General features: G+C 52.6%; 9 protein-coding genes across 11 annotated transcripts in view; 4 read left to right on the top strand and 5 right to left on the bottom strand.

Annotated features, from left to right (window-relative positions):
• The window catches only part of LOC132567816 (protein-glutamine gamma-glutamyltransferase E-like), a 16,673-nt gene extending 15,779 nt beyond the window's left edge, over positions 1-894 (bottom strand). The window contains exon 1 of the mRNA XM_060233498.1: positions 888-894. Coding sequence (XP_060089481.1) covers positions 888-894 — 7 coding nt within the window. The remainder of the gene's footprint in view (positions 1-887) is intronic.
• Positions 895-2,060: 1,166 nt separating this feature from the next.
• LOC132567815 (uncharacterized) lies at positions 2,061-52,358 on the top strand. The gene is made up of 2 exons (XM_060233497.1): positions 2,061-2,859; positions 52,147-52,358. Exons 1-2 carry the CDS (start codon positions 2,061-2,063, stop codon positions 52,356-52,358), a joined length of 1,011 nt encoding a protein of 336 aa, XP_060089480.1.
• Positions 52,359-52,415: 57 nt separating this feature from the next.
• LOC132567814 (protein-glutamine gamma-glutamyltransferase E-like) lies at positions 52,416-83,178 on the bottom strand. Its single transcript, XM_060233496.1, has 14 exons — positions 83,140-83,178; positions 82,357-82,916; positions 79,565-79,761; positions 78,393-78,629; positions 73,579-73,697; positions 72,765-72,893; positions 72,275-72,452; positions 69,151-69,286; positions 62,339-62,442; positions 59,068-59,313; positions 58,124-58,420; positions 57,036-57,193; positions 56,453-56,586; positions 52,416-52,570 (listed from the first exon to the last, which is right to left on the bottom strand). The coding sequence occupies exons 1-14, from the start codon at positions 83,176-83,178 to the stop codon at positions 52,423-52,425; spliced, it is 2,682 nt and encodes an 893-aa protein (XP_060089479.1). The 3' UTR covers positions 52,416-52,422.
• Positions 83,179-107,660: 24,482 nt separating this feature from the next.
• Positions 107,661-207,674, top strand: STAG3 (STAG3 cohesin complex component). Its single transcript, XM_060233495.1, has 36 exons — positions 107,661-107,907; positions 137,953-138,241; positions 141,095-141,275; positions 144,637-144,744; positions 145,450-145,546; positions 146,346-146,422; positions 146,505-146,709; positions 146,850-147,001; positions 158,326-158,399; positions 158,492-158,615; positions 163,909-164,007; positions 172,229-172,305; positions 172,407-172,514; positions 172,615-172,744; positions 172,948-173,040; positions 173,832-173,943; positions 175,343-175,872; positions 176,033-176,084; positions 176,655-176,758; positions 176,873-176,965; positions 179,423-179,512; positions 180,084-180,284; positions 180,550-180,620; positions 180,831-180,918; positions 181,037-181,129; positions 181,207-181,299; positions 191,090-191,264; positions 191,351-191,487; positions 192,089-192,190; positions 199,769-199,914; positions 200,034-200,162; positions 201,553-201,731; positions 201,917-202,073; positions 203,045-203,128; positions 204,486-204,580; positions 207,399-207,674. Exons 1-35 carry the CDS (start codon positions 107,661-107,663, stop codon positions 204,547-204,549), a joined length of 4,761 nt encoding a protein of 1,586 aa, XP_060089478.1. The 3' UTR covers positions 204,550-204,580; positions 207,399-207,674.
• Positions 207,602-214,182, bottom strand: AP4M1 (adaptor related protein complex 4 subunit mu 1). Its single transcript, XM_060263737.1, has 15 exons — positions 214,117-214,182; positions 213,959-214,041; positions 213,756-213,862; positions 213,573-213,669; positions 213,286-213,396; positions 212,323-212,403; positions 210,048-210,110; positions 209,857-209,923; positions 209,052-209,105; positions 208,867-208,973; positions 208,693-208,784; positions 208,542-208,586; positions 208,402-208,452; positions 207,984-208,101; positions 207,602-207,879 (listed from the first exon to the last, which is right to left on the bottom strand). Exons 1-15 carry the CDS (start codon positions 214,172-214,174, stop codon positions 207,679-207,681), a joined length of 1,335 nt encoding a protein of 444 aa, XP_060119720.1. The 5' UTR covers positions 214,175-214,182; the 3' UTR covers positions 207,602-207,678.
• A 113-nt stretch (positions 214,183-214,295) lies between these two features.
• Positions 214,296-223,585, top strand: MCM7 (minichromosome maintenance complex component 7). 2 transcript variants are annotated; one of them, XM_060263721.1, is made up of 15 exons: positions 214,296-214,347; positions 214,440-214,525; positions 214,608-214,772; positions 214,855-214,979; positions 215,304-215,484; positions 215,577-215,714; positions 218,290-218,439; positions 218,525-218,639; positions 219,650-219,781; positions 220,073-220,156; positions 220,890-221,283; positions 221,368-221,451; positions 221,573-221,741; positions 223,091-223,202; positions 223,293-223,585. In XM_060263721.1, exons 1-15 carry the CDS (start codon positions 214,302-214,304, stop codon positions 223,496-223,498), a joined length of 2,187 nt encoding a protein of 728 aa, XP_060119704.1. In that variant the 5' UTR covers positions 214,296-214,301; the 3' UTR covers positions 223,499-223,585. The 2 variants fall into 2 exon arrangements, with proteins under 2 accessions (XP_060119704.1, XP_060119711.1); XM_060263728.1 differs by lacking the exon at positions 214,296-214,347 and having other exon boundaries at positions 223,091-223,200; positions 223,291-223,585.
• A 1,712-nt stretch (positions 223,586-225,297) lies between these two features.
• On the bottom strand, positions 225,298-227,563 carry COPS6 (COP9 signalosome subunit 6). Its single transcript, XM_060233164.1, has 9 exons — positions 227,432-227,563; positions 227,177-227,308; positions 226,972-227,060; positions 226,835-226,897; positions 226,682-226,729; positions 226,391-226,505; positions 226,177-226,269; positions 225,966-226,066; positions 225,298-225,475 (listed from the first exon to the last, which is right to left on the bottom strand). The coding sequence occupies exons 1-9, from the start codon at positions 227,541-227,543 to the stop codon at positions 225,335-225,337; spliced, it is 894 nt and encodes a 297-aa protein (XP_060089147.1). The 5' UTR covers positions 227,544-227,563; the 3' UTR covers positions 225,298-225,334.
• Positions 227,564-243,405: 15,842 nt separating this feature from the next.
• LOC132567485 (lysophosphatidic acid receptor 6-like) lies at positions 243,406-244,484 on the top strand. Its single transcript, XM_060233163.1, has one exon. The coding sequence runs from the start codon at positions 243,433-243,435 to the stop codon at positions 244,456-244,458; it is 1,026 nt and encodes a 341-aa protein (XP_060089146.1). The 5' UTR covers positions 243,406-243,432; the 3' UTR covers positions 244,459-244,484.
• Positions 244,485-262,784: 18,300 nt separating this feature from the next.
• On the bottom strand, positions 262,785-272,016 carry CIB3 (calcium and integrin binding family member 3). Of its 2 annotated transcripts, XM_060233161.1 has the most exons (6): positions 271,928-272,016; positions 271,579-271,613; positions 266,860-266,971; positions 264,216-264,363; positions 263,303-263,498; positions 262,785-262,843 (listed from the first exon to the last, which is right to left on the bottom strand). In XM_060233161.1, the coding sequence occupies exons 1-6, from the start codon at positions 271,976-271,978 to the stop codon at positions 262,822-262,824; spliced, it is 564 nt and encodes a 187-aa protein (XP_060089144.1). In that variant the 5' UTR covers positions 271,979-272,016; the 3' UTR covers positions 262,785-262,821. The 2 variants fall into 2 exon arrangements, with proteins under 2 accessions (XP_060089144.1, XP_060089145.1); XM_060233162.1 differs by lacking the exons at positions 266,860-266,971; positions 271,579-271,613.
• Positions 272,017-279,730: the final 7,714 nt, after the last annotated feature.

Here is a 279,730-nt window from a genome sequence, read left to right as displayed (position 1 = left end):
CCAATCTCTCCCCTCCCTCCCACCCTCCCTTCCTTCCTTCCTTCCTTCCTCCCTCCCTCCCTCCTTCTTTCTCTCCTTCCTTCTCTCCTTGCTTCTCTCCTTCCCTCCTTGCTTCTCCTCCTTCCTCCCTTCCTTGCCAGCAAAGCTCTGCAGGATGGAGAAGCCTGTTGTGTGGAGCCCTGCTTCTCTGCGTGCCTTGAGGTGGTGCTGCTTTGTGCTGAGGGAGGACTTTGGTGCCCGAGAGCCCCTGGACCCAATTCTGCATGGCCAGCGGAGGCCACTGCGAGGCACCCAAAGGAGTCCAAGAGAGCCACCGGGAGCAGCTGAGCAGGGCCTCTGGAGACTGTTGCCATCCTGGGAGATCTCCAGGCCCCACCTGGAGGCTGCAGCCCAAAGAGTGAAATGTGGGAACTAGAGCCGGGGCTCAAAGCCAAGCGGCCTCTGCAGAAACCAGCCTCCCAATGGGAATGTCTTTTGTGTTCTCCTTGTGAGGCTGGTTTTTCCAGAGGCGGCTTGGCTTTGATCCCCAGCCCACCTGGAGGCTGCAGCCTTCTCTGGCCCTCCCTGACTGGCAGGGCTGCTGTGAGGGCGACAAGGAGGCCAGAGCTGGAGGGCCTCCTGTGGGGAGGGGGGGCAGTTCCAGGCCGTGGCAGGGGGGCCTGCTGGAGAGGGCTGCCCATGGAAAAGGCAGGGAAGGCCCCAAAGCGCTCTGGCAAGGCTTGGGTTGCCATCTCCAGGGCAGGAGAGTCCTGCTGGTCCTGGGGTGGAGCCCCGGGAGGGGACGTGTGCCTCAGTCCCTCCCTTTGCCTGGGCCACCGAGGCCAAGCTGTGGCCCGCCTCTGGGGAAGCCTGCTCTCTTGGGGGGGGGGGTTCCCAGCAGTACCCACCTGCCATCTTGTGCCTGTCTTCTGAGCCCAGCCTGGGGCCTCTAGTGCATCCTCCACAGAGAGGGCGAGGGCGCGCTGCTGCTGGGACTGAGGTGTGGAGCAGGCCGAGCATCCAGGGGCAATGAGCTGGTTCCTCTCCTCGGCTGGCCTCTGCAGCAGCAATTTCCCTGCTGGCTGGAGGGAGGTGCTGCTGTGGGAGGGAGGGAGGGAGGAAGGAGAAGTCCTCCTTGTTGACTCAGAGGAAGCGCATTCCCTTGCATATGGATGACCGGGAGAACTTCCTACGTGCGGAATCCAGGGCCAAGAGTCACCTCCACAGATGAGGAAATTGCCGGGCGGGGAAGAAATTGCCGGCTGCTGCTTCCCGCTTGCCTTGCATAGCTCCACTTCCCGCTTTCGGCACTTCAGAGGCCTGCCCGCCCTCCCGCCCAGCTCGGAGAGAGCATCTCTTGGCCCCGTTTCTGCTCTGGGGCGTGCCCGTCAGACGGGGTCCCTGCCGCCCGCCCTGGCCCACGCACCAGCTCCCCGACCGCCACTGGCCAGGCGCTCCCTGTTGGGGCAAACGCCCCCCCCCCCCCCGCCCTTCTGCACGCGCTCCCGGCGGGAGGGGGAACTCTTCCCGGGCCGCCTGGCCCTCCCCATGGGGGCTGGCGGCAGGTGAGAAAAAGAAGAAGACATTGGATGTATATCCCGCCCTCCACTCCGAAGAGTCTCAGAGCGGCTCACAATCTCCTTTCCCTTCCTCCCCCACAACAGACACCCTGTGAGGGAGATGAAGATATTGGATTTATATCCCGCCCTCCACTCCGAAGAGTCTCAGAGCGGCTCACAATCTCCTTTCTCTTCCTCCCCCACAACAGACACCCTGTGAGGTGGGTGGGGCTGAGAGGATTCTCCCAGCAGCTGCCCTTTCAAGGACAACCTCTGCCAGGGCTATGGCTGACCCAAGGCCATTCCAGCAGGTGCAAGTGGAGGAGTGGGGAATCAAACCCGGTTCTCCCAGATAAGAGAGCTCTGGCTGACCCAAGGCCATTCCAGCAGGTGCAAGTGGAGGAGTGGGGAATCAAACCCAGTTCTCCCGGATAAGAGTCCGCGCACTTCACCATTACTCCAAACTGGCTCTCCACAGTGAGCCATCCGGGGGAAGCGGGCAAGGGGCTGTAGGGGCCCAGGATGCCTTCCCCGCCCGCGCCCCCCCCTCCTCCAGGCTCCAGCCAGCGAGCCCCCAAAGCCTCTCCTGCCACCACCCCCCGCTCTGCCGGCCCTCTGACGCCCAGGGGCCACGGGTGGGAGGCGCCAGCAGGCAGAGCCAGCGCCCTTCCTCCTCCTCCTCCTCCTCCCGGGCGGGGATCCCGTCGAGGGATCCGTGGGCCACCCACCCGCCCGCCCGCCAGGCGCTGCAGCCCAGGCGGGAGTCTGGGCGTCGCTCGCTCCACCCTGTCGTCGTTACCAGCGGAGGAGGCGCGCCGGCTGCTTCAGCGGCCCCTGCGCTGCGCTCCGGCCTGCCCGCGGACTGAGGGAGGGACTCGGTCGAGCCGCCGCTTCTGCCTCTCGGGAGCCCGGAGGAAGCCCCCCGCCAGCCGTCCCAGCCCCGCCCGCCCCCGCTGCAGGCAGCCAGTCCCAGCGCCAGCCCCGGCCTCTTTGCTGCTTCGCGCCGCAGATGGCTATCTGTCGCTCTGCGCCCGGCCTGACTTTCCGGTTTGGAGCGCGCGGCGCAGCTCCCCTCCGCCTGGTTCCTTCCCCGCCTCTCCCAGCAACAGGAACCCCGACGGCGGGCCCACGTGGAGCAGAGCAGGGCCGCGCCCGCTCCCCGCCCTCCCCTCTCCTCCCCTCCCGAAGGGCTCCCGGGCTGCTGCGACCTGGGCGCCCCCGGGCCACCGGAGAGGAAGCGCCTGCTCAGCCTCAGCGCTCCCGCCGACCCAGCTGGCTCACTCGCCGCCTGCCCGCCGCCCTTCCCCTCCCTCCTCGGCAGGCAGGCCCCCCCCGGGAGACCCCCACTCCTCTACCCCCCGTGTCCCGCACAGGCAGCGGCCTCTGAGTCCCCAGCTCAGCCGGACTGGGAAGCCCTCCAGCAAGGGGGGTGGTGGGAGAGGAGCCCCCCCCCCCGCACGCCTCCCCCCTGCATCCCAAACCAGCCCTTCCTCTCGCCCAGCCTGTCGCCCCCTTCCCCGCCATGCCATCCCACAGCGGCCAGGAGGCGCAAAGCGGCTGGATGGACCAGGTCCCCCCCCCCCCCCCCGTGCTCCTCTCTGTGGGCCTCTTCCAAAGAGATGCTCCCCCTCCAGCCGCCTGGAGGAACCACCCTCCTTCTCTCTGCTGTGCTACCTGTAAGGATACCTTTCCTGTGCCCGCTGGCGCTGTCACCAGGGAGCAGACCCCCCCCCCCCGAGCATCCTGGAGGGGGGGGAGGGAGATCAGGGGGGGTCAGATACAATCCTAGAATCCTAGGGTTGGAAGGGATCTCCAGGATCATCTAGTCCAGCCCCCTGCACAATGTAGGAAACTCACAAACGCCTCCCCCTAAATTCACAAGATCTTCATTGCTGCCAGATGGCCATCTAGCTTCTGTTGAAAAACCTCCAAGGAAGGAGAGCCCACCACCTCCCAAGGAGGAAGCCTGTTAGAATCACAGAAGAATGGGAAAGGACCTCCAGGGTCCAACCCCCTGCACAATGCAGGAAGCTCACAAACCCCTCCCCCTAAATTCACAGGATCTTCATTGCTGTCAGATGGACATCTAGCCTCTGTTCAGAAACCTCCAGGGGAGGAGAGCCCAGCACCTCCCAAGGAGAAAGCCTGTTCCACTGAGGAATCGCTCTAACTAACGGTCAGGAAGTTCTTCCTGATGTTGAGTTGGAAACTCTTTTGATTTAATTTCAACCCATTGGTCCTGGTCCTACCTTCTGGGGCCACAAAAAACAAATTCCACCCCATCCTCTATATGATAGCCCTTCAAGTACATGAAGATGGTGATCATATCACTTCTCAGCCGCCTCCTCTCCAGGCTAAACATGCCCAGCTCCTTCAGCCTTTCCTCATAGGACTTGGTCTCCAGACCCCTCACCATCTTCGTCATCCTCCTCTGGACCCGTTCCAGCTTGTCTATATCCTTCTTAAAATGTGGTGCCCCAAACTGAACGCAAGACTCCAGGTGAGGTCTTACCAGAGCAGAGTAAAGCGATACCATCACATCACGTGACCTGGACACCATACTTCTGTTGATACAGCCCAAAATTGCATTTGCCTTTTTAGCCACCGCATCACACTGTTGACTCATGTTCAGTGTATGATCCACTAAGACCCCTAGATCCTTTTTGTACATGCTACTGCATCTCCCCCATCCTATAACCATGCATTGGATTTTTCCTACCTAAATGCAGAACTTTACATTTATCCCTCTTCAAATTCATTTTGTTGGTTTTAGCCCATTTTCCCAACCTGTCAAGGTCATCCTGTTTCTGCCTTCTGTGTTTGCAACCCTTCCCAATTTAGTATCATTGGCAAATTTAATAAGGTTAGGATCCTTTTCGCACATACTACTGCTAAGACAAGTCTCCCTCATCCTATAACCATGCATTGGATTTTTCCTACCTAAATGCAGAACTTTATATTTGTCCCTGTTAAAATTTATTTTATTGGTTTTAGCCCATTTTCCCAGCCTGTCAAAGTCATCCTGCATCCTGCTTCTGTCTTCTACTGTATTGGCAGCCCCTCCCAGTTTAGTATCATTGGCAAATTTAATAAGCATTCCCTCTATTCCTTCATCCAAATCATTGATAAAGATGTTGAACAAAACAGGTCCCAGGTAGATCCTTGAGGCACTCCACTTGTCACTCCTCTCCAAGAGGATGAGGAACCATTCACAAGCACTCTTTGGAGGTCAATCAGTTACAGATCCACCTAACGGTAACAGGATCCAAACCACATTTTACCAACTTATCAACAAGGATAGCATGTGGAACCTTATCAAAAGCCTTACTGAAATCAAGATAAACGATGTCTACAGCATTCCCCTGATCCAGCAAGGTAGTCACTTTCTCAAAAAAAGAGATAAGGTTAGTCTGACATGACTTGTTCTTGAGAAATCCATGCTGGCTCTTAGTAATCACATCCATTCGTGCTAAATGTTCCAGGACCAACTGTTGGATTATTTGTTCTAAAGCTTTTCCAGGTATAGACGTCAAGCTGATGGGTCAGTAGTTACCGATCCTCTTTTTTCCCCTTCTTGAAGATGGGGACAACATTTGCCCGCCTCCAATCTTCCTGCACTTCTCTTGTTCTCCAAGAATTCTCAAAAATAATAGCCAGAGACTCAGAAATTATATCCGCACGCTCTTTTAGAACCCTTGGATGCAGTTCATCTGGCCCTGAGGACTTAGTTTCATTTAAAGAAACTAGGTGTTTATGTACTACCCCTATGCTGATCCTAGGTTGGAATGTCATACCCTCCTTATATGTTCTGTTTTTGCCATGTTGAGCACCGTTTCCCTCAGAAGGGAAGACTGAGGAAGAGTAGGAATTGAGCAGTTCCACCCTCCCTTCATTACCCGTTACAATTTCACTTTCTTGCCCTCGCAATGGGCCTACCATGTCCTTGGTTTTTTTCTTATTCTGAACATAAGAAAAGAACCTTTTTTGTTGTTTTTAGAATCTTTGGCCAGCCTAAGCTCATACCAAGCTTTAGCTTTCCTAACTTTTTCTCTACAAGCACTGGTGATTTGTTTATATTCATCCTTGGTTATAAGGCCCTCCTTCCAATTCCTAAAGGAGTCTTTTTATTTCTCAAGTCTTTAGAGAGCTGTTTATGGAGCCAACTCGGCTTCTTTAGGCTTTTTCCATTTTTTCTTCTCATAGGAATCGTCTGTGATTGTGCTTTCAGTATTTCACTTTTAAGAAACTCCCACCCCTCTTGAACCCCCTTCCTCCTAAGTATTTCTGACCATAGGATTTTACCTAGAATAGTTCTAAGTTTATCAAAGTTTGCCTTTCTGAAGTCCAACCTGTAAGTCTGACTACATATAGCTTTTCCCTCCCCTAAGACTGTAAATTCCAAAATCACTTGGTCACTACTGCCCAGGGTGCCCACTATTTCCACTCCACAGATTTTGGCACCCTGAAACAACAGTAATGCTTCTTGCTTCAGTCCACACTGACCTCACCTGGTCTTGACTGATCACCCTCCCTGGCAGTTTTCGGAAGTACCCCCCCACCCCCCAGCTGAGAAGCCCCTGGCTGCAGTGAATGAGACCAAGCCCCTGAGCCATAGGGCCCCCACCTGAGAGGGCCCAAAGAACTTCCTAGAGTGCTTGCAGAGCCTTTGGTTTTCACCTGCTGCCAGATCTCCTGGAGGACAGAAGACCTGCCACGAGGCTTGAGAAGGAGGGCAGATGTTATCCCAATTTTCAAGAAAGAGAGGAGGGATGACCCAGAAAACCACAGGCCAGTCAGTCTGGCCTCTTTCCCAGGGAAGATGCTGGAGCAGATTTTAAAGGGATCAGTCTGTGAGCATCTAAAGGACAACGTGGTGATCCAGAGAAGCCTGAACGGATTTGTCCCCAACCAACAGGTCCTGCCTGACCAACCTCATTTCCTTCTTGGATGGAGTGACAAGCTTGCTGGATCTAGGGAATGCTGCCGATGTTGTTTGCCTGGATTTCAGTACAGTTTTTGACAGGGTTCCCCAGGATGTTCTGATGGGTAGAATAGAGGACTGTGGACTGGGCTCTAGGATAGCCAGGTGGAGAGGGAACTGGCTGGAGTACCACTCTCAAATGCCAATGGCATCTTAGCAGAATGGAGGGAGGTGTCCAGTGGGGGGCCACAGGAGGGCTCGGTTCTGGGCCTGGGGCTTTTCAGTATTTTTATCAATGATCTGGATGAGGGTGTGGAGGGGCTGCTCATTAAATTTGCAGATGACACCAAACTGGGAGGAGCAACTAACACACCAGGAGATAGTTAGAATTCAATGAGAACTGGACATGCTGGAAAGGTGGGCAGAAGTGAACAAGATGCAACTTAACAAGGATAAGTGCCGAGTTCTACTTCTGGGCAACAAAACAGAGGAACACAAATACTGGATGAGGGACACACTTCTGGGTAGCAGTGTGTGTGAACAAGATTTTGGGGTATGGGTGGACCATAAGCTAAATATGAGCAGCCAGTGTGATGCAGTGACAAAAAAGGCTAATGCCATCTTAAAGGTCAAGGTAGTCCCCTGTGCAAGCACCAGTCATTTCCGACTCTGGGGTGACGTTGCTTTCACAACATTTTCACGGCAGACTTTTTACGGGGTGGTTTGCCATTGCCTTCCCCAGTCATCTACACTTTCCCCCCAGCAAGCTGGGTACTCATTTGACTGACCTTGGAAGGATGGAAGGCTGAGTCAACCTCAAGCCAGCTACCTGAACCAGCTTCCGCTGGGATTGAACTCAGGTCGTGAGCAGAGGGCTCTGACTGCTGTACTGCAGCTTTACCACTCTGCGCCATGGGGCTCTTACTCTTGGGGCGTATCAACCAAGGCATAACATCCAAATTACAAGAATGTTTGTGTTTAATTCAATTTATACCCCGCCCTCTGTGCCGAGGTGGGCTCAGGGCGCCTTACACCAGATCATAGCATACTATGATCGCAATCATAAAATCAATAAAACCATTAAACAATATAAATGAAAAACAATATACAGTTGGTGCTACAAATTAGATGTTACTCATATTCTCAGGACAACAGTTGTCCCAGGAATTCTCCAACATTCCTGGTTGCTCCAGGAATTCTCCTATGGAAGGCTTGCCAGAAGAGAGCGGTCTTACAGGCCTTGTGGAACTGAGCGAGGTCCCGCAAGGCCCTAACCTCTTCCGGCAATTGACTCCACCAGGAAGGGGCTGCCACTGAAAAGGCCCGATCCCTCGTGGTTGACAGTCTTGCCTCCTTCAGCCCAGGGATCACTAGGAGATGTTGAGATCCAGATCTCAGCACTCTCTGCAGAACGTGTGGGGACAGACGAAGAAGAAGAAGAAGAAGAAGAAGAAGAAGAAGAAGAAGAAGAAGAAGAAGAAGAAGAAGAAGAAGAAGAAGAAGAAGAAGAAGAAGAAGAAGATATTGGATTTATATCCCGCCCTCCACTCCGAAGAGTCTCAGAGCGGCTCACAATCTCCTTTACCTTCCTCCCCCACAACAGACACCCTGTGAGGTAGATGAAGATATTGGATTTATATCCCGCCCTCCACTCCGAAGAGTCTCAGAGCGGCTCACCATCTCCTTTCCCTTCTTCCCCACAACAGACACCCTGTGAGGTGGGTGGGGCTGGAGAGGGCTCTCACAGCAGCTGCCCTTTCAAGGACAACCTCTGCCAGGGCTATGGCTGACCCAAGGCCATTCCAGCAGGTGCAAGTGGAGGAGTGGGGAATCAAACCCCGTTCTCCCAGATAAGAGTCCGCACATTTAACCACTACACCAAACTGGATCTCCCTCAGGTAAACAGGTCCTCGGCCATATAGGGATTTAAAGGTAATAACCAGCACTTTGTGACAAATCCAGTACACTATTGGTAGTCAGTGCAGTTCCTGCAGCACTGGCTGTATGTACTCCCGCCCCACAGCAGCCTAGCAGCCACGTTCTGCATTAGCTGCAGTTTCCAGGTTCACGACAAAGGCAGCCCCAAGTAGAGGGCATTACAGTAGTCCAATCTCGAGGTGACTGTTGCATGAATCACAGTTGCCAGGTCACCACTGTCTGTCCAGAGTCACTCCATTTTGTTCCTCTTGCCATATGTATCCAATTAGCTAACAATCATACAATGCTAACACTGTGTATGCTACGCTGGCTATTGCTTTGAAGCATCCCCACTTCTTATCTAGAGGGAGGGTGGCATGTCTGGGAACTCGTATGTTACTCTGCAACCAAGGTCAGGGGAGCTGGTGGAGAAGTAGCCGAAGGGGTAGATAACAGACACCTGGAGTGATGATAGAGTAGGAGGGAACCCGGGCAAAATCCCCACTGGAGCTTGGCTCGCTTTGCTTGAATTGTAACAGTCAAGGCAAGGGATTATAAGACCCGGGAACTGGCGGGAGGACTAGTTCCAACAATGCCTGTATCTGCCTATGATGCTGGAATAAAGATCTTGAACTTTACTTGTCTTTTCCTTGCCTCTGGGTGTGACGCGGTCAAGGAACTGTCAGAACTGGTAACTTTCCTATGTGCTGTTAGCCTATGTGACTCCATATTGTAACCAAACACTAACCCATGCAACCTTGTTCCAGCAACTAACAAACATTTCTGTGCATTTCAAACAAACTGTGATCACGGAAGGGTGACAGATAGCCTCTGGTGGCTCTTTGAAGCCGAGCCGGTCAGACTCTCTCAGCAGGACTCCATCCTCCCTTACTGATAACAAACCCTGGGAAACAGACCATTGTCTCTGGCCGTGTGAAAGATTGTTTTATTGTTGTCACCAGAACCGCATAAAGTGTATCCAATGCTAACTTTCGGTATCAGTGTTATCCTGTACCTTCAGCTCTGTAGTTCCCAATAAACGCCTATACTTTGCAACAAGTCCTGGGCCTCGTTTGGAGTTCTTCCAGTTCTGACAGGAACTAACTGTTTTGCCCACCTAAGGTGAAAAAGGCAGATTTTGCAGTTGCTGCTATCTGGGCCTCCATCGTCAGGGAGGCCCCAAGTTTCTGACCTTGGGCGCCATTGTCGGTGGTGCCCTGTCAAAAGTTGGTAGGGGGATTTCCCTGCCCAGGTCGCTGCGACTCAGGCAAAGGACCTCTGTCTTTGTCGGGTTCAGATTCAGTCAGCTCAGCTTAAGCCAATCAGCCATGGCTTTCAACGCCTGATCTAGGCTTTCTGGGACATCGTCAGGTCGACCGTCCATCAGTAGATAGAGCTGGGTGTCATCAGCGGACTGATGGCAACCCAGCCCATGCAAATGGCAACTTAGCCCATACTGCCAGACAATCTGGGCAAGGGATCGCATGTAGATGTTAAACAACATCGGGGATAGAACTGCCCCCTGAGGCACACCTCAATTAAACGGGTGTCTCTGGGACGACTCTCCCCCAATTCACACCCTTTGTCCCTGACCTCATAGGAAAGCCACTGTAAGGCTAGCCCCTGAATCCCTGCATCGGTGAAGTGGTGGGCTAGCAACTGATGGTCAGCCATATTGAACGCAGCTGATAAATCTAACAGCATCAGTACCACGGAGCCGCCTCGATCCAGATGCCCTAGTCTTATTGTACACTGCATTGATCAGGCCTCGCCTGGAGTCTTGTGTGCAGTTCTGGAGGCCTTCCTTCAAGAAGGATGTCGACTGAATGGAGTGTGTGCAGAAGAGAGTGACAAGGATGCTCAGGGGCCTGGAGACCAAGCAGCCCTAGGCGGAAAGGTGGAGGGACTTCGGAAGGCTCAGTCTGCAGAAGAGGAGGTTGAGGGGGGCCAGGATGGCTCTCTATAAGCATTGGAAGGGCTGCTGTCCCTAAGAGGAGGGCAGGGGGCTGTTCCTGTTGGCAGCAGAGGAGAGGACTCGCAATAATAGGCCTAAATTAAGGGCAGGAAGGTACTGGTTGGATATTAAGAAGAACTTTTTAAGAAAAAGAAGATATTGGATTTATATCCCGCCCTCCACTCCAAATCACAGAGTCTTAGAGCAGCTTACAATCTCCTTTATCTCCCTCCCCCACAACAGACACCCTGTGAGGTGGGTGGGGCTGAGAGAGCTCTCCCAGAAGCTGCCCTTTCAAGGGCAACTCCTGCAAGAGCTATGGCTGACCCAAGGCCATTCCAGCAGCTGCAAGTGGAGGAGTGGGGAATCAAACCCGGTTCTCCCAGATAAGAATCCGCACACTTAACCACTACACCAAACTGGCTCTCCTGTTGAACAACGCTTATCAGCAACACTTGAGCATACTAAATGGCAGCTAAATGGTGGTTCTCAGGATTGGGCTACCCCAGTGTTATGGAAAGGAAAAGCTATACGTAGTCAGACTTCTAGGGTAGACTTCAGACAGGCAAAATTCAATAAGAACTATGCTGGTTAAAATCCCATGGCCAGAAATACTTAGGAAGAACCGGGTTCAGGAGGGATGGAATTTCTTAAAAGCGAAATACTGGTCGTTTTCGCACTCACCTTAATCAGCAGCGACGACCCTCTTCACCGCGCAGGATCTGCACGGATTTCGCACTAATTGCCGCGGAGCACCCAGAAGAGCCGGAAAGTCCCGGCGCTTTTGCGGCGCAAACTGAAACTGCAGTTTCCGTTTGCGCCGCAAAAGCACCGGGACTTTCCGGCTCTTCCGGGTGCTCCGCGGCAATTAGTGCGAAATCCGCGCAGATCCTGCGCGGTGAAGAGGGTCGTCGCTGCTGATTAAGGTGAGTGCGAAAACTACCACTGTCAAGCGCGCTCATTTCTGGACCACATTTTACTATATATCATTTTATCCTGTATCCTATGTATCCTGCCTACCTTAGGGACTGCCTCTCTCCATATGTTCCCCAGAGAGCACTACGATCCAGTTCACAAAACCTTCTGGAAGTACCTGGGCCTAAAGAGGCCAAACTAAAAACAACTAGAGAACAGGCCTTCTCTATAAAAGCACCCCAATGGTGGAACCAGCTGCCGGAAGAGGTGCAGGCCCTGCGGGATCTTGGCCAATTCCGTAGGGCCTGCAAAACCGCCCTCTTCTTGCTAGCTTTCTAAGATGGAGCTTGGAATAAACACCATGCCATCATTAACATTAACATAACTGAGATAATAGCACTATTAGATTATATTTTTTAGACTGTTTTTAGATTATTTAAATATTTAATTGTTATCTGTATTGAATTGTATAATCTTGTTTTGTTGTTTTAACATGGCTTTTACCATGTCCTGTAAGCCGCCCTGAACCTGCCTCGGTGGGGAGGGTGGGGTATAAATAAAATTTATTATTATTATTATTTTACATGTCATCATATTTACAACCCAGAGGGCACGTAATGAAAACATCTGGCCCTAGAATGTTTATACGTCTATATCTGGAAAAGTTTTAGAAAAAAATAGTCAGTCCTTGAGCATTTAGAAAAGATGACTGTGCTGAGTTTCTCAAGAACAAGTCATGTCAGACTAACCTTATCTTTTTTAAAAAAGGAAGTTACTACCTTGCTGGATCAGGGGAATGCTATAGACATAATTTATCTTGATTTCAATCAGGCTTTTCAATAAGACTTTTCAATAGGGCAATAAGGAAGGGGGGAGGAATAACTTGCTTTGCCAGGCTCTCTCAGTTTCACAGCAGAGCTACTGAGCCAAGCCTCTCTTCCTTCTATTGGCTGAGGCTCCCCCCTCCAGTCCCCTGGGGAAGGAAGGAAGTAAAGAGCCAGAGCTTCCTTTGCCCAGTTCCCGAGATCCCATGGGAGAAATAAAAAGAAAGCATCTTTAAAATCAATGAGTGCTAACGTTTTAAGCATGTTTTAAGTTTCTTCAAAAAATGTGTTTGTCTGTGTTCTTTATAAAATTTATATCTCAGCCACCTAATCTTAAATAGGCACACACATGGCCCGGCCCAGCATGGCTCGGCCCACCCAACATGGCCCTGCCCAACAAGGTCTCATTTATGTCAGATCCAGCCCTCATAACAAATGACTTCGACACCCCTGGCCTAGAGTCTTGTGTTCAGGTTTGGGCACCACAATTTGTGGTTAAAACAATTTTATTGGTAACATATGGTAACAAAATTATTTCTTAAATCTTAATTACTTCTTTTATCTACCCCATATATTATTTTCTACCCACCCCTCCCCCCATTACTTGACCCCCACCGGTATTTACTTATAATGCTAATAGTTAAAGGTACCCTTAACTATTAAAACAAAAACTTATATTCTTCTTCTTCTAAAACTTAATCATTATCAAAAATTGTCCAATGTCCTTTTATTTTCCACTCTTTTTCTACATATCTTCTAAACTTTTTCCATTCCGTCTTAAAAACTTCTAAATCATAGTCTCTTAATGTTCTTGTTAATTTGTCCATTTCACTCCATGTCATAACTTTTATAATCCAATCCCATTTCTCTGGTATTTTTTCTTGCTTCCACAACTGCACATATAATGTCCTAGCAGCTGAAAGTAAGTACCAAATTACAGTTCTGTCCTCTTTTGGAAATTTTTCCATTTGTAATCCCAACAGAAAAGTCTCTGCAACTTTCTTAAATTCATATCCCAAGATGTTAATAATTTCTTGCTGAATCATCTGCCAATACTTTTTCGCCCTTTCACAAGTCCACCACATATGGTAGAAAGAACCTTCATGTTTTTTACATTTCCAACATCTATCTGGCATCTTGTTATTCATTTTTGCCAATTTTTTAGGAGTCATGTACCTTCTGTACATCATTTTAAAACAGTTCTCTTTAATACTATGACACATCAAAAGCTTCATAGAATTTTTCCACAAGTGTTCCCAAGTTTCCATCTGTATTTCTTTATTTACATTAATTGCCCACTTAATCATTTGAGATTTCACTACTTTATCTTCCGTAGACCATTTTAACAGTAATTTATATATTTTTGAAATTAATTTTTCATTATCTCCAAGCAGAACTATTTCCATTTCTGTTTGTTCTTTTCTTATCCCTTCAGTTTTGATATCATTATCCACCAAGCTCTTTATTTGTTGCATTTGGAACCAATCATATTTATTGTTCAACTCTTCAGCAGTTTTCAATTCTACTTTGCCACTTCGTATTTTTAATAATTGATTATATGACAACCACTTTTCTTCACCTATTTCCGCCATTATTTTTATTACTTTAGCGGGTACTATCCATAATGGTTTTCTTTCATCCCCATATTTCTTGTACTTCATCCATGTATTTAACAAGTTATTTCTTATATAATGGTGAGAGAAAAAACCGTCCATCTTCTTTTTTCCATAATACAAATACACATGCCAGCCAAATTTGTTTCCGTGACCTTCCAAACCTAAGAGTTTTTTGTTTAACAGCATTATTCATTCTTTTATCCACACCAAACAAACTGCTTCCTGATATAATTTTAACTTCGGTAGTTGAAATCCACCTCTCTCTTTTGCATCTGTCAAAACTTTCATTTTAATCCTTGGTTTCTTCCCAGCCCACACAAATTCTGAAATTTTCCTTCTCCATTTATCAAATTGTTTACTTTCTTTCACAGTGGGAATAGTTTGAAACAAATACATTATTCTTGGTAGAATATTCATTTTAATTGCAGCAATTCTACCCAGCAATGACAAATTAAGTTTGTTCCATTTTAACATATCTTCATCCATAGCTTCTCATAATTGTTTTTAAATAAATCAATATTTTTCATTGTTATCTCCACACCCAAATATTTTACCTTGGAGGTAACTTCACAGCCCGTTAGTGTTTGTAATTCCTTATTTAATTGCGTATTTTTGCATTAAAAATTGATTTTTCTTTATTAATACAAAGTCTTGCCAACTTCCCATATTCTTGTATTTTAGCTAACAACAAAGGTGAAACTTTTATGGGGTTTTCATTTATAAACATTATATCATCTGCAAATGCTCTATATCTGTAAGTAAATCCTTTTATTTTTAATCCTTCTATTTCTTTGTCTTCTTGAATCTGCATCAGTAATATTTCAAGAGTCATTATAAACAACAATGGGGAAAGCGGACAACTTTGTCTTGTGCCTTTGCTAATTTTCATATCTTCTGTAAGGTCTGCGTTTATACATAGCCTTGCACGCTGTTCAGTGTATATTGCTTTTATCATTCTAATAAAGCTTTCCCCCAACTCCATCTTCTTCATTACTGCAAACATAAAGTCCCAGTATAAATTGTCAAATGCTTTCTCTGCATCCGCAAGGAATAATGCTACTTCCTTTTCTGGATGTCTTTCATAATATTCTACAATATTTACAACAGTTCTAATATTGTCTCTTATTTGCCTTTTGGGAAGAAAGAAACCCTGCTTGTTCCTCCTTTATAACATTTATCAAATGTTGTTTAAGCCGTTCTGCCAAGATTCTTGTATATATTTTATCTCTCTCTCGGCTTGGCTTCGCGAACGAAGATTTAAGAAGGGTGCAATAGTCCACGTTTGCTGCAGGCTCGCTGGTGGCTGACAAGACCAATGTGGGACAGGCAGGTCCGGCCACAGCGGCTGCAGGGAAAAGTCTGATTTAGGGTTGGTCCTGTAGCAGTGCTATTCTTCCTCAATCTCCTTTTGTCCTCAAGACCAGCTATGCGTGCGTTCTCAAAGGAAGAGACAGCCTGGTGGATGGTGTGCCTCCATGCTTTGCGATCTGAGGCTAGGTCAGACCACTGGTGATGGTTGATGTGACAGGTGCTAAGGGATTTCTTCAAGGAGTCCTTGTACCTCTTCTTTGGTGCCCCTCTATTTCAATGGCCGGTGGAGAGTTCGCCATACAGGGCAATCTTGGGAAGGCGGTGGTTTTCCATCCTAGAAATATGCCCTGCCCAGCGCAGCTGCGTCTTCAACAGCAGTGCCTCGATGCTGGTAACCTCTGCCCGCTTGAGGACTTCAGTGTTGGTCACAAAGTCACTCCAGTGGATGTTGAGGATGGTGCGAAGGCAGCGCTGATGAAAGCGCTCAAGGAGTCGCAGGTGATGACGGTATAAAACGCACGATTCGGAGCCATAGATGAGGGTTGTCATCACAACCGCTTTGTAAACATTGATCTTTGTGCCTTTTTTCAGATGCTTGTTGCTCCACACTCTTTTGTGCAGTCGGCCAAAGGCACGGTTTGCCTTTGCCAGCCTGTTGTCAATCTCCTTGTCGATCTTGGCATCTGAGGAGATGATGCACCCCAGGTAGCTGAACTGCTGGACTGTCTTCAGAACTGATTCACCCACAGTGATGCAGGGAGGGTGATAATCTTCCTGGGGTGCAGGCTGGTGGAGAACTTCTGTCTTCTTCAGACTAACTTCTAGGCCGAATAGCTTGGCAGCCTCTGCAAAGCAGGACGTCATATGCTGCAGAGCTGATACCGAGTGGGAGACGAGTGCAGCATCATCAGCAAACAGTAGCTCTCGGATGAGTTTTTCCATTGTCTTGGAGTGGGCCTTTAGTCGCCTCAGGTTGAACAGGCTGCCATCGGTGCGATAGCGGATGTAGACACCATCGTCCTCATCTAGATCTACTGCGGCTCTTTGAAGCATCATGCTAAAGAAGATCGTAAAGAGAGTTGGCGCGAGAACGCAGCCTTGCTTTACACCTGTGCCTATTGGGAAGGGCTCCGAGAGGTCGTTGCAGTGTCTGACTTGGCCTCGCTGGTCTTCGTGTAGCTGGATGATCATGCTGAGGAACCTTGGGGGACATCCTAAACGTTCCAAGATTTGCCACAGGCCTTTCCTGCTAACGGTATCGAAAGCTTTGGTAAGGTCGACAAAAGTCACATACAGAGCCTTGTTCTGTATTCTGTATTCTGTATATTTTATAGTCATTATTTAATAACAAAATTGGTCTATAATTTTTTACTGGGTACCACGATTTAAGAAGGATACAGACAAGGTGAAATGTATCCAGAGGAGAGAAACAAAAGAAGAAGGAGAAGAAATTGGGTTTATATCCCGCCCTTCACTCAGAATCTCAGTCTCAGAGCAGCTCACAATCTCCTTTACCTTCCTCCCCCACAACAGACACCCTATGAGGTGAGTGGGGCTGAGAGAGCTCTCATAGCAGCTGCCCTTTCAAGGACAATTTTGCCAGAGCTAAGGCTGACCCAAGGCCATTCCAGCAGGTGCAAGTGAAGGAGTGGGGAATCAAACCCGGTTCTCTCAGATAAGAGTCTGCACACTTAACCACTACACCAAACTTCCTCTCAAAGATGGTGAGGGGTCTGGAGACCAAGTCCTATAAGAAAAAGTTGAATGAGATATGTATGTTTAGCCTGGAGAGGAGATGACCTAGAGGTGGTATGATCACCTCCTACTTGAAGGGCTGTCATATTGAGGATGGTGTGGAGTTGTTTTCTGTGGCCTCAGAAAGTCAGACTAGAACCAATGGGTTGAAATTAAAACAGTTTCCAGCTCAACTTTAAAAAGAACTTCCTGAGATCGCAGTTCCTCAGTGGAACAGGCTTCCTTGGAAGATGGTGGGCTCTCTTTTTGGGGGGAGTTTTTGAACAGAGGCTAGATGGCCATCTAGCAGCAATGCTGATTCTATGAACTTAGGCAGATCATGAGAAGGAGGGCAGGAAGGGCTGCATCAGGGCTTAGTTCTTGTAGCCCCTTCTTGTAACACCCGCAGGGAAATGCTCTTCACCACTTGGGGTCAGGCAGACATTTTCTCTAGGCAAGTTTTGCCAGGGATCCTGGAAGGTTTTCTGCCATCTTCTGGGCATGGAGCCTGTAGGGGGCACTGGGAATGTGAGGGGCAGATATTTGTGAGGTTCCTGCCTTGTGCACGGGGTTGGACTAGATGACCTTGGAGATCCCTTTGAACACTATGTGTCAAGCATCTTGTTTCTTTATTGGTATGCCTGTATTGCTAACTGTTATTCTAATGTGTTGCACATCAAAGCCATGTAACCTCTTCCTTAGTTCTCACTAGTAGCAAATGCAGGAATGTCCTCTTTGAAGATGAAGCCTCCGGGAACACTATCTCAGGCTCAGGTCTGAACCCAGGATGTTGCTAAACTGCAATAATAGGTAACGTAGGAAGTGTGTGAATTTCACATGCTGGAGTAGAATTCCTAAGGTATCTTTGATGTGCCCCTTAAAGCTGGTATTCTTGAGTTACAATGTATCACTTCCAATCTGGTGCCTACCCGAGCACAATGGATTATCAATAAACCAATACTTTGTTTCAAAATCAAGGACTGGTTATTTTGAGATCTAATGCTTGACATTTTGGAAGTGATCCATTAAAAGTTCAACTGACCTGGCAACTTTCAAGCCGAATGGCTGAAGGAGAACCAGCTAACAGTGAACCAATTAATCCGTTGGAGAGGATAGAGGTGTGGACCCCCCTTTGGCACATCATCGACACGAGGCGAGTCGGGGGGCACGAGTCTCCTCTACACGTACAGCAGCTGTTCATCACCCCTCAGAAGTGGGAGCCATGAACATCCACCACCCTGATGGACAAAGCTCTGGCCCGCCGGGAGATCATCCTAACAAGACCATCCCGAGGGGGCCGTGGTGGCGGAGCTCCAGGGGGAGACCAAGAGGATTGCCCTTCAGAGGAGGGGGATGGACAGAAAGAACCCTGGCCCGATGGTGGTGGCGGAGTGCCGCCGTGTTCTGACTCCAAAGGGGAGGACGGAGGAAAAGGCCCAGGGGAGCCAGACATCCTGAAGATGGTGAGAGAGGAGATGATAACTATGGTGAGAGGGCTGAGAGACGAGATCCAAGCCAATGTTCATGGCTCAAGAGATGCAGAGGCAGATTGATCGCCTGCTGAGACCAGATCCGAGGGGAATACCGGGGATCCCAGTAAGGGCACTGCCGGTGGCACCGCCTGCTCCACCCGTGGGACCACCTCAAGTCCCACAGGCTCCAGCAGCCCTGGCCCCAGCCAATACCACCAGGTCCACGAGACTATGGGAGAGGGAGAGACCGGGATGCCACCTTCTATGGCAATCCTGAAGAGTTGGAATACTTCTCGATTCAAGCCAATAGTTACATGCAGTATTGGGGGAACGCGTTCCCAGACGAGTTCAGCAGAGCAGACTACCTTGGGTCCAAGCTGAAGGGAGCAGCCAGAAGATGATGCATGAGTCTATATGAAACCAGGGGCCCTGAACTAGGTACCGTGGCAGGGTTCCTGCAAGCATTGCTCACCCAATATGAAGACCCCCTGCAAGAAACCCGAGCCATCACCGCATTACGGGAGATTTTTTATTTTTATTTATTTATTCGGGATTTGTATCCCGCCCTTCCCACAAGTGGCTCAGGGCGGCTTCCAACAATTAACAATTTAAGTATAAAACAATTAAATACTTGACATTTAAACATTAAAACCAATAACATTTCAATTCATAAAAACAATGCAGCTTAAAACCAATAACATGTCATTTATGTGAACAGATGGCTGGCCAGTTACGTCAGGTTTCCATCCCAGCTAGGTGTAAGCTAGCCGGAAGAGGGTCGTCTTACAGGCCCTGCGGAATTGAGCCAAGTCCCGCAGGGCCCTCACCTCTTCCGGCAGCTGATTCCACCAAGTGGGGGCCATAACGGAGAAAGCCCTATCTCAGGTGACTTTCAAGCGGGCTTCTTTTGGCCCGGGGATAGAGAGGAGATTTTGTGTTCCTGACCTCAGTGCTCTCTGGGGAACATGTGGGGAGAGACGGTCCTTCAGGTAGGCAGGTCCCAGGCCATATAGGGCTTTAAAGGTAATAACCAGCACCTTGTACCGGACTCGATACATCACTGGAAGCCAGTGCAAGGTCCGAAGACCCGGCCGAATGTGTCCCCACTTTGGGAGACCCAATAACAGCCGGGCCGCGGCATTCTGCACCAGCTGCAGTTTTCGAGTCCGGGACAGGGGCAGCCCCATGTAGAGGGCATTGCAGTAGTCTAACCTCGAGGTGACCGTAGCATGGATCACTGTTGCTAGGTCGTCACGCTCCAAGAAGGGGGCCAGCTGCCTTGCCCGCCTAAGATGAAAAAATGCGGACTTGGCAGCGGCTGCTATCTGAGCCTCCATCTTTAAGGAAGGCTCCAATAGCACCCCCAAGCTCCTGACTCTGTCCGCCGCCATCAGCGGCGCACCGTCAAAAGCTGGCAGGGGGATCCCCCCCCCCCCAGGCCGCGGCGACCCAAGCAAAGGACCTCTGTCTTCGTAGGATTTAGCTTCAGCCCACTCAGTCTGAGCCACTCAGCCACGGCCCGTAATGCCCGGTCAAGATTTTCCGGGGCGCAGACCGGCCAGCTGTCCATCAGTAGATAGAGCTGGGTGTCATCAGCATACTGGTGACACCCCAGCCCATACCTTCGGGCAATCTGGGCAAGAGGCCGCATGTAGATATTGAATAACATCGGGGAGAGAACCGCCCCCTGGGGCACACCACAATCAAGTGTGCGCCTCTGGGATAGCTCCCCCCCTATTGCGACCTTTTGTCCCCGACCTTCCAGGAAAGAGGAAAGCCACTGTAAGGCCAACCCCTGAATCCCCGCGTCGGCGAGGCGGCACGTCAGTAGCCGATGGTCGACCGTGTCGAACGCCGCCGACAGGTCTAACAGCATCAGCACCGCCGAGCCACCCCGATCCAGATGCCGTTGAAGGTCATCTACTAGGGCGACCAACACTGTCTCCGTCCCGTGTCCCGGGCGAAAGCCGGACTGAAATGGGTCAAGGATGGAAGCGTCCTCCAGGAAATTCTGTAATTGCATCGCCACTGCCCTCTCAATAAGTTTACCCAAAAAGGGCAAATTTGAAACCGGCCGATAGTACGCCAATTGGGCCGGATCTAAAGATGGTTTTTTTAGGAGGGGACGGACCACGGCCTCTTTGAGTGGCGTTGGAAAGTGCCCTTCCGTTAGGGATCTATTTATGATATCCCGCACAGGATATCTAAGATCCCCCTGGCAAGATTTAATAAGCCAGGAAGGGCATGGGTCCAATTTACAAGTTGTTGGGCGAGCCAATAAGAGAATCCTGTCAACTTCCTCCAGGCTGAGGGGCCTAAAGCCATCCAGAGTATAATCCGAAGACAGGCTCGGGGCCTCAGGTTCGCTAACTGTCTCCAAACTGGCAGGGGGGTCGGGGCGGAGTGACGCGATTTTATCCGCAAAAAATTTCGCAAAAGCCTCACAGCCGATTTCCAATTCAATAGAATTTAACCTGCCTTGTGGCAGCGTTGTAAGTCCTCTAATTATGTCAAATAATTGTGCCGGGTGCGAAGTTGCGGACGCAATCTTAGCCGCAAAGAATGCCCTCTTTGCGGATTTGATTGCCATCTCATAGGCCTTCAAACTCTCTCTATAAGATGTTCGGGTCACTTCGTCTCGAGTACGCCGCCATTGCCTCTCTAGTCGTCTGAGCCCCCGCTTTTGTTGCCGCAGCTCCCGGTTAAACCAAGGCGACGGTTTCGGGCGGGGGCGCAGAGGGCGCCTGGGTGCGATCTCCTCAATGGCCCTGGAGAGCCCATCGTTCCAGGACTCTACCAGATCATCCAGGGAATCGCCAGCGGGCCAGGTATCCCGTAGAGCCGTTAGGAACCGTTCCGGGTCCATCAGGCTCCGCGGGTGAGCTAAAATACGCTCTCCGCCTAAACAGGTTTTGGGTGACACCTCCATACGGGCCTTAAGGGCAAAGTGATCTGACCATGGCACTGCTTCCGTTGCAATATCAGTCACTGATATTCCGGCCACAAAGACCAGGTCTAACATGTGTCCCGCCTGATGAGTGGGTGTTGTAACAACCTGGGAGAGTCCTGAGATGCAACAAGGGTCGAAGTCGGTAAGTGAGTATGCTGCCGACTTTAGAGCAAACTCGGCCAAGGTCCAGGATTGGAGTGAGCTGATGAAGATAGAGCAGTTCCAGAGGGGCCTGAATGCGAATTTGCTGGATCGGGCCCTGCAGCAGGCACGCTTTACCATGTTGGTAGGGTGGGTGCAGTTGTCAGGGGAGGTGGAAACCAACATGAAACGAGTGGCCCTACAACGTCAACTGAAGCAAGGGAGCAAGAGGGGACATGTGTCTTGGTTGGGGCCAAAGCCAGATGGGAAAAAGGGCCCACAGGCGGTGGGAGCCACCAAAACTCTGCCCGTCCACAAGTGTTATTGGTGTGGGGAACCGAACCACCTGGCGGCCAACTGCCCGGAGAAACCTTGAGGCCCCCCCTTACTCCGAAGCCTCAAACAGCAATGCCTAAGAGAACATCAACCCGGTCTAAAGAATCGGCGAGGGGGAGCACCGCCACCTCCGCCATTCCTGAGGAGGAAACCATCATCCTAGATGAACTGAGCAAAATGTCCTGGGAAATGGAGCCGGCGGGAAATGAGGACGACCTGCACTGAAGGGTGCCAAGCAGCAGGTCATGGATCTAACAGCACCACTGAGGGTGAGAATAACTGGGTCTTTATTTTTTGTCCCATTGACTTTACTAAATCCAAAGCTCAAGAGGTTTATACACGCACGAGCCCTAATTGACTCGGGGTGTACAAGGGAGATAATTACTCCCAAATTGGTGGATGCCCTCGGACTCATGTGAACCCCGCTACCCCACCCCATCCAATACGAACAGATGGATGGGACCATGATAAGGGGTGAACTGTGCGTGGAGCAAACCCAGAGGGTGCCGGTGGGCATAGAGGACCATTGGGATACGGAGCTGTTTGTAACTGCCCCATCGGCTTCATTTGATATAGTATTAGGCATAGGCTGGTTGGCCAAACAGGAGCCGGATATTAAGTGGGGGGATCAGACTATTGACTTTACAGACAGTAAGTGCAAGCACCACCAGTGGGTTGAAGTGTGGGGATCCAAACCCCCCCTAAAAATGAGAAGATGTGTGTGGCAGTGGAGGAGTTCTGAGGCATTCCCAAAGAATACAGAGACTTGAGAAAAGTATTCAGTGAGGAGGAAGCTAACGAATTCCCTCCTCACAGGAGCACGGATTGTGCGATTGAGCTCATTCCCGGGCAAGAACTGCCAAGGCGAAACCATACTCCATGGGGTGGGCGGAAAAGGCCGAACTGAGAAAGTTCATAGAGAAGAACCTTAAAAGGGGTTTCATCCACCCTGCAACAGCCCCACACGCAGCACCCGTACTCTTCCAGAAAAAGAAGGATGGGAGACTTTGCACGGATTTTCGAGGGATACATGGGATTTCAACCTCCAATGCCTATCCCATCCTCCTGATTCGAGACTTACTAAGCACGGTCTCAAAAGGGACAATATTTACCAAACTGGATTTGAGAGACGCGTATTTTAGGGTGCGGATTAAGGAGGGGGACGAATGGAAAACAGTGTTTAACACTCCAATGGGCCAGTTTGAGTACTTGGTGATGCCATTTGGGCTACAAGGAGTGCCTGGGGTGTTTATGAACTTCATCAATGAGGTCTTAAGAGAATACCTATATCGGGGGTGGTGGGGTGGTGTACCTGGATGACATAATTATTTATTCAAATGATATGGAATCACATGTGAATCTAGTGAGAAGAGTCCTTTCTACTCTATATGAGCATAAACTGTATGCCAAACTGTCGAAGTGTGAGTTCCACAAAACAGAGTTGGACTATTTGGGATTTAGAGTGTCAGGTAAGGGGCTAGCCATGGACCCAGATAAAATTCAAGCGGTATTAGATTGGGAACCCCTGAAGACACGTAGACAGATACAATCATTTATTGGATTTGCAAATTTTTATAGGACCTTCATTTAGGGGTTCACCCAAGTCATGTTGCTCCTGACAGATCTCCTAAAGACCAAGGGGAGGGGACTGGAGACGAAAAAAACCGGGAGCCAAGTTAAAATGGACTCCCGCGTGACAGCAAGCGTTTGATAAACTGAAAAGACTGTTTACGAGCGAGCCGGTGCTGGCTGAGCCACCCTGATGAGCTCTGGCCCTTCGTGGTACAATGCGACGCTTCTGACGTGGCCATAGGAGCAATACCTATGCAGGCTGACGAGGAGGGGAGACTGTGCACCTGCGCCTACATTTCTAAGAAATTCTCTCAAGAGCAGCGCAATTGATCTGTATGGGACAAAGAGGCATTTGCAGTGACTTTTGCTTTAAAAACATGGTGATCCTGGCTAGAGGGGGCGAGAGTGCTGTTTGAGATTTGGACTGATTACAAAAACCTAGAGGCGCTAATCTCTCTCTCGGCTTGGCTTCGCGAATGAAGATTTAAGAAGGGTGCAATAGTCCACGTTTGCTGCAGGCTCGCTGGTGGCTGACAAGACCAATGTGGGACAGGCAGGTCCGGCCACAGCGGCTGCAGGGAAAAGTCTGATTTAGGGTTGGTCCTGTAGCAGTGCGATTCTTCCTCAATCTCCTTTTGTCCTCAAGACCAGCTATGCGTGCGTTCTCAAAGGAAGAGACAGCCTGGTGGATGGTGTGCCTCCATGCTTTGCGATCTGAGGCTAGGTCAGACCACTGGTGATGGTTGATGTGACAGGTGCTAAGGGATTTCTTCAAGGAGTCCTTGTACCTCTTCTTTGGTGCCCCTCTATTTCGATGGCCGGTGGAGAGTTCGCCATACAGGGCAATCTTGGGAAGGCGGTGGTTTTCCATCCTAGAAATATGCCCTGCCCAGCGCAGCTGCATCTTCAACAGCAGTGCCTCGATGCTGGTAACCTCTGCCCGCTTGAGGACTTCAGTGTTGGTCACAAAGTCACTCCAGTGGATGTTGAGGATGGTGCGAAGGCAGCGCTGATGAAAGCGCTCAAGGAGTCGAAGGTGATGACGGTATAAAACCCACGATTCGGAGCCGTAGATGAGGGTTGTCATCACAACCGCTTTGTAAACATTGATCTTTGTGCCTTTTTTCAGATGCTTGTTGCTCCACACTCTTTTGTGCAGTCGGCCAAATGCACGGTTTGCCTTTGCCAGCCTGTTGTCAATCTCCTTGTCGATCTTGGCATCTGAGGAGATGATGCACCCCAGGTAGCTGAACTGCTGGACTGTCTTCAGAACTGATTCACCCACAGTGATGCAGGGAGGGTGATAATCTTCCTGGGGTGCAGGCTGGTGGAGAACTTCTGTCTTCTTCAGACTAACTTCTAGGCCGAATAGCTTGGCAGCCTCTGCAAAGCAGGACGTCATATGCTGCAGAGCTGATACCGAGTGGGAGACGAGTGCAGCATCATCAGCAAACAGTAGCTCTCGGATGAGTTTTTCCATTGTCTTGGAGTGTGCCTTTAGTCGCCTCAGGTTGAACAGGCTGCCATCGGTGCGATAGCGGATGTAGACACCATCGTCCTCATCTAGATCTACTGCGGCTCTTTGAAGCATCATGCTAAAGAAGATCGTAAAGAGAGTTGGCGCGAGAACGCAGCCTTGCTTTACACCTGTGCCTATTGGGAAGGGCTCCGAGAGGTCGTTGCAGTGTCTGACTTGGCCTCGCTGGTCTTCGTGTAGCTGGATGATCATGCTGAGGAACCTTGGGGGACATCCTAAACGTTCCAAGATTTGCCACAGGCCTTTCCTGCTAACGGTATCGAAAGCTTTGGTAAGGTCGACAAAAGTCACATACAGAGCCTTGTTCTGTTCCCTGCATTTCTCTTGGAGCTGCCTGAGAACAAATACCATGTCGGTGGTGCTCCTGTTAGCTCTGAAGCCGCACTGGCTCTCTGGGAGGAGTTCTTCTGCAATGGTGGGCACCAGTCTGTTCAGGAGTATTCTGGCAAGGATTTTGCCTGCGATGGAGAGCAGGGTTATCCCCCGGTAGTTGGAGCAGTCTGACTTTTCCCCTTTGTTCTTGTATAGGGTGATGATGATTGCATCGCGAAAGTCCTGTGGTAATTTGCCTTGTTCCCAGCAGGTGACAAGTACTTTGTGAAGTGAGCTATGTAGTACTGTGCCCCCATGCTTCCAGATCTCTGGTGGAATTCCATCAACTCCTGCTGCCTTGCCACTTTTCAGTTGCTTGATGGCTTTAACAGTCTCTTCTAGGGTGGGGATCTCATCCAACTCTGTTTTCACCGGTTGAAGTGGGGTGAGGTGGATTGCTGAATCTTGAACTACGCGGTTGGCACTGAAGAGAACCTGAAAATACTCCGACCACCGGTTCAGTATGGATGCCTTGTCTGTGAGGAGCACTTGGCCGTCTGCACTATGCAAGGGACTCTGAGCCTGATATGATGGACCATATACTGCCTTCAGGGCTTCGTAGAACCCTCTTAAATCACCAGTGTCTGCACACAGCTGGGTTCTCTCTGCAAGCTTGGTCCACCACTCGTTCTGAATGTCTCGAAGCTTGCGCTGGAGGTTGCTACATGCAGCGCGAAAGGTTGCTTTTTTCCCAGGACAGGAGGGCTGAGCAAGGTGTGCTTGGTAGGCAGATCTCTTTTTTGCCAGTAATTCTTGGATCTCTTGATTGTTCTCATCAAACCAGTCCTTGTTCTTCCTTGTGGAGAACCCGAGGACTTCTTCAGAGATCTGCAGGACGGTAGTTTTTAGGTGTTCCCAGACTGCTTCTGGAGAAGGGTCTGTGGGGCAACTGAGGTCCTCAATTCTTGACTGGAGTTTTGCCTGGAAGGCAGCTTTAACTTCGGCTGACTGGAGGCTGCCAACCTGAAACTTCCTCCGAGGGATACCTCCTCTCCTGGGTGTGGGTTTAAAGTGAAGACGGAGATTGCAGCGTACAAGACGATGATCCGTATGACATTCTGCGCTGGGCATTACTCGGGTGTGTAAGACATCTCGAAGGTCTCTCTGGCGCACCAGAATGTAGTCGATAAGGTGCCAATGCTTGGACCGTGGGTGCATCCAGGTTGTCTTCAGACTGTTCTTCTGCTGGAAGATAGTGTTGGTGATGGTGAGCTGGTGCTCCATGCAGAATTCTAGCAGGAGGCGCCCGTTGTCATTGCAGTTGCCAATGCCGTGTTTGCCAAGTACTCCTTTCCAGGCTTCCGAGTCTTTACCTACTCTGGCATTGAAGTCGCCAAGGATGATCACCTTGTCCTCTGTAGGGGTCTTCCGTACGAGGTTGCGTAGATCAGCATAGAACTTGTTCTTTTCTGCAGGATCTGCTTGAAGGGTTGGGGCATACACACTGAAGAGTGTTGCATGCTGCTTGTTTTGAAGTGGGAGGCGCATGGACATGATGCGATCTGAGTGACCTGTTGGAAGGTTTTCGAGTTTGGAGGCAATGGAGTTCCTGACCATGAAGCCAACGCCAGAAAGGCGGCTCTCAGCCTTTGACTTACCCGACCAGTAGAGGGTATAGCCAGCACCGTGTTCTTGAAGACTACCTTCCTCAGGGAAACGGACCTCACTGAGAGCTGCTATGTCGATATTCAACCTGAGAAGTTCGTGGGCAACTAGAGCAGAGCGTCGTTCAGGGCGACCACTGCCTACTGTGTCAAGCATGGTTCTGATGTTCCAACACGCAAGCTTTAGTCTTTGCACACTTTGTGAGGCAGGTGCATGCCTTTTCTTTGTTGTTATTTTTCGACCGCAAGTAAGGATGCCCGTTGACCGCGGCTAGCCAACTGGGGTGGGGGAGACGAGCTTTGTTTAGGCCACCTTTTCTAGGCCCCTCTCCGTGTGGAGCAAGCAGTGCTGTCCCTAGATAAGGCTGCTTGGTCGTTCAGGGTGCTGCCGAAAGATGCTTTCATCTCCGGGTTAGCATCAGGCGACCAATATCCTGAACCGCCTACATGCAGGATCGGGACTGCGGCTTCCAGTGGCACCTTCCACCTGCCGTTTCGCCCCTTGCCTATCGCTGCAGGACTTGATGCGTTGTGGGTTGTGTGTGTGGATATGCCCTTCAGGCCTGCGCAGAGGAATTTTTTAGGTGAAGCGCAGTGTGCGCGGTACTGGCTCCACCCTTTCACCTGGGGGTCATCTGCCATGGCCCAGTAAGCCGGGACGCCGGCAGTGAGTCCTCCAGGTGGTAGGTGTTACATTAACGAGCTCTATCTGCCCGGGTTTGATGTTAGAGTTTTCCTTCTCTTAGGCTGATGAGGTTGGTGGGCCCAGCCTGCCCATCCGGTTATACCGCCGGACAATTCGGTCGCACCATGGCGTAGCAAACTCTGTGAAAACGGCGCTAATGGGGCACTGAAAACTAACTGAGAAAAAAATCCGGTGGGTGGGATTCTTTGCCAAATTCGATTTCACTCTCAAACACATTCCAGGCTCAAAAAACGTTTTAGCCAATGCCCTGTCCGGGCTGCCTCAACATGACAGCCAGAGGGAGGAGGTGATAGACTCTATAATACCCCCCAGCCACATAACCACAGTAGTCACCACTCGCTCCGGAAAAAAAAAGAAAACCAATAGAGCCTTGGGGGGGAAATCGACTAATAGAGGCAGTCGAAGGAGCAGAAAAACCGGAGGGACTAAGTAAAGGGCCGGGGGGGTTCTGGTACCATGAAGGAAAACTCTATGTACCTAAAAGTCTCAGAAGGGAAGTGCTACAATATTGCCATAATAGCAAACTTTCAGGCCATTTTGGATATGTGAAAACCATGCACTTAGTTAACAGACAATTTTGGTGGCCACAAATGAAAAGAGACATTTCTGAGTATGTCTCTACCTGTCCAGTATGCATCATGGCCAAAAGAAGGGGGGGTAACCTCCCGGACTCTTACAACCAACTGAAACTGCAGAGCGCCCCTGGTCCGTTGTGTCCATGGACTTTATTGTGGAACTACCCACCTCTCAAGGGAAAATGGTGATCCTAGTGGTTGTGGATACTTTTTCAAAGCAGGCACACTTTATCCCCTGCATGAAATTACCCAATGCAAAGAAATTGGCGTATTTATTTTTCCAGCACGTGGTTAAAGTACACTCATTTCCCGACAAGGTCATTAGTGACAGGGGCCCACAGTTCGTTGCCAACTTCTGGCGGAAGTTTTGCAAATTGACTGGGATGGAGCAGGGTTTGAGCTCTGCGTATCATTCACAGATGGACGGACAAACAGAGAGGTTAATGCGCTTCTAGAACAATATTTACAGTGCTATGTAAACTACCAGCAAACGAGCTGGGTAGAACTGTTGCCTTTCGCTGAATATGGATATAACAACAGTGTTCACAGTTCCACTAAAACCTCTCCATTCAAAGTAGTGAATGGGTATGAGGGGAAGCCCTTTCTGCTCCTGCCGGGGGGTAATAGCAATCCAACCCCATCCTCGTTTGAACAATGGTGGGAGACCGTGGGAAAAGGGTGGAAGGTAATTCAAGAGAATCTAGAAATTGCCAAGAAGGAGTACAAAAAACAGTATGACAAAAAGCATGCCCCAGAGTGGGATTTCAAAGTGGGAGAGACTGTTTTCCTATCAACAAAGAACTTGCCGCTGCCACAAACTTCGATAAAATTGGCATTCAAATATTTGGGACCCTTTAAAATAAAAGGGTAATAAATAAAGTAACTGTGGAACTGTTTAGTAAAATACACCCTGTTTTCCATTGCAGCCGTCTACGGCGAGATCCAGGGGCTACGAGCTGGCATCCCCGCCTGCCGGAGCCCAGTCCGATTCAAATGGATGGTCAGAGTCACCATGAGGTGCAAGAGATATTGGATGCAAAAATAAAAAGGGGACTGCTTCACTTCCTGATATGATGGAAGTACTTCCCCCCGAGCTGTGATGAGTGGGTGGAAGTATCCAATGTCCGAGCCCAGATATTGGTGAAAAGGTTTTACCTACTGCACCCAGACAAACCTCGAGCGAGAGCTTAGCAGGGGCAGTATGTCAAGCATCTTGTTTCTTTATTGGTATGCCTGTATTGCTAACTGTTATTCTAATGTGTTGCACATCAAAGTCATGTAACCTCTTCCTTAGTTCCTACTAGTAGCAAATGCAGGAATGTCCTCTTTGAAGATAAAGCCTCCGGGAACACTATCTCAGGCTCAGGTCTGAACCCAAGATGTTGCTAAACTGCAATAATAGATAACGTAGGAAGTGTGTGGATTTCACATGCTGGAGTAGAATTCCTAAGGTATCTTTGATGTGCCCCTTAAAGCTGGTATGAGAACTACCACCAGAGAATTACAATGTATCACTTCCAATCTGGTGCCTACCCGAGCACAATGGATTATCAATAAACCAATACTTTGTTTCAAAATCAAGGGCTGGTTATTCTGAGATCTAATGCTTGACACTATGATCCTGTGTTAAGCCCCTCCCAGCGGGTGGCCTCAGAGATCTCTCACATCGCAGCCTTTGGGTGCACTGGGGCACCCTTGACAGGTAACCAGCATGCCGCCCAAGGGAGGCCCTCTCTTTCTCTCTTCCCAGCAGAACCCACAAATGCCCCCAGAGGCCTGCAACAAGTGGGGGGGGGCAGGTGGATGCTTGTGGGTGGGGTCTTCAGAGGTTGTAAAGGAGCAACTGCATTTCTCTTTGTTGCTTTGTGGGGGAGGCGGAAGAAAGGGTTGTTGGCTGGGCTCTGGCTGGGTGGGCTCCAACTGGCTGCTCACGGGGCAAATGGAGCTCCAGGAAAACTTCTGCAATGCAGGGCGGCCATGCCAAAGGGCCTCAGCCACCACAGCCACCAAGGACCATGGCCTCAGCACCACAAGGAGGGCACCAGGCCAGTTGCCCAGGATGCTTCGAAAGAGGGCTGGCTGGCATCAGAGGTCAGCATGCTGGAGCACCCCCTCCCCACCCACCCCCCACCTGGCCCATCAGGGTGCTCCCAGGGGACTCAAGGACAGTCTCCCTCTTAGAGCCTTGCCGGGATGGGGGGTGCAGTGGAGCATGACTCTGCTGCTTCCTGATGGCTTCAACCAATTTGGCCGACAGCCATGATGGGAATACTAATTAATGATCATCACCGTATTGCATCATGTGTAGGACTGTCTGGCCGCCTTAAGGTCCAGCTCTTTTAGGTGGTGAGCTAGGCTTCTTCTTCTTCTCCTGGTTGAAAGAGCTCTGAGAGGACTGTGATGGACCCAAGGGCTCCCAGCTGGTTTCGTGTGGAGTAGGAGGGCACAACGAACCTGGTTCTCCTGATTAGAGTCAGCCACTTTTAACCATCCACCTCACTGGCCCCTGGGGTGATCTTCTGGCAGTGGAAGTGGGGGGTGGGGGGGTGAGGAATGGCACATGGCTGCTTCCCACAGGGGCCTCTTCCCTCCAACCCAGAGGCATCATCGCCCCAGAAGCATGGCCATCTTCCCCCACCCACCCGCTGCCTCTGTTCGCCAGAGAGAGGCTGGCGGGAGCACAGGAGCGATGCTTTACTCCCCTTTGGCCCTGCCTCACTCACTTAGGATTCGGGGGTGGGGGTGTAGGAACGATGGCAGGGGTGCAGGGGGGCGAGGAGATGGAGTGAAGGACAGTGAGGCCTGGCAACATTTTCTTTTAAAAATATGGCTTGATTAATGAATGTAGTGGTGATTTCAGAGCTAAGGCAACAGGAGCAGGATTCTGAAGAGGCAGCAGAGAAATGGCCTCAAGAAATGGAGGTGGGAGGGGAGGGGAGGTGGGGCTCCCTCTGCAGCCCTCTTCTGGCTGCAGCGCCTCTCAGCATCTTCTGATCCTCCCCAACCACTTCCCAGGCAGACAGGCGGGCAGGCAGCTCCGCTGAAATCAAAGAGGCTGTCGGCTGCTCATTCGCCTCTGGGGCTGAGCTGGTTTGTTCCCACTTGGCTGGCAGGGCACGGCACCACCCAGCATTTCCCAGGCCATTTGGGGAGGCTGAAGGCAGGACTGCTTGGTACAGGCAGTGGGCGGTCATCACAGCAGCATCCCCCGGTTCTTGTTCAAATAGAGCAGATCCCACTACCAGAGAGCAGACCTCTCTGACGGACTGAGAACATCAAAAGAGCCCTGCTGGGTCAGCCTCCTGTCTCACAAAGCAGCCAGCCAGTTCCTCTGTAGGGTCAAGAACAGGGCACAGAGGCCGAGGCCTTCATATGAACATCAGAAGAGCCCTGCTGGAACAGACCAGGGAGGGTCCATCTAGTCCAGCCTCCTCTCTAACACAGTGGCCAGCCAGTTCCTCTGGAGGGCCAACCACAGGGCAGAGAGGCCGAGGCCTTCCCCTGAGAAGAACATCAGAAGAGCCCTGCTGGATTAGATCAGGGAGGGTCCATCCAGTCCAGCCTCCTGTCTCACATAGGGGCCAGCCAGTTCCTCTGGAGGGCCAACATCAGGGCAGAGAGGCTGAGGCCTTCATAAGAACATTAGAAGAGCCCTGCTGGATTAGACCAGTGAGGGTCCATCTAGTCCAGCCTGTTGTCTCACAAAGCAGCCAGCCAGTTCCTCTGTAGGGTCAAGAACAGGGCACAGAGGCCGAGGCCTTCATATGAACATCAGAAGAGCCCTGCTGGAACAGACCAGGGAGGGTCCATCTAGTCCAGCCTCCTCTCTAACACAGTGGCCAGCCAGTTCCTCTGGAGGGCCAACCACAGGGCAGAGAGGCCGAGGCCTTCCCCTGAGAAGAACATCAGAAGAGCCCTGCTGGATTAGATCAGGGAGGGTCCATCCAGTCCAGCCTCCTGTCTCACATAGGGGCCAGCCAGTTCCTCTGGAGGGCCAACATCAGGGCAGAGAGGCTGAGGCCTTCATAAGAACATTAGAAGAGCCCTGCTGGATTAGACCAGTGAGGGTCCATCTAGTCCAGCCTGTTGTCTCACAAAGCAGCCAGCCAGTTCCTCTGTAGGGTCAAGAACAGGGCACAGAGGCCGAGGCCTTCATATGAACATCAGAAGAGCCCTGCTGGAACAGACCAGGGAGGGTCCATCTCGTCCAGCCTCCTCTCTCAAAGGGGCCAACCAGTTCCTCTGGAGGGCCAACCACAGGGCAGAGAGGCCGAGGCCTTCCCCTGAGAAGAACATCAGAAGAGCCCTGCTGGATTAGATCAGGGAGGGTCCATCCAGTCCAGCCTCCTGTCTCACATAGGGGCCAGCCAGTTCCTCTGGAGGGCCAACATCAGGGCAGAGAGGCTGAGGCCTTCATAAGAACATTAGAAGAGCCCTGCTGGATTAGACCAGTGAGGGTCCATCTAGTCCAGCCTGTTGTCTCACAAAGCAGCCAGCAAGTTCCTCTGGAGGGTCAAGAACAGGGCACAGAGGCCGAGGCCTTCATAAGAACATCAGAAGAGCCCTGCTGGATCAGACCAGGGAGGGTTCATCTAGTCCAGCCTCCGCTCTCAAAGGGGCCAACCAGTTCCTCCAGAGGGCCAACAACAGGGCAGAGAGGCGGAGGCCTTCATAAGAACATCAATAGAGCCCTGCTGGGTCAGACCAGGGAGGGTCCATCTAGTCCAGCCTCTTGTCTCTCACAGGGGCCATCCAGTTCCTCTGCAGGGTCAACAACAGGGCAGAGAGGCCAAGGCCTTCCCCTGAGAAGAACCTCAGAAGAACCCTACTGGATTGGACCAGGGAGGGTCCATCTCGTCCAGCCTCCTCTCTCAAAGGGGCCAACCAGTTCCTCTGGAGGGCCAACAACAGGGCAGAGAGGCGGAGGCCTTCATAAGAACATCAGAAGAGCCCTGCTGGATTAGACCAGTGAGGGTCCATCTAGTCCAGCCTCTTGTCTCTCACAGGGACCAGCCAGTTCCTCTGGAGGGTCAACAACAGGGCAGAGAGGCCAAGGCCTTCCCCTGAGAAGAACATCAGAAGAGCCATGCTGGATCAGACCAGTGAGGGCCCACCTAGTCCAGCCTCCTGTCTCACACAGTGGCCACCCAGTTCCTCTGGAGAGTCAACCACAGGGCAGAGAGGCCAAGGCCTTCCCCTGAGAAGAACATCAGAAGAGCCCTGCTGGATTAGACCAGGGAGGGTCCATCCAGTCCAGCCTCCTGTCTCACACAGGGGCCAGCCAGTTCCTCTGGAGGGCCAACAACAGGGCAGAGAGGCCAAGACCTTTCCCTGAGAAGAACCTTAGAAGAGCCCTGCTGGATCGGACCAGGGAGGGTCCATCTCGTCCAGCCTCCTCTCTCACAGGGGCCAACCAGTTCCTCTGGAGGGCCAACAACAGGGCAGAGAGGTGGAGGCCTTCATAAGAACATCAGAAGAGCCCTGCTGGATTAGACCAGTGAGGGTCCATCTAGTCATAAGAAAATAAGAGAAGCCATGTTAGATCAGGCCTGGCCATGCTTGTGGCCGCCACCACCTCCTGTGGCAGTGAATTCCACATGTTAATCACCCTTTGGGTGAAGAAGTACTTCCTTTTATCCATTTTAACCTGTCTGCTCAGCAATTTCATCGAATGCCCACGAGTTCTTGTATTGTGAGAAAGGGAGAAAAGTACTTCTTTCTCTACTTTCTCCATCCCATGCATTATCTTGTAAACCTCTATCATGTCACCCCTCAGTCGACGTTTCTCCAAGCTAAAGAGCCCCAAGCCTTTTAACCTTTCTTCATAGGGAAACTGCTCCAGCCCTTTAATCATTCTAGTTGCCCTTCTCTGGACTTTCTCCAATGCTATAATATCCTTTTTGAGGTGCGGCAACCAGAACTGCACACAGTACTCCAAATGAGACCGCACCATCGATTGGACCAGGGAGGGTCCATCTAGTCCAGCCTCCTGTCTCACACAGTGGCCAGCCAGTTCCGCTGGAGGGCCAACAACAGGGCAGAGAGGCCAAGGCCTTCATAAGAACATCAGAAGAACCCTGCTGGATCAGACCAGGGAGGGCCCACCTAGTCCAGCCTCCTGTCTCACACAGTGGCCAGCCAGTTCCTCTGGAGGGCCAACCACAGGGCAGAGAGGCCGAGGCCTTCATAAGAACATCAGAAGAGCCCTGCTGGGTCAGACCAGGAAGGGTCCATCTAGTCCAGCCTCCTGTCTCACACAGTGGCCAGCCAGTTCCTTTGGAGGGACAACAACAGGGCAGAGAGGCTGAGGAGGCTTTCCCCAGATGTTGCCTCCTGGTTATGGGATCTGGAGGACTTGTGCCTCTGAATGTGGAGGTTTCCTTTGGTTACCAGGGCTAGTAGCCAATGGTGGACCTCTCCTGAATCTGTCTAATCTTCTTTGAAAGCTGCTTAGTCCTGTAGCCATTACTACATCTTCTGGCAGCGAGTCCCACATTTTAATCGCCCTCTGTGTAAAGAAGTATTTCTTTTTGTCCATCCTGAGCCTCCTGCCCATCAGCTTCACTGGATGCCCCCTCGAGTTCTAGTATTTGAGGAAAGGAAGGGAGAAAATTCTCGTTGTCAGGTGTTTGGCCAGGGACCCTGAAGCTTTTTGCCGTCTCCTGGAGCCAGCAGGGGCCCACTCACTGGGGATGGATGTTGGTGGTGCTTGTGAAGTTCCTGCGTAGTGCTGGGGGTTGGACTAGATAGCCCTGGAGGTCCCTTCCAACTCTAGGATTCTATAAACTGTCTCCACACAATGCATAATGTTAGAAACCTCCCTCATGTCCCCCCCTTACTTCTCTCTTCTAAACTGAGAAGTCCCAGAGACTCTTCAGCCTTTCCTCCTGGGGAAGGGGCTCCAGCCCCCTCATCATGGCCTTGGTTGCCCTCCTCTGGCTGCACTTTCCCCTGTTCTGTGGTGTCCTTTTGGAGGCCCCCTGAGAAAGAGGAGAGCCCCCCCAAGCCATTCTCCAGCACAGTAGGGGGAGGGAGAGGCGAGGTCCTCCAGGGCTCTTGGGCCAAGACTGCCCCTTCCTGGAGCATTGCTGAGCTTTCCAGACAAGGCTGGTGACCATCGCTCTGTTGGCTCACAGGCAGTGGGGACTGCCAAATGCCCTCTCCGGAGACTTGTGAAGCATGATCAGCAGCAGCTCCAGCTTATGACACACCATTCTTCTCACCCCAGAGTGCCCGGCTGCACCCCTGTCTGCGCCTCCAGCAGGCCCATGCACCAGGCAGCCTCCGCTCCACACTTCCATTCCCACTGGCCCTTTGGGGAGGCCTTCCTGGACGCTGCTGCTGCCTTCCATGGGTAACAAAAATGAACAACACGCACACTGGGTGGGAGATATGCTTCTGGGTAGCAGTGTGTGTGAAGAAGATCTTGGGGTACAAGTGCAAATACAATTTTGGGCTGTATCAACAGAAGTATAGTGTCCAGATCACGTGATGTGATGGTATTGCTTTACTCTGCTCTGGTAAGACCTCACCTGGAGTATTGTGCTCAGTTTGGGGTACCACATTTTAAGAAGAATCTAAACAAGCTGGAATGGGTCCAGAGGAGGGCGACGAAGATGGTGAGGGGTCTGGAGACCAAGTCCTATGAGGAAAGGTTGAAGCAGCTGGAGATGTTTAGCCTGGAGAGGAGGCGGCTGAGAGGTGATAGGATCACCATCTTCAAGTACTTGAAGGGCTGTCCTATAGAGGATGGTGTGGAATTGTTTTCTGTGGCCCCAGAAGTTAGGACCAGAGCCAGTGGGTTGAAATTAAATCAAAAGAGTTTCCAGCTCAACATTAGGAAGAACTTCCTGACTGTTAGAGCGATTCCTCAGTGGAACAGGCTTCCTCGGAAGGTGGTGGGCTCTTCTTCCTTGGAGGTTTTTAAAGAGAGGCTAGATGGTCCTCTGACAGCAATGAAGATCCTGTGAATTTAGGGGGAGGCGTTTGTGAGTTTCCTGCCTTGTGCAGGGGGTTGGACTAGATGACCCTGGAGGTCCCCTCCAACTCTTCTATGATTCTAACAGGCTTCCTCCTTTGGAGGTGGTGGGCTCTCCTTCCTTGGAGGTTTTTCCACAGAGGCTAGAGGGCCATCTGACAGCAATGCGGATCCTGTGAATTTAGGGGGAGGGGTTTGTGAGTTTCCTGCCTTGTGCAGGGGATTGGGCTAGATGACCCTGGGGGTCTGAAGGGCTGTCCCTTAGAGGAGGAGGGCAGGGATCTGCTCCTGTTGGCAGCATGGTGGGTTTCAGTGAAGGGTGGGAAGGTTCTGGCTGGATATTAGGGAAACCATTGTAAGGACTGAGCTCCCCCTTCCCACTGGCAGTGTAAAGCAGCGTCTGGACCAACCCTGGTGAGGAATGTTCCAGGCCTGGAGCGGCCAAACTTGCTTAAACCAAGAGCCACATGGAATAAGCGGCAGATGTGTGAGAGGCACAAGACAGGAATGTCAGAGGTCTCAGAGTCGCAAAATGGGAGGGAGAGAGAGGTGGAAATAAAGCAACTTGAAATCCATACTCCAAGACACGGGCTGGCTTGACTTGCAGAACTGAGTTCAAGAGAGCAACGCCTTCTTCTCCAAGCTGGCGGATGGGGCAGTGGGGGCATCAAGAGCCAGACAAGGTGTGAGGCACAGCCACAGTTTGCCCCCGCCCCCGCTCCAGGCTGATCCTGCACTGAGCGGAGGGGTTGGGGGGGGACCGGGCCTGTGTGGCCCCCTCCCGCCAGCCGGAAAGGGCTCCTTGTGGCCCCTGAGTCCTGGGCAGAAGGGGCTGGGGGGGGGGGCAGAAAGAGGAGGACGGGGCTGCGCGGGAGGGAGGAAGCAAAGGGGACCCTGGGGCAGCAGGCAGCCCAACTCTGGGGGGGGGGGAGAGGCCAGCCCCCACCCCACCCCCTTGCCCCTCCCTCCTCTTTGCCGGGAGGCAGCAAGGCCCCCCCTCCGCCGCCCGGGGGAGCAGGGCATGGGCGGGGCAGAACTTGGCAGCTGGAGGGGCCCGGAGGGAGAGGACGCCCCCCCCCCCCCCCGCGCAGCATCCCCAGCCAGGCCCCTGCTCAGGCCGCAGCAAGAAGAGGCGGCGGGGAGGGAGGCCCCACTGCAGGGAGCAGCCGCTCCCCTCTGATTCTCCTGCTGGGCATGGGGGGGGGGGGGGAGTCGCCTGCTGCTGCCCCAGGCGCGCTCCACAGTTCGCGAGGAGGCTCTCTTGGGGGTCCTTCTCTCCGCGGGCCAGAAGCTGCGGGTGGGCGCTCAGGGCATGGAGGACTTGGCGGGGGGGGAGACCCTCTGCCGACAGACCTGGTGCCTGGAATGCCGCTCCCCCGCCCGCTGCCCTGGGGAACAAACGAGGCGCTTCTCCGCGTGGGGAGAGCTGCTGCCCGCTGGCGCCCCCTTCTGGCCTTGCGCCGTGGTGGGGGAGATTGGCTCCTCCTCAGGGATCCAGGCAGCGGGTAGCCTTTGGGGGCTTGGCCTGCCCGGTGGGGCATTCCTCTCCGGCCGTCCAGGCAGGAATCCGTGGTCGTGGAGGCACCAGTGCTGGCCCCAGGGATGCTGGGAGAAGAACAGAGCAGCAGGTTCAAGGCCCCCACGGAAGGAGACCCCCAAGGGAGCATTCTTCTCAGGATGGGCCCAATTCGAAAGCAGATCGGCGCTCTCGATGCCCGGGGAAGACAGTGAGGCTGGGAGGGGGACTGTGGACTTGCTGCGCACCACCAGAGGACTTCCATACCAAAGAGATGACCTGGAATCTCCAAGGTTCCATTCCTGAGCCGGGTGGTTGAATGGTGGTGTCCTCTGGACAATGCCACAATCTCCTGGCTGAGGCAAATGGTTTAGCCCCTTTCCAGCCTGGTTGTAGGCCTAGTTATGGGAGGACTGAAACAGTTTTGGTAGCCCTGGCGGATGACTCGCTCGGAGAGATGGAGGGAGGAGGGGTTTTTGAAGCCAATCATGGTATCCTTCTGAACCATCTCTTTGGACAGGACCGGAAGTCCCCCTTCTGCAGCTGTTCTGGTCCCACCTGGAAGGCAGGTTTCAGAAGGTGGGGGGAGGCTGCTGCTCAACCCCTCAGCCTACAGCTTATGGGGTCCTACAGAGTTCCACCTTGTCCCTTATGCTTTGAACATCTACATGAACCCATTGGGCAAGGTCACCCATCCCACAGGGCTGCAGGTGGATGGGCCTCAGCACTCTCTCGCGCTCTTTCTCTCTCTCTGTCTCTCTCTCTGTGTCTCTTTCTCTGTCTCTCTCTGTCTGTCTGTCTCTCTCTCTGTGTCTCTCTTTCTCTCTCTCTCTGTCTCTCTCCCCACCTCCCTTCCCAGTTTCCAGCTGATCCCAGGGCGGCCGTTCTGGAGTGGAGGCAGGCTAATAGACAGAAGCATCATCCTGACTGGTGGGTGAAAGGTCTGGCCCAGGATTTGGGGGGTCACCTGTTCTGGATGGGGCTGCCTTCCTCTTGAGGAAACAAGTCTGTAGTTGGGGGGTGCTCTTGGACCCAGACCTGCTGCTGCTGGATAAGTGGCCGGTGGCTTTGCCTGGGAGTGTTTTCTGCCAGCTTCAGTGGGTTAGCCAAGTGCAGCCTTTTCTGGGCAGAAGAAATCAGGCCACTGTGGTGCAGGCCCTGCTTCCATCTAGGTTAGATTACTGCCCTGCACAGTACATGGGCCTGCCCTTGAGAAGTGATCAGTTGGTCCAGAATGCGGCAGCAATGATGTTAACGGAGTGGGTGGTACGAACCAGACTGCTCCAGTCTTCACACCCGTGCAGTGGCTCCCAGGGTGTTTCTGGCACAATTTGTGGTGCTGGACTTGACCTTCCGAGCTCTGTATGGTTTGGGACCAGAATACCGGAAGGACTGTCTAATAATCCCTTATGAACTTGCCTGACTGCTGCAGTCCCCTTTACAGGCCCGGCCTTAGGAGATTACGGGGGCTGCAAAAACCTGACTTGGGAGGGGGTCTTCTTGCTCACGGCGGCATCATCAAAGCCCCCACCGGGAGACTTTTTAAAAAATTATTAGTTTATTTCTATTCCGCCCATGCTTGCCTCCTTCTGTTGCCATCAGCCACCAGCGGGGGGAGACTTCTCTTTCTTTTGGCTCACCTGGCAGTCTCTCGGGGATCCCTCCTTCCCCACCAAGGCATTTTGTTTGGATCTTCACTTTTGGGGGTACATATTTTAACTATTTTAAAAATTGCTTTAAAGATCTGTGTTGGGAGAGAGAGTGATTTTAGTTGTGTATTTTTAAAATTGTTGGCCACCTGGGTGGCCCTTCTAAATTCAGGAAGATGGGATACAAATTTGACAAACAAACGAATGAACGAACAAATGAATGAATGAATGAGCTAGAGGTGGGCTCCACTTGCACCGAAAGGCCACCAGGCTGCCAGGGCTTCTTCTTTCTCTTTTAGAGGTGGCAGAGCAGTTTTTGAACTAACTTCAGGGAAATAAAATCTCCCTTTAGAATGGGTGGAGATAATGGGTCGTAAGCAAAAGTGAGGGTGTGCTATTGTGCGCTGATCAAAAAACCATGCGTGGCGGATCTCGGGATTGGGATGGGAATAAGGGAAGTGACTAAAGTGGGAAATGTGGTAATTCTGGCTGACTTCCCCTCCCCTCACAGTGACTGGGCAGAGGTGTGGCTGAGTCATGCTGCAGAAATGAGGTTTCTGGACTGCATATCTGACTGTGCACTGATTGCGACTAGAACTCAAGACCTGATGCAAGACATAGGTGTTGTTGCACCAGCTTAAGGTGGTTACTGCAGTGCTGTTACACAGGCCATCGGGTTGCCCTGTACAAAACACTCACAAAGCTACTTGGAGAAATAATTAGGGATGTGGTCTATACAATTGTGTGGAACCCGCTGTAAGCAAATGAGTGATTGTTATGTAATTTTGCATCATGTAATGCATCACATTAATACTTATTAGGGAGGGGCAAGAACGGCAAAAATGCAGTTTGGTTTGGTTCGTGGTTTGTGGTTTGAACCATGATCCAACCCACAAACTGAACTGAGCCAGTTTTCTCTCTGTTGAACCAGTTCGGTTTGTGGGGCCAGCAAGTAAATAAATAAATAATCAGAAAGCAGCAAAAATGCTGGTCATCTCCTAAAAGAACTGCGCAAGAAAGCCAGAAAATGGGGAGCCCACTGAGGGTTGGGACCGGGCACTGCTTCCACAGAGGAGGCCCCTGTCTGTTGCCTTATCCGCCCACTCCCCACTTGCCCCCAAGGGTGCACTCCAGACCTCCCAGTGCAAATGCACCAGGAGGCTACTAGAGGAGCAGCAGGCCCGTAGCGCCCCAGAGGGCCCAGCCTCCTTGAGGATTTTATGGGCTCCCTCCCCAAGCCTTGGTTCCCCCTACCCCTCAGATGGGGACCCCTCCTCTGAATCGCCTCAGCACATGAAGCTGGTAGCGGCACTAGCAAGCTCTCCCCTGAAGCACTCTGAGCAGTTGGGTGGGCTGGCAGGCAGATTCTGAAAGCTGGGTGAGTAGGTGGGCAGCAAGCCCCACCCCCTGCTCCCCAGTCCAGCCATGAAGAGCTGAGGGCTCCATGTACTGCCTTGTTTTCCACCACCATGAGCCTGAACCGGACGTTCTTGGGTGGGAGGGAGGAGAGGCAGCACAGGCTGCAAGGGCAGCTAGGGTCCTTTCAGCCACGCATGTTGCCTGCTGCTCCCGGTTGGGGAAGGGCACAGGAAAGCAGGGGAATGGGGAGGGAGCGCAGAGGTACAAATCAGCCGTCTTTTCAACTTTGGGACTGGAAGTTGATCACTGCAGGCAGAGCTCCAGGAAACATAGAAGGGGGATCGGAGTTTCCATGCAATTTAAAGAACACTGGAGGGGGGAGGGAGAGGGGTGGCCCCCAGCCTCATAGAATCATAGTGTTGGAACGGACCTCCAGGGTCATCTAGTCCAACCCCTTGTACAATGCAGGAAACTCACAAAGACCTCCCCCTAAATTCACAGGATCTTCATTGCTGTTAGACGGCCATCTAGCCTCTGTTTAGAAACCTCCAAGGAAGGAGAGCCCATCACCTTCCGAAGAGGAAGCCTGTTCCACTGAAGAACTGCTCTAACGGTCAGGAAGTTCTTCCTAATGTTGAGCCGGAAACTCTTTTGATTTCATTTCGACCCATTGGTTCTGGTCCTACCTTCTGGGGCCCCAGAAAACAATTCCACACCATCATCCATAGTACAGCTCTTCAAGTACTTGAAGATGGTGATCCTATCACCTCTCAGCCGCCTGCTCTCCAGGCTAAACATCCCCAGCTCCTTCAACCTTTCTTCATAGGACTTGGTCTCCAGACCCCTCACCAACATTGTCACCCTCCTCTGGACCCATTCCAGCTTGTCTATATCCTTCTTAAAATGTGGTGCCCAAAACTGAACACAAGACTCCAGGTGAGGTCTTACCAGAGCAGAGTAAAGCGATACCATCACATCACGTGATCTGAACACTAGACTTCTGTTAATACAGCCCAAAATCGCATTTGCCTTTTTAGCCACCAGATCACACTCATGTTCAGATCACACTCATGTTCAGCGTATGATCCACTAAGACCCCAAGATCCTTTTCGCACATATTACTGCTAAGACAAGTCTCCCTCATCCTATAACCATGCATTGGATTTTTCCTACCTAAATGCAGAACTTTATATTTGTCCCTGTTAAAATTTATTTTATTGGTTTTAGCCCATTTTCCCAGCCTGTCAAAGTCATCCTGTATCCTGCTTCTGTCTTCTACTGTATTGGCAGCCTCTCCCAGTTTAGTATCACCTGCAAATTTAATAAGCATTCCCTCTATTCCTTCATCCAAATCATTGATAAAGATGTTGAACAGGTCCCAGGTAGATCCTTGAGGCACTCCACTTGTCATTCCTCTCCAAGAGGATGAGGAACCATTCACAAGCACTCTTTGGGTGTCAACCAGTTACAGATCCACCTAACGGTAACAGGATCCAAACCACATTTTACCAACTTGTCAACAAGGATAGCATGTGGAACTTTATCAAAAGCCTTACTGAAATCAAGATAAAATATGTCTACAGCATTCCCCTGACCCAACAAGGTAGTCACTTTCTCAAAAAAAGATATCAGGTTAGTCTGACATGACTTGTTCTTGAGAAACCCATGCTGGCTCTTAGTAATCACATCCATTCTTTCTAAATGTTCCAGGACTTACTGTTTGATGATTTGTTCTAAAACTTTTCCAGGTATAGGCGTCAATCTGACTGGTTGGTAGTTACCCGGATCCTCTTTTTTCCCTTTCTTGAAGATGGGGACAACATTTGCCTGCCTCCAATCTTCCGACACCTCTCCAGTTCTCCAAGAATTCTCAAAAATAATAACCAGAGGCTCAGAAATTACATCCTCAAGTTCTTTTAGAACCCTTGGATGCAGTTCATCTGGCCCTGAGGACTTAGTTTCATTTAAAGAAACTAGGTGTTTATGTATTACCCTATGCTGATCCTAGGTTGGAACTTCATACCCTCCTTATATATTCTCTTTTTGCTATGTTGAGCACCGTTTCCCTCAGAAGAGAAGACTGAGGAAAAGTCGGAATTGAGCAGTTCCACCTTCTCTTCATCGCCTGTTACAATTTCATTTTCTTGCCCTTGCAATGGGCCCACCATGTCCTTGTTTTTTTTCTTACTCTGAACATAAGAAAGGAACCCTTTTTTGTTCTTTTTAGCATCTTTGGCCAGCCTAAGCTCTTATTGAGCTTTAGGTTTCCTAACTTTTTCTCTACAAGCACTGGTGATTTGTTTAAATTCATCCTTGGTTATAAGGCCCTCCTTCCAATTCCTAAAGGAGTCTTTTTTATTTCTCAAGTCTTTAGAGAGCTCTTTATGGAGCCACTTTGGCTTCTCTAGGCTTTTTCCATTTTTTCTTCTCATAGGAATTGTCTATGATTGTGCTTTCAGTATTTTGCTTTTAAGAAACTCCCACCCCTCCTGAACCCCCTTCTTCCTAAGTATTTCTGACCATGGGATTTTACCTAGAATAGTTCTGTTTATCAAAGTTTGCCTTTCTGAAGCCCAGCCTATAAGTCTGACTACGTATAGCTTTTCCCTTCCCTAAGACTGTAAATTCCAAAATCACATGGTCACTACTGCCCAGAGTGCCCACTATTTCCACTTCTTCAGTCACTTCTTTCTTGTTGGTGAGAATCAAATCACCAAATCCTTGTTTCCTTCTTCACTTTCTGGAAAAGGAAGTTGTCAGCAGGACAAGTCAGGAATCTATTTGACTTTTCATTTTTAGCAGTTGGGCTTCCAACAGATGTTCGGGTAATTGAAATCTCCCATGAAGCCTCTCTGGCTTCTTGCACTCATCCCCATGGCCCCCCTCCCATGACCCCCTGTGGCCCTCTGCCCCTTTGACTTTTAGCTACGGGGCTGAGGAGGAGAGGCGGGCGGCAGAGAAGGGGGGCCACAGGCTGTGGGGGAGGCAGCACAGTGGCTGCTGGGCTCACCCAGGACAGGGAGGGGGGAGGGGCATCAGCAGGGAGGGAGGCTGCTCGGGGGCCACAATGTGGGCTGGGCATCTTCTGGCAGCGACAAAGCCAGGCCCAGCAGGAAGCAGGTGGGCCACGGGGGACGCCCGACCCATGGGGGACGCCCGACTCGCAGCCTTCTCTCCTGCTGGTCTTTCTTTCTTTCTTTCTTTCTTTCTTTCTTTCTTTCTTTCTTTCTTTCTTTCTTTCTTTCTTTCTTTCTTTCTTTCTTTCTTTCTTTCTTTCTTTCTTTCTTTCTTCTTTCCTTCCTTCCTTCCTTCCTTCCTTCCTTCCTTCCTTCCTTCCTTCCTTCCTTCCTTCCTTCCTTCCTTCCTTCCTTCCTTCCTTCCTTCCTTCCTTCCTTCCTTCCTTCCCTTCCCTTCCCTTCCCTTCCCTTCCCTTCCCTTCCCTTCCCTTCCCTTCCCTTCCCTTCCCTTCCCTTCCCTTCCCTGTTGTATTGCTGTGTTCTTAACCACCCCAAGGCCCGATCTGGTGGAGGGGCGTAACAAAAATCTCAAGAGACAAGCATATAAACAAACAGCCCTTTGGGAGGCCGTTGGGCCTTTGGGTTACAAAAGAATGAAAATGTTGCCTCAGGAGGATCACCTGCCAGCACCCGAAGGATGGACTTCCCCTCTCTAGGTGAGGGAAGAAAGTGGCTGGCAGAAACTGGGGAGATTCCTCAAGAGGACTTTAAACTGCCCCCATGAGGGGAAGGAGGGGACCAGCATCAGGCCAGATGGCCCTCTGACAGCAAGGCTGATCCTGTGAACTTGGACAGAGCATGAGAAGGAGGGCAGGAAGGGGGGCTGCATCAGGGCTAGGTTCTCCTGGCCCAGGGAAATGGCCCCACTGAAGGCACCTGGGGTTTCTGGCCACCATGTGACACAGAGGGCGTTTTCGCACTGACCTTCTAGTGGCGCAACCACCCTCTCCACACCGGAGGATCTGCCCGGATTTCGCACAAGAAGCGCCGGCGCACCCAAAAGAGCCGGCGACTTCCGTCGCAAAACCCGCTCAAACGGAAACCGCCAAGAAGCAGGAAAACGTTTGAGCGGGTTTCGCGACGGAAGTCACCGGCTCTTTTGGGTGCGCCGGCGCTTCTTGTGCGAAATCCGGGCAGATCCTCCGGTGTGAAGAGGGTGGTCACACCACTAGAAGGTCAGTGCGAAAACGCCCAGAGTGTTGGACTGGATGGGCCATTGGCCTGATCCAACAGGGCTTCTCTTATGTTCTTATGTGACACAGAGGGTTGGACTGGAGGGGCCACTGGCCTGATCCAACAGGGCTTCTCTTATGTTCTTATGTGACACAGAGTGTTGGACTGGAGGGGCCACTGGCCTGATCCAACAGGGCTTCTCTTATGTTCTTCTGTGACACAGAGTGTTGGACTGGATGGGCCATTGGCCTGATCCAACATGGCTTCTCTTATGTGACACAGAGTGTTGGACTGGATGGCCACTGGCCTGATCCCACGGGACTTCTCTTATGTTCTTATGAGACACATAGTGTTGGACAGGATGGGCCATTGGCCTGATCCAACAGGGCTTCTCTTATGTTTTTATGTGACACAGAGTGTTGGACTGGATGGGCCATTGGCCTGATCCCACAGGGCTTCTCTTATGTTCTTATGTGACACAGAGTGTTGGACTGGAGGAGCCATTGGCCTGATCCACCAGGCCTTCTCTTCTGTTCTTACGTGACACAGAGTGTTGGACTGGATGGACCATTGGCCTGATCCAACAGGGCTTCTCTTATGTTCTTCTGTGACAGAGAGTGTTGGACTGGATGGGCCATTGGCCTGATCCAACAGGGCTTCTCTTATGTTCTTCTGCGACACAGAGTGTTGGATTGGATGGGCCATTGGCCCGATCCAACATGGCTTCTCTTATGTGACACAGAGTGTTGGACTGGATGGGCCACTGGCCTGATCCCACAGGGCTTCTCTTATGTTCTTATGAGACACATAGTGTTGGACTGGATGGGCCATTGGCCTGATCCAACAGGGCTTCTCTTATGTTCTTATGTGACACAGAGTGTTGGACTGGATGGGCCATTGGCCTGATCCCACAGGGCTTCTCTTATGTTCTTATGTCTGGGGCAGTGATGTTCTGTATTCTTGGTGCTTGGGGGAAGGGCCATAGCTGGAGGGCTTCTAGTGTCCTGGCCCCACTGATGGACCTCCTGATGGCTCCTGGGTTTTTTGGCTGGAGGGGCCACTGGCCTGATCCAACATGACTTCTCTTATGTAATTTTTTAAAAATTATTTATTTATTTGTCTGTCTATCTATCTATTTCTATTTATATCCTGCCCTCCCCGCCAAAGCAGACTCAGAGCGGCTTACATATTCATGTATAGACATGAAATATAAAAATTCAATTAAGACATAAAATCATAAAAATATTAAAAACATGTCAAGTGCTATTGATCTTTAGATGGTAATCTGTTTAATAAAATGGATGGCTGCCTATTCTGTTTTATATTAAGTTTAATTATCCTGCTGTTCCAGCTGGATGTTCTATATAAAAGCAGCTCTAAGGGTCATGCTAGAGGGGGCCCAGATGTTTCGAAGTCTGCCTTAGTCTGTGTTCTAATTAACAAATGCCTGGTTGGTGGAAGAGTACCGTCTTGCAGGCCCTGCGGAATTGTGTGAGCTCTCGCAGGGCCCTCACCTCCTCAGGGAGCTCGTTCCACCAGCATGGGGCTACAACAGAAAAGGCCCTGGCCTCTCTATGAGTCATCTCTGTAAGGCCAGAGATTGAGAGCAGATTTTGTGACCCTGACTGAAGTGCTCTCCGAGAAACATGTGGGGAACGGCGGTCTCGAAGGTGTGCATGTCCCTGGCCCTATTGGGCTTGAAAGGTAAGAACCAGCATCTTGAGAAGAACCCGGATTTTCGATGGGCAACCAATGCAGCACTTTCAGCACAGGTTGCATGTGCTCCCAAAGCCGGAGGCCCATCAACAACCTGGCTGCAGCATTCTGAGACAAGGGCAGCCCCATGTAGAGGGCATTACAATAATCTAGTCTCGAGGTGACTGTTGCATGGATCACGGTTGCCAAGTCGTTGTGTTCGAGGTAGAGGACCAACTGCCGAAGGTGGTAAAAGGCTGAGTTGGCAGTGGCTGTCACCTGGGCATTCATTGTTAAGGAGGAATCCAGGACTACCCCTAGGCTTTTAACCTTTGGCACCAACACAAGTGATGTTCCATCAAAGGTTGGTAATGAGACCTCCGCTCCTGGACTGCCACAACTTAGGTACAGGAGCTCTGTCCATCAGACTCAATTTCAGTCGACTCAGCCTGAGCCACCCTGCCAAAGCTTGTAGTGCCATGGTGAGCTCTTCCGGGGAGGAGTTGGACCAGCCACCCATCAACAGATAGAGCTGGGTGCCATCTGCATACTGATGGCATCCCAACCCAAACCTAGAATCATAGAGTTGGAAGGAACCTCCAGGCAGGGCCAGCCCGATGCCCTGGGGCACCCTAGGCAGACTTGCTGTCTGGTGGCCCCCCCAAAGCAGCCCCCATGACTCCCCCCTGCAGCTCCACACCTCCCCCCCCCTCCCCATCTCCTCCTCCCTCCCTTCCCCACACGTCAATTGTAATGCTGGAACCAGCTCTAACGCCGCGTTCCGGCGATCTAAAACCCCTCACGCCACTGGCGATGACTCGCTCGGTGGATAAAACTGCACCGCTGGGCCTTGCTTGCACTCTCTCATGACCAGCGTCCTGAAAGGGCGGCCTTGCTGTTGCTGACTCCTCTCCCGTCCAGGAAGTGGGGAGGGGAGGAGTCAGCGACAGTGAGGCTGCCCTTTCAGGAAGCTGGTCCCGAGAGAGTGCAAGTGAGGCCCAGTGGCGCGGTTTTACCCGTCGAGTGAGTCATCGCCGGCAAGGGGGGGGGCTTTAGATGGCCAGAATGCGGCGTTAGAGCCGGTTCCGACATTGCAATTGACCCGTGGGGAAGGGAGGGAGGAGGAGGAGGCGCGGCAGGGAGGCAATGGGAAGGGAGGGGCGGGGGCAGTGGTGGTGGCGGGCAAGAAGGCAGGCAAGCTAGGGGAGGGGGGGAGCTGAATTTTCCAACCTCCCAGTGCCCTAGGCAACTGCCAGCCGTGCCTCCAGGGCCCTCTAGTCCACCCCGCTGCACAAGGCAGGAAACTCACAAACGCCTCCCCCTAAATTCACAGGATCCTCATTGCTGTCAGATGGCCATCCAGCCTCTGCTTTAAAACCTCCAAGGAAGGAGAGCCCACCACTTCCTGAGGAGGAAGCCTGTTAGAATCATAGAGGAGTTGGAAGGGATCTCCAGGGTCATCTAGTCCAACCCCCTGCACAAGGCAGGGAACTCACAAACGCCTCCCCCCAAATTCACAGGATCCTCATTGCTGTCAGATGGCCATCTAGCCTCTGTTTAGAAACCTCCAAGGAAGGAGAGCACACCACCTCCCAAGGAGGAAGCCTGTTAGAATCACAGAAGAGTTGGAAGGGACCTTCAGGGTCATCTAGTCCAACCCCCTGCACAAGGCAGGAACCTCACAAACACCTCCCCCTAAATTCACAGGATCCTCATTGCTGTCAGCTGGCCATCTAGCCTCTGTTGAAAAACCTCCAAGGAAGGAGAGCCCCCCACCTCCCGAGGAAGCCTGTTAGAATCATAGAAGAGTTGGAAGGGACCTCCAGGGTCATCTAGTCCAACCCCCTGCCCAATGCAGGAAACTCACAAACCCCTCCCCCTAAATTCACAGGATCTTCATTGCTGTCAGATGGCCATCTAGCCTCTGTTTAGAAACCTCCAAGGAAGGAGAGCCCACCACCTCCCAAGGAGGAAGCCTGCTAGAATCACAGAAGAGTTGGAAGGGACCTTCAGGGTCATCTAGTCCAACCCCCTGCACAAGGCAGGAAACTCACAAACACCTCCCCCCAAATTCACAGGATCTTCATTGATGTCAGTTGGCCATCTAGCCTCTGGGCCATCTGGGCAAGGGGGAGCATATAGATGTTGAACAACATCGGGGTGAGAACCGCCCCTTGTGGCACACCATACAAGTGGGTGCCATTGGGATAGCTCCTCCTCTATTGCCACCCTTTGTCCCTGACCCTGTAGAAAGGAGGAGAGCTACTGTAAGGCCAACCCCTGTATCCCAGCATCAGCAAGGCAGCGGGTCAGCAGCTGATGATCAACCATGTCGAACGCAGCTGACAGGTCTAAAAGCATCAGTACCGCTGAAGCACTTCTATCCAGATGCCTCTGGAGGTCATCTATGAGAGTGACCAGAACCATCTCCATCCTTGAAAAGGGTTGGAGCATGGAAGCGTCATCCAGAAAGCTCTTGTGAAATGCTGATGGCCACTTTCGGGTCAGGCAGCCATTTTTCTCCAGGCCGGTTTGGCCAGGGTTCCTGGAGGGTTCTGGCATCTTCTGGGTTGAAGCAGGCCTCGCTGGATGTGAGGAGAGAGTTTGTTTGTGAGGCGATCCTGGTGGAGGAGGAGGAGAGTATCGGGGCAAGGGGAGGCTGATCCTGCCTTGAGCGGGGCTTGGACTAGGTGGCCCTCTCTGTGATCCCAGGAAGGCGAGGAGAAGGCAGAGAAATGGAATGAATTCTTCACATTGATTTTTATCATGGGAAATGTGGGACACACTTTCTGAAAGGTGCCTGAAGACCAGAGTCCAGGGGAGGGGCCCCCAGCTCCTGTGGCTGGCAGGAGGAGGAGGAGGGGTTTAACCAACCCACCCGCAACCATGACGCTCCCCTGCCTGCAGTTTCCCTGGCAGTGATGATGCCGGCCCTCTTGGGAATCACCAGAAGCCGTATGATTGCACCGTAAACATTCCAGTGATTCCTAGAAAGGCACAGCTGGCATTGCTGTGTTTTCCCCAGAAGTGATGACAGAGCCAGTCAGTCTATCTGCCCCCCCCCCCAGCTCCTGCCCCCTCCCCTGCCACCGGCTGGCAACTCCAACTAATCTGTCGGCGTCACTTGCAAAACTGGCTCCTGACCCAGATGACTGGCAGGTAGAAAATGTCACAACACTTTTTCAAAAGGAGTCAGAGGAGAACCACAACACTGGAGGACCATTAGTTTAACACCTGCTCCAGGTTAATCAGTAGGAATGGAAACCCAAAAGGCAGAATGCATGAAGTCTCTTGGAGGGGGGGGGGAGATCAGCCCTCCTTCTTCAAGGGGCAACCCTGCCTCTCCAGTCTCTTGGAGTTCCTTGAGCAGGGTGTCACACCCACCTTGTGGAAGGGCTGGCCTGGGGAGGGCAGGAAGCCCCACCCACACACACACACACTTCTAACACTCCGCAAATGCTGTGAAGGAGGGCCTGTTCTGCGACCAGGATGTGAAGCCGGAGGTCCAGAAGGAGATTGAAGAAAGGCAAGAGGACTGCGGGTTCCCATACTCGGAACAGCACATATGACCTGTCTCCTGTACAAATTATCTTGCACTCACTACATGTTATCTACCCATGTAATTCCACCTTTTGGCATTGTTCACATAGCTTTTGTTCTAATAGTGAAGCTCAGATATCTTTGGATACATAAATCTGATGACTGGAGCTGTGAACAGGCATGTCAGATCTTTCTACAAACCTGAAAAGGGCCCACGGTTTGCAGGAAAAAAATGGGATATATTTTTTTAATGCACTGAGCAGTTTTTAAAAATCTGAACATGATAGGAGTGCCTGTAGCTTTAAGCAACAGATTCCCTCAGCAGCTGTTGCTAGGTATTCCAGGCCATGGGGGGGGGGGGGCAGGCCTATTTTGGCCTTCAGGGAAGGAATCGGGGGGGGGGCATGCCAGTTAGAGTTGCCAGCTCCTGGTTGGGAAATTCCTGGAGATGTGGTTGATGAAGTCTGAGGAGGGCAAGGTTTGGGGAGAGGACTCAGCAGGATATAAGGCCAGGGGGAGAGGTCTCTGTTGCCTGGAGTTTAATTGCAATTCTGGGGGATCTCCAGCTCCCACCTGGAGGTTGGCAACCCTAGCCAGATGGCAGCAGCCCCAGGGGACTGGGTGCCACCTGGCTGGCATGACTCAAGGAGGGAGGGAGGGAGGTCTGGCAGCTGCCCAGGCGGGGGAGGGGTCGGAGCTTCAGAGCAGGGGTCAGTCCTGCCCCCCCACCCCCGCTGCAGATGCTCCCTGGGAGATTTTGGACCAGCCGCAGACTCTCAGCTGGACCTACCTCACAGGGCTGTTGTGCAAATAAAAAGGAGGAAACCTGCTTTGGTGCCCACTGCGGAGAAAGCTGGGATATACTTAAAGTAAATGAAGGATAAATAGAGCTAAAGACAGAAAACAGATAAAGATTAGGCTGGCAAATGGCTGAGGGAAGAATGAGGCAGGAAAAGTATGAGCCAGTTTCGTATGGTGGTGAAGAGCAGCAGACTCTACTCTGCCATGTTGGATCAGGACAGTGGCCCATCCAGTTCAACACTCTGTGTCACACAGTGGCCAAAAAACCCCAGTGCCATGAGGAGGTCCATCAATGGAGCCAGGACACTAGAACCCCTACCACTGTGCCCCCCCAAGCACCAAGAATACAGAGCATCACTGCCCCAGACAGAAGAACATAAGAGAAGCCATGTTGGATCAGGCCGATGGCCCATCCAGTCCAACACTCTGTGTCACACAGTGGCCAAAAAACCCAGGTGCCATCAGGAGGTCCATCAGTGGGGCCACGACACTAGAACCCCTCCCACTGTGCCCCCCCAAGCACCAAGAATACAGAGCATCACAGCCCCAGACAGAAGAACATAAGAGAAGCCATGTTGGATCAGGCCGATGGCCCATCCAGTCCAACACTCTGTGTCACACAGTGGTCAAAAAACCCAGGTGCCATCAGGAGGTCCATCTGTGGAGCCAGGACATTAGAAGTCCTCCCACTGTTGCCCCCCCTCCCAAGCACCAAGAATACAGAGCATCGCTGCCCCAGAAATAAGAACATAAGAGAAGCCATGCTGAATGAGGTTGTGACAGAATTTTAGTGAGAAGACTTAACAATTCATGTATACCCCCATTTTGTTCGCATTTGTTCACTGTTAAAAACTTTGTTTCTCTCCCATGATCCTCTACATCACAGCTGCACTGTCTCCATGCAAGTGTCCCATGTCCTAGAATATACAGACCTGGCTGGCAATTGCATGAGCCCCTATGGATGGGAAAAATTATTCAATGTGTGAATTTATTCTTGCTCCTGGTTGCTCTGTCTGGACAAGCTCCTTATAGGTCTTTGGGCAGAGCAATCAGGATGCCTTCATTTAGAAAGACTAGTGTATTTGAATTGGGCATCTGTTTAATGTAGTAAATTCTGTATGCTGCATACTAGAATGTTATAGGATTAACAATAACTGCAACATAGTTTTAATTTTAATAAATGGTTTTTCACTTTGGAACATCTCTCTCAATTTATGGGGTTCTTTGCAGTCATTCCCCCTCCCCCCTTACTGAACCTGGTAGATATTGGGAGTCCTGGAAAAGTCTCTGTGCTCCAATAATTCCCTAGCACAGGCCAAAGGCCCACCCAGGCCCACACTCTGTGTCACACAGCGGTCCAAACCCAGGTGCCATCAGGAGAGCTCCAGAAGCCTCCCAGGGACACCATTCCCCTTCCCTCCAGGCATGAGAGCCTCCCGCGTCCTCTGGCCGGCCACAGGGGTGAGTGGAATGCCGACTTGGAGGGCCCCGCCTTGGCCTGACCAGCAGGCTCTCCAGGGCTCCGTGGCTGGAGGGATTCGCCGGAAGAATTGGACACCAGATCACACCATGAGGACAGGAAAAGACCACGTGTATTGCAAAGGTGCTGGTCAGGACCCATTGCTCACCGGTTGAGCGTCCAAATGCCATGGCCCCTCCCCCCTCCCTCCCCCATGCCCAGCTGCCGTGGGCTTCAGGTTCACGGGGCCACCTCTACGGTCTCAAAGGCTTTGACGTCTTGAAATTTGTCGCAGGAGAAATTGACGAGCAGCTGCTTGGTCCCGTCCCTGGTGGGGGCCACTGCAAACTGGATGGTCGCCACCTGCTTGGCCTTGAGCGGAGGGGCCCTGTGGAGGAAGAGCAAAGGCCGAAGGTCAGGTGGCCCGCGTCCTGCCCTGCCCCGCCTGCCTCTCCTGAGCAGCCATGGGGAGGAGGACCCCTGTCTGGGGTGCTCCATGGCGGCTCCTCTGCCTCCCCCCTGCTGGGCAAACAGAGGCAGGTGCCAGGCTGAGGGAGGGGCTGGATGAGCTGCTCTGCTGACCCCTGGGGAGGGCTGCCCAGTAGAAGGGCCCTGGGGGGGCAGGAGGAGGAGGAAGGCAGGCTGACCTGGCACATATCTGGGGACTTCCAGGCCCCCTGGCTGAGCCCAACAAGCAATCATGGCCGGCATGCCTCCGTGTGCTGCCCTGAAGGGCCCCCACCCAGGGAGAAGCCCTTCCCCTCCCCCCCCCAGAGAAAGGAGGGACTGCAGCAGGGGAGGGCAGCTGCCTGGGTTTGGCAGACAAGCCCTCCACCCACTGGAGGGGAACTTTGACTCTAATCTGCAGCCTCCTCCCTTGGATGCTTCTCTTGGGGCCTTTTCCTTCCCCAGCACTCCCAGCACGCCTCCCGCCTCCCCAGCCCCTTGGGTGTTCAGAGTGATGCCCTTTGGGAGAAGAGAGGGAGGAAGAACTCCATGCCCTGCACAAAGCTTGCTTGGTCTCCCAGAGCCTGCCTGGCCTCTCCCTCTGTTCTGCTGCTTCAGCCCATCCAGGCTGCTGCCCACCTGGGTCTACGCGGCTCCACTGCGCAGAGGATGTCTCCTGCTGCAAGGAGAACTTTCTCCTCCAGAAGGCGAGAGAAGGGCCGAGGGCTCTTCTGGGTGCACCCCTTCATTCCCAGGGGAAACACTCTGTGGGGGTGGGGTGGGGGGGGAGCATTCTTCCTGACCGCGTGAAAAGCTACCCACCCGTGCAGTCAAATAAAGGACAAGCTGATCCTAATACACCCTGAGAAATGCTGGGTGGCCAGGTAACCTCTCAGAGAAAGGAGCTCAGGTGGGTTGGGCCTCCCAAAAAAGGCATTAGCAGGAGGAGCAATCCTGGCCACAAAGGAAGTCACATGGGAGGTGTCTGGAGAAGCCGGAGAGCCCCCAAGCAGCACTCAGGGGTGAGCTGAGAATCCAAAGAGGCACCAGGAGGAGGAAAGGGAAGGAGGGGGGGGGGACAGCTCCGCCCCCCAGCAGCAGCAGCGAGGGTGTCCCTTCTTTGGGGAATCACAGTCATAGAGTTGGAAGGGATCTCCAGGGTCATCTAGTCCAACCCCAAAATTCACAACTACCTCCCCTCCCACACACACACACAACCCATGGCCGTGACCCCTCTAATCCCAGAAATTGGCCAACCCCCCACCCCCCAAACCCTCTCCAGGATCTCCGGCCTGGAGGAAAATTGCTGCCTGACCCCAAAGTGGCAACCAGCATTTCCCTGGGTGGGCGTGTCAGAAGGGGGCCACGAGAACTAAGCCCTGATGCAGCCCCCCTTCCTGCCCTCCTTCTCAGGATCCTCCGAAGTTCACGGAATCCCAACAAAAAGACATCAGGGTGAAACCATCAATATTTGCTACTCTAACTAAACATTTATTACAAGAAAATTATTATACGGTAATGAAAAATACGCTGCATGTTTGCAGGACTTGTAAATGTTACAGGCCATTCATTAGAGCCCCAAGAAGGACCCATAAAAGAGAGGCCCTCTGAGGTGCACCTGGCGTTCCGGGGCCTGCGGGAGTCTCAGGCACCAGGCACTTCCACAAAACCCTCACATCAAAGGCATTTCTCAAATCAACAGTTATGAAGACTCCGTCCTCTAATCCTTCAGTGATATGTAAGGGAAAAGAGTGAATGTATTCAGCGGCATCACTAGGGCGGGGCCAAGGGGGCCATCGGCCCTCCCCCAGAGCATTCTCATTGGCCCCAGGCACTGACCCATGCCCCTCCCCCAACAGGAAGGGGCTGGCCCTGGGACTAGAACGCTGCTGCTGTGTGGGCTGGCCAGGATTCTGAAACTGGGGCCGCGCTGCTGCCTCTACCACAAGGGGATCAGCATTCTGTTCAGCGGGGGTGAGTGGGCGGGCTGGCTGAGCTTCCCAGCTCACGCTGCCGCCGAGTTGCTTGCTTTCTGTGCGGGGGCAGGGGGGGCTGGGCTTCCAAAACTCCAACGGTGCCTCTGCTGAGTGAGTCCTGCCTGTTTTCTGTGTGCCTGGGGGATGGGGGGGGGGCGGAGGGGCTTCCCAAACCAGTGCCGTGTTGCTGAGTTGCTTGCTTTCTGTGCATGGGGGGGGGCTTCCAAAACTCCAACGGGGTTGGATTACGGGGGGGGGGGGGCTGGTCATGTGACCAGAGGGGGCTGGTCATGTGACCAGAGGGTGGATGAGGGAGGGGCCATGTGAAGTGGGCGGGGTTGTGTGCGGAGGGGGTGACGCAGCCCTCCAAAAGGGGTGATGCCCAATGGGGGGGGGTGACTTGAATCAGTTACACCCCAGGATGCAACCCACCCTAGTGACGCCTCTGAATGTATTTCACACCAAGCCTGCCCACACTGACTGCTGTAAAAACGTTTCATTGCCTCTTCTGTCTATACAAAGACTGAGCCTTGTAAAGAAATGACAGGAATTCTGGGTTCCACTTGAAGCCACAAGTCTTGATAAAGGCAACAAAATGCTTTTACATGGACAAGCTTTGTGTGAAATGAATTTATTCTTTTTCCATAGAGGCCATCTAGCCCAACCCCCTGCTCAATGCAGGATCCGCCTAGAGCCAAGCTGTGGCTTGCTCTTGAAGCCCCCATTGACTGGCTTGGAGAAGCCATTGCTCTCTTTAAATGCATTCTCCAAGCCAAGCCAGTTGATGGCTTGGAGAATGCACTTAAAGTTAAAGTTGCTTCTTTCCACTTCTCCCTCTCCCATCCATTTTCCTTCCTGCCTCCCTCCCTCCTCTCCATTTATTTTCCTTCCTTCCTTCTCAAACATCTAATGTTCATGTATTCCCGTTGATGTTTATTCCATGTGGCTCTTACAATAAGGAAGTTTGGCCACCCCCGGCTTAGAGAATCCTCCCCTCCCCTCCCCTCTCCTCCCCTCCCGTCCCCTCCAGAGCACATTTCATCAGGCAGACCCAGGGCTGACCTTGAGGAAAGGTGGGCGGGGTCCATCGCCAGCCTGGAAGGCAGCTGCTTTGATCCCTGCCAGCCCCTCCCTCCAGGGAACTGGGCCTTTGAGACACAGGCGGGGTTGATGGGCCTTGTGGGCTTCGGGAAGCTGTGGCCCTGGAAGGTGGTGCTGCCCTAGGGTTGCCAATCCCCAGGTGGGGGCAGGGGATCCCCCGGTTTGGAGGCCTTCTCCCCACTTCAGGGTCGTCAGAAAACGGGGGGGGGGGAGGGAAATGTCTGCTGGGAACTCTGTTATTCCCTAGGGAGATTTATTTCCATAGAAAATCATGGAGAATTGATCTGCGAGTATCTGGGACTCTGAGGGGGGCTGTTTTTTGGGGTAGAGGCACCAAATTTTCAGTATAGCATCTAGTGCCTCTCAACCAAAATACCCCCCAAGTTTCAAAAAGATTGGACCGGGGGGGCCAATTCTATGAGCCCCAAAAGAAGGCGCCCCTATCCTTCATGATTTCCTATGGAAGGAAGGAATTGAAAAGGTGTGCCGTCCCTTTAAATGTGATGGCCAGAACCCCCTTTGGAGTTCAATTATGCTTGTCACAGCCTTGATCTTGGCTCCACTCCTAATGTCTCCTGGCTCCACCCCCAAAGTCTCCTGGCTCCACCCCCAAAGTCCCCAGCTATTTCTTGAATTGGACTTGGCAACCCTACGCTGCCCCCCCTGCCCTGCGGAACTTCACTGCCTCCCCAGGTGCTGCCCCTCAACCTCCAGGGCTTCCCACGCCCATGAGCCCCAGTACTCACTCCAGCCTGAGCTTTTCCGCCAGCAAGTCGCTGCCCTCCGCCAGCAGCACACAGTCCTTGACATCTTCCGTGAGAGGGTTGGTGAACAGCACCTCCACCGGCACCTGCTCATTCACTTTCGCCTCACCCAGCAGCTGCCCAAGGCAAAAAGAGGCCGTCTCTCACCACCACCCAAGGCCGGCAGAAGAGCCCCCCCCCGCCCCCCCAAGCCTTGGGTGTCAGGGAGAGACCCTTGCTGGAAAGAAGCAGCTGGGGGAGGGGAGGGGTGGGGGGAGACACAAGAAGAAATGGACACAGATGCAGCCGCCCAGTCTTGCCCCTCACCCAGCTAGGCTGGCCAGAAAACTCACTGGGCCTTAAGACCACCCCCAGACCCTTCGGGTTCCACCTGCTTTGGCGGGGCAGGCAAGTGCTGCTTGGTGCCCCCCACTTCCTGCCAGGAGGGGTCATGCTGCCACCTCCTTTCCTGGCTGGTGCTGGTGTTGGAAAGAGCCCCCCCCCCGCCCAGTTTTTCCTGCTTTGGCCCGGCCTCCTTCCAGCATTTCCCCCAGACAGACACTGCCTGTCTGGACTGCGCACTGACCTTGATTATGAGGCTGGGGTTGTCCAACGTGACCACGCGCTCCACCAGGTTATCCTCCTCCTTCTCCACGTGGCACAAGGCTGTGGTGTGGATCATGTTGTCTGTGGTCAGGTACTGCTGGTACGCCTCATAGGAGATGGTGATGGGGAAGGTCTTCTCTGGAGACAAAGGCCGGGGTCAGAAGGGCCCTCCAAGACTCACCCCCTCCTGAGCAGGCTGCGGGAGGGGGGCTCCGGACCCCCCCAGGGTCTTCCCACGGCTGCTCTCGGCTGTTCTAGGGGATGGTGTCTTTTGAGCCTTGCCTTGCCCAGGGCATCGATTTTAGTCTCCTGGTTTTGTTATGATTTATTCTGTTTTTATTTGATTGTAACCTGCTTTGGGGACACTTCTGGCAAAAAGTGAAGTGAAACAGTTTAAGAAATCAATATTGAAATAAATGATATATATTATTATTTACTAAACTTACGATGGAACGGGGATTTGAGTGTGGCTCTCCCAGATCCCGCTTGGTCTGCTAAACCCCCCCCCCCGCCCTTCTGGGAGGGGGTGGGCAGGCATCCTGCCACGGACAGGGCAGAGCCCGGCAGGGCAGACCAAGGGAGGGAGCTGGAACTGCAGGAGCCTCCCAGGTGGGTGGGCGGGAGGGAAGCCGAAAGGAAAGTGAGGGAAAATGGGGTGGGGGGTCTGCAGCAACAGCAGCTGCAAGTGGGGGCCCCCTGGCTTCTGGCCTCAGTAGCTGCTCCGCTTCTCTCCTCTCCGGGGCCCCTCCCTCCCCCCTTCCCCAAATGCTGCCCCTCATTCCCCCCAGTCTGCTCCCCCCATGGCCCCTCCTTTCTAGCCCAGGGTTTGGTGAGGCCACTTGGGAGGGTGGCTGGCTGACCTTCTGCTTGCCAGAAGAACACAATGCGGGTGTGGGTGTGTGTGTTGTTCTTGCTCTGAAAACCTTGGCCCCTCCCACTCCGGTGCCCCCCCCCCCCCGCAGACAAGGGCACCTCTGCCGCAGTGCTGTGCTCGAGCAGTCGGGGGCGCCTGCGCGGGGGAAGGGGGGGATGAGAGGTGGTTGCCTGGCTGCCTGGCTGCCTGCCTACCTTCTTTGGGGCCGAGGGTGACGTCCTGGATGCTCTTCCAGACCTCATGGATGGGCTTCCCGGTGTAGATGATGGTCCAGGCTGCCATGTGGGTCTTTACGGCCTTTGGCTCCGCAGCGTGGTTGGTAAGTCTCAGAGCCATGCAGACGTCTTTGCCCACCTCCGGGGTGCGCTCCACCTTGAAGCTCCCCGAAACGCTGGGCTTGGTCATGGCAAACTCCCTGGCCGTGGAGCTCATGGTGTTCAGGTTCAGCTTTAAGCGAGCTTTTTCAAAGACTCTCCTCTCTTCGGCAGAGCCTGTAAGAGACAGCGCCGGGCTTGCACACGAGTAACCCCACTGCTGGCGAGGACCCTCCCGCTCTCTGCCTTGGGGCCGTGTTTACAGCACCAGCAGCCCCCAAGAGAGAGGGCTGGGGCCTGTATGGGCGGGGGGGAGGGCTGGGGGGCTACCGCTTGGTGCAGCTGTGGGGCATGAAGGGCCACAGAGCTGCTTGGCTCCCCTCCTCTGGGCCAGACGACTCCCCCAGGGAAGGTGGGGCTGGAATGTAGAGGAGGGGAGGGTGCTGCTCAGCTAATGGGGGAGGACACCACTGGGAATGATGGGTTTAAGGGATGTGGGGGGGTGGGAAGTTCTCCCTCCTTCGAGCAGAGACTGGACAATGGTTTGCCAAGGAGACTTTCAGTCATCCTGCACTGTGCTGGTGCCCCCTGGGGCTGGGCTGGCTGCTCAAATCCTCTGGTGGTTCAGGGCTCTCTGGCTCCCCCTGCAGGACGAGCTCAGCTCCGGGCCCTCCCTGGAAGAGAGGAGGTGAGCCTCCCCAGAGAGGCAGCCCGGGTGTGTCCCCTGCAGCAGGGCACCTCGAGGGGCTAAATGCCGAGCAGCAGGAAGCCTGGGCAGCCCTGAGCCCAGAGGCATCTCCATCTGTCCACCTTGCTCACCTTACCTTCTGCGTACTTGTAGCTGCCAGTGACATCTTGGCGGGCATAGCTGCCCACGGCCTTGGTGCTCGTGTACTGGCCCACGGACCTGGTCTCTGTGTGAAGCCTCTTGGTTTCCCCCGTGGAGGTGTTGTACAGCCAGGTGACCCGGTCAGCGTTGACCTCAGAGAAGACGAAGGGGCTGTCGTACTTCAGGTCCACGTCGCCCTCTTTGATGGCCCTCAGAGAAGCCGGACCACACTGGAAAAGGCCTGCAGGGCAGAAGGAGAGAGGGGGAGCCCATGAGGACCAGAGGCACGGCCAGCAGCGGGGAGGGAAGGAGGGGCATCTCCTTCTTGTCATGTGTGTGAGTTCATGGGCTGCACTGCTCTACCCGGAACCCTCCTCCCTCAAAGGACTAGTCTGGCACCTCGGGAAAGGTGACAACAGGCCACCTTCTCTCTTTACATCTCGCAGGGTCACTCCCTTTAGACTTTCACCTGGTCTGCAAACAGGATCAAAACTGGTCCTGCAGTCACATGGGGATGTGTGCCAGCATCAACTACTGGCCAGAGGCTTGGCTGGGGAACTGATCCTGAAGGTGCGAAGGGCTGGTTTGGGGCAGTTCTCTTCCCTCTTTACGAGCCCTGTGGCGCAGTGTTAAAGCTGCAGTGCTGCAGTCCTAAGCTCTGCTCACAACCTGAGTTCGATCCTGGTGGAAGCTGGGTTTTCAGGAAGCCGACTCGAGGTTGACTCAACCTTCCATCCTTCTGAAGTCGGTCAAATGAGTCCCCAGCTTGCTGGGGGGAAAGTGTAGATGACTGGGGAAGGCAATGGCAAACCACCCCATAAAAGGTCTGCCGTGAAAACGTCGTGATGCGACATCACCCCAGAGTCGGAAACGACTGGTGCTTGCACAGGGGACCTTTCCTTTCCTTCCTTTCCCTCTTTTAAGTCCATCTTGCCAAAGATTAATTTCCAGAAAAGGCAGCACAACTCCCCCTTGCCTGATTCCTCCTATGTGAGTCTCTAGTCAAAGACCATTTGAATCCCATAACGCCCCTTTGTAATCGTTTTCCTGCTATGTCGTCTATTAGAGGTCACCAAACACAAGAGGCATTTTCATATGAACCCCTGGCCAAGTGAGGCCCCTTCCTGGGCCTGGAGGCCTTGTTTATCCACACCAGAACTATAGAACTGCAGAGCTGGAAGGCACATCCAACGTCATCTAGTCCAATCCCCTGCACAATGCAGGAAACAAGTCCGCCCCCCCCCACACGCTCACAGTGGCCCCTGCAGGCTCCACGCCCAGAAGATGGCCAGAAGTTCCCTCCAGGGTCCCTGGCCAACCCGGCCTTGGGGGAAATGGGTGACTGACCCCAAAACATTGTTCTATGAACCATCACACCATAGCTCACACCATGTCTTGTAAGCCGCCCTGAGCCTGCCTCGGCGGGGAGGGCGAGGTATAAATAAAAATTTATTATTATTATTATTATTATTATTATTATTATTATTATTATTATTATTATTATTATTATTATTATTATTCAAAGGGTATATCCATACATGCTCTGGCTTTCAGAAGAACACTGAGAGGATGAGAGGCTGAGACTGTGTGACTCTGTGTGTGTGTGTCTGTCTGTCTGTCTGAGTGTTTATGTGTTTGGACAGCCACTAAATTACACTTCCACCATGAAGTTGGGTAATTCTTCTCTGAGTGGAACACTGGTTTGTTTTGCTCACCTTTCTTCTTGAATCTCAGTTCTGGAATAGGTAAATATAGTCCCAAGAGCCCCATGGCGCAGAGTGCAGTCAGACTCTCTGCTCACGACCTGAGTGCGATCCCAGCAGAAGCTGGGTTCAGGTAGCAGGCTCAAGGTTGACTAAGCCTTCCATCCTTCCGAGGTCGGTCAAAGGAGTCCCCAGCTTGCTGGGGGGGAAGTGTAGAGGACTGGGGAAGGCAATGGCAAACCACCCCGTAAAAGGTCTGCCATGAAAACGTCATGATGTGATGTCACCCCAGAGTTGGAAACAACTGGTGCTTGAACAGGGGACTACCTTGACCTTTTTAAATAGTCCTATATCAAATTAGTTCCCTTCTTGCCTGTATAAGCTACTACCTTTCTTTTCTGAACTTGTAGGTGTGTTTGGAATAGTCTTCAGTTAAGAGGTTTGGTTTTATTCCTTCAGTTTTCTTCACTAATTCATTTTATGAATTAAGGCCTGGTTCTGCTGAGGGAAAGATCCCCCATAAAGATCTGTGGAGATCCTGCTTGCTTTGCACAGTCTGGGGGCTCTCCTGGCTAATCCACCACCACCACCACCACCCTCCCCCCGCAAATCTCAGGAGGCCCTCACAGCCACCGAGGGTAACAGATAAATGTTAGGGAATGCAGGACCCGGGGGGGGGGGGACTTTAAACAGGATGAGGCCAATTCAGGGAGGGAGTGGGGGGTGCTCAACAGCAGTGGAGAGGCCTTGACCTTATAGTCTTTGCTGGGGGGGAGCCTCTAGGGATTAGGACATCTGGAAGATGCTCCCTCCAGAGTTCTTCTGGCGTTCTTCTGAGAAGGGAGGAAATGTGGGGTTGGGGGGAACAAGGGGTGGAGACAGCCAGCACGAAAAGACCCGCCTCATGGGAAGGGCAACTGCAAGGGCTGAGCTGTCAGAAGAGCCCCAATCAGGAAAGGACGGCAGGAACACGACCCCTTAAAGGCACAGATTTGGACTGGAGAGTCTGGATGCATCCCCCACCCTTCCCTCGGGGTCTCAGAGGGGCTTCCTACCTCCTTTCCCTCCCCCTCCTCACAACAGGCATCTGCTGTGAGGTAGGTGGGGCTGAGAGAGCTCTTTTGAGAACTGCTCTTGAGAGAACAGCTCTAACTTGGGACTGGCCCAAGATCACTCAGCTGGTGCACATGGAGTGGAGGAGTGGGGAATCAAACCCGGTTCTCCCAGATTAGAGTCCGTGCACTTCACCACTCCCCCAAACTGGCTCTCACTACACCAGGTGGCCATTGCTCAAGTCACACACATCACTGGACACTTAATGCTCAGCCCTTTGGGTAGCCAAGTGCACAAAGGGAGGGGGACTGCCGGGAATACCCAGGAGAGCACACCGTCCATTTCTGCCACTTGGAACCCAGGCAAGAAGAGGAACTAAGCAGAGCTGCCTGTTATGGATGCGGCCTTGACTGGGAGAATTGATCGGGAGTTCCTTCCCGGCTCACTAGAGCCAGACGGACTGAGCTTGGGGACTTGGGAGCAATAGGCAGCAAGCAGGACACCTCTTACCTGAACTTCTCTCCTGGGGAGTTGCATCTAGAATCTGCCATCCGTTGAATGCAGAGCCAATGTCAGACCGAACAAACCAGCTTTCGTTCCACACATGGAAGTTCCTGCAACCAAGAAGGAGCTGATGAATCCAGAAGGCCCTTTCAATGGTGCAGACCTCAAGCGAGTAGCAATTGCCAAAAGCGAACAGCTCCCAAGAAGCCAGAGAGGCCTGAGAAAGGAGGGGAAGAGGGGAGGAGATTGCCCCCCCCCCAAAAAAAACTGGTCTGTTACAGCAGCTGCAGCTGCCTCCTCTGCTGCCAACTCCAACTCTTCAGCCGTTTTAGCAGTGCCTGGTGGACTTTTGAGATCTAGAAAGTTCTCTCTCCTTCTTTGGATCTGGCAAAGGGAGGACTGACTCCTGAAAGACTCTCCTCTGACCCTCTGCTGGCCTCTCAGGGGCTCCCGGACTCCAGACTCACTCTTCTACCGCAGACCAAGATGGCTGCCCTTGAAAAGAAATGCCTTTCCTTTGTGACTGCCTCTCTTTGAAAAGGCCTCCCTTCATTGCAGCCCCCCTCCCACCTTCCAAGGGGGACTTCAGGGGTCTCCCTTCTGACCTGGATCTGACAAAGAGGGCTTTGGCCCTCCAAAGCTCAGACCTTCCCTCACATTCTTAGAATCATAGAGTTGGAAGGGACCTCCAGGGTCATCTAGTCCAACTCCTTGCAGAATGCAGGAAACTCACAAATATTTCACCCCCAGTAACGCCTGCCCCATGCCCAGTCAGAAGACGGCAAAAAGCTCCAGGATCCCTTGTCAAACTGGCCTGGAGAAAAATTGCTGATTGACCCCAGAGTGACAATCAGCATTTTCCTGGGTGTGTAAGAAAGAACCACGAGAACTAAGAAATGATGCAACCCTTCCTTGTCTTCCCTCTCATAATCTGCCTAAGTTCACAGGATCTTCATCACTGTCAGGTGGCCATCTAGCCTCTGTTTAAAAGCCTCCAAGGAAGGAGAGCCCACCACCTCCCAAGGAGGAAGCCTGTTCCACTGAGGAATTGCTCTGACTCAGAAAGTTCTTCCTAATGTTGAGGTGGAAGCTCTTTTGATTTAATTTCAACCCAATGGTTCTGGTCCTACCTTCTGGGGTCACAGAAAACAATTCCACACCATCCTCTAGATGACAGCCCTTCAAGTACTTGAAGATGGTGATCCTATCACCTCTCAGCCACCTCCTCTCCTGGCTAAACATCCTCAGCTCCTCCAACCTTTCCTTATAGGACTTGGTCTCCAGACCCCTCACCATTTTTGTTGCCCTCCTCTGGACACCTTAAGAACATAAGAGAAGCCATGTTGGATCAGGTCAATGGCCCATCCAGTCCAACACTGTGTTACACAGTGGCCAATACACACACACACACACACACATATATATATATATACATACTATGGCTAATAGCCACTGATGAACCTCTGCTCCATATTTTTATCCAATCCGCTCTTGAAGCTGGCTATGGTTGTAGCTGCTGCCACCTCCTGTGGCAGTGAATTCCACATGTTAACCACCCTTTGGGTGAAGAAGTACTTCCTTTTATCTATTTTAACCTGACTGCTCAGCAATTTCATTGAATGCCTACGTGTTCTTGTATTGTGAGAAAGAGAGAAAAGTACTTCTTTCTCTACTTTCTCCATCCCATGCATAATCTTGTAAACCTCTATCATGTCACCCTGCAGTCGACATTTATCCAAGCTAAATAACCCCCAAGCATTTTAACCTTTCTTCATAATCATTCTAGTTGCCCTTTTCAGGACTTTTTCCAATGCTATAATATCCTTTTTGAGGTGTGGTGACCAGAATTGTACACAGTATTCCAAATGAGACCACACCATCAATTTATACAGGGGCATTATGATACTGGCTGATTTGTTTTCAATTCCCTTCCTAATAATTCCCAGCATGGCGTTGGCCTTTTTTAGTGCAATCGCACACTGTCTTGACATTTTCAGTGAGTTATCTACCACGACCCCAAGATCTCTCTCTTGGTCAGTTTCTGCCAGTTCACAACCCATCAACTTGTACTTGTAGCTGGGATTCTCGGCCCCAATGTGCATTACTTTGCACTTGGCCACATTGAACCGCATCTGCCACTTTGACGCCCACTCACCCAACCTCAACAGATCCCTTTGGAGTGCCTCACAATCCTCTCTGGTTCTCACCACCCTGAACAATTTAGTGTCATCTGAAAACTTGGTCACTTCACTGCTTACTCCCAACTCCAGAGCATTAATGAACAAGTTAAAGAGCATGGGACCCAGTACTGAGCCCTGTGGCAGTTTGGGAGAGCCAGTTTGGTGTAGTGGTTAAGTGTGCGGACTCTTATCTGGGAGAACTGGGTTTGATTCCCCACTCCTCCACTTGCACCTGCTAGAATGGCCTTGGGTCAGCCATAGCTCTGGCAGAGGTTGTCCTTGAAAGGGCAGCTGCTGGGAGAGCCCTCTCCAGCCCCACCCACCTCACAGGGTGTCTGTTGTGGGGGAGGAAGGTAAAGGAGATTGTGAGCCGCTCTGAGACTCTTTGGAGTGGAGGGCGGGATATAAATCCAATATTTTATTCATCTTCTTCTTCTTCCACTGCTTACCGTCCTCCACTGTGAAGACTGCCCATTTATACTAACTCTCTGCTTCCTATTAATTAGCCAGTTTTTGATCCACAAGAGGACCTGTCCTTTTACTCCATGACTCTCAAGCTTACTAAAGAGCCTTTGATGAGGAACTTTATCAAAAGCTTTCTGGAAGTCAAGGTAAACAATATCTATCGGGTCTCCTTTGTCCACATGTTTGTTCACCCCCTCAAAGAACTGTAACAGGTTAGTGAGGCAAGTTAAATTTCCTTTTGGGTCCTCTATTTTGACCCAAAGCATTTCTAGAAGGGAATCTAATTCTCTGACCTCAGTCTTACTGCACGGTATACCCTCTCTGACATACAGAGCCACCCCACCTCCAACCCTTCCCTCCCTATCCTTCCGATATAACTTATATCCAGGAATCACCGTGTCCCACTGATTCTCCTCATTCCACCAAGTTTCTGAAGTTCCCACGTCTATGTTTTCCCCCAACACTAAACATTCCAACTCACCAATTTTACTTTGAACCCTTCTAGCATTTATATACAAACATCTATAATTTCCTAGGCAAGTTAGGCCTGCAACCTTCCTCCTGCTGCCTCAAGACTTTGACAGACACTCCATACTGTTTCTCACCATCTCAGTGGACAACTCTGATCGATTACCCGGTAGAAAAGTAACAGCTAACCCTTCATCTCTTTGAGATGAGTCCTCCCAAACCAGTAACATTTCATCTCCTGTTGGCTTTCCCCCAAGATTTAGTTTAAAAACTGCTCTTCCACCTTTTTGATTTTAAACGCCAGCAGCTTAGTTCCATCTGGGGACAAGTGGAGACAATCTCTTTTGTACAGCTTCCGCTTGTTCCAGAAAGCATCCCAGTGCCTAACAAACTTAAACCCTTCTTCCCTACACCATCGTCTCATCCACACACTGAGACTTCTAATTTGTGCCTGTCTCTCCAGCCCTGCATGTGGAACAGGTAGCACTTCTGAGAAGGCCACCTTGGAGGTCCTGGCCTTAAGTCTCCTGCCTAGCAGCCTAAATTTTTCCTCCAGGACCTCACGACTGCTGTTCCCTCTTGACCCTCATGCTCCCTGGCAGCAACGGGGCTGCCATGTTCAGAGTGGGGCTCATCTAATACGTCCCTGAGAGTCTTGCCCGAGTGCCTAACTGACTGCCTCTGCTTCTTCAGGTCAGTCACCTCGGCCTCAAGGGTACGAACTCGTTCCCTGAGGACCAGGAGCTCCTTGCATCGAGCACACACCCAAGACTTCTGTCCTGTGGGCAGATAGTCATACATGTGACACAGTGCAAAACACTGGAAAGCCCCCACCCCCCTGCTGGCATTCTACCTTCATGATAGCTTTTTTAAAATATACAGTCCCCTTTTAAATCCTGTTTGTTTATGTGGCTCCCCTTCTGGAGGGTCTACTTACCTTATTGGGAACACAAGGCAAACAGGGATCTGGGTTCCTGGTCCTTACACAGCCCCCAAGCCTTCCAGCCTGTCTATGTCCTTAAAATGTGGTGCCCCAGACTAAACGCATTACTCCAGGTGAGGTCTAATCAGAGCAAAACACTGTGTGTGATTTGGACTCTATACTTCTGTTGCTACAGCCCAAAAATGAATTTGCCTTTTTAGCCACCACATCGCACTGCTGACTTCTGTCCAGTGTGTGGTCTACTAAGACCCCCAGATCCTTTTCACACAAACTACTGCCAAGACAAGTCTCCGCCATCCTATAAGTATGCATTGAATGTTTCCTACCCAAATGCAGAACTTTACATTTATCCCTGTTAAAATTCATTTTATTCATTTTTAGCCCAGTTTTCCAGCCTGTCAAGATCATCCTGTACCCTGACTCTGTCTTCTACCATATTTGCTACCCCTCCCAATTTAGTATCATCTGCAGATTTGATAAGCATTCCCTTCTTTCATCCAGTTATTATTTGTGCACGTGAAAAAAATGTAGCAAAATGCCAGTGGCCAAAGACAGGAGTTATTCAGGTGTGGGGCACACTGCTCTGGGGCCTCCTGCCACAGGCACTTATGGGCTGGGATCCTGGAGGTTTCTTGCCACCTTCTGGGCCTGGAGCCTGCAGGGGTCACTGGGGGTTTAGGGGAGGGGCTTGTGAGTTTCCTGCATTGTGCAGGGGGTTGGACTAGATGACCCTGGAGGTCCCTTCCAACTCTTCTAGGATCCTATGATTTTAAGCCTCCACAGCCCCCAGCCAAGGTGGATTTCTGGGGAAATGTGGCATGAGGAGCAGGGCGAACCCTGCCACTCAGTGAAGTAGACGATTGCCTAGGGCACTGGCCTTTTGGGGGCACTGAACTCGGTGCTCCCCATGTGACTCGGTGACATTATCAGTGCAGGGGGGGTACTGGAAGGTAGCCTTGCCTAGGGGGCCAGACAGTCTAGAACAGGCCCTGATCAGGAGCTAAAGTGCCATCCGTCACAGGAAGAAAATGTGGAGCCAAAGCAAGAAAGGCCACGCAGGGCTGCTGAAGAGAGTGTGTGTGCCTGAAGAATAAAAGTCTGGAGGTCCATGTCAGCTGGGCGGCCCTGGGGGTCAGCTCATGCAGTGCATTTCCCTTTTTTAACCCATGCAGTTCTGCACTGCAGCCACCAGGGGGCAGGGGGAAGGCAGAGCCCAGTGACCAAAAGTCCCCCTGGCAGCCTTGCGGGGTAGGCCGAGGGAGGGAGGGAGGGGAGACACCCAGAAGGATTTTGCTCCTCAGCCCCCAAGCCAGCATTCAAGCAATCTGGAAGCAGACAAGAGTTCTCCCTCCAAAGAGGAAACGGACTTTTAGATTATACACCACTCAGTGGAAACACACACACCTGCCCTGAGCTGGCCTTGGTGGGATGAGCAGGATGGAAGACCCAGATGATGATGATGATGATGATGATGATGATGATGATAATAATAATAATAATAATAATAAGAAGAAGAAGAAGAAGAAGAAGAAGAAGAAGAAGAAGAAGAAGAAGAAGAAGAAGAAGAAGAAGAAGAAGAAGAAGAAGAAGAAGAAGAAGAAGTCGTTGTGGCTTTTTTGGAGCAGGAACGCACAGGAACTCAGTTCCGGCTGGCTTGGCATAAGGGGGGGTGCAAATAAGTTGCTGCTGGGCTGTTTCTACCAAAAAGGCCCTGGTTGCAGTCCTCGTCGTCGGCTTGGTCTCAGGTACTCACCCATCCTAGCTGGCAATTTAGAATGTGCTTAAAAGTACTGGAGTTGCAAGCCTTTGCTGATATCGTGAATTGAATAAAAGGGAAGGGTTACTCTTTCCCCACGATCTATCAAAGTGCTAAGAAGATGCCTCTCCTCCTCCCCCATGTTAATCTTTAGTGGTGATAAAAGAGGGCCAGAAGTCAGAAGTCAGCTCAGCTTCCCCTGCAGAGAGTGGGGGAGGGAGGGAGGGTGTCTGGAGATAAGCTGGGCCAGGATATTCCAGTTCCTTTCATTCTGGGCCCTGACATTCCCAAGGACATCTTGTTTTAAGATCCGGAGTTTAATTTTCTGCTGAGCTATGCCTGCCACAAATGGACAGACAGATTTATATGCAGACCTCTTTATTATTAGAGATGGATGGGTTTTCTTAGATTTGGTTTGGAGGAGGGGCAGATGGGGGGGCAGATGGAATCTTTGGTGGGGGGCAAGAGAGAGCCCAGCAAGTGTTGCAGCTCTTGGTGGCTACGGGGCTGGCCAAGGGCATGTGGCACCCTAGGCAGGCCCGCTGTCCCCCACTGCCCCTGCCACCGCCTCCTCTACAATATGCCCAGCGGTGCCATGCCTTCTGCCCACATGGCGAAGTAGAGCAGGGGGGCACCCAAAAGGTGTGCAAGCCAACCTTCCTTCCAAGGCAAAGTGAAACCAGCAGGCCGGTGCAGAACTCTTGGCCAGCCTCTGTGCAACTGTCTCTGTTCCTAGGGCAATGGGAGGGGGGAAGCACCCCCCAGCCTCGCACCCTAGTGGAAGGGCCAACCCTGGCTGGCTGGCAATGGGGCGGGTGATGTGAAGGAGAGGGAGGAGGCCCTGCCAGCCAGCCAGCCTGCCCAGAAGACCACAACAGAGCTGGCAAATGCTGTGTGGGGAAGAAGGGAGGGCCTGGTGAAGGAGGGGGAGACCAGCTGCGGAGCCTCCGTCTCTCTGTCTCCCTCCCTGTTCTGTGCACAGAGGCCCAGTGGTTCCCAGAATTACCAGATGCTGTCTCCTCCTATGTTCAGAGGGTTTCCAGAGGCATCGTAGTAGTCATCTATTGTGAGGCTTCTGTCTGTGTCATGGGCAGAGTTGAAGTTTGTGATCATGCGCGTCGGAATTCCCAGGCACCGGAGCACTAAAAGAGAGGAGAGAGAGAGGGGAAGTCTGGAGGCTGGCCTTCCTTGGTGGGATCCAAAGATGTCCCTCAGCCCACAGGTCTCTCCGCTCCTCTTGTGCAGAAGTGGAAGCCAGTTTGGTGCAGCGGTTAAGTACACAGACTCTTATTTGATTCTCCAGGCCTCCACTTGCAGCTGCTGCTGGAATGGCCTTGGGTTAGCCATAGCTCTCACAGAGTTGTCCTTGAAAGGGCAGCTTCTGTCAGAGCTCTCTCAGGCCCACCCACCTCACAGGGTGTCTATTGTGGGGGAGGAAGATACTCTGAGAATCAGAGTGGAGGGTGGGCTATAAATCCAGAATCTTCTGTCTTCTTCCCCCTGCCAGGCGCAGGCAGGGAGGGGAGGGGCTGTGGCTCAGGGTGAGAGCCAGGTTGGGTTCTGCAGACAGAACAGGAGCCCTGCTTGGGAAAGAGCTTCCTTGGCCTGAGACTCTGGAGAGCGGCTGCCAGTCAGGGGAGCCTGGCCCCACCATGATGGGCCAAGAGAAACCCTTGGCCTGGCTTGGGGGAAGACCACTTTTCCCATCAGGGTGCATGATTTAAACCCTCTCCAACCTCCTGGCTGCTGCCCATGGGGGGCCACCCACGATGCTCTTCCAAAGGGAAAATGCTCTGCTTTGTGAATAGAGAAGGGTCACTGAGAACAGAGAGTGGCCCACCCACAAAGAGATGGCAGACGCGGCCTCCACGCACTGAAACCCCTCCCAACACCCACCAGCAAGACCTGCACAGATTCTGCAATCACAGAATTTCGCTCTAAGGAACAAATGGCTGCAAACATGGACACCATCAGTCCCACCCACTATGCATCATCTGCTCTATACCAATGAGATTGCTACCAGTGGGGAGCAGTGTGACCAAGCACCCTTAAGGCCAACCAAGTTTTAATCAGGATGTGAGCTTTCACGTGCATGCACACGTCAGCAAACTTTGTCACATTGCTTCAGTCCAACATGGATATCCGCCTACATCTATCTTAATGTGAATAAGATCATGGGGGTGTGGGTAGACCATACATTAAATATGAGCAACCAGTGTGATGAAGCAGCAAAAAAGGCTGATGTTATCCTGGGGTGTATCAACAGGGTCATGACATCCAAATCACAAGAGGTCCTAGCCTCGCTGTGTACTGCCACCCCTGGGGTCTTGTGTGTTGAGAGAGCCGGTTTGGTGTAGTGGTTAAGTGTGCGGACTCTTATCTGGGAGAACCGGGTTTGATTCCCCACTCCTCCACTTGCACCTGCTGGGATGGCCTTGGGTCAGCCAGAGCTCTGGCAGAGGTTGTCCTTGAAAGGGCAGCTGCTGTGAGAACCCTCTCAGCCCCACCCAACTCACAGGGTGTCTGTTGTGGGGGAGGAAGCTAAAGGAGATTGGAAGCTGCTCTGAGCCTCTGAAATTCAGAGTGGAGGGCGGGATATAAATCCAATATCTTCTTCTTCTGCAGTTCTGGAGGCCTCCCTTCAAGCAGGATGTGGACAGAATGGAGCTGGTGCAGAGGAGAGCGATGGGTGATCTGGGGCCTGGAGACCAAGCAGCCCCAGGAGGAAAGGCTGAGGGACCTGGGAAGGTTCAGTCTGGAGAAGAGGAGGTGGAGAGATGGGGACAGGATTGCTTTGTCTAAGTCTTTGAAGGGCTGCCGCTTAGAGGAGGAGGCTGGGAGCTGTTCCTGGTGGCAGCAGAGGAGACAACTCACAGCCATGGGAAGGGATCAGCTGAGTAGTAGGAAAACCTTTTTTACTGTAAGAGTCATTCAGGAGTGGAATGGGCTGCCTAAGGGGGTGGGGAACTCCCCCTCCCGGCAGTCTGGAAGCAGCGGCTGGACAGCTTGTGGGGCTGAGCCTGCCTTGAGCTGGGGTTGGACTAGATGGCCTGCAGGGAGCGCTTCCAACTCTATGATTCCGTCTGGCAGGCCTCTGGGACTTGACTTGCCACATAAAATATGACAGACGAGACGGCTAACAGAAAGCTAACAGGCTTTGGCAGTTTGCAGACCTGTTGTTTAACTGGGGCAAAATACCAGAACCTGAATGCAATTGTGGTTCAGCCCACCCAACTATTTCCTATCTGCCACAGGAGTGTGAGCATCGTGCTTTCCAGGGAGATGTGACTGAGCTCTTTGAACTCTTCTCAGCTGCAATTGAGTGGATGGAAAATCTGGAGGTGAGGACAAAGGAAGATCGCCCCACAGTATCAGCTTGGTTACATCTTTTACATTAGCATCTGCTTCCTGTGCGTGACTCTGCCAGATGAGAAATAATAAACATAACAATGAATCAATGTCCACCAGCAGCCAGCCACGTGTGTGGATTTCTGACCCCCAGGCTCTTGCAAGAGTGCCCCTTTTCTCTGGAAGAAGGGGGGGTGGGGGGTGTAGGGGTCAACTGGCCAGTGGCTCCAGAACAGGACGCAAGGCCAGCATAGCTCACCAGAGTGGAGCCCCTGCCGAGAGGGGGCTGGGGGTATTTGGGAGAAATGCCACTGCGGGGGGGTTCAACTCCCTTCTCCCTTCCCCTGCCCTGCCTGACTCCCACCCAGGAGAGCTCCTCATGGGGAGGAAAAGGGCCGGCCCCAACCCTCCCGCACCCACACCTCCGAGCTCTCCCCCCGCAGTCTTCCAGGAGGCATGCTGGGGGGGGGGGGGCGTGCAGGGGAAGTCTTCTTGCCTGCCTCTGGACCATTCAAACAGCCCAGCCCCGGAGGAGAGGAGAGCCGCGCAGTCCTCGCTGTGTGAGAAATCAGCCCCCAGCTGCCAGCAGCAGAACCCAAGGAACCGCAGCACCCAGCAGGAGGCAGCGCAGCAGCGGGGAAAGCGGACCGAAGTCCCACCGGAGCCAGCCAGGCCAGGCCAGGCAGAGCGACCGGGTGCAGCGGGGAGCCCGCCTCCCCCCCTCCAGGCACGGGAGGGGCCCCTGCTGGCTGCCACCTTGGGGGGGGGGGCGGGAGACTCACCGGTGTTGAGAACTCCCGCAAAGACCCAGCACTGCCCGTACTTCACCGCCCGGTAGCCGGAAGCCTTCCACTGCCGGAGGATGTCCACGCTGCCCGTCCAGCTGCTGGGGTTCTGCCCCCCGCGGTAGTTCCCGCTCCAGTTGCCCTGCAGCACCCCGCTGTCGTCGTTGCTGTTCACCTGGGGGGGGGGGGGGGAGAGGCAGGCCGAGCTCCAGGGGGGCCACGCTCCGCCCACCACTCCTCTCCTCCTGCGGCTGCTGCTGCTGCGGGGCGGCCGGTCACCGCCAGGCCTGGGGAGCTCCCGGGATCCTTCCGGGGAGGGAGGGAGGGGGTTGGGGGGCCCAAAGCCCCTCCCCTCCCCACCAAGCACTTTTGGCCTTCTCTCTTTGCGGGGGGGACTTCCCACTTGCGCAAGCCGATGGGCCTGCCGATCTGCTCCCCCCACCAGCCCCCATGGGCGAGGTAGCACTTTGCGGGGGAGGGGGCTTACCATGGCGCTCATGACGCGGCCCACGTGCTTGGGGTCGTTGCGGAGAGTCAGGTCTCGGTGGGCGTCCTGGGTGGCGCTTCTGCTGCGGTCCAGCATGGTCAGGCTGATGTCCAAGATGTCATCCTGGAACTGGTCAGCACAGAGGAAGGTGTCAGCACGACCCCAGCCCCCCGCCCCGCGCAGCTCTTTCTAAGCGGGCCCCACAGGAGTTGAGACAAGAGTTCTGCACACTCCGCCCCCCCCCCCCCCAATGGGTTGGAAACAGAGCTCAGCAAAAGCTGCCCGCCTCCCTTCAGAAAGGCCTGGGCGGAAGACGGGGGGGAGGGGTTTCTTGTCCTGAGAATTCTCCCAAGGCCCAGGTGGGGGAGGGGGTCTTAGTGCCAGACATTCCCAAAGGGAACCAGCTGAGGGGATGGGGGGGGGAGTGGCGCTCTCAGGTCCCACCGCCCGCAGGAGAGGCTGCTGAGCTGGTCTCCATCCTGCCCTGCCCTGCCCTGCAGAAGGGACTGTGTGGGGGCTCCCCTGAGCCTCTGGCGACCTACCCCTCCCGGGGCCTGGAGGCTGAATGAAGCCTGCCCTGCCAACCGGCTGCTGGGATTCCCGGGGAGTCTCCCACGCAAGGCCTCCCCAGAGTCGGCCCTGCTAGCCTAGCTTCCAGGACGGGGCTTCCTCCCTTCCCCCCCCCCCTAACTGGGAGGTCTCGTGGGCCCCGGAGGGAGGGGGCGGGAGTGTTGGGAGTGGGGCTTCCCCCCCCCGCAGCCCTCTGGAGCTCCCCCCTCCCTCCCGCCCCGCCCCGCCCTGCCCGGGGCCTTACCTGGCCGAAGTTCCAGCCGGCCTGGCCGATGCGGTTGGCGCTGCCCATGAAGACCAGGCCGAACTCCGAGAGGACGTACTCCTGGCGCTCGGCGCTGCTGGACAGGAAGACTTCGTCCCCTGCAAGGCGAAGGGAAGGGAAGGGCGAGGAAGCCCCCTCAGAAGCCCCGGGGGAGGGAGAAGGGAAGCAACCTGGAGACTGCGGTTGTTGCCCCCTGCGGTCGGGGAGGCAGCTCGGGGGGTATGCGGCCCCCCTCCGAAGCACCCATTTCCTGGGGGGGGGGGGTAATCTCAGCAGTTGTGCTTCCCGGAGATCCCCCGGCGGCCCTTCGCAGGAGGGGGGGGGGGCGAGAAGGGGCGCTGTCCCAGTGGGGGCCGCCTGGGCGTGGGCAACCCACCACCACCACCCAGAGCTCCCCCCCCCCCGAGCATCGCAACCCTCCGGCGCAGTCCAAGGCTGCCAGGCCTGCCTTCCCGGGCAACAGGGGCAGAAGCCAGCCGCCCCCCCCCCGCCGGCCCTGAGATTTCTGAAGGGGCGGCTCGGAGTCTGCCCTCCCCTCGGGTTGGGCCCAGTCGCTCGGCCCCCTCCGGCTGGGGAGGCAGGGAGAGGCCAGCTGGGGGGTGGGTGGGGAGGAAGGGTCCCGCAGCCCCACGGCATAGGGGTGCCATCAACCCTACGGGAGGGGGAGGGGTGGGGGTGGGAAGGCCTTGCCCCTTCCTAGCGCCGGCTCGAGTGGGCGCGCCATCTGCGCTCTGGGCCAGGCAAGCCTTCACCTGCAGCACGCGAAATCCCTCTTAGAGGAGAGACCCCCCCTTCCCCGCGCGCTGGTCGCCCACACTCCCCAGCTTCCCGGGCTTGCCTCCGGAGTGGGGGGGGGGCTGGGCGAGGGAGCGCGGCACAGCTGGAATGGCCGCCACCTGGGCGGGAGAGTTCTCACCCCACACACACACACACACACAGGTGGCAGCCATGCCCCGGTCTGGAGCAGGTGCTCTCCCCCGGCCAGGGCCGTCGTCCGGATTTTAAAAGTTGGGGGGGGGGCTTTGTTAAAAAGTCCGGGGGCCCCTTTCCCGCCATTTCTCAGAAGCTTTCTGGGGGAGGGGCAAAAGCTGCAGGCCCCGAAAGTGGCCAATTCCAGGCAACGGGGGGGGAGGGGTGCCTTCCACTGGCTCTCCCCCCAGCTCAGCACTTGGCAGCCAGCAGGCCCTTCCGTCTCCCCCTCCCCAGCCCATTGGGGCATCCTAGGGAGCTCCCCACTCGGCGCCTCTCTCCTCTCCGCCTGCTGCTGCTGCCCGGGCCGGCTCAGCTCTCCCGGCTCCAACCGCTGCTGCCGCTGCCGCTTTGGCGGCTCAGCCATGGCAGAAGGGGGGGGGGGGGCAGGCTGCCCCCCTGGAGGTGAGGCGGTCCAGGGGTCGTGCCCCCACAGCCCCCGCCCCGGTGGCGGGCCCGTCTCTCCGCCTGCCGCAGCCCCCTCACACAGGGCTTGAGCGCTAAAGTGAGAGAGCAGCCCGCCTGGACCGCCGGGCCCCGAAAGCGCTCCACGAACGACCCTGCATCGCCCCCTTGAGCAGGAAGAGGGGCAAAGAAGCCCGGGGGGGAGGGGGGAGCAGGCCTCTCCAGGCAAACCCCGCCAGCCCCTCACACACACACCCCCGCCGCCGGCCTGGAGAGCTCCCGGGGGGAGTGACCGGAGCAGCCCAAGGGGGGCGGGGATCAGATGAACCCTACGGGCCAAATCCTCCAACCAGGGGCGTGTCCCTCTCGCCTCCGCAGACCGGGGGGGCGGGGGGGCTTCTCCCACCGCCTGCCTGCCTGCCCTTGAGGAGGGCTGCGCTCTCTGGGGGCCCGGGAGGGGCGCAGGCCTGGGGGGGGGGCTGCTGGGTTTGGGGAGTAGGAGGTCCCAGAGTCTCCCCCCCCCGATCTGCCATTTTCTCCGGGGGAGGGGCTGAACGGATCTCGGCAGCCGGGAGATCAGTCGTCCTGCCGGGAGATTTCCAAAAAAAACCCCATTCATCCGGAGGAGGCCTGCCTCCCCCTCCCTCCCCTCCTTCGCCCCCCCGCCCCCTCCCCGCGCCTCCAGAACGCAAGGCACTCTCGGGTTCCCTCCACGGGCCTCCCCCGTCCCCCCCCCGCCCTCCCTGGTCCTCGGGGCAGCTGCCTGAGCGGCCTGACTGGGCAGGAAGGGAGGCGGCGGCGGGAGGAGCATCCTCCAGTGGGTGAAGGAGTAGAAAATAATGGGGGGGGGGGCGGAAAGGCTACCTGCCATAAAGATAGGAGGGCTTCTAGGGATGCCACCCTCCAGGTGGGACCTGGGGATCCCGGAACTGAAGCTCGTCTCCAGACTACAGGTCAGTTGGGGGGGATGGCTGCTCTGGGGGCTGGACTCTGTGGTCTTGTACCCCCCCCCCCCAGGTCCCCGTCCTCCCCAGGCTCCAGCCCCAATCTCCAGGAGTTTCCCGACCTGGAGCTGGCAACCGTACCCCGGGCCTTTGAGAGGCCTGCAGGTAGAGCCCCCCTGGCAGGAGGCGCTGGGCTGGCTGAAGAGCAGGCAGGAGGCCTGGGACCCTTGCCAGGTCACCGAGCGAGAGGCGGGTCTTGAGGGGCCCCTCCCGCAGCAGGGCCAAGGGAGGCAGCGGGCCCGAGCCAGGTGGAGGAGGAGGGCCTTCCGGGGCACATGGCGCATATGGGGCCGCGCCCCCCCCCCCCATTCGTGTTTCTCACATTTTGCTCACCCTCCTTCTTGGAATGACAACTGAGCTCAAAATGACCCAGATCCTCCCCCCCCCTGCAGAAAATGGCTGCTCTGGAGAGTGGACAGCCGGGGGAGGAGGGGCGTTACACCCTGCTCGGACTGGGAACGGGGCCCCTCCTCTCCCCTCCCCTCCCCTCTCCTCCCCAGGCCCAGCGTGCCCAGGCTGGGGCAAGAAAGGGCAGAGATGAGCGCCTAACTCCCCATTCCCCCCTCCTGCTCCCCAGGACTTGCGGTCAGCCCGCCCCCGCTCAGAGGTCTTTCATCACTGGGAACAGGCAGCGGGGAGGGCATACCGGCGGTCCTCCCTCCTCCCTTCCTGGAGGCATTGGCGAGTGAGCCTGCCCAGGTCTCCTGACTGCTGGTATTCCCTGGCTGCAGGTCTCCCATCCAAGTCCTTGCCAGAGTCGGCCCTGCTGAGCTTCCCAGATCTTAGGAGATCCTGCCGCCTGCCTGGGCAGCATTTTGAAATGGCTGTAAAGTGGCGGGGCGTCCCCAGGGGAGGGACGGTGATTCAGTGGTAGAGCATCTGCTTGGTAAGCAGAAGGTCCCAGGTTCAATCCCCGGCATCTCCAACTAAAAAGGGTTCAGGCAAGCAGGTGTGAAAGACCTCAGCTGGAGACCCTGGAGAGCCGCTGCTGGTCTGAGGAGACAAGACTGACTTTGATGGACCCAGGGTCTGATTCAGTAGAAGGCAGCTTCAGATGTTCATATGAAAACGGATCTCTCAAAACCTTTGGGGGAGGGATGGTAGCTCAGTAGTAGAGCATCTGCTTGGTAAGCAGAAGGTCCCAGGTTCAATCCCCGGCATCTCCAATTAAAAAGGGTCCAGGCAAGTAGGCGTGAAAGACCTCAGCTTGAGACCCTGGAGAGCAGGGGAGGGAGGGTGGCTCAGTGGCAGAGCATCTGCTTGGGAAGCAGAAGGTCCCAGATTCAATCCCCGGCATCTCCAATTAAAAAGGGTCCAGGCAAGTAGGCGTGAAAGACCTCAGCTTGAGACCCTGGAGAGCAGGGGAGGGAGGGTGGCTCAGTGGCAGAGCATCTGCTTGGGAAGCAGAAGGTCCCAGATTCAATCCCTGGCATCTCCAATTAAAAAGGGTCCAGGCAAGCAGGTGTAAAAGACCTCAGCTTGAGAACCTGGAGAGCCGCTGCCGGTCTGAGGAGACAAGCCTGACTTTGATGGACCCAGGAGGGTCTGATTCAGTAGAAGGCAGCTTCAGATGTTCATTTTGAAGGCAGTCCGATCTCCCCGCCCCCACCATGCACACGGATTGGCTGGGGTGCGCCTTTCATAGGCAGGTTGGGCCTGCAGCTGGGCCTTGAAGTTGGTGATCTTCCCACTGGAAGGGTCTGACCCTTTTAGTCAGGAATATCTCCCACCCCACTCAGTCATGCCCCCCCCACTGTGCCCCCACCCCTGCTGTCCAGCAGAGAGCAGGTTGTGGGAGAGAGACAGAGAGGGAGGGGGGAGAGAGAGGGAGGGAGGGGGAGAGAAGGAGAGAAACAGGGAGAGGGTGACAGAGGGAGGGAGAGGGATACATGGAGAGAGAGGGGAGGGAGATAGAGACAGAGAGAGGGAGGGAGAGAGAAAGAGAGTGGGATAGGGGGAGAGACAGATTGAGAGAGAAAGGTGGGCTGAGAGGGAGAGAGACAGGGAGAGGGAGGAAGAGGGAGGGGGAGAGAGAGACAGAGGGGAGAGACAGAGAGGGGAGAGAGACAGAGGGAGAGGGGGGAGAGGGGAGAGAGAGACAGAGGGAGAGGGAGAGACAGAGAGAGAAAGAGGGGGAGAGACAGACGGAGTGATAGAGAGGGAAAGAGAGTGGGAGAAAGAGGCGGGAGAGAGAGGGGGAGAGAGACAGAGGGGAGAGAGATAGAGGGGAGAGAGAGGGGAGAGAGAGAAAGAGGGGGAGAGACAGACGGAGTGATAGAGAGGGAAAGAGAGTGGGAGAAAGAGGCGGGGGAGAGAGGGGGAGAGAGACAGAGGGCGAGAGGGGGAGGGTGGTGGTGTCGGGGTGAAGCCGGAGCCTCGCTGCAGAGGGGCGGCGGAGGGGGGGGGAGCGCTTACCCGCCAGCCAGGGGTTGAAGAGGAGGCAGAGGGTGCCCAGGCTGGTGGCGGGTGCGCCGGCGCCGGCCATGACGCTTAGGGTGTAGCGCCCGATGATGGCGCTGGGCGGGCTGACGATGGAGACGGTCACCGAGCCGGCCTGGGAGGCGGTGTGGACGGCGCTCCAGGAGCCGCTGCGGGGCGTCCGGGTCACGGCGAAGGCCACGCGGGTCTTGGCTTTGAGCGCAGCGGTTGCGCCTGAGGACAAGGAGAGAGAGAGAGGCGCCCGCGCCCCGACGTGAAGATCTGGCACCTTCCCCCCACACACACGCGCGCGCGCGACCCCCCAAGGCAGACTGGCGGGCGGGGGAGGCAGAAGGGGCAGGAAGGGGGGGGGCTGCCTGGGGCCCCAGAGGAGAGGAAAAGCGGGGGGGGGGAGGCGGGCGTGACCTGGCAGGAGGAGAGAGGGAGGGCAGGAGGGAGGCTGCCTGGGGCCCGGAAAAGGGGGGGTGGGCCTGGCCTGGCAGGGGGAGGGCTGGTGGCAGAAGGGGCAGGAAGGGGGGGGGAGGGCTGCCTAGGGCCCCAGAGGAGGGGGAAAGCGGGGGAGGGAGGCGGGCATGGCCTGGCAGGAGGAGGGAGGGAGGGCAGGAGGGGGGCTGTCTGGGGCCCGGAAAAGGGGGGCCTGGCCTGGCAGGGGGAGGGAGAGGGAGGGCTGCTTGGGGCCCGGGAGGAGGGGGGAGAGGGGCCTGGCCTGGCAGGGGGAGGGCTGGGGGCAGAAGGGGCAAAGGGGGGGCTGCCTGGGGCCCGGGAGGAGGGGGGAGGCGGGCCTGGCCTGGCAGGGAGAGGGAGGGCTGCCTGGGGCCCGGGGGCAGGGGGCCTGGCCTGGCAGGGGGAGGGCTTGTGGCAGAAGGGGAAGGAGGGGGGCTGCCTGGGGCCCGGGAGGAGGGGGGAGGGGGGCCTGGCCTGGCAGGGGGAGGGCTTGTGGCAGAAGGGGAAGGAGGGGGGCTGCCTGGGGCCCGGGAGGAGGGGGGAGGGGGGCCTGGCCTGGCAGGGGGAGGGCTGGTGGCAGAAGGGGCTGGAGGGGGGCTGCCTGGCGCCCGGGAGGAGGGGGGAGGAGGGCCTGGCCTGGCAGGGGGGAGGAGGGAGGGCTGGGGGCAGAAGGGGCAGGAAGGGGGCCGCGGGGGGGCGCCTACCTGTCTCTGCGACGAAGGTGAGGTTCCTTGGCGGCTGCGACCCTTGAAAGGCGATAGTCATGGCGAAGGCCTGCCCTCTGCGCACCACCATCTCCTGGGTGCGGTACTGGTCGGTGTGGTGGGCCGCGGTGTTCTCGGGCCGCTTCCAGTCCACGCTCGCCACGCTCAGTGCTGGAAGAAGGTGAGGAGGAGAGAGACTGAGGCCAGATCCAGGGCAGGCAGACTTGGCTTTTGCAGCCCCCCACGACCCCCTGGGATCCACGGGAGTGGGGGGGGGCTCCCTGGCTTGCCGCCCCCCCCCCCCCAGATGAGCGACTCAGCGCCCGCGATGGCCTCGGAAAGCGGCGAAGAAGAAGAAAAAAGTAAAGCGGCGAAGAAGGCGGCTGTCACTTCCCTGCAAGCGCGGGCGACTGCGAGTCTCAGCAGTCCTCGAAAGAATCCCCGCCCCCCTCGAAATGCCCTTTACTGGCACGACCTTACTTTTCCGGATCCCAGTCATAGAATCCTAGAGTTGGAAGGGACCTCCAGGGTCATCTAGTCCAACCCCCTGCACAATGCAGAAACTCACAAACACCTCCCCCTAAATTCACAAGATCCTCATTGCTGTCAGATGGCCATCCAGCCTCCGTTTAGAAACCTCCAAGGAAGGAGAGCCCACCACCTCCCAAGGAGGAAGCCTGTTAGAATCAAAGAAGAGTTGGAGGGGACCTCCAGGGCCATCTAGTCCAACCCCCTGCACAAAGCAGGAAACTCACAAACACCTCCCCCTAAATTCACAGGATCCTCATTGCCGTCAGATGGCCATCTAGCCTCTGTTTAGAAACCTCCAAGGAAGGAGAGCCCACCACCTCCAAGGAGGAAGCCTGTTCCACTGAGGAACCGCTCTAAAGGTCAGGAGTTCTTCCTAATGTTGAGCCGCAAACTCTTTTGATTTAATTTCAACCCACTGGTTCTGGTCCTACCTTCTGGGGCCACAGACAGCCCTTCATGGAGAAGATGGCGATCCTATCACCTCTCAGTCGCCTCCCGGGGATGTTTAGCCAGGAGAGGAGGCGGCTGAGAGGTGATAGGATCACCATCTTCAAGTCCTTAAAGGGCTGTCCTCGAGAGGAGGGTGTGGAATTGTTTTCCCCAGCGGCTCTGCACCGCGGGCCTGGTGGGGCTCTGGGGGTCAGAGGGGGGCGTGCCCGGGAGAGGGGGGGGGAGCGGCATACGGATTCGCTGCTTCGAAACGCCCGAAGAAGCAGCAGTAGAAGTCCCCCTCCCTCCCTCCCTCCCCCGCCAGTCTCCAGCCCCCTCCCCTCCTGAGCTCCGGGGCTGGGGAAGGGGTGGGGGGCTCCGGCCTGGCCTGGCCAGGGAAGTTTGCACGCTCTGCTCGCCCTCCAGGGCCGGAGAAGCCCCGGCTGCCCTTAAGGGCGCTTTGGGTCACTCCCGGCTGCTGCTCTTGGGCTGCCGGCTCCGTTCTCGCAGGGCACGGCTGGACATTTCTCCTAAATCGCTTGACCCTCCCCCGCCCCCCCCCCCCGCAGCCCAGGTCAGAGACCCGAAGAACCAGCGCCAGGCGGCTTGTGCGTGTGGAGCGGGGAGGGGGAGCTGCTCTCCGGCATCGCCCCTTCCCGCCCCTCCCCGTACTTGGGGCAGGAGTTCAGTCGGCCCCTCCCCAGGCGGGGGGGGGGGAGGGAGAACTGCAGGTCTGCCGCCCGGAGGCCCTGAGCGCCGTCCGGTTCGGCAAGCGCGGGCTTGCAGGCCAGCCGCCGGCTGCAGCCTCCCGGTTTAATGAGCTGAGGCTCTTCCCCTGGCCTGGGCAGAAGACAAGAGGCCCTCCCTCCCGGAGGCCCCCCGCGCCTTCGCCCTCCTTGTGGAGAGCCAGTTTGGTGTAGTGGTTAAGTGTGCGGACTCTTGTCTGGGAGAACCGGGTTTGATTCCCCACTCCTTCACTTGCACCTGCTGGAATGGCCTTGGGTCAGTCATAGCTCTGGCAGAGGTTGTCCTTGAAAGGGCAGCTGCTGGGAGAGCCCTCTCAGCCCCACCCACCTCACAGGGTGTCTGTTGTGGGGGAGGAAGGGAAAGGAGATTGTGAGCCGCTCTGAGACTCTTCGGAGTGGAGGGCGGGATATAAATCCAATATCTTCATCTACCTCACAGGGTGTCTGTTGTGGGGGAGGAAGGGAAAGGAGATTGTGAGCCGCTCTGAGACTCTTCGGAGTGGAGGGCGGGATATAAAGCCCAATCATCTACCTCACAGAGTGTCTGTTGTGGGGGAGGAAGGGAAAGGAGATTGTGAGCCGCTCTGAGACTCTTTGGAGTGGAGGCAGGATATAAATCCAGTATCTTCATCTACCTCACAGGGTGTCTGTTGTGGGGGAGGAAGGGAAAGGAGATTGTGAGCCCCTCTGAGACTCTTCGGAGTGGAGGGCGGGATATAAATCCAATATCGTCATCTATCTCACAGGGTGCCTGTTGTGGGGGAGGAAGGGAAAGGAGATTGTGAGCCCCTCTGAGACTCTTCGGAGTGGAGGGCGGGATATAAATCCAATATCTTCATCTACCTCACAGGGTGTCTGTTGTGGGGGAGGAAGGGAAAGGAGATTGTGAGCCGCTCTGAGACTCGTTGGAGTGGAGGGCGGGATATAAATCCAATATCTTCATCTCCCTCACAGGGTGTCTGTTGTGGGGGAGGAAGGGAAAGGAGATTGTGAGCTGCTCTGAGACTCTTTGGAGTGGAGGACGGGATATAAATCCAATATCTTCTTCTTCTTCTCCTCCTCCTCCTCCTCGCCAGCCCTTCCGACCGCGGACTCCCCGGGAAAGGGCAGCAGCAGCAGCAGCCGCCGCCGCCGCCCCAGGTCAGCGCCCCGAGTGTTCGGCCCGCCTGCTCGCCTGCCTCCCGCGAGCCGCGCTTTGCAGGCTGCCGGCGTCGCCCGGGTTCGACGGGACGGGAGGGGACAGGAGGGACCTGGTTCAGCGCCGCCGCCGCCGCCTCCTCCTCTTGGCCACGCGCAGCGGCCCGCCCGGCGGCGTCTGCCCCAGGAAGGCAGGCAGGAATCTTGGCGGCGGCGCTCCTGCGGCCGGGGGAATGCGAAGGTTTCCAGGCAGTGAGGAGGCGCTCAGCTGCGGGCTGCCCGGGAGCCGCTTCCCCGCCGCCGGTCTCCCCCTGAGCATCCGGCGGTAGTTCCCAGACCCGCCTGCGTGCCCCCTGCCGCCCAGCTGCCGGCTCTCCCGGCCGCCTCGCAGCTCCCCCTGCCCCTCCTCCTCCCCTGGCCCCTGGGGGGCGTGAATCCCCCCTCCGGCCCTTCCCGCCGCCCGCCCTCACCTGCCATGGCCTCTCTTCCTTGGCGCTCCTCCGGGACGTCTGGGGGCCGCAGGTGGAGAGCCGGTGAAGCTCCAGGGAGCCTCATATACCCGGAGGCCCCTCCCAGCCAGCGACAGCCCCGGGAGGTGGGTGAGGCGCCCAGGCCACGCCGGAGGGAGGGAGGGAGGGTGGGAGGGAGGGAGGGGGAGGAGGTGCCCTCGACTTCCCGGCGGGGACGGGCCCGCTCTCAGGCCCTGGCGCAAGACGAAGGGGGGGGGGGGACCTTGCTGCTGCTGCGGCGTCCTTGTTCGGGGACAGGCATAGTAGTGGGGGTGAAGGGGGGGGGGGTCCCTGCCTGGGAAGGAGGACTGAAGAGGGCTGGAGTCAGCAGCAGCAGCCACTGCGAGCCCTTCCAGGCCACGCTCCCCCCCCCCCCCGGGCTGGCTCAGGCACTGGGAGCAGGAAGGCTCTTTCACCCCCTCCCCTCTCCTCCCCGCCCGGTGCAATCGCAGGAGACTCCTAATTCATGCAACTGTAGAGCCAGCATTTCCCAAGGAGAAGGAGGAAGAAGAAGAAGAGCTCGGTTGTGCAAGCCCCGCAAGGCTCCTTCCTCTCCTGCCGAGGGTGATGGGCTGCGCTCCTGCCGCCGCCGCCTCACCCCGACTCATCACCCCCCCCCCTCCGCGCGCGCCCAGCTCTGAACGGCTCCCGGGCCGGCCTGGCTCTGTGGGTGGGTGGGTGGGTGTGCGTGTGCGTGTCTGCCAGAACGGCCCCTGGAGCTCTTCCCCACCGGGGTCAGAAGGGAGAGGCCGCAGCGGAGGCTTCGTGGCCTGCTTCGAGGGAGAGAGGGCGACCCGACCAGGCCCGAGAGGCCGGGCAGACAGCAGGGCTCTTAAGCCGCCTCCATGCAAATGCCCCCTCCCACCCGCGCTCCTTATCTCCATTCAGATTGCAGAACAGATAAATATTCATGCGCATGGATTCTGCAGCGCACACACGAACTGCCGCCGCCGACGCCTACGGAGGGAGCAAGGCGGCCCTTGGGGCTGGCCGGCCGGCCTTAGGCCTGCCCTCCTGGCCGCAGCCTCTCCCAGGCCCCCCGCGCCGATGTTCTTCGGGCACTCCCTCGCGGTGGGAAGAAGGGCAGGAGAGGCGGTCAAGGGCCTGGCTAGGCTCTCGCACAGACTCTGCCCTTGCAGCCCAGACGGCCGCAGCCTCCGCTCTCTCAGCCTCGCCTCCCTGCCGGGAGGAGGACTCTTGTGCCTCAGCTCTTGGGAGTCGCCGCTGGGGCGCAAGTGGGGGGGGGGGATACACACGGAACTGAAAGGGAGGCGGAGGCCGCCCCCCCCCCCCCCCGCAAAGCACTAGGCAGCCCGGGCATCGGACCAGGCGCTCGCTCGCTCGCTCTCTCTGTCTCGCCATCTTCTGGGCTTGGAGCAGGGGTCTCTGGCGGGAGCGACTTGTGAGTTTCCTGCCTTGTGCGGGGGTTGGACTAGATGACCCGGGGTCCCTTCCAACTCTAGGGCACTGGAGAGGGGGGGGGACGGCGCAGCTAAAGAGGGGCGCGCCCGGGGAAAGTCCAACCGCGGGGCTGACCTTGCCGGCTTCGCTCCTCGCTCCTCCCCCCGTCACATCTCCTGCCCCCTGGGAAGGAGGGCGGGAGGAAGCGCAGGAGGCTTCCAGCTCTACCGCTGAGCCCTCTCCCCCCTTCTCCCCCGGACTGGTGGCGACCGCAGGGATTGACCCCCCCCCCCCCAGCCTGCCATCTGCCGGGCCGCAGGGGCGGGGGGCGCAGTGAGGGGCCAAAGCTCCGGGGGGGGGGGGAGAATGAGCTGCTTTTCTTAAGCAGAAATGCTCCTGCCGTCGAACAGGAAGGTCAGAACCTTCGAAGGGGAGTGTATCCACACACACACACACACCCCACTGGAAAGCCCGGGGGAGCGGGCAAGTGGGAATCAGCGCAGCCAGGGGCCGCCGTCTTTCTTCCCCGGGCCTGGGAGGGGCAGGAGAGAGGGCACCTTCGGCCGCGCTTGCTGCAGCCCTTTCCCCTTCTGGGGAGATGAGGCGAGAGAAGCAGCAGCAGCAGCAGCGCTTCCTCCACTGCCCCTGGCAGCGCCGCTCGTCGTGAGAAACCTCCGCCGGTTTGACTCAAGAGCAGAGAGGCTTCTGCGGCTCCCTCTGGGGCTCTGACGCGCCCCCAGGGCCAACCTCTCTGAACCCTGGCCCTTCTAGGGCTGCCAACCTCCAGGGGACCCCTGGAGATCTCCTGCTTTTACAGTGGACCTTCAGACGGCCAAGATCCACTCCCCGGGAGAAAAGGACTGCTTTGGAGGGTGGACCCTCTTTCTCCCCAAACCTCGCCCACCCCGGCCACCTCACATCCCCTTGGGCTCCAGAGGGCACCGTGCCCCCGCCCCATGTGGCCTCCCTGGCCCCTTCAGAAGGAAGCCCTGTTGGTATTAAGTCTTCCTTTGCACAGTTTGGCAGGTGCAACGTGACAGCAAGAGATCTAGCTGGCAGGCTAGGTCACTGTGGCCTTGCCAGCAAGCCGGTTCTGGCCCGTTGAGGACAGGTGGAAAGTACCCGAGCAGACAGGTTAAAACGGATAAAAGAAAATACTTCTTCACCCAAAGGGTGATTAACATGTGGAATTCACTGTCACAGGAGGTGGTGGCAGCCACAAGCATAGCCAGCTTCAAGAGGGGGTTAGATAAAAATATGGAGCACAGGTCCATCAGTGGCTATTAGCCACAGCGTGTGTGTATATATAAAAAATTTTGCCACTGTGTGACACAGAGTGTTGGACTTGATGGGCCGTTGGCCTGATCCAACAGGGCTTCTCTTATGTTCTTATGTGACACAGAGTGTTGGACTGGAGGGGCCATTGGCCTGATCCAACCTGGCTTCTCTTATGTTCTTGTTGTCTTCTTCCAGCTCCGCTGAGCCCTCTCCCCCCTTCTCCCCCGGACTGGTGGCGACCGCAGGGATTGACCCCCCCAGCCTGTCATCTGCCGGGCCGCAGGGGCGGGGGGCGCAGTGAGGGGGCCAAAGCTCCAGGGGGGGGGGAGAGAGAATGAGCTGCTTTTCTTAAGCAGAAATGCTCCTGCTGTCGAACAGGAAGGTCAGAACCTTCCAATGGGAGTGTATACACACACACACACACACACACACACACACACTGGAAAGCCTGGGGGAGCGGGCAAGTGGGAACCAGCGCAGCTAGGGGCCGCCGTCTTTCCCGGCCTGGGAGCGGCAGGAGAGAGGGCACCTCCGGCCGCGCTTGCTGCAGCCCTTTCCCATTCTGGGGAGATGAGGCGAGAGAAGCAGCAGCAGCGCTTCCTCCACTGCCCCTGGCAGCGCAGCCGGGAGCAGGAGAAAGGGGCAGGCAGGCCCAACCACTCCTGGGCTCCTGGTGAGAAACCTCCGCCGGTTTGACTCAAGAGCAGAGAGGCTTCTGCAGCTCCCTCTGGGGCTCTGACGCGCTCCCAGGGCCAACCTCTCTGAACCCTGGCCCTTCTAGGGTTGCCAACCTCCAGAGGACCCCTGGAGATCTCCTGCTCTTACAGTGGACCTTCAGACTGCCAAGATCCACTCCCCGGGAGAAAAGGACTGCTTTGGAGGGTGGACCCTCTTTCTCCCCAAACCTCGCCCACCCCGGGCCCCACCCCCAAACCTCCAGGTATCTCCCAACCCAGAGATGGTACCCGGCCACCTCACATCCCCTTGGGCTCCAGAGGGCAGTGTGCCCCGCCCCATGTGGCCTCCCTGGCCCCTTCAGAAGGAAGCCCAAGGGCACAGGGCAGGGCGGGATAGAGGGTCTCTTATCAGAAAGCAGCTGTCACTGTCTCCCAGCAGCAAAGGGCTCCCCAGAGGGTTGCCAGTTCTGGGTTGGGAGAGGGAGGGGCCTCAGCATGGGACAATGCCACAGAGGGGTCCGCCCTCCAAAGCAGCCATTTTCTCCAGGGGAGCTGCCCTCTGCCAGTTGGAGATTGGTTGCAAAGTGGGAGATCTCCAGGCCCCACCTGGAGGCTGGCAACCCTAGCTCTCAACCAGAAATGCATCCCCCACCTGCCCAGTCGTGCTTTGCTCTCAGGGGCCTTCACTGGTTACCAGCCCCAGCAGACCTCCCTGTCCTTCTAGGGAGGGGCTGCTTTCCCAACTCCCCCCCCCAGGCCTGATGGACCCCCCCAGCCCCACCCCAAAGGGAGCCTCCGAAGCCAACCAGGGAGAGACTCTGCCCCACACAAAGTGCAACTCAGGCAGGCCTCTGCTTTCTTTTCTTTTGGGGGGGGGGAGGGGAGCAGTGAGGCCACAGCCAAGTATGGCGACCCCTGGTGGGGGTTTTATGGCCTGCGGTGAGGAGAGGAGAGGAGGTCGGCCCTTGCCTGGCTACCCTGGGCTTCCGTGGGGGTCTCCCACCCGAGGACTAAGCAGGGCCCACCCTGCCAGTTCTCCAGCTCAGGTCATGCTCCCCCTCTCCCTGTATTCCTCCCGAGGGTGCCAGCAGCACTCTCCCGGGGCTGCCTCTGCTCTGCCTCCCAGCTGGTTCAGCCCCGCTCCCCTCCCTCTTGCCCCACTGGGCTGCCTCAGCCGTGAGTGGATGAAACGGAGCACGCCCGACCTGATGGTTTTCCTGCCAGGAAATCTGGTTGCACTATGCCTCACATCCTCTGGCGTGGGGTGGCCCTTTTCCCTGGAGAAGACATGGTGAGTGACACAGCTCCCCAGAACAACTGCCCTTGGGCACTGCCATTAGCTGCCTCGAAGGAGGGGCAGCAGTGCAGAAACAAAACACAGGTGCAGGAGAGTGCTGGGCTTTCTGGCGCTCTAGGCAAATCATTCCCCCCATTATTTAAAAATATAGGGAAACTGAAGAGCACCAAACTTGAAACTTTTCACATTTTTAATCTAGTGATTTTTAATTTTAATTCTTTTCCAAAAATGTGATGTTATAAAAATCATGTGAGAAGAAGTGCTTGCCGCCATGCCAGGAAGGAGGGCAGCAGGACAGGCTGAGGGGGGAGGGGTGGCTTGGCTTTGTTGAGGGCCGCTTGGTGATGGGAGAGGACAAGGGGACAGTGGTCGAGAGCCAGAGTCAGGCGTCAGGGAGGGGCCGCCCAGTGGTGCCCCCTAGGCCAGATGGCACCCTAGGAGACTGCCTCCTTTGCCTACTCCCATGCATCGGCCCTAACCCTAACCTTAACCCTGCAGCGCTCAGCCTCATGCCCTGTGGGGCCCACACACACACACGTCAATCTGCAGCTGCAGGAACCTTCTTTGGAGGGCCCAATCTCACCCCAAGCACAGCCCTGTCGGTGCTTCTCCTGGGCAAAGGCTGGTTCCTGCTCACAAAGCAGACCTCCTTCTGCCCCCGTGGCGGTGGGCTTTGCTTCCCGACTCACTCGCCCGCTTCCAAGCTGCTGTGCAATGTGAGGGAGGCACCCCCCACACACACACTGCTTCACCCAGCAGCGTGCTTGACGGCTGCTTTCCAGCAGGTTCACCGGGCTGGGATTCAGCAAGAGCTGGGCACTGGCTTCACAGGCAGGAGCCGGTTGCTGTTTCTTTCCAAGAACTCAGGAGCCAGCCAGGCCCAAATGCAGGGCAGGAAACGCAAGAGTGCCTTCCTGTTGCTTCACGCAGTCTTGTTTCCTTCTGTCTGTCTGAAAGTCAATGCATTGCTGTTTGTGCCCTTCTGACACCACAGCCCTGCACAGGGAGGTGTGACTCTGGGTGTGCCCCCCCTGCCTCCCTCCAATCTGATTAAATGGGCTGGGGGAGGGGGGTGGACCAGCAGGAGGTGACTGGGTTGGTTACGGCTGGCTCAGAGCCAACCCACTAGGCAAGTGGGGTTTGGGCAGGGGAAGGGAGCAACTTGGCCCAGGAGCCAACCCAGGTGGAAGCTGGTGCAACTCGGAGAGGTTTGCCAACCTTTCCTTGTGGCCTCTGGGGAGATCTGGCATAAAGGGCACTGGGGCAGGATTCTCCCTTTTGTTTGTTAACTATTTTGATGAAATCTTTAACCACCAAAGGGTTGCAATTTCCATTGTGAAAGGGCTTCAGGAAACCCAACTGTTCTTAGAAGCTGATTCATTTTCCTTGGGATTGTACAAGAAATGTGAAACACACACACACTCCAGGAACCAAAGAAACATAGTTGGAAGGAAGGAACCTCCAGTGTTATCAACCCCCTGCACAATGCAGGGATCTCGCAAATACCTCCCCAGGGAGTGCCCCCTGGTGGCTCCATGGCCAGAAGATGGCAAAACCCTCCAGGACCCCTGGCCAAACTGGCCTGCAGAAAAACTGCTGCCTGACCCCAAAGTGACAAGCAGGATTTCCCTGGAAGAAGAAGAGATGGGCTTAATTCCCTGCCCCTCAGTTGGAGTTTCTCAGAGCAGCTATCTCCTTGCCTTTCCCCTCCCCACAACAGACACCCTGTGAGGTAGTGGGGCTGAGAGAGCTCTGAGGGAATGACTCTTGAGGGAACAGCTCTATAAAACTGTGACTGACTCAAGGTCACTCCGGCAGCTGCATGTGGAGGAGTGGGAAACCAAACCCGGTTCTCCCAGATAAGAGTCTGTGCACTTAACCACTACACCAAACTGTGTAAGAAAGGACCACAAGAAGTAAGCACTGATGCAACCCTTCCTGCCCTCCTTCTTATGAACTGCCTAAATGTACAGAATCAGCATTGTTGTCAGATGGCCATCTGGCCTCTGCTGAAAAACCTCCAAGGAAGGAGAGCCCACCCCCTCCCAAGGAGGAAGCCTGTTCCACTGAGGAATCGCTCTAACGGTCAGGAAGTTCTTCCTCATGTTGAGCTGGAAACTCTTTTGATTTAATTTCAACCTGTTGGTCTCCAGACCCCTCCCATCTTTGTCGCCCTCCTCTGGATTTGTCTAGATCCTTCTTAAATGTGGTGCTGTTGGGATGTGCAAGTCTGCAGCACTTCAGTGAACCTTGCCGGTAGTTCTGTGTTTACTGTAACCTCTCTGTTAGCTAGAGAGAAAGCCCCCAAAAGTCTGTAGGAGGTCTTAGTGAAATGGCCAGTAACTGAGTGTTGGGATTGGAAATCAATGTATTGCCTGTTCTGCACATTATGGCATCTCTTCCTCCTTTTGTCTAAGTTTGGAGAAGAGAGGCCATTCCTACCTTTGTTCTCAAGATGTAAAGATGTAAAAAGCATCTGTTATTTTACTCCCACTTTACCCTGCCTTATAGTTTTAAGTAAAGCAATCATATTCTTTTAAACATACACATGACCTCTGCGTATTCTCTGCTGCGCTACTCATTTCTAACTCTGTAAAATAGTATTTTTCTCTAAGAATACCCAATAGGTGCCCCAAACTGAACACAATGCTCTAGGCGAAGTCTAACCAGAGCAGCTTGATCTGGGCACTTTACTTCTGCCGATACAGCCAAAAACTGCATTTGTCTTTGTAGCCATGGATCACATTGTTGGTTCATATTCAACATATGATCCACTAAGGCCCCGAGATCAGGGTTGTCAAACTGATTTGTTATGAGGGCCGGATCTGACATAAATAAGACCTTGTCGGGCTGGGCCATGTTTGTCATTAAATGTAATGGCAGTCGCCACACATATAAACTTTATAAAGGACACAGATAAATACAATTAAAGATTTTTTTTATAAAAAAAGCAACTTAAAACATGTTTAAAATATTAGCCCTTTAAAAGATCAGTAGGCTGTTCAAGTATTGTTCAAATGTGTATCTGTTAAGTTACAAACCTAGTTTTGATTTATTGACATTCATTACAGAAATCTCATGATCAATGCTTTGAATCTAAGACACAGGGGAAAACATGAAATGGCTGGGCACTGTGAGCTTTTGTACAGAAGTTGCTTCATGTGCTGGCCAGGCAATGCAGAAAATAGAGGCTTTGCTCTGTAGCTCTGGTGTGATTGAGCAAGCCTGGCAAAGCAAGCGGTGATGCAGAAGGAAGCAAGAGAAAGAGAGTAGAAAGCAAATGACAGCCTGTTGCTCAAGGGCCTGATAGGAGCCCTTGGGCCGCATGTTTGATATCCCTGTCCTAGATCCCTTTCACACAAACAACTGCTAAGACAAGCCTCCCCCATCCTATAATGATGGGGTGGGTTTTTCCTACCTAAATGTAGAACTTACATTCATCCCTGTTAAAATTCATCTGTTTTAGCCCAGTTTCCCAGCCTGTCAAAGTCATCCTGTATCCTGAGTCTGTCTTCTAGTATCATCTGCAGATTTCATAAGCATCCCCTCTATTCCTTCCTCCAAATCATTTATAAAGATGTTGAACAAAAGAGGCCCCAGGACAGATCCTTGAGGCACTCTGGGTGTCACTCCTCTCCAAGAGGACCAATCCCAAGCGCTCTTTGGGAAGCAGCCTCTCTGGCCCTCAGACTCTCTTGCCATAATACATTAATTCAGCTTGAAGGTGCCCCAGGAGGACTCCTCGTCTGCCTCTCTGTCCCTGGGCAACCTCTCTGTCTGAAATGCCGCCCCCCCCCCCCCGCTGGCAACTGAATCAGCCTTCAGTTAAGGAAGTGGGGGGAGGGGGTGGTCTGTGCTTCCCACTCCTCCCCAGGGCCTCTCTCTCGGGCTGGCTGCCTGGCCCTGAGCCCTCTCCTTGGCCCCTTTGCGCGCCTGTGTTGAAAACCATTAGTCCAGCCTCCGTGTCTATGCAGCCAGATGTCTGCCTGGCCCCTTCCTTGGAGAAGGAAATCTTTATCAGGGGAAGATCTTTGCACAGCTGCCATGCGGAAGAAGACGAGGCGGTTGACTCCTCGCTCTCATTCCAGCTCATCAGCGCCGAGCCTCCCCGCAAAGCCACGCAGCCGGTTTCCCCGGGGAGAGAGAGACCTCGGCAGGCGCGAGGCCACGTGCATGTCTGAGCAGCAGACGGGGCGTGGCTTCCGCGGGAATCCTGCCAGGCGGAGGGGGAGGGAGGCGCGAGGCCGGCGGGCGGGCGGCCTTAATGAGCCAGGGAAGGAACAGCAGCTCACCCGCAAGGAGATGCAGCAGCAGAGCCGATTACCGCGCAAGCAGTTCGCAGGGCAGGCGAGCAGCCGCCTGGAGCGCCACTGGCCTAGTTCTTGCGGGGCGCCCTCTGCTCTGCAGCAAGGAAGAGGCCTGTGGGCGCCTTGCGTGACCATCCGCCGAGAAGCCTCTTGGAGCTCTCTTCTGGCTGTCATGGGGCTCCCCTTGGAGCTGGCTTCAAAAGACATTCTGGCTGAAAAGGGAACCTGCAGGCAGCGTCCATTCGTGGTCCCCTGGGGCAGCATCCACGTGCATCCCACCTTTCACGCTGCCTGCTCCTTTCCTCAGGGCTAGAAGGGCCAGCAACATGGCGGCAGCTGCTGCTGCTGCTGGCAGAGAGAGGGTGGCTCAGGGACCCAGCAGAGCCAGCTCCCTGGGCCGACCTAGCAGGGAAGCAGCAGCAATCCCACAGAGGAGGAACGTGGGCCCTGCGGAACTGGGGCCAGGCTGGGAGGATAGAGCCCCCCCCCCCCAAGTGATTTAAATCGCGCAGGAGCATCCGCTGCCTCCAGCAGGACCTTTCGCTGGAGCTGGGAGAGCTGGCAGAAGCAGCCCATGGCGGCCTCCACCCTCCCAGGGGACGCCCAATTCAGCAGCTCCCCTCCCACTCACAACTCAGGGGGCTGTTATCAGTTGCTGCCACCACTCTGGGTTACACTGACCCTTGAGATAGGCTGCCAATCCCCAGGTGGGGGCAGGGGATCCCCTAGGTTGGAGCCCCTCCCCCAGCCCCGTAGCCAGAATTGGGGGGGGGGGGGGCAGGTGATAAAATTTGGGGAGGGGAGGGCCATGAGGCTTGGCTACTTCTTCCAGCATCGCAGTTAGGTACAAGGGAAAGTTCCATTCCCTTGGCCGCTTCTTCCAGCGGCCAGTCACCCTGACTGGCAGGGCTGGGGCCGGGAGATCGGTTCCTCAATGGAACAGGCTTCCTCCTCGGGAGGTGGTGGGCTCTCCTTCCTTGGAGGTTTTTAAGCAGAGGCTAGATGGCCATCTGACAGCAACGCTGATCCTGTGAATTTAGGGGGAGGGGTTTGTGAGTTTCCTGCATCGTGCAGGGGGCTGGACTAGATGACCCTGGAGGTCCCTTCCACTCTATGATTCTACCAACCTTCCTCAGGAGGTGGTGGGCTATCCATCCTTGGAGGTTTCTAGATGGCCATCTGACTGCAATGAGAATCCTGTGAATTTAGGGGGAGGTGTTTGTGAGTTTCCTGCATTGTGCAGGGGGTTCGACTAGATTACCCTGGAGGTCCTTTCCACTCTAGGATTCGACCAGGCTTCCTCAGGAGGTGGTGTGCTCTCCTTCCTTGGAGGTTTCTAGATGGCCATATGACAGCAATGAAGATCCTGTGAATTTAGGGAGAGGTGTTTGTGAGTTTCCTGCATTGTGCTAGGTGACCCTGGAGGTCCCTTCCAACTCTATGATTCTACTATTCTATCTCTTGCTCACTCTCTGTCTTTGTCTCTCTCTCGTGCTCTCTCACTCACTGTTTCTGTTGCTCTCTCCTCTTGCACTTTCTCTCTCACTGTTGGTGTTGCTCTCTCGTGCTGTCTCTCTCTCATTTGCTCTCTCCCTCTCATACTCTCTGTTGCTCTTGCTGTTGTTCTCTCTGATGCTCTCTCCTCTCTCCCTTTTGCTCTCTCTCGCTCTGGCTGTCTCTTACTCATTGTCATGCTCTCGCTCGCTTGCTTCTGCTGTCACTCTCTCCCAGCCCGATAGCTAAGAGTCAAAGAGGGAGGGGGCCATGGGGGTGAGAGCAAGAAGGTGGAGAGGTTGGGGGCCACCACCCTCTCCCTCCCCCCTCCAGTGTGATTTAAATTGCATGTCAGCTCCGATCCCCCTTCTACATTTCAGAGAGCTCTGAGAAAGAGCAGAGAAGCTCTGAGAGAGAGCAGAGAATAAGTGCTATGAGGGTGAGGTTTGGCTTTCTAAGCAGCTGGGGAAGTTGCTGAGAATTTCTGAGTTTGTGTGACTGCTGAAAATTCTGAGTTTGTGGTTGCTGAGGAACTGCTGTCTGGTTTGAGTGGGCTGACGGTGATTGGAGGTGATTGTTGCTGATTGATTAGGAGTGGCTGTGTTCCCCACCCTCTTTGCATTAGTAAGCTGCGCGTTGCCAGAGGCGCGAGCCTTTGGTGCGAGCCGAAGGGCGAGAGCTAAAGGGCTCTTGGCCTGTGGCTCTTAGCCTGGGGGCTGTGTAAGGACCAGGAATCCAGATCCCTATTTTCCTTGTGTTCCCAATAAGGTAAGTTCACCCTCCAGAAGGGGAGCTACATAAACAAACAGGATTAAAAGGGGACTGTATATTTTTGTCCGAATAAACAATTTTTATTAGTAACATATGGTAGCAAAACTATATCTACAACTTATAAAAACTTAAAGTAAAAGAAAAAACTTTCTACCCCATATCTTACTTTTCCCCCACCCCTCCCCCCGTTACTTGACCCTCGCCAGTGTTATTTACTTAAAGGAAACAAATATTAAAGGTACCTTTAACTATTAAAAAAACCCAAAAGTTATATTCTTATTTTAAAAACCTTAATCATTATCAAAGATTGTCCAATGTCCTTTTATTTTCCACTCTTTTTCTACGTATCGTCTGAATTTCTTCCACTCCAACTTAAAAAGTTCCAAATCATAGTCTCTTAATTTTCTTGTTAATTTGTCCATTTCACTCCATGACATAACTTTTGTAATCCAATCCCATTTCTCTGGTATTTTTTCTTGCTTCCACAGCTGCGCATACAATGTCCTAGCAGCTGAGAGCAAGTACCATATTAAAGTTCTGTCTTCTTTTGGAAATTTTTCCATTTCTAATCCCAGCAGAAAAATCTCTGCCACTTTATTGAATTCATATCTCAAAATCTTAGAAATCTCTTGCTGAATCATTTGCCAAAACATTTTAGCCCTTTCACAAGTCCACCACATATGGTAGAAAGAACCTTCGTGCTTATTTATTTATTTATTTATTTATTTGGTGACTTCTATCCCGCCCTTCCCACAAGTGGCTCAGGGCGGCTTACAACAACGATAAAACAGTAAAATCAGAGCAAGTTATTACCTCTAAAATCAGACAATTAAAACCTAAAAACCTTAAAATTAAACATTAAACTATACAGTATAAACACAAAAATCTGGTAGCTACATTATCTCATCAGGCATAGGCTAACCGGAAGAGGGCTGTCTTACAGGCCCTGCGGAACTGAGCAAGGTCCCGCAGGGCCCTCACCTCTTCCGGTAGCTGGTTCCACCACATAGGGGCCATTGTGGAAAAGGCCCTGTCTCTAGTTGCCTTGAGACGCACTTCCTTGGGCCCGGGGATGATGAGCAGATTTTGAGTGCCAGACCTCAGTACTCTCTGGGGAACGTGTGGGGAGAGACGGTCCCTCAGGTAGGCAGGTCCCAGGCCATATAGGGCTTTAAAGGTGATGACCAGCACCTTGTACCAGACTCGGTATGTTATTGGGAGCCAGTGCAGAGCCCGAAGACCCGGCCGAATGTGCCCCCATCTTGGGAGGCGCAATAACAGTTGGGCCGCGGCATTCTGCACCAGCTGCAATTTCCGAGTCCGGCACAGGGGCAGCCCCATGTAGAGGGCATTGCAGTAGTCCAACCTCGAGGTGACCGTAGCATGGATCACTGTTGCTAGGTCGTCGCGATCCAGGAAGGGAGCCAACTGCTTTGCCCGTCTAAGATGAAAGAATGCGGACTTGGCAGTGGTTGCTATCTGAGCCTTCATCTTTAGGAAAGGCTCCAATAGCACCCCCAGGCTCTTGACCTTATCCGCCGCCTTCAGCGGCGCACCATCAAAAGCTGGCAAGGGGATTTCCCCCCCCTCCCCGGTCCCCGACGACCCAGACAAAGGACCTCTGTCTTCGCAGGATTTAATCTCAGTCCACTCAGTCTGAGCCATTCAGCCACGGCCTGTAGTGCCCGATCCAGATTTTCTGGGGCGCAGACCGGTCGGCCGTCCATAAGTAGATAGAGCTGGGTGTCATCAGCATACTGGTGACACCCCAGCCCATACCTTCGGGCAATCTGGGCAAGAGGTCGCATATAGATGTTAAATAACATCGGGGAGAGAACCGCTCCCTGGGGCACTCCACAATTAAGTGTGCGCCTCCGGGATAGTTCCTCCCCAATCGCGACCCTTTGTCCCCGACCTTCAAGGAAAGAGGAAAGCCACTGCAAGGCCAACCCCTGAATCCCCGCGTCGGCGAGGCGGCAAGTCAGTAACCGATGGTCGACCGTATCGAACGCAGCCGATAGGTCCAACAATATCAGCACTGCCGAGCCACCCCAATCCAGATGCCTTTGAAGGTCATCTAACAGGGCAACCAACACCGTCTCCGTCCCATGGCCCGGGCGAAAGCCGGACTGAAGTGGGTCAAGGATGGAAGCGTCCTCCAGGAAAGTCTGTAACTGTAATGCACCTTGGGGCCAAGAATCCCAGATACAAATACAGATACAAATACAACTGGCAGAGACTGTGAACTGGCAGAGACTGACCAAGAGAGAGATCTTGGGGTCATGGTAGATAACTCACTGAAAATGTCAAGACTGTGTGCGATTGCACTAAAAAAGACCAACGCCATGCTGGGAATTATTAGGAAGGGAATTGAAAACAAATCAGCCAGTATCATAATGCTCCTATATAAATCCATGGTGCGGTCTCATTTGGAATACTGTGTACAATTCTGGTCACCGCACCTCAAAAAGGATATTATAGCATTGGAAAAAGTCCAGAAAAGGGCAACTAGAATGATTAAAGGTTTGGAACACTTTCCCTATGAAGAAAGGTTAAAACGCTTGTGGCTCTTTAGCTTGGAGAAACGTCGACTGCAGGGTGACACGATAGAGGTTTACAAGATTATGCATGGGATGAAGAAAGTAGAGAAAGAAGTCCTTTTCTCCTTTTCTCACAGTACAAGAACTCGTGGGCATTCAATGAAATTGCTGAGCAATCAGGTTAAAATGGATAAAAGGAAGTACTTCTTCACCCAAAGGGTGTTTAACATGTGGAATTCACTGCCACAGGAGGTGGTGGCGGCTACAAGCATAGCCAGCTTCAAGAGGGGATTGGATAAAAATATGGAGCAGAGGTCCACCAGTGACTATTAGCCACAGTATGTATATATTTATATATATATTTGGCCACTGTGTGACACAGAGTGTTGGACTGGATGGGCCACTGGCCTGATCCAACATGGATTCTCTTAAGTTCTTATATTCTTATGACCCTCCCTGGTCTGTTCCAGCAGGGCTCTTATGATGTTCTTATCAGGGGAAGGCCTTGGCTTCTGCCCTGTTTTTGGTCCTCCAGAGGAACTGGTTGGCCACTGTGTGGGACAGGATGATGGACTAGATGGACCCTCCCTGGTCTGACCCAGCAGGGCTCTTCTGATGTTCTTCTCAGGGGAAGGCCTCAGCCTCTCTGCCCTGTTGTTGGCCCTCCAGAGGAACTGGTTGGCCACTGTGTGAGACAGGAGGCTGGACTAGATGGACCCTCACTGGTCTGATCCAGCAGGGCTATTCTGATTTTCTTCTCAGGTGAAAGGCTTGGCCTCTCTGCCCCGTTGTTGGCCCTCCAGAGGAACTGGCTTGGCTGCTGTGTGCGAGACAGGATTCTGGACTGGATGGACCCTCCCTGGTCTGGCCCAGCAGGGCTCTTCTTATGTCTTTATGAAGGCCTCGGCCTCTCTGCCCTGTGGTTGGCCCTCCAGAGGAATTGGTTGGCCCCTATGTGAGGCAAGAGGCTGGACTAGATGGACCCTCCCTGTTCTGCTCCAGCAGGGCTCTTCTGAGGTTCTTATGAAGGCCTTGGCCTCTCTGTGTCAGCTTGTGTTCCTTGAAGTATATTCTATGGTTTGAAATGTTTATTTACTATTAACCAATTCTTTAAATCTTTGCCTTACTAACACTAGTGCCATGTTAGAATGTGAAGGGGGGAACAAGGAGGGGTGATTAAGGTGCCAAACGCCAGCAAGGTCTTTGAAATGCAAACATTTGGCTGTTTCTCAGGCGCTTGCTAGAGGCGAACAAGGCCACAGCAGGGGAGGAGAGACAGTCTGTGCATGGAGAAGATAAGAGGGATGTGAACTGGTTACTATCATCGGACAGACCCAGGTTTTATTGTGGGAAATGATTTAAACCCCCTATGCTTTGATGTATGTCCATAAATGCCAATGCCTTTGCCTATTTCGTTATCAGTATCAATGAACCTGCGTAGAGAGTAGCATTGCTGTAATCAATAAAATAGAAACTTAGTTTTGCACAAAGACAAGTCTATTCCTTCTTGAAACTTCAATGCCCCCTTCGCTGACATTTTGATACTGATCCGCAAGGGGCTTATCGGCAAGAGTTACTTTTTAGCGAATGGCTGAAAGAGCACCCGATGACTGAGAGCCCTCCACCCCTGAAGAGATACCAAGGTCTCCGGTGTGGCACGTTATCGAGCAGCGGAAACCTAAGAAGGTGAGCAGCCAGGTGTTGTTCATCACCCCAAAGACTTGGAAGCCACGCACCTCGACCACACTAATGGACAAAGCAGTGCAACGGCATGCGAACATCCTTTGCACCCCGGGGGACCCGGAAGATCGAGGGAGCCCGGTTGATCCAGTAGAACGGTGGAGCAGTACTGCCGGGGAAGGGGGCGGCCGGGAACGCCTGGGCGACTCGGAGAAGGAAGACAGCTGCGACTTGAGAGCCTCCTCCCCGAGACGAGACCCGACCGAGGACCTCCGGAGGGAGATAGAAATCCTGGGGTGCGACCTGAGGCAGGAGATGAAGACGACCATGTCGCAGATGTTATGGGAGGTGCAGAGGCAGACCGACCGGGCCCTAGCCCGCGGCCCGGGGGGACCAGCTGGGCCACCGCCGCCAATCCCCGCCCAACCCACGCAGCCGGCGGCACCAGCAACACCGGCTGCGCCACCGGCGCCTGCCGCACCAGCCACGCCCGCGGGCGCGGCCACCTCGAGAGTGAAGACCCGGGAGCTGGATGTCACCTTCGACGGGAGCCCGGACAAGGTGGAGTACTTCATACTCAAAGCCAACAGCTACATGCACTACTGGGGGACTTCCTTCCCCAATGAGCACAGCCACGTGGCCTACCTCGGGTCGAAGATGATGGGGGAGGCCCAGCTGTGGTACGTGAGCCTCCACGAAACCCAGGGCCCCGAAGTCACCACCGTGGCCAGGTTCCTACAGGCTTTCCTGTCACAATTCAAGGACCCCCTGCAGGAGACCTGGGCCATCGCCGCGATAGACGAGATCCGCCAAAGGAGCAGATCGATCCGAGAGTACACCCTGAGAGTTCCTCAATGTCGTTTTAAATTATTGTATACTGTATAATGTTTTATTTGAATGTTGTTAGCCGCCCTGAGCCTGCCTAGGCGGGGAGGGCGGGATACAAATAAAATTTAATAATAATAATAATAATAAAAACCACTGCCGAAAAATTAGAGGCTGGAGCGAGGCCATGAAGATCCGGGCTTTTAAGAAAGAGCTAAATGCTGGACTACTGGATCAAGCCTTGGCCCAGGCAAGGCCCGTCACCCTCATCGGGTGGATCCAGCTGGCTGGGGAAGTTGAGACCAACATGAAAGAGGTGGCCCTCCAACGCCAGGGGCACCAGGGGAAGCCGAGACGCACTCGGCCCCGAAGGCGGAGGCCAAGAAAGCACCAGGAGGAGGAACAGCTAAATCCTTCCCTAGTCCGCGCAAGTGCTACCAATGCGGGGACCCGAACCATTTGGCCGCCAACTGCCCAGAAAGGAACCGAGCGGCCACCCCCGCCCCGAAGGGGGGCCTAGCTGGGGTGAAGAAGCTGGCCAAGCCGAAAGAGTCGAGCCGTAGCAGCACCACCCTGTCGATGGTGCTTGACGAGGATTCTATAATGCTGGAGGAGCTGGGGGAAGACCCGTGGGATGTTGAGCCGGCGGGAAACGGGGCCGACCTGCACTAGAGGGTGCCCAGCAGCAGGTCCCGGAGAAAGTTGCACCACTATGGGTGAGAATATCGGGGGAATTGATGTTTGTCCCATTGACTTTGTTAAATGTGAAGCTGAAGAGGTTCATGCATGCCAGAGCCCTCATAGACTCAGGGTGCACCCGGAAGATTATAACCCCCCGACTGGTGGAAATGCTAGAGCTTACTAAAGAACTTCTGCCCCGACCCCTTGAGTTCGAGCAGATGGATGGGACTAGGATGAAGGGGGAACCGTGTACCGAGCAGACTCAGGAGGTCCCCATGGGTATAGACGACCACTGGGACCTGGAAGTATTTGTGATCGCCCCCTCCTGCTCGTTCGATATAGTACTGGGGGTAGGGTGGCTAGCCTGACACCAACCCAAAATACAATGGGGGGAACACACGATTGACTTTATCAACAAGCGATGCACCTCCCACCTCTGACGGGAGCTATGGGGCCCCAGACCACCCCGCAAGAACGAAAAGCTCTGTGTGATCATAGAGGAAATAAAGACTATCCCAAGATTTGAAAGAGGTGTTCAGCGAGATCGAGGCCGATGAGCTGCCACCCCATAGGAACACGGACTGTGCCATAGAACTCATTCCGAGCCAGTCCCTGCCTAAAGCAAAACTCTACTCCATGGGGTGGGCGGAGAAGGAAGAACTGCAGAAGTTCCTAGACAAGAACCTACGCCGGGGCTTTATCCGCCCGGCCACGGCCCCCCACGCGGTCCCAGTACTATTCCGAAAGAAAAAGGATGGGAGTTTGAGACTTTGCACCGATTTTCGTGGGATCAATGGGATTTCCATGTCAAATGCCTACCCCCTCCCTCTGATCAAAGACCTGTTGAGCGAGGTCTCGAAGGGGTCGATATTCACTAAGCTCGATTTACAAGACACCTACTTTAGAGTAAGTATCAAGGAGGGGGATGAGTGGAAATCTGCGTTCAACACTCCCATGGGCCAATTCGAATACCTAGTGATGCCGTTCGGGCTGCAAGGGGTTCCGGGGGTGTTCATGAACTTCATCAATGATGTGTTGAGAAAGTACCTGTACCAGGGGTTGGTGGTGTACCTTGATGACATCATTATCTATTCGAAGGATCTACCCTCCCACGTGAAGCTGGTCCGAGAGGTCCTAGGCACCCTGTATCGAAATAAACTTTATGCCAAACTATCTAAGTGCGAGTTCCACAAGAAAGAGCTGGACTATTTGGGCTTCCGGGTGTCAGGCAAAGGGCTAGCCATGGACCTGGCCAAAATACAAGCCGTGTTGGAGTGGGGACCCCCGAGGACACGTAGACAGCTCCAATCATTCCTCGGGTTCGCAAATTTCTATAGGTCGTTCATACAAGGGTTTTCCAAAGTGGCCCTACCCCTAACCGACCTCTTGCAGACTAAAGGGAAGGGACCCGAAGCGAAAAAACCGGGGGCCAAACTAAATTGGACCAAACCGTGTCAGGAAGCGTTTGATACGCTTAAGCGCCTGTTCACCAGTGAGCCAGTGCTAGTGAACCCGAATGAGCTCAAACCCTTCATGGTCCAGTGCGATGCCTCCGTAGGAGCAATATTAATGCAAAAGGACAAGGAGGGCCGCTTGAGACCGTGCACCTACATTTTGCGCAAGTTCTCGAATGAACAGCAAAATTGGTTGGTGTGGGACAAAGAAGCCTACGCAGTGACTTTCGCTTTGAAAACCTGGCGGTCATGGCTGGAGGGGGTGCGGGTCCCATTTGAGATTTGGACTGACCATAAGAACTTAGAAGCCCTCATGGGGTGAAGAAAACTGACAGGGAAGCAGATCCGGTGGGCGGGATTCTTTGCCAAGTTTGACTTCACCCTGCGACACATCCCCGGCTCGAAGAATTTCCTAGCGGACGCTCTCTCTCGGCTGCCCCAACACGAGAGTGAGCGTGAGGAGGTTATAGACTCACTAGTACCCCCGAGGCGGTGGCCGGGGCGGTGCAAACCAGGTCCAAAACGGCCGCACAAAAGAAGGACCCTTGGTGTCAGCGTAGTGTTCATTGAGATTCCAGAATAAAAGAACTCTTTCTTCAGAAATAAGTTTCTTTATTGGATATACAATGTTTCTACTGGAGAAGACCTTTGAAAGTGATAACATACATTGGATAGGTACTGGCATATATGGGGGTACATCAAAGGCAGGTCCCTTTAAATCATTCCTAAAACAAAAGTTACTTTCTCTCTCAGAGGTGTTTGATTCACACGCCTGTTATCTGTCTTTCCTGAGCCATCCACACTCCCCCTCCCGCCTGGCGGCCTTGCTGGGCCTGGGAAATGGCGCGGTGTCTCTCTCTCTGTTCTGCCAGCCGTTTATTGCCCCTGGCGCCCAAGGCTCCCCTCCCTTCTTCTGCCTCCCTCTGACATACCTTGCATTCTACTAAGGGGCAAGGAGGTTAGTCCTGAACAAATAAACAGTATAGGCAATATGGTTAGTATCGATAGGAAGCAATTGAACACAAGCTGACACTTGGGGGGGAAACAAACTAATCACTGAAGCGGAAGCAGAAGGAAAAAACCGACCGGAGGGACTTATAAAAGGGGAGGAGGGATTCTGGTACCACGATGGGAAACTCTACATCCCCAAGTCGCTGCGGGTGGAGGTATTGCAGCACTGCCACACCAACAAGCTGGCAGGGCACTTTGGTTATGTGAAAACCCTCCATTTGGTACACCGGCAATTTTGGTGGCCGCAGATGAAAAGGGACGTGTCGGAGTTCATTCAAACGTGCCCCACCTGCCTCATGGCAAAAAGGCGGGGGGGGGGAGTACCGGGACTGTTGCAGCCCCTCCCCACAGCCGAACGGCCGTGGTCGGTAGTCTCAATGGACTTTATAGTAGAACTACCGCCCTCCAGGGGGCGCACAGTAATTTTAGTGGTGGTGGACACTTTTTCCAAGCAAGCCCATTTCATCCCCTGCCGGAAACTCCCCACTGACAAAGAACTGGCCCATTTGTTCTTTTTACACGTGGTCCGGGCCCACTCGTTCCCCGATAAGGTCATTAGCGACCGCGACCCACAATTCGTTGCCAACTTCTGGCAGGAGTTCTGTAAACTAACCGGAATGGAGCAGGGGCTAAGCTCCGCCTATCACCCACAAACTGACGGTCAAAGCGAGAGGGTGAACGGGCTTCTGGAGCAGTACCTGCGCTGCTACATAAACTTCCAACAGTCCAACTGGGTGGACCTGCTGCCCTTTGCCAAGTATGGATACAATAACAGCCTCCACAGCTCGACAAAAGTCTCCCCGTTCCAAGCCGTGCACGGTTACGAGGGAAAACCCTTCCCCTCCCTCCCGGGAGGAAACGACCCACCCCTATCCCCAGAGTGTCATCAATGGTGGGGAAAACTGCAAAAATCCTGGAAAATAATCCAGGAGAACCTAGAGGAGGCGAAAAGAGACTACAAAGCACAATTTGATTAAAAAAAAAAAACAGCCTGGGGTGGGACTTCAAAGTAGGAGAGACAGTGTTCCTTTCTACCAAGAATCTACCCCTGCCCCAAACCTCTCGGAAGTTAGCCTACCGATTTTGGGGCCGTTCAAAATAAAAAGGGTGATTAATAAAGTGACAGTGGAACTGGACTTGCCCAAACTATTCAGTGAAATACACCCTGTCTTCCATTGCAGTCTTATCCGTCGAGATCTGGGTGGGTCGAAGTGGCATCCTCGGAACCCCGAACCAGAACCCATTCTGGTGAGAGGCCAGAAGCATCACGAAGTGAAGGAGATTCTGGACTCTATCTTGCAAAGGGGGGTCTTGCATTACTTAGTCCACTGGTGCCATTTTCCGCCTAGCTGTGACGAGTGGGTGAAATCCTCTGACTTAAATACCCCTCAACTTCTAAAGCGATTTTACCTACTGCACCCAGAAAAACCCCGAGCAAGAGCTTAGGGGGGGCAGTATGTCAGCTTGTGTTCCTTGAAGTATATTCTATGGTTTGAAATGTTTATTTACTATTAACCAGTTCTTTAAATCTTTGCCTTACTAACACTAGTGCCATGTTAGAATGTGAAGGGGGGAACAAGGAGGGGTGATTAAGGTGCCAAATGCCAGCAAGGTCTTTGAAATGCAAACATTTGGCTGTTTCTCAGGCGCTTGCTAGAGGCGAACAAGGCCACAGCAGGGGAGGAGAGACAGTCTGTGCATGGAGAAGATAAGAGGGATGTGAACTGGTTACTATCATCGGACAGACCCAGGTTTTATTGTGGGAAATGATTTAAACCCCCTATGCTTTGATGTATGTCCATAAATGCCAATGCCTTTGTCTATTTCGTTATCAGTATCAATGAACCTGCGTAGAGAGTAGCATTGCTGTAATCAATAAAATAGAAACTTAGTTTTGCACAAAGACAAGTCTATTCCTTCTTGAAACTTCAATGCCCCCTTCGCTGACACTCTGACCTGCCCTGACCTCCAGAGGAACTGGCTGGCTACTGTGTGAGACAGGAGTCTGAACTAGATGGACCCTCCCTAGTCTGATCCAGCAGAGATCTTCTGATGTTTTTCTCAAAGGAAGGCCTCGGCCCCTCTGCCCTGTTGTTCGTCTTCCAGAGAAACTGGTTGGCCACTGTGTGAGATAGGAGGCTGGACTAGATGGACCCTCCCTGGTCTGACCCAGCAGGGCTCTTCTTGTGTTCTTATGAAGGTGACAGCCTCTCTTCCCTGTTGTTAGCCCTCCAGAGGAACTGGCTGGCCACTGTGTGAGACAGAAGGCTGGACTAGATGGACCCTCACTGGTCTGATCCAGCAGGGATCTTCTCAGGGGAAGGCCTCAGCCCCTCTGTCCTGTTGTTGGCCTCCAGAGGAACTGGTTGGCCACTGTGTGAGTCAGGATTCTGGACTAGGTGAACCCTCACTGGTGTGACCCAGCAGGGCTCTCCTAATGTTCTTATGGGTGGAGAGGGTTGCCAGCTGTGATTTGGTGGGAAACGTTCTGAGGAGGGGCCCTCTTTGTTGTCTGCCACACAGCGAGGTTACTTTTTTCTGACATGAAAAGTGGTGATGTCATAAATTAGGGGTGATGCTCTGGCACTGTGGCTTAACTATAGAGTGTTGGGCAGATGCTAGAGTGGCCCTCAGTGCAATTAGGTCAAGTGCAGTTCTCAGCAGAAGGGACACTTTTCGCGTTTTAACAATTTATTGATAACATATAGTTACAAAACTTAATTGCAAATTTTCTATACTAACCCATATGAGAAGGGACACTTTTCCTGCACCAGCAGACGGAGCCAGCGAGGGCCGGGAGTTTGCCTGCTAAAGTGAGAGGTGAGGTTGCCAGTCTCCAAGTGGGGCCTGCAGTTGATGCAGGCCTCAATGGACCACTGGCCTGATCCAGCTGGGCTTTTCTTGTGGCCTCATGTCCTAACAAGCCCCTGCCTGGATACGGGGTGGACTGGTTGCACATGTCAGGACTACAGGGGGTGGGGCCCCTCCAGCAGCCCCCAGGATTTCCTGCTTCCTTTGGCCTGCAGGCCCCCCGCTGGTGTTGGAGGAGGTCAACCCTCCCCACTGGCCTCCTGCAACCACTGCACGCTTTGCATAACCCTGGGGCAGCCCCTTTGACTCGCTTCCTGGGGCGTGTTCACTTTCCTTGAATCGCATAGATTAATATGACCCTGCAGCTCAACTGGGGACAAAAATCTACCCAGAGAGAATTTGTGTGCTAGAATATGATGATCCCAAAGGAGTGGTGATGATGGAGCTCTGCAAGAAGAGGAGCCTTTTCCGTCTCCCCCCTCCCAAGGACTACTTGAAAGACCGGGGGGGGGGGGATGAGGGTGCAATTCTAGAGTCCATTTCCTGACGCTGAGCCAGAGAGAGCTGCTCTGTGCAGCAACGCCTGACAAATAATACCCAGGAGAGAGCTGTGGGGGAGGTGGGAAGGGCCTTGGGGGAGGGTGCTGGGTGTGCAGGGCAAAGAGGGAGTCCAGTAGCACCTTTAAGACCAACCAAGTTTTATTGAGGATGTCAGAAGTAAGGGTGTGCAGCACAGTGCAGTTCGTTTTGCCCAAGGCAAGGAGGACAGTGCTGTTTCTCCGGAATTACTGGAAACCAGGGACTGCCCTGCAAAACAACAGCCTGCAGCTCCACCCGCCCCCCTCCCCAGCCCAGTGGGAATTTCCTCTCTTTCTCCAGTGCAGTCAAGGCCAGCGTGGTCCAAGCTCTGCTCCTCCCTCAAGCTTCAGGGCCCCTCTCCCCAGGAAGCGCTCCCCTCACCCCCTTTTGGGGAAGTCCTCGGAACAGCCCCAACTATGCAGAGACACCTGCAGTCCCTAGAGGGCTTTGGACTGCCTGACCCAGCTGTGTTCTTTTGAGGCCTTTCCGTCTGGTGAATGAGACACCCCAGGGGGGCCTGCAGCACCCAAACAGCTCACAGGGGTCTTCGGAGAAGGATGAGACTGGGAGGGGGGAGAGGAGAAAGGCTGGGTCACGGCTGGGGTGGAAGGAAGACAGGCAGGCAGGAGACAAGAAAGGAAACAAGCACAGCTCCCTCCTCTGTGCCGCTGAGGCCTCTCCATGCAGGTGACATTGGGGTGCCTTACACCCTCCCCCCCCCCCCCGCACCTTTGCCACACTTGTTTATATTTTCCCCATCCAGGGCCAGATCAACGTGAGGGGGGGGGGCAAAATTGATCTGGCCCTGTCCCCATCGGGAATAATCTGGCATGACTTGCAGGTCACACACACACAGACACACACTAACACACCCCGTGTCCCAGGCCCTGCCTCCTGGGGACTTGCAGCAGACACCCATTGCTGGCCCTTCCTCCTCCCCTCCCTCCGCAGCCAGAACTGCCCCCTCCCTCTGGTCTGTTCTGCGAGGGGTGGGGGGACCCCATCTTCTTATTCGTTTGTCTGCTGAGCCTTTGGTGAAAATGCACTCTTGGGCCTCATTTCAGGTTCTCTGTCCTCTTATAGTGGATTCCTGCTCCTCTTCCAAGCTGAAAGTTCATGAAATTTTCCACAGAGCTTTGCAGAGCAACCCACGAGGGGTGGGGGTGGGGGCTGCACTGGCATCAACAGTTCCAGCAGGCAAGGCCAGCTCCTTCAGGCAGGGACAGGGTGACCTCCAAGGAAATCCACCAGCTGTATTTTCAGAAAGGCTGAGTTGAGCGAGGCCCTCACGCAGTGGAAACTTTTGCAGTCCTCAAAAACCAGAGGACATCACGGGCGCTCTCCTCAGGTGCCCCTGCCCGGTTCTCCGTGTGTTGCATTCTACTTGTGCAACACCGTTTGTTGCTTGCCTGTCCTGCGCAACGGTTCTGTTTGTTTCAGGTTTCTGCCTCTTTCAGACATCTGTGATCTCAAGTCCTGTCGCATTGCATCTTGGGTGTCTCCTCTTACGGGTGGTTTTGATTTTCACCCTGTGACCCCCCCCCCCCGAGCCTCAGGGAGAAAGGTGGGCATGAAACAAGCAGCTGGCAGCTTTCGGCTCTCTGGCAAGAAGGCAGCTCAGGCCACAGTGGCTCGGCTGGAGATCTTGGATCACAATGGCTCTCCTGGCAACAGAGATCAGTTCCCCTGGATAATGTGGCCGCTTTGGAAGGTGGATCCCATGGCGTTCAGCTCCACTGGAGTCCATCCCCAGATTCTGCTCCCCCCCCCCCCCCGTCTCCAAATCTTTCCCACCCCCAAGCTGCCAAGCCCTTTTACAAAGCGCCCCCAGCCATCCCCGGGGGGGGGGCACCACAGGACAGGAGGCAGGCCCAGTTCAGCACCCGCAGTCAGTTCCCCCGGCAGGCAACGCCCCCCCCCCCCCGAGTGGCCTCCCACATGCGCCCCAGCACAGCCAAGACACACGGGGCAAGGAAGCCATCAGTGGACAGCAAGGGAAGGGCTGGCAGTGCCCCGGGCTGGCCCCCCAATTCTCAGGCTCAGACACTGATGCACAGCATGGTGGTCCCGGGCACAGAAGGGGGCACAGGGCCCCAGAGCACTCGGCACCATGCGCCCATCGTGCTGGCAAGGGTGACCCCACGGGGCATCCTGGCCTGCCCCAGACTCCCCGGGGATGCCACAGGTCCAGTTGCTGGGCGGGGGCAGGCCTGAGCACGAGGGCACAAAGCACAGCAGTTGTCAGGTCCAGCAGCACCCCCACCCTGCTTGGTTGGTCTCTCAGGGCAGAGAGCTGCTTTGCAGTCACGTGCTGGATGAGAACATACAAGGAGCCATGTTGGATCGGATCCACCCAGTCCATTGCACTGTCACACAGTGGCCCAAACCCAGGGGTCATCAGGAGGTAACCAGTGGGGCCAGGACTCCAGAAGTCCTTCCACTGTTGCCTCAAAAGCGCCAATAATATACAGCATCACTGCCCCAGACATGCCATGTTGGATCAGGCCAGTGGCCCATCCAGTCCAACACTCACAGTGGCCCAAACCCAGGGGCCATCAGGAGGTCCATCAGTGGGGCCAGGACACTAGAAGCCCTCCCACTGCACCCCCCCCCTAGCAGCACCCAGAATACAGAGCATCACTGCCCCAGACAGAGAGTTCCAACAATATCCTGCAGCTAATAGCCACTGATGGACCTCTGCTCCAGATTTTGATCCAATCCCCTCTTGAAGCTGGCTATGTTTGTAGCCACCACCACCTCCTGTGGCAGTGATTTCCACATGTTAATCACCCTTTGGGTTAAGAAGGACTTCCTTTTATCCATTCTAACTTGAGTGCTCAGCAATTTCATTGAACGCCCACAAGTTCTCGTAACGTGAGAAAAGGAGAAAAGTGCTTCTTTCTCTACCTTCTCTATCCCATGCATAATCCTGTAAACCTCTTTCATGTCCCCCCTCAGTCAACGTTTCTCCAAGCTAAACACTGTTGCAGGTATCTTCAGGGGCTGGTGTAGCAAAGATCCTTGTGCTGCGGTGGCAGCTGGGTGGTTGCCAGGAAGGGCATTGGCAGGGGCCATGGCAGAGCTGCCCTTATGGCATCGCGGGCACTCTCCTTCATCAGTTGCCACGGCAGGAGACCCTTCTCCAGCTCAGGCTAGGCCACCTGGGGGGTCAGCACAGCTGGTTTGGTGGCAGCAGGGGGGGCTGGTTCCTTTGGGAGCTGCCTTGGAGAGGATCGCCTGAGCCCTCCCCCACCAGGCCCAGGACTGGCAGTGGAGCAGCAGCGGGATCCCCCCAGGCATAACAACCCCCCTCTGGCAGGGACAGGGAGACAGCAGGGTGGCCCTTCCTGATGCGCCTGCCCCTGGCATAGGGCTGACTGCCCTGCCCTACAGCTGAGGGAGCCACAGCGGCAAGTCTGGAGAAAGTGTGCCAGGTGTCACGTTCTCATGGTGCAGGCAGGAGCTCAAAGCCAGTCCAAGGCAATGTCCAGGAAGTCAAGGAGAAGCCAAGTCACCAATGCAGAATCACAAACCGGAATCGGAAGTCAATGTCCAAAAGTCAAAAGGTCAAGGTGTCATAAGAACATAAGAGAAGCCCTGTTGGATCAGGCCCATCCAGTCCGACACTCTGTGTCACAGAAGAACATAAGAGAAGCCATGTTGGATCAGGCCAGTGGCCCCTCCAGTCCGACACTCTGTGTCACAGAAGAACATAAGAGAAGCCCTGTTGAATCAGGGCAATGGCCCATCCAGTCCAACACTCTGTGTCACATAAGAACATAAGAGAAGCCCTGTTGGATCAGGCCAGTGGCCCATCCAGCCCAACACTCTGTGTCACATAAGAACATAAGAGAAGCCCTGTTGAATCAGGGCAATGGCCCATCCAGTCCAACACTCTGTGTCACAGAAGAACATAAGAGAAGCCCTGTTGGATCAGGCCAATGGCCCATCCAGTCCAACACTCTGTGTCACAGAAGAACATAAGAGAAGCCCTGTTGGATCAGGCCAGTGGCCCATCCAGCCCAACACTCTGTGTCACATAAGAACATAAGAGAAGCCATGTTGGATCAGGCCAGTGGCCCCTCCAGTCCAACACTCTGTGTCACATAAGAACAGAAGAGAAGCCCTGTTGGATCAGGCCAATGACCCATCCACTCCAACATTCTGTGACACATAAGAACATAAGAGAAGCCCTGTTGGATCAGGCCAGTGGCCCATCCAGTCCGACACCCTGTGTCACATAAGAACATAAGAGAAGCCCTGTTGGATCAGGCCAATGGCCCATCCAGTCCAACACTCTGTGTCATATAAGAACATAAGAGAAGCCCTGTTGGATCAGGCCAATGGCCCATCCAGTCCAGCACTCTGTGTCACAAAAGAGCATAAGAGAAGCCCTGTTGGATCAGGCCAGTGGCCCATCCAGTCCAACACTCTGCGTCACATAAGAACATCAGAGAAGCCCTGTTGGATCAGGCCAGTGGCCCACCCAGTCCAACACTCTGTGTCACATAAGAACATAAGAGAAGCCCTGTTGGATCAGGCCAATGGCCCATCCAGTCCAACACTCTGTGTTATATAAGAACATAAGAGAAGCCCTGTTGGATCAGGCCAGTGGCCCATCCAGTCCAACACTGTGTCACATAAGAACAGAAGAGAAGCCCTGTTGGATCAGGCCCATCCAGTCCGACACTCTGTGTCACAGAAGAACATAAGAGAAGCCCTGTTGGATCAGGCCAATGGCCCATCCAGTCCAACACTCTGTGTCACATAAGAACATAAGAGAAGCCCTGTTGGATCAGGCCAATGGCCCATCCAGTCCAACACTCTGTGTCACATAAGAACATAAGAGAAGCCCTGTTGGATCAGGCCAATGGCCCATCCAGTCCAACACTCTGTGTCACATAAGAACATAAGAGAAGCCCTGTTGGATCAGGCCAATGGCCCATCCAGTCCAACACTCTGTGTCGCAAAAGAACATAAGAGAAGCCCTGTTGGATCAGGCCAATGGCCGATCCAGTCCAACACTCTGTGTCACATAAGAACATAAGAGAAGCCAAGTTGGATCAGGCCAGTGGCCCCTCCAGTCCAACACTCTGTGTCACATAAGAACATAAGAGAAGCCGTGTTGGATCAGGCCAGTGCCCCTCCAGTCCAACACTCTGTGTCACAGAAGAACATAAGAGAAGCCCTGTTGGGTCAGGCCAATGGCCCATCCAGTCCAACACTCTGTGTCACATAAGAACATAAGAGAAGCCCTGTTGGATCAGGCCAGTGGCCCCTCCAGTCCAACACTCTGTGTCACATAAGAACATAAGAGAAGCCCTGTTGGGTCAGGCCAGTGGCCCCTCCAGTCCAACACTCTGTGTCACATAAGAACATAAGAGAAGCCCTGTTGGGTCAGGCCAGTGGCCCCTCCAGTCCGACACTCTGTGTCACATAAGAAAAGCCATGTTGGGTCAGGCCAATGGCCCATCCAGTCCAACACTCTGTGTCACATAAGAACATAAGAGAAGCCCTGTTGGATCAGGCCAGTGGCCCCTCCAGTCCAACACTCTGCGTCACATAAGAACATAAGAGAAGCCCTGTTGGATCAGGCCAGTGGCCCATCCAGTCCAACACTATGCGTCACATAAGAACATAAGAGAAGCCATGTTGGATCAGGCCAGTGGCCCATCCAGTCCAACACTCTGCGTCACATAAGAACATAAGAGAAGCCCTGTTGGATCAGGCCAGTGGCCCCTCCAGTCCGACACTCTGAGTCACATAAGAGAGGCCATGCTGGATCAGGTCAATGGCCCCTCCAGTCCAACACTCTGTGTCACATAAGAAAAGCCATGTTGGGTCAGGCCAATGGCCCATCCAGTCCAACACTCTGTGTCATATAAGAACATAAGAGAAGCCCTGTTGGATCAGGCCAGTGGCCCATCCAGTCCAACACTGTGTCACATAAGAACAGAAGAGAAGCCCTGTTGGATCAGGCCCATCCAGTCGGACACTCTGTGTCACAGAAGAACATAAGAGAAGCCCTGTTGGATCAGGCCAATGGCCCATCCAGTCCAACACTCTGTGTCACATAAGAACATAAGAGAAGCCCTGTTGGATCAGGCCAATGGCCCATCCAGTCCAACACTCTGTGTCACATAAGAACATAAGGGAAGCCCTGTTGGATCAGGCCAATGGCCCATCCAGTCCAACACTCTGTGTCACAAAAGAACATAAGAGAAGCCCTGTTGGATCAGGCCAATGGCCGATCCAGTCCAACACTCTGTGTCACATAAGAACATAAGAGAAGCCAAGTTGGATCAGGCCAGTGGCCCCTCCAGTCCAACACTCTGTGTCACATAAGAACATAACAGAAGCCGTGTTGGATCAGGCCAGTGCCCCTCCAGTCCAACACTCTGTGTCACAGAAGAACATAAGAGAAGCCCTGTTGGGTCAGGCCAACGGCCCATCCAGTCCAACACTCTGTGTCACATAAGAACATAAGAGAAGCCCTGTTGGATCAGGCCAGTGGCCCCTCCAGTCCAACACTCTGTGTCACATAAGAACATAAGAGAAGCCCTGTTGGGTCATGTCAGTGGCCCATCCAGTCCAACACTCTGCGTCACATAAGAACATCAGAGAAGCCCTGTTGGATCAGGCCAGTGGCCCACCCAGTCCAACACTCTGTGTCACATAAGAACAGAAGAGAAGCCCTGTTGGATCAGGCCAATGGCCCATCCAGTCTAACACTCTGTGTCACATAAGAACATAAGAGAAGCCCTGTTGGATCAGGCCAATGGCCCATCCAGTCCAACACTCTGTGTCACAAAAGAACATAAGAGAAGCCCTGTTGGATCAGGCCAATGGCCGATCCAGTCCAACACTCTGTGTCACATAAGAACATAAGAGAAGCCAAGTTGGATCAGGCCAGTGGCCCCTCCAGTCCAACACTCTGTGTCACATAAGAACATAACAGAAGCCGTGTTGGATCAGGCCAGTGCCCCTCCAGTCCAACACTCTGTGTCACAGAAGAACATAAGAGAAGCCCTGTTGGGTCAGGCCAATGGCCCCTCCAGTCCAACACTCTGTGTCACATAAGAAAAGCCATGTTGGGTCAGGCCAATGGCCCATCCAGTCCAACACTCTGTGTCACATAAGAACATAAGAGAAGCCCTGTTGGATCAGGCCAGTGGCCCCTCCAGTCCAACACTCTGCGTCACATAAGAACATAAGAGAAGCCCTGTTGGATCAGGCCAGTGGCCCATCCAGTCCAACACTATGCGTCACATAAGAACATAAGAGAAGCCCTGTTGGATCAGGCCAGTGGCCCACCCAGTCCAACACTCTGTGTCACATAAGAACATAAGAGAAGCCCTGTTGGATCAGGCCAATGGCCCATCCAGTCCAACACTCTGTGTTATATAAGAACATAAGAGAAGCCCTGTTGGATCAGGCCAGTGGCCCATCCAGTCCAACACTGTGTCACATAAGAACAGAAGAGAAGCCCTGTTGGATCAGGCCCATCCAGTCCGACACTCTGTGTCACAGAAGAACATAAGAGAAGCCCTGTTGGATCAGGCCAATGGCCCATCCAGTCCAACACTCTGTGTCACATAAGAACATAAGAGAAGCCCTGTTGGATCAGGCCAATGGCCCATCCAGTCCAACACTCTGTGTCACATAAGAACATAAGAGAAGCCCTGTTGGATCAGGCCAATGGCCCATCCAGTCCAACACTCTGTGTCACATAAGAACATAAGAGAAGCCCTGTTGGATCAGGCCAATGGCCCATCCAGTCCAACACTCTGTGTCGCAAAAGAACATAAGAGAAGCCCTGTTGGATCAGGCCAATGGCCGATCCAGTCCAACACTCTGTGTCACATAAGAACATAAGAGAAGCCCTGTTGGATCAGGCCAGTGGCCCACCCAGTCCAACACTCTGTGTCACATAAGAACAGAAGAGAAGCCCTGTTGGATCAGGCCAATGGCCCATCCAGTCTAACACTCTGTGTCACATAAGAACATAAGAGAAGCCCTGTTGGATCAGGCCAATGGCCCATCCAGTCCAACACTCTGTGTCACAAAAGAACATAAGAGAAGCCCTGTTGGATCAGGCCAATGGCCGATCCAGTCCAACACTCTGTGTCACATAAGAACATAAGAGAAGCCAAGTTGGATCAGGCCAGTGGCCCCTCCAGTCCAACACTCTGTGTCACATAAGAACATAACAGAAGCCGTGTTGGATCAGGCCAGTGCCCCTCCAGTCCAACACTCTGTGTCACAGAAGAACATAAGAGAAGCCCTGTTGGGTCAGGCCAATGGCCCATCCAGTCCAACACTCTGTGTCACATAAGAACATAAGAGAAGCCCTGTTGGATCAGGCCAGTGGCCCCTCCAGTCCAACACTCTGTGTCACATAAGAGCATAAGAGAAGCCCTGTTGGATCAGGCCAGTGGCCCATCCAGTCCAACACTCTGCGTCACATAAGAACATCAGAGAAGCCCTGTTGGATCAGGCCAGTGGCCCACCCAGTCCAACACTCTGTGTCACATAAGAACAGAAGAGAAGCCCTGTTGGATCAGGCCAATGGCCCATCCAGTCCAACACTCTGTGTCATATAAGAACATAAGAGAAGCCCTGTTGGATCAGGCCAGTGGCCCATCCAGTCCAACACTGTGTCACATAAGAACAGAAGAGAAGCCCTGTTGGATCAGGCCCATCCAGTCCGACACTCTGTGTCACAGAAGAACATAAGAGAAGCCCTGTTGGATCAGGCCAATGGCCCATCCAGTCCAACACTCTGTGTCACAAAAGAACATAAGAGAAGCCCTGTTGGATCAGGCCAATGGCCGATCCAGTCCAACACTCTGTGTCACATAAGAACATAAGAGAAGCCAAGTTGGATCAGGCCAGTGGCCCCTCCAGTCCAACACTCTGTGTCACATAAGAACATAACAGAAGCCGTGTTGGATCAGGCCAGTGCCCCTCCAGTCCAACACTCTGTGTCACAGAAGAACATAAGAGAAGCCCTGTTGGGTCAGGCCAACGGCCCATCCAGTCCAACACTCTGTGTCACATAAGAACATAAGAGAAGCCCTGTTGGATCAGGCCAGTGGCCCCTCCAGTCCAACACTCTGTGTCACATAAGAACATAAGAGAAGCCCTGTTGGGTCAGGTCAGTGGCCCATCCAGTCCAACACTCTGCGTCACATAAGAACATCAGAGAAGCCCTGTTGGATCAGGCCAGTGGCCCACCCAGTCCAACACTCTGTGTCACATAAGAACAGAAGAGAAGCCCTGTTGGATCAGGCCAATGGCCCATCCAGTCTAACACTCTGTGTCACATAAGAACATAAGAGAAGCCCTGTTGGATCAGGCCAATGGCCCATCCAGTCCAACACTCTGTGTCACAAAAGAACATAAGAGAAGCCCTGTTGGATCAGGCCAATGGCCGATCCAGTCCAACACTCTGTGTCACATAAGAACATAAGAGAAGCCAAGTTGGATCAGGCCAGTGGCCCCTCCAGTCCAACACTCTGTGTCACATAAGAACATAACAGAAGCCGTGTTGGATCAGGCCAGTGCCCCTCCAGTCCAACACTCTGTGTCACAGAAGAACATAAGAGAAGCCCTGTTGGGTCAGGCCAATGGCCCATCCAGTCCAGCACTCTGTGTCACATAAGAACATAAGAGAAGCCCTGTTGGATCAGGCCAGTGGCCCCTCCAGTCCAACACTCTGTGTCACATAAGAGCATAAGAGAAGCCCTGTTGGATCAGGCCAGTGGCCCATCCAGTCCAACACTCTGCGTCACATAAGAACATCAGAGAAGCCCTGTTGGATCAGGCCAGTGGCCCACCCAGTCCAACACTCTGTGTCACATAAGAACAGAAGAGAAGCCCTGTTGGATCAGGCCAATGGCCCATCCAGTCCAACACTCTGTGTCATATAAGAACATAAGAGAAGCCCTGTTGGATCAGGCCAGTGGCCCATCCAGTCCAACACTGTGTCACATAAGAACAGAAGAGAAGCCCTGTTGGATCAGGCCCATCCAGTCCGACACTCTGTGTCACAGAAGAACATAAGAGAAGCCCTGTTGGATCAGGCCAATGGCCCATCCAGTCCAACACTCTGTGTCACATAAGAACATAAGAGAAGCCCTGTTGGATCAGGCCAATGGCCCATCCAGTCCAACACTCTGTGTCACATAAGAACATAAGAGAAGCCCTGTTGGATCAGGCCAATGGCCCATCCAGTCCAACACTCTGTGTCACAAAAGAACATAAGAGAAGCCCTGTTGGATCAGGCCAATGGCCGATCCAGTCCAACACTCTGTGTCACATAAGAACATAAGAGAAGCCAAGTTGGATCAGGCCAGTGGCCCCTCCAGTCCAACACTCTGTGTCACATAAGAACATAAGAGAAGCCGTGTTGGATCAGGCCAGTGCCCCTCCAGTCCAACACTCTGTGTCACAGAAGAACATAAGAGAAGCCCTGTTGGGTCAGGCCAATGGCCCATCCAGTCCAACACTCTGTGTCACATAAGAACATAAGAGAAGCCCTGTTGGATCAGGTCAGTGGCCCCTCCAGTCCAACACTCTGTGTCACATAAGAACATAAGAGAAGCCCTGTTGGGTCAGGCCAGTGGCCCCTCCAGTCCAACACTCTGTGTCACATAAGAACATAAGAGAAGCCCTGTTGGGTCAGGCCAGTGGCCCCTCCAGTCCAACACTCTGCGTCACATAAGAACATAAGAGAAGCCCTGTTGGATCAGGCCAGTGGCCCCTCCAGTCCAACACTCTGCGTCACATAAGAACATAAGAGAAGCCCTGTTGGATCAGGCCAGTGGCCCATCCAGTCCAACACTATGCGTCACATAAGAACATAAGAGAAGCCCTGTTGGATCAGGCCAGTGGCCCATCCAGTCCAACACTCTGCGTCACATAAGAACATAAGAGAAGCCCTGTTGGATCAGGCCAGTGGCCCATCCAGTCCAACACTCTGAGTCACATAAGAGAGGCCATGCTGGATCAGGTCAATGGCCCCTCCAGTCCAACACTCTGTGTCACATAAGAAAAGCCATGTTGGGTCAGGCCAATGGCCCATCCAGTCCAACACTCTGTGTCACATAAGAACATAAGAGAAGCCCTGTTGGATCAGGCCAGTGGCCCCTCCAGTCCAACACTCTGTGTCACATAAGAACATAAGAGAAGCCCTGTTGGATCAGGCCAGTGGCCCATCCAGTCCAACACTCTGCGTCACATAAGAACATAAGAGAAGCCATGTTGGATCAGGCCAGTGGCCCATCCAGTCCAACACTCTGTGTCACACAGTGGCCAAAAGAATTATATATGTAAACACACACACACACACACACATATATATATATATATATATATATATATATATATATATATATATATATATATATATATATATATATATATATATACACTGTGGCTAATAGCCACTGATGGACCTCTGTTCCATATTTTTATCTAACCCCCTCTTGAAGTTGTCTATGCTTGTAGCCGCCACCACCCCCTGTGGCAGTGAGTTCCACATGTTAATCACCTTTGAGTGTAGAAGCACTTCCTTTTATCCGTTTTAACCCAACTGCTCAGCAATTTCATTGAATGCCCATGAGTTCTTGTATTGTGAGAAAGGGAGAAAAGTACTTCTTTCTCTACTTTCTCCATCCCATGCATTATCTTGTAAACCTCTATCATGTCACCCCACAGTCGACGTTTTTCCAAGCTAAAGAGCCCCAAGCGTTTTAACCTTTCTTCATAGGGAAAGTGTTCCAACCCTTTAATCATTCTAGTTGCCCTTTTCTGACATAAAATCATAGAGTTGGAAGGGACCTCCAGGGTCATCTAGTCCAACCCCTGCACAATGCAGGAAACTCACAAACACCTCCCCCAAAATTCACAGGATCTTCATTGCTGTCAGATGGCCATCTAGCCTGTGCTTAAAAACCTTCAAGGAAGGAGAGCCCACCACCTCCCGAGGAATCCTGTTCCACTTAGGAATCGCTCCAACGGTCAGGAAGTTTTTCCTAGTGTTGAGCCGGAAACTCTTTTGATTTAATTTCAATCCATTGGTTCTGGTTCTACCTTCCGGGGCCACAGAAAACAATTCCACACCATCCTCTATATGACAGCCCTTCAAGTACTTGAAGATGGTGATCCTATCACCTCTCAGCCCCCTCCTCTCCAGTCTAAACATCCCCAGCTCCTTCAACCTTTCCTCACAGGACTTGGACTCCATCTTCGTTGCTCTCTTCTGGACCTATTCCACTTGTCTATATCCTTCTTAAAATGTGGTGCCCAAAACTGAACACAATACTCCAGGTGAGGTCTGAGCAGAGTAAAGCGGTACCATCACTTCACGTGATCTGGACACTATACTTGTTGATGCAGTCCAAAATTGTATTTGCCTTTTTAGCCACTGCACCACACTGTTGACTCATGTTCAGCGTATGATCCACTAAGACCCGTAGATCCTTTTCGCATATACTACTGCTAAGACAAGTCTCCCCCATCCTATAACCATGCATTTGATTTTTCCTATCTAAATGCAGAACTTCACATTTATCCCTGTTAAAATTCATTTTATTGGTTTTAGCCCATTTTCCCAGCCTGTCAAGAACATCCTGTATCCTGTTTCTGTCTTCTTCTGTGTTTGCAACCTCTCCCAATTTAGTATCATCTGCAAATTTAATAAGCATTCCCTCTATTCTTTCATCCAAATCATTGATAAAGATGTTGAACAAAACAGGTCCCAGGAAAGATTCTTGAGGCACTCCACTTGTCACTCCTCTCCAAGAGGATGAGGAACCATTCACAAGCACTCTTTGGGTGCAATCTGTCAACCAGTTAGAGATCCACCTAATGGTAACAGGATCCAAACCACATTTTACCAACTTGTCAACAAGGATAGTATGTGGAACTTTATCAAAAGCCTTACTGAAAGAAAGATAAACGATGTCTACAGCATTCCCCGATCCAGCAAGGTAGTAACTTTCTCAAAAAAAGAGATGTGGTTAGTCTGACATGACTTGTTCTTGAGAAAACCATGTTGGCTCTTAGTAATAACATCCATTCTTTCTAAATGTCAAGGAAATCAAGCAGGTCAGGATCAGGAAGAAGCATGGATGCAAGCCAGAAAATAGACTTGTTGCTTCCACAAGGTTACCAGGTCCTGGGTGGGAGCTATATGGGAGTCTCAATCAGCCTGCTCCCTGGGTGGCAGTGACTCTGCTAGAACTCAGGGCTAAGAGATCTGAAGCATAGAGGAGATTGATCGTCAACAGCTGACACTGGTGCCTGGAGAGTGATTGATGGGCCAGCTGCTGTTTGTTCAGCTGAGAAACTGGCTGGCAACTCTTCCAGGTCTGTTAACCCTTCCAGCTCCTCCTCACCAGGGCTTATGGCACCAAGCACTACACACCTTTTAGGAGCACATCCCCCAAATCTCCCCCAAACCAGGGCTGCTTCCTCTTCCTCCTCCTCGCCCCCCCCCCCAAATGCCCAGCCTCTCCCAGGCAGGGCCAGCCTCCCTTTGTCTTGGGAATTTTGGTCTGGGCCAGTGGGAGGAATATCTAACCAGCCTCCCTAGGAGCCCCCTCCTCCTTTGCCTCTGCTGCTCCCACTGGTCCCACTCAGCACCAAGAGAATCAGCCTCTTCAGCCACTTCCCAGGGACTGCTGGCAGCCAGGAGCCAAGCCGCACCAGCCTGCCCAGAAGGAGGCGGCAGGAAAGGGGAGGGGTTCTGGTCCCCTGGCCTCCCACCATCCATCCTCACCTGGCCCCACGCAGGGCTCAGTGGAGCCTCACCTTTGCAGTTTGACTGCATTGCAAGTACTGAACACATAAACTGGCAGGAGATGGGTTTGTTTTTTAAATGATTTGCCAGATGTTATGATGCTCCCCCCCCCCCTTAGCACTCCACCGCTGTTTCTGACTAGTGGCTTCAGTCTCAGTTCAATCCCACCTCCCCAACTGATCCAAACTGCTTGCACAAAGCACAGTGGCACCTCGACCTCTGGGGCCAGGAAGAGGGGAGCCAGCAGCACAAAGATGCGTGCCCCCCCCCCCGTGCCATGCCAGGAGCCCTCAAGGCACCACTGCCTGCAGGCCCCCAGAAGGTGAGGCACTCCTCCTCCCCGTGTCTCACCACCAAGGCCACTTGACTCACCCTGGAAACTTGCACTACCTGCTCCCACAAACATGAATCTATCCTTCTTGGTCATCATCATCATCATCACCATCATCACGGCAAACTGACACGGCCTGCCCCGCCCCGCCCCAGAGCATCCCGGCAGGCAGCTGGCCCATAGGAGGGAGGCTTGGAGGGGCAGATGAGATGTTTCCCAGGAAATGCTCCACGCGTGAGCAACAAGGGGAGAAGGAGAAGGCCCTGAGAAGTGTGCCAGAGCTGGGAATCTGGGGAGAGGACGTGGCACCGTGGAGCCAGGCTTAGCCCAGGAGTAGCTCAGAACACGGACAGCAGCAGCGCTTCCATAACTGAGACCAAGTTTACACTGGAGCAGCACAAACCTCCCTGAAATCAAACAACAAAAATAACAAAGTGCCTTTGAATGCATGTAGCAGCCCCTTCTTTCAAACTCTGACAGATTCCACGTTTAGCACTCGCCTCCCTTCTGTGCAGGGCTCCTGGCAGCGGGTGGCTCTCCCCCCCCCCCCAGATTCTTCATTGGCATCTTTGGGGCTGGGCTGCGCATTCCCTGCCCTGCACAAGCTGAGAACAAGACCAAAACAAAGGCCAGTTTGGTGTAGTGGTGAAGTGCACGGACTCTTATCGGGGAGAACCAGGTTTGATTCCCCACTCCTCCCCTTGCAGTTGCTGGAATGGCCTTGGGTCAGCCAGAGCTCTCTTATCTGGGAGAACTGGGTTTGATTCCCCACTCCTCCCCTTGCACCTGGAATGGCCTTGGGTCAGCCAGAGCTCTCTTATCTGGGAGAACTGGGTTTGATTCCCCACTCCTCCCCTTGCACCTGCTGGAATGGCCTTGGGGCAGCCATAACTCTGGCAGAGGTTGTCCTTGAAAAAACAGCTGCTGAGAGAGCTCTCTCAGCCCCACCCACCTCACAGGGTGTCTGTTGTGGGGGAGGAAGGAAAAGGAGATTGTGACCACTCTGAGATTCAGAGTGAAGGGCAGGATATAAATCCAATATCATCATCTTTTTCTAATACAGAATTGGTCTAGGTCTCAGCTCTGAAGCAGGGAAAGATAACACCTCTGAGCATACAAAGAGTGCATTCTCACCTAAGCAGAGTATGCACCAATCTCATGTCTAAGATATGGCTGTTCTGGCTACACTTCTGAGTGCAGAGAAGAAGAAATTGCATTTATATCCTGGCCTATACTCTGAATCTCAGAGTGGTCACAATCTGCTCTACTTTCTCCTCCTAAAACAGCAACCCTGTGAGGTAGGTGAGGGTGAAAGAGCTTTTACAGCACCTTACATTCTGAATAAAACTTTATTGGTGTTAAAGGTGCAAATTGACTCCTACTTTGTTCTACTGCCTCAGAACAACATGGCTGCCCACTTGGATCTCTCTACAAGAAAACTCCTGCGAGAGCTCTAGATGATCCAAGGCCATTCCAGCAGGTGCAAGTGGAGAAGTGGGGAATCAAACCCAAATCTCCCAGATAAGAGAGCTACGGCTGAACCAAGGCCATTCCAGCAGCTGCAAGCGGAGGAGTGGGGAATCAAACCCGGTTCTCCCAGAAAAGAGAGCTCTGCTGACCCAAGGCCATTCCAGCAGCTGCAAGCGGAGGACTGGGGAATCAAACCCGGTTCTCCCAGATAAGAGAGCTCTGGCTGACCCAAGGCCATTCCAGCAGCTGCAAGTGGAGGAGGGGGGAATTAAACCCGGTTCTCCCAGATAAGAGAGCTCTGGCTGACCAAAGGCCATTCCAGCAGCTGCAAGTGGAGGAGGGGGGAATCAAACCCAAATCTCCCAGGTAAGAGAGCTACGGCTGACCCAAGGCCATTCCAGCAGCTGCAAGTGGAGGAGTGGGGAAGCAAACCCGGTTCTCCCAGATAAGAGAGCTCTGGCTGACCCAAGGCCATTCCAGCAGCTGTAAGCGGAGGAGTGGGGAATCAAACCCGGTTCTCCCAGATAAGAGAGCTCTGGCTGAACTAAGGCCATTCCAGCAGCTGCAAGTGGAGGAGGGGGGAATTAAACCCAGTTCTCCCAGATAAGAGAGCTCTGGCTGACCCAAGGCCATTCCAGCAGCTGCAAGTGGAAGAGGGGGGAATCAAACCCGGTTCTCACAGATAAGAGAGCTCTGGCTGACCCAAGGCCATTCCAGCAGCTGCAAGTGGAGGAGTGGGGAATGAAACCCGGTCCTCCCAGATAAGAGAGCTCGGGCTGACCCAAGGCCATTCCAGCAGCTGCAACTAGAGGAGTGGGGAATTAAACCCAAATCTCCCAGATAAGACAGCTACGGCTGACCCAAGGCCATTCCAGCAGCTGCAGGTGGCGGAGTGGGGAACCAAACCTGGTTCTCCCAGATAAGAGAGCTATGGCTGACCCAAGGCCATTCTAGCAGGTGCAAGTGGAGGAGTGGGGTATCAAACCCTGTTCTCCCAGATAAGAGACCTATGGCTAACCCAAGGCCATTCCAGCAGGTGCAAGTGGAGGATCGGGGTATCATACCCGGTTCTCCCAGATAAGAGAGCCATGGCTGACCAAAGGCCATTCCAGCAGCTGCAAGTGGAGGAGTGGGGAATCAAACCCGGTTCTCCCAGATAAGAGAGCCATGGCTGACCAAAGGCCATTCCAGAAGCTGCAAGTGGAGGAGTGGGGAATCAAACCCGGTTCTCCCAGATAAGAGAGCTTTGGCTGACCCAAGGCCATTCCAGCAGGTGCAAGTGGAGGAGTGGAGAATCAAACCCGGTTCTCCCAGATAAGAGAGCTCTGGCTGACCCAAGGCCATTCCAGCAGGTGCAAGTGGAGGAGTGGGAAATCAAACCCGGTTCTCCCAGATAAGAGAGCTCTGGCTGACCCAAGGCCATTCCAGCAACTGCAAGTGGCGGAGTGGGGAACCAAACCCGGTTCTCCCAGTTAAGAGAGCTCTGGCTGACCCGAGGCCATTCCAGCAGCTGCTCCTGGAGGAGTGGGGAACCAAACCCGGTTCTCCCAGAGAAGAGAGCTCTGGCTGACCCGAGGCCATTCCAGCAGCTGCTACTGGAGGAGTGGGGAACCAAACCCGGTTCTCCCAGAGAAGAGAGCTCTGGCTGACCCAAAGCCATTCCAGCAGGTGCAAGGGGAGGAGTGGGGAATCAAACCCGGTTCTCCCAGATAACAGAGCTCTTGCTGACCCAAGGCCATTCCAGCAGCTGCAAGTGGAGGAGTGGGGAATCAAACCCAGTTCTCCCAGATAAGAGAGCTCTGGCTGACCCAAGGCCATTCCAGCAGCTGCAAGTGGAGGAGTGGGGAACCAAACCCGGTTCTCCCAGTTAAGAGAGCTCTGGCTGACGCAAGGCCATTCCAGCAGCTGCTACTGGAGGAGTGGGGAACGAAACCCGGTTCACCCAGAGAAGAGAGCTACGGCTGACCCAAGGCCATTCCAGCAGCTGCAAGTGGTGGAGTGGGGAACCAAACCCGGTTCCCCCAGATAAGAGAGCTATGGCTGACCCAAGGCCATTCCAGCAGCTGCAACTGGAGGAGTGAGGAACCAAACCCGGTTCTCCCAGATAAGAGAGCTCTGGCTGACCCAAGGCCATTCCAGCAGCTGCAACTGGAGGAGTGGGGAATCAAACCCAAATCTCCTGGATAAGAGAGCTCCGGCTGACCCAAGGCTATTCCAGCAGCTGCAAGTGGGGGAGTGGGGAATCAAACCCGGTTCTCTCAGATAAGAGAGCTCCGGCTGACCCAAGGCCATTCCAGCAGCTGCAAGTGGGGGAGTGGGGAATCAAACCCGGTTCTCCCAGATAAGAGAGCTCTGGCTGACCCAAGGCCATTCCAGCAGGTGCAAGTGAAGGAGTGGGGAATCAAACCCGGTTCTCCCAGATAAGGGAGCTCTGGCTGACCCAAGGCCATTCCAGCAGCTGCAAGTGGGGGAGTGGGGAATCAAACCCGGTTCTCCCGGATAACAGAGCTCCGGCTGACCCAAGGCCATTCCAGCAGGTGCAAGTGGAGGAGTGGGGAATCAAACCCGGTTCTCCCAGTTAAGAGAGCTCCGGCTGACCGAAGGCCATTCCAGCAGCTGCAAGTGGGGGAGTGGGGAATCAAACCCGTTTCTCCCAGATAAGAGAGCTCTGGCTGACCCAAGGCCATCCCAGCAGCTGCAAGTGGAGGATTGGGGAATCAAACCCAGTTCTCCCAGATAAGAGAGCTCTGGCTGACCCAAGGCCATTCCAGCAGCTACAACTGGAGGAGTGGGGAATCCAACCCAAATCTCCCAGATAAGAGAGCTACGGCTGACCCAAGGCCATTCCAGCAGCTGCAAGTGGCGGAGTGGGGAACCAAACCTGGTTCTCCCAGATAAGAGAGCTATGGCTGACCCAAGGCCATTCTAGCAGGTGCAAGTGGAGGAGGGGGGAATCAAACCCTTTTCTCCCAGATAAGAGAGCTATGGCTAACCCAAGGCCATTCCAGCAGGTGCAAGTGGAGGAGTGGGGAATCAAACCCGGTTCTCCCAGATAAGAGAGCCATGGCTGACCCAAGGCCATTCCAGCAGGTGCAAGTGGAGGAGGGGGGAATCAAACCCTGTTCTCCCAGATAAGAGAGCTCTGGCTGACCCAAGGCCATTCCAGCAGCTGCAAGTGGAGGAGTGGGGAATCAAACCTGGTTCTCCCAGATAAGAGAGCTCTGGCTGACCCAAGGCCATTCCAGCAGGTGCAAGTGGAGGAGTGGGGAATCAAACCCAAATCTTCCAGTTAAGAGTCCGCACACTTCACCACTATGCCAAACTGACTCTCACATTGTACTGCGTGGGTGGCTTGTGCGTGGTGACATCACCCCCTCTCTTGTGCTTGGGGGGATGTTGACCAGTGAAAGACTTGCAGTCAAACAAGAGGAGATGGATTTTGATGACACCTCTGGCTTTCGCCACCACCCACAGCCACCCACCAGCTGCTGGAGAGGCCCTGATTCCGCTTGGGCCTTCAGTGTAGAGGGGGGGGGGACCTGCAACCCCCCCCCCCCCCCGTGCCATCTTCTTGAGCTGAAGGGAAGGGCAGAAACCTGAAGCTGCATGCGGAGCTCCCAAAGGATGCAAATTGGCAGCTTCAGGTTGGGAAAAGGGCAGGGTGGGGGAGGCAAGATGGGGGGGGAGTAAATGAGTGTGGCTTTTCATACACCCAGCCCCCCTCCCAATTCTGCCTTTTTTGGGGACCTGAGTCTTTGCGCACCCAGACTGCCAGCTGATGCGGCATTTCCCCATAAAAGAACAAGACTATTGCTCTAAAAATATTGTTTAATGACTAGAAATGGGTAGACTGAGGGCAAGATACAAAGGACACTTAAAATGCAGTTGGAAATGAAAATATTTAGCTATTTAAATAAAATTCTTCAGACATCCACTTTGACAAGTTAAGAACATAAGAACAAAAGAGAAGTCCTGTTGGATCAGGCCAATGGCCCATCCAGTCCAACTTTCTGTATCATAGTGGCCAACACACACACACACACTCTGTGGCTAATAGCCACTAATGGACCTCCATATTTTTACCCAGTTCTAAAATTATTGATAATGTATGATACCAAATGATGTTTCAATTGTAGTTAGTCTGCGTGTGGTGTGGGCTAGATATTCTCCGAAAAATCCTGCAAAGTCCTCTGTCCATCTTTGTTGCAGACACCGTCCATTCTTTTGCAGTCAGAATCTACTCAAGGGAATTGGCTTGTAAGATGAACCTTCTTCCAAAGGGCACCTCAGCTGACCATCACAGGCTGCTTCTCTTCGCACCCAGCCTCTTGGCATCATGGAGCTGCTGTGTGCAGTGGTGGTGGTGGTGGTGGGGACTCAGCATGGCTCTTTCCCCGTGCTCCAGGGTGTCATGAGACACTAGATAGCTAGAAGGGTCCTGGGCCATAATGCCTTCTCCCCCTCCATGGCCCCAAACAAACGGCCTTTGTTGAGAGAGAGAGAGAGAGAGAGAGATCCCGATGTGGTTTGGCCTTGAGTTGGCATCCAAAAGGGCACTGTGGCTGGAAGGCAGGCTGCAAGGCAGGGCCAGGGGTGTTTCTCCCCCCCCCCCATGGGTTCTTTGGGAGGTTAGAGACCTCTGCCAGGGTCACTTATGGCCAGTGCAGTTTTACTCTGGGGGCAGGGAACAGCCTGGACAGAGTGAGGGGATACTGTCTGAGCTCTGCCCCTCCCTGGAAGGCCCCTGGTGCTGCCCATTTGCCTGGTGGCACAGGGCATGTGTGGGGCTGGCGCAGCACCGATGCATCTCAGCGCCATGCCAGCACATTTTGGCATTGTGCCAGTATACGGATTAGTTGCCATCCTAAGTACTTTGGCTACTGGTCTGAGGATAGCTCTTTTGAAACTTTCAAGTCCTATGAAGGTTGAAGGAGTTGGGCCTGTTTAGCCTGGAGAGGAGGTCGCTGAGAGATGACAGGATGACCATCTCCAAGTACCTGAAGGGCTGTCCTATAGAGGATGGGGTGAAATTGTTTTCTGTGGCCCCAGAACGTTGGACCAGAACCAATGAGTTGAAATTGAATCAAAAGAGTTTCCGGCTCAACATTAGGAGTGGTTCCTCAGTTGGCTTGTCCCATCACACCTCCTGACAAGCCAACCCCTGCCCCCTAAGCATGGGCACCCCAGAGAGAGACAGCCAGCCAGCCCGCCCACCCCCTGGCATTCAGATTCTCTGAACCATTTCACCCCATCCCTTGCTCCATGTTCACTCAGCAGCAGCCAATCACCGGGTCAGGAGCTCTACAGCAATACTGATAAGGAAATCCAGAACTGGATGCCCTTCATATCTTGAGGCCAGCCTCCTGGCCACCCCACTCCTTACACAGTGGAGGAAGGTAAGCAGTGGGGTGCCGCAGGGCTCAGTACTGGGTCCCATGCTCTTTAACTTGTTCATAAATGATATGAAGTTGGGAGTGAGCAGTGAAGTGGCCAAGTTTGCAGATGACACTAAATTGTTCAGGGTGGTGAGAACCAGAGAGGATTGTGAGGCACTCCAAAGGAATCCGTTGAGGCTGGGTGAGTGGGCGTCAACGTGGCAGATGAGGTTCAATGTGGCCAAGTGCAAAGTAATGCACATTGGGGCTAAGAATCCCAGCTACAAATACAAGTTGATGGGGTGTGAACTGGCAGAGACTGACCAAGAGAGAGATCTTGGGGTCGTGGTAGATAACTCACTGAAAATGTCAAGACAGTGTGCGATTGCAATAAAAAAGGCCAACGCCATGCTGGGAATTATTAGGAACGGAATTGAAAACAAATCAGCCAGTATCATAATGCCCCTGTATAAATCGATGGTGTGGCCTCATTTGGAATACTGTGTTCAATTCTGGTCACCGCACCTCAAAAAGGATATTATAGCATTGGAAAAAGTCCAGAAAAGGGCAACTAAAATGATTAAAGGGTTGGAATACTTTCCCTATGAAGAAAGATTTAAACGCTTGGGGCTCTTTAGCTTGGAGAAACGTCGACTGTGGGGTGTCACGATAGAGGTTTACAAGATAATGCATGGGATGGAGAAAGTAGAGAAAGAAGTACTTTTCTCCCTTTCCCACAATACAAGAACTCGTGGGCATTCGATGAAATTGCTGAGCAGTCAGGTTAAAACGGATAAAAGGAAGTACTTCTTCACCCAAAGGGTGATTAACATGTGGAATTCACTGCCACAGGAGGTGGCGGCAGCTAAAAGCATAGCCAGCTTCAAGAGGGGGTTAGATAAAAAATATGGAGCAGAGGTCCATCAGTGAACATAAGAACATAAGAGAAGCCATGTTGGATCAGGCCAACGGCCCATCAAGTCCAACACTCTGTGTCACACAGTGGCGAAAAATTTTATATACACACATACACTGTGGCTAATAGCCACTGATGGACCTGTGCTCCATATTTTTATCTAAACCCCTCTTGAAGGTGGCTATACTTGTGGCCGCCACCACCTCCTGTGGCAGTGAATTCCACATGTTAATCACCCTTTGGGTGAAGAAGTACTTCCTTTTATCCGTTTTAACCTGTCTGCTCAGCAATTTATCGAATGCCCACGAGTTCTTGTATTGTGAGAAAGGGAGAAAAGTACTTCTTTCTCTACTTTCTCCATCCCATGCATTATCTTGTAAACCTCTATCATGTCACCCCGCAGTCGACGTTTCTCCAAGCTAAAGAGTCCCAAGCGTTTCAACCTTTCTTCATAGGGAAAGTGCTCCAGCCCTTTAATCATTCTAGTTGCCCTTCTCTGTACTTTCTCTAATGCTATAATATCCTTTTTGAGGTGCGGCGACCAGAACTGCACACAGTACTCCAAATGAGACCGCACCATCGATTTATACAGGGGCATTATGATACTGGCTGATTTGTTTTCAATTCCCTTCCTAATAATTCCCAGCATGGCGTTGGCCTTTTTTATTGCAAATGCACACTGTCTTGACACTTTCAGTGAGTTATCTATCATGACCCCAGGATCTCTCTCTTGGTCAGTCTCTGCCAGTTCACACCCCATCAACTTGTATTTGTAGCTGGGATTCTTAGCCCCAATGTGCATTACTTTGCACTTGGCCACATTGAACCGCATCTGCCACGTTGACGCCCACTCACCCAGCCTCAACAGATCCCTTTGGAGTTCCTCACAATCCTCTCTGGTTCTCACCACCCTGAACAATTTAGTGTCATCCGCAAACTTGGCCACTTCACTGCTCACTCCCAACTCTAAATCATTTATGAACAAGTTAAAGAGCATGGGACCCAGTACCGAGCCCTGAGGCACCCCACTGCTTACCGTCCTCCACTGCGAAGACTGCCCATTTATACTCACTCTCTGCTTCCTATTACTCAGCCAGTTTTTGATCCACAAGAGGACCTGTCCTTTTACTCCATGACTCTCAAGCTTTCTAAGGAGCCTTTGATGAGGAACTTTATCAAAAGCTTTCTGGAAGTCAAGGTAAACAACATCTATCGGGTCTCCTTTGTCCACATGTTTGTTCACCCCCTCAAAGAAATGCAACAGGTTAGTGAGGCAAGATCTTCCCTTGCAGAACCCATGCTGAGTCTTCCTCAATAACCCGTGTTCATCAATGTGCCTACTCATTCTGTCCTTGATAATGGTTTCTACCAACTTTCCCGGTATTGAAGTCAGACTGACTGGTCTGTAATTTCCCGGATCTCCTCTGGAACCTTTTTTAAAGATGGGGGTGACATTTGCTACCTTCCAGTCCTCAGGAACAGAGGCAGATTTCAATGAAAGATTACAGATTTTTGTTAGAAGATCCACAAGTTCAACTCTGAGTTCTTTCAGAACTCTCGGATGTATGCCATCCGGACCCGGTGACTTATTAGTTTTTAATTTGTCTATCAGTTGTAGGACCTCCTCTTTTGTCACCTCAATCTGACTCAGGTCTTTCAACACCCCTTCCAAAATTAGTGGTTCTGGGGCGGGCAAAAAGTTCTCGTCTTCTACAGTGAAGACGGAGGCAAAAAATTCATTCAGCTTCTCAGCCATTTCCCTATCCTCCTTCAGTCATCCAAGGGCCCCACTGCCTCCCTGGCTGGTTTCCTACTTCTAATATATTTGAATAAAGTTTTATTGTTGGTCTTTATGTTTTTTGCAATATGCTCCTCATAGTCCCTTTTTGCCTGCCTGATCACAGTCTTGCATTTGATTTGCCACAGCCTGTGTTCCCTTTTACTAATCTCACTTGGACTGGTTTTCCACCGCTTAAAGGAGTCCTTCTTACCTTTTACAGCTTCCATTACTTTGTTTGTTAACCACGCAGGCCTTTTCTTATGCCTGTTTGTGCCTTTCCTAACTTGTGGTATGTATTTTATCTGAGCTTCTAGGATTATAGTTTTAAATAGCGTCCAAGCTTCCCCAAGGGTTTTGACCGTATGTACCTTTCCTTTCAGTTTCCTCCTCACATGTCTCCTCATCTCAGTGTATTTACCCCTTTTAAAGTTAAACGTGGTTGTGGCGGTCTTTTTGGACAGCTCCCTATTTATACAAACGGTGAAATCAATAACATTATGGTCACTGCTCCCAAGCGGCGCAATCACTTTTACATCTCTCACCAAGTCTTGGGCATTACTTAGGACCAAATCCAGGATCGCCCCACCCCTGGTAGGTTCTGAGACCATCTGCTCCATAGCACAGTCATTGAGAGCATCAAGAAACTCAATCTCTTTCTCTCGACCACAACACATATTGACCCAATATTGACCCTTTTAGCCACAGTGTGTGTGTATATATATATAGATATAAATAAATATATAAACTTATTAATAATTAAATAAACTTAATTATATAAAATTTTATATATATATATATATATATATATATATATATATATATATATATATATATATATATATATATATATATATATATATATATATATATCTGGAAGCATGGGGGCATAGTACTACATAGCACACTTCACAAAGTACTTGTCACCTGCTGGGAACAAGGCAAACTACCACAGGACTTTCGCGATGCAATCATCATCACCCTATACAAGAACAAAGGGGAAAAGTCAGACTGCTCCAACTACCGGAGGATAACCCTGCTCTCCGGCTAGCCGCCCTGAGCCTAGCTGCCCAGAGCCTGCCTCGGTGGGGAGGGCGGGGTATAAATAAAAGTTTATTATTATTATTATTAAAATCCTTGCTAGAATACTCCGGTGAGAAGGGCGGGATATAAGTCCACTAAATAAATAAATAAATAAGAATACTCCTGAACAGACTGGTGCCCACCATTGCAGAAGAACTCCTCCCAGAGAGCCAGTGTGGCTTCAGAGCTAACAGGAGCACCACCGACATGGTATTTGCTCTCAGGGAGCTCCAAGAGAAATGCAGGGAACAGAACAAGGGTCTATATGTGACTTTTGTCGACCTTACCAAAGCTTTTGATGTCCCCCAAGGTTCCTCAGTATGGTCATCCAACTACATGAAGACCAGCGAGGCCAAGTCAGACACTGCAACGATCTCTTGGAGCCCTTCCCAATCGGCACAGGTGTAAAGCAAGGCTGTGTTCTCTTTACGATCTTCTTTAGCATGATGCTTCAAAGAGCCGCAGTAGATTTAGATGATGACGATGGTGTCTACATTCACTATAGCACCGATGGCAGCCTGTTCAACCTGAGGCGACTAAAGGCCCACTCCAAGACAATGGAAAAACTTATCCGAGAGCTACTGTTTGCTGATGATGCTGCACTTGTCTCCCACTCGGTATCAGCTCTGCAGCATATGACATCCTGCTTTGCAGAGGCTGCCAAGCTATTCGGCCTAGAAGTTAGTCTGAAGAAGACAGAAGTTCTCCACCAGCCTGCACCCCAGGAAGATTATCACCCTCCTTGCATCACTGTGGGTGAATCAGTTTTGAAGACAGTCCAGCAGTTCAGCTACCTGGGGTGCATCATCTCCTCAGACGCCAAGATCAACAAGGAGATTGACAATAGACTGGCAAAGGCAAACCGTGCATTTGGCCAACTGCATAAAAGAGTGTGGAGCAACAAGCATCTGAAAAAAGGCACAAAGATTAATGTTTACAAAGCGGTTGTGATGACAATCCTCATCTACGGCTTCATATCGTGGGTTTTATACCGTCATCACCTACGACTCCTTGAGCGCTTTCATCAGCGCCGCCTTCGCACCATCCTCAACATCCACTGGAGTGACTTTGTGACCAACACAGAAGTCCTCAAGTGGGCGGAGGTTACAAGCATCGAGGCATTGCTGTTGAAGACGCAGCTGCGCTGGGCAGGGCATATCTCCAGGATGGAAAACCACCACCTTCCCAAGATTGCCCTGTATGGCGAACTCTCCACCGGCCATCGAAATAGAGGGGCACCAAAGAAGAGGTACAAGGACTCCTTGAAGAAATCCCTTGGTACCTGTTGCATTAACCACCACCAGTGGTCTGACCTAGCCTCAGATCGCAAAGCATGGAGGCACACCATCCACCAGGCTGTCTCTTCCTTTGAGAACGCACGCATAGCTGGTCTTGAGGACAAAAGGAGATTGAGGAAGAATCGCACTGCTACAGCACCAACCCCAAATCAGACTTTTCCCTGCAGCCACTGTGGCCGGACCTGCCTGTCCCGCATTGGTCTTGTCAGCCACCAGCGAGCCTGCAGCAGACGTGGACTACTGCACCTTTCTTAATCTACTGCACCTTTCTTAAATCTTTGTTCGTGAAGTCAAGCTGAGATATATATAGTCTGGTCCAAGATGGAGCTGGGCTTGGGGGCTCTAGAGAACAGCCTCTCTTGACAGCGACAGAAGGGCTGCGTGCGAATGCCAGCGCTTGCACCCGTGAGCAGCTGTGCCCTTCCCCCTGAACACCCACACCCCTCCACAACTGCTGACTAACAGACCCGGATGGAGGCAGGCAGGGGTCGTTTTGTAGAAAAATAGGTGGTGGAGCTCATTCAGGGGTTGTTATGCAGCTGCACCTACTATTCAATGGACAAGGAGGTGGAACTCTCAGGAGGAGGAGCTCTCAGAAAGGTTCAGGCGCTGTGCTCCTGTGAGCTCCCACTGAATCCGAGGCCTGGAAGCAGGCATCCTGGTGGGTAATGTTGGGCTCTCCAGAACCCAAGAAGGCAAAGCAGGAACTGCGTTTTGGTAAGCGGGTTTGGGCCACACCTGGATTCCCACAAATGCAAAGAATGGGACACCCCCCCTCTCACAGGAGACCACCAGTTCCCCTCAAGGCATTCCTCAGGGGGCTACCCCATTCCCCCAGCAGCAGCACAGGGGACTGGAGAGTCAAGTGTTTTTGGCTGCTGCAGGAGGGAGGAATCTGAGAGCATCACCCCCCCAGGGCCCCCCCTTGCAGCCAGGAATCCAAGCCAGGTTCCCCCATCTGAGCTGGCTCTTCTGGAGGTGCCATTCTGCCCATGGCCGAGGTCACCCACTGCCCCAACACCTGTCTTCTCTGCCGTGGCCCCCACCTTGCGGAACAGCCCCTGCCCGAGGAGACTCCTGCAAAACTGAATGGTTCAGGAGGGTTCAGACTGACCAAGAGAAAGATCTTTGGGTTGTGGTAGATAATTCACTGAATATGTCAAGACAGTGTGCAATTGCAATAAAAAAGGCCAACACAATGCTGGGAATTATTAGGAAGGGAATTGAAAACAAATCAGCCAGTATCATAATGCTCCTGTATAAATCGATGGTGCGGTCTCATTTGGAATACTGTGTACAATTCTGGTCACACCTCAAAAAGGATATTATAGCACTGGAAAAAGTGCTGAAAAAGGCAACTAGAATGATTAAAGAGTTGGAACACTTTCCCTATGAAGAAAGGTTAAAAGGCTTGGGGCTCTTTAGCCTGGAGAAACGTCGACTGTAAGGTGACATGATAGAGCTTTACAAGATTATGCCTGGGATGAAGAAAGTAGAGAAAGAAGTACTTTCGTCCCTTTCTCACAATACAAGAACTCGTGGGCATTCGATGAAATTGCTGAGCAGTCAGGTTAAAACGGATAAAAGGAAGTCCTTCTTCACCCAAGGGGTGATTAACACGTGGAATTCCCTACCACTGGAGGTGGTGGCAGCTACAAGCACAGATGGCTTCAAGAGGGGATTGGATAGACATCTGGAGCAGAGCAAATTTCCAGCAATATGCTCTTAGCCACAGCATATTGCTGGAACTGTCTGGGGCAGCGATGCTCTGCATTCTTGAGGCCGAGGGCCACCAGTCAGGAAAAGGCCAGGCACGATCTTGCCCACTGGCAGGGTGGCACCCGCAGACATTCTTGCTCAGATGAGAGAAGCTGTCATGGTGGAACCGATGTTATTCACGTTATTTATGGCTGTCTTTTCTCGCAGGGATTCAGGGCGGCTGACACTGAGTGAGTCAGGGCAGTCCGCAAAATGGGCCATTAGCGACAAATGCATGAGGTGAGCAGTCTGGATGGAACCACAAGGAAAGAAAACAGCGGCACAGCCTACTGAGTCTTCAGATGACACACCGAGCAAATGACGCAAGAGGCTCCGCCTTCTCCTCCTGGGACCTGATGTTCAGCAGGCAGCACCCCCCACAAGTCCCCCCCCTACCCCAGCAGGGCTCTGAGCCACTGGGCAGCCTCAGGACCTGCCCAGAAAAGCCCTCTGGCAGATTGGTGGGTGGGTGGGAGGGGAGCTGCTGATTCTGCCCAGAAGCCCTTGCTGACTTGAGCAAAGCGGGGTGTGGGGGGGAGGGGGCAGCCACCCACCCCCTCACTCTCCTCTGAGCCACTGGGCAGCCTCAGGACCCTGCCCAGAAAAGCCCTCTGGCAGATGGGTGGGTGGGGAGCTGCTGATTCTGCCCAGAAGCCCTTGCTGACTTGAGCAAAGCGGGTGTGGGGGGGGAGGGGGCAGCCACCCACCCCCTCACTCTCCTCTGAGCCACTGGGCAGCCTCAGGACCTGCCAGAAAAGCCCTCTGGCAGATGGTGGGTGGGGAGCTGCTGATTCTGCCCAGAAGCCCTTGCTGACTTGAGCAAAGCGGGGTGTGGGGGGGAGGGGGCAGCCACCCACCCCCTCACTCTCCCTCTGAGCCACTGGGCAGCCTCAGGACCTGCCCAGAAAAGCCCTCTGGCAGATGGGTGGGTGGGGAGCTGCTGATTCTGCCCAGAAGCCCTTGCTGACTTGAGCAAAGCGGGGTGTGGGGGGGGAGGGGGCAGCCACCCACCCCCTCACTCTCCTCTGAGCCACTGGGCAGCCTCAGGACCTGCCCAGAAAAAGCCCTCTGGCAGATGGGTGGGAGGGAGCTGCTGATTCTGCCCAGAAGCCCTTGCTGACTTGAGCAAAGCGGGGTGTGGGGGGGAGGGGGCAGCCACCCACCCCCTCACTCTCCTCTGAGCCACTGGGCAGCCTCAGGACCTGCCCAGAAAAGCCCTCTGGCAGATGGGTGGGTGGGGAGCTGCTGATTCTGCCCAGAAGCCCTTGCTGACTTGAGCAAAGCGGGGTGTGGGGGGGAGGGGGCAGCCACCCACCCCCTCACTCTCCTCTGAGCCACTGGGCAGCCTCAGGACCTGCCCAGAAAAGCCCTCTGGCAGATGGGTGGGTGGGGAGCTGCTGATTCTGCCCAGAAGCCCTTGCTGACTTGAGCAAAGCGGGGGTGTGGGGGGGGAGGGGGCAGCCACCCACCCCCTCACTCTCCTCTGAGCCACTGGGCAGCCTCAGGACCTGCCCAGAAAAGCCCTCTGGCAGATGGGTGGGTGGGGAGCTGCTGATTCTGCCCAGAAGCCCTTGCTGACTTGAGCAAAGCGGGGTGTGGGGGGGAGGGGGCAGCCACCCACCCCCTCACTCTCCTCTGAGCCACTGGGCAGCCTCAGGACCTGCCCAGAAAAGCCCTCTGGCAGATGGGTGGGTGGGGAGCTGCTGATTCTGCCCAGAAGCCCTTGCTGACTTGAGCAAAGCGGGGTGTGGGGGGGGGAGGGGGGCAGCCACCCACCCCCTCACTCTCCTCTGAGCCACTGGGCAGCCTCAGGACCTGCCCAGAAAAGCCCTCTGGCAGATGGGTGGGTGGGGAGCTGCTGATTCTGCCCAGAAGCCCTTGCTGACTTGAGCAAAAGCGGGGTGTGGGGGGGGAGGGGGCAGCCACCCACCCCCTCACTCTCCTCTGAGCCACTGGGCAGCCTCAGGACCTGCCCAGAAAAGCCCTCTGGCAGATGGGTGGGAGGGGAGCTGCTGATTCTGCCCAGAAGCCCTTGCTGACTTGAGCAAAGCGGGGTGTGGGGGGGAGGGGGCAGCCACCCACCCCCTCACTCTCCTCTGAGCCACTGGGCAGCCTCAGGACCTGCCCAGAAAAGCCCTCTGGCAGATGGGTGGGTGGGGAGCTGCTGATTCTGCCCAGAAGCCCTTGCTGACTTGAGCAAAGCGGGGTGTGGGGGGGAGGGGGCAGCCACCCACCCCCTCACTCTCCTCTGAGCCACTGGGCAGCCTCAGGACCTGCCCAGAAAAAGCCCTCTGGCAGATGGGTGGGTGGGGAGCTGCTGATTCTGCCCAGAAGCCCTTGCTGACTTGAGCAAAGCGGGGTGTGGGGGGGAGGGGGCAGCCACCCACCCCCTCACTCTCCTCTGAGCCACTGGGCAGCCTCAGGACCTGCCCAGAAAAGCCCTCTGGCAGATGGGTGGGAGGGGAGCTGCTGATTCTGCCCAGAAGCCCTTGCTGACTTGAGCAAAGCGGGGTGTGGGGGGGAGGGGGCAGCCACCCACCCCCTCACTCTCCTCTGAGCCACTGGGCAGCCTCAGGACCTGCCCAGAAAAGCCCTCTGGCAGATGGGTGGGTGGGGAGCTGCTGATTCTGCCCAGAAGCCCTTGCTGACTTGAGCAAAGCGGGGTGTGGGGGGGAGGGGGCAGCCACCCACCCCCTCACTCTCCTCTGAGCCACTGGGCAGCCTCAGGACCTGCCCAGAAAAGCCCTCTGGCAGATGGGTGGGTGGGGAGCTGCTGATTCTGCCCAGAAGCCCTTGCTGACTTGAGCAAAGCGGGGTGTGGGGGGGAGGGGGCAGCCACCCACCCCCTCACTCTCCTCTGAGCCACTGGGCAGCCTCAGGACCTGCCCAGAAAAGCCCTCTGGCAGATGGGTGGGTGGGGAGCTGCTGATTCTGCCCAGAAGCCCTTGCTGACTTGAGCAAAGCGGGGTGTGGGGGGGAGGGGGCAGCCACCCACCCCCTCACTCTCCTCTGAGCCACTGGGCAGCCTCAGGACCTGCCCAGAAAAGCCCTCTGGCAGATGGGTGGGAGGGGAGCTGCTGATTCTGCCCAGAAGCCCTTGCTGACTTGAGCAAAGCGGGGTGTGGGGGGGAGGGGGCAGCCACCCACCCCCTCACTCTCCTCTGAGCCACTGGGCAGCCTCAGGACCTGCCCAGAAAAGCCCTCTGGCAGATGGGTGGGTGGGGAGCTGCTGATTCTGGCCAGAAGCCCTTGCTGACTTGAGCAAAGCGGGGTGTGGGGGGGAGGGGGCAGCCACCCACCCCCTCACTCTCCTCTGAGCCACTGGGCAGCCTCAGGACCTGCCCAGAAAAGCCCTCTGGCAGATGGGTGGGTGGGGAGCTGCTGATTCTGCCCAGAAGCCCTTGCTGACTTGAGCAAAGCGGGGTGTGGGGGGGAGGGGGCAGCCACCCACCCCCTCACTCTCCTCTGAGCCACTGGGCAGCCTCAGGACCTGCCCAGAAAAGCCCTCTGGCAGATGGGTGGGTGGGGAGCTGCTGATTCTGCCCAGAAGCCCTTGCTGACTTGAGCAAAGCGGGGTGTGGGGGGGAGGGGGCAGCCACCCACCCCCTCACTCTCCTCTGAGCCACTGGGCAGCCTCAGGACCTGCCCAGAAAAGCCCTCTGGCAGATGGGTGGGAGGGGAGCTGCTGATTCTGCCCAGAAGCCCTTGCTGACTTGAGCAAAGCGGGGTGTGGGGGGGGAGGGGGCAGCCACCCACCCCCTCACTCTCCTCTGAGCCACTGGGCAGCCTCAGGACCTGCCCAGAAAAGCCCTCTGGCAGATGGGGGGTGGGTGGGAGGGGAGCGGCTGATCCTGCCCAGAAGCCCTTGCTGACTTGAGCAAAGCGGGGTGTGGGGGGGGGAGGGGGCAGCCCCGCCAGGAAGGAAGGAGCCCAGCAGCCCCTCCGAAGGGGAGTCAATCCGCGGCCAATCCTTGAGCCCACCGGGTGTGTGGAGAGGTGGTCCTGCAGATGTGAGGGTCCCGGGCCAGGAGGGGCTTCCCGCTCCCTGGGTTTGCTTTCTGCTGCGCCTCGGCCTCTTCTGGGGGGCGAGTCCTGTCCCCACCCTCTGTGCCCCACGGCGCCCCTCCCCTGCCCCCGCCGAGCCCAGGCCTCTCCGCCGGTCCCTGCCAGGCAGGCAGCCGCGAGAAAGGCGCGCAGGAGCCGCGGGCGGGCTGGCTGGCTGGCTGGGGGGGTGAGGAGGGCTGCGGCCCCTGCGGAGAAGAGGAGGAGCGCTCCGAGGCTCAGACCCACCGACGCCCCCCCCCCCCCGGCCATTCCGCGCAGGAGGAGCTGCAGCAGCGTCGAGGGAGGCTGGAGCTGCAGCCCGGGGGGGGGGGGGGCGGGTGCGCGCGCCCTTCCTTCCCTGCCCTTTGCAGGCGCGTGGCTCGTGCAGGGGCGCTGCCTGGGCCGGCTTAGCCGCGCCTGCGCACTGCCGAGGGCCGCCGCGTGCTGCAGGCGGGTGGGCGTGGCCAGGGAGCAGGAGAACGGAGAGGCGCGAAGGCGGGAGGAGGGCGTCGCTCGGCCATCGGCGAAGGGAAGGGAGGAGACCGAGGCCTCGCCGCCGCCACCGGGCCAAGAGCAGCAGCAGCAGTCGGAGAAGGATGAGCTCCCGCGCCTCGCCTCACGCGGCCACCCCGCCACAGCCCCCGCCCGCCCGCCACGGAGGCGCCCCCAGCAGCAGCAGCAGCAACCACTCCCCGCGGGCCGCCCTGTGAGTGGCAGGGAGGGAAGGAGGCCTCGGCTGCGCTGCTGGGGGACACGCCCCGCCCACAACCCCTCCCGCCCCAGGGCCGCCGCGGTCAGGCAGGGCGGTGGGAGGGGGAGGAGAAGAGGCGCGAAGGCCCCACCCCTCACCCCCTCATTTGACCCCCCCCTCACTCTCCCCCTCCCCCACCCCCTCACTCTCCCCACCCCTCCCCCTCACTCTCCCCCACCCACACCCATCCCCTCACTCGCTCACCCCTCCCCATCCCTTGACTCTCCCCACCCCTTCCCCTCACTCTCCCCCACCCCTCACTCTCCCCTCTCTCCCTCCCCCACCCACCCCCTCACTCTCCCCCCTCTCTCTCCCTCCCCCCTCACTCTCCCCACCCCTCCCCCACCCCTCACAATCCCACCCCCTCCCCCACCATCCCTTGACTCTCCCCCACCCCTTCCCCTCAGTCTCCCCCACCCCTCACTCTCCCCCACCCACACCCATCCCACACCCCCTCATTCGCCTCCTACCCCGCCGCACCCCCTCACTCATCCCCACCCCTCCCCCATCCCCTCACTCGCTCACCCCCACCCCTCCCCATCCCTTGACTCTCCCCACCCCTTCCCCTCACTCTCCCCCACCCCTCACTCTCCCCTCTCTCCCTCCCCCACCCACCCCCTCTCCCCCCTCTCTCTCCCTCCCCCTCACTCTCCCCACCCCTCCCCCATCCCCTCACTCTCCCACCCCCTCCCCCACCCTCACTCTCCCCCTCTCTCCCTCCCCCACCCACACCCATCCCACACCCCCTCATTCGCCTCCTACCCCGCCGCACCCCCTCACTCATCCCCACCCCTCCCCCATCCCCTCACTCGCTCACCCCCACCCCTCCCCATCCCTTGACTCTCCCCACCCCTTCCCCTCACTCTCCCCCACCCCTCACTCTCCCCTCTCTCCCTCCCCCACCCACCCCCTCACTCTCCCCCCCTCTCTCTCCCTCCCCCCTCACTCTCCCCACCCCTCCCCCACCCCTCACAATCCCACCCCCTCCCCCACCCCTCCCCATCCCTTGACTCTCCCCCACCCCTTCCCCTCACTCTCCCCCACCCCTCCCCCACCCCTTCCCCTCACTCTCCCCCACCCCTCACTCTCCCCCACCCACACCCATCCCACACCCCCTCATTCGCCTCCTACCCCGCCGCACCCCCTCACTCATCCCCACCCCTCCCCCATCCCCTCACTCGCTCACCCCCACCCCTCCCCATCCCTTGACTCTCCCCACCCCTTCCCCTCACTCTCCCCCACCCCTCACTCTCCCCTCTCTCCCTCCCCCACCCACCCCCTCACTCTCCCCCCCTCTCTCTCCCTCCCCCCTCACTCTCCCCACCCCTCCCCCACCCCTCACAATCCCACCCCCTCCCCCACCCCTCCCCATCCCTTGACTCTCCCCCACCCCTTCCCCTCACTCTACCCCACCCCTCCCCCACCCCTTCCCCTCACTCTCCCCCACCCCTCACTCTCCCCCACCCACACCCATCCCACACCCCCTCATTCGCCTCCTACCCCGCCGCACCCCCTCACTCATCCCCACCCCTCCCCCATCCCCTCACTCGCTCACCCCCACCCCTCCCCATCCCTTGACTCTCCCCACCCCTTCCCCTCACTCTCCCCCACCCCTCACTCTCCCCTCTCTCCCTCCCCCACCCACCCCCTCTCCCCCCCTCTCTCTCCCTCCCCCTCACTCTCCCCACCCCTCCCCCATCCCTCACAATCCCACCCCCTCCCCATCCCTTGACTCTCCCCCACCCTTTCCCCTCACTCTACCCCACCCCTCCCCCACCCCTTCCCCTCACTCTCCCCCACCCCTCACTCTTCCTCACCCACACCCCTCTCACACCCCCTCATTCGCCTCCTACCCCGCCGCACCCCCTCACTCATCCCCACCCCTCACCAACCCCCTCATTCGCCCCACCCCTCCCCCATCTCTTCACTCTCACCCTCCCATACCCTCTCATTCACCGCCAACCCTCACTCTCCCTCACCCACACCCCTCACCCACCCCCTCAATCACCCCCACCCCTCCCGGACTCCATCAGTCTCCCCCATCCCTTCACTCTCCCCCACCCACACTCCCTCATTCTCCCCCACCCTTCACTCTCCCTCACCCCCTCACTCTCCCTCACCCACCCCCTCATTCGCCCCCATCCCCTCACTCTCCACCACCCACACCCTCTCATTTTCCCCCTTTCCCATCCCTTCACTCTCCCCCACCCACACTCCCTCATTCTCCACCACCCCTCAGTCTCCATCACCCCCTCATTCGCCCCCACCCCTCCCCCATCTCTTCACTCTCACCCTCCCACACCCTCATTCTCCACCACCCCTCACTCTCCCCCACCCCTCCCCCTCACACTCCCCCCCACACCCCTCCCCATCCCTTCACTCTCCCCCACCCACATCCTCTCATTTACCCCCAACCCTCACTCTCCCTCCTCCCCCACCCCTTCTTCTCCCACACCCCTCCATCTCTTCACTCCCCCCCATCCACAACCCCTCCCCACCCCCTCATTCTCCCCCATCTCTCCCTCATCCCTTCACTCTCCCCCACCCACACCCCCTACTCCCCTTCTCACTCTTCCCCCTCACTCTTCCCCACCCACCCCTCCCCCCCCTCCTCGCTCTCCTCCACCCTCCTCCCCTGCAGTCCTCCCCCACCCCCTCTCTCCTCCACCCTCCTCCTCCACCCCCTTATTCTCCCTGGCCAGAGGGAGAGGGAACTGCTGCTGCTTCTGAAGGGGGGGTGGTCTCTCCCCCCCCCCCCGCAGGGAGGCACCGCACAGCATCAGCAGGAGCAGCTCCCAGGAGGAGGAGGAGAGCAGCGGTGGCAGCTCCGAGGGGGGGGACACCCCCACCACCGTGGGCTCTGGCAGCGACTTCGAGGAGACCCTCCTCAGACAGGCCGGCAAGCGGGGCACCCCCCCCACCCTCATCACCCCCACACGCCCGGTAGGCAGGCAGCTCCCCCGTTTTCCTCCTCCTCCCGCGGGCAAAAAATGGGGGCTGGCTGTCCTGGGGGCATGTTGGGAAATTCATGTTAAATTCAGAGGCTTGGAATGGCAATAATTGGAGTCGAGGCTTAAGCTTATCAAAAGAAATAGTTTACCAGAAAACATCAGGAGAGGGTACTTGGGATAAAACCGAAAAACAAGTTAGCATACCAGCTAGTCTAACTACGTCTGTTCTACGTGGCTACAATTCTTTGTGAGACCGTTCTTCTCCCCAAAAAGCATTTCGCCAGGAAGAAGAGCAATTCAGCTTGCATACAAGATCAAAGCATTTCACACCTAACATCCTCTCTGACCAATGTTGTTTTTACATCTTTCGCGGGCAAAGTAAGAACCATCCCACAATTGAGTTTAGGTCACAATACATCACTTCCTCTATCAGGTAAATAAACAGTTAACTCTATAATGGCTGGAATGTACATAGCTTGTATTCCAACAAATCCCTTCTCAAGTTATGCAACATTTTAGTCATTAGCAATTTCAATCAAGTTCATACTTTCACATAGTCGTTCAAACTTCAGTCTGTCGAGCGGCTTCGTCATGATGTCAGCGATCATTTCCTCAGTAGGGCAGTATTGTAATTCAATCAGTCCTTTAGTCATCTCTTGCACAAGGAAACACTTGATGACAATATGTTTGTTGTCTAGTTTTATGTTCTCAGCTTGGCATATGCTTATGCATGCTTGGCTGTCTTCATACATGAGTTCTGTTTTAGGTTCCTCTATTCAAATTCCTTAAGAAGAAAAATAATCCATTCCAGTTCATTGCATGCCCTTTGAGCAGACACACATTCAGCTTCAGCAGTAGACTGAGCTACAATCTTTTGTTTCTTAGTGTTCCAGTCAATCACACTATCTCCATAGAAGAATACATTTCCACTTGTTGATTTTCCATCTCCTTCATTTCTCCCAAAGTTGGCGTCCATGTAGACTACAAGTCTTGGGTTGTCACATGCTGAAATTAGTAATTTGTAATCAGCAGTTTTAAATAGGTATCTTGCCAGTCTCTTTATGGCATTCCAATCATGGTAATACGGTGAACTTGTCTTTCTACTCAAGATTCCAACAGCAGTAGAAATATCTGGTCTCGAGGTTCTGCTCAAGTACAGTAGTTTTCCAATTGCTTCTTTATATTCACGATTGTTTTCAAGCAATTTTCCTTCTTTCAAAGTTAAGTACGTTGGTCAAGTGGTATATTAATGTTTCCATGTTTCTTTATTCCCATGGATTCAATAAAGTCCATAATTTTGTGTTTTTGGTTCAGCACAAAACTTCCATTTTCATCTCTTTCAATTTATATTCCAAGATAATGTTTTATGTCTCCCAGTTGCTTGACTTCCACATCTTTATTTAGCTCATCAGCAATTTCTTTGATATCCTCTTTGTTGTAGCAACATAAAATCAGATCGTCAACGTAAGTCAATATGCACTGGTATTGTCCATTTTTGAGTAGTGTTCTGATTTCCCTTGTTGAAAACAGGGTTCTGATTTCCCTTGTTGAAATCCTTGCTTCTTTAGTAGTTCTGTCAGCTTATCTGACCAACCTCTTGAGGCTTGTTTTAATCCATAAATTCCCTTTTGAAGTTTACACACAAGTTTTTCCAACTCACACAGTGGCCACCCAGTTCCTCTGGAGGGACAGCAACAGGGCAGAGAGGCCGAGGCCTTTCCCTGAGAAGAACATCAGAAGAGCCCTGCTGGGTCAGACCAGGGAGGGTCCATCTAGTCCAGCATCCTGTCTCACACAGTGGCCACCCAGTTCCTCTGGAGGGACAACAACAGGGCAGAGAGGCCGAGGTCTTCCCCTGAGAAGAACATCAGAAGAGCCCTGCTGGATCAGGCCAGTGAGGGTCCATCTAGTCCAGCCTCCTGTCTCACACGGGAGCCAACCAGTTCCTCTGGAGGGCCAACAAAAGGGCAGAGAGGCCGAGGCCTTCCCCTGAGAAGAACATCAGAAGAGCCCTGCTGGGTCAGACCAGGGAGGGTCCATCTAGTCCAGCCTCCTGTCTCACACAGTGGCCACCCAGTTCCTCTGGAGGGACAACAACAGGGCAGAGAGGCTGGGACCTTCCCCTTACGTTGCCACCTGGCCCTTGGATTCAGAGGATTAGTGACTCTGAATGTGGAGATGTCTTGCAGTCACTGTGGCTAGTAGCAACTAATAGACCTCTCTTCCATAAATTTTAAATCCTATTTAAAACTCTGTGCTTGTGGCCCACATGAAAACTTCTGGTACTGAATTTCACATTTTAGTTTCTTTCTGTGTAAACTAGTATTTTTGTCTGCTCTGCATCCGCTTCAGGAAGGCCTGCATCAGTATTTAGTTCTTGTGGCACTTTCTTACACCGCCCCCCCCCCCCCCCGAAATGCTGTTTGCCGCTTTGGGATCAGGCAGCAATTTTTCCCCAGGCCAGTTTGGCCGGGGATCCTGGAGGGGTTTTTTTTGACATCTAGGCATGGAGCCTGCAAGGGTCTCTGGGGGGTGTGTGTTTAGAGGGGGTTTCCTGCATTGTGCCGTGGGTTGCACTAGATGACTCTGGAGGTCCTTTCCAGTTTTATGAATCTGTCCTGCCCATTAGCTTCATTAGACGCCTTTGATTTCTAGTATTTGGGGAGAGGGAGAAAAATTCCCTTTTTTCAACTCTCTTCATCCCATGCATAATTTTATAAACCTACCTCATGTCCCCCCAGTTGTCTCTTTTCCAAGCTGAAGATTCCCAGACTTTTCAACCTTTTTTCCTAGAGGAAGGACTCCAACACCCCCACCCCCCCAGTCATGTGATGAAGAGAGCTTTGACTTTTAAAAGCTCTTACCCTGAAAATCTTGTTGGTCTTCAAGGATGATCTTGGGTTCAGATCAAGTTAATCCTCTTGGTTGAGAACAGAAGAGAAGCCTTTCGTGTTGGATTCAGCCCCACACTCTGTAGTGTCTCGCAGTAGCTACAGCCCAGGGGCTCTCTTCGTTACTTTCCGCAGCTCTGCAATGGCCTTTTTGAGATACTGTGGCTGGAATTGTACACAGGATTCCAAATGAGGCTGTGGCATAAATTTATTTATGCAGAAATAGTGGAGTATTGGCTGTTTTAGTCCCTTTCTGAGTAATTTCCAACGTGTTGCCTTTTTCACTGCTGCAGCACAGGACCGATGGCTCAGTTCCTCCTCTCCCCAACCCCCCCTTCCCCAGGCTCCACCCCAAAATCTCCAGGAATCTTCCAGCTGGAGTTGACAACAGGAGACCTAGCAGTTGGAGAGCTGTTGGCTTCTGTTGCTCAGTCCCTCCCTCCCCCCCGCCTTGTTCTTCAGGGGGCCAAGCGGCTGCGGAAGGAGGCCTGCCACAGCTCGGATGCCCAGAGACCCACGGGAGCCGGGAACCTCTTTGAGGCTGTGAAGCGGGGCAGGAGCATCACAGAGGTGAGGCTGGAGGTGGCACAAGAGTTCTGCCATGAGGCAGCCTGTGGAGGGGGGAGGGCTTGCCAGGGGCCTGCAGCAGGAGTGGGTCCAGAATGCTGCCCTGCCAAGAGGATGCAGCCGTTGCTGGCTAGCGGCTCAGCCCTGCTTGGCTCCTTCAGGCAGGAATGTGGTCTAGGCCCACGCTGGGCAAGAGGCCTGGACTGCAAGTATGAAGGGCTGCAGGCAGGGCTGCTGCATTGAGGTTTGGAGGAGGTGCTAGAGCTGTCTTAGACTCAGAACTTTCTCCTTGGGAGAGCAAATGCCTTCCAGCCCCTGCCATGGTTCTGTCGGCCTCTGTTTACCATCTGTTCCCCCCCCCCCCTTAATGTTTGCTGACAGAGGCAAAGTGGCCCTCCTGCATGCTGAGTGTTCAGGAGCCTCTTCAGGTCCCTCACTGACGTGCGTCTGTTTCTTCTCCAGCTTTCCCTGGGAATGGAGAGATCTCCTTGGAGGTGTTCTGGGAGGGGAGGGGAGGGGAGCAGGACAAGCAGAGGCGGTGGTGACGTGTCTCTGCAGGAGGCTGATAAGAGCAAAAGGGGCAGAGATCACCAGTGGTGTATGTCAAGAAGACACAGGGGCCGTTGTGGGTGGGACGACTGATGCTCTCTCTCTTCTCCCTCCACCAATACCTGCTTTGTGTTTTCTCCTGTTCCCACCCAATCCTAGTCTGTGGTTGATGAGTGGCTCGAGAGCTATAAGGAGGACCGAGAGTTGGGTTTCTTGGAACTGGTCAACTTCCTCGTACAGTCATGTGGCTGCAGAGGCAAGTGGTCTTGAGTGCGGCAAGCCCATGCTCAGCTTCTCTTCTGTCCTTGTCCTTTCCATGTTTGCAGTCTTCACTTGGTTGCAACTTTGCTGCCCTCAAAAGCTCTTTTGGGATCATTTTAGGAGACAAGCTGTGGGGTGGATGTGTCCAGTTAGAGTTGAGGGATAGATGGGGTGGGCACACGAGGTTGCCTTCATCCTGAACCAGCGCCTCTTGGTCCACCAAGGTCAGTCTTCCCTGCTCAGACAGGCTGTGGCTTTCCAGGGTCTTTCCCTTGACCGGAGAGGCTGTTGCCGGGCACTGACGGAACATGGGACCATCGGTGTGCCAAGCAGAGGCTCTACCACTGAGCCGGGGCTCTTCCCACAGATGTCCCCTAGAGAAGCGAGGGTTGCGTCTTCCCCTTTTTATCTTACCAAGTCTTTCGAGAGAGGTTAGGCTTCGTGGATATCTGGCCCAACGTGAGCTGTGTAGTTGGGTGGCCAGTGGTGATTGGCCAGTTGACACTGCATCACACTGGCTAGGCACACTTTTTCAGTATCTGGAAGATGCCTGAGGAAACTCTGGGAAGGCACCTCTTTCTCCCCTCCCTGCTGCCCTGCCCACATTTCCTGGGGTTTGGGCATCTTGCTTCTGCCTGCCAAGCACCGTTGTGAGTGCTGCTGACTTCTCTAGCCCCTGAGTTGGGTGGCTGATCTGCCACGTTTCTGCTTAACAGCTGGGTTCTGCCAACTGCAGTTTGGGGAAGTTGGGCTGCTTCTGACTCCCTCTCCTCCCCCTCCCCCCCCCCCCGCAGGAGTAGTGACGTATGAAATGCTCAAGAGCCTCCAGAACTCCCAGATCATCCAGCAGCTGACAGAGTCCTTTGATGAGGTATGAAGCGGTCAGGTGGGCAGCCTTGGTGGTGGGTGTGTTCCATGAGGGCAGCTGAGTCTCCTGTTCTCCCCTCCCCCAGGACTCAGCAGAGTATCCGCTGTCCCTGAGTGCCCCCGCCTGGCGGCGTTTCCAGAGGGGTTTCTGTGAGGTGATGGCCGCTCTCGTCCACCGCACCCAGTATGATGTTGTGTATGATGAATACCTGATGGACAGCCTCATTGCTCTCCTGACTGGCTTGTCTGACTCGCAAGTGCGTGCCTTCCGCCATACCAGCACCCTGGCAGGTAGGGAGGAAAGGGGCTGGCATTGGGATGGGGGAGGGGGGCGGAATGTGGTCCTTGTTGAGGCTTTTGATGGCCGGCTGAGATTGGGCAGCTGATGGGCAGGAGAGCTGCACTTTTGCTGTTTTCTTCTTCTCCTGCAGCCATGAAGCTCATGACAGGCTTGGTCCGTGTGGCTCTCAGCGTCAGCCTGCAAAAAGACAACAGTCAGCGGCAGTACGAGGCTGAGTGGGCCAAGGGGGTGAATCGCCGGGCCCCAGAGAAGCTGGAAGGGCTGCTGGAGCAGCGCAGGGAGGTGACTTGGTGACAAGGGAGAGGCTGTAGTGGGTTAGGCTGTGGAGGCATCTCGGATCAGGCCAGAATTATCCATCTGTTTGTTGCCAGTGTGTTGTGTTGCTTACCCAGCAGCAGCCAAGTACCGGTAATTTCCCTGAGCTGCAGTCCCAAACTACTGAGGAGTTTGATCCAAGTGGGCAGCCGTGTTGGTCTGTAGCAGTAGAACAAAGCAGGAATCAAGTGGCACCTTGGAGTGTTAAAATAATTTTATTTGGTAGCATATGGTAACAAATTATATTTCTTGCATCATTAATAACTTCTTTTATCTATCCCATATATTACTTTCTACCCACCCCTCCCCCCGTTACTTGACCCCGCCGGTGTTATTTACTTAAAGTACTAATGTTTAAAGGTATCCTTAACTAATAAAACAAAAATTAATATTCTTCTTTTTTCTAAGACTTAATCATTATCAAAAATTGTCCAATGTCCTTTTATTTTCCACTCTTTTTCTACATCTCTTCTGAACTTTTTCCACTCCATCTTAAAAACTTCTAAATCATAGTCTCTTAAAATTCTTGTCCATTTCACTCCATGTCATAACTTTTACAATCCAATCCCATTTCTCTGGTATTTTTTCTTGCTTCCACAACTGCGCATATAATGTCCTAGCATCCGAAAAGTACCAAATTATAGTTCTATCTTCTTTTGGAAATTTTTCCATTTGTAATCCCAACAGAAAAGTCTCTGCAACTTTCTTAAATTCATATCCCAAGATCCTAGAAATTTCTTGTTGAATCATCTGCCAATACTTTTTTGCTCTTCACAAGTCCCCCACGTATGGTAGAAAGAACCTTCATGTTTTTTACATTTCCAACATCTGTCTGGCATCTTATTATTCATCTTTGCCAATTTCTTAGGAGTCATATACCATCTATACATCATTTTAAAACAGTTCTCTTTAATACTATGACACGTCGAAAGCTTCATAGAGTTCTTCCACAAATATTCCCAAGTTTCCATCTGTATTTCTTTATTTACATTAATTGCCCACAATCATTTGAGATTTCACTACTTCATCTTCCGTAGACCATTTTGAAAGTAATTTATATAATTTTGAAATTAATTTTTCCTTGTCTCCAAGCAGAACTTTTTCCATTTGTTTGCTCTTTTCTTATTCCTTCAGTTTTAATGTCATTCTCCATCAAGCTCTTTATTTGTTGCATTTGAAACCAATCATATTTATTATTCAGCTCTTCAGCAGTTTTCAATTCTATTTTGCCACTTTGTATTTTTAATAGTTGATTATATGACAACCACTTTTCTTCACCTGTCTCAGCTGTTATTTTTATCAGTTCTGCTGGCACTATCCATAACGGTTTTCTCTCATCTCCATATTTCTTATATTTCATCCATGTATTTAGCAAGCTGTTTCTTATATAATGAGAGAAAAAGCTGTCTATCTTTTTTTACCCATAATACATATAAGCGTGCCAGCCAAATTTATTTCCATGACCTTCCAACGCTAAGAGTTTTTTGTTTAACAACATTATCCATTCTTTTATCCATACTAAGCAAACTGCTTCATGATATAATTTTAAGTCTGGTAATTGAAATCCGCCTCTCTCTTTTGCATCTGTTAAAATTTTCATTTTAATTCTTGGTTTCTTCCCCGCCCACACAAACTCTGAAATTTTTCTTTGCCATCTATTAAATTGTTTACTGTCTTTCACAATCAGAATAGTTTGAAACAAATACATTATTCTTGGCAGAATATTCATTTTAATTGCGGCTATTCTACCCAACAGTGACAAATTAAGTTTATTCCACTTTTAACATATTTTAACAACATTTTACGCCATAGATTCTCATAATTATTTTTGAACAAATAAGTATTCTTTGGTTGGTCTCAAAGGTTTCTTAAGCACACTTCGTCGGACGAGGGAATCGGGCATTGTGAGCTGAAATACAAGCAGTCTGGTCTGGCAAACTAACTGGTCACATGAAACAGGGATTGTGTTGTCTGGGTGTTTGTGGCAGCATCTCCTCTGGGCATGGACACCGGTACCAGAGCTTGCAATAAACCCAAGTGCCAACTTTGCTGCCACATACGCCCAGACAACACAATCACTGGGCCTAACAGCATTAACTATACGATCTCAGGCTCATTCACTTGCTCATCTTCCAACATTATATATGCCATTAAATGCCAGCAATGCCCTTCAGTTCTCTACATAGGGCAAACAGGACAAACCCTCCGCCAAAGGATAAATGGACACAAATCTGACATTAGGAATTACAGAACTGAGAAATCTGTGGGACAACACTTTAACCTTCCAAAGCATTCAAGGTAGCTGTTTTACTGCAAAGGAACTTCAAGAGCAAAATGGAGAGAGAAATGGCTGAATTACAAATTATTATGAAACTTGGAACAAACACCTCTCCAGGACTGAACAGGGACATTGGTTTTTTATCTCATTACGTATGGTAAACCCACTCTCAGTGAGTATAGCTATACATCCACAGTATTCCAATGTATTTCTCTTATAATAGTGTATCAGAGTAATGTTTTATATTGACATACTCATATAAGGGATATTGGCTGTTTATCTCATTACATATACTTAACCCATTTTCATTTTATGTTTTCTTGTTTTCTAATGGCAGACTAGAATGATGTTTAATATGTATAGATTGATAAGTCGATTGAGTGGACTACAAGTTGGATATACATGTCCCTTTGCGATTCACCTAGATTTGCAGAAACACCATTTGGCAGGGAATTTTATTACCTTTTATGGCTATCCAGACCAAATGGCCTAGCCACACTGTTTTATGTGACCATGTGACCAGTTAGTTTGTCAGACTGCTTGTATTTCAGCTCACAATACCTGATCCCCTCATCTGATGCTTAAGAGAGCGCACGAAAGCTTACGTTCTGAATAAAAATTGGTTGGTCTTAAAGGTGCAACTTGATTTCTGCTTTGTTGTACTGAGGAGTTTGTATTTGCTGTCCTGGTGGAGTGGGAGGGACCTACATAATTAGTTCTGTTGGCTTAGTATCTTCTCTAGTCTCACAAGAAGCAACTGTGGGAAGAAGGAAAAGTAAAGGTACACATTGTGTAGTCTTAAAGTCATCTAAGCTAATGGTCATAGAGTTGGAAGCGATCTCCAGGGCCATCTAGTCCAACCCCTCCCCCCCCTCTTATGTGTCTACATCTTATGCCAAGGAATTGGCCACCCAGTCCTGGGAACCTGCTGGCCACAGTGCAGCTGCTCTAGGAGGCTCTGCTGCAGTGCAGGAACTTCCAGTTGCCATCCTGTAACTTCTGCACAGAGAGGAAATATGCAACAAACACTCTTCTGCAGCTTGGCTCCTTTTCCCCAGGGAAGCAACAAGGCAGCACACAGCTGTACCACCATCCACTGGGGGAGGGCACCCCTGCTGCAAACAGGAGGAGTCCCGGAAGGAGGGATGTTGGCTGAAAGGCAAAGGCTGCTTTTTGTTTGGTGTTTGCAGCAAAACACAAAGTAGAGGCTGTGCTTGAACCCGTGCGTGCAAATGAGAGGCTTCCTGGGCCACGAGGAATTCCCAGCAGTCCACTAGCCACGTAGAGCTGGCAGGAAGTGATGCCAAGATGAGCCTGCTGATGGCCACAGTCCTGATCCCCCTGCATGTGGGGGGGCAATACTCCCTCTAAAAATTCTACTTCATGATCTACTGCTGTTAAGGTTGTGAGCTGCTGCATCAATTCGTTTGCTCTGGGGCCATTTTTCCTGAGCAAAGACCAAAATGTGTGAGCCAGAGACTAAAAACCAATGAGCTAGCTAGCTCCCACTAACTCGGCCTAGAGGGAACACTGGTGGAGGGGAGGCAGCCTGAGGTGGTCCAGGGCCGGATCACAGCCCCTTGCTGACGGGAGGGTCCATGTTCTGGTCGTTTCGGGTGACCTGACATAAATGTCACATGGTTGGGCTGGGCACAGGGAAACCCAGTTAGTGGCACCATTTTTGCTTGAAATACAAACATGCTCTAAACATGAGATGCAGCTCTACTTCTGTGGGCACCCTGGCTACAGTCTTCAAGGGCAGCTCCAGTAAGCTCATCTGGATGTTACAAGGTCATGTGCACAGGGGCAGATTCTAGGCTCCCATTTGGCTGCCAGTCCTCTGCCCCTGCTGCTCTGTATAAGGTGCAGCATCCTGCTCTCCCCCCCCCTCCCAGCTGGGTGAACATGGTTGCCTCTTTTGTCTGGTCTGTGAGGGTTCTGAGCAGAGACATGTTAGGAGCTTGGAAGCCAGCACCACCAGTGGTTACAGCTGTGTGCATTAGTAACTACAAAACAACCAGCCCCATTAGCTCAGGACTATAACACACAGCAAGGGCGCTCGTGGTTAAGGACTATAGCACTCATGGTTAAATAAGCGGACTCTTAACTGGGAGAACGGGGGGTTTTCCCCCACTCCTGCACATGCACCTGCTTATGCGACCTTGAGTCATTCACAAGTTCTTTCAGAGCAGGTATCAAAAGATGGTGTGGAATTGTTTTCTGTGGCCCCAGAAGGTAGGACCAGAACCAGTGGATTGAAATTAAATCAGAAGAGTTTCCAGCTCAACATTAGGAAGAACTTCCTGACTGTTAGAGCGGTTCCCCAGTGGAACAGGCTTCCTCGGGAGGTGGTGGGCTCTCCTTCCTTGGAGGTTTTTAAACAGAGACCATCTGACAGCAATGAAGTTCATGTGAATTTAGGGGGAGGGGGTTGGACTGGATGACCTTGGAGGTCCCTTCCACCTCTGTGATTCTATGGCTATTGGTCTGATCTAGCAGTGCTCTTCCTTTGTTCAAGGGGCTGATTTAAACCTTTGCCCTGTGCTTTTCTCCGCAATTCAGTCCTCCCGCCTACCTTGATTGTGTATGTATGCAGGAAGAGATCAAGGCATATCTTCATCGTGGTCTCTGTGCAGTCCCACACACGGGTCTTGCCCTCAGCAACGGATCCTAACTTGGAGACTCCAAAAGCTCGCTTGAGCGTTATTTTTGGCGCGCTTTCCAGCTCGCCCTAGGGAGCAGGCACCGACTGCGCATGCCTGAAGCGAGCGGAAGGCGCCCCTTCCACCCTGTTTCTTCCTAACCGCTGCTCGGACAACACCTACCTTGTTGTGTTCCCTCCTTAGCTCGTACTTCTCTTCATCTCTTCGTGTTCCTGTGATATCGTATTCCTCCTTCTATATTGTATTTCTTTCTCCAATATTTTTGTCCCTATCTTTTTTTAAAAAAAAGCCTTATTCTGCGATTTTCTTTCCTTTCCCCTTCCCACCTCCCTTGTCCGGAGTGTATGGAAGGGAAAACTACTTTTAAAAAGTGCCGCAGATGCGGAACTAAAATTCTGTCTACTGACGGTCATTCCCACTGTCTTTTCTGCCTGGGGGAAGCCCACAGTTGACTCTTGCTTCCACTGTGCTAGTTTCATCAAGCAGGTGTGGAAAAACAGGGCCGCCAGACTTCAGAGCTTTCTACTTGAGAAGTCTCTCTGGGTTATGCCCACTTCCAGCGATTCGCCACCTCCCCCACCTCGAGAGGGAGATTCGGCTGTGTCAGCCGCTGTAGCATCACTAAGAAAGCATAAGTCCGAGAAATCTGCTTCCCGCCACTCCAAGTCCAATCACAAGTCTAAGAAGTTGAGCCGTCACTTGGCACCTTCTGCTTCAGCACCCAAGAAACATCGGGAATCTACAGCCAGCAAGTCTGCTCCATCAGCAAGTCTGCTGCAAAACCAGCAAGTCTGCTCCATCAGCTTCGATAGCTTCGGCTTCAATGGCCTTGACTTCGATTTCCACCTTGACTCCGATGGCCTCAACGTTGTCGCAGGGAACCATCCCGACACTGCTGCCTGCAAAACTCACAGCTCCCACTGACGTCATCACTGAGATGCCCCAGCTCGCTCGATCCCATCGAGATCCCCATCATTCCATGGCTTGTTAACTCTAGACATCCTGGAACCGAACCGTAGGCATCTTTTGGATCCGAACGCATTCCGGGACATCGGGGTTTCTCCCCTGTATAGAGAACCGAGCATGTATCGAGATGTCGGGGTTTCTCCCCTGTATGGAGCACTTCGTGAGTCATCCACCCAAGTCTCAACCCAGCTTTATCGAGAATCATCGACTCAGTTCTCGACTCGAGACTACAGAGCACTTCTCCACAGGGAATTCTCTCATCACCGCTCTCATTCACCCATTCCCGTGGATCTCTGCCATGACTACCACTACCACTACAACTACTCCTCGGCCTCGAGATTGTCTTCACCTCGGTACCGAAGAGCTTACAGGTTCTCTAGATCTCCCTCACATGAGAGACTTCAGTGCTCTCGGTACCGTGATTACACTGAGTACAGGCACTCTCGGAGTCGACATGCTTCACCTGCTTATGTTCCTCGACTCCAAACATTGGCCTCAACTTCCACCTTGGCTCCAGCTCCTAGTTCTCTGATCTGAGCTCCTCGTTCACTGATTGCGAAGACTTCCTTGGCTCCGATCCGAGCCCCTCGCTCACCGGTAGTAACTATGTCTTCGGCTCCTATAATGCATCTGACAGACACCAACAAAGGGCCGTCTTCTTTAACTTCCAACCAGCCTCTCTACCTCCAGACGACTTCGACTCCAAATCGGTGAGTTCTAGGTCCTCCGGCTCCAATCAACCAGCCTCCCCTGGCTTCGACACGCCTCGCCCAGACCTCCTTTCTCCATCCCATGGCTCTAAGGCCTACCTCAATCTAATTTCTACCATGGCAGAGGCTCTCAATGTCACTTTACCCTCTGACACCCCAGTGGTCTCTGATGTGGTGCATGACTTAGTGCAATCCGACCTGCTTGCTGGATCTTTACCGCCAATGCTCCTGGGACAAGCCAGGAAGGAATCCTGGGACAAGCCAGCCTCCATCACACCTACTCCTAGGAGGTTTGACTCCCTTTACCGGGTCCATGCCCTAAATTCGAAGTTCCTCTCCTCTCACCCTGCTCCCAATTCTATTATTGTTCACTCGGCTTCGAAGGCAAAACCCTCACGACACCCTGCTCCATCTGACTGGGAAGGGTGTAAACTCAATACCCTAGCATGAAAAATCTACGGCCTGGCTACCACCAACTCCAACATTAATAACTACTTGGCCTACCTTTCGGCTTATGTCTTCAACATTGCCAATCAATTCAAACCCCTGATTCCATCTTTACCGGACGCTTCTCAAAAGCTGGCTCATCAACTGGTTTCAGAACTTTCCAGAGTCACTAAGCAACAAATAAATACGGTTCAGCATGCAGTGTCTTGCTCCTCCAGGACCTTTGCATCATCAGTAGCGCTTTGGCGCCATGCATGGCTTTGCTCAACTAACCTTCAGACTGACATCAAACAGAAGATTGAGGATCTACCGTTTGATAGGGGTTGTTCCTCGCAACCTTACTTCCATTGATGATGGCCGTAAGCACGCTAAACGCCTACGTGTCACCCAGCAACAGCAGTCCCAAACTTTCAACTGCTCCCGGCCCTGGAAACAGCCTTACCTGAAACATCAGAGTTCCCCCAAGCAATCAGAATACTGGCATCGGAAGGGACCCCAAATCAAGCGACCCTACCAGTCCTACCAACAAAAGACACTCCAGCTGCCAAGCAAGAAGACTACGCCACCCTCAAAACAGTCTCTTTGACTTTCCCCTCCTGCTCTCTCCAAGCCACACAAGGCTTTCTCCGTTCCTCAGGACTTGGCAGAAGATCACCACAGACACCTGGGTACTCACTATAATTCGAACAGGCTACTCCATAGAGTTCATTTTGCCCCCTCACCATCACTGTTTCATTTTAACTCCTCCGTCCACGTTTCTTCACAAGGAAATCCTAGATCTCCTTTGCAGAGAGGCCATAGAACCCGTTCCCCTCCACCTTCGGAAGACGGGGTTCTACTCCAAATACTTTCTAATCCCAAAACGAGACGAAGGCAAACGTCCAATTCTAGATCTCATTTTCACAAAGTGTATGGCAGTGGTGTCTGCAGCTCTGTGCCTTCGAGATATCACCATCTTCCCGTATCTGGACTGGCTCCTGACTGCTCAATCACCTCAGCAGCTCGAACGGGACATTCAGGTCACGTTATCGCTTCTAGCATCCTTAGGTCTGTGTGTGAACCTTGCCAAATCACAACTCACCCCTACCCAGGACCTACAATTCATAGGTGTTCACTTCTGCACACATCTTCACATGGTTTTCCTTCCTCTTCCACGCAGTCTACAACTCATAGCAACTGCCACTACTATTCTTCAATCTCCAACTCAACCTGCTGTCGTATTTCAATGTCTTCTGGAATACATGGCAGCAACTACATCTGTCATCAAATTCTCCAGGCTTCGGATGAGGCCTCTCCAACTTTGGTTTGTCCGCACCTTCTACCCTCACAGGCAGCCGCAAACCACAATTCTCACTGCACCCATGGAGGTCCTCCTCTCTCTTCACTGGTGGACCCTTCAGCCCAACTTGCTTCAGGGGATGCCCTTCATCCTGCCTTCTCCTACTGCAAATGTCACCACAGATGTCTCGAAGTGGGATTGGGGAGCCCACTTGGAGGACAAGGCTGTCAGGGGTCTGTGGTCTCCTGCAGAGAGAAAATTCCACATCAACTGCTTGGAACTAATAGCAGTTCACAGGTCCCTTCAGTCCTTCCTTCCTTCTCTGACAGGTCATCATGTTCAAATCACATCAGACAACATGGCAGCCGTCTTCTACATAAACAGACAGGGAGGAACGAGGTCTCTTCGACTCTGCCATCTCTCCATTACCCTTTGGAAATGGTGCATCAAGCACAACATTTACATCACTGCAGTCCATCTACCCAGAGTGGAGAATACTCTAGCAGACTCTCTCAGGCGGGTTCGACTGGATGACCACCAATGGTCACTCAATCCTGCACATCTTTGCCGTATCTTCCATTGCTTCGGGAGCTCCAGTGTAGATGTCTTTGCCACACGACTCAACACCAAATGCCGTCGCTTCTACACGAGGGGGAGCAACGATGCATTCTTCCACGTTTGGACGGGAGGCCTCCATTACCTGTTCCCTCCATTTCCACTCATCACACGCTCATAAGAACATAAGAGAAGCCATGCTGGATCAGGCCAGTGGCCCAACTAGTCCAACACTCTGTGTCATACAGTAGCCAAACCCCCCCCCCAAGGGCCATCCAGAGATTCACAAGTGGGGTTAGAAGCCCTTCCACTTTGCACCCCTCCCCCAAGCACCAAGAATACAGAGCATCACTGCCCCAGACAATTCCAACAATATGCTGTGGCTAATAGCTCCATATGTTTATCCAATCCCCTCTTGAAGCTGGCTATGCTTGATCCTCAAGTTCGACCGAGATCAGACAGACTGCATTCTCATCACTCCGTGGTGGCTGAGACAACCGTGGTTCGCGAGGCTTCTTCAGCTATCCCGCCCCTCCTATGGTACCCGACCTCCTCACTCAACATCAAGGTCATGTCTGGCACCACAATCTTCAGATTCTACGCCTCACAGTGTGGAGGATCCGACCATAACACTGCCCCCAGAAGTGCAGCAGGTTATCCTCAATGCTAGGAAACCATCCACTAGACGTTCCTACTTTCTCAAATGGAAGCGCTTTTCCACATATGTTCAGTCTCACGACATTAATCCAGACATTGCTCCTATCCCCTTTATTCTACAGTACTTATTATCATTGCAAGCTTCAGGACTTAGTTACTCTTCACTGAAGGTTCATTTGTCCGCCATCTCATTGTTCCATGTTCCTGTTGATGGTCAGACAGTTTTTTCTCATTGCTTATCTAAAGCTTTCCTCAAGGCACTTCTACGTCTGCATCCCCCAGTTAAACCCATCGTTCTTGCTTGGAGTTTATCCTTAGTCCTAGCTCAGCTTGTTCAACCTCCTTTCGATCCCTTAGCATCTGTTGACTTACTTTTACTTTCTTGGAAGACTGCCCTATTGGTTGCCCTTACCTCGGGTAAACAAGCAAGTGACCTGTGCGCCTTCCACTCTGATTCACCTTATACAGTCTTCCATAGTTCCAGGGTGGTTCTTCGGACAGACCCTGCCTTTTTCCCGAAGGTTGTCTTCCCTTTTCACCTTTCAAGTGCTACCTCCTTACCAGCCTATTTTCTAGAACCGAAGGACTCAGGTCAAAGGATACTGCATATTCTCTACGAGAAGAGAGCCTTATCCTTCTATCATGCACGTACACAACCTTTCCGAAAGAACACTAATTTATTTGTAGCCTATGGCAAGTCCCATAAAGGCTCCAAGATATCCACCCAGAGACTTTCCAGATGGGTGTCTAGTGTGATTCGGTTGTATTACGAGACTGATAAACAGCCATTACTTGTTGGACTCAGAGCTCATTCTACTAGAGCTGTCTTGACTTTTTTGGCATTTCTGCAAGGAGTATCCTTGGAGGACATTTGTACTGCTGCAACTTGGTCCTCTCCATCCACGTTCGTCGCTCATTATGTCCTGGACGTTTGTGCTAGACGTGATGCCTCCTTTGGCCAAGCAGTCCTCCGCTCAATCTTTCACTAATGCTCCTCCAGGTGAGTGCAACATAGTGCAAGGTGAGTGCTTTATGTGAACTAACTATTGTGTTTGCTTACCAGTTGCCAGCAGCCACCTCCTGTGTTTAGCTTGTTAATCACCCATGTGTGGGACTGCAGAGACCATGATGAAGATAAACAGGTTGCGTACCTGTAACTGATGATCTTCGAGTGGTCATCTCTGCAGTCACACACACCCACCCAGCCTTCCCCTCTGCTGGCTCTTTGCTTTCCTGCATGGATGTCAGTAGCAGCTGGAAGAAACTGAGTGGAAGCGGCGCCTTCCGCTCGCTCCAGGCATGTGCAGTTGGTGCCTGCTCCCCAGGGCGAGCCAGAAAGCGCGCAAAAAAAAATGCTCAAGCAAGCTTTTGGAGTCTCTGAGTTAGGATCCGTTGCCGAGGGCAAGACCCATGTGTGGGACTGCACAGATGACCACTCGAAGATCATCAGTTACAGGTAAGCAACCTGGGTTTTTTTGCTTTGGGAAAAAACAGCTCAACTTGCCCTTTCAGCACTGTGGCAAACCTGTGTGTCTCTGCCCCCACCCCCCACTGCTTTTTGATTGAGATGCCGAAAAGGTCTTCCCAAAGAAATTGAATTGATCGTTCTTGACTGGGTTCATTATGGAGAAATGTAAAGACATATTTTAATTTGCAACTCGCGTTCCTTCCTGCTTTGGATTTCTGTTGGGCCTGGTTGAAGCCTCGCTCTTGCAACTTGCTTCGTCTTCTTTTAGTTCCAGGAGAAACAGCAAGAGCTGGAGAACTTAATGAATGCTGTCTTCAAGGGCATCTTTGTTCACCGCTATCGGTGAGTTGCGAGAGGTGAAGGGCAGAGCAGCAGTCAAGAGAAGCAGCCTTCGCACCCTCCCTATTTGCCTGTCTGTCTGTCTGTCTCTCAAGGGACCTGGTGCCTGAGATCCGCTCCATCTGCATGGAGGAGATGGGGCAGTGGATGCAGCACTACAGTGCCTCCTTCCTGACAGACAGCTACCTCAAGTATGTTGGCTGGACACTGCATGACAAGGTGGATATTCCTTATTTGGCTGGCAGAGGGGCTTGGTTCTCAGTCATGGCCAGGTTCTTAGGGGCTCGGTCTGGGGTGTAAGTCTTCTGTGTTCTCACACTGCTGTCGACAGAATTTTGTCATTGCCTGCCTGCCTGCCTGTTAGTGGCTGGCTTCCGGGTGCAGGTCTCTTGTTGCCCCCTTCCCAAGGCTGCTCAGAGTATGTGTGCGCTCTCTCTTTGTCCTTTCCCTTCAGAGAGGCTTGGTGATGCAGTAGCAGCCGGGAGAATGCAGCGGTGGGAGACAAATACCAGCTCACGGGCTGGTTACCAGCCCTGCAGGGGATGGATCAGACCTTCTGGCCAGACATTTGACACCCCTGTCCTGTCCTAGGAGATGGTCTTGCAGCTTCGCCATGCGTCTGCCACCAGACTCACTCTAACCATCTCAGCTCCCACTTTCTATTTTGAAGCTCCATGGTATGCTGAGGAGCTAGTTAGTACGGGGTGGAGAAGGTGTCAGGGAGCAATTACATTTCTGTTTTCGGAGAGACAGCCATGCCAGTTTTCTAATAGCATGCTGGATCCTGCAGAGCGCCCTGGAAATCAGTTGGCTCCGTCAGTCTCTGCGGACAAGTGGAAATCAGCTTGCCGCCTAAGCAGGGATGGGTCGGGGCAGTCAGCTGGGCCTTCAGGGTAAAGCAGTGTGAGCTGTGCGCCAAATGCACCAAAAGATATTTGTCTGCAGAGCGCAGGGCTCTCTGGGACACGCATGGGGAGAGATGGTCCTGTGCATCACTGGCTGAATGTGTACCCACCCTGATGTACAGTCAGCACTGATGTAGCAATCAGTAAGTGCACCACTGCAGTTTGCACCAGCTGCCTCAGTCTCTGGGTCAGATTCAAGAGCAGCCCTGTGTAGAGCCAGTGACAGCAATCCAGTCTGGAAGTGGCCATTGCCTGGATCACTGTAGCCGACTCCTGGGAGGAGGGAGAGGGAACCAGTTGTCCAGAGTTGGCTGGCCAAAGGCTGATCTGGCAGCATTGGTGACCTGGGAATGCCCCCATGGAAAGTGAGGCATCCAGAATCAGCCCTAGGCTTTTCACCCTCAGCAGCTCCCCACCGAGGGCTGGAAGCCAGATTCCCGATCCCACTCAGCCCTATGGTTCAGGCACAGGCCCTTTGGCTTTGCTGGATTTAATTCCAGCCACAGCCTCCAGTACTCTGGCTAAAAAAACTGGGGCAGAGTCCAGCCGTCCGTCCATCAGCAACTGGTCGAGGGGCACACATGGATGCAAGGTAATATTGGGGAGAGGATCGCCCCCTGAGGGACGCCACATGCCAGAGGGCACTGCAAAGAGATCACCCAGGGGGCTGTTACATTTAACAGACAGAGAGATCATTGTTTTTGCTCCCCCACTCCTGCTCTCGTATCAGATCCACTCTGTGTCTTTAATTAACGGGGTGCTCAGTTTGAATTATACCACTGAGGACTCTTATTGCCAAAACGTGTTTGGTGCTGGTTGTGTATATGGAGACCTCATGTGCCTCTTAACCTGGATTTATATGAACGGACATTGGTCTTTCTGTTGGGATTAGGTACTTCTGTCCTTAACCACAGGGTTGTTGTTCTTTGAATAAAATTCTAGCACTCATGATAGCATTAATAATTACATGTTAAGTGCTGTAGGTTTGCATGAAGTGCAGTTTGTCTTTGTTTCAGCTTCTTGGTCACCTCTCATGCAGGGTTGTGATCTCCTCTCCTTTCTTGGGTGTTATGAGAGAGTGGATTCAGTGCAAGGAAGAGGCTCGATTATCTCCCTGTTAGCCAGGGCCAAGTCATTGCGCTTGAGGACGATGATACTTTTAAGCTATTGAGATGGACAGAGCTTAGCATCTAATATGATTTTGGTTTTTATATTTTTAATGTAATTTATTTTATGTGTTTTATTAATATTGCAAGCTGCTTTGAGCTCTGTAAGGAAGAAAGGTGGGTAATCAGTATTTTAAATAATTAAACTGTTACCTTGCTATATAAACATGTCAATATGATAAGCAAATCAGATTTCTCTTGGGGGAAACTCTCAGAAGATACTCAGCGAGATTTCAGTTTGTATGTGAAACTTGGACTTATATGAAAACTAGAAAAAACTACGGGCAAAAACCAGATTTTTCACATGGTGAACATGTAAACACATACGTTCTTTTTGTGCTCAAGTCGCACAACAGGCAAATGTTATAACAAGATATGATCTGCCTTTCCTATTAGAAGTGATACAGTTGAATACATGGAAGGGACAAAAAAAACAGAATTAATCTCGGTGTTACTATCAGCGGTTAATTGACGATTGGGGCAAATTTGGCAAATAAAAAACCTTCTGCAGTTCATGACAAACTTGGATATGGGACTGTTCAAAAATGAATAAAATTTCAAATGACATACTTGAATCAATATCCTGCAATCAAGATGGATAGAAATTTGGTTTCCAGTGACAGAAAAGGCGATACTGCAGGCTGGGCAATATGTGGTGATATAGAAATTTTCTGTTGAGTTGTTTGTTCATAAAATGCTTTTATTGGAATGTATTGTTTTATTATATGTTGTGCTCTGCCCTGAGCCCTGCGAGGAATGGGCAGAATAGAAATATACTAAAATAAATACTCCCTGATAAGTTTCTCTACAGAAATTATTTAACTAAGTGAACTAATAAAGTAGATGTATGTCAGAGAAGAGAATTATTTCTTTTTTCAATAAAAGATAACTCTGAAGGTTTTCTGCCTGGTTTGCTGGATGAGAGCTCAAAGAACAGAACAGAACTCACAATTTATTTATTTATCACATCAAAATGAAGGGCTGCAAACAACTGTATGTGAGACACACTTAGAGAAATCGTTTAAAGAACAATTCCTAGAGAACTGGTTGGTTCAGTGTCTCTATAAATGGGCAGTCTTCGCAGTGGAGGACGGTAAGCAGTGGGGTACCGCAGGGCTCGGTACTGGGTCCCATGCTCTTTAACTTGTTCATAAATGATTTAGAGTTGGGAGTAAGCAGTGAAGTGGCCAAATCTGCGGATGACACTAAATTGTTCAGGGTGGTGAGAACCAGAGAGGATTGTGAGGAACTCCAAAGGGATCTGTTGAGGCTGGGTGAGTGGGCGTCAACGTGGCAGATGCGGTTCAATGTGGCCAAGTGCAAAGTAATGCACATTGGGGCCAAGAATCCCAGCTACAAATACAAGTTGATGGGGTGTGAACTGGCAGAGACTGACCAAGAGAGAGATCTTGGGGTCGTGGTAGATAACTCACTGAAAATGTCAAGACAGTGTGCGTCTGCAATAAAAAAGGCCAACGCCATGCTGGGAATTATTAGGAAGGGAATTGAAAACAAATCAGCCAGTATCATAATGCCCCTGTATAAATCGATGGTGCGGTCTCATTTGGAGTACTGTGTGCAGTTCTGGTCGCCGCACCTCAAAAAGGATATTATAGCATTGGAGAAAGTACAGAGAAGGGCAACTAGAATGATTGAAGGGCTGGAGCACTTTCCCTATGAAGAAAGGTTGAAACGCTTGGGACTCTTTAGCTTGGAGAAACGTCGACTGCGGGGTGACATGATAGAGGTTTACAAGATAATGCATGGGATGGAGAAAGTGGAGAAAGAAGTACTTTTCTCCCTTTCTCACAATACAAGAACTCGTGGGCATTCGATGAAATTGTTGAGCAGACAGGTTAAAACGGATAAAAGGAAGTCCTTCTTCACCCAAAGGGTGATTAACATGTGGAATTCACTGCCACAGGAGGTGGCGGCGGCCACAAGTATAGCCACCTTCAAGAGGGGTTTAGATAAAAATATGGAGCACAGGTCTGTCAGTGGCTATTAGCCTCAGTGTATGTGTGTATATAAATTGGGGAGAGGATCGCCCCCTGAGGGAACTGCAGAGAGATCACCCAGGGTGCAGACATAGAGGTCATTGTTTTTGCTCCCCCACTCCTGCTTTCGTATCAGATCCACTCTGTGTCTTTAATTAACGGGGTGCTCAGTTTGAATTATACCACTGGGGACTCTTATTGCCAAAACGTGTTTGGTGCTGGTTGTGTATATGGAGACCTCATGTGCCTCTTAACCAACATTGGTCTTTATATTGGGATTAGGTACTTCTGTCCTTAACCACAGGATTGGTGTTTTTTAAATACAATTGTATTATTAATTATATGTTAAATGCTGTAGGTTTGCATGAAGTGCACGGTTTTCTTTGTTTCAGCTTCTTGGTAATCCATATTTTAAATAAATAAGACTGTTACCTTGCTATATAAACATGTCAATATGATAAGCAAATCAGATTACTCTTGGGGGAAACTCTCAGAAGATACTCAGCGAGATTTCAGTTTGTATATGAAACTTGGACTTAAATGAAAACTAGAAAAAACTACGGGCAAAAGGTTTTTTATTTGCCAAATTTGCCCCAATGACAGAAAAGGCGATAATGCAGGCTGGGCAATATGTGATGATATAGAAATTTTCTGAGTGCTGTTGAGTTGTTTGTTCATAAAATGTTTTTATTGGAATGTATTGTTTTATTATATGTTGTGCTCTGCCCTGAGCCCTGCGAGGAATGGGCAGAACAGAAATATACTAAAATAAATACTCCCTGATAAGTTTCTCTACAGAAATTATTTAACTAAGTGAACTAATAAAGTAGATGTATGTCAGAGAAGAGAATTATTTCTTTTTTCAATAAAAGATAACTCTGAAGGTTTTCTGCCTGGTTTGCTGGATGAGAGCTCAAAGAACAGAACAGAACTCACAATTAATTTATTTATCACATCAAAATGAAGGGCTGCAAACAACTGTATGTGAGACACACTTAGAGAAATCGTTTAAAGAACAATTCCTAGAGAACTGGTTGGTTCAGTGTCTCTAATTGGTTGCAGGAGCACATTATCTGTCTCATTACAAGCTGAGCTGCAGTGTGCCCCAAGAACTGGAAGGAAACATTCAGAAACAAAGGAAGCCCCTGAACAGTGGAAGAACCAGCCACTGCAAACAAAAAATCACCTCTTTGCCTCTAGCTGCAGCTCCATTCTCAACTGCCCTGTGTATTCTTGTCACAATCATGCATTTTGTCAGCATGTGGTGAAGGGATTGTGTGAAACAGCCCTAAGTCATCACTGTTGCAAAATGATGGCCAGTGATGAGCACAGCCTGTCACACAGCAGAAAATGGGGGCAGTGGCCTGAAATGGGAGAAGGGAGGGCTCTGCCAGAGGAAGGGGACTTCTTCCTTCTTACCTGCCTTGTCCATCTCATCTTGCAGCAGGGGGAGGTCCGTCTCAAGTGCTTACTGGCTTTGCAAGGGTTGTATCGTAACCGTGAGATGGCTTCTCGTATGGAACTCTTCACCAGCCGTTTCAAGGTAAGATACTCGTCCCTGTCTGCCACTACCTGAGTCTTGAACCTTCTGCATGCCAAGCAGATGCTCTGCCACTGAGCCATGGCCCCTTCCCCAGGACATAATTGTTAGCCGTGGTTGAATAGTTTCCTTTGCATGAATCTTGCCATGTATTTCGCAGAAAAGTTAACAATGTTTAGCAGTATGGCAGGAAGGTAGAAGTGTTACACAGTACTTCAGCACCCCTAGTTCTGGCAAGTACTGTTGCTCACCAAGTTGGCAACACAAAGTGTCTTCCTTTTGGATATCAAAGAATCAGAGTTGGGATGTGCCATAGAGGCCATCTAGTCCAGCCCCCTGCTCGATACAGGATCAGCCTAGAGCATCTCTGACCAGAGCTCATCCAGCTGCTGCTTAAAGAATGCCAGAGAGGGGGAGCTCCCCACCTCCCCAGTAGGCAGCTCCACTCTTACTGTACATTTTTCCCCAGGCAGTAATGTCCAGCCAGTAGCTTTTCACCATTAGTGTCAACCCACCATTGTGAGTCCTCTCCTCTGCTGCCAACAGGAACAGCTGCCTGCCCTCCTGAGTGACAGCCCTTCAAAGACTCCAAGGGAGGAATCAGTCCCCCCCCCACCTCCTCTTCTCCAGACAGAACATTCCCAAGTCCCTCCTCGTAGGGCTTCTTGGTCTCCAGGCCTCTGGTCGTCCTCATCACTCTCCTCCGCACCCGCTCCATATTCTTCTTGAAGGGAGGCCTCCCAGCCTGCACACAATACTCCAGGGGGGTCTAATGAATGGACGAGGACACCTTGCGAGTTGGATGTTACATCTCTGCTGATAAATCCCAAAATCGCTTTAGCCTTTTTTTGTTGCTACATCACACTGGCTGCTTATATTTAACATACAATCCCCCTGTACCTCGAGATCTTGTTCACACACCCTGCTACTTAGAAGTGTATCCTGCATCCAGTATGTGCGTTCCTCAGTTTTGTTACCCAGAAGTAGAACTCTGCACTTACCCTTCTTAAATTGCATCTTGCTCACTTTAGCTCACTTTTCTGGTGTGTTCAGATCTCACTGAATTCTGTCTCTTGTCTTCTGGTGTGTTCACCGCTCTTCCCAATTTGATGTCATCTGCAAATTTAATGAGAAGCCCCTCCACACCCTCATCCAGAGCAGTGATAAAAACATTGAAAAGTACTGGGCCCAGAAGTGAGCCCTCCTGTGGCACCCCACTGGAGACCTCCCTCCATTCAGATGAGATGTCATTGACAACTACTCTTTGAGTGCAATTCTTCAACCAGTTCCCTCTCCACCTGACTATCCCAGAGTCCAGTCCACAGTCCTCTATTCTACCCATCAGAACATCATGGGGAACCCTGTCAAAAGCTTTACTGAAATCCGGGTAACTTTTGTCGGAACTTTTGAGTGACCCATCTTACTCCAGTTAATTGTGAGAGATTCTTTGTTGCATAATGGAGAAAGATTCAAGTAGTCCAGTCCACTTCAGAGTTCAGTATTCCTGAGATATCCTCCAGGCTCCCTACTTTCTTTAGCTAGGACAGATTCCAAGGCACGGCTAGAAGGCAACACCAGAGGGCATTATTACTCTTCTGCTGTGAGCTTTGGTCGTTGTAGGAATATAGTCTTATCTGTTCCTGTGTAGTGTGGGCTCTGGACTTGCATAGATGTGTAGCCTGGGTAACTCCATCATTGTTATATGCTGGTGCTTAATTGCCCTGAGTTCAGGGGGAGCATGGTGTTCGGCCACTCCCAAGAGAGCTGTTCCCTGTCTCCTGCTTTTTAGTACCCTTTATCATCAAAGCCTTAGCTGTTTCTTCTTGCCACTGGAGGCCAGGTGCAAAATGGCCTGGCTCTTCCAAGTGTTTTAATGTAGGGGGGGAAAGGAATGTAAAGGGATTGCGGTCCCTTTAAATGTCTTCTCCAAGCCATGTGACTCCATGGCAATGAATTCCAAAGGTGTTTAAAAAGCTCACAGTCACCTCCAAGTTGTGAGTTCACCCAGAAGGTGTTTAAAGAGACTGTGAGCCCTTTAAATGCTGCAGAGTCATGTGGCTTGGAGAAGGCATTAAAGGGACCACCGTCCCTTTAAATGCCCCTTAACTTTCACTATCCAGCGGCCCTGGAATATTTGCGGTTTGGCCATTTGGATAGCTGATCAGTACCCATCTGTATTTGAACAATATTTAAAAGATACCAATAAGGTATTTTCTGGATATTTTTTCAACTTGGATTTAGTCGAGTGGACATTCCTATTCACACCCCGCCCCCAACCAAAGATGCATGAATATGAAAGTCTGTGTGCTTATGAAAGCTTGTGCCTTGAATATGTCTTGGTTGGTCTTAAAGGTACTACTGGACTTGAATTTTGTTCTGCTGCTTCAGACCAACACAGCTGACCTCCTGAATCTGTCTTCTGTCCCAGCCATACTCTTCTTCCTCACCGGAGGAGGAGGAGGAGGAGAAGGGTTGGCTCTTCTAACCAGATTTAGAAGACTCGGGTAAGGCTTGGGGTGCTTTCCGTGCTGATTGGCGCTGGACCCAAAGCCCTGGTCTCTTCTGCAAATCTGCGTCTGTATGCCGGAGAGGAGATTTGTGTGACAATCTGATGAAGTGCATCCCCCTGCAGCTCTTTTTGTGCTTCTGAATAGGTGGTGAAGGACTCTTGAAGAAACTGTTCCTTCCATCTAGGAGATTAGAAAATACATAAAAGTGAAATAATAGATGCACTTCCAGGGCGGAAGCAACACTGTTTCTCAATTATTGTTGGAGGTTTGATGGCACTGGGTATAACTTTTACTCTTCTGCACGTCTTCCCTTCACACTTGCCAATTATTTGGTATCTTTGGCTTGTTATCAGTTATCCCTCTGGGAAACACTTGCTTCTGTATTAGACTGTCTTCCAAAAGCAGGCTGTATGGCTGACGGAGCAGCTTGTGCATCTAGGCATGTAGCAGCCTGCCTCTCTCGTGAGAGAATCCCATCATATCAAGGCAGCGGATCCTGCCATCATCCCCTGTGGCCTTCAAAGACTAGGCAGTTTACCCTTGATGGAGGATGTTTGTTCCACAGCAGAATGAACAAGCTTCTAGAACATGTCCAAATACTCAGGTCTAAGTTTGTTTGGCCTTCCCTTTGTAAAAAAACAGTCTAGGGAGGCAATGACTGTGATTCAGACATGCACATAATAGCACCCTCTTCCTGTCTCCTGATGGACAGTCCTTGTGCTGCAGATTATATCCCTCTAGCTTTTTCAAGAAGTCCATCTTCTGAAGTCCAGGCGACCCTCAGTGCTCTGAACCCTCAGGTGTTACAAAGCTTCAGATCTGCCTCTCTCCTTCTCAACCCCTGCCTTCTTCAGCATCCCCTGGTAGGAAAACAGATTGTCCAGCACACTTTGTGGGATATTCATCACCAGATCTGCCTCCCTCCTTCTCAGCCCCTGCCTTCTTCAGCATCTCCTGGTAGGAAAACAGATTGTCCAGCACACTTTGTGGGATATTCATCACCAGATCTGCCTCCCTCCTTCTCAGCCCCTGCCTTCTTCAGCATCTCCTGGTAGGAAAACAGATTGTCCAGCACACTTTGTGGGATATTCATCACCAGATCTGCCTCCCTCCTTCTCAGCCCCTGCCTTCTCCAGCATCTCCTGGTAGGAAAACAGATTGTCCAGCACACTTTGTGGGATATTCATCACCAGATCTGCCTCCCTCCTTCTCAGCCCCTGCCTTCTCCAGCATCTCCTGGTAGGAAAACAGATTGTCCAGCGCACTTTGTGGGATATTCATCACCAGATCTGCCTCCCTCCTTCTCAGCCCCTGCCTTCTCCAGCATCTCCTGGTAGGAAAACAGATTGTCCAGCACACTTTGTGGGATATTCATCACCAGATCTGCCTCCTTCCTCAGCCCCTGCCTTCTTCAGCATCTCCTGGTAGGAAAACAGATTGTCCAGCACACTTTGTGGGATATTCATCACCAGATCTGCCTCCTTCCTCAGCCCCTGCCTTCTTCAGCATCTCCTGGTAGGAAAACAGATTGTCCAGCACACTTTGTGGGATATTCATCACCAGATCTGCCTCCTTCCTCAGCCCCTGCCTTCTTCAGCATCTCCTGGTAGGAAAACAGATTGTCCAGCACACTTTGTGGGATATTCATCACCAGATCTGCCTCCCTCCTTCTCAGCCCCTGCCTTCTTCAGCATCTCCTGGTAGGAAAACAGATTGTCCAGCACACTTTGTGGGATATTCATCACCAGATCTGCCTCCTTCCTCAGCCCCTGCCTTCTTCAGCATCTCCTGGTAGGAAAACAGATTGTCCAGCACACTTTGTGGGATATTCATCACCAGATCTGCCTCCCTCCTTCCTCAGCCCCTGCCTTCTTCAGCATCTCCTGGTAGGAAAACAGATTGTCCAGCACACTTTGTGGGATATTCATCACCAGATCTGCCTCCCTCCTTCTCAGCCCCTGCCTTCTTCAGCATCTCCTGGTAGGAAAACAGATTGTCCAGCACACTTTGTGGGATATTCATCACCAGATCTGCCTCCTTCCTCAGCCCCTGCCTTCTTCAGCATCTCCTGGTAGGAAAACAGATTGTCCAGCACACTTTGTGGGATATTCATCACCAGATCTGCCTCCCTCCTTCCTCAGCCCCTGCCTTCTTCAGCATCTCCTGGTAGGAAAACAGATTGTCCAGCACACTTTGTGGGATATTCATCACCAGATCTGCCTCCCTCCTTCTCAGCCCCTGCCTTCTTCAGCATCTCCTGGTAGGAAAACAGATTGTCCAGCACACTTTGTGGGATATTCATCACCAGATCTGCCTCCTTCCTCAGCCCCTGCCTTCTTCAGCATCTCCTGGTAGGAAAACAGATTGTCCAGCACACTTTGTGGGATATTCATCACCAGATCTGCCTCCTTCCTCAGCCCCTGCCTTCTTCAGCATCTCCTGGTAGGAAAACAGATTGTCCAGCACACTTTGTGGGATATTCATTACCAGAATCATGTAAGCTCTACTGTGTGCTGCAAGTGGCTGTCAGAACTGAAGAACTCCAAGCGAGGCTCATAACTCTGGTTAAAGTCTAAGCATTTATTGGAGAACGTTACAGGCAAAAGACGAGTTGATTCTAATGACGAGTTCAGCAGTGGTTACATTCTTTAAGCTATTCGAGTTACAATAACAAACTGGTTCCCACCCTTCAAGGGGCCCTGCTTAGTTACCAAGGCTTCTTATCGGTGAGAGAGGAAAGGGGGAGGCAGCTTCAAAGGCTCCTGGCAGATGCCTCCCTCCAGCTTGCTTGGAATGCAAAGCATTTGCACACACTGTTAGATACAGGGCTAACTACTTCCTAACAATTGCCATATATATTCGACTAAGCTAAGCAGGCATTACAATCACAGAGTTCAATAATTATCAGTTCTGACAGTGGCCAGCGAAACATCCTGCTGGAGGGAAGGTTTTACTCCTGTTGGCGGCCTACTAGTTCCTCACTTGCTTTTCTTCCAGTCCTGCAGGGCAGTGTTGTTTTGGTGACCACAGACACTGTGGCTGCCGTGTACCGGTGTCAGGGAAGTTATGCACACTTTCCCACCCTGAAAGCTGATCCTGGAACACTCTGTACTGCATCATATGGTGCCTTTTGCAACCCCTTGTCACGGGCAGAGGCAGGGTAGCTGAAATAAAATGACCCAAGGCAGATTTTCACTTCTAGTCACCTGAAGCAGATGGATTTGCCTCACTGGCAGTCGCTAAGTGCTGCAAGCGCAGCCAGCTGAACAGGACACTCCCTGAGGCCGAGGCGAGACCTTCCCAATACTATCCAGGAAGAGAGAAGAGTTCTCCTTGTTTCCTGCATTTCTGCTCCTAACAATAATAGTCAACACGATATTCAGCCTGAGTAATCTGCATCCACTCACCCCAGTTGTGGAGTTCCTCCACTTCACCAAAGTAATCACATTGCACGGTTTGCCAGTTTCCCCAGCAGGCCAAGCAGTGTTTCCTGGGACTGATGTCACCCAGCTGTGAAGTGTGTGGGGTTGGGGTTGTTGGGATAAACTGCAGAAGGGGAGCCGCACTGAATGCAGCATTGGGTTCCTCCAGCAAAGGGCAGGACCGGAATGAGTTGGGGGAGCAGCTGGGGATGCTCTTGCTCTGGATTCCTGCATACTAGATCCCCTCCCACCCCCTCCCAGCTCTGATTCTGCCAAAGTGGTTTCAGGATTTCTGTTCCTTTTTAAGAAGCTTTGTCTGCTCTTTATTTTTTGTTTGTTACTGTTTTTATTGTGCTGTCTTATGTTGCTTCCTTTATATTTTTAACTGCTGTTGTGAGCTGCTTGGGGAATATTGCTGGTGGTACAGGAAATAGTTCAGATTTGTTTATTTACTTGACTTGTATCCCGCCCTCCCTGCCAAAACAGGCTCAGGGCGGCTTACATAATAATAAAACATTACGTAAAACCAATTAAAGCAGAAGTAGACAATAATACATTAAAACATTAAGATAATACAGGTGCTATAACAAGCAGTCTTTAAAATGGTGGTATATTTAATAATGGTGGATATTTAACGATGGCAGATGAGTGCAGCGACTTTCTGTGACTCATAAACTGGGTGATGGAAGAGAAGTTTAGGGTAGGGTTGGTGACTGCATATCAGACAGGGTGTGTGAGGGTGGCAGTGTTGGTGACCATATCAGACAGGGTGTGGGTGTGGGGGGGCAGTGTTGGTGACTTCATATCAGACAGGGTGTGGTGGAGAGTGCAGTGTTGGTGACTGCATATCAGACGTTGTGGGGAGGGGTGCAGTGTTGGTGACTGCATATCAGACACTGTGTGTGGAGTTGCAATGCTGGTGACTGCATATCAGACACTGGGGGGTGCAGTGCTGGTGACTGCATATCAGATGGGGTGTGTGGTGGGGAGTGCAGTGTTGGTGATTGCATATCAGACTCTGTGTGTAGAGGGCAGTGCAGTGTTGGTGACTGCATATCGGACAGTGGGGGGATGCATTTTTGGTGACTGCATATCAGGCAGGGTGTGGGGAGGCTGCAGTGTTGGTGACTGCATATCAGACAGGATGTGTGGGGGGGGGCTGCAGTGTTGGTGACTGCATTTCAGACAGGGTGTGTATGTGGGGTGGGGAGTGCAGTGTTGGTGACTGCATATCAGATAGTGTGGGGGGATGCAGTGTTGGTGACTGCATATCAGACAGGATGTGGGGGGGCTGCAGTGTTGGTGACTGCATTTCAGACAGGGTGTGTATGTGGGGTGGGGAGTGCAGTGTTGGTGACTGCATATCGGATAGTGTGGGGGGATGCAGTGTTGGTGACTGCATATCAGACAGGATGTGTGTGGGGGGGCTGCAGTGTTGGTGACTGCATTTCAGACAGGGTGTGTATGTGGGGTGGGGAGTGCAGTGTTGGTGACTGCATATCGGATAGTGTGGGGGGATGCAGTGTTGGTGACTGCATATCAGACAGGATGTGTGTGGGGGGGCTGCAGTGTTGGTGACTGCATTTCAGACAGGGTGTGGGGGGGGCTGCAGTGTTGGTGACTGCATTTCAGACAGGGTGTGTATGTGGGGTGGGGAGTGCAGTGTTGGTGACTGCATATCGGATAGTGTGGGGGGATGCAGTGTTGGTGACTGCATATCAGACAGGATGTGTGTGGGGGGGCTGCAGTGTTGGTGACTGCATTTCAGACAGGGTGTGTATGTGGGGTGGGGAGTGCAGTGTTGGTGACTGCATATCGGATAGTGTGGGGGGATGCAGTGTTGGTGACTGCATATCAGACAGGATGTGTGTGGGGGGGCTGCAGTGTTGGTGACTGCATTTCAGACAGGGTGTGTATGTGGGAACAGTAGAGAGGCACTAGCAGCATTTGGTTCTACTTTGGTTCTACCCAGCATGCCCTTTGGTTGAGCCAGAGTTATATTCAGACTTGACAATTGCATATCAGACACTGTGTAGGGAGGAGTGCAGTGTTGGTGACTACATATCAGATAGTGTTTGGGGGGGGTGCAGTGTTGGTGATTGCATATCATACAGGGTGTGGGGGGGAGTGCAGTGTTGGTGACTGCATATGGGATAGTGTGTGGGGGGTGTAGTGTTGGTGATTGCATATTGGACAGTGAGCAATGCAGTGTTGGTGACTGCATATCAGACAGGGTGTGTGTGGGAGGGGGTGTCCTGTGTTTGTCTGCCTAAGTCTGCCTGTTCCTTGCAGGAGCGGATGGTGTCAATGGCGCTGGACAAGGAGCCCCAGGTAGCAGTGGAAGCTGTCAGGCTCCTCACCCTCCTCCAGTGAGTAGCAGTGAGATAGTGGGGAGGGTCTGCATTGGCTGCCCAGTTGACACAATTGCCTTCCTGCCACAACAAAGCCCCCCCCCCCCCTCTCTGTGCAGGAACATGGAGGACCTGCTCACAGACGCTGACTGCGAACGCATCTTCCCACTAGTTTATGCTTCCAGCCGTCCTCTAGCTGTTGCTGCTGGAGAATTCTTGTACAAGAAGTGAGTGATGCCCCAGCCCCACCCCCGGTGCGCTGCAGCATCAGGAGCCGAAAGGGGATGAGGAGGATGCCTGGGGTCTCGCCCCACTCGTCTGCCCCAGTGAGATTGGCTGCCTAGTGGTGATAGTTGACTCTTGCAGGCTGCTGGCGCCAGAGGGAGGTGACAATGGAGATAAGGAGGGAGCCCGAGCCTTTCTTCAGCAGCTCCTCTCCTTCTTCGTGGAGAGTGAGGTGAGAGGGCAGCGGAGGCTGGTCTGCCCAGCAAGGTGGAGGAGTGGGGCAGGGTTGGCGAGGCTCTCTCCTCTCAGGCACACAGCCTATTTGGTGGACAGCCTGTGGGACTGTGCAGCTCCCTTGCTGGAGGAGTGGGGCAGACTGGAGGTGTGGGGCAGGGTCAGTGAGGCTGATGCCCTCAATCTGCTCTCCCCCCTCAGCTCCACGAACACAAGGCCTATTTGGTGGACAGCCTGTGGGACTGTGCAGCTCCCTTGCTGGAGGAGTGGGGCAGAGTGGAGGAGTGGGGCAGGGTCAGTGAGGCTGATGGCCTTGTTCTGCTCTCCACGACCACACGGCCTATTTGGTGGACAGCCTGTGGGACTGCGCAGCTCCCTTGCTGGAGGAGTGGGGCAGAGTGGAGGAGTGGGGCAGAGTGGAGGAGTGGGGCAGGGTCAGTGACGCTGATGGCCTCGTTCTGCTCTCCACGACCACACGGCCTATTTGGTGGATAGCCTGTGGGTCTGTGCATATCAATTGCTGGAGGAGTTGGGCAGGGTGGAGGAGTGGAGCAGGGTCAGTGAGGCTGATGACCTCGTTCTGCTCTCCACGACCACACGGCCTATTTGGTGGATAGCCTGTGGGTCTGCGCAGCTCCCTTGCTGGAGGAGTTGGGCAGGGTGGAGGAGTGAGGCAGGGTCAGTGAGGCTGATGACCTCGTTCTGCTCTCCACGACCACACGGCCTATTTGGTGGACAGCCTGTGGGACTGCGCAGCTCCCTTGCTGGAGGAGTTGGGCAGGGTGGAGGAGTGCAGCAGGGTCAGTGAGGCTGATGACCTCGTTCTGCTCTCCACGACCACACGGCCTATTTGGTGGACAGCCTGTGGGACTGCGCATCTCAATTGCTGGAGGAGTTGGGCAGGGTGGAGGAGTGGAGCAGGGTCAGTGAGGCTGATGACCTCGTTCTGCTCTCCACGACCACATGGCCTATTTGGTGGACAGCCTGTGGGACTGCGCAGCTCCCTTGCTGAAGGAGTTGGGCAGGGTGGAGGAGTGGGACAGGGTCAGTGAGGCTGATGGCCTCGTTCTGCTCTCCACCCTCAGCTCCACGACCACATGGCCTATTTGGTGGACAGCCTGTGGGACTGTGCAGCTCCCTTGCTGAAGGACTGGCCAGTGCTGACCGGGCTGCTGCTGGAGGAGCCTGCAGCAGAGGGTGAGTGACAGGAAAAGATGGTGCTGGACGCTTGTAGGTGGCCAGATCGTCCCGCCCACCCGGGAAAGTCCTGCCTCTGCCCCCAAATTCCCGCCTCACGGGTTGGCTAACCCGGGACCAATCGGGCGCCCTGTCCAGTAGTACCTTGACAGCAGCCGGCGGAGGGGGGATCTTCAGCCTGCGGCCGTGCTGAACACAAAAGGGGGGGGGCTGTCTGCGAGGCTTCTCAGAGGATGTTGCCCCTCGAAAGCCCGCCCCGTAGCTGCTTTGCAGCCCGTCTGCCTCCACCGGCAAGTGTCCCGGCCAAGTTTTCGAAGAAACTTTGGGAAGGGTTTTGGGGGTTGTTTTGTTTGTTGCCCTCCCCAGCACTCCTCTGGGTGAGTGGCGGGGGGCGGGAGGGCTGTGGTGGGAATGGGAGCCCCCTCTCCCGGTCCGAAGCTGTCTCTCTGGGCAAGCGGCTGGCCCCGGCAGCTCACCCCTTCCCTTCCCTCGTCTCGCTGGGGCTGGCGAATGACGTGCCTGTCTCCTTTGGTGTCTCGCTCCGCTCCCGCTTCGCACCCAGCACAGACACCCCCGCCCCCTCCTCCTGTGTCCCTGGCATCCAAGGCCGCCCCCAAGCTGGCTCCCCCCCTCCCAGTTGTCCGCCGACTGGCCCGGGAGGGAGCCTTCAGCGCAGCGGGTCTGTGCTGTGCCTGGCTTCCAGGCGGCATAGGGGGTCACCAGAGAAATAGAGATACTGCCGGGAAGCTAGCGCAGTCCCACACTTTCTCCGGGGCCAAACTTTTTGCTTTGTAAACAGAGGAGTTGAAAAACTGTCCCTGACATCTCGCGCTTTGTTCCGCAGAGGCCGCACAAAACAGATCCTGCCTGCTTGGAGGGGTGGGGTGGGGGCTTCTTTCTTTTTCTTTTTGTATGGGGGGGGAGGTAATCTTTCTATTCCATCCTCACTTGGCTGCTGCTCGCTCCAAGATGGAGCGGCCTTCTGCACAGGCCCCTGGGAGAACCTGATGCACTTTCTGGCCGGAGCGGAGCAGAAAGTCAATCCCAAGTCAGTGCAGGGGCCCCCAGAGGCTGTGGCACTGGACGGGGCATGAGGGTGGAGATAAGACCTTCCTGGCTGGGGCCCGCCCTTGACTCTCCACCGGGGCCAAGAGCAGCGGGCTCGAGGGGGGCGTGGCGCCCCTCTTTCGTGGGACTGCTGCCAGGCTGGAAGGAGCGGGAGGCCTGGGCCAGGAGATGGCCACATGGCCAAGCGGGGAGTGTGTGACTGCGTGGGAGAGGGGCAGGGGTGAGCAGGCAAGCCCCCCAAAGAGGCGCACACGCTGCAGAGTGAGGCTACGGAAGGGAGGAGTTTCACCGGTTGCGTTTGAGAGGCAACCTCGACAAATCCCCACATTAGGCGCCTCGCCTCGCCTGTGTCTGACGGCCGGACAGAGCCTTGGCTCCTCGGTCCCCCACCCCACCGAGTCCTGGCCTGCAGGGGAAAAGCCATGCCGCTGCCAAGGCGGCGGTGAAGAGGGTGATGGGCCTGAGGGGCCAGGGCCGCCCAGACAACCAGGCGGACGACGAAGAAGAGGAGCCGGCGACCGCCACCTGCGCTTCCGCTGGCCCCCGCTGCCGCCCTCCGCCTCTTGGCCTCCCTATGGGGAGGGAGCCCGGGCCTGCCTCGCGGGGAGACTGCCCGGGGAGTCCAGGGCTGCGCTTGGGCACGCGGCCGGGGTGCGAGGGCGCCTGCTGAGCCCCAAGACCTCCCGGAACTGGACTCCCCCCAGCCCAGCCCACCCCACCCCAATGGAGCCTGCTCCCTACAGGGCCCAGGCCTACCCGCAGGCGGTCAGCTTGCCCGGGCCTAGCCTGGTGGCCTTTGGGCCTGCGCCTCTTTTCTTGAGGGCAGGATCGGGCTCGCTGCTTGTGCCACAGAGGGGACAGGTGAGTTCTGCTGCCTCTCTTTTGGGGGGTGCTTCTGCGTGTGTGCCTGCCTGTGTGTGCTTCTGTGTCATCGCCTAACACCCCTAACACCCCATCTTGCTTAGGCCGGAGGACTGGAATGACTCTCTCCCTCCCTCTTTCTCTCACCCCCTCCCTTTAGTGCATTGCGGCTCAGGCTCTGCTATCTTGTCGCTGCCAGCCCCCCTCCTCTCGTCCGCTTCCCCTCCCCCCCTGCGTGGAGGAGGGCCGGCGGTGTTTCCGGCAGTGGCATGATGTCACCGGAAGTGACGTCACTTCCTGTTTGCGGTGGCGCGCGCTTCGCGCGCACACACACATTCATTCCCCCCTCAAGGTGTCCCTGGCTGGCCTGCAGATATTATGGCCACCCTATATGTCACTGACTTTACAGTTTGTGTGATGCTAAGTCAGTGCTAGCAGCTTGCACCCACAGGCTTGGTCAGATGAAGCAGATGGGAAACTGAATGCTGCTGCTGCTGAGAACATGAAGGAGTGGGTCTGAGTCGAACTGGGGAAGGGAAGCCCCCAGGGGAGGCATCCTGCCTGGCTTAGTGCGTCAAGAGGTCCCGGATGATCTTGGGCAGAGATGTGACTCAAGATCTTGATTTGCCCCGGGTGCTTTAAAGGGGGTGGGGGTGAGGGAGACCCATGAGCACCACCCGGAGGGCCTTGGATAAGGGCTACCTGAATACGTATCAGATGGGTGGTGCTTTCTGTCCTCTACAGTGCAGGGTGGCCCACAAAGCGCGGTTTTCCCTTCACAGGTTTTAGTGATGAGCAGGAAAGCGCACTCATCATGACCTTAGTGGCCAGCATGCGGCAGACAACAGAGGGACAACCTCCTGTCGGCAGGATCTCTGGGAGAAAGGTAACAACCAGAGGGTGGGCCCCTGCCTGGCGCTTCCCCTCTTCCTTCCTGTGGTTTCCTAGGCCTGGGTGCTCCCTGGCCTCTGCTCTTCCTTCTGACTTCCTTCTCTGGCAGACATTAACGGCCCGAGACCGCAAGGCCCAGCTCGAAGAGCGCTTGAGACTCACCCAGCACGTCATCCCTCTGCTGCCCCAGTTGCTGGCCAAGGTGAGCCCCACTCTGGAGAGGGGAAGCCTGGAGGCGGGGCAGGGCAGGGCAGGGGAGACAGACCCAGAAGCTGCTCGCGGCAGACTTCGCAGCAGGGGGAGAGGAGGGTTTTTTGAGAGGTTTCTTTTCCAGCTCTCCAGAGGCAGGGTCAGCTGTGGAGTTACTTTCTCAATCTCTTTCCAGACCTGCCTGGCCTAGTAAAATAGGAGCAGTTGCAAGAAGCTTGACTTTGCCTTCAAACTTGCTTTCCTTTTTAGAGCTGCTGTGATCTTTTAATAAAAATTAAAAAGGATAATACAGAATCATAGAGTTGGAGGGGACAATAGAGGCCATCTAGTCCAGCCCCCTGCTCAGTCCAGGATCAGCCTATAGCATCCCTGACCAGTGCTCATCCATCCATCCTCTGCTTCAGGATTGCCAGGGACGGGGAGCTGACCACCTCCCTCGGGAGCTGATTAAAAAAAAAATCCTTTAGAAAAAATCCTTTCTCTGATGTGCCGCCAGTACCACCCCACCCTTAATTTTAATCCATTATTGCGAGTCCTCTCCTCTGCTGCCAACAGGAACAGCTCCCTCCCTTCCTCGAAGGGACAGCAGCCCTTCCAATGCTTATAGAGAGCCATCCTGCCCCCCACCCCCAGGTTGGTGTAGTGGTGAAGTGTGCGGACTCTTATCTGGGAGAACCGGGTTTGATTCCCCACTCCTCCACTTGCACCTGCTAGCATGGCCTTGGGTCAGCCATAGCTCTGGCAGAGGTTGTCCTTGAAAGGGCAGCTGCTGGGAGAGCCCTCTCCAGCCCCACCCACCTCACAGGGTGTCTGTTGTGGGGGAGGAAGGTAAAGGAGATTGTGAGCCGCTCTGAGACTCTTTGGAGTGGAGGGCGGGATATAAATCCAATATCTTCATCTACCTCACAGGGTGCCTGTTGTGGGAGAGGAAGGGAAAGGATATTGTGAGCCGCTCTGAGACTCTTTGGAGTGGAGGGCGGGATATAAATCCAATATCTTCTTCTTCTGCAGACTGAGCCTTCCCTAGTTCTTCCACCTTTCCTCAAAGGGCTCTTGGTCTCCAGGCCCCTGGTCATCCTCCTCACTGTCCTCTCCATCTGCTCCATATATATTATTTACTAAAGGAAAACAGGCTAGACAGGAACTTAGCAACCAAGTAGGTTGTGTTCAGATCACCACCTAGTGACAAGTAGGTGTATTATTCCCTTGAAGTTTATTAGGTTAAAAGGGGGGGGGGAGGAAAGGTCCCCTGTGCAAGCACCAGTCGTTTCTGATTCTGGGGTGATGTTGCATCACAAAATTTTCACAGCAGACGTTTTACAGGGTGGTTTGCGATTGCCTTCCCCGGTCATTACACTTTCCCCCCAGCAAGCTGGGTACTCATTTTACCGACCTCGAAAGGATGGAAGACTGAGTCAACCTCGAGCCGGCTACTTGAAAACCCAGCTTCCGCAGGGGATCGAACTCAGGTCTTGAGCAGAGCTTAGGACTGCAGTACTGCAGCTTTAACACTCTGCGTCATGGGGCACTTTTATTATTTGTTATTTTATTAGGTGAGGAATGTATTAAAAGTGGTGAGATCCATCTGTTTCTGTGAACTTTTAAAACACAACATTCCAGTAATTTGTGAGACAGGGTGTTGATTTTATCCTGCCACAAGGGGCAGAGGCGATCTGAATATGGACTGTGATGGAATGGGTCTTGTAATTTTTAGAAGATGCCATGAAGATTCCCTAACCTAATGGGGGGTGAGTTTGAGGAGGTGAAATAGCCAAACATAGACTTGAGCACATACTCTGAGGGAGTGCATCAGCAGTGGTTGGCATGTCATGTGCCACGTGCTCTGCTGAGTGGGAAGATCTAGCTTGTGGCCTGGATTAGCATCCACAAACTGCACATGTAATTTACAGCCTGCATGGGGGGGGGGGGGGGGTGCAGCAGATGCAAAGCTGCTGAGTGCTGTGTTCAAGCCAAGCCTCAAGCAGGCGGTTTCGCAGGGGAGATTGGCTTGTGTGCGAACAAGGAGCTTGACCTGGGCAGTTCTAGGCAGAGGTCCTGTCCGTGCTGAAGTTTTCCACCTCCCTGGTCCTGCAGTCCAGCTGGCTGAGGAGACGCCAAGGGCTGGCTTGCTGCTGCCACGTGTTAAGAATTCAGAAGAATTTCAGTCCTGGGGATTAATTACCCCGGCAGGCTTTTTAATGTGCTTTGTGGAGTAAATGTGATTTGTATAATTTGTGCTTACAGAAGTTGATTCTTGCTGTTCATTTTTATTACCACCTAAACTGCGGACTTTCTCTCATGGGAAAGGGACTAAGCCCAAAGTGGGGGGTGGGGGAGGGGTCCTTGGCAGGAGGTTCAGCCTCCCTGCAGTCCAACTCCATCCGCTGCTGGCTGCTGGTTGCAGCAGGTGACCCTGCAGTCTCTAGAGCTCTCTGTTCTCTTCTGGCAGTTCTCCGCTGATGTTGAGAAAGTGGTGCCTTTGCTGGAGGCCCCTCGCTATTTCGACCTGAGGCTGTACAGCACTGGTCGGCTGGAGAAGGTAGGGGAACACACACGCCCGTTGGCCTTCCTGCTCCGCCCTCTCAGAGAGCACCTCTTGGCCAATTCTGCATGTCTTTCTGTTAGGGTTTAGATATATGATTAGCAGAGTAACATGGAGAGCACCACAAATAACAGCCAGGCACATGGTTTAGCTTAAGAATCAAAGTAGTTTACTTTACTCATGAGGAAAAGGTATGACTGGGAATTCTAGAAAACAAAGAAGGATTCAATATCCTGTCTAGCTTCTAGGCTACATCTCAACTCTCTCGAGTCCTAACTTCAACTGCATGGAGATCTAAGGGCTTTACACAAAGAGCAATAAAATTGACCAGATGGTTTCCCTCAGACCACTACCCAAATATATGGATTAGCCTATTAGGGCTCTCCCTCAATGGTCACTATGCATATTGACACCTAGCCTTGGCGGGAAGTACGTGCAGACATTCTCATTGGCTCTACCAACTCACTGGCTAAACATCATGCATATACAAACACTTAATTAACTCATGACAACAGGAAGTGAAATTGCATCAAAATTCCAACACTTTCTTCTCCTCCCTGTCTCAAAGTATCTGGAGTTGCTGGTGACCCAGCTGTGGAACGTGGTTGAAAAGCACTCTGACAAGGAAGTGCTGGAGACGGCTGCCAGGACTCTGTCTGCTCTTTGCTGTCCGGAGTTTGCCTTTTACAGTCGGGTGGATTCTGCCCGCAGCCGCTTTGTGGACCACCTCGCTGACAAATTCCAGCATGAGGTGGCTGAACTGCTCCAGGTACCAAGAGCTGCGCTTAAAAGGTGGCACGTAAGGATTCTGGGTGAAGCTGGAAGGACCCAGTTCCCAGCTCTGGGTGCAAGAATGAAAATCTCGGGGGCCATCATCATGGGGTGTTTTACGAGGGAAAGAAGCCTCCCTCCCTCCCTCCCTCCCTCCCTCCCTCCAGGGCTTCTGCCCCCCTGTGGTGACTGCACCAGATGGGCCCTCTCTGCTCTGAAGACAGTCCTCTCTCTCTCTCTCTGCCTGGTTTCTTCCTGTTTAGGCCTCGCTGGTGGAGGAAGAGGTTGCTTACAGCCTGGCTGCCACTCTCAGGCGCATTGCTGCCTTCCACAGGTGAGTACCAGGTGATGGCAGGTGAGCTCAGTAGCCATTGCCAGCCCCCTCAGGTCATGCTCTTTCACATCCTGGCTCCACCCCGTCATCAGTGGTGGAAGAAAGTCCAGACTTGTGTTCCCGGAAGTTAAGCCGTGTGCCTGCCGCTCCTGGGTGGGCTGAAAGGAACGGATAACCTCTGTTCTGATGGTCCTTTGCCTTTGTGTGCAGTGCTCATGACCTGACTCCCTGGTGCTTATTTGAACCCTGCATCCACCTTCTGCGCCATGCAGTTGACACAGGCAAGGTCCCCAAGCAGGTACTGGGTTTGTGTGGGGGCCTCTTGGCAGGGGCTGCTGAGAGTGTAGGGTATGGGGCTGGTTCTGCAGGCACCTGGAGCACATTGCTTCCCTTGTCCTCCTTTGTCTTTGCTGCAGGTTGTTATTCCCGCAATGGCCTGCTCCCACTTCTCGCTTCTCTGGGAACTAGCCCACTTGTCCCGGCCCACCTCTGGGCCCCAACCCAGCCAGGTAAGCAGTGCTGCTGCTGCGGGGTCTCTTGGTGGCTCCACTTTGGACCTGGCCCTTATTCGGCCCTCCCTCTGCAGACGCAGTTGCTCGGCCTGAAAGAGAAAGTGGCTTCCTTTTGCTCCCTCTGCCAAAGCTGCCTTGTGGACAACGACGCTGACATCCAGGAGCAGGTGAGAGAGCGGGGTGGGGGTGCCTCTCTTGGGCCGGCTTGGCCGACCTGAGTCTTGGGGGGCGCAGGCCAGGGTCTTCCTGGCCACAGAGGAGCCTGCCTGCTGGCTTCACAGCTCCCTTAGCAGCAAGGAACGAGGAACTTGGAGGACTGGCCCTGGGGACACACAGTGATGGTGCACATCCTCCTCCCTCTCACCTTCAAGCTGCAGGAGGCACCTTTATTTAGGACTCCAAAAAGATGGTTTTAAATTTAATCTATTGTATTAATATTGTGAGCTACCTTGAGCTCTGTAAGGAAGAAGAAAGGCGGATAATAATACCTTATAGTAAATATATGTACCGTATTTTTCGCACCATAAGACGCACTTCCCCCCCCCCAAAAAAGTGGGGTAAAAAGTGTGTGCGTCTTATGGAGCGAAGGTACCGTACGTACCTTCCTCGGGGGGGGGGATCTGCTGCCTCCGTCCCGGCGCTTCCCCGCGCCTGCCAGCCTGGCTCCAGCTCTGACGCTTACAGCAAGCGCCAGGATCGCTCCCTCCACCCTCCGATCCCAGCACTTGCTTTAAACATCAGCACTGAAGCCATGCAAACAGGCAGGGAGAAAGCACGCTGCCCCCTCCACAGCCAGCGCTCGCGAAGCGCTGGGTTTGCAGAGGGGGCGGGTGCTTCTTCTGTGCCTGTCTGCCTGGCTTCAGCTGCTGCTTATAGCAAGCGCTGGGATCGGAGGGTGGAGGGAGCGATCCTGGTGCTTGCTGTAAGCAGCAGCTGAAGCCAGGCAGACAGGCACGGGGAAAGCACTCGCCCCCTCCGCAAACCCAGCGCTTCGCGAGCGTCGGCTGTGGAGGGGGCAGCGTGCTTTCTCCGTGCCTGCGTGCCTGGTTGGGAGACAAGCGGCGAGATTGCTCCCTCTGCCCCCATCGCAAACCCAGCACTTCGCAGGGAGCGATCTCGCTGCTTATCTCCCAGCCAGGCCCGCAGGCGCGGGGGAAGCATGCCGCGCTAGCGTGCCTGGATGGGAGACAAGCGGCGAAATCGCTCCCTCCGCCCCCACCGCAAACCCAGCACTTCGCAGGGAGCGATTTCGCCGCTTGTCTCCCAGCCAGGCATGCAGGCGCGGGGGAAGCATGCCGGCGCCTGCGTGCCTGGCTGGAAGACAAAGCGGTGAGATCGCTCCCTCCGCCCCCACCGCAAACCCAGCACTTCGCAGGGAGCGATTTCGCCGCTTGTCTCCCAGCCAGGCATGCAGGCGCGGGGGAAGCATGCCGGCGCCTGCGTGCCTGGCTGGAAGACAAAGCGGCGAGATCGCTCCCTGCGAAGTGCTGGGTTTGCGGTGGGGGCGGAGGGAGCGATCTCGCCGCTTGTCTCCCAGCCAGGCACCTGCGTCTAATGGTCCGGAGCGTCCAATGGACCGAAAAAGTACATTGAGTACAGAGAGGGCTGGTGAAAATGAAACCAAGATACTCTGCAATTTTAGTGATTTCTGGGCAGAGCACAAATAAAGATGAGAAGCGGCAAAGGGATCCTCTCCCCTCCCACCGCAGCTGGCGAGAAGGACCCACGAAGAGGATCACTCCTCGTCCAGCAGGCTGTTTCTTCAGTGGTCTGGGTTGGGCAGTGGGAAAAAGCTCCCCTGGAAGCAGCCAGGCTCACCTTTATTGGAGACCACTTATATGAGGGGTATCTCCCAGTTCCCAGTCCTTTCCCCCGGCTGTCTGTCTGTCTGTCTCTGGGCACTGACTGCAGGGCTATCGCCAGGATCCTTTCTGGGGGGCGGGGAGCAGTTAAGCGTGATGAAGCTTCCTTCTGAAAAAGAAGATATCCTGCCCTATACTCTGAATCCCAGAGTGGTCACAGTCTTCTTTACCTCCCCCTTCCCCACAACAAGCACCCTGTGAGGTGGGTGGGGCTGAGAGGGCTCTCACAGCAGCTGCATTTCAAGGACAACCTCTGCCAGAACTATGGCTGATCCAAGGTACAAGTGGAGGAGTGGGGAATCAAACCCCGTTCTCCCAGATAAGAGTCCACACACTTAATACCTCACTCCACGATTCCGGGATGTTAGCTGTATCTTGAATATCCTCTATAACTTCCTTGTATGGAATTATTAAAAGCTCTGTAAAGGTTTTGAAAAATTCGATTGGTAAACCGTCCGGGCCCGGAGATTTATTACTTTTCTGTTTTTTAAGTGCTTCACATATTTCATGCATTTCTTTGAGGGGGTGAACAAACATGTGGACAAAGGAGACCCGATAGATGTTGTTTACCTTGACTTCCAGAAAGCTTTTGATAAAGTTCCTCATCAAAGGCTCCTTAGAAAACTTGAGAGTCATGGAGTAAAAGGACAGGTCCTCTTGTGGATCAAAAACTGGCTGAGTAATAGGAAGCAGAGAGTGAGTATTAATGGGCAGTGTTCGCAGTGGAGGACGGTAAGCAGTGGGGTGCCGCAGGGCTCGGTACTGGGTCCCATGCTCTTTAACTTGTTCATAAATGATTTAGAGTTGGGAGTGAGCAGTGAAGTGGCCAAGTTTGCGGATGACACTAAATTGTTCAGGGTGGTGAGAACCAGAGAGGATTGTGAGGAACTCCAAAGGGATCTGTTGAGGCTGGGTGAGTGGGCGTCAACGTGGCAGATGCGGTTCAATGTGGCCAAGTGCAAAGTAATGCACATTGGGGCCAAGAATCCCAGCTACAAGTACAAGTTGATGGGGTGTGAACTGGCAGAGACGGACCAAGAGAGAGATCTTGGGGTCGTGGTAGATAACTCACTGAAAATGTCAAGACAGTGTGCGTCTGCAATAAAAAAGGCCAACGCCATGCTGGGAATTATTAGGAAGGGAATTGAAAACAAATCAGCCAGTATCATAATGCCCCTGTATAAATCGATGGTACGGTCTCATTTGGAGTACTGTGTGCAGTTCTGGTCGCCGCACCTCAAAAAGGATATTATAGCATTGGAGAAAGTCCAGAGAAGGGCAACTAGAATGATTAAGGGGCTGGAGCACTTTTCCTATGAAGAAAGGTTGAAACGCTTGGGGCTCTTTAGCTTGGAGAAACGTCGACTGCGGGGTGACATGATAGAGGTTTACAAGATAATGCATGGGATGGAGAAAGTAGAGAAAGAAGTACTTTTCTCCCTTTCTCACAATACAAGAACTCGTGGGCATTCCATGAAATTGCTGAGCAGAAAGGTTAAAACGGATAAAAGGAAGTACTTCTTCACCCAAAGGGTGATTAACATGTGGAATTCACTGCCACAGGAGGTGGTGGCGGCCACAAGTATAGCCACTTTCAAGAGGGGTTTAGATAAAAATATGGAGCACAGGTCCATCAGTGGCTATTAGCCACAGTGTATATTTATATAAAAAAATTTTGCCACTGTGTGACACAGAGTGTTGGACTTGATGGGCCATTGGCCTGATCCAACATGGCTTCTCTTATGTTCTTATGCATTGTAATGGGTTCCTCTAATCTGTCTTTTGAGCTTTGGTTAGATGTTGAATTTGAACCTTATCGATATATTCTTCCTGAAGCTGTTCTGAAATCTCCTGTTTTTTATAGAGGTTTTGATAAAAGTTTTGAACAATTTCTTGCATCTGTGTTGCATGTGAGACCTCCTCTTCATCTTCATTCTTAAGGGAACTGATAGTATTTTTCGCTCTTTCTTTTCTCAGTTTATATGCCAGCCATCTACTAGTCTTGTTAGCATATTCAAAGTGATTTCGTTTCGCCCATTTCAGCTTCTTCTCTAGTTTTTCAGTGAGAATCAAATTAATTTCATGTTGAATGGTTTGAATTCTTAATTTTATTTCTTTTGTATTACTTTTTTTGTTGTTGTTGCTCACTTAGTTCTAATATTAAATCATTGTAGGCTTTCATCCTTTCCTTCTTTCTTTTGGCAGTATAGCAGATTACGGTCCCCCTAAAGAAGGCTTTGAATGTATCCCAAATAACCAACATCGATGTATCTTTCTTCAAATTGTGTTCAAAAAACATCTGAATATCTTTTTTAGCTTTTTCCACAAAGGCTTTTTCTTTTGAAATTTGTAGATTCAGGGTCCAACGTGGCTTGGGAAGGAAGTCTTCTAAGTTAATTTGTACAGGGTTATGGTCTGCATAGGTTTTGGGTAATATATGTGCCTGGGTGACTAGCAACCCAAGGAGGCCGACATCCAGCACATGTCTATGCGAGACCAGCAATTATGTGCATGAGAAAAAAAGGTATAATCCTTGGTTTGCGGGTTTTTCATTCTCCAGGCATCTATAAGATTGAATTCATCCACTATTTTCAAAAAGGACTTGGGTAGTAAATTTTGAGATTTTACCACTTTGATAAGGTCGTATTTTTTGTCCTTTGTAGCCTCTAAGACTGCATTATAGTCCCCCACTATACAGTAGTTTTCAGAGCCATATTCAAGCAGCTTTTGATGGAGTCTAGCGTAAAATTTCTCTTGACTATCACTAGGTGCATAAATATTCACAAGTATAGCCACCTTCAAGAGGGGTTTAGATAAAAATATGGAGCACAGGTCCATCAGTGGCTATTAGCCACAGTGTATGTGTATATAAATTTTTTTTGCCACTGTGTGACACAGAGTGTTGGACTTGATGGGCCATTGGCCTGATCCAACATGGCTTCTCTTATGTTCTTATGTTCTTATTCCCGAAGATTGTTTTTCACCATTAATTTCTATTTCTATTAACACAGTTCTTCCCGTCTCATCATTGTATAACAGTTTGGATTTTACATACTCATGTACATAAATAGCAACTCCTCTTTTTTTCCCGGAATCACAAGAGTGAAAAAGTTGTCCTAATCTTTTATTTTGTAAAAATTTTATATCATCCTTTTTAATATGTGTTTCTTGTAAGCACACTATTTGTGACCTCGTCTTGTAAAGTTGCTGAAAAATCTTCTTTCTTTTCCTTGGTCTGAGAACACTACAAAAGGATAACTATGACAAAATTTTAAAAGAAATTCAAGTTGATTTGATCCGTTGGAAGGACTTACAAATTTCGCTGTTGGGTAGAGTCGCCTCCATCAAAATGAATGTATTACCCAGAATACTTTTTTTGTTTCAGATGATTCCTATCACACTACCGCAAACCTTTTTCCAACAACTTAACAAGATGACGCTCGCCTTTATTTGGCAAAACAAAAAGCCAAGAATAACGCTTAAGATCCTACAAGACAGTAAGCTGAGAGCTGGTTTAGCTTTACCCAAATGGAAAATCTATTATAAGGCATGCTGTCTTGTTTGGGCTAAGGAATGGTTATTATTGGATAACAAAAGATTGCTATCATTAGAAGGTGCAGGTTTAGCTAGAGGGTGGCACTCATATATTTGGTACAAGGTTCCCCCTGGAAATAACATCTTTTCCAGACACGTAATTCGGAAGCTTATCTTTATAGTATGGATGGAAATTAAGGAAAGGTTTTATACTTATGTACCTTGCTGGGTATCCCCAGTTGAAGCTTCTATGCACCCAAACGTCTACAACTGGGATGCCAACTACAACTATGGAGTATTATTGGATAATACTCATAATTTGAACTTAGATGATGATAACATTAAAATAGATTGGTGGACAAAGATGCAAGTTAATTCCAAATTTCAAGCTGATAAAGTAATGGGGTTTTCTAGAAAACCAAATGAATTGGATATGATATTACAAGATAATCAGAAACTCATTTCTAGAATTTATAATTGGCTCCTGCAGGAAAAAATGCAGAACGAGATAGTCAAAGAGTGCTGGATAAAATGGCTGAAAGACTTTGGTTTTAATATTGAGTTGAAGGAATGGGAAGAAATTTGGAAGCAAAACATACAACTAACTAAATCATCAATATTCAAAGAAAACCTATATAAAATGGTATATCATTGGTACCTGACGCCAGAAAGATTGGCCAAGATTTATACGAGCTATTCCAATAAATGTTGGAAATGTGGCAAAATAAAGGGAACTCTCTACCATATTTGGTGGCAGTGTAATCAAGCCAAAAAGTTTTGGACTCAAATCAATATTTATTTATTGAGCATTATTAAAGAAAATATGCCCAAACTGAAAAAAAAACTTTTATTTCATATCATCACTGTGGCTAGAATTCTGTATGCCAAATATTGGAAGGTCCCTAAAATACCTGACAGGAATGAATTCCTACAAAAGGTTCTGGAAGCTGCTGAATTGGATACGTTAATGATGAGATTAAGAGGGGTAATCTACAGGATTGTAAAAAGACATGGGATCCACTCTATTTATGGATAAAAAGTATGGGAATTGAAATGAGGAATTCGAAATGGTGTTTTGGAAATACCCCTTAAGCTCATGGTGGAGGCGGGGCTGGTGATGGTTACTGGGTGGATATATATATAGTTATCGTTGTTGTTTTGGTTGTATATGTGTATATGTATGGTGATGGTGTATTGTGTACGTGTACTGGTCAATAAAATTTGTTTAACTTAAAAAAAAAAAAAGTCCACACACTTAACCACTACACCAAACATATAGGAAACTCCATATTAACTTTGCGTGTGGAGGTTTGGATCGTTCAAAATGGTCACCTTTACTCACATTCTCTAGACTCACCCAACAATCCTTTAGAAAGACTAATGGTCAGTTCACGCTTCCAGGTAGTGAATTCTTTTCAATCCAACAGCATTTTAGAAATGCTAATGACCTCCCTGGCTAGACAAGGATGGTCAGTTCTCACCTCCAGACCACTAGCAGGAGATGGAATGAAGACAGCTTTCACCTACAAAAGGGTCTCTTTCCCCCCATTTCTCCTACCAGAACAGAGAAGGCCGGCTCAGTCTTCTGGCTGGGCTGCTGGACAAATTGGGGAGGGGCTTTGCCTGGTGAGAGCCCCAGGCTGACTGAGAATATGGGGGCTCTAAGCCCTGAACAACCCTAGTCCCTTTTCCCCACCTCCCTGGTCTTAGTTGCGGGGGCAGCATTTCAGTGGCCCCCTGAAGCAGGCACAGCCCAGCCAGCCCTGCCCAGTCAGGTTCTCCCTCTCCAGTTGCAGGAGGGAAGAAGTGGCTCCCCACCTCATGTGGGGTTTGCCCCTGGTTTCCTGTGACAGGAACATGGGTGGCTTCTGCAGCCACTTCAGCAGGAGACACAGAGTGTTGGACTGGATGGGCCACTGGCCTGATCCAACAGGGCTTCTCTTATGTGAAACAGAGTGTTGGACTGAAGGGGCCATTGGCCTGATCCAACAGGGCTTCTCTTATGTGACACAGAGTGTTGGACTGGATGGGCCACTGGCCTGATCCAACATGGCTTCTCTTATGTTCTTCTGTGACACAGAGTGTTGGACTGGAGGGGCCATTGGCCTGATCCAACAGGGCTTCTCTTTTGTTCTTATGTGACACAGAGTGTTGGACTGGATGGGCCACTGGCCTGATCCAACAGGGCTTCTCTTATGTTCTTATGTGACACAGAGTGTTGGTCTGGAGGGGCCACTGGCCTGATCCAACATGGCTTCTCTTATGTTCTTATGTGACACAGAGTGTTGGACTGGATGGGCCATTGGCCTGATCCAACAGGGCTTCTCTTATGTTCTTCTGTGACACAGAGTGTTGGAGTGGAGGGGCCACTGGCCTGATACAACAGGGCTTCTCTTCTGTTCTTATGTGACACAGAGTGTTGGACTGGAGGGGCCACTGGCCTGATCCAACAGGACTTCTCTTTTGTTCTTATGTGACACAGAGTGTTGGACTGGAGGGGCCACTGTCCTGATCCAACAGGGCTTCTCTTTTGTTCTTATGTGACACAGAGTGTTGGACTGGAGGGGCCACTGGCCTGATCCAACATGGCTTCTCTTCTGTTCTTATGTGACACAGAGTGTTGGACTGGATGGGCCACTGGCCTGATCCAACAGGGCTTCTCTTCTGTTCTTATAGATCCAATAAAATAGGGTTCTGATCCTGCCAGGCAATGTGTACCGCCAGGAGTGTTTGGCCAGGGGCGGGGCAGCTAACAGCCTCTCACCCAACTCCTCTTGTGCCCTGTCTCCCTGGCAAGGGAAGGGGCTCAGCAGCCAAGTAGGAGGTGGTCAGCTGCTCTCCCTCTGCCCTCTCACGCAGATGCTTCTTTCCCGGGGAGGGAGCTGCTCTGCATGACACAGGCCGTGCTGCGGGAGGGCCCCCTGGGCTGTGGGGGAGTCTGCGTGGGGGGGGGAGGAGGCCTCTGCTGGCTGTGATTCCGCCCACATGGGTGAAAGTTTGCTCCATAGAGGCCTGCTTAAGAGCTGCTTGGTGGGGCTGCAGCCAGACTGAAGCAGAGAAGGGTTCTGCAGTGTGAGTCGTGGCTCAGTGGTGGAGCCTCTACTTGGCGTGCAGGGAGTCCCGGGTTTGATCCCAGGTATCATCTCCAGTGAAAAGGACCAGGCAGGAGGTGACATGAAGAAAGGTCTCCCCCCCCCAACCCAGGAGAGCTGCTGCCTGTCTGAGTTGACAGGACTACCCTTGATAGGCCAGTCGTCTGGCTCTGTCTTGTGAACACTTGTCAGTCTGAAGGAAGAAAAGATTGGATCTCTGCCGCACCCTTCACTGGGAGTCCCAGACAGAATTTCCTGTCCCTTCCCCTCCTCACAATAGACACCCTGTGAGGCAGGTGGGGCTGAGAGAGCGCTGACAAATTGCTCTTGAAAGAATTATAACTGACCCAAGGGCACCCAAGAGCTGCATGTGGAGGAGGAGGGGGGAATCAAACGCGGTTTCCCCAGATTAGGTCCGAGCACTTACCCGCTGGCTCCTTCTCCCTCCCCCACAGAGATTAGCAGGGGGGGCTCAAGGACTAGTGGGCCAGTCTAGCCTTCCTTGCCCTGGGTGGGGTCCTGGGCCCCCACGGTCAGATGGGGGAGCGGCCTGGAGGACTTCCAGGGCGCCTTGGTGCAAGAGACTTCGTCCCGTCTGAATCTCTGGCCTGTGCCTCTCCCCCAGGCAGGCCCGTGGCGGAGACAGACGGTGTTCCTTGCCAGGAGCTGCTCAGGCTTCCTTTCTTCTTGCTCTGGGACAGCTTTGCAGAAGGATGATAGAACTCTGGGCGGCCCCACGCGGGGTTCCTCTTCTCGGGCATCCAATATGAGGAGTGCTTGGCCATGGAACGTTTTCTTCTTCTAAAGGGGCTGCCCTGCCCTTTTCAGAGCCAACACGTGCAGGATCCCCCCCCCCCCCCAGCGCATCATGTGCTCTGTCGACAGGCGCCCCCTGCCCTCAGTTCCTTTTTTGTCACCGCAAGGATAGAAAACTTTCTAGCTGCTCCATTTATTTTGTCCATTGAGGACTTATTTTCTACTCCTGGGGGGGGGGGGGCGTTTCTCCCAAGAGGCAAGCCCCATCGCCTTGCCTGGGCTCTCCCTGTTTGTTGCACTTGTTCCTCAAAGAGAAAGCCCACTCAGCAGAGCCCCCGGAGGGATCAGGGCCAACAGCCAGCAAAGTTCTGACTGGCCCAAGGTCACCCAGCTGGCTGCCTGTGGAGGAGGAGGAATGAGGAATCAAGCCGGAGCCCTCTGCTCTGAACCCCTCCCGCATGCTGGCTTGCTGATGCTGCAGCTTTGTCTGATGAGCCCCCCCTCCCCCCCGCTCATCCTTTTTGGCTCTCTTGTGTGACTCTTCACAGTGAGCCCTGTGGGCCAGGTGATGCTGGGAAAAGGTTTGTGGCTCAGAGTTGTACCAAGTGAGCTGGGCCTTGATTTGAACTCAGCTCCCCTTAGCCCTAGCCCAGTACTCTCTACCACCTTCTTTGTGGCTGGTGGGTGATGGCTTCCTCCGTCTCCCCTCGCAGGCCTTTGTGCTGCTGAGCGACCTGCTCCTGATCTTCGGGCCGCGGCTGGTGCAAGGGGGCCAGGAGGCGCTGCAGGCTCTGGTGTATCAGGCCGAGGCTGCCCTGCAGTCCCAGCTGGCCGGCTTCCTCATGGACCACGTCTTCGGCCACACGGAGGCTTCTGAGATGGGTGGGTGCTGCCCCGCGGGGGCGGGGGATGCTCCCGGGAGGGCGGGGCAGGCCTCGTTCTCTCACCTGCCTCTTTTCTCGGCCTTTGCTCAGACCACGAGGAGGATGAGGAGCTCCAGATCAGGCAGCTGCACCAGCGCCGCAATCTTCTGGCCGGATTCTGCAAACTCATTGTCTATGGAGTCCTGGAGCTGAGCGCAGCATCCGATGTCTTCAAGCACTATGCCAAGGTCCAGGAGGGAGGGGCCTGAGGGGCTTTATGGGGCAGCCCCTGAGTGCAGAGACCTGCCTTCTCCCGGTCTCAGCCTCTGGCCTAGAGGTGGGAGCACTGCTGCAGGCCCACAGCTAACCAGGGGCCCCCTGGCAGGTTTTGGGGCCCCCACCCCCTCTCACTCCAGCACAATTTAATTGCACAGGAGGGGCACCCAAGAGCAGCCGCTACGTGTCCCACCCCATTTAAAGGGAGAACCAAGTCTTATTGGCTGGCTCTAAATCACATGGGGGGGAAGAGGGGTGGCCCCCAGTCTCTTCAGCTTCCTGCTCTCACCCCCATGGCCCGTAGCTAAAGGGCTGGCTGCACCACAAGCCTGTCTCACTCACAAAGCTTTTCTTGCATGCCAGGGCAGTGGGACGTCCTCCTCTGAAACTGTCTTAGTGGCTCACCCCTGAAAAGAGCAATCGTGGTGCTCTCTGCCCAGCCACCGCCTTGAGCAGCTCTCAGACAGAGTGGCCTCCTCACTTTCCTCTGCCCTACTCGGTGTGTGTGCGTGTGTGTGTTACATTCAGCACTGCTGAAGATGTGTCTCTCATCTCTCCCCCCCCCCGCCCCAGTTCTACAATGACTACGGGGACATCATCAAAGAGACGCTGAATCGAGCCCGTCAGATTGACCGGATGGAGTGGGCCCACACCCTTCTTCTCAGCCTGCAGCAGGTACTGGGGAGGGAGGGAGGAGGAACGTGGATGAGGGGGTGGGGGGAGGAGGCTGAAATCAGCTTGGAGGAAAAGAGTGCTGCTGCTGAGCCAGTGGGGACATGCAAAAAGATCCAAGTAGGCAGCCCTGTTGGCCTGAAGTAGAACAAAATAGGAGTCGATTGCGCCTTTAAGACCAACTTAGTTTTATTCAGAACGTCAGCTTTGGTGTGCCTGCACACTTCTTCAGATGAGGAATGAGGTACAGTAAGCAGAGCCACATATAGCTGGTGGGGTTTGGAATGCCGAGTGGTACAAAGTTAAAAACCAGTAGCTGAATAGCAAAATTAACAAATTCAGAAAACCTTTGATCTGGGTTGAATTAGCGTGGGAAACCATAAAACAGTAATGTCAGAATGTGAGAATGCCTGTTAATTATTCTACTGCTAATAAACCTGGGTCAAAAAGAAGGCATTTCTTCCCCAGAGGTTTTTCCTGTCGAACTAATTTACCTTTTAACATGTAACATAAATATATACATCATTCTAGTTTGCCATTAGGAAAAATACATTAAAATATAGTAGAAGATGGGTTTAATGTAATGAGATAAACAACCAATACCCCGAGTTTGACTATGTCGGCGGGGAGGGCGGGATATAAATAAAAGCTTATTATTATTATTCTAATAGAAATACATTGGAATGCTGTGGCTGTATCGCCCTACATGTATAAAGTTATTCTTGGTGCAAATGAATTTCCCCTCCCGAAATGTTAGAACTCGTGAAGCGGATGGTGTGTAAAATCTGGGGCAGGCAAAAAGAAGCACTCTTTCGCAGGCTGTCCAGTAAACCTGGAATTCACAGCCCCCAGATGGCTCAGATGACATAAGAACATAAGAGAAGCCATGTTGGATCAGGCCAACGGCCCATCAAGTCCAACACTCTGTGTCACACAGTGGCAAAAAATGTTATATACACACATACACTGTGGCTAATAGCCACTGATGGACCTGTGCTCCATATTTTTATCTAAACCCCTCTTGAAGGTGGCTATACTTGTGGCCGCCACCACCTCCTGTGGCAGTGAATTCCACATGTTAATCACCCTTTGGGTGAAGAAGTACTTCCTTTTATCCGTCTTAACCTGTCTGCTCAGCAATTTCATCGAATGCCCACGAGTTCTTGTATTGTGAGAAAGGGAGAAAAGTACTTCTTTCTCTACTTTCTCCATTCCATGCATTATCTTGTAAACCTCTATCATGTCACCCCGCAGTCGACGTTTCTCCAAGCTAAAGAGTCCCAAGCGTTTCAACCTTTCTTCATAGGGAAAATGCTCCAGCCCTTTAATCATTCTAGTTGCCCTTCTCTGCACCTTCTCTAAAGCTATAATATCCTTTTTGAGGTGCGGCGACCAGAACTGCACACAGTACTCCAAATGAGACCGCACCATCGATTTATACAGGGGCATTATGATACTGGCTGATTTGTTTTCAATTCCCTTCCTAATAATTCCCAGTAAAGAGAATTGGATGAGTCCATCAAAGAAGATGGGTGTACCCAAAACTGCCTGGAGCTGCTGGCCTGGCTGGGGACAGTGATGGGAGGAGGGTGCAGGAGCCGCCCTTGTGCTGACCGCTGAGAGGAGGGGCCCGCACATCTGCCTGCTGGAGCTGGGCTCCGATGGGGAGAGGGAGGGGAGAGTGCTGGCCGCTCTTGGTTGCTCTTCCTGCTCCCTTGCGCTCTCTGCAGGGAGAGAGACACCGTTGTCCCTGCTAGGGGGACGGGACTTCCAGGGCCTGCCCCTTCCTCAGCCCTAGGGAAGTTTTTATGGGGTGAAGTTCTAAGCTCCCTTCCTATCCAGGGGTTCTCAAGGTGGCTTTATTATTTTATTGCTTTAGATACTTACACTGTGGTGCACTTCTCAGTGGGGACCCCTTTCTCCCCTCCTTCAGTGTACCTTCACTGAGACCCAAGGCAGATCATGCAATATAGATGAGTGCAGTCAACAGGACTGTACATCTAATAGGCAGTGTAAAAGAATTAATACATGCAGTAATTTGAAAGGGAGCAGGTGTCGTGGGCAGTGTTCCTACTAAACTGAATTAGCGTGAGCCAGCTCACAGATTTTGAGTCTTCAGCTCACACATTTTTGTCTTAGCTCAGGAAGGATGACCCCAGAGGCACACAAATTTATCAGGTAGCTCACAGCTTTAATGCCAGGAATTCACAAAGAATTTTTGCTCACAAGACTCTGTAGCTTAGAGGGAACTTTGGCCACGGGATGTGTGCGTGTGGGGGGAAGGTTCTTGTGCGTTTCCTGCATTGTGCAAGGGGCTGGACTAAAGGACACTGGTGGAGGTCCCTTCCAACTCTATGATTCTATGGAGCCACTGTCTGGACAAAGCATCAGTTAGAAACATGACGTATTGAATAATGCAGAACCTGGGATCACAGTGGTAGAACGCAGCCCCTTTTCTTTCGTAAGAATGCCCTCCTCCTCCTCAGCAGTTTGTGATATTCCGTCCAGGCAGCTGCTGGTCTTGCCGTGTTGCAGGGGGCCCTGCAGATGAGCAAAGCTGTCATGGCAGGATCTAGCTGGAGAGACAGGCTTGCAGATGTGATGGTCCAAACCCAGAAGGACTTTGAACAGGCCCGCAGTCACGCCCCCCATCCAACCCCCCTCAGACCTTGATGGCCCCTCCTCTCCCTGGCCCCCTGCTTGGTTCTCTCCATGGAGATCCGCCATCTTCCTCTGCCCACCCGGCAGGGCTTGCCTCCTCCGCCTGCCTGTCTGGGCTGCGAGAAGAAGCTGGCAGCAGGACTTCCTTTGAGTTGCAGCGAGCCTGGGGAGGGGCAGGGGGGCGAACGAAGTGCGGCGGCGATGGTGGGGGCAGGTGAGCAGAGTGCCCTGGCAGTGGTGCAAACGAAGTGCGGCAGCAACAGCAATGGTGGGGGGCGGGTGAATGGAGTGCCCTGGCGGTGGCAGGGGGCAAACAAAGTGGGGGGGCGAGGGGAGTACCCTGGCAGCAGTGTGAACGAAGTGCAGCAGCAGCAGAGATGGTGGGGGGTGGGTGAGTGGCGCGCCCTGGCAGTGGCAGGGGGAGCAAACAAAGTGTGGCAGCAGCCGGGGGCGGGCGAGCAGAGGGCCCTGGCTAGGGCGCTATTCACCCTAGAGCTGCCCCTTCCCCCACATGATCTCCCCACTGCTCTTGCAGCCCCCTACCACCTTTGTAGGTGATGGCTAAACTTGGTGCTGAGGTGGGGGGACAGTGGGAGGGCTTCTAGTGTCCTGACCCCACTGGTGGATCTCCTTATGTCACCTGGGGGTTTTTTGGCCACTGTGTGACACAGAATGTTGGACTGGATGGACCATTGGCCTGATCCAGCATGGCTTCTCTGATGTTCCTATGTCTGGGGCAGTGGTGCTCCGTATTCTTGGTTCTTGGGGAAAGCAGGGGGGGGGGAGAGTGGAAGGGCTTCTGGAGTTCTGGCCCTGCTAGTGGACCTCCTGATGGCCCCTGGTTTCTTTGGCCACTGCGTGACTGGATGGGCCATTGGCCTGATCCAAGATAGCTTCTTTTGTGTTCTTGTATTGAACCAGCAGCTGGTAGGCAGCCAGTGGAGTGACTGCAGAATAGGTGTAACGTGCACACTCCGTCTGGCTCCACAATAATAGCTGAGCTGAGGCATTCTGCACCCACTGAGGTCTCAAGTGATTTAAAGGGGAGACTTATGCAGAGCACGTTGCAGTAGTCTTGATGTGACCCTGGCGGGGGTCCGGGTGGCCAAGTCAAGGTAGGGGCCCCCTTCCCAGCTGAAAAGTTGGACAAATGCCTTTTTTGTGGCTGCTGCTGCTGCGATGGCTTCTTCTCCCTGCATTCTTCACCAAGTCAGCAAGGGTCCACTGGACCCTGTGGCTTCGCACAACCTCAGCCGCCTTCCCCCCAGCATCACTGCTGTCTTGCCTGGGCTCCGCTTCTGCTGGTTCGCTTTTAGCCTAGGAGGAGGAGGGTGCTGAAGCTGAGAGTGAGGGCTGGCCAAGGCCACCCTGGAAGCATCTGTGGCAGAGTGGAGATGTGAACGTCTGCCCCCCCTCTTCCTACTCATGAACTAACCACACGTACAACTAAGACATGAGCCTGTGGACTGGAACCTGCCACAGTCTGTGATTACCAACTAGATGCGGAGAAACACCTCAGACCCCTTTCCGTGTCCTTCCTCCGCCCCACCAGTTTCCCTCAAAGTTCTGGGTCCATGGTCCATCTTGCAAGGCTGTTGTGAGGAAGGGGTGTCCATCTCTCAGGGCTAGTAGGATGCTGGGAACCACCTCGCAGGTGCTGCACGCTGACCTTCAGAGAAGGGCCATCAGTCCCATGGAGACGTGGGTGGACTCTGCAGGGAGGGAGAAATCCCCCTCTGGCGGGGGGGGGGGGAGTGAAGTGGGAGGACCAAAGGAGGATAACTAGGCCAGCTTCCCCTGCCTGTCCAAGAGGAGGAAACGGGGCCTGTGCCCTGGGGAAGGGGGCTCTAGCTGTTCATTCTCTGGCCCCGGAAGGAAAGCTCATCCCTTCCGGGCTCCTCTGCTTTGCTCTCTCGTCTCTGGAGGAGGGTGGGTTCCTTTGGACTGCATCTGGAGCCAGCCAGCCAGCCAGCCAGCCACAGCTTGGGACGCAGCACAAGCCTCAGGCTCTCCAGATAAAGAACGGGACTTCCCTTGAGGATTCAGTTGCAGCACTTGGGAGGGAGGGAGGGAGGGGCACGCCAAGTCATGGCCAGAGGGATTGTGGGTTGGCATTTTCCATCTTTTGCTCAGTCCTGCCACCTGTGTGGAATCTGGAATTATATAGGATTCTTTTACTCAATCTTTTTTGTTTGTTTGTTTTAAAAGTTTTATTATGTTTACAGTAAAGGGGAAGGAGGTAGGGAGGGTGAAAAGGGAATGGAAAAGTAAAAATGAATATGAAAATATGACATTCTGCATATCATAATACCAAAAAAGGAAAAATAATTCAAAAAAGTTCAGAATACCTTGAAATAAAGAATAATTACTGTAAACATCTGAGTCAGTCATGATACAAAAAGTGGAAATAGGAATTTTCATTGGGTAACAATAAATCAGGGATTCAAGCAGAAGAGTCAAGCCAAGTATATAGTGGCTCCCAATGTTTTTTAGCCTTTTCCACAGTCTTGCCTCTCAGTAGGGAAGATAAATAGTCCAATTCAGCGGTCTCTAAAACTTTTCAATTCTTGGAGTTTCCATTTTTGTGCAATCAAAATTCTTGCTGCTGTATTGATATGTGCCATTAAATGTTTTGTCTCTTGAATAATAACTAGGATAAATGTTCAATAAGAATAATTTAGGCTTAAACTGAATTTGCATTTTCAACATTTTCTGCAATAATTCATGTACCATCTCCCAATAGCTTTTGATAACATTTGTTGTTGTTCAGTTGCACAGATAACATTACAAGACCACCACATATGATAAAAAGTTCCAGTATGTGCAGTACATTTGTTAGAAACACTGACATACATTTTAGACATTTTTTTAGGAGTTACCATCTATAAAACATGTTATAAACATTCTCTTTAAAGGTAACCATTTTCGTTAATTTAAGATTAAATTTCCATAAAGCCTCCCACTCATCTGTACCAATATTGTGGCCTATATTCCTTGCCTATTTCATCATATGAACATATGAAGCTGCCTTCTACTGAATCAGACCCTCGGTCCATCAAAGTCAGTATTGTCTTCTCAGACTGGCAGCGGCTCTCCAGGGTCTCAAGCTGAGGTTTTTCACACCTATTTGCCTAAACCCTTTTTTGGAGATGCCGGGGATTGAACCTGGGACCTTCTGCTTCCCAAGCAGATGCTCTACCACTGAGCCACTGTCCCTCCCCTTGATGGGAACTTCAACATCAACAAGATTGCCAGGCAAACTCACCTGATCAAATTCCCGTCCTTATAGGCCATGCAAGTTCCTGGATGGAGCTCTTCAAAGTTGTTTCAAATCCTGTGCCCCAAAAAAAAAAAATCATTTTATTTTATAGTTTCATCTTGAATTTTCATTTGCAATGGGTATGAATATAACTTTGCAATCAGTTTCTCTTGGGGTACTAAGATTATATTGTTGTGTAGAGAAGCCAACTACTTTATCTTTAGAATATCTAGACTCCAACTGTAATCTCAACCACCAACTCATTCAGGGATTTTAGCTCCTCTTTAGATTTCAGTTCATTATTCTGTTCCAGTAAATCCTCATACCTCTAAATCATATTTGGGTTTAGTAGTTTTGACTGAATAAAAGCTTCTACCGGGGAAACCCATCTCGGAATTTTTTGATACACCATCAGCTTCAACCAGACCCACGCTGAATAGAGAGATTTCCGCAACAGGTGGTTTTTAAAGTAGGAATGACCTTCTAGTCTCTGGTACCATAGAATATTCATCTTTATTGAAACAATTATTTCTATTAGGGATATGTTTAAGTCTTTCCAAGTTTCAAGATATTTTTTGATTTAAATAATTTATCCAATCAAGTTTGCTTGCAGTTTCTCCTTCAACAATACAGTTCAAGTCAGGACAGTGGAAGCACTGAGGCAATTGTACAAACTTCTCTGAAGAGTTCCAACCTGCAGCTTTCTCCTCACAAGTTTGTGCAATTGCCTCAGTGCTTCCACTGTCCTGACTTGAACTGTATTATTGAGGGAGAAACTGCAAGCAACCTTGAGAAGTTGCTAGCTGTAGCAAGTATTGGTTAGGATAGGCTTGCAGGGTTTTTTGTTTCTGTGTTTCTTGTTTTTCTGTACACCTCTATTTTTTATTCTGACTTGTAAAAAAACTGCATCCTTATATTTTTAGTGGAAGGAGTTCTCGTCCTCATTACTAGTCAAATTAGGTGAATTTGCACTAAGTAGCAGACAAAAAGGAACACTCTCAACACAATCCAGAAAGGGGGGGGGGGCGGAAAGGCTTTTGGGAGCAGATGAGCCACTACGTGGGCGCAGGAAGGGTTTGCGCTGACATACGACCAACGCCGCCACAGCGGGAGTAACGTGGCCTCTCTGGGGCCACCTCTCCCCATCCCTGACTGTCATGAGTCGTGGCGCATGCGCCTCCCTTCCGTGCCTCTGCCAGTGGCATTGACATGGCGACTGTCTCCCTCACGGTAAGCTATGCCTCTCCCCTCCCCACGCTCCAGCGTGCCGAAGTCCTCAGGAAGTCTATTAGTGCCACGGCAGCTAAGTCGCGGTCGGCCGCCACTTATGTCTGGATTGGGCTGCCTATCTTTGTTAATGGAAATTTTTCTCTAAGGTGGGGGCTGCTACTTTGATGTGCTCACATTCAATTCTGGGTTAGTAACATTTCTACAATCTGAATTCTATAATATAAAAGTAACAATTCTAAAATCTGGCTTCTTTAATATAAAATGAGTATACAGTGCTTGACAGCGACATCCTCTGGCCGGAAGGAAGAGCACTGCTTCGTCTGCTAGAGCCCTGCCTGTTAGGAAGGAAGGAAGGAAGAGTAACTTGCTGCTGGGATATTCTGCGCTAGAAAGAAGAAACAGTCTCAGTGAGGCCAATGCTTCCTTTCCAGTTGCTGACCCAGCTGCTTCTGGAGCAGGGACCAGAAGGCGTAGAGTCCAGTGCCTTCCTGGAGATCCGAGACCTGGCCCGGCGGTTCTCCCTCCTCTTTGGGCTGCATCAGCTGCAGAACCGCTCAGCCCTCGTCAAGCTGCACAAGTAAGGCTGCCGCCTTCCCCCCCTCCTCCTCTTCAGCTGGGGAAATGCTTTCCGAGGAGGGAGGGACAGCGGTGCAAGGGCTGAGTAATGCAGTGCTTGTCAATCTCGTCTTTTTTCAGGGATGGGATAAAGTTTGCCTTCCAGGAACCAGCATCCCCCAGTTCCAGGCTGGGGCTCATCAACCTGTCCTTCCTGGAGTTGCTGAGTGAGTTTTCCCCCCGGCTTCTGCATCCGGACAAAGCCCTGCTGTGAGTGTCCTTATCAAGAACTCCCCTCCCCGCCCCACCACTTTTGGCTTAGCTTGCATTGCTTTGCTTTTTGGTGGAGCTAATTCGTAATTTATGTTGCTTGAATTCTGTGGCTTTTCTGTGCTTTGTATTTTTGGAGGGCTTCAGGCTGAAAGAGGGAGAGGGGGGATGGCTGGTGGGTGGCAGCTGGAAGTTTTATGTTGCTCACGGATGCTTGGCTGGTAGGACTTGAGACTAGCTGGCATAGGAAAAGAGACCTAATCTCACTGTGTCCTTTTCTCCCTGCTGAAAATGGGGAGAGCGGGCCTTGTCTGGGACTCTCTTAGCAGGCTTCAAAACTGAATTCTGCAGGCCTTCCTTCCCCAAGGGGTGGGGAAGAGGGCAAATTCTTTTCCACTGCCTTCCCTGGCAGGAGTCATCCAGATCTTGATAGGCTGGGAAACTGGGCTGAAACCAGTAAAATGAATTTTAGCAGGGATAAATGTAAAGTTCTGCATTTAGGCAGGAAAAATCCAATGCATGGCTATAGGATGGGGGAGACTTGTCTTAGCAATAGTCTGTGCGAAAAGGATCTGGGGGTCTTAGTGGACCATACACCGAACATGAGTCAACAGTGTGATGCGGTGGCTAAAAAGGCCAATGCAATTTTGGGCTGTATCAACAGAAGCATATTGTCCAGATCACGTGACGTGATGGTATCGCTTTGCTCTGCTCCCCCAGCACTCACCAGTCAGCACTGTGTCTCCCCCCCCCCCGCCGCCCAGATGGAGTACCCATCCTGGTCCTGAAGTGAAATGTGTTGCTGAGGACGTTTGCTCTCCCTTGCCTGTTTGTGCCAGATGCTACCTCTGGGTGTGTTTCCCTCCACCACCACCAGAGTGCAGTGTTGTGTGTTCCTGAGCTTACAGGCCTGGCCTGCTGCCTGGGGCCTCATCTCTGTGGATGGAGTGCTTGACTGTGGCCACTGTCTGCCCCTTGTGCTGTCCAGGCGGCTTGTGAGCAGGGATGGCTGGGGGACACATGGGCATCTAGGGACTATGCTCTGCTTTTCCCTTATGGAACTTCCTGCCAGTTCTAGGGGGCTGTCGGATATTGGAAGTCTGAAGCCGTCCAGCCCCAACCATGAGCCTGGGAATGCCTCTTCCTTGCACCAGCATTGTGGGTGTGCCCGCATCTCTCTGGCAGCAGGCTGAAGGAGGGGCTGGCCGGCCTCTGTGGCACCATCACATCAGGGCAAGGCCAGGATGCACTGCTGGAACACCCAGTCAGCTCCCTGAGGGCTCCTTCGTATTGCTAATTCTGTTTCTGTAGCTTTAGAGGGGAGGACTTCGTGAGTGGGCTAGGGGTACCCTGTTCCCAGTGACAAGCCCTGTCCTTGCTGCCCAATCAGCCTGTCCTATTTAAAGACGACGAGCCGAGCACATGCTGGCAGCCACCTTGGGGAGCTTCGCTGGAGGTCGCTTGTCATGTATCAGAATTCCCTGAGCCCCCAGGAGGAGGCGGCTTCCCAGTCCGGCTCAGCTGCCAAGAAGAGACCTGGATTGGCTGCTAAGAGGAGACGCCTGGATGGTAAGGGTGGGGATGCAAATGAAGGGAATTGTGGTTAGGCCATGGACAGGACGGGAGGGGCTACCAGGAGCAAGACAGGCTGGAGTCCTGCCGGAGAGGGTGTGAGAAGGTCGTACTGCAGTTTGAGCAATGATGGCCCTGCAGGGATGGGAAGCAGCTGCTTCGGTCTCTCTCTCTCCTGACAGAATCGTCTGAGCTGGGCAGCTCCAGCCTCCCCTCCAGCAGCCGCTTGCCGACTCCCCTGCTGACCTCCACAGCCCTGAAGGGAACGCAGCCGCTCCTCCCCCTTCCCGCGGGGTCTCGGGAGTCCAGCTCCGAGGAGCAGCCAGAGTTTGTGCTGAGGTGAGGTGTGGGCTCAGAGGAGGAAGGCATGTTCCCAGAATGCAGCACTTCAGGGGTTAGCTGTGAAGAAGCGGGCCTGGGCAGGGAGGGCCTGGAGGGGGAGCCATGCCTGGGGAAGTGACGGGGGTGTCAGTCACGTGGTCAGGGAGGGCCTGGAGGGGGAGCCATGCCTGGGGGGAGGGGGGGACTAGCACCTGGGGAAGTGACGGGGGTGTCAGTCACGTGGTCAGGGAGGGCCTGGAGGGGGAGCCATGCCTGGGGGGAGGGGGGGACTAGCACCTGGGGAAGTGACAGGGGGTGTCAGTCACGTGGGCAGGGAGGGCCTGGAGGGGGAGCCATTCCTGGGGGGAGGGGGGGACTAGCACCTGGGGAAGTGACGGGGGGGTGTCAGTCACATGGGCAGGGAGGGCCTGGAGGGGGAGCCATGCCTGGGGGGAGGGAGGGACTAGCACCTGGGGAAGTGACGGGGGCGTCAGTCACGTGGTCAGGGAGGGCCTGGAGGGGGAGCCATTCCTGGGGGGAGGGGGGGACTAGCACCTGGGGAAGTGACGGGGGCGTCAGTCACGTGGTCAGGGAGGGCCTGGGGAAGTGACGGGGGGTGTCAGTCACATGGTCAGGGAGGGCCTGGAGGGGGAGCCATGCCTGGGGGGAGGGGGGGACTAGCACCTGGGGAAGTGACGGGGGGGTGTCAGTCACATGGTCAGGGAGGGCCTGGAGGGGGAGCCATGCCTGGGGGGAGGGGGGACTAGCACCTGGGGAAGTGACGGTGTCAGTCACGTGGTCAGGGAGGGCCTGCAGGGGGAGCCATGCCTGGGGGGAGGGGGGGACTAGCACCTGGGGAAGTGACGGGGGTGTCAGTCACGTGGGGCGCTTCTTCCCGGCCAGCAAGCTCCCCTCCTCCATGTGCTGGCACTTACGGAATCCTGCCACTTCTTGGGCAGAGAGGTTTCATCAGCTTGTGTCCTTTGCAGACGGCCTCCGTTGGGCATTCAGCATCCCCATGAGAGTTTCCAGAGCCCACCGGATGGGAGCGGACTGAGCAGAAGGCTGGATCGGTAAGGGGGTAATTGGGGGTGGGGGAGAGAGCTGGTCTTTATGCACATCTGCTCCACCTGTCTGCCTACACAGTGAGCGTCATTACACAACTGCGAAACCAGTTTAAAACCAAGGATGAAATACATAAATGGAAACAGACGCAGCCATGGAGACAGGACAGGGAGGCCATTGAGGGGCAGAAGTCAGTGATGGGAAGGAAAGTGGAGTTGTGCCGTTCTGCTTGGCCAGCCATCTGGCCTGAGAAGAAGGGCGGGGGGCTCTGGAGGAAGCAGCAGAGCCTCCCTTGGGAGGTGGTCAGAGCAGGGGCAGGGTTTAGCTTTAGAGGAAAAGCTTTAGCTCTAGAGAAAAAGGCCCAGCAACGACTATACTATTTAAGACTCTTAAGATCACAACAACTGTCAGGGAGTCTGCTGGTTGCCTTTTATCGTAGTTCCATTGAGAGCATTTTATCTTATTGCCTCTGCGTGTGGTTTGGGAGCTGCACGGAAGCAGAGAGAAGGGTGCTCCAAAGAGTGATGATGAGAGCACAGAAGATTTGCGGATGTTCTCTCCCCTCATTGGTGGATCTGTATAATAGGGGATGTAAAAGGAAGATACAAATGATCTTAAGGGACCCTTCACATCCGGGCCACTTGCTATTTGAGATCTTACCGCCAGGTAGGCGATATAGAGTGTTGAAGGCTAAGACAAATAGATTCAAGGGCAGCTTCTATCCAAGTGCCGTGGTTAGGCTAAATGCAGGGTTATGAATGGTTATTTGTTTTTAGATGCTTTTAAATGGTCTATGTATATGTCCTTTTTTGGGGTGTTGATGTGTTGGTATGTTTGTGGAAGAGCACCTCATTTCGTTGCTCTCATTTTCTTTTTTGAGAACAATGACAATAAATTTATCTATCTTGTGTAGGAGCAGGTGGTCCTTCAGGCATTTTGGAGGGGTGGGGGGTTGCCATCTTCTAGGCATGGAGGGAGCGGGTGGGACGAGGCTGGAACAAGTAGAAAGTTCCTTGAAGGTGATTAGAGAACAGCAGTGAGGATGACGGGGGGGGGGCAGGTGGCCTTGTCTCCTCTGAACGCCTGGAGTGCTTGTAGCAAGAGAGGTAACATGGGGGGTGAGAGGGCTTGCTGGCTGCTGCATCTGGAGATGGTGCCTGGAAAAAGCAGGGAAGAACTGTGGTACCATAAGTCAGGCCTGGCCGTAGCCAACGAGGGAGTTGCCAGCACAGACATGCAGGACAGGCAGCCCCCCGCCCCTGGGGTGGTGGAGGGAGGGAGGCCTTCCTTCTCTCTCCTCTGCAGCTGGCAGCCCTGGCCTGGGCTGCTGAAACCAGATGCTTGTTATGGCCTCACCCCCTGCAGGCTGATCCTGATGGAGGATGAAGAGGAGCAGGAGAGGAGTGAGGAAGGGGAGCTCCTGGAGTGAGCAGAGGCAGAGCTGTCCAGATCAGAGAAGGGTGAGGCTGAAGCCAAAGAAATCTCTTAAATTTGCCCAGGGGGGTGGGAGGGATGAGGGGCTGGTGGCTAAGCCCATCTTCAGCAGCCACTTTTGATGAAAGATTTAACATTTGCATAATGCTTCTGTCCTCCAGACCACTTTGCACTGAGGGAGGGAGGGAGGCCGGCCGGCCAGCATCCTCCTTTCTGCACTGGGGGTGGGTGGAGGCAGAGCAGCTGGATGGGTCTCTTGCCAGGCTTGGCCCTGGGAACCTCCCAGCTCCTCTCCTGGGCTCCACCACAGCCTCCCTTCTCTGGGCTTGGAGAGGACAGGCCCATTTGCCTTTGTTGGCCTTCCCTAATATCTCCTCCATCCTGCCGGGTAAATGGGTGGGGGAGGGGTCAGCGTGGCTTTTGAAAGAGGCACCCTTCAACCTCCCGCTTGCCCCTTTCAAACCCTGGAGAGCATGAAGCACAAGGAGGAGAGCACCAGGCTCCTCTGCATCAGCCATGGGGGAGGGGATGATGGCTGTGGAAGAGGTACTGAGGGATATGGGGGTGGGTGGGAATCTTATTAATGAACTGGAATGGGGGGCGGGTCCAAGAATGCTGCCAGCTCGACCGAGTGCACCATCCCACGGCCTTGGCAGCCTGCTCTTGGGCCAAAAGCATACTTGGATGCTGCCTTCTGCCCCCCTCCCCCCACAACTGTTAGTCAGAGAGGGGGAGTGGCCGAAGGTCACCCAGGACATGAGACTTTTACTCCCCCATCACAGCCAAAATGAGGCTAGACTAAAGGGATTCATATTAAGGCCAAAAAAAAGGTATCTTGCACCTGACTCTCTGTATAGAAGCAGTGAAAGAAGACAGTGACACTTTTCAGGTGAGAAAACAGTAGCAAGCCTTGTGAAATCACGCGTGGAGGTAAGGGAACAGGATTTGTTCTCTCTCCCCAGCAATGGGAAGCTTGATAAAAATGCTGCGTCTTTGTGCAACAGCAGTGGTGCTGGGGAAGCTAAATCCATGCCCCAAAAGTGGATGAGAAGTACTTCTTTACTAAACAGTTAAACTGTGGAACTCCTTGCCGCAAGGTTAGGACCTCTTTTGCCCAACATTTTTATAAATGATTTGGATGAAAGAATAGAGGGAATTTAATCATTTGCAGAGGACACTACATTGGGTGGGGTTGCAAACATGGTAGAAGACAGAGTCAGGATGCAGGATGATCTTGACAGGCTGGGAAAATGGGCTGAAACAAACTGAATTTTAACTGGGATTAATGTAAAGATCTGCATTTAAGTAGGAAAAATCAAATGCATCATTATAGGAGGGGAGAGGCTTGTCTTGGCTGTAGTCTTAGTGGACCAGACACTGAACACGAGTCAGCAGTGTGATGTGATGGCTAAAAAGGCAAATGTGATTTTTGGGCTGCATCAACAGAAGCATAACGTCCAGATCACGTGAAGTGATGGTATCGCTTTACTCTGCTCTGGTAAGACCTCACCTGGAGTCTTGTGTTCAGTTTTGGGCACCACATTTTAAGAAGGATCTAGACAAGCTGGAAGGGGCCCAGAGGAGGGCGACGAAGATGGTGAGGGGTCTGGAGACCGAGTCCTGTGAAGATTGACAGAGCTGGGCATGTTTAGCCTGGAGAGGAGATGAATGAGAGGTGATATGGTCACAGTCTTGGAGTACTTGAAGGCTGTTACATAGAGGATGGTGCAGAATTGTTTTCTGTGGCCGCAGGTCAGACCAGAACCAACAGGTTGCAATTAAACCAAAAGATTTTGGCTCAACGTTTGGAAGAACTTCCGGACAGAGTGGTTCTTCAGTGGACAGGCTTCCTCCAGGGGAGGTGGTGGGCTCTCCTTCCTTGGAGGTTTTTCAGTAGAGGCTGGATGCTGTGAACTTGGGCAGTTCCTGAGGAGGAGGGCAGGAAGGGCTGCATCAGTATTTCGTTCTCGTGGCCCCTTCTTGCACACCCAGGGGAATGTTGATGGCCACTCTGGGGTCAGGCAGCATTTTTTCTTCAGGCCAGTTTGGCCAGGGGTCCTGGAGACTTTGGATTTTTTTTTTTTGCCATCTTCTGAGCAGGGATCACTGCGGGGGGGGGGAGGTTTTTGGAAGTTTCCTTCATTGTGCAGTGGGTTGGGCTAGCTGACCCCTGAGGTCCCTTCCAACTCATGATTCTGTGACTGGCTACCAGCCATGGTGGCTAAAAGAAGGGAGCAGCGTGAGCAGGAGGCCTCAGCCTCTTGTGGCTGCCCCAGGACCTCCAGGGTAGGTGGACTGAGCAGTACACGAGGGAGAGTGCTGGGCCCCCAGTGGAAGGAGATCTTTACTTGAGAAAGTCACCTGCATGGTGTAGTTAGAAGTGGGGTGGGAGCGAGAGGATGTTGGCCCCGTCTGTCTGCAGCTCCCTCTCTCTGCCTGACTTCTCTCGTGGGTTTGTGGAGACAGCAACCCTGCGATGCGGGGGGGGGGGGGGGAGCGCTAAAAAGCAAATCCCAGTTTGCTTGGGCTCTTGCCTGCTACTAGTTGGTCAGGGCAGGAGGCAGGCTGCTGGGATGATGAGAGGTGTCTTCAGTCAGCCCTTTGGCTCTTGCCTAGACCACAAAGAGCCACCTCGTCCACAATCCTCTTCTTGAGCAACTGCAAGGTCACACTGTAGCCCTCGTGTGCCAGTGGTTGACTTTTGGGTCCTGTAGCCAGTAGCTTTTTCCAGCAGGGCTCCTAAACAGAGCCCTGATGGGCAAAGAGCCCAGTTGCTAGAACTTGGGACGGGTGGCTCAGTGACGCGTCTGCTCATCTGGTCCCTCTCTTTCTTTCTTTGAGCAGGATGTGGAGCTCCCCATCTTCACAGGCTTCTCATCACACCACCGCCATGGCTGCCAGGGATTGCGTTAGTTACACCGGCTGCTCCTCCCCCTTGCCTGCTCTGTCTCTGGACCTCTCTTCCCTTAAGAGGGGGGGGGTCCTCTTTGAAATGTTGACTCTGGGTTTCAGCTGGTTCTCCCACCCTCTAAAGGAGGCCTCAGGGATTCTGGTTACTTAGTTCTTTATTAGTTCAGCACTATTGACATCTCCTTGTTAACAAATAAAAAGTTCCTTGTTGAAGCTACCCTGTGTTGAGGCGGAGGACGTAGGACTCGCTGTGTGTCACATACCGCACCCAGCGGTAGGGAAGGCGAGGCTGTGGGCCTGTGAAGCGCAGGAAGCGCACTTGCAACCCGGAGCAGGTGTGGGCTGGCACCTCGAAGGAAAGGTTCACGGGCCCCAGCTCCCGCAGCGTGGCCCGACTCAGCCCAGGCACCTCCAGCTGCAGAAGGAGGAGGGGGAAAGGTTACTCTCCAAACCCCCCTCCCTCTTTGGAGAAGACGGGCACTTGCTGGGTGCCGCCCCTCCTCTTTGCTGGCCTCTTACCTTGAAAAGGGCTGAGAGCTGGGAGCCGCCTTGGACTCTGGGCACCACCCACTCAACAGATTTGGTGCTGGGCTGCAGGGTGGCCGTCTGCTCCGGACTGCTCAGCTCTTGAGCGAGGCTGGGGAGGGAGAGAAGCAGCTCCACACTGCTCCCTTTCTGCACAAGGCGTGGAGGGAGAGTGGCGGCTGGGCCTCTCCTAGCCAAGTGTGCCCCACAAGACCCCCCACCCTCAGCAGCAGGTGCTCTCTTAGCCCCACCCACCTCGCAGGGTGCCTGTGGCAGGGTGGGGGGGGGGGTAGAGAAGATTGTCACTGCACTGAGATTCAGAGTATAGGGCAGGATGTCAATCCAGTATCTTCAATATCTTCTTCCTCCCCCTCCAAACCCCAGCCGCTGTGGAGGAAGCAGCCGTGCTCACCTCAGCGCAGCCTTGGGGACCGGCAGATGGAGGGAGACATTCACGGCATGGCTGCAGAGCAGACAACATTATTACTAAGGAATGAGGGAAGCTCGCTGGGCTCTTCTTCCCCTTCCCTCCAAAGAAAGGCATTTCTTTACCTCTTGGGGGGCAAGTCACAGCGCAGCTTAAGGTACACCTGAAGCCTGAATGAGAAGCGTAAAACATGCAGAATGAGGCAGGGCACAGGAAGTGGGTGCTATCCCTGTACCTTCCAGTGTTTGTGGCACGCGAGGCCCTGGCCCTCCTTACCTGCCGCTGGCATCATGGTTGATGGTGGGGAAGAGATGGAAGGGCAGAGCCGAAGGGATGTCGTCTGCCAGCTGGTACTGCATCAGGGTCAGCTGTGGAAAGAGCTGCAGGTGTCAGGAGAGGAGGGGCAATTCTTCCCCAGCCCCGCCAGAGGCTTCCGGCCTGGGCCCTCACCTCCCCTTGACTGGGGGCCACACGGAGAATGCGGCTGCGCTCAAACTCCTCCAGCTGGACGGAGGCATGGAAAGAACATTCGTCCACCCGGACAGCTGTGCCATAGCCTGGGGGGGAGAGGGAGGGGTGTCACGGAGGGGGGAGCGAGACAAGGGCCACGCAGAAGGCAACGGGGCCACACTCACCTCGCAGCTCCGTCTTGCCCACGCAGAACTCCTCCGTGAGCCCAATCCGCATCTCTGCAAGGGAGGCCAAGCTCCAGGTCAGAAGGACCCCTGCTGTGCTCGGCTAGGTAACCCCGCTCCTCCCGCCCCCGCTTCTTTGACAGAAGACCCTCTGGCTCTGTGAAGATGGGCAAAGCCAACGGCTATGAGCAGACGGGAGCAGAAGGAAGTCCTGGGAGAGCGCCAGCACTCAGTTCTGCTCCCCACTTTCCAGCTGAGGCAATCGCTGAGCGGGGGCTCCTTTCTTGCGGGGGCAGCCAGGACAGGACTCAGCAAGAGACGGTGGGAAACATCTCCTGAGGCTTTGGGATACACAGGGTCACTGGAGCAGCGGTAGGACCTCAGACCAGTAGCCCATCTAGGCCCAGACCCTGTTTTCAACAGTGGCCACTTGGGTGCTACCGGGAAGCCCTCCTGCAAAGGGACCAGAGGCCCCATCCAGCTGACACCTGGCCAGAGACCTCTGCACATCTTTCTAAGTAGATCCTACCACCCCACCCCCAGCCAGTAGCCACCAGTGCATCTTGTGGCAGGAAGGGCTACGAACTGACTCGTGCTCCTGTTTTCATCTGCTGCCCAAGCTGTAGCATCTCCACTATGTGCGCTTTTGTGGACCTCTGGCATCACCCCCTCAGCCGCCACCACCCCTTGCAGGACACCAGTCCCAGCCCTCTGAGGAGTGCACGGCCCAAAAGCAGCCCTCCAGGGAAGGGGGGGACGCCTTGGCTGCCAAAGGCAAGCACAGCCAACCTGCAATTTCACTCACCTGAGCAGCCAGGGAAGAAGGTCTTGAGTCGGATTTCCCCCTGGATGTCCATCTTCATGGGAGTGCCCTGCGGCCAGAGAGGGAAAGAAGCAGAGAGACTGCAGCCCTCCCCTGCTGGTAACAAACGGCAGATTCTGAAAAAGCTGCGCAGGATCAGCTTCCCCAAATAAATCCCCCCAGCACCCACTTACATTTGCCGCAACAACCACAGAGAGGCGCTCAACCACATCGAGGAAAACCTCTGGCCGCACGCCCTGAAGAAAGGAGCAAGAGGGGTGGTTGAGTGGGGAATCAGGAACCTTGAAAGAGCCCTGCTGGAAGAGTCCAGCCTCCTGTCTCAAAGGGGCCGGCCAGTCCCCCCGGATCAGACAGAGTCCCTCCAGTCCAGCCTCCTGTCTCAAAGGGGCTGGCCAGTTCCCCTGGACAGCAAACAGGACAGAGAGGCTGAGACCTTCCCCTGATGTTGCCTCCTGGATGTGATTGAGAAGCTCAGTGCCTCAATGGGAAGGATCCAGTAGCCATTGATATACTTCTCCTCTCTCAGGGCAGTTTCCCACGAGTCCTGGTTTAGCCCTGTCCCCAAGATGATGATCCACACTAAAATCTTAGAGTTGGTTTCTCTGATTCTATAATTCTAGATTAGAATGTCAGTTTGGGGATAGAGTTACACCAGGATTAAAGGTCTAGTGCAAAACTGGTCTCAATCTAATCACCTTCATAAAGCCGTTCACTTCTGTAACAGAATGCTTCAAGTGTGGGCAGTTGGCTAGTTTTGAAATGGCTGCTGTTTGTAGTCTTAGATGTAAAATGTCCTCCTCCTCTGACCTATAAGGCTCAGCAGCCCTTGGCCTAAAGAGTGTGGGGGGGAGGAGAACTTCCCCAAGGGGCGAGGCGACCTCTAGATAGAGTCCTATCCAAGCTGGAAGCAGGCTGTCTTTGTTCTACTGTGGAGTGAAAAGGGCCTGTGGAAGGGCTGTGCAGGGCAACCAGGCCACAGAGGTGGAGAACCCAGCAAATCAGAATTGGAAACCCAAGGGATTCAGCTGCAACCAGTCTGGGGTAGACTAGAAGTTTCTGCCCTCTCCAGAGAGAGAGAGAGGGGTGAAGGAGAGCTGAAGGCCTGTAGAGAAGAGAACCTGTCCTCTGCAGCCTTCCCAGGAAGAGAAATCAGGGAAGTGCGTAGGGACAGAGGACTGCGTTTTTCTTCTGTTTTATTTGTGCCCTGTTGGTCCCCAGTATAAGTTTCCCTTGTAGTGTGCCTTATCCAAGTAATAGATGTATTCCCTGTTTATAGTGTAAATAGTTTGAGTAAATCCTTATATTTTTGGAGTTGTGCTCTGACCATTTAGTCTTCCCTGCACGTTACCAAAATAAAAACGGGAACCCTGGGAAGAGAAAGGAGTGGCCTGTTTTGCCAACTCTCCAGGGCCACCCCAAAGATTGGAGATTTCACCTCCAAACAAGGAGATCCAGCCAGAGGGGTCTCACTGCCCCTCTAAGACAGCAGTGATAATTCAGTGAGTGGTGGCAGCGAACCAAGGAAAGGTTACACCCATCAGAGGGTGGGGCGGGGCGGCAGTGGGACTTGCAAGCCAGACGGCTGCATGGGCGCAAGGACTGGGCAGGTGTCTGTTCCGCCACAATTTCTTTGGCCACAACTACATTCTCTGGCAGGAAATTCCACATTTGAATCACTTTCCGTATGAAGCAGAATTTGCAGGGCTCAGGGCAGGTCACAAGGATTGGTCAAACAAAACCGTGAAAACACTTCCAACTGCAGTGCAACCCAACAAAAACAGCAGAGCACAAATATAAATCTTCAAGATGACAAACTGGTGTAGGTGTGCAGTGCCCCTATAAGAAGCAGACAAAGGTGTGCTCATGGTGAACCAGTGGGCAGATGGCCACAGGTAATCTCACATCAGATGTTAGCCTGAGCCAGGCGAAGGGGGGGAGGCCAATAAGAGTTCCTTTGGTCCATCCTGAACCTCCTGCCCATCAGCGAACTTGGATGCCCACAAGTTCTAGTATTTGGGGAAAGTTCTCTGTCAATACTTTTCATCCCATTTATAAATCATGTCGCCTCCCCTTTTAGTAATCTCTTTCCTCAACTGAAAAGTCTCAGAATCCTCAGCCTTTCCTCCTGGGGAAGGGTGCCCCCCAGACCTCGACGCCCTTTTTGGGACACGGTGACCAGACCTGTAGTGTTCCAGATGAGGCCGCACCAGGTGGATTGTCCACAGTGAACACACAAGCAGCAAAGTCACTGAGCCACTCTGCCATCTCCCCCGCCCCGTCACCCAAAGGCCCTGCTACTTCTCTGGCTATATTTTTAAAAAGTTTGTTTGTCTTGATGTTTTTAGCACCCTGATCCTCAAAATCTTCTTTCACACCTAATTACCCGTTCTCGCTCTGGCCTCCCCATTTGCTGCTGGAAGTGCCGGGGGGGGGGGGGGGGTCTCTTACCTGTTCTCCACGCAGAGGCAGGACAGGGCGGGCAGCTGCGCAGCTGGGGGCCACTTTGCTTTGTTGGGTGTCTGCTCCAAACTGAAATCACATTAAAACGAAATGATGGGAAGGTAACAAGGGAGGAGGCAGGAATAAATACCTTTCCCAAGCTAGTACCTCCATCTGAACATCTGAAGCTGCCTTATACTGAATCAGACCCTCGGTCCATCAAAGTCAGTATTGTCTACTCAGACTGGCAGCGGCTCTCCAGGGTCTCAAGCTGAGGTTTTTCACACCTATTTTCCTGGACCCTTTTTTGGAGATGCCAGGGATTGAACCTGGGACCTTCTGCTTACCAAGCAGATGCTCTACCACTGAGCCACCGTCCCTCAGCCACCTCCAGAGTTATCGGCTATCTTTGCAGGGAGACCTTCCCAGTCCTGTCACTAGAGGCCCACCCACCCTCCTCTTTTAGGTGGCATCCAGTGAAGTTGCTTCCTCCCAGGTGCTGGTGGTCTGGCATGAATGGCCTGTACCCCCATGCCCTCTGCGCGATGGCTGTCCCTAACCCTAACCCACGACCCCCACCCCTCACGGAATGGCATGTGCCAGAAGCCGCCCTCCCCCCCCCCCCCCCCCGCAGCCACAGAGTGGCAGATTCAGATTGGCCTTGGGATGCAGGCCTCTTGCCCCACTCAGCCTGGGCCTTTGCCCTCCTCCTGTCTTATGCAGGTGGTGTTTCAAACGTTTTAATCCTGAAAAGCATTTGCAGTGCTTGGCTGAAGCGAGGTCATTCTCTCCTGGCAATGTGGGGCTGCTGCTCGTCACCTAGAGATGTGGATCGGGGGAAGGGCAATGCATGGCCAGGGAAGCGGCCTCTAAGTGGCCCTGTCCATCAAAGCCCTTGGGATGGGGAGAGAGCGCTTTCTGCCCCCCTTGCCTCTCTGCAGGAAAAGGGCTGCCCATCCCACCCCTGCTCACCAGGCCCACAGTGCTGAGGTCCAGGAGGCTGAAGGGTTGGCTGACCACTGGCTCCATCTGGATGAAGTTCTTCAGCACCTCCGGCCGGGTGGTCTGCACGTAGCCGTAGTCCTTGCAGCAGCACAGAACAGGAGGGCTCAAAGGTGGGCGGCAGCGCCCCCCCCCCCCCCGCAGAGGGCCGTTCCCTGCCTGTGTCTCCTGGCCGGGGCGCCCCCTTCCTCCGCGGCAGCCAGGAATCCGGCCAGACAGCTCCCTCCCTCCCTCCCCCCCCCCCGCCCAGGCCCTACCAGCAGCTCGTCGAGCACTTCGTAGATGAGGGCGAAGTTGAGGGCCACCGTCTGCTCGTCGAGGGGGCCGCAGTAGTCGCGCAGGAGGCTCACCAGCCTGGCCGGGGGCGCAGAGTCAGCACCAGCAGCGGGGCCCCGCCCGGCGCCCTCCCCGCCGCCCTCCCGCCCTCCCGGCCCGCTCACCTGCAGAGGAACTCGAGCGCCACGAAGGGCGAGGCGGTGGGCAGCAGGGTGGCCGCGAAGTAGAGGCCGGCGTGGCGCACGTGCGCGAAGTGCAGCCCCTCGGGGCCCTGGCGACGGAGGGGGGGGAGGAGGAGAAGCAGCTGCAGGAGGAGGAGGGGGAGGAGGAAGAGGCCCCGCCCCCAGGACCCCCGCCCCCCCCGTACCTGGCCGAGGGGCGCCTGGGCTCCGGGCAGCGTGGCTTGGCGGAAGAAGGCGCCCACCGGGTCGGGGCCGCCATGGCCGCGGACTGCGGGCGGGGTCAAGGAGAAAGAGCGGCGCGCGGGCCTCCCCCGCCCCTCTCCCGCCCTCCCGGGAAGGATACAGTCCCTGTAGAGCAGCCGGTCGCCCTGCGAGGAGAGCACGAACACCTGGCCCAGCATCTCGCGGCCCCTCTGCGCATGCCCGCAACGCAGGCAGCCCTCCCCGGGGGCGGGGCGCCGGGCCACGTCACTAGGGGCGGGGCGGCCGCTTTCGCGCCACTTTCGCGGCGGGAAAAGGAGGAGGAAGATGGCGGGAGCGCGCGGCCGGAGCGGCGACTACGCGGAGGACAGAGGTGCGGGCGGGAGGGAGGCCGGGAGGGAGGGCGGGAGACCCCCCCAGACCCCCCCCTGCCATTCTCACTCCCCCCCTCCCTCCCTCCCGCAGAGAAGGCCGAGAGCTTCCTGCTGGGCTTCTACCGCCAGAGCGCCGCCGGGACGCCCCCCAAGGACTTCCCCTACCGCCGCCGCCTCGTGAGTAGACCCGCCCCGGGGAGGGGGGTGCCGCCCCCCCGCCCGCGCTGCCACCTCCCGCCCTCTCCTCTCCCGCCCGCAGGAGGCGCTGGCCCACCGGGAGGAGGTGGCGCTGCACGTGGACCTGGAGGACGTGGCCGAGGAGGAGCCGGCGCTGGCCGAAGCCGCCGCCGAGAACGCCCCCCGCTACCAGCGGCTCTTCGCCGACGCCGTCGCCGCCCTCCTGCCCCGCTTCCGCCAGCGGGAGGTCAGTCCGGGAGAACGGGGGGGGAGGGGAGGGGGAGCCCCGCCCTCCCACCCCCCACTCACGCTCCCCCCCCCGCCCGCAGGTGGCCCAGAAGGACGCGCTGGACGTCTACATCGAGCACCGGCTGCTCCTGGAGGGGCGCGCCCGCGAGCCCGCCCAGCCCCGCCCGCCCCAGAACCACTTCCCGCCCGAGCTCCTCCGCCGCTTGTGAGTCCTCCCGGGCGGGAGAGCGGGAGGGAAGGAAGGCGGGGCTCCCCTACCAGCGGCCCCCCAGCAGCCCCCCATCGCTGGCCAGGCGGGAGGCCCAAAGACACGGGGGGGCGGGGGGTCATGAGCCTGGCCCTCCCCGCAGGCAGGCAGGCAGGGAAGGCGATCCAGGCCGCTGGCCTGCGGGAAGGGAGGTGAGCAGGCAGAAGGGGAGGGAAAGGGGGGTTGTCATCAGGAGCTCGTTTGTGGCATAGCAGGGCCAGGACAGGAACAGCCCCCTGCAGGGCTCCTCCTCCTCAGCCGGGCCTCTTTCCTCCTCCCCAGCGAGCTCTACTTCAAGGCTCCGGCGGGCACCAAGGTCCGCGTCATCCGCGAGGTGAAGGCAGACTCCATTGGCAAACTGGTGACCGTCCGCGGCATCGTCACCCGTGCCTCTGAGGTGAAGCCTCGCATGGTGGTTGCGACCTACAGCTGTGACCAGTGCGGGGCAGAGACCTACCAGCCGGTGAGCAGAGGGGCCCTGGCGGGGCTGGGGTTGGGGGGCACCGAGATCTTCCCCCATCCCCCTCCCCATCCCTACGCCTTGCCTCCCTCCAGATCCAGTCACCTACCTTCATGCCTCTCTTGATGTGCCCGAGTCGCGAGTGCCAGACGAACCGTGCTGGGGGGCGGCTCTACCTGCAAAGCCGTGGCTCCAAGTTCATCAAGTACCAGGAACTGAAGATCCAGGAGCACGTGAGTAGTGGGTGCAGCCATGCCCTGGAAGGAAGCACGGGGCTCCTTTTCAGGCCTCTTGTCTTGCTTGGAGCTCCCATCCCAAACTGCAGCCACTCACGGTTGCACCTGAGGAAGGTTTGAAGGTGGCCGTTGTACTTTGGGAGCGGCTGCTTCTCTCAAGGATAAAAAACAAGTGAGGTAATCGAAGCCACCGCTTTGCATGTAGCGTATCCCAGGTGAAGCCTCTTGAGTGAGCGAAGCCCGAAAGACCTCTGCCCTTGCTGGTCAGAGCAGATAGCGGGGGATGAAATCAGCAGGTACAGAAGGAGGCAACTGGAGATGGCTGAGTTGCTAAATGGAGTTAAAACTGGAGAAACGCATCACAGTTCCTGCAACTGCGTTTCTCTTCCTCAGGCTGGGACAGAGAACCTGAACCATTGCTTGAAAGTGATTAGCAGGGGAGGGGGGCTGGAAAACCCAACCTTTGGGGTCTCTCCAGTAGACACCCACTTTTCCTGCTGGCCCCACAAAATGAGCATCCTAGGATTTTTTTTCTTTTCCCTTTTTAAAAAAGATTTTTATTGAAAATTTAACATCAGATACAAAAAGAAAACAAGTGACAAATTGTGCACCAAATGCAAGTTGTCACATTATAAAGTTCCAATAAAAAGATTATGTATTTCTTGGTGCAATAGATCTCAGTACCACAAAAAAATTACACCACTAATAATTTAGAGAGCGATAGTGCCTAAACATCGCAAATAATCAAGTGTCCGTTAAGAACATAAGAGAAGCCATGTTAGATCAGGCCAATGGCCCATCCAGTCCAACATTCTGTGTCACACAGCGGCCAAATATATATATATATATATATATATATACACACACACATACACACTGTGGCTAATAGCCACTGATGGACCTCTGCTCCATATTTTTATCTAACCCCCTCTTGAAGGTGGCCATGCTTGTGGCCGCCACCACCTCCTGTGGCAGTGAATTCCACATGTTAATCACCCTTTGGGTGAAGAAGTACTTCCTTTTATCCGTTTTAACCTGTCTCCTCAGCAATTTCATCGAATGCCCACGAGTTCTCGTATTGTGAGAAAGGGAGAAAAGTACTTCTTTCTCTACTTTCTCCATCCCATGCATTATCTTGTAAACCTCTATCATGTCACCCCTCAGTTGACGTTTCTCCAAGCTAAAGAGCCCTAAGCGTTTCAACCTTTCTTCATAGGGAAGGTCTTCCAGCCCTTTAATCATTCTAGTTGCCCTTTTCTGAACTTTCTCCAATGCTATAATATCCTTTTTGAGGTGCGGCGACCAGAACTGCACACAGTACTCCAAATGAGACCGCACCATTGATCTATACAGAGGCATTATGATACTGGCTGATTTGTTTTCAATTCCCTTCCTAATAATTCCCAGCATGGCATTGGCCTTTTTTATTGCAAACGCACACTGCCTTGACATTTTCATTGAATTATCTACCACGACCCCAAGATCTCTCTCTTAGTCAGTCTCTGCCAGTTCACACCCCATCAACTTGTATTTGTAGCTGGGATTCTTGGCCCCAATGTGCATTACTTTGCACTTGGCCACATTGAACTGCATCTGCCACATTGACGCCCACTCACCCAGCCTCAACAGATCCCTTTGGAGTTCCTCACAATCCTCTCTGGTTCTCACCACCCTGAACAATTTAGTGTCATCCGCAAATTTGGCCACTTCACTGCTCACTCCCAACTCTAAATCATTTATGAACAAGTTAAAGAGCATGGGACCCAGTACCGAGCCCTGCGGCACCCCACTGCTTACCGTCCTCCACTGCTTACCGTCCGTTAATTAACATGGTAAAACATCAGTAATGCAATTCTGTTTTGAACAATAAAATTTAAATTAGGGGGTGGTCTTAGACCTTCTGTGCTTCCTGCCAGGGTGCAAACCACTGTCAAGCATGCGGGTTCAATGACGAGTCAAGTTTGATACAAAACTATGTTCATCGATAGGCCGATATTTTCTCCTGGAACAGGCTTTGAGAGTGATGCTAAAGATACATTGATACAATACTTTTAAGACCTACTTGAAAGGATTCCAAAGGGTGGGGGCAAAGGATGCGCTCTAACACATAAATGTTTACATTCTCACAGCATTATCAGTACTCCTTCCTTGCTTTCCCCAGATGTTCTACACTCCAGTACAGGAATGTATGGGAAGGTGCTGATAACTCTTTCTCAAGTTAGTTTAGTTTCTCTCTATTCTCCTTTACAAGCAATAAGGCAAGAAGGGGGAGAAATAACAGCGTTAATAGGCTTTGGTCCTCCATGATACTTCACAGGCCAGCTTTATGGAGGACCCTAAAACAATTAATTACTAGTGGAATTCTATGCTTGACAACCACGGCCAACTTGGTGACCTCTCGGATGAACAGCTGCAGATTGACAAATGGGCCCCTTTTTCTTGTGGCTGGTGCTGTGCTGCCACCCCCTCCCCCCAGACTGCCCACCAACCCCAAAGTGTTCCGGCCAGAGCAGGAGGGGTTTGGGGCCACCAGACGGGACAAGCTGTCCTTTCTTCTCTTTCTTGCTTGCAGAGCGACCAGGTGCCTGTAGGCAATTTGCCTCGCTCCATCAGTGTCAGCGTGCAAGGAGAGAACACGCGTCTCGTGCAGCCGGGTGACCATGTGAGCATCACCGGGGTTTTCCTTCCTGTGCGACAGACGGGCTTCAGGCAGCTCCTGCAGGTAGGCAAGGGACCAGCGGGGGGAGTGGGGGGGGCTCAGCTGTGGTTCTGGGGCCTTGAGCTGAAGGAACCACTTGCTCCGGCAGGGGCTTCTTTCCGACACGTACCTGGAGGCCCATCACATTGTTTGTGTGAGCAAAAACGAGCAGGAGCGGCTGGGGGAGGAGGAGCTCACGGAGGAAGAGCTGCGCCAGATTACAGGTGAGACGACTGCCCTCATCTCCCCCCCAGTAAATGTGCAGCATTGGAGGAATGCGCAGGTGAAACGTTCCTTTCTTTGCATGGAGGAGGTGATCCAGCTATCTGGGTTTGGATTTTCAAATGCTTCTTTATTCCAAACCTATTTTTGCCACACTTTTTTCCAGCTGAGACACAAAGTGGCGTATGAAAGAAATACAAGTGATTGGAATACAAGAGACATGTAGCGTGGTGCAGTTCAGGCTAGTCAAAAGCCTTTTGGTTCATGTGGAGCATTTGCTTTTCTGTCTGTGCCCACGCCTCAGGACCTGCAAAGAGGGCAGGAATGGCCATTCGGCTTCCGCAGCCCACCCCCCCCCCCCCGCACGCACCCTTAAATCAATGAGGAAATCACCTGGGGCAGGGGAGCCAATTTGCACATGGGGGCCTCCAAGTGTTGACGATGGGAGACTCCCGCGGATCCTGGGGCTCTGGTGAGAGCAGCCAGGAAGAACGGTTAGCTTTGAGCCTGAAAGACCCAGCCGGGGTAGAGAAATATTACGATGGCGCTTGAAAGCAAAATGGTAAGGACCGAGAGAGAGAGAGAGAAGGAATGGGTTCACCACAGAATGTAGAAGTGGTCTGGGGTGCTGGCTTCTGCGCATGCCTGCTGTTTCCCCCATCCTCCTCCACTACTGAAATCTGACTAGTCGTGGCCTCATCAGGCGACAAAGGAGTGAGCGTGGCTGTTGTCAGGAGAAGCCTTCATAAAGCGCTGAAGATGAAGAGGGGGGCAGCGCTGCCTCTCGGGGTCTGCTGAGGCCTTCTGGAGGCAAAGGGTTTTGCACCCAAGCTGAACCACGGTCTCCTCCGACCAAGCTCTTCTCTGGACGGTTGGTTGGTTCTCCAGCCGTCCTGCAGGGATCCTGCATCTCATTAATGGGGGGCAGCTTGTTGGGGTGGGGGACGCAGCAAAGCTCCCGTTGGTGCTGCCTTCTCCATACCTTTTGCTCTGGGGGCTCTGACTCTTGCAGAGGAAGACTTCTATGACAAGCTGGCTGCCTCGATTGCCCCCGAAATCTACGGCCACGAAGATGTCAAGAAGGCCTTGCTGCTTCTGCTGGTGGGGGGTGTGGACCAGAACCCCCGGGGCATGAAGATACGGGGTGAGTGACAGCCGGCTCTTTCTCTTTCCAGGCTGTGCACAGAGACCCTGGGAGCCACAGGGGTCTGGCTTTCTGCGAGGCAGCTGTGCATGTCTCTTCCTGGCTTTGCCCTCTCCCTGCCCCCACCCCATCTGGCTCTGCAGAGATCTCAACTGCAGTCTTCTTCTGCAAGGAGTTGCTTTCTTTCAGGGGTGGGGGGAGGAAGGAGTTTGCAAGGCAAGGCTAAGCTTGCCTTCGGGTCCAGCACTGAACAAGCATGCCTCTGCCCCCCCCCCCACACCTCTGTCCCAGGGAATATCAACATTTGCCTGATGGGGGACCCTGGCGTGGCCAAGTCCCAGCTGCTGTCCTACATCACACGCTTGGCACCACGCAGTGAGTACCACATGGGGGGAGGGAGGGAGGAACCACCCTGAGCTGTGTGCCCCTCCCCTGCCTTTGAGTGGGAGGGGGGCCCTGCTGTGGGCCGAGTGGGGGCAAAGAGCTGCTCCCATGAGCTATTTGGGCTTGTCAAGGAGGGAAAACGGCTTTTCCTTGAGGCAGGGCCAAATGGATCTCGTCCAGCATCCCCATTTCCCACAGAGAGCCAGTTTGGTGTAGTGGTTAAGCACACAGACTTATCTGAGAGAACCAGGTTTTATTCACCGCTGCTCCACATGCACCTGCTGGTGTGACCTTGAGTCAGTCACAAATTCTTACAGAGCTGTTCTGTTCAAGAGCAGTTTCTGTCAGAGCTCTCTCAGTTCCACCTACTTCGCAGGGTGTCTGTTGTGGGGAGGGGAAGGGAAAGGTGATTGGAAGCCCCTCAGAGACTCCATTAGGTAGTGAAGGGCAGGGTACAAATCCAGTCTCTTCTTCCCAGCAGACAACCAGATACTTCCAGGAGCCCCTAACAAGCTGGGGGGGGGGGGCAACTTTTATCCTTGCCCATTCCCACCCTCTGTGGTTCACAAGCATTCCAGCACCTTTTGCCTGCTCCCTCTGCTCCTTTTGGGGGGTGGGGGGTGGTGGGATTGTGGTGGCTCTGAGCTTCCTCCTCATAGAGTGAGTCAGCTAGTCCTGCCAAGAGAGTGTCTCCATCTCTTCCCCACCTCTTGTCTCCCTGCAGGCCAGTACACGACAGGGCGTGGCTCCTCGGGGGTGGGGCTGACCGCAGCGGTGCTCCGTGACCCGCTGACGGGGGAGCTGACGCTGGAGGGAGGAGCGCTGGTGCTGGCCGACCAGGGCGTCTGCTGCATTGACGAGTTTGACAAGATGTTGGAGTCGGACCGCACAGCCATCCACGAGGTGATGGAGCAGCAGACCCTTTCCATCGCCAAGGCAGGCATCCTGACCACGCTGAATGCCCGTTGCGCCATCCTGGCAGCCGCCAACCCAGCCTATGGCCGCTACAATCCGAAGCGCAGCCTGGAGCAGAACCTCCAGCTTCCAGCTGCCCTGCTCTCCCGCTTCGACTTGCTCTGGCTGATCCAGGACCGGCCCGACCATGACAACGACCTCCGGTGAGGGAGACGCTTGGCGGCTAGAGCTGGGCGGGGCGCTCTCTGGGGCTGCTTTGCTGACAGCCCGTCTTGTGTTTCTTGCAGGCTCGCCCAGCACATCACTTACGTGCATCAACACAACCGGCAGCCGCCCAGCCAGTTCCAGCCTCTGGACATGGCCCTCATGAGGTGAGGCAGCTGTGGGACACCTCCCCCCCAGGGAGGACGGGGGGGGCTGGGTGAGAGGCCCGGAGGGGGGAGGTTCCCCCCCAGCCCTTCTTCAGGCTGGCCTGTTGCTGCCCCCCCACAGGCGCTACATAGCCATGTGCAAGCGGAAGCAGCCGGCTGTGCCAGAATCGCTGGCAGATTACATCACGGCGGCCTACGTGGAGATGCGGAAGGAGGCCTGGGCAAACAAGGACACCACTTACACCTCTGCCCGCACCTTGCTGGGCATCTTGCGGCTGGCCACGGCCCTGGTGAGTGAGCGGGGCCCGGAGCAGGAGGGGAGGGCTGCTCCATTCTGTTACACCAACTTTGAGAGGTAGGCCAAAGTCAGCCTATAAACTTGAGTGGAAATTTGAACCCAGCTTTCCCTGGCTGTTGTCTGCTGCTCTAGCCCCCTTACACATACTGGTTGTTTCCAGGGGACAGATCTGGACTCTGAGGTGGTCTGAAAACATGCACACTGGAGGTGCAAGCAGTGTGAAGGCAGAAGGTGGCACTGTTCCCTAACTGAAGTGCCCGTTGCACGTTTCTGCCCCATTTAGCTGAGCTTCCGTGGAGCAGCCACTGCCTGTGGGGGGAGAGGAGGCGCCTGCTTTGGAGAAGAGACGCAGGCAATGCCCAGCAGCAGCCCCTCTAATGTGGAGCGAAAAGGTTCCTAGCCTTTCTGGTGTGGTGTTTTGGAGGCTCTAGGCAAACTATGGCCATGGCCCCCATCTAGTTCAGCATCTTATTTTCTGCAGTGGTTACCAGATGTTTTGGAGAAAATCACCACCATTGCACTAAAGCAGTGGTCCCCAACCTTTTTTGGCACCAGGGACCGGTTTTGTAGAAGGGGGGGGGGCATGATGGTTTTGGGATGATACAGTTGTGCACTTTATGATACAATTGTGTGGTAGTGTGCAGACTTTTGTCTGGGAGAATCGGGTTTGATTTTCGGCTCCTTCACTTGCAGCTGCTGGAATGGCCTTGGGTCAGCCATAGCTCTTGCAAGAGTTGTCCCTGAAAGAGCAGCTTCTGGGGAGAGCTCTTTTAGCCCCACCCACCTCACAGGGTGTCTGTTGTGGGGGAGGAAGACAAAGGAGAATGCGAGCTATTCTGAGATTCACAGTGGAGGGCAGGATATAAATCCAATGTCATTGTCGTCTTATTATTACTACATTGTAATATATAATGAAATAATTATACAACTCACAGCCGGGTTGCTAACAGGCCACAGACCAGTCCCAGTCCACAGCCCAGGATTTGGGGACCCCTGCACTAAAGGCTCATTATAACTCCACGTAAACAATAATCCAGCGTGCGCAGCCTTTGCCTGTGGAGCTTGCATCCCACCCTTTGCCCACCCTCCTCTAAGAAGCTGACCCTGGAGCTCCCTTCCCACTCTGATTCTATATGCAGGGGAGAGAAAGCACCAGCTGCTGCTGTGTGACGTGGAAGAGACGGTTCCCCGGCCAGAGTTTGCTTTCCAAAGCACAGAAGCGAGCAACGAGAAGGCTTTGGGGTGCTGACCCACTGGCTGGGAGGCTAGAGTCAGCAGGGGTGGGAAGCAGGACAGTGGTGGTTGCCGGGCTCCACCTCATCCAGCTGTTCCCCCTTCTAGGCACGGCTGAGGCGCGTGGACGTGGTGGAGAAGGAGGACGTCAACGAGGCCATGCGCTTGATGGAGATGTCCAAAGAGTCCCTTCTCGCTGACAAGGGGCAGCCCAGCAGGTGTGCTGCGATGGGGGGCCCCTCCCGCCTTCCCTCCCCCTGGATCTTGGATGGAGGCACTAACCCCCCCCTTTCCCTTTCCTCCCCCAGAGCCCAGCAGCCTTCTGAGCTGATCTTTGCAGCCATCCGAGAAATGCTTCCAACAGGGGGAGTCTGCTCCATCCGCCTGGCAGAGGCTGAGCAGCGCTGCATTTCCAAGGGCTTCACACCTGCTCAGTTCCAGGCTGCGCTGGAGGATTATGAAGAACTGAATGTTTGGCAGGTGAACCAGCAAAAGACCCGCCTCACGTTCGTGTGAACTTCCCCTGGAGGGGCTCTCCCAGTCTTTCCACTTTCAAAACTTTCCCTTTTTCCCCTGCAATAAAGTTCCACATGGTCCATGGCATTTCTGCCTCTCCTTAGGGGAAGCGGGCAAAGGGAGCAGCTGAAGCTGCAGTCAGCAGAGAGAGAGAGGAGGCTGTCTGGCTCTCCGCTTCACTTGCATTGCTGAGTGGTGGTCTGGGCCACATGACAACATTTCTAGTGTTTCCTTGGAGTCCTCAGCCAATCCAGGCTCCATCCAAGAGCTTCCTGCTGTTGACCTTGGGTGCAGCCCCCCCCCCCCCGCAAGGAGCTGAAACTACAACCTGTAAGCAGCCCTCTTCTTTCCTGTTCATCCCCCTCCAAGCAGGGCCAGGGGGGTGAGGATATAGGCTAGATTGCCACTTAATCCATAGTTCTAGGCTTCACTATGGAATGGGGGAGCCAGTCTGATGTAGTGGTTGTGTGTGGAATCTTAATCTGGAGAACCAGGTTTGACCCCCACTTTTCCACATGCAGCTGCTGGTGTGACCTTGGGCCAGCCACAAGTTCTAAGAGCCGTTGTCTCAAGAGCACTTCACTAAGAGCTCTCTTAGCCCCACTGATCTTCCAGGGAGTCTGTTGTGGGGAAAGGAGATCATAAACTGCTTGGAGACTCTGAGTGATGAAAGGTGAGAAGAATTACAGATTGATACCCCACCCTTCTCTCTGAATCAGAGACTCAGAGCCGCTTAAAATCTCCTATATCTCCCCCCCCCACCACAACAGACACCCTGTGAAGTGGGTGGGGCTGAGGGCTCTCACAGCTGCCCTTTCAAGGACAGCCTCTGCGAGAGCTCTGGCTGACCCAAGGCCATTCCAGCAGGTGCAAGTGGAAGAGTGGGGAATCAAACCCAGTTCTCCCAGATAAGAATCCACACACTTGACCATTACACCAAACTGGCTCTCATAGGTATAAATCCAGTCTTTTCTTCTTGCCTTGTTTTGAGTCACTGAGATAAGTGTATTTAATCCTTTCCTCAATGTTGTAGGCTTTGACCACAGCCAGCCCGACCAGCTGCAGAGTGCAAGACAGGGAGGTGACTGGGGTGTGTGTGTAGAGAATCAGCACTGAGGGCTCTCCCATGAGGAAGGAAAACGGGGAAGCGAAGGGTGGTGGGTCAGTCTTCATGCTATTAGACTAGAGGCAAGCGCAGCTGTTTCTGGCCTCAATGGAAGAGATTGGACTTGATGAAAAGCCTGAGCTCCGGAAGAGATGCGACCGGCCCCCTTTCTGTCTCTCGGAACAGGAAGTCCAAAGCTAGACTGTTGCCAGGAACCTGAAGACCACCAGCCACCCCTCCTCCACATAATCATAGAGTTGGAAGGGAGCTTCAGAGTCATCTAGTCCAATCCCCCGCACAGTGCAAGAAACCCCCTACACACACACACCAGTGACCCCTGCTCCCAGGAGAGTAACCCAGTCTCAGAAGCGCAGCAGGGTAAGGCCGTTAAGATTTGGATGGGAAATGCCAAAGATTCCAGGGCCAAGCACTGGCAGACCTTGAATACCGCATGAAGTATTCCCATCAGCTGGACAACAGCAGCAGAATACAGGGTGGGTCTAGTTCAGATGTGACTTGTGCCCGTGGGAGGAGAGGCCTGGCTGCTGCCCTTGGAGCCACTCGGTCACCTGGGCCCAGAAACACTCTGCCCTGAAGAGCGGCTTCCGAGAAGGCTGTGAAGGGGAGGGGGGGACACTGAGCTCTTCCCTCTCCTGCAAACAGCAAAGACACAAGCCCACAAAACACACACCCATTGCAGCAACTGCTTTATTTGGGGACGCTGGCACACCTCAGAAAAAGAGGCCCCGCATTCGTCGGCCAATGCCCTGGCGGTCATAGAGGATGTTGAATTTGTTCACAAACTGGTTCATGGTGTTGCAGGTCTTGGTGATGGTGCCCAGATACGTCATGAGACCCACATCATTGCATTGCTGGAAAAGAGCCACAAGAACAGTATTGGGGTGCACGGATGGGGCATAGCCTAATACATCCCTGTGTCAAAGGGGGAGGGGGCACAGCAGGGGTGAACCAAGGTATTTATTTAACCTGTTTCTAAACCAGTGAAGTTTCTCAAGGCAGCATTCAGGACAACCAGCTCAACTATCCATCGTGTCTCTACTTTTTCCCTTCCAAAGGTACTTTTTTTTTTTTTTGCACATCTGTGGTAACTGATATTGTCATTTAAAACTAAGCCCAGGGCTAATTTCTCTATTGAAATGAGTGACAGGAAGGATTAATTCCCCGGCAAGCAGGTGGGCATTAGCTCCTGACCACCACTGCCTCCTGCATGACTATTTCTACCTCTCCAGCGATGCTGCTCCCATGGACTCTTCTCCTTTTGCCAGGGGTCTCTCTCACTCTCAACCCCCCTTTCCCTTCGGCATGACAAGTACACCCTTGCCCCCCCCCCCCCGCACTCACATCATAGAAGTCTGTCTTGAATTTGTCTGTGCTCAGCACAGGCAGGCAGTGGCAAAGGGCGTAGGCCTCCCGCAAGATCTCGTGGTTGAAAGGTATTTCACCTACAGCGGGGAGAAGGCATGTTGCAGAAGAGACTGCTACTTGCCCCCAAAGGGCAAGAGAGGGAGAGCTTGGATCAAAACCACATGCCCACTCCAGCCGGGCGCTTCACCTGTCTCGGTCGCTTTGACATATTCTAGGATGAGTTTGACACGGCTGTGAAGCATCTTTATAGCACTGTGCTGGGCAATGAGGTGCTCTGCCACTACAGGGTCAAACAAAAAGAAAGTCGATGAGGGGCACTGCGATCTGCAGCCGCTCCCCTTCAATCTACTGGTTCTGCCACAAGGAGCCAACCCAGGTAGATCGCCCCCTTCCTCTTTCACCTGTGGAGTTCTCGCCGCTGCCTGTTGCGGTCATCCGTGCCACGTGGTCCACCCCAATGCGCTCGGCCTCCTCTGTTGCCAGCGTGTACGTCAGCTCAGCAAACAACATGGTTGCCTGGAAGGAAGAGGGAGAGACAAGTTGATGTCATCAGAAATGGGATGGACCTGTGCCCCAAGGAGCACCAGTCCTTCCACCTCCACTCTGCCTGCTTGTGGGTTCAAGGAAGTGACTCTGCCAAGGGCCGCCCCTCCCACCCCCGCTAGGTCGCCCATTCCTTCAGGGAGGAGTACCTCTCCATTGATGATGTCGATCACAGACTCAAAGACGCTAACTGGCAGCTGGAAAGGAAGAGGAAAAAGAGCACCCGGGTCACTCAGAGATCCTGCCCACTGGTACAGAGACGGTGGACTGGCTGCAAGGAGGGAAGAGGAGTGGGTACTCACATCTGTGTGCTTGGTCATGGGGTTCAGCTTGAGGAAGAGGGGGCTCTCAATGATCTCACACACCTGAGGAAAGAGAGGGCACCACCATCAGAGGCCACCAAGAGGAGTGGGCTCCCACCCCAGTCGCAGAGGCTCACCTGCTTGTGGACGTGGATGTCCGACTGGTCAGGGGGCCCCCCCGTGGTGTACCAGCCCAGGAACTCCAGGTCCTTGAACACCTGCTTAACTGCGGGGGGGGGGGGGGGGAGATGGAAGAGAGAAGCAGAGGGGCGTTGGGGGAGCTGCAGACGGCGCTCCCCTCCCCCCCGTCCTCTGCCCCGGCCCCTCCCTGCCACTACTCACACTGCTCCTCCTTGGTGTAGTAGTACTCCTTGTCGATCACCACGTTCTCCTCCACCGTGTGCGAGAGAAGCTCGAAGGAGTTCATCACCTCGATGTTGCGCCCCTCCTGCCGCCCGATCAGCGCCCCGATCACTGCGCCCGAGGGGGAGAGAGAGAGGTTGCCCAGCCAGGTCTCCCCTCCCGCCTCTCCCGGCCTCCCCTCCCGCCGCCCTCCCGCCTCTCCCGGCCCCCCCTCCCGCCCTCCCCCTGGCCCACCTTGCACGGGGCGGCCCTCCTGGGAGCGCATGCGGATCCAGTGGTCGCTGATGTTGAGGATGACGAGGGGGTGGAGCGCCACCGACACGCTGCCCGTCACGCCCGAGGCCATCACCGCCGCCGCGCCCGGCGCCGACCCTGCAGGGAGGGAGGGAGGTTGGGGAGGGAGCGAGAGAACCGGCCCCCCAGCCCCGCCCGCCCCGCCCGCCCGCCCTCCTCACCGGCCGCGTCCACCTCCATGCCGGCCCCGCCGTTGCTGCTGCTGCTGCCCCCGCCGCCACTCACAGCGGCCGCCATCTTGCTCGGGATTGTCCCCAGCCGGCCTCCATAGAAACCGCCGCGGCCGCAGGAGGGAACACGCATGCGCCCCTGAGCGGAGGGGCGGGGCTCTCCCAGGAAGACCCCGCCCCTCTGGAGCCGCCTCGGAACGCCCCCTCGTGTGCCGCGCCCGGCCGGGGAGGGAGGGAGGGAGTGGGGGACAGCAGGAGGGGGGAGGAGGGCGCTCCGAGTGCAACAGCCCCACGGCACCCCTTCTCCGCCCAGCCTCCTTCCTCCTCCGGGGCCATCGAGTCCTGCCCCCAGCAAGGAATTCACAAATACCTCCCCACCCCATACATCCCCAAACTGGCCTGGAGGAAAGTTGCTGCCTGACCCCCATTTCCCTGGGCATGTCAGAAAGGGCCGCGGACGTGTGCATTGGAAACCAGCAGCCATGGTGGAGAGGCCCCAGTCAGGGCTTGTGGTCCCCCCCACACACACACACACACCATGAAGGGCTCCATGTGTCAGGATACCCCCCAGAGACACACCACAGCCCCCCCCCCCACCTGAGACCTTCTCCATGGCCTGCCTGGCACCTCCACCCATAACCATTCAGGGGGGAGCAGGGAGCTGGCAACTGCAGAGCAGAGTCCCCTGTGGCCCTGCCCACTCACTCCAGGAGGGCTCTCTGCCAAGGGGCTGCCAGCCTCTCTGTCAGACACGGGGGGGGGGGGGGGGTCGCAGCCAGCACTTGTGGCAGGGCCATTGTGGGTGGGGGGAGGAGGCCAGATTCTAGGAGGCGGGGGAGGGTGTACTGCAGGGACAGTGACCTCAGTTTGCTGACACCGGAGGAGGCTGCAGTGCCAAGGCAGCACCCAGGGTGGGTGCAACTCACGGGCTTGGCCTGCTGGGTCACGGCTGTTCCTTCTCTCAGGAGATGGGGGGCCTGCATGAGATTTGCAACCCTGCATTATTTATGTGTGAGCAAGAAAATCTCACAACATGCTCTTAATAAGGAATAAAATGTGAATAAAACGTGGACCAATCAAAACCTAGTTTGGTGATTAGTGTCTCGACACTTGCACTTGGTGTGTCTGGCTTGTGCCCACAGAGCCAAAAGGGATTGGTCTTGATTGTGGCCTTGTTTGTACACTCTCAACTTTAGGATATCTGTGTTTTTTATATATTGTATATTGCAGACTGCTTACATCCAGGGGCTTTCCGTCTAGAGGCTGAATTCAAGCCCTGTGTTTTTAAATGTGGGTTTTTTTTCAACTGCTCTGTATAATGAATTGATCTCTTTTGTTTAATTCATTTTATATTTTTTCTGCTCCACCTATATGCTAATATATTTCAATCCCCCCCCAAAAAAGTTGGTTTGTTTCATTTTAGATTTGATGGTACCTCTCCTGACTTTGGATCTGTATTCTATTTTGATTAATGTAGCTTGAAATATTTTCCACGTATTCAGGAGGAATCGGACTCTCTTAATTCTCCCATTTCACTTCCTTCTAAGTCACCTTCTCCTTTTCAGAGAGTTCCCTTTTTTGAAGCCAGATGTCTTCAAGATGTCCGCATGGACTTAACAGCACTGGCACCACTCTCCGTCAGTGCAACAGCATCTGCGTCTTCAGCCCCACTCACAATCAGCCTAGAGTTGCGACATCTGCCCGCCTGACCCAGCTGCTGTTCATGCAACCCAGAAACCGCCTTTCTGCAGCATGATTTGGACACAGGAGTAGCCCAGGATGGCGACATTTTCCATTTCAATCAGCTCCATTATTTCTCTCCACCTCTCAAGATCTGCCGCAAGATTTTTATTATGGACGGTGAAAGGAAGGATGCTCCCAATTCTGAGTGACCCTTCCTTAGGGCCTGGTGTCTCCACCCATAACCATACTGGGGGGTGGATGGGGGGGAGCTGGCACCCCACAGTAGTGCAGCTAGATCAGGGGTCCTCTGGAGGGTGCCCTGATGCCAGCCCACCAAGCGCTTTCAGACGGTGAGTGGGACCCAGCAGGGCTTCTGGTGGGCTGTGGAGACTGAAGTAGCCTTGTTTCCACAGTAGTGTTGGCTTTACAGTCTCTCACTCTTCTGTCCTGCTTATTTTTTCTCCTGCACTTGGGCTTCCTCTGTGGCTCTTCGGTGGGCATTCTGTACTTTGCTGCACCTCCTGCGGTGGCCATTTTGTGGCTGTGCTGACTGCCCTGTATCCGAACTCCAAAGGTGCTCAAAAGGTTTGGGAAACCCTGAACTAGATGCACCCTGGGTACTGCAGCTATTGGGCCTTAGAACAAGCTCAGTACTGGTTGGTACCAGGCCATTCGTTGTGGCCTGTCTCTTCTTGGAGGGCTCACTGCAGGGACTACGCAGAAACACAGGACAATGGACATGGTTCTGCAGCAATAGCTCTCACAGACATGGCATGATGCTCCGGCAGATCCGCCTGGGGGAGAGGCCCTTTGCTGGAGACTGTGATGCAGCTGCTCAGAATCATAGAGTTGGAAGGGACCTCCAGGGTCATCTAGCCCAACCCCCAGCACAATGCAGGAAACTCACAAAGACCTCCCACACACACGCACCAACAGTGACCCCTGCTTCATGCCCAGAAGATGGCAAAAACAACAACCACCCTCCAGAATCCTTGGCCAAACTTGCATGGAGAAAATGGCTGTCTGACCCCAAAGTGGTGAACAGCATTTTCCTGGGCCACAAAAAACAAGCACTGACGCAACACTTCCTGCACTGTTCTTGTGATCTGCCTCAGTTCACAGAATGAGCATTGCTGTCAGAGGGCCATCTGGCCTCTGCTGAAAAACCTCCAAAGAAAGGCGAGCCCACCACCCCCTGAGGAGGAAGCCTGTTCCACTGAGGAACCACTCTAATGGTCAGGAAGTTCTTCCTCATGTTTAGTCAAAAACTCATCTGATTAAATTTCAACCTGTTGGTTCTGATCTGACCTTCTGGGGCAACAGAAAACCATCCTCTATATCGGGTGGCCAACGGTAGCTCTCCAGATGCTTTTTGCCTACAACTCCCATCAGCCCCAGCCAGCATGGCCAATGGCTGTGGCTGATGGGAGTTGTAGGCAAAAACATCTGGAGAGCTACCACTGGCCACCCCTGCTCTATATTGAAAGGTCTTTCAAGTACTTGAAGATGGTGATCCTGTCACCTCTCAGCTGCCTCCTCTTCAGGCAGCTCCTTCAACCTTTCCTCATAGGACTCGATCTCCAGACTCCTCACCATCTTCGTTGCCCTCCTCTGAACCCGTTCCAGCTTGTCTATATCCTTCTTAAAATGTGGTGCCCAAATTGAACACAATACTCCAGGTGAGGTCTTACCAGAGCAAAGTAAAGCAATATCATCACTTCACATGGTCTGGACACTAGACTTCTGTTGATACAGCCCAAAATTGCATTTGCCTTTTTAGCCACCGCATCACACCGTTGACTCATGTTCAGCGTATGGTCCACTAAGACCCCTAGATCCTTTTTGTACATGCTACTGCATCTCCCCCATCCTATAACCATGCATTGGATTTTTCCTACCTAAATGCAGAACTTTACATTTATCCCTGATAAAATTCAGTTTGTTTCAGCCGTTTTCCAGCCTGGCAAGATTTTCCTTCATCCTGACTATCATATTTGCTACCTCTCCCAATTTAACATAATCTGCACATTTAATAAGCATTTCTTCTGTCTTTCATCCAGATCATTTATAAAGACATTAAACAAAACAGGCACCAGGACAGATCCATGAGGTACTCCACTTGTCACTGCTCTCCAAGAGGATGAAGAACCATTCACAAGCACTCTTTGGGTGTGATCTGTCAACCAGTTATGGATCCACCTTACAGAAATAGGATCCAAACCACATTTTACCAATTTGCCAACAAGAACCTTATCAAAAGCCTTACTGAAATGAAGGGGGCTGGACTAGATGACCCTGGAGGTCCCTTATAACACTGTGATTCTAAGATAAACGATGTCCACAGCATTCCCCTGATCCAGCAAGGTAATATTTTTTCTCAAAAAAAGAGATGAGGTTAGTCTGACATGACTTGAGAAACTCATGCTGACTCTTAGGAATCATCCATCCTTTTGGGCAGCACAATCCAGAGATAAGGGGCGGCCGGCCACGGTGTAGCTGCCGCGCCACTAGTAGACTTCCTGAGGACTTCAGCACGCTGGCGCGTGGGGAGGGGAGAGGCGTAGCTTGCCATCAGGGAGATGGTTGGTATGGCAACATGGAGGCACGGAAAAGAGGCGGAGGCAGCCAGAGGGGAGGGCCAGCCCACCCTCCACCCCTCATTGGCCAGTCCTGGCGCATGCGCTGTGGCTCATGACAGTCAGGGATGGGTAGAGGCAGCCCCAGAGAGGCTGACAGCCATCCCCAACCCGCCCCAAACAGAAAACGGAGCCAATGATGGGCAGACCATCACAGGCAAAGGAGAGACGGCCCACCAACACGGGGAGGGACCAGGAGTGAGGCTGGGCATGCGCGCAAGAGGAGCCTGGCTTGGTGGCGAAGTGGGGGTGAGACAGGCCCGCATGGGACCATGGAGAAGCTGTCAATCCCTTCACACCCTCCCGCTGTCAGAGACTCTGCCAATGGCAGGCAAAAAAGCAGGAAGTACCAAGTGCAGGAGTTCGCTGTCATAGACAGCGGCTGGAATGTGTGTCTGGGAGTGAGCAGCCCAGCAGCAGACACCCCCCCACCCAGAGACCCCCTGTGCTGCCCTGACACCCCCTGCCGTGTGCACGGAACACCTCCCCCGGGGGCCACAGGACTCAGAGTGTGAGTACATCAGCCGCAGAACTCTGAGTCCACTTCATCAGCCCCCTCTTAGTGCCCTGAGCACAACAACCCTGTGGGGTCAGGTAGGCTGTCAGCCTGGGCAGGCTGAGGGGCGGCACACCCCTCCCTTGTCCAGCCACGCGGGGGGCAGCGTGGCGACTCATAGACCTCCCCCCCCAAAAAACCAAGTCTGCCCACCTCCCAGGTATTCCCTTGGAGAGGCCACTGACGGGGGGGGGGGGCGGTTGCCCAGGGAACATGCAGCAGATGTCAAGCGGGAGAGACAACAGAGGGCACAGCTCAGACTTGATTTTTCCAGAACAGAGTGCAACAGTCTCCCTGGCACGTACTGGGCAGTCTCACCGTGGGAAGGGCTCCATTCCGAGCAGCGGGCAGAAGTAGCTGAGGGAGTGGGGGGGGGGCGGTGGAGCAGCACACACGGAAGCCTCTGTGTTGGAGTCCCACCTGCAAAATGGTGATAGAGATCAAGAGCACCTGCAGGGGGGGCGGCTGGAAGAGTGGGCTGCGTTCAGCCAGGCGCTCTCTTAAATTTGCTGAACAGACAGGTTAAAACGGATAAAACGAAGTACTTCTTCACCCAAAGGGTGATTAACATGTGGAATTCACTGCCACAGGAGGTGGTGGCAGCCACAAGCATAGCCACCTTCAAGAGGGGTTTAGATAAAAATATGGAGCAGAGGTCCATCAGTGGCTATTAGCCACAGTGTGTGTGTGTGTATATATATAATTTTTTTTTGGCCACTGTGTGACACAGAATGTTGGAGTGAATGGGCCATTGGCCTGATCTAACATGGCTTCTCTTATGTTCTTATGTGACACAGAGTGTTGGACTGGATGGGCCATTGGCCTGATCCAACAGGGCTTCTCTTATGTTTTTATGTGACACAGAGTGCTGGACTGGAGGGGCCACTGGCCTGATCCAACAGTGCTTCTCTTATGTGACACAGAGTGTTGGAGTGGATGGGCCATTGGCCTGATCTAACATGGCTTCTCTTATGTTCTTAAAGGGACAGTCTCTGACCCAACCCCCCACAACAGGGCAGCTGCCACACACACACACATACTCTGTGCCCTGCCAGGGGTTGGGAACTCAGCAGAGGGCAGACCAAGGGAAGGGAGCAGGCGGTAGCGCAGAGGATGCTCCCTGCCAGAGCCCACTGCCTGGTTCAAGTGCCAGAGACGCTCACACACTGAGAGGTCGAGAGCGAAGGGAGGGGGAGGCTGGGGGGGTGAGACTGTGGAATTTACCCAGCCATGGGCGACAGTCCTCGCATGCAGAGCCTCCGGGAGCCCGGAACCTGTGGAGACCTGGAAACAAGAGCAGTTAGCCCCAGGGGAGAGACTTCTCTCTCCCCCTTGCAAGTCAAAGATACTATCAAAGCAACTGCAAGGTGCAAAACCTGTCACCAACGTGCCTGCCTGTCCTTCACTCTAAGTCTGTATGACCGGGAGCTCGCCAGCAGGTCTTCCCCCCACATGCTCCTCTCCCTAACAACTGAGTTGTGCGAGGCAGAAAAGAAGTATTTCTAGGAGGGGGGAGACTGCGATGGAGTGCCGGGGAGGGGGCTCTCCAGGCCAGGATGCGAGGGGATTGGTGAGGCAATCATGGCGCTCCCTAAGGGGTTTGCGAGCTTCCACAGCGGCGGAGGCAACCTTTCAACGAGTGCCTATGGGGCACACCACTGTTTTTGCAGGCATAAAATTGCGCCTCTCTGGGGGGGGGGGTGTCATAGGCCAAACTGCTCAGGAAGCTGCCTAAGCCTGGCAATGCCCCCAACTCCACCCCCTTTGCCTGAACGCCACGCTCTGCCTCACTTCCGCCCACGCTTGGGCACAGCCCTCAGGCACCGCTGCCCTCGGGCTGAGTGGCGCTCAGACGGCCCCCCGCCCACTTTAATCCCTCCCGCTGTGGTGGCGCCAGTCGTATGTCAGCGCAAACCCTTCCTGTGCCCACATAGCGGCTCGTCTGCTCCCAAGAGACTTTCCGCACCCCCCCCCCCCCCTCTCTGGATTGTGCTGTAAATGTCCCAGGACTGTTTGAGGATTCATTCTAAATTTTTTCCAGGAATAGATGTCAAGCTGGCAGGTTCATAGCTGCTCCTTTTTCCCCTTCTTGAAGATGGAGACAACATTTGCCTGCTCCAATCTTTTGGCACCTCACCTGTTCTCCAAGAATTCTCATAAATAATAGCCAGAGGCTTAGACATTGTCTGCAAGTTGTTTAGTACCCTTGGGTGCAATTCATCTGGCCCTGAGGACTTTATTTCATTTAAATCAGGGAGGGCCAAAATGCAGCTCGGGAACCACGTGGCTCTCACCACTCTATCAGCCGACTTGTAGAAGGCATTTCTCTCTTTAAATCTCTTCTCCAAACCAAGCCTGTCGGTGGCTTGGAGAATGCATTTAAAGTTAAAGTTGCTTTAACTTTCCACCTATCTCCCCCCGTTTATTTGCTTTCCTTCCTTCCAACATCTGATGTTCTTGTCTTGCAGCTCTCAAACCTCTGATGTTTATTCTATCCGACTCTACCTTTAAGCAAGTTTGGCCACCCATGATTTAAATAACCTAGGTATGTACCACCTCTGCGCTGCTCCCAGACTGCAACTCCATTTCCTCATCATATGTTGTGTTTTTGTCACTCTGAACACCGTTTCCCTCACCAGAGAAGACTGAGGAAAAGTAAGAACTGAGCAGGGCTACGAGCCTACCATGTCCTTGCTCTTTTTCTTACTTTGAAAATGGAGGTTTAATAAGAACATCAGAAGAGCCCTGCCATTCACTCAGGGCAAAGAGGTCAAGGCCTCGCCCTGAGAAGAATATCAGGAGAGCCCTGCTGGATCAGACCAGTGACGGTCCATCTAGTCCAGCCTCCTGTCTCACACAGTGGCCAGCCAGTTCCTCTGGGGGGCCAACATCTGGGCAGAGAGGCCGAGGCCTTCCCCTGAGAAGAACATCAGAAGAGCCCTGCTGGATCAGACCATGGAGGGTCCATCTAGTCCAGCCTCCTGTCTCACACAGGGGCCAGCCAGTTCCTCTGGAGGGCAACAACAGGGCAGAGAGGCCAAGACCTTCCTCTGAGAAGAACCTCAGAAGAGCCCTGCTGGATCAGACCAGTGACAGTTATATGAACATATGAAGCTGCCTTCTACTGAATCAGACCCCTAGTCCATCGAAGTCAGTATTGTCTACTCAGACTGGCAGCGGCTCTCCAGGGTCTCAAGCTGAGGTTTTTCACACCACTTTGCCTGGACCCTTTTTTGGAGATGCCAGGGATTGAACCTGGGACCTTCTGCTTACCAAGCAGATGCTCTACCACTGAGCCACCATCCCTCCCCTGGTCCATCTAGTCCAGCCTCCTGTCTCACACAGAGGCCAGCCAGTTCCTTTGCCAACAACAGGGCAGAGAGGCCAAGGCCTTCTCCTGAGAAGAAGAAGTTGGATTTATATCCCACCCTCCACTCCGAAGAGTCTCAGAGTGGCTCACAATCTCCTTTATCTTCGTCCCCCACAACAGACACCCTGTGAGGTGGGTGGGGCTGGAGAGGGCTCTCACAGCAGCTGCCCTTTCAACGACAACCTCTGCCAGAGCTACGGCTGACCCAAGGCCATAATAGCAGGTGCAAGTGGAGGAGTGGGGAATCAAACCTGGTTCTCCCATATAAGAGTCTGAACGTAGGGCCTGTAAGACCCACCTCTTCAAAATAGCCTTCAACTAATGACAATGCCAGGAAGTGCCGTTGAAAATGCTTTTAGTTACTGAATTCTATTGAAGATCTAATGTTTATAGCACCATATTGTTAATTGTTAATTTTTAATATAATCTGTAATCTGTTTTTTAATTATGATTTTATAAGTATAATTGATGTATAATGTATTTTATGTTGTAAGCCGCCCTGAGCCTGCCTTGGCGGGGAGGGCGGGATAGAAATAAAAAGTTATTATTATTATTATTATTAACACTTAACTGCTACACCAAACTGGCTTTCCGAACATCAGAACATCAGAAGAGCCCTGCTGGATGAGACAAGTGAGGGTCCATCTAGTCCAGCCTCCTGTCTCACACAGTGGCCAGCCAGTTCCTCCAGAGGGCCAACAACAGGGCAGAGAGTCCGAGGCCTTTCCCTGAGAAGAACCTCAGAAGAGCCCTGCTGGATCAGACCAGGGAGGATCCACTTAGTCCAGCCTCCTGTCTCACAGTGGCTAACCAGTTCCTCTGGAGGTTCAACAACAGGGTACAGAGGCCTAGGCCTTCCCCTGAGAAGAACATCTGAAGAACCCTGCTGGGTCAGACCAGTGAGGGTGCATCTAGTCCAGCCTCCTGTCTCACGCAGTGGTCAACCAGTTCCTCTGGAGAACCAACAACAAGGCAGAGAGGCTGAGGCCTTCCCCTGAGAAGAGCATCAGAAGAGCCCTGCTGGGTCAGACCAGTGAGGGTCCATCTAGTCCAGCCTCCTGTCTCACGCAGTGGTCAACCAGTTCCTCTGGAGAGCCAACAACAAGGCAGAGAGGCTGAGGCCTTCCCCTGAGAAGAGCATCAGAAGAGCCCTGCTGGGTCAGACCAGTGAGGGTCCATCTAGTCCAGCCTCCTGTCTCACGCAGTGGTCAACCAGTTCCTCTGGAGAGCCAACAACAGGGCAGAGAGGCTGAGGCCTTCCCCTGAGAAGAACATCAGAAGAGCCCTGCTGGGTCAGACCAGGGAGGGTCTATCTGGTCCAGCATCCCTCCTCACACAGGGGCTAGCCAGAGATCAACCCAAGCTGCCAACAGCTGCAAGGGTGGCGGTGAGTTTGACGGCCTGCGTGATCTCTCTCCTTAGGACCAGCCTTAGGACATACCTAACCGTGTGTGACTTTGGGGGGAACAGAAATTCCTCATCAGGGTGGCTGGGGGTGGGGAGGGGGGTGGGAGTTTCAAAAGCCAGGGGGTGTCTTCAGGAGGGGCGGGGGGGGGGGGAGGTCCTTGTGGAGTGGGCCCTGCTTGCAGGCAAGGTTTGGGGCCGCGGGTGGGTGGGGTGGGTGGGCTCGATGGCTGCCCCCCTCCCGGCCCTTCCTCCCCCCAGACCCAGAAGGGCTCTGCGGGCTTCAGTCCAGAAGGGAGGGGATGAGAGAGGGGCTCTGCGGGCCTGCTGGGAAGACGGTTCTGCTGCAGCTTTCCGCCCAGCAGACCGGCCGGCTCCCCTCCCAGCCGTGTCAAGTCCCAGGAGGAGGAAGCGCCCCGCCTGTCTGCCCCCCCCCCCCCGCTCCCGCGGCCGCTTGTGCCACCCAGGACTTCCCCGCTGCTCCCAGGGAGGGAGGGACGGGGAGGAATTCCCCGGCGGCGGGGCGCGGGCAGGGGCTGCTGCTGGCCGGGCGCTCCCCAGGCTGGACGTGGCTTCAGGCGGCCCCTCGGGCGCTAGAGGTGAGGAGACTCCTCGGACAGGCCTCCCCCCCCCCCCCGACGGCAGGGCAGCCCTTTCACACCCCGGGCAAGCTGGCCCGAGGCTGCCTTCCTTAAAGGGGGGGGGGGTGTGCTGCACGGTGCCGCCTCCCGGGCCCGGTCGGGGCTTTGAGCAAAGGCGACCGAGCCCGAGCGCTGGCCAGGGGGCCGCCAAGGCAGCTCCGCGGGGAGGGGGTGGCCGGGACTCGCGGCAGAGACGGGGGTGGGGGGAGGCTGGCTGCGCAGGCAAGGTAAGGGCGCCCCCCCCCCCACCTCTTGCCTGCCTGCTGAGAAACCCCACCACCACCTGGGCACCTGGAGGGCCCTTTCCACTCCCACCCCCCCAGCCAACCCAGCGGAGGAGGAGGCGGGAGGAAGGAGCGCGGTCGGTCGGTCTGTCTATCTGCCCTCCCTCGGGGGCTGGGCCCAAACTCAAAAGCACCCCCTTCCTTCCCTCCCTCCCCACCCACCCACAAACGCCCTGACACCCGCCGGGCCCCGAAGGTGCGTGCAGGAAGGCCAGCGGAGAAGCCAGACCTGGGTTCGAATTCGCACGAATCCAGAGCTGCGAGTCCAGGAAGGGGTTTCGCCCTTTCCGCCCCACGGCACGCTCCCCTTTCCCTCCCGCCCCGTGCCTCCCCTCCCCTGCCCTGCCCTGCTCCGCCCCACCACCCCAACATTTCTGGCTATGGAAATGTTTTGGCTGCAGCGGCTGGCGATAAAGAGGAGGGACACAGCAGTTCCCTTCCACTTTCTGGTCAGCAGGAGGCAGCTGGAGCACACCGCTGCTAGGCTTGTGGGAGCCTTTATTCTGACTGCCCCGGCGGGATTCAGGATGAGAGAAGAGATTCTGTAGATGTGGAAACTAAGGCTTTTTAATGCCGTGCACACAGTCCATCTTTCCCTGAAATTTCAAGGCCAGCCTGCTGTTTTGAGTTCCGTCCCATGCAGCTTAATGTGGTGGTGATGTTTTTCCTGTGTGCCTGGATGCACTGACCAGTGGCTGAGGGTTATCATCACTGATGGTGGATTTTGTTTTGGAGATCCTGGATCCAAAGGCTCCATAAGTCAGAACTGGGTGGCACTCACCCCTCCCCCACCCCAAACACCCGCATCTTGTAGAACGTTCCGGACATCATACATGGTGTGGTCTGTGTGGCACGGCAAGGCATGACTTACCATGTTATCCCAGCTGTCTCTCTGGCTTGCGGCCTGCTCCAGATGTGTATATTTTCAGATGTGTGTTGTTTGGCTGGATGTTTTTAACAATCTGCTCCTCAGATTTTGGGTAACTGCAAACTAACACTTCTTTCACCAGAGCCTGGACTCCCTTCTGTTCACCTCACCAGGGCAAACCTCCCGCCTTCCTTCTGCTTTTCATGGCTTCCTTGATGGAGCCTCTGAGCCACAGAGGCATTAGGAAAACAAACAACCCCCCTTGGCAGTAGCATTCTGGCCAGGCTTCCGTTGTGGTTTCAGCCATGTCGTTTGTCTTTCAGTCCCTGAGACTCCAGGTGGATCCCCTCGTGTCTCTCAAGCACAATCAGCTGGTGGGGGGGGGGGACTCCAAATGAACAGACAGGAGAGTTTGGACTGCAGAAACCTTCAACAAGCTTTTCAGCCATGGGTGGCCTTGGACTACCTAGTCTGGTGTGTCCTCCCAGGGATAGGCAGCAGTCCTTATCCCTCGGCCAGTGCAACTTTCTGGTCAAGTCATCGCAGTAGAGTACTAGCTAGCTGTGCAAAAAGCTGTCTTGAATAATTCTGTTTTGCATAGTTTATGCCTAATTAATTAGTGCATTTTCTAGGAATCTGACCCTCTTGAGTTTCCCAAGTTCTTTGATGTATATGCTATCTATTAGCAATGGGACTGACAAAATTTTTCGCACTGTGCGCTGACACAGTATATACAGTTCCCACCTGGGACATCTCTCTGGGGGCTTCTGCCACTCAGACCTTCCCTCTTCCCCAAGAAGCAGCTGCAGGTGAAGAGGCCAAGAGGAGGGCCCCTCCCACCTTCTCAAGGGAGCCCACCTGGGGCTGGCAGGAGCACAGCAGCAAATAGCGATGATACAGAAACCGAGTGGCACTTGCTCTTTCCCCACCTCTTCCAAAGCATGCAAGTTCCAGCCTTATCTAAAACAAGTCGCAGGCGTGCCTGCCACAAGCCTCTCAACAGTGAGGTTGGTTTATAGTTAAGTGACTTTTAATGTTCTTAATCTGGTGACTGCCACAGGCATGAACGCCTTTAAATGGAGATTAGAGAGATTCCTGGAGGCTCATTCTGTCGATGGCTGTGGGGTGGCTGTGGGGAACCTCCACACCCCTCTAAGCCTCTGCATCCCAGAGCCAGGAGGCAGCATCTGGGGAAAGCCCTGGCCTCTGTGCCCTCTGGATGGGGGACCGGCGGATGCTGGACTAGATGGAGGGCCTGTGGCAGATGGAGGAACCCCTGGCAGTGCCTCCAGGCAGCTGGCGATGCAAAAGACCCCGAGAGAGAGAGAGAGAGCGGCTGCCAGTCTGAGCAGACAATACTGTTGGCCTCGATGGACCATCATTGGTCTGATCCACCTGGGCTTTCCTTATGTCCTTGGTTTGGACTCTGAAGTTCTTGGGAAAATGGCAGGATGAAATGCATCATGTAAAATTAAGTGCCTATTTAAAAAGGAGAAGCAATGTAAAAACATCAGGAGGAACTAAATGCTGTACAAAACAGAAAACACTTGGAATCATAGGATCATGGAGTCGGAAGGCACCCCCTGTGCAATGCAGGAGATTCACAAGTCCCTCCCCCCACACCCCAGTGACCCTGCTCCATGCCCAGAAGATGGCAAAAAAGAAAACTGGGCTAAAACCAATAAAACAAATTTTGACAGGGATAAATGTAAAGTTCTGCATTTAGATAGGAAAAATCCAATGCATGGTTATGGGATGGGGGAGACTTGTCTTAGCAGTAGTATGTGCAAAAGAGATCTGGGGATCTTAGTGGATCATATGCTGAACATGAGTCAACTGTGGTGCAGTGGCTAAAAAGGCAAATGCAATTTTGGACTGTATCAACAGAAGTAGTGTCCAGATCATGTGAAGTGATGGTGTCGCTTTACTCTGCTCTGGTAAGACCTCCCCTGGAGTCTTGTGTTCAGTTTTGGGCACTACATTTTAAGAAGGATACAGACAAGCTGGAACGGGTCCAGAGGAGGGCGATGAAGATGGTGAGGGGTCTGGAGACCAAGTTCTATAAGGAAAGGTTGAAGGATCTGAGGATGTTTAGCCTGGAGAGGAGGTGGCTGACAGGTGATAGGATCGCCATCTTCAAGTACTTGAATCATAGAATCATAGAGTTGGAAGGGACCTCCAGGGTCATCCAGTCCAACCCCCTGCACAATGCAGGAAACTCACAAACACCTCCCCCTAAATTCACAGGATCTTCACTGCTGTCAGATGGCCATCTAGCCTCTGTTTAAAAATCTCCAAGGAAGGAGAGCCCACCACCTCCAAAGGAGGAAGCCTGTTCCACTGAGAAATTGCTCTAACGGTCAGGAAGTTCTTCCTAATATTGAGCCGGAAACTCTTTTGATTTTATTTCAACCCATTGGTTCGGGTCCTACCTTCCGGGGCCACAGAAAACAATTCCACACCATCCTCTATATGACAGTTCTTGAAGTACTTGAAGATGGCGATCATATCACCTCTCAGCCGCCTCCTCTCCAGGCTAAACATCCCCAGCTCCTTCAACCTTTCCTCATAGGACTTGGTCTCCAGACCATCTTCGTCGCCCTCCTCTGGACCTGTTCCAGCTTGTCTATATCCTTAAAATGTGGTGCGCAAAACTGAACACAATACTCCAGGTGAGGTCTTACCAGAGCAGAGTAAAGCGATACCATCACATCACGTGATCTGGACACAATACTTCTGTTGATACAGCCCAAAATTGCATTTGCCTTTTTAGCCACCACATCACACTGTTGACTCATGTTCAGCGTATGATCCACTAAGACCCTTAGATTCTTTTCACACATACTACTGCTAAGACAAGTCTCCCCCATCCTATAACCGTGCATTGAATTTTTCCTACCTAAATGCAGAACTTTACATTTATCCCTCTTCAAATTCATTTTATTGGTTTTAGCCCAGTTTTCCAGCCTGTCAAGGTCATCCTGTAAACTGTTTCTGTCTTCTTCTGTGTTTGCAACCCCTCCCAATTTAGTATCATTTGAAAATTTAATAAGCATTCTCTCTATTCCTTCATCTAAATCATTGATAAAGATGTTGAACAAAACAGGTCCCAGTACAGAACCCTGAGGCACTCCACTTGTCACTCCTCTCCAAGAGGATGAGGAACCATTCACAAGCACTCTTTGGGTGCGATCTCACAACCAGTTACAGATCCACCTAACACTAACAGGATCCAAACCACATTTTACCAACTTGTCGACAAGGATAATATGTGGAACCTATCCTTGTCGACAAGGATAGTATGTGAAATCAAGATAAATGATGTCTACAGCATTCCCCCAATCCTGCAAGGTAGTCACTTTCTCAAAGAGATCAGGTTAGTCTGACATGACTTGTTCTTGAGAAAACCATGCTGGCTCTTAATAATCACATCCATTCTTTCTAAATATTCCAGGACCAACTGTTTGATTATTTGTTCTAATACTTTTCCAGGTATAGACGTCAAGCTGACAGGTCGGTAGTTACCCAGATCCTCTTTTTTCCCCTTCTTGAAGATGGGGACAACATTCGCCCGCCTCCAGTCTTCCGGCACCTCTCCTGTTCTCCAAGTATTTTCAAAAATAATAGCCAGAGGCTCAGAAATTACATCTGCGAGCTCTTTTAGAACCTTTGGATGCAATTCATCAGGCTCTGAGGACTTAGTTTCATTTAAAGAAACTAGGTGTTTATGTACTACTCCTATGCTGATCCTAGGTTGGAACGTCATACAGAAGACTGAGGAAAAGTAGGAATTGAGCAGTTCCGCCCTCCCTTCATTACCTGTTACAATTTCACTTTCTTGCCCTCGCAATGGGCCTGCCATGTCCTTGCTCTGAACATAAGAAAAGAACCCTTTTTTGTTGTTTATAGCATCTTTGTCCAGCCTGAGCTCCTGCTGTATTTATTTATGACCTCAAAGTGGTGCTTTGTGTCTGCTTATTCCCAGTGGAGGTCTCACGTTCTTTCTCTTCTTGTGGGAAATGTGGCAGGAGCAAGCAGACTGCAGCCGTCTGGCATCCATGCAAAGGAGGGGGGGCAGTTAGGGAACAAGGAGAGGCTTTGAGTGTCCTGCTCCATTGTAGCCTTCTTGGAGCACTGGCTTGACCCCTTATTGTTGGTAGGGGCTGGGGGTTGTGTCCCACAATGGCTAGAATGTGGAGGGAGGAGGCTTCCCTCCGCTGGAGTAGTGCTGGAGGGAGCCTCTGTTCATGGTCCAAACCAAATTTAAGACAATGTCATACAGAATCTGTTGGATTCCTTTTCAGCTGCCTGCTCCCGGCAGAGTTGCCAATGCTGCATCACAGAGGCTCCATGTGGAACAGTAGCCAGAGCGTCTCCAACTGCTCCGAGAGCGCGGACTTCCAGTACATCCTCTTCCCGGTCGTCTACAGCCTGGTCTTTGTGCTGGGCCTGGGGGGGAACTTGTTTGTGCTGGCCTACTTCTTTCGGAGCAAGTCAGCCACTGCCCCGGCCAACGTCTTTCTGGTGAACCTTGCCACCATCGACTCGCTCTTTGTGTTGACCTTGCCCTTCCGCATTGCCTACCATGCGCTGCACAATGACTGGGTCTTTGGGGAGACTCTCTGCAAGATCACAGGCGGCCTGTTCTTTGCCAACCTGTACGGCAGCTCCCTCTTCCTGGCCTGCATCTGCCTGGAGCGCTACGTGGCGGTGGTGCACCCCCTGCGCCACTTGCGCCTCCGGCAGCTCCACTACCGCGTGGGGGCTGTGCTGGTGGTTTGGGCTGTGGTCCTGGCAGCCATCCTCTTCCTGGCTCTCCGCGGACCCCTGACCAGCCCCTTTGCCGATGGCCGCACGGCCTGCCTCGAAAACTTCTCCTCCAGTTCTTGGAAGGGGCGCATTTCTGGGGTGAGCATCTTTGCTGCGGTGGTCGGCTTCCTGTTGCCCCTCCTCCTGATTGGGGTGTGCTACCCACTGATCGCTTGGCGGCTGCTGGCAACCCCGGGGATGCAGTCTGGCTCCTGCGCTGTGAAGCGCAAGGCCCTGCGGACCGTGCTGGTGGTGCTCTGTGTTTTCCTGGTCTGCTTTGTGCCTTACCACGTGGTGCAGCTGGTCCACACGCTTGGCCGCGTGGGTGCTCTGGGCGGCTGCTCCCTCATCCGTGCCACATACGTTGCCCGGCGTGTGACCATGGCTCTCACCAGTCTCAATGCCTGCCTCGACCCTCTGGTCTACTATTTTGCTGCTGAACGTTTTACATGGCGGCCCTGCTGGAAATGCGCCTGCTGTCCCCTGAAGTCACAGCGCCCCCTGGGGCTTCACCCACTCCCTGCCCTCCCAGGGACCCTCCACTGAGGAAAACACCGTGCCTGGGTCAGAGGAGTGAGCAGGAGATGGCCAGATTGATGGGGATTTCCTTCCTGCTTCACTGGAAAAGACAATCATGGTAGGAAAAATGGAGGGCAGCAGGGAAGGAGGCAGACCCAGCAGGAGGCGGATGGATGGATTCCCTCAAGGAAGCCTCGACTGCAGGGCTCTCAGCTGGAAAGACCTGAGCTGTGAATGACAGACGACAACAGGATGTTTTGGAGGGTCTCCTGAAAGGGTCTTCAGAAGCCAGAAGCGACTTGATGGCACTTACTCTCACACATGTCTGTCTTCATGTCATTTGCTTTCATTATATTATTTGTGCTTTAAAAATTATTAAGATTCACAGTGCCACTATATCAAAGCAACACAAACAAACTGTATGTTATTCCCAAATCTGTCATTGCACTTGCTATAAATTAATTTTCCGTAACTTTATCTAGTGTGTCATTTTCGATCTTACTTGTAAATGCTCAGGCTTACCTGAACTTGGTAGACATGCTGTTGTGCGTTTTTGTGTGATATGCACCTGTGCAGCACACTTTCTTTTTGCCTCCTTTCATTGTACAATTTCTCGCAGTCTCCTTAAAATGCTACGCTGCTCACTGCTGGCCCCCCTCCAGCTCCCTCTTCCTGTGGCACTGACTCTGCTGCCCTCCTGGCTGTTTGGAAAGTGGGCAACGGTCTACTTTCTCAACTCCGCCCATCCGTCCCCCAGCAGGGGCAAGTGGAATTAGTCTAGCCAGCATTTGGGTGCCTCACCTCTCCAGGAGCTCCCTTGTGCAGTCAACTCTGCCTGCTCTTTCATACAAGAAGAAAAAAATTACACATTTTAAAATGACATCGCTCCTCAAACACAGGCCAGTCAGTCTTGACTTCAGTACTGGGTAAGTTGGAGGAAACTATTGTTAATGAAATAATTAGTTGGCAGCACATTGATAAACAAAAGCTATTGAGGAAGACTCAGCATGGGTTCTGTAAGGGAAGATCTTGCCTCACTAACCTGTTACAGTTTTTTGAGGGGGTGAACAAACATGTGGACAAAGGAGACCCAATAGATGTTGTTTACTTTGACTTCCAGAAAGCTTTTGATAAAGTTCCTCATCAAAGGCTCCTTAGTAAGCTCGAGAGTCATGGAGTAAAAGGACAAGTCTTCTTGTGGATCAAAAACTCGCTAAGTAACAGGAAACAGAGTGAGTATAAATGGACAATATTCACAGTGAAAGATGGTAAGCAGTGGGGTGCCACGGGGCTCAGTACTGGGTCCCATGCTCTTTAACTTGTTCATTAATGATTTGGAGTTGGAAGTAAGCAGCAAAGTGGCTAAGTTTGCAGATGACACTATGTGGGAATGACCACTCGACACGTGTATCGGGAGAGAAACCTGCTCAGAGGAGGAAAAGCCTCCTCAGGGGAGAAAAAGCCTCCCTTCCTGAGCCAGGTTCCTTTTTTTTTATACAGGCTGAAAGTACACTGAAGTCACCCACACTTAAAGCATATCCCAGATGAATGCCAGCTTGCATTAATACTTATAGACTATGCTGCCTTGTGTTGGGCAGATGTTTCCTGTTATGCTTTAAGTGTGGGTGACCTTTGGTTTACAGTATTCCAAATGAAGCTGCCCCATTGATTTATACAGAGGAATTATGATACTGTCTGATTTGTTTTTAGTACCCTTCCTCATAATCCTCACCATAGTGTTGGTCTTTTTTATTGCAGTCGCACAACACTGTCTCAACATTTTCAGTGAATTATCTACCATAATTCTAAGATCTCTTGGTCAGTCTATGCCAGTTCACACCCCATCAATTTGTATTTATAGTTAGGATTTTTGGCCCCAATGTGCATTACTTTGCACTTGGCTACGTTGAACGTTGAGCTGCCCTGAGCCTGCCTTGGCGGGGAGGGCGGGATATAAATAATAATAAAAAAATTATTAAAAAAAACCTCATTTGCCATATTGACACCCAATTTCCCAGCCTCAACAGATCCCTTTGAAGAGCCTCACAATCCTCTCTGATTCTCATCATCCTGAACAGTTTAGTGTTGTGGGAGGATCACATAATCAGCACAGCAGCTTGCTTCCCTATATGCCACATATTCTGATGACACAAAAGAACACAGGCTTCTCACATTTGGGTTTTACTACATCCTGTTCCCTGGACAAATATATCCCAGATGAATGCCAGCTTGCATTAATACTTATAGACTATGCTGCCTTGTGTTGGGCAGATGTTTCCTCTGATAATTCCTCTGTATAAATCAATGGGGCAGCTTCATTTGGAATACTGTTAACCAAAGGTGGCCAACGGTAGCTCTCCAGATGTTTTTTGCCTACAACTCCCATCACCCCCAGCCAGCATGGCCAATGACTGGGGCTGAGGGGAGTTGTAGGCAAAAAGCATCTGGAGATCTACCGTTGGCCACCCCTGCTGTAAACAATTCTGGTCACCACACCACAAAAAAGATATAGCATTGGAAAAGGTGCAGAAAAGGGCAACTAGTATGATTAAAGGTTGGAACACTTTCCGCATGAAGAAAGGTTTAAAGCCCTTGCGGTTGGAGAAACATCAACTGAGGGGTTACATGACAGAGGCTTACAAGATTATGCATGGGACAGAAAAGGTAGAGAAAGAAGTGATGCTCTGTATTCCTGGTGCTTGGGGGGGGGCAGTGGGAGGGCTTCTAGTGTTCTGGTCCCACTGGTGGACCTCCTGATGGCTCCTGGTGTTGAACAGGATGGGCCATTGGCCATATCCAACATGGCTTCTCTTCTGTTCTTATGTTTGGGGCAGTGATGCTCTGTATTCCTGGTGCTTGGGGGGGGGGCAGTGGGAGGGCTTCTAGTGTTCTGGTCCCACTGGTGGACCTCCTGATGGCTCCTGGTGTTGAACAGGATGGGCCATTGGCCATATCCAACATGGCTTCTCTTCTGTTCTTATGTCTGGGGCAGTGATGCTCTGTATTCCTGGTGCTTGGGGGGGCTGTGGGAGGGCTCCTAGTGTCCTGGTCCCACTGGTGGACTTCCTGATGGCAACTGGTGTTGAACAGGATGGGCCATTGGCCATATCCAACATGGCTTCTCTTCTGTTCTTATGTCTGGGGCAGTGATGCTCTGTATTCCTGGTGCTTGGGGGGGGGGGCAGTGGGAGGGCTTCTAGTGTTCTGGTCCCACTGGTGGACCTCCTGATGGCTCCTGGTGTTGAACAGGATGGGCCATTGGCCATATCCAACATGGCTTCTCTTCTGTTCGTATGTCTGGGGCAGTGATGCTCTGTATTCCTGGTGCTTGGGGGGGCTGTGGGAGGGCTCCTAGTGTCCTGGTCCCACTGGTGGACTTCCTGATGGCAACTGGTGTTGAACAGGATGGGCCATTGGCCATATCCAACATGGCTTCTCTTCTGTTCTTATGTCTGGGGCAGTGATGCTCTGTATTCCTGGTGCTTGGGGGGGGGCAGTGGGAGGGCTTCTAGTGTTCTGGTCCCACTGGTGGACCTCCTGATGGCTCCTGGTGTTGAACAGGATGGGCCATTGGCCATATCCAACATGGCTTCTCTTCTGTTCTTATGTCTGGGGCAGTGATGCTCTGTATTCCTGGTGCTTGGGGGGGGGGCAGTGGGAGGGCTTCTAGTGTTCTGGTCCCACTGGTGGACCTCCTGATGGCTCCTGGTGTTGAACAGGATGGGCCATTGGCCATATCCAACATGGCTTCTCTTCTGTTCGTATGTCTGGGGCAGTGATGCTCTGTATTCCTGGTGCTTGGGGGGGCTGTGGGAGGGCTCCTAGTGTCCTGGTCCCACTGGTGGACTTCCTGATGGCAACTGGTGTTGAACAGGATGGGCCATTGGCCATATCCAACATGGCTTCTCTTCTGTTCTTATGTCTGGGGCAGTGATGCTCTGTATTCCTGGTGCTTGGGGGGGGGGCAGTGGGAGGGCTTCTAGTGTTCTGGTCCCACTGGTGGACCTCCTGATGGCTCCTGGTGTTGAACAGGATGGGCCATTGGCCATATCCAACATGGCTTCTCTTCTGTTCTTATGTCTGGGGCAGTGATGCTCTGTATTCCTGGTGCTTGGGGGGGCTGTGGGAGGGCTCCTAGTGTCCTGGTCCCACTGGTGGACTTCCTGATGGCAACTGGTGTTGAACAGGATGGGCCATTGGCCATATCCAACATGGCTTCTCTTCTGTTCTTATGTCTGGGGCAGTGATGCTCTGTATTTTTGGTGCTTGGGGGGCAGTGGGAGGGCTTCTAGTGTCCTGGTCCCACTGATGGACCTCCTGATGGCACCTGGGTTTTTTGGCCGCTGTGTGACACAGAGTGTTGGACTGGATGGGCCATTGGCCAGTTCCAATGTGGCTTCTCTTCTGTTCTGTTATCTTCAGAGGGTTTTGGTTCAGTTAGTGTCGCAATTGTTCTTGCCTCCCAAATGTTTATTAGCCACTTTTTGGTTTGGCATAATGTGCAAAAACTGCCCATGTCCCATTTAGCAAGTTTAAAAGCCCATCGTGATCTCTCTGGGGAGGCATCTGCTTGGGGGGGGGGGGTGTCAAGGGTGTTTCCCAATCAAGCATAATGCTGAGAAGGACTTTTTAACAATTAAACAGTGGCACTCCAGGTATAGCCGCCCTGAGCCTGCCTTGGCGAGGGAGTGCGGGATATAAGAATAAATTTTTTATTATTATTAATAAACATTATATTCAAAACCCACTTATTGTCTCTTATTTAGGGTATACAATGTCCATATCCAATCCCGCTGATGGGGGGCAGTCCTTGTGATGGGCCCTGGCCACAGGGACCTTGGAGCAGGATGAGGGCTCAAGGAGCCAGCTGCCCTTCCCCAGTAGAGATGGGTCCAGGCCCTCACGGGGCAGCCCCCCCCCCGCCTCCTGCTGCTACCCTCAGACCTCAGTGGCAGTGGGGCCCTGCTGGCTATCCATGCCAAGGCGATAGGGTTGTGGGTATGTTTGGCCCCCTGTGCCCTGGCCAGTGGGGCCACACTGCCCCCCCCCTCTGTGTGTGTGGCCCCAGGGGCCCCCTCCACCCAGTCCCCAAATAAGTTATTTATTTTATATTTGATTTATATCCCGCCCTTCCCACCAAAGTGGCTCTGTACAACTCTGCCGCACAGCAGCGATGGCTCATGTCCAGGCAGAGGGCTCTAGAGAGTGTGTCCATCTTACCACTCTCCCCAGCCAGAAGGACCCCTTTCTGGAAGCCAAAGTGGAGGGGGGCAAGCCCTTTCTAGGAGCCAAAAGGGGGCCCAACAAAGGTGTGGAATGGGGTGGGCCACTGCTGCAGGACCTCATTGCCCCTCGTCAGGCCACAGAGCAGAATGGTCCAAGGAGCAGACACTGGCCTCTGTCCATGGCCCAGAGCCGCCCTCCCCTCCCCCACCGTGGTCATCTAACCTGTTGAAGGTGAGCATGTGTGTCCCCTATCCAGTAGGTGTGTTTCTCATGTTTGTTACTGAGATGTGGAGCTCAGCACTTATCCTTGTTAAATTGCATCTTGTTCACTTTTGCTCACTTTTCCGGTGTGTTCAGATCTCATTGAATTCTATCTCTATCTTAGAATCATAGAGTTGGAAGGGACCTCTAGGGTCATCTAGTCCAACCCCTGCATAAAGCAGGAAACTCACAAACCCCTCCCCCTAAATTCACAGGATCTTCATCGCTGTCAGATGGCCATCTAGCCTCTGCTGAAAAACCTCCAAGGAAGGAGAGCCCACCACCTCCCAAGGAGGAAGCCTGTTCCACTGAGGAACCGCTCTAATGGTCAGGAAGTTCTTTCTAATGTTGAGCTGGAAACTCTTTTGATTTAATTTCAACCCACTGGTTCTGGTCCTACCTTCCGGGGCCACAGAAAACAATTCCACACCATCCTCTATATGACAGCCCTTCAAGTACTTGAAGATGGTGATCATATCACTTCTCAGCCGCCTCCTCTCCAGGCTAAACATCCCCAGCTCCTTCAACCTTTCCTCATAGCATTTGGTCTCCAGACCCCTCACCATCTTCGTCTCCCTCCCCTGGACCCGTTCCAGCTTGTCTATATCCTTCTTAAAATGTGGTGCCCAAAACTAAGCACATTACTCCAGGTGAGGTCTTACCAGAGCTGAGTAAAGTGATACCAACACATCACGTGATCTGGACACTATACTTCCATTGATACAGCCCAAAATTGCATTTGCCTTTTTAGCCACCGCATCACACTGTTGACTCATGTTCAGCATATGATCCACTAAGACCCCAAGATCCTTTTTGCACATACTACTGCTAAGACAAGTCTCCCCCATCCTATAACCATGCATTGGATTTTTCCTACCTAAATGCAGAACTTTACATTTATCCCTGTTAAAATTCATTTTATTGATTTTAGCCCAGTTTTCCAGCCTGTCAAGGTCACCCTGTATCCTGTTTCTGTCTTCTTCTGTGTTCGCAACCCCTCCCAATTTAGTATCATCTGCAAATTTAATAAGCATCCCCTCTATTCCTTCATCCAAATCATGGTGTGCTCACTGCTTCTTCCAATTTGGTGTCATCTGCAAATTTAATGAGTAGCCCATTTACACCCTCATCCACTGGGATCAAACTCAGGTTGTGATCAGAGAGCTCGGACTGCAGTACTACAGTGTTAGCACTCTGTGCCACAGGGCTCCTTCCAGTTTAATTGTTACAGAGTGTAAATTTTGTTGGCTGCAGCCACCCTGAGCCTGTCTTGGTGGGGAGGGCAGGATATAAATCTAATAAATGAATGAATGAATACACTGTGGCTTCCTGTTTTTGCCACAGCCTCCAGGTGGGGCCTGGGAATCCCATGGCATTGCAACTCATCTCCAGAATGCAAGGTCAGTTCCCCTGGAAAAAAAGGGATGCTTTGGAGGGGGGCTCTGTGGGCACCGTCCTTCCCAGGCTTCATCCCCAAATCTCCAGGAGTTTCCCGGCCTGGAGCTGGCAACCCTACCCCCCATCCCAGTCAGTGACCAGGGAGGGGGCCTGGAAACCTTCCTTCTCCATAGCAACGGGTGCATCAGGGCAGCAAGGAGGAGGGGAGGGGAGGGGAGGGGGAGGGCTGGCTGTGCACTGTGTGCAGATAGGGAGGGGTAGAATTTTGCCTTTCTGGGGTGGAATATAAACTCCTTGAGGTTAGCCAGCGCTGGGACTGAGGAGGGCCAGGAGGCCTGCTAAGTGCCTGTGTGTGTGTGGGGGGGGGGGGGGGGAGGCTGGGCTGCACTCTCCTCCTCTGTTGCTTCAGCCGGACCAGGAAGCATTGCTGCTTCTGGGTTGGGAAATTCCTGGAGGTCTGGGGGCTGGATTCTGGGAAGGGTGGAGGTGTAATGTCACAGAGTCTGCCTTCCAAAGCAGCCTTTTCTCAAGGGAAGCTCCTCTCCGTTGCCTGGAGCTCAGCTGTAACCACAGGAGATCTCCAGCCAGCACCTGGAGGTTGGCCAGGGTAGACTTTTCAGGTGTGGGAAATGTAGGAGAACAAATGACAGGAATGCCTGCTGGGAGGAACAGTGGGGTGGGGGGATGCCTGAATTCCCCTGGATAATGTCATGGGAGCCAGGAAGGCCAATTGGTCTGCATGGTCTCCATAGAAATACACGGCAGCCCACAGTTTCAGAGGGCAGCCGGCCAGGGTGGCCAGTGGGAGAATGGCAAGCTGCAAATCCAGGAGCACCTGAGGGAGCAGGGGGGGGAGTGTCTGAGCTGTCTGGACTCAGAGCTTCCTTCCTCAGGTACCTGACAAAGGGGATCTGAGCAAAGGAACTCTGACCCTTGAAGATTTCTACCCCAAAGCCTTGCTGGTCTCACGGGACTGCCTGACTCTCTCCTGCCACCACAATACACAACACTTAGTGAGGTGGATTGAAGGATTGAAAGGAAACTGCTTTGCACCTGAAATGACAGCCCCCAGACTGGAATGACAGTCCCTGGGGTTAGCATAAGTATTTTTTCTTGGGGGGGGGGGGCTGGAATGACAAGCCCCAAAGTGGCAGGATGGTCTCTGGGACTGGAATTAGCATGGCTTCTGGAGAACTGCGTGATACTATCTGTACACAGTGAGCATGCTAGAAACTGGATAGGAGTAAACACTGGAACTGCAAATGCTGAAGGAACAGACTAAAACCAATTTCCTGGTTCATTCCAGAAATTGCACAAGCCACTCTCCCCCCCCCTCCCCGCCAGCTACTGAAGTATGCATACAGGGGACTGTACCTTTTGTCATTAACTGATAAAGATACCAGCAGATGGTCGATGTGCCCAGAAAACAGAAGACTGTATGTTGTTCCGTTGCCACTCCAGATGGTGGTTGCCTCCCATCAGTCACCATAAAACTGTCAGCATATTTCACTTGCAAGCTCTGTGTGTGTGTGTGTGTGTGCGCCTTAGAGGTTATATCAAACCAGTTTTGTCCAGCTGTCGATGTTGCTTGGGTAAACGTTTCCTGTATGAATCCTTCCTGTAGTTGCTGTGGTGAACAGTGGGTAAGAACATGTATTGAGAGGTGGAGGTCAGAGGTGACTATTAGCCACAGTGTGTATATGTGTGTATATATTTTTTGGCCACTGTGTGACACAGAGTGTTGGACTGGATGGGCCATTGGCCTGATCTAACATGTCTTCTCTTATGTTCTTATGTGACACTGAGTGTTGGACTGGAGGGGCCACTGGCCTGATCCAACAGGGCTTCTCTTATGTTCTTATGTGACACAGAGTGTTGGACTGGAGGGTCCACTGGCCTGATCCAACAGGGCTTCTCTTATGTTCTTATGTGACACTGAGTGTCGGACTGGATGGGCCACTGGCCTGATCCAACAGGGCTTCTCTTATGTTCTTATGTGACACAGAGTGTTGGACTGGAGGGGCCACTGGCCTGATCCAACAGGGCTTCTCTTATGTTCTTATGTGACACAGAGTGTTGGACTGGAGGGTCCACTGGCCTGATCCAACAGGGCTTCTCTTATGTTCTTATGTGACACAGAGTGTCGGACTGGATGGGCCACTGGCCTGATCCAACAGGGCTTCTCTTATGTTCTTATATGACACAGAGTGTCGGACTGGATGGGCCACTGGCCTGATCCAACAGGGCTTCTCTTATGTTCTTATGTGGCACAGAGTGTTGGACTGGAGGGGCCACTGGCCTGATCCAACAGGGCTTCTTTTATGTTCTTATGTGACACAGAGTGTTGGGTTGGAGGGGCCACTGGCCTGATCCAACAGGGCTTCTCTTATGTTCTTATGTGACACAGAGTGTTGGACTGGAGGGGCCACTGGCCTGATCCAACAGGGCTTCTCTTACAGTCTTATGTGACACAGAGTGTTGGACTGGATGGGCCACTGGCCTGATCCAACATGGCTTCTCTTATGTGACACAGAGTGTTGGACTGGATGGGCCACTGGCCTGATCCAACATGACTTCTCTTATGTTCATATGTGACACAGAGTGTTGGACTGGATGGGCCATTGGCCTGATCCAACAGGGCTTCTCTTATGTTCTTATGTGACACAGAGCGTTGGACTGGATGGGCCATTAGCCTGATCCAACAGGGCTTCTCTTATGTTTTTATGTGACACAGAGTGTTGGACTGCAGGGGCCACTGGCCTGATCCAACAGGGCTTCTCTTATGTTCTTATGTGACACAGAGTGTTGGACTGGATGGGCCGTTAGCCTGATTCAACAGGGCTTCTCTTATGTTCTTATGTGACACAGAGTGTTGGACTGGATGGGCCATTGGCCTGATCCAACAGGGCTTCTCTTATGTTCTTATGTGACACAAAGTGTTGGACTGGAGGGGCCATTGGCCTGATCCAACATGGCTTCTCTTATGTTCTTATGTGACACAGAGTGTTGGACTGGAGGGGCCATTGGCCTGATCCAACATGGCTTCTCTTATGTTCTTATGTGACACAGAGTGTTGGACTGGAGGGGCCACTGGCCTGATCCAACAGGGCTTCTCTTGTGTTCTTATGTGACACAGAGTGTTGGACTGGATGGGCCATTGGCCTGATCTAACATGGCTTCTCTTATGTTCTTATGTGACAAAGGGATGCAAGGAAGCAGAGAACTGCTCACCTGTGCCCAAGATGCTGGAAAGCCACAGGCAGTCAGAGTACTTGTCCAGGTGTGCAAATGGCCTGAGGGGTGCTAGGAGGAGATTCGCAGTGCATTCCCAGGGGCCACCAAGGTGGAGGTGGCCAGCCTCTGGTACAACTGCTGGATGCTGGTCTGTTCCCTATTAACATCTGAGAACCACTCCTGGTCCTCCTCAAGACAGTAGGCATCGCAAGTGCCCTGGAGTCTATAGCGACCTGGCAACATCCACCAGTCAGGCTGTTAGGTATGTGGACTCAAGAGAAGACTTTGGGTGTTCTTGCCTGGCTCATTGGAGCCATACGAACTGAGCTTGGGGACTTGGGAAACAAAGGGCTGCAGGATCCAAATCTCTGCAGCCCTAGACCAATCACAAGCCCCTGACGGTTTGAATGACCCAATCACAAGCCCCTGACGGTTTGAATGACCCAATAATGTGCTTGCTCAGGAACCCAGAGATGTATACAAGTTTGGCCCCGTTGGCCCAGTTCCCAGTCTTGTTCCTGCAGCCACCTACTATACTGTACCCAATAAAGAGCTTGTCACGTATCCATCAACTCATCAATGCATAGAACCCACTATACAATACAGGCAACAGCAGCTGATGACACCCCTGTGAGCAGAGCCAATCACTATCCCTCAACAGCACTCCCACCTACCCAGTGAAGGAAGACCCAGCAATCTTCACACCCCAGCAGAGGAGCATAGCCCAAAAGATCCCCCCTCCCTCACCCAGAGGGGAAGGGGATCAGTACAGCAGACAGGATTTCCACTCCTTCCCCATCAAGGGCCAGACCACCCCCCTAATGCTTCTGCTCAAGACATACCCCGCTCCCCCCCGAAAAGTATACATAGAAAGACCAAAAGACGGGGGTCAGCTTGGAACCCATAAGGCCACATCCAAGATCAGCATCCTGACCATGGAACCAAGAGGACAGGCTCCAAGGGGCATGCCAGCAGGCACAAGGCACCCCACTGCAGATCTGACATCACCACCAACCCCGTAGGCCCAGGCAGAGAGCATGGCACAGAGTGGCAGCCTCAGAGCTGACGTTTTGCTCCTGCAGGCCACAAAGTGGGTGGGGGGGGAGCTGTTTGATTATCTGATGCCAGCAGTGATGTGGAAAAGTGTGATTCCAGAGCTCTCTCCATGACAGAGCAAAGTCAGAGCTCTCAGCCCCACCTACCTCACAGGATGTCTGTTGTGGGGAGGGGAAGGGAAAGGCAATTGCAAGCTGCTCTGAGACTCCTTCGGGTAGTGAAGGGCGGGGTATAAATCCAACCTTCTCCTCCTCCTCTTCTTCTTCTTCTTCTTCTTCTTCTTCTTCTTCTTCTTCTTCTTCTTCTTCTTCTTCTTCTTCTTCTTCTTCTTCTTCTTCTTCTTCTTCTTCTTCTTCTTCTTCTTCTTCTTCATCTTTGTCTATTATATGGCATTTGTTTCCACTCTCCAGTATAGGAGAAGGTGCTGGCAATTGGGGATTCCCTACTCAGAGAGCCAGAACCCAAAGTTTGCTGGCCGGATTCGTTGTCTCGAGAGGCAGGGCTTTTTTCTTTTCTTTTCTTTTCTTTTGAGCAGGAACACAGTTCCAGCTGGCTTGGTGTCAGGGGGTGTGGCCTAATATGCAAATAAGTTCCTGCTGGGCTTTTGCTACAAAAAAAGAAGCCCTGTTGAGAGGTATGCTGCCTACTGCGTGCGCACATTGAGGACATGACTGAACGGGTAGGAAGACGCATCAGGCCCACAGATTATTATCCTTCCTTGCACATCCAGGTGGAAACAAATACTACTGCCTGGCACAGCCTTGAACGTATTAAAGGAGACAATGTGGCTCTGGGTCAGAAGGTGAAGGGCCTAGGAGTGCAGGTTGTGTTTTCATCAGTTCTTCCTTTTGAAGGCTGTAGTTTAGGAAGGGAAAGAAGAATACTGCAAATAAATGACTGGCTATGTAGATGGTGTTTGAACTCTTTGGATCATGGCTTATGCTTTTGAGATCAAGCTTCTATTGGGAGATGGTTTGCACCTCATGAGGGTACGACAGAAAGTGCTATGAGAAGGAAAAATGGGAAGAGCCTAAAGAAGCCAAGAGGGCTCCAGAAACAGCTTTGCAAGGACTAGATAGATATTTATTTTAAAAGACTCCTTTAGGAAATGGAAGGAGAGCCTTATAACTGCACCATCACTCACTTGCACATCTTCTAACATTGTATATGTCGTTAAATACCAACAATGCCCTTCAGTTCTCTACAAAGGCAAACAGGTCAAACCCTCCGCCAAAGGATAAATGGACACAAATCTGACAGGAAGCACGAGACTGAGAAACCTGCGCGGAACACCACAGCCTCCTTCCAGGGTGACCTCAAAGTAGCTGTTTTATTGCAATGGAACTTCGCGAATAGAGTAGAAAAGGAAACTGCTGATTTTTAAGTCATTACAACACTTGGAACAATGGAATCCCCAGGACTTGAAAGGGATTGGTTTCTTATCTTACTACATATGCTAACCTGATCAATTTACTTACATCCATATTCTCACCAAGAAGGGCTATACATCCTCTTTATTTTATGTTATTTATTGATTGGAATAGTAATTGTAACGTAATGAATAATAGAATATGCAGAGGCCAGAGGAGATATGTACTGCACAGCCAGACACCCCACCTCCAAGAAAGTGGTGCTGTTAAGTTACCTGCATGCTTGAGAAGCGATGGAGGAAGCATAATGGCAGGGTCCCCGTTAATTACTCTCAGCACTCCACAATTTAGAAGGTTGCATCTGCTCATCTGTCTCCAATTTAGATGTATTCATTTCTTTCGCTATGTTTTCCCTTGGAATTATACACAAACAGTGACTGTATAAACTAAGCTTGTTGTTCCAGTTTGGTACTTGCATCTGTTATACATCTTTTATTATTATGGTTATGCTAATTTGCTGCTCATCCTTGAGACGTATGTATGGACTCATAACTTCCATCTCATTGGAACAAAATTTGAGTCCACTAGCACCTTGAAGACCAACAAAGTTTTATTTTAAGTATAAACTTTCATGTGCACACACACACACTTCATTTCAGATACACTGAACAAGTGTGCATGCACATGAAATTGTATACTTTGAATAAAACTTTGTTGGTCTTCAAGGTGCCTGACACAATTTTTCCCCTGTTGCTTCAGACCAACATGGCTACCTGCCTAAATCTTTCCATTTCACTGTATCCGAAGAAGTGTGCAATGCACACAAGAGCTTATACCTCGAATTAAACTTTTTTGGTTTTAAAGGTGCAGCTTTAGTTGAACTTTCTTTTGCTGCTTCAGACTCAATCAGCAACCCACCTGAAGGCAAAAGAATAATAGAATCATAGACTCATAGACTCATAGAGTTGGAAGGGACCTCCAGGGTCATCTAGTCCAACCCCCTGCACAATGCAGGAAACTCACAAACACCTCCCCCTAAATTCACAGGATCCTCATTGCTGTCAGATGGCCATCTAGCCTCTGTTGAAAAACCTCCAAGGAAGGAGAGCCTACCACCTCCTGAGGAGGAAGCCTGTTAGAATCATAGAAGAGTTGGAAGGGACCTCCAGAGCCATCTAGTCCAACCCCCTGCACAATGCAGGAAACTCACAAACACCTCCCCCTAAATTCACAGGATCTTCATTGCTGTCAGATGGCCATCTAGCCTCTGTTTTAAAACCTCCAAGGAAGGAGAGCCCACCACCTCCCGAGGAGGAAGCCTGTTAGAATCATAGAAGAGTTAGAAGGGACCTCCAGAGCCATCTAGTCCAACCCCCTGCACAATGCAGGAAACTCACAAAGACCTCCCCCTAAATTCACAGGATCCTCATTGCTGTCAGGTGGCCATCTAGCCTCTGTTGAAGAACTTCCAAGGAAGGAGAGCCCACCACCTCCCAAAGAGGAAGCCTATTCCACTGAGGAACCACTCTAACCAGGGCCGGTGCATGGGAGTAGGCCAAGTAGATGGCTGCCTCAGGCACCACTTGGCCTAGGGGCACCATGAGGCTCCCCCTCTCCCCGCACCTGCCACCTGCTGCCTCCTTGCGCCTGCCACCACCTGCTGCCTCCTCACACTCGAAGACGCTTCTCATCAGCGCTCAGGCTGGCCGGCTTGCTCCCTTTGAAGCAGGGGGGCCTGGGCTGAGCATTCGCCTGTAGCATGCACAGCCTGATGATGTCTCTTCTGGGCCTTGCGCATGAAGCACATGCAGCAATAGACTGGGGGGGAATGGGGAAAGGGGCCTCAGCCTAGGGGCACCAGAACCCCTAGTGCTGGGCCTGGCTCTAACCGTCAGGAAGTCCTTCCTAATGTTGAGCCAGAAACCTTTTTGATTTAATTTCAACCCATTGGTTTTGGTCCGACCTTCCAAGGCCACAGAAAACAATTCCACACCATCCTCTATAGGACAGCCTTGAAGATAGTGATCCTATCACCTCTCAGCCGCCTCTTCTCCAGGCTAAACATGCCCAACTCCTTCAATCTTTCCTTATAGGATGGTCTCCAGGCCCCTCACAATCTTTGTTGCCCTCCTCTGGACCCGTTCCAGTTTGTCTACATCCTTCTTAAAATGTGATGCCCAAAACTGAACACAATACTCCAGGTGAGGTCTTACCAGAGCAGAGTAAAGAGATACCATCACTTCACATGATCTGGAGACTATACTTCTCTTATTTCAACTCTTTTCTGTTATTTCAATCCAATATTGCATTTGCCTTTTCAGCCACTGCAACACACTGTTGACTCATGTTCAGCGTATGGTCCACTAAGACCCCTACATCCTTTTACATATGCTACTGCCCAGACAAGTCTCCCCGAACTTATAACTATGCATGGGATTTTTTTTTCTGCTATATATGTGATTGGTAATGTGTCTAATATATGGAGTTATTGCCTGGCTTATTGGAGCCTGTAGGACCGAGCTTGGGGACTCAGGAACAATGGGCAGGAGGATCCAAATCCCTGCTGCCCTGCTCCAATTCCTGCTGGTTTGAATGGTCCAATAGGACGCTCGCACGGGAACCTGGAATGTATATATAGTTGGCTTGTTGGCCCAGTAGTTAGTCTCTGAGTGCAGCACTATATGATGCTGTATTGAATATAGAGCTATGTTCACTACCACCTCGCCTCTTCATTGTGTGGAATCCATTATATTAGACTTTCCTAAATGCAGAACTTTACATTTATCCCTCTTCAAATTCATTTTATTGGTTTTAGCCCAGTTTTCCAGCCTGTCAAGATCATCGTGTATCCTGTCTTCTACTGTATTTGCAACCTCTCCCAATTTACTGTCATCTACAAAGTTAATAAGCATTCTCTCTATTCCTTCATCTAAATCATTTATAAAGATGTTGAACAAAACAGGTCCCAGGCAGATCCTTGAGGCACTCCACTTGTCACTCCTCTCCAAGAGGATGAGGAACCATTCACAAGCACTCTTTGGGCACGATCAGTCAACCAGTTACAGATCCACCTAACGCTAACAGGATCCAAACCACATTTTACCAACTTGTCAACAAGGATAATATGTGGAACCTTATCAAAAGCCTTACTGAAATCAAGATAAAGTATATCTACAGCATTCCCCTGATCAAGCAAAGTAGTCACTTTCTCAAAAAAAGAGATCAGGTTAGTCCGATCTGACTTGTTCTTGAGAAACACATGCTGGCTCTTAGTAATCACAGTCATCCTTTCTAACAGCACAATCCTAAGGAGGGGGGCTGAAAGTGCTCTGGAGGCCCCAAATCCCTTAGGGAGCGGTGTGATTGCCTCACCCTTGCTCCTCAGGCTGACGAGCCCCCTCCCCAGCACCCAATCACAGTCCCCCCTCCTAGAAATACTTCCATTCTGGCATCGCACAACTCAGTTGTTAGGGACAGATTCGCATGGCAGGAAGATCTGCCGGTGAGCTCCCTGCCATACGGACTTAGCGTGAGGGACAGGCAGGCACGTTGGTGACGGGTTTTGCACCGCACGGTTGCTTTGACAGTATCTTTGACTTGCGAGGGGGAGAGTGAGGTCTCTCCCCTGGGGCTAACTGCACTTGTTTCCAGGTCTCCACAGGTTCCGGGTTCCCAGAGGCTCTGCATGCAAGGACTGTTTCCCATGGTTGGGTAAATTGCACTGTGTCCCCCCACTGTCCTCCCCCTTCCCTCGCTCTTGACCACTTGGTGTGCGAGTGTCTCTGGCACTTGAACCAGGTAGTCGGCTCCGGCAGGGGGACTTTGCTGGCCCCGCTCCTCAGTGCTGCTGCCTGCGCCCTTCCCTTGGTCTGCCCTTTGCCACGTTCCCAACCTCTGGCAGGGCACGGGAGGTGTGTGTGGCAGCTGCCCCGATGCAGGGAGGTGCGTTAAGAGAGCACCTGGCTGAAACGCAGCCTCCTCTACCAGCTGGTGCCCCTGGAGGTGCTCATGATCTCTGTCTCCGTTTTTGCAGGTGGGAATCCAACAGAGGCTTCCGCATGTGTTGCTGCACCCCCACCACTCCCTCAGCTGTTTCTGGACGCCGCTCGGAATGGAGCCCCACACACAGCGAGACTGCCCAGCATGCACCAGGGAGACTGTTGCACTCTGTTCTGGAAAAATAATGTCTGAGCTGTGCCCTCTGTTGTCTCTCCTGCTTGGCATCTGCTGCACATTCCCTGAGCAACCCCCCCCCCCCCCCACTCTGTCAGTGGCCTCTCCGAGGGAATTCCTGGGAGGGTGGGCAGACTTGGTTCTTGGGGGGAGAGTGGGCTATGAGTCACCATGCTGCCCCCGCATGGCTGGATAGGGGAGGGGGGTGCCACCCCTCAGCCTGCCTGGGCTGACAGCCTACCTGACCCCACAGGGCTGTTGTGCGCAGGGCACAAAGGAGAGGTTGATGAATTCGACTCTGAGTTCTGAGGCCACCAAGCCACGCTTCTCGTGCCCAGCCTCACTCCTGTTCCCTCCCCATGTTGGTGGGATGTCTTTCCTTTGACTGTGATGGTCTGCCCATCATTGGCTCTGTTCTCCATTGGGGGGCGGATTGGGTATGGCTATCAGCCTCTCTGGGGCCGCCTCTTCCCATCCTTGACTGTCATGAGCCGTGGTGCATGCGCCAGGACTGGCCAATGGGGGGGTGGGCTGGCCCCCCCTCCACCTCCCTTGTGCCTATGCCAGTGGCATTGGCATGGCAACCATCTTCCTCATGGCAAGCTACGCCTCTCCCCTCCCCACGCTCCAGTGTGCCAAAGTCCTCAGGAAGTCTACTATTGGTGTGGCAGTTACGCCATGGCCGGCCACCACTTATGTCTGGATTGGGCTGTGGATGTCCTAGGACTGACTGATGATTTTTTCTAAAACTTTTCCAGGTATAGATGTCAAGCTGATGGGTTGGTAGTTACCCGGATCCTCCTTTTCCCCCTTCTTGAAGATGGGGCAACATTTGCCTGCCTTCAGTCTTCTGGCACCTCTCCTGTTCTCCAAGAATTCTCAAAAATAATGGCCAGAGGCCTAGAAATTACATCTGCAAGCTCTTTTAGTCCCCTGTGCAAGCACCAGTCGTTTCTGACTCTGGGGTGATGTTGCTTTCCCAATGTTTTCACGGCAGACTTTTTATGGGGTGGTTTGCCATTGCCTTCCCCAGTCATCTACACTTTCCTCCCAGCAAGCTGGGGACTCATTTTACCAACTTCAGAAGGATGAAAGGCTGAGTCAACCTCAACCCATTAGACAGGTTTTAAAAGAAGTTAGCTTTTAAAACCTGTCTAATGCTTGGAAATCTGTGAACCCTCCAATCACAATGATTTTAGAACTGTTTGCAGACTGGAGTCTCTTTTCTGAGCTCCACATAAGATTGCCTCCTGATTTAGCAAAAAAACCCCAAACATTGTAATTCTTTTAATCTTAATCTTTTATTGTTGAGTGTACTGTGCTGCCTGATTTAATTTTTATATTTTGTAACCTGCCTTGCATTTCAGCGGGAAAGGTGGGCTATAAATATGGCAATTAAAATAAATTTATTGTATCAGGTTTGAGAGGGAGGGAGAGAGGCCTGTATCGGCAGCGTCCCCTAATTCACCTTCCCAGCAAGAAAGAACACAAAGGTGTGGTGTCCCCTCATCCTTTGGGAAGCCTTCCAGAGACCAAACATTTCACCTCCACCAGCAGCTGAACTTCCTGAAGCTTTGGATTAAGACAGACTCCAAACATCAACAGGTCCAATTCACTTGTGCCGGAAGGAGTGGGGGTGGGGTGGGTCCCATTATCTTCATAACCCCCCTTTTCAGATTCTAATATGGAAAGTGCTGTTAAAAAACAAAACAATACACATCTGTGCCCCATTAACAGACGAGTAACTGGTAAGAATGGTATGGGGAAGGCAAATTAAGATTTTTTTTTTTTTTAAAAAAGAAGACATCTGGTGGAAGCTGAACTCAAGGAATCCAGCTGCTGCAGCTTAGGCAGAATGTCCTTGTCATAGGCAGAAGGGCCCTCAGTGTGTGTTGTGGAGGGTGAGGAGGCTGTGCTCCATGCCAGGAGGGGGAGGGGCAACTTCCTCGTGCCCAGCAGTGCCATTCCTTGTTAGTAGGCAGGATGGGTGCGAGAGAAAACATCTGCTGCAGTGCCTTCTCAGTGGGGTTTCATCTTATGTGGGTTTTAAGAGTGGCTTAACTTGTTAAAGGGGGGGGGGTCTTCCCCAGCTCCAGTCAGCCTGGGCCCATCAATGGAAGGTGCGGCCAAGAGGCCAAGATGGTTTCTGTTACCTGAGGAAGTCAGGGGCTCGCACAATCATGTGCTGGAAGTCCTCTAAGGACAGCTTCCCATCGTTGTCCATGTCTGCCTCATCAATCACCTTGTTACACACCAGGTTCACCTCCTCTGGCGTCAGTTCCTTGCGGGTCAGCTTGTTAACAGTCTTCTCCAAGTCGGACTTGCAGATGTAGTCATCATTGTTAAAGTCTGTTGGAAAGAAGCCAGTGACAAGTCCTTCTTCAGCTGTGTGAGCTTTCCTCTCTTGCTCCTTCCTCATGAGTCCAACCCAAGCTGAGCTCTGACTCTCTCGCAGAACCAGCCCTGTGTGGACCTTGGCGATGGAGGCTGGGAACGCCAGCAGAACAGCAGCACTTGGATTGCCCTTGGGCCCTGCCCGTCCTGCATTCTGCTGGGAGCCTGGCCAGTTGGTGGCCAATCAGCCCTTCTTGCAGAAAACACTCAGAATCTCTTGTCTCTAGGAACACTTTTGCCCTGTCTCTGTGGCCTCCAAGCTGTCTCTGTTCCTTGAGTGGCTGCGTCATCGCTGTGCTGGCTGGGTGTTTGCCTCTGTGCCTATAGGGATGACATGAAAGCCCTGCTGGAGGGGGGGAGGCAGGCAGCTCCACCATCTCTGCTAGTCCCCTTTCCTCAAGGGACCCATTGTATCAACCTGGGATTCCCACCGCAGTCTGCAGTCCTTGCTGGTTGCTGGCCACTGGCCCACAAAACAGGATATCACACACACACCACCCGGTGATGCCCTGGGTGTCACTGCAGGTAAAGTCAGTGGGGGGGGGGGCTCTGATTAGACACTTGGCTGCCAGTCTGAGGAGGTGACACACAGCCTTTGTTACTTTATTTATGACGTTTCTCCCCACCAACACCACCACCACCACAGCACTGAGAGATCCTCAGGCCACTCACCATATATTTTGAAGGCATAGTAAGCCTTGAGGTCTCGGGGCGCCATTTCACTCATCACAGAGAACATGTCCAGGAAATCGTCTAAGGTCATGTTGCCCTCCCCATCCTCAGAGAACACCTCAGCAATCCGTTGCCGGAAGGGGTTGTCCTGGGGAGATAGGGATGGTCAGTCTGGAGAGGGAGTGAACTCTATCCGTTCCTCTCAGCCTCCAGGCATCCTTCTTGTCCCATCTGTCTCTCTAGGAAGCATCTTCCACAGCAATCAAAAGAGCAAGATTCAAGTCAAGTTGCACTTGAGACCAACAAAATTTTTGGCATAAGAGCTTTTGCTAATCATAGAATCAGAGTTTGAAGGTACCTCCAAGGTCATCTTGTCCGACCCCCTGCATAGTGCAGGAAATTCACAAATACCTCCCCCCACCCCCAGTGACATCTGCTCCACACCCAGAAGGTGACAAAAAAACCAAACCCTCCAGGATCCCTGGCAAAATTGGTCTGGAGAAAAATTGCTATCCAACCCCAAAGTGCCAAACGACATTTCCCTGGGCATGTAAGAAAGGGCCACAAGAACTAAGCACTGGGGCAACCTTCCCTGCCCTCCTTCTCATGAGCTGCCTAATTCACAGAATCAGCATTGCTGTCAGATGGCCATCTAGCCTCTGTTTACAAACCAACTCCTGAGGAGGCCTGTTCCACTGAGGAACCACTCTAACTGTCAGAAAGTTCTTCCTAATGTTGAGCCGAAAACTCTCTTGGTTTAATGTCAACCTGTTGATTCTGATCTGACCTCCTGGGGCAACAGAAAATAACTCTGCACCATCCTCTATATTGACAGCTTTCATGTACTTGAAGATGGTGATCATATCACCTCTCAGTCATCTCCTCTTCAGGCTTAACATACTCAGCTCCTTCAACCTTTCTTCATAGGACTTCGGTTCCAGACCCTCACCATCTTCGTTGCCCTCCTCTGGGCCCATTCAAGCTTGTCTATATCCTTCTTAAAATGTGGTGCCCATAACTGAACACAATGCTCTCTAGGTGAGGTCTAACCAGCTCAGAGAAAAGTGATATCATCTCTTTGTGTGATCTGGACACTAGACTTCTGTTGACACATTTGTCTTCTTAGCTACCACATCACACTGCTGTTCACTGCACAGTTCACTAAGACCCTTAGATCCTCTTCACACATACTACTACCAAGGCAAGTTTCCCCCATCCTATAATGATGCATTGGATTTTTTTCTACCTAAATGCAGAACTTTATACTTATCTCCATTAAATTTCATTTCATTCCAGTTTGGTGTAGTGGTGAAGTGTGCGGACTCTTACCTGGGAGAACCGGGTTTGATTCCCCACTCCTCCACTTGCACCTGCTAGCATGGCCTTGGGTCAGCCATAGCTCTGGCAGAGGTTGTCCTTGAAAGGGCAGCTGCTGTGAGAGCTCTCTCCAGCCCCACCCACCTCACAGGGTGTCTGTTGTGGGGGAGGAAGGTAAAGGAGATTGTGAGCCGCTCTGAGACTCTTTGGAGTGGAGGGCGGGATATAAATCCAATATCTTCTTCATCTTCTTTATTGGTTTTAGACCAGTTTTCCAGCCTGTCAAGATCATCCCGCATCCCGTTTCTGTCTTCTACTGTATTTGCAACCCTTCCCAATTTAGTATCATCTGCAAATTTAATAAGCATTCCCTCCTGTTTTCTGGGTTACATCTCTGAGGATACCAGTCACAGTTGCTGGTGAAATGTCAGGTCTCACAATGCCAAGACCACGACCACACAGCCCGGAAAACCTACAACAGCCAATTACCTCTATTCCTTCATCCAACTATTCATCCAACTATCAGCATCCCCCTGATTCAGCAAGGTAGTAACTTCCTCAAAAAAGAGATAAGGTTAGTCTGACAGAACTTGTTCTTCAGAAAACCTTTTTGGGGTATCTCAAAAGCTCTTTACCCCAAATAATTTTGTTGGTCTCTTTCAGGTGCTTCTGGACTGGAACTTAGCTATTTGTCCCCAGACCAACCCAGCTAACCCTCTGAGCAATCTCCCTTATTCTTGTGCTGCAAATCAATCTCTCCTCTTCCCCTTGGGTGAGAAAATGGCTCTGGTGGAACACTTGTCTTCAGGGCCATAGCCAGAAATTTAAAGGCAGGGGTGCTTTTTAAAAATTCAGGGGGCACCTGAATTTTTGAAGTGTCCCCACCTAAAAATGTGCTCCCCATAAATTCAAATTGCTCCAGAGGTGTGGCAGAAGCCTCCGGGAGTGATTTAAAGATCTCACCAACAAGCTGGCCCCATTGTAGCTACAGGCCTGCCTGTCTTGCTGGTGGTGTAAACGCTTTCCAGATCAGCTATTTTGTTTCCACCAGCAGAAACAATTCCTTTGGCATTAATTCCTCTTGGAGCTAATGAGGATAGCTCCATGTTTGTTGTGTTGTGTCCATTCATACTGCAGGAGCAGAGCCATAGGCCCATCATAAGAACAGAAGAGAAGCCATGCAGGACTAGGCCAGTGGCCCATCTAGTCAAACACACTGTGGTCAAAGCCCAGGGGCCATCCTGTTCTAGCCCTTCCTGCCAGGTATCCACCAACATCCCCTCCCATTTCTCTTTGCCCTCCCCTCCCTCTCCTTGCTGTCCAATACCTTCAGCTCAGGCATGCTGCCGATGAGTTCATAGGGCAGCTTCACATGGGGCTTGCTGGTGTAGTCCAGGGGGACTAGCTGAGGGGCCAAATCACGGTACCTGTAAAACAACCTGCAAAGAGAGGGAAAGAGTCACCTGTCCCTTGGCATTTCCAGTTTGGTGTCATGATTAAGAGTGGCGGACTCTAATCTGGAGAACTGGGTTTGATTCCCCACTCCTCCTCCCCATGCAGTCCGCTGGGTGACCTTGGGTCAGTCAAAACTCTCTCAGAAGTTTTCTGCTGAAGAGCAGTTCTCAAAAGAGCTCTCTCAGCCTCGCCAGCTCACAGGGTGTCTGTTGTGGGGGGGGGGGGGGGGAGGAAAGGAGATTGTAAGCCACTCTGAGTGTCAGACTCTGGAAAGCTTTAGTGTTATGATATGATGCTTCACTACTATGATGTGATGCTGTGTTTAAACTGCTGTAAGCTGCTTGACCTAACCGACTCAATTTTCTAACATTTGTTACTAACCCCAAGTAGAAACCTTGCATATCAAATATATTACTAACCCTGCTGTGAGTTCCTGTCCTTGGTACTAACAAATGCAACAGTCCTTTGAAGATAAAATGCCTCAGAGGCAGCTAGAAGCTGTTCCTGTGGGAAAGGGAACCACAGCGAGATAAGAAGGACCTAACTTGTGAAATGTATCACCATATTGTGGGAATGTAGTCTTGTTTAGAAAAGCCTTTGATGTACTTCTAGTTAAAATGTCTATACTCCATAGGGAGGGCATCAGTTCCAAGTATCCATGCTCAGAGCCTTTGGATGATCAAAATAAAGCCTTAACATTGTAACCAATGGAAGTCTGCTTACTTTGAAGTTCCATCGTCTGACACTGAGACTCCAAGGGAAGGGCAGGGGATAAATCCTCCTCCTCCTCCTCCAGAGTTTGACAAACTTGTTCAGACTGGTTAGCTATAGTGACAGGAAGTGACACTGAGTGACAGGGAGAGTCTGGCCCAAGATTTTGATTGATATTTTTCCAAGAATGATCGGATGGGAATCTCTCCTGGAGGTGTTACATCCAGGCCAGAAAATGGTTTCTGCTGGTCATTGGTTAACTGAACTTGACAGCTAAATGCTGGGGGTGGGGGGAATCATATAACCACAGAGTTGGAAGGGACCTCCAGGGTCATCTAGTCCAACCCTCTGCACAATGCAGGAACCTCACAAACATCTCCCCCTAAATTCACAGGATCCTCATTGCTGTCAGATGGCCATCCAGCCTGTTTCAAAACCTCCAAGGAAGGAGAGCCCACCACCTCCCAAGGAATCCTGTTCCACTGAGGAACCACTCTAATGGTCAGGAAATTCTTCCTAATGTTGAGCCAGAAACTCTTTTGATTTAATTGCAGCCCATTGGTTCTGGTCCTACCTTCTGGGGCCACAGAAAACCAATTCCTCACCATCCTCTATAGGACAGCCCTTCAAGTACTTGAAGATGGTGATCATATCACCTCTCAGCTGTCTCCTCAGTGAACAGTTTCAGCTAGAGATATGAAGGCCCACAGGGGAAAAGCCCCCCCCCAACTTTTCCCAGTTTTTCTAATGGGAATATTGAGAAATTGGGGGCGGGGAGCACTGGAAAAAATCCCTCCTCTGAAATATGTTCTTTTAGAATGAGTGAAATGCTTCTTAAGAAAAAGGTTTTCATATTCCAAATGTACATCAATGAAAAATTGAAAAATGTTAGGGAACAGTAAAAAAAAACTTCTGGGATCTTTTTCCCCTTTGGGAATGAGTGAAAAGACAGATGGTTTTATTCAAGATGTATAGCACGATTTTTAAAATATAAGGCAATCTATAGCAGAGGTGTTGAACTCGTTTTTACAAGGACTGGATCTGACCTAAATGGCAGTTTGTCAGGCTGGGCCATGCAGTTAGCAGCAGTCTCCAGTTGATGCGACTCCTCCACCCATGATCTCCAGCATTCTGGACGCATATCGGTGCTGGGCAGGGGTCGTTTTGTAGAAAAATAGATGGTGGAGCTCATTGCCATATGCCCCCCCCCCCACCAGCCAAAAGCAACCTGACCCAGGAGAGAGCCCCGGGCAAGCAGGCCTCGCTCCCCTGGGGCTCTCCTTGTCTGCTCCCCCCGTCAAAAGGCCAGCAAGCTACCCGTCAGCCAACATCACATAAGAAGTGGAGAAAGGGTGGCGTGGGCTTCTCCAGGGGTTAATGAGGGTGTTGGGGGTGTGGCAAATCCCCTGGTGGCTGGCTGGCTGCCTGCTCTCCTGATCCAGGGATTGTTATGTAGTTGCACCTCCTATTCAATGGACAAGGTAGGTAGGTGGGGATGAGGAGGGGGGCCATCAGAAAGGTTCAGGAGCTGTGCTCCTGTGAGCTCCTGCTGAATTCAAGGCCTGGTGCGGGGCTTTTCTCTCTCACCCAGGCGGTTGCACCCAGCCTGGCTAGCTGCTCTGTTCACATGCTTTTAAAAGTGGGCATGTTTGGCAAGCCAGCCAGCAGCTTTCCACAGGCACTTGTGCCCTTGGGCACCTTCCCTGGGCTGCCCAAGTGGGAAGCCATTCCACTGGGTTGAGGGAGGTAGGGGTCAAAGAGATTCTGCCTGCCACACATGAACAGCTAGCTGTCTTTCCACCAGCCCAGGTAGGAGCCTAACACGTTCCGGCCAGAGGAGGAGGCAATGGCAGACAGTGGGGTACCTTGGCCAAGGGCAGCAAAAGGACAGGCTCGGGGACACAGTAACCTTCCTCACCCCTTAGGGTTGCCAACTCTGGGCTAGGAAGACCCTGGGGAGGTGCGACATTTGAGAATGGGAGGGACCTCCGCAGGGAGTACAATGCCCTAAATAGGCCCTTCTAATCCACATTTGGTCTGGTTCCTGCCCCCCAGTTGCTTGTGAGCCAGGCAAGAGACTTGGGCAGTCTGGTTCTGGCTTTCCAGCCATATGTTTAACATGTCTGATCTATAGCATTAGAGAAATTTTACATCCATATTTTCAATGAAGACAAGAAGGCTTAGCAAGCAGCAATGAAAGATTTGTCAACAGTACTACTGTAACAACTACATAGTACAGATGGACTATACAGGGATGTTTTTTGCCATCTTCTGAGCAGGTGTCACTCGGTATATGGGTGAGTGTGTGTAGGGGAGATATTTGTGAATTTCATGCATTGTGCTGGGGGTTGGGCTAGATGACCCTGGAGGTCCCTTCCAACTCTAGGATTCTATTTCTTCCCCAGTGAATGTGTAGATAAGAGGACAGTGTAAGGTGCAAGTCTGATCATTCAAAAGTAAACTCTGGATGGAGCAAGGACCCAGGACTCCTGAAATGTCACCCCTCCCTCCCTCCCTCTAATAAGCTCACCCTTCTCTGTAGCATCCTAGCAGTTGAGGATCATGTTCAGTCTATGCACATGGGACTATATAGGACTGAGCAGCCCAACTGCCTCCCTGCTCTGCCAGCTTTAATACCAGGTAGTGTGTGTGTGTGGGGGGGGTGTTATGCATGAAACAACCTGGGGTCAGGATGGGGGCTTTGGGCTGGGCTGTGGGGGGAGGTAGCTGCTTGCTTTTCTCATAGATCCAATGCCTGTTCACAGCTGTCATCAGTGGAAGCAGAAGGGAACAAAGAGGGAGAAGTTTCAAAAGGATTCCTTATCAATAATAGATGTCTTATTCATGATACAATTATGTGCTTGGACTCTGTTCCAGGCATGAAAAATGCACCCATACTTAAGTTTCACCCCATTTGTGCATCATGCTGCAAATCAAAAATGGTAAAAGGGAGACAAACCTGGCAGGGTTCTCCTGCCCCACTGTCCTCTTCCTGACCCAATCTCTGCAGGGGCTTTATCCCATGAATTCCTCAGGAGGAGCTGGGCAGTAGGGCAGGAAGGACCGCTGGATCTTGGCAGCTTTGGTTTTGCCTTTTGCAGGAAAGCATTTTAAACACTTTGCTTTTACTCTCTCTCTCCCTCCCTCTCTCAAAAAGTTTTGGCAATCTGTAATAGCTACGGATTCAAAAAAGAAATCAAGCTTTAAAAAAACAAACAAACCCTTTTGCTTGGACAGTACCAATTCAAAATGTGGGAGGCTGCCCTCCCTGCTGTTTAAGACATACACACTGTGTGTGTGTGTGTGTGTTAAGAGACCTCTGGTGTCTGACAGAGGGGTGCACATTGTAACCTGTCCTATGAACATCTTAAACTGGCACTATGGGATTTCCTCAGCTCCAGAATAGCAATGGTTTGAATCACCAGAATACCAAGGCAAAGAAGAATTCATGTTATGGAGTTATGTCTTTGGTGTCAGTGGAAGGCAAGAGCTCACATTCTGTAGATAAAAATGTGGAAAATAACTCTGGCCCAGCCATTCTTAATCCTTCAGCAAAGAGGAAAAGACGACAAAAACTGCAGATGTATACCCTGCCCTTCTCTCTGAATCAGAGACTCAGAGCAGCTTACAATCTCTTATATCTTCTCCCCCCATAACAGACACCCTGTGAGGTGGGTGGGGCTGAGAGGGCTCTCACAGCAGCTGCCCTTTCAAGGACAACTCCTACGATAGCTATGACTGACCCAAGGCCATTCCAGGAGCTGCAAGTGGAGGAGTGGGGAATCAATTAGGGTATAAACAATTTAATTGATCACTGTTTTTCAAAACATACATTTCAAGTGGCTGCATTTTACACATTTGTATTGAAAAGCTCCCTCACCTGAGAATTTCTTTCTTGGTGAAAAATGTTGTGTCCTGAAACAGAAGAAATCTCAAGTCAGAGATGGGTGTGCCAGGCTCACACCCCAGAGTCATCTCTGGCCCTGTAGTAGTAATCGTGGACTCCTCTCCCCTCCCCCCGCTCCCATCTCTCAAGGGCCATGGGGAGCTCTTGCAACTCCTCTCCATGTCAGAAAAGGCAGTTGTTTCTCTGCTCCCAAACAGCTGGAAAAGGGTTTCTCCCCCCCCCCTGCCCCGTCTCACCTTCTGGCTAGCCTTATCTGAGTGAACAAGACAAGTGCATGCAAGGGAGAGGCTTGGGGTGTCTGAGAGCAGAAAAGGGCTCTTACCTGATATGCATCCAGCTGCTCCAGAGTGAAGGTGGTCTGCTTGTTGCCCATGGCTCAGCCCCGGTCCTTATCCTGTGACTCTCCCTCCCCCTGAAGGCTGACTGGCTAAGGAGGTTGACTGCTGAGATTATGAAAAGTTCCAGCCACAGAGAGGCTCAAGTGTCAGCTTTCACTGAATCTGAGGGTTATAATAGAAGCATTTCTTGTGCAGCAGGGGCACAAGAGGGCAGTTCCAGCCTCACTCCCGAGACGGTCAGGTTACTCCCTGGCTTCAGTCTGCAAATTCAGGGGACTCTTTCAGGATTGCCCAAAGTCCCCTGATGGATGGACAGACGGATGGCTGCTGCAGTCTCCTCCTGCTAGTCCCCTGCTTCGTTCTTAGCATCTCCTTCCAAATGTCATAATAAACAGCTCCCAAGTAGGGGTGTGCATTCAGTTGCGCCAAACTAAATGCAGTCCAAAATAACAGCTGATTTGGCTGCATTCTGCTCCGTATACAGCCAAATCAGATTCTCTGATCTGATTCAACTGCCAGACACAGCAGTCCAGAATCCCGCCAAATCTATTCGACTGCTATTTGGCTGCCTTGTACCCTATGGGCCACTGAAGTCAAAGGCAGAAAAGGGTATAATGAATAGTGGCTGGGGGACAGAGGGTTTGAGGGAGAGGCACCAAATTCGCAGACCATCTGCAGAAGCCTGTCCCACACAGAACTGCCAAGTTTCAAAAATATTGGACTAGGGGGTCCAATTTTAGGGGCACCCAAAGAGGGTGCCCCATTCCACCATTGTTCCCAATGGGCCACTGAAGTCAATGGCAAAACCTCGGGTTTTATTTATTTATTTGTTTGTTTATTACTTCAAATTTCTATCCCATCCTCTCCACAAGTGGACTCAGGGCAGCTAACAATCAGGTCAAACATCTACAAATACAGTTTAAAAACAATAAAATACAACTAAAAACATTTTATGGTGTTGTTCAACTGCAGTAAAGACGGACTCTTCTGACAGTGAACCTATAATGATCGTAATCCATCAGCAGTGTAGGGATTTTTATCCCACCCTTCCCTCTGAAGCTGGCTCAGGGTGGCTCACAGCAATAAAACAATAACAATAAACAATTCATCAGTTCTAGTATTGTGTAATAATGTGACCTTGTGGTCACTTGTGGCACTCTACTTGTCACTCCTCTCCAAGAGGATGAGGAACCATTCACAAGCAATGGGCAGCCCAATCCAGACATACATGGCAGCTGGCCGCTCGGGTGTGGGCGGATCCTCAGTGCCGCTTGTTGGCTTCCTGACAGTATATGTCACTTTAAGGGTCCATAATACTGTAAAAAGATTATGTAACTCCCACTATACAGCTGAAACAAGAAGCATGTGAGTAACATGTGTAGCTCATTAGCTAATTGAGTACAGGGATTGGCTAATGGAAGTATAACAACAGAGGCCACACTTCTAACTCTTGTGGGTGAATATTGGAGGAGAGACGTGGAGAGGAGTTGGAGAGTGGCTTGATATTCTGTTGGACTGATTGACTATATTGGAGTGATGGACTGGTAAACGACTACTCTTCTGGACTGTGATTTTGTACCATTGAACTGGCTGGACTGAATGTGAGTGGCCTGACCATTAGACTGACTCTGACTTATGCTTTTGCCTAAACCCAAATATACTGTTTGAACTGGCTGTTGTTGAGTTTTGTCTTCACTAGAACTATAGCTGGGGCTGGGCTGATCAGAGTGCTCTACACAAAGGACTTCCTACACTCTGACATCAGTTATGGGCCGAGAGCGGTCTACGTGGGAGTAAGCTCTGTCTGTTCCAGTGTTCCCAGCGTTCTACTCGTGAGTAAGACAGCTGCAGTTTTGGGCGTGGCAATTTGTCTTTGTGCAGGTCTAATAATGGAGTCCAGCGTACAAGTCTCCGGCTTCCTGATAACAAGGCTTAACGGAGAAAACTATGGTACTTGGTCCGAGAAGGTTACCATGCTGTTGAAATACCAAGGTTTGTGGGAGTCTGTGTCTAACCCACCGGACTTAACAGCTCTGCATGCCGTTGATGATGCCAAGCTGATTGCCAAGCATCGCAGGGATGATGATAAGGCTTTTTCCCTAATTGGCTTGACCTTGGAAGATTCACAGCTAATACACATCAAGGAATCCAACAGTGCCAAAGGGTGTTGGGATGCTCTAAAAGCGTTGTATGTGCGAGAGAGTGTTGGTTCCCAGATATACCTTATGAAGAAACTCCTGGGTGCACGACTTGAGACAGGTGGAGATATGCAGACCCACCTGGAGTACATGAAACACACCTTAGCCCAGCTACAGGAAAAAGAGGTAATCTTTTCCCCACTGCAGCAGGCTTACATCATCCTCTGCTCATTAGATGAGAGCTACGATCAGTTTGTGGCTAATTTGGACATTGTGCCAAGAACTGAGCTCACAGTAGCAAATATTCTCCACCGGCTGCTGAATGAGGCCATGAGAAGGAGGGACACCGCCCAATTCCGGGAGGCTCCAGCCCATTCAACTAATGAGACTGCCCGGGAAGTCCTTAAAGGGGCAGGCAACAAGCATGATGCAGCTAAGGCATATGCTGTGAGAAGGTGTTATACATGTGGAAGCACCAAGCATTTAAAGAGGCAGTGTACTCTTAAAAAAAGCAAGCGGTCTGCTGCTACTACTCCAGGAGGTGGGTGTATAAATGTCATAATAAATGATTCCTCCTGCAGTAATCAACAGTTCTTAATTGACAGTGGTGCAACTGTGCACATAGCAAGAGATAAGAGGCTTTTTGAGACGTTCACTCCAGCACAAGGTCAGTGTGTGAAACTAGCAGACGGCATGTGCGCAAATGTAGCCGGCAGCGGATTTGTCAACGTGGCAAGTCTTGGGAAGAAGCTACCAATGCTTAATGTGCCAAGCCTCAATTATAATTTGCTTTCAGTGTCAGCTTTAACTGATCAGCACTTTAAAGTTTCTTTTACAGCTACAGACTGCAACATATGTGCAGATGGGATATCTGTCGAGGCCAAGAGACAAGGTGATTTGTATCTCCTCGAGACGGAGAGAACAGTTCAGACTGTGAGTACTAATAGACCACTCCATGATGAATGTATTCATTTGTGGCATAGGAGGCTCGGGCATATCAACTTCCAGGCAGTGAAGAAAACCTTACAGGCTGCTGGAATTACTCCGAAGCTGTGCAGATGTTTTCTGGAATGTGAAGTATGCAAGGCGGTGAAGTCGAAAGCTGCTTCTACAAAATCTCCAAGCAAGTTCCAAACACATGAAATACTTGATTTAGTGTTTCTAGACCTTATAGGCCCGTTCTCAACGAAGAGCCTGGGCGGGGCAAAATTCTGTCTATGCTTAGAAGACCACTATAGCAGGTATGGCTTCTGCTTTCTCCTCAGATCGAAGGCTGAGACATATCAAGCCATCTCTAACTGGCTACGCTTTGTGCAACGCAAGACAGGGAGGTTACCGAGGTGTTTTTTATCGGACAATGGCAAGGAATTTGTTAATGCTAAGATGGATTCAATATGCAGGAGATATGGAATTGAACAGAAAGGTACTGCACCCTACCGTCCGCAGCACAATGCTTTTTGTGAAAGAAGAAACCAGATCCTCACCAATATGGCTATGTGTCTGCTAAAAGACAGTGGTTTGCCTATGAGCTATTGGGGGGAGAGCATAATGTGTGCATCTCATGTATTAAATTTGTCTTGGTCTTCTGCAATAGGAAAGATACCTGCTGAAGTCTGGTATGGCAGGAAACCACCTATTGAGCATGTGAAAATCTTTGGAATACCAGCTTATGTCCACATTCCAAAGCAGCTGAGAAGAAAGGGTAAAGATAAAGCTGTTAAAATGTTGTTTATGGGGTATCATAATAACCATAAAGCTTACAGGTTCAGCCGTGCTGGGGAAAAGAAAATCACAACTAGCTGTTCAGCTAACTTCCTTGAACTTTCCGTAGGCTGGCAACGTGTATCCACATCTGTGATTCTGCCGACAGCTGATAAGCAGGAGCAGCAGCTCATTCCCAAGAACGGGAGGGGGAGTTCGTCGCCAAGCAACGGAGTAGTGAAGGAAGAACCATTAACCCCTACGTCTCCAGAGGTCGGTGTGCAGCAGCAGCAGAGTGCAGCACAGCAGCTTGCGTCTGAGGAGTCTGCAGAGCCGATTCTACGGAGGTCTACACCTCATCTGCCACATTGACGCCCACTCACCCAGTCTCAACAGATCCCTTTGGAGTGCCTCACAATTCTCTCTGGTTCTCACCACCCTGAACAATTTAGTGTCATCTACAAACTTGGCCACTTCACTGCTCACTCCCAACTCCAAATCATTTATGAACAAGTTAAAGGGCATGGGACCGAGTACCGAGCCCTGCGGCGCCCCACTGCTTACCGTCCTCCACTGCGAAGACTGCCCATTTATACTCACTCTCTGCTTCCTATTAATCAGCCAGTTTTTGATCCACAAGAAGACCTGTCCTTCTACTCCATGACTCTCGAGATTTCTAAGGAGCCTTTGATGAGGAACTTTATCAAAAGCTTTCTGGAAGTCAAGGTAAACAACATCTGTTGAGTCTCCTTTGTCCACATGTTTGTTCACCCCCTCAAAGAAATGTAACAGGTTAGTGAGGCAAGATCTTCCCTTGCAGAACCCATGCTGAGTCTTCCTCAATAACCCGTGTTTATCAATCTGCCTACTAATTCTGTCCTTGATAATGGTTTCCACCAACTTTCCCAGTATTGAAGTCAGACTGACTGGCATGTAATTTCCCAGATCTCCTTGTCAAGCATTGTGTATTCATTCTATATTAAAGAAGACAGATCTTAGAATTGTTACCTTTATATTATAGAATTCAGATTGTAGAGTTGTTACTAATCCAAAGTTAAAAATGTGAGCACATCAAAGTAGCAGCCCCCACCTTTCTTCTTTCACTTTTACTAACAGATGCAGGAATGTCCTCTTTGAAGATAAGACCTCCTGGGACTTGTTCCCAGGCCCAGCCAGGCCTGAACCCAGGATGTGCTAGCCGCAATATAGATAGGGAACCCAGAGTGTGAATTTCACACATAAATGTAAAATTGTTTATAGAACTTTTGATGTGCCATTTTAAAGCATGTATTCTAGTGCTACAAAGTATCAGTTCCAATCCTCAGCTTGAATGAGCTGCATGGATTATCAATAAACATAACTTTGTTTCAAAAACCAAGGACTGGTTATTTTGAAATCTCATGCTTGACACTCCTTTGGAACCCTTTTTAAAGATGGGGGTGACATTTGCTACCTTCAAGTCCTCAGGAATGGAGGCAGATTTCAATGAAAGATTACAAATTTTTGTCAGAAGATCCACAAGCTCACCTTTGAGTTCTTTCAGAACTCTTGGATGTATTCCATCTGGACCTGGTGACTTATTACTTTTTAATTCATCTATTAGTTGTAGGACCTCCTCTTTTGTCACCTCAATCTGACTCAGGTCTTTCAACACCCCTTCCAAAACTAGTGGTTCTGGAGCGAGCAAACACTTCTTCTCTGCCACAGTGAAGACGGAGGCAAAAAATGCATTCAGCTTCTCAGCCATTTCCCTATCTTCCTTCAATAATCATCCAAGGGCCCCACTGCCTCCCTGGCTGGTTTCCTGCTTCTAATATATTTGAAGAAATTTTTATTGTTGGTCTTTATGTTTTTTGCAATATGCTCCTCATAGTCCCTTTTTCCTGCCAGATCACAGTCTTGCATTTGATTTGCCACAGCCTGTGTTCCCTTTTATTAATCTCACTTGGACTGGTTTTCCACCACTTAAAGGAGTCCTTCTTACCTTTTACAATTTCCGTTACTTTGTTTGTTAATCATGCAGGCCTTTTCTTATACCTGTTTGTGCCTTTCCTAACTTGTGGTATATATTTTATCTGAGCTTCTAGGATTGTAGTTTTAAATAGCCTCCAAGCTTCCCCAAGGGTTTTGACCATATTTACCTTTCCTTTCAGTTTCCTCTTCACATGCCTCCTCATCTCAGAGAATTTACCTCTTTTCAAGTTAAATGTGGTTGTGCCCGTCTTTTGGGGCAACTCCCTATTTATACAAATGGTGAAATCAATAACGTTATGGTCACTGCTCCCAAGCAGTGCGATCACTTTTACATCTCTCACCAAGTCTTGGGCATTAATTTGGACCAAATCCAGGATTGCCCCACCCCTGGTAGGTTTTGAGACCATCTGCTCCATAGCAGTCATTGAGAGCATCTCTTTCTCTCGACCAGAACACATATTGACCCAATCAATCTGCAGGTAGTTAAAATCACCTATTACGGCAAAGTTTTTATGTCTAGTCGCTATCTTTAATCCTTCCATCATGTTATAATCATCCTCTATCTTTTTTTTTTCAATAAACAATTTTATTAGTAACATGTGGTAGCAAAACTATATCTACAACTTATAAAAGCTTAAAATAAAAGAAAAAACTTTCTACCCCATATCTTACTTTTCCCCCACCCCTCCCCCCATTACTTGACTCCCGCCAGTGTTATTTACTTAAAGAAAGTAAATATTAAAGGTACCCTTAACTGTTAAAGAAAAAACCCCAAAAGTTATATTCTTATTTTAAAAACCTTAATCATTATCAAAGATTGTCCAATGTCCTTTTATTTTCCACTCTTTTTCTATGTATCTTCTGAATTTCTTCCACTCCAACTTAAAAAGTTCCAAATCATAGTCTCTTAGTTTTCTTGTTAATTTGTCCATTTCACTCCATGACATAACTTTTGTAATCCAATCCCATTTCTCTGGTATTTTTTCTTGCTTCCACAGCTGCGCATACAATGTCCTAGCAGCTGAGAGCAAGTACCATATTAAAGTTCTGTCTTCTTTTGGAAATTTTTCCATTTGTAATCCCAGCAGAAAAGTCTCTGCCACTTTATTGAATTCATATCCCAAAATCTTAGAAATCTCTTGCTGAATCATTTGCCAAAACATTTTAGCCCTTTCACAAGTCCACCACATATGGTAGAAAGAACCTTTGTGCTTTTTACATTTCCAACACCTATCTGGCATCTTGTTGTTCATCTTTGCTATTTTTTTTTGAAGTCATATACCATCTATACATCATCTTAAAACAGTTTTCTTTAATACTATGACATGTTGCGAGTTTCATAGAATTCTTCCACAGATATTCCCAAGATTCCATCTTTATTTCTTTATTTACATTAATTGCCCATTTTATCATTTGAGATTTCACTACTTCATCATCTACCGTTAGCAGGAAAGACCTGTGGCAAATCTTGGAACGTTTAGGATGTCCCCCAAGGTTCCTCAGCATGATCATCCAGCTACATGAAGACCAGCGAGGCCAAGTCAGACACTGCAACGACCTCTCGGAACCCTTCCCAATAGGCACAGGTGTAAAGCAAGGCTGCGTTCTCGCGCCAACTCTCTTTACGATCTTCTTTAGCATGATGCTTCAAAGAGCCGCAGTAGATCTAGATGATGACGATGGTGTCTACATCCGCTATCGCACTGATGGCAGCCTGTTCAACCTGAGGCGACTAAAGGCCCACTCCAAGACAATGGAAAAACTCATCCGAGAGCTACTGTTTGCTGATGATGCTGCACTCGTCTCCCACTCGGTATCAGCTCTGCAGCATATGACATCCTGCTTTGCAGAGGCCGCCAAGCTATTCGGCTTAGAAGTTAGTCTGAAGTTCTCCACCAGCCTGCACCCCAGGAAGATTATCACCCTCCCTGCATCACTGTGGGTGAATCAGTTCTGAAGACAGTCCAGCAGTTC

This window comes from Heteronotia binoei, chromosome 2, assembly GCF_032191835.1.
Source record: "Heteronotia binoei isolate CCM8104 ecotype False Entrance Well chromosome 2, APGP_CSIRO_Hbin_v1, whole genome shotgun sequence".
Taxonomy (NCBI): domain Eukaryota; kingdom Metazoa; phylum Chordata; class Lepidosauria; order Squamata; family Gekkonidae; genus Heteronotia; species Heteronotia binoei.
Note: the sequence above shows the minus strand (reverse complement) of the source record. Positions and strands in the feature narration are given on the sequence as shown.

Excerpts from the sequence above, each read along its gene's own strand:
- STAG3 (XM_060233495.1), top strand. The coding sequence starts at position 107,661 with ATGCGCCCCAGCACAGCCAAGACACACGGGGCAAGGAAGCCATCAGTG. Across the intron at positions 175,873-176,032 it reads TTGTGCCACAGAGGGGACAG|TGCATTGCGGCTCAGGCTCT; the intron begins GTGAGTTCTGCT and ends CCCTCCCTTTAG. Across the intron at positions 180,285-180,549 it reads AGGTGGCTGAACTGCTCCAG|GCCTCGCTGGTGGAGGAAGA; the intron begins GTACCAAGAGCT and ends CTTCCTGTTTAG.
- AP4M1 (XM_060263737.1), bottom strand. The coding sequence starts at position 214,174 with ATGCTGGGCCAGGTGTTCGTGCTCTCCTCGCAGGGCGACCGGCTGCTC. Across the intron at positions 209,924-210,047 it reads CTGTGGTTGTTGCGGCAAAT|GGCACTCCCATGAAGATGGA; the intron begins GTAAGTGGGTGC and ends CTCTGGCCGCAG. Across the intron at positions 208,587-208,692 it reads AACCATGATGCCAGCGGCAG|GCTTCAGGTGTACCTTAAGC; the intron begins GTAAGGAGGGCC and ends CTTCTCATTCAG.
- MCM7 (XM_060263721.1), top strand. The coding sequence starts at position 214,302 with ATGGCGGGAGCGCGCGGCCGGAGCGGCGACTACGCGGAGGACAGAG. Across the intron at positions 215,485-215,576 it reads GGGCAGAGACCTACCAGCCG|ATCCAGTCACCTACCTTCAT; the intron begins GTGAGCAGAGGG and ends GCCTCCCTCCAG. Across the intron at positions 221,284-221,367 it reads GACCATGACAACGACCTCCG|GCTCGCCCAGCACATCACTT; the intron begins GTGAGGGAGACG and ends TGTTTCTTGCAG.
- LOC132567815 (XM_060233497.1), top strand. The coding sequence starts at position 2,061 with ATGCCTTCCCCGCCCGCGCCCCCCCCTCCTCCAGGCTCCAGCCAGCGA. Across the intron at positions 2,860-52,146 it reads TTCCCCTCCCTCCTCGGCAG|GCATGAGAGCCTCCCGCGTC; the intron begins GCAGGCCCCCCC and ends CCTTCCCTCCAG.
- COPS6 (XM_060233164.1), bottom strand. The coding sequence starts at position 227,543 with ATGGCCTCGGGCGTGACGGGCAGCGTGTCGGTGGCGCTCCACCCCCTC. Across the intron at positions 226,506-226,681 it reads TCGACATCATCAATGGAGAG|GCAACCATGTTGTTTGCTGA; the intron begins GTACTCCTCCCT and ends TCTTCCTTCCAG. Across the intron at positions 225,476-225,965 it reads TCAAGACAGACTTCTATGAT|CAATGCAATGATGTGGGTCT; the intron begins GTGAGTGCGGGG and ends GCTCTTTTCCAG.
- LOC132567814 (XM_060233496.1), bottom strand. The coding sequence starts at position 83,178 with ATGCCTGTCCCCGAACAAGGACGCCGCAGCAGCAGCAAG. Across the intron at positions 62,443-69,150 it reads ATAGGAGGAGACAGCATCTG|GAACTTCCATGTGTGGAACG; the intron begins GTAATTCTGGGA and ends TCTTGGTTGCAG. Across the intron at positions 59,314-62,338 it reads TCCCCAGGAGAGAAGTTCAG|GCCTTTTCCAGTGTGGTCCG; the intron begins GTAAGAGGTGTC and ends TCTGCCCTGCAG.
- CIB3 (XM_060233161.1), bottom strand. The coding sequence starts at position 271,978 with ATGGGCAACAAGCAGACCACCTTCACTCTGGAGCAGCTGGATGCATAT. Across the intron at positions 263,499-264,215 it reads CTATGCCTTCAAAATATATG|ACTTTAACAATGATGACTAC; the intron begins GTGAGTGGCCTG and ends TCTTTCCAACAG. Across the intron at positions 262,844-263,302 it reads CGAGCCCCTGACTTCCTCAG|CACTTTCCATATTAGAATCT; the intron begins GTAACAGAAACC and ends GTTTTTTAACAG.
- LOC132567485 (XM_060233163.1), top strand. The coding sequence starts at position 243,433 with ATGCTGCATCACAGAGGCTCCATGTGGAACAGTAGCCAGAGCGTCTCC.